At 52.0% G+C, this 244,391-nt stretch overlaps 5 protein-coding genes and 3 long non-coding RNA genes across 28 annotated transcripts; 5 read left to right on the forward strand and 3 right to left on the reverse strand.

Moving 5' to 3' along the window:
• Positions 1-12,724: 12,724 nt before the first annotated feature.
• LOC139040002 (uncharacterized) lies at positions 12,725-21,770 on the forward strand. The gene is made up of 3 exons (XR_011493533.1): positions 12,725-13,099; positions 13,387-13,536; positions 13,643-21,770. It is a non-coding gene; the product is annotated as an uncharacterized lncRNA (long non-coding RNA).
• A 14,777-nt stretch (positions 21,771-36,547) lies between these two features.
• MAP2K3 (mitogen-activated protein kinase kinase 3) lies at positions 36,548-63,544 on the reverse strand. The gene is made up of 12 exons (XM_014832321.3): positions 63,317-63,544; positions 49,361-49,427; positions 48,988-49,036; positions 47,865-47,978; positions 47,567-47,686; positions 45,965-46,081; positions 44,932-44,983; positions 43,704-43,831; positions 43,081-43,158; positions 39,211-39,350; positions 38,160-38,205; positions 36,548-37,585 (listed from the first exon to the last, which is right to left on the reverse strand). The coding sequence occupies exons 1-12, from the start codon at positions 63,363-63,365 to the stop codon at positions 37,502-37,504; spliced, it is 1,044 nt and encodes a 347-aa protein (XP_014687807.1). The 5' UTR covers positions 63,366-63,544; the 3' UTR covers positions 36,548-37,501.
• Positions 63,545-83,408: 19,864 nt separating this feature from the next.
• On the forward strand, positions 83,409-95,390 carry NATD1 (N-acetyltransferase domain containing 1). The gene is made up of 3 exons (XM_044744862.2): positions 83,409-83,582; positions 90,756-90,874; positions 92,412-95,390. Exons 1-3 carry the CDS (start codon positions 83,477-83,479, stop codon positions 92,526-92,528), a joined length of 342 nt encoding a protein of 113 aa, XP_044600797.1. The 5' UTR covers positions 83,409-83,476; the 3' UTR covers positions 92,529-95,390.
• A 7,999-nt stretch (positions 95,391-103,389) lies between these two features.
• LOC106825521 (uncharacterized) lies at positions 103,390-110,736 on the reverse strand. The gene is made up of 3 exons (XR_006512761.2): positions 110,595-110,736; positions 108,971-109,066; positions 103,390-107,740 (listed from the first exon to the last, which is right to left on the reverse strand). It is a non-coding gene; the product is annotated as an uncharacterized lncRNA (long non-coding RNA).
• A 991-nt stretch (positions 110,737-111,727) lies between these two features.
• TMEM11 (transmembrane protein 11) lies at positions 111,728-125,292 on the forward strand. Of its 2 annotated transcripts, none has more exons than XM_044745864.2 (2): positions 111,728-111,859; positions 124,430-125,292. In XM_044745864.2, exons 1-2 carry the CDS (start codon positions 111,798-111,800, stop codon positions 124,944-124,946), a joined length of 579 nt encoding a protein of 192 aa, XP_044601799.1. In that variant the 5' UTR covers positions 111,728-111,797; the 3' UTR covers positions 124,947-125,292. The 2 variants fall into 2 exon arrangements, with proteins under 2 accessions (XP_044601799.1, XP_070338307.1); XM_070482206.1 differs by lacking the exon at positions 111,728-111,859 and adding an exon at positions 112,045-112,535.
• Positions 125,293-128,740: 3,448 nt separating this feature from the next.
• On the reverse strand, positions 128,741-192,306 carry DHRS7B (dehydrogenase/reductase 7B). 17 transcript variants are annotated; one of them, XM_070482195.1, is made up of 10 exons: positions 160,730-160,747; positions 155,075-155,417; positions 153,717-153,886; positions 147,585-147,704; positions 147,072-147,250; positions 142,072-142,181; positions 135,611-135,827; positions 134,954-135,046; positions 131,682-131,834; positions 128,741-130,043 (listed from the first exon to the last, which is right to left on the reverse strand). In XM_070482195.1, the coding sequence occupies exons 3-10, from the start codon at positions 153,749-153,751 to the stop codon at positions 129,838-129,840; spliced, it is 1,113 nt and encodes a 370-aa protein (XP_070338296.1). In that variant the 5' UTR covers positions 153,752-153,886; positions 155,075-155,417; positions 160,730-160,747; the 3' UTR covers positions 128,741-129,837. The 17 variants fall into 17 exon arrangements, with proteins under 17 accessions (XP_070338296.1, XP_070338294.1, XP_070338297.1 ...); XM_070482193.1 differs by lacking the exon at positions 147,585-147,704 and adding an exon at positions 150,455-150,598; XM_070482196.1 differs by lacking the exons at positions 155,075-155,417; positions 160,730-160,747 and adding an exon at positions 191,633-191,668.
• Positions 155,549-186,534, forward strand: LOC123275668 (protein POLR1D-like). Of its 2 annotated transcripts, XM_070482208.1 has the most exons (3): positions 155,549-156,211; positions 180,560-180,724; positions 184,554-186,534. In XM_070482208.1, exon 1 carries the CDS (start codon positions 155,656-155,658, stop codon positions 156,052-156,054), a length of 399 nt encoding a protein of 132 aa, XP_070338309.1. In that variant the 5' UTR covers positions 155,549-155,655; the 3' UTR covers positions 156,055-156,211; positions 180,560-180,724; positions 184,554-186,534. The 2 variants fall into 2 exon arrangements, with proteins under 2 accessions (XP_070338309.1, XP_070338308.1); XM_070482207.1 differs by lacking the exons at positions 180,560-180,724; positions 184,554-186,534 and adding an exon at positions 165,788-165,921.
• A 20,593-nt stretch (positions 192,307-212,899) lies between the features above and the next one.
• LOC106825522 (uncharacterized) lies at positions 212,900-222,318 on the forward strand. 3 transcript variants are annotated; one of them, XR_011493536.1, is made up of 4 exons: positions 212,900-213,398; positions 217,626-217,746; positions 220,886-221,002; positions 221,939-222,318. It is a non-coding gene; the product is annotated as an uncharacterized lncRNA (long non-coding RNA). The 3 variants fall into 3 exon arrangements; XR_011493535.1 differs by lacking the exon at positions 217,626-217,746 and having other exon boundaries at positions 212,905-213,398; XR_011493534.1 differs by lacking the exon at positions 220,886-221,002 and having other exon boundaries at positions 212,911-213,398.
• The last annotated feature ends 22,073 nt before the right edge of the window (positions 222,319-244,391 follow it).

The following is a 244,391-nucleotide window of genomic DNA, read 5'->3' on the forward strand; positions in this document are numbered from 1 at the left end:
GAGACTGATTTAGTAAATGATGAAGAAAGAAAACAGGTGCACAAGTGGGCAGATGAGAGAGTGAAGAGATAGGTGAGTATATGTGTGGAAAGGATGGACAATTGGATGGGGTGGGCAGGTGGATAGAGAGGGAGGGCTGGCTGGATGGATGGATGGGTGGATGGGTGGGTGGACGGATGTGTGGATGAGCAGATGGATGAGTAGGTAGATGCATGGATAGATGGGTGGATGGGTGGGTGGATGGATGGATGGGTGGATGAGCAGGTAGATGAGTAGGTAGATGGATACGTGGATGGGTGGATGGATGGAGGGATAGGTGGATGGAGGGATGGGTGGGTGGATGGGTGGGTGGATGGGCGGGTGGATGAGCAGGTGTATGAGTAGGTAGATGGATGCATGGGTGGGTGGATGGGTGGGTGCATGGATGGATGGGTAGATGGATGGATAAACAGGTGGCTAGCTGAGCAGATGGACTCAGAGGGACAGGTGGATGGACAGGTGGATGAATAGGTGAGTGGATGATGAACAGATCAATGTTCATCTTTATACCAATGCAGCCAGAATATAATTTTTATTATTTTTTCATGGAGGAAGGGGCTCATGAAGGCAAAAGTGCCTCGGTGTTCAAAAGTTATAACATGGCCCCATGGAAGGCCTGATGACCTGCTTGGCCCTGTTTTCCCACTCCCCCCACTCCAGCCTGGCTCAGCCTCCAGGAGGCTCCAGGAGACCAGGAGGCCTTGCTTTCCCCACCTCCAGGCCTATCCTCGGGCTGTTTCTTCTGCCAAGGACACTCTTTCGAGAACCCACATAGCCCACCCTCTCCTCCTCCGTAAGTCCTTCAGGGCTGGCTCAGGGCCCAAGTGGGTTCCCGCAGGCACTTGGTCTGATGTTTGTAACAGCGTCCCCCCAGACATGAGCACTGGGCCCCATCATCTCTCCAGACGGACCAACGCCCCATGTACCAGCCCCAGTAACCCCAATGTTTCCCAGACTGTGACCGTGTCCAAGGTCCCCCATTCTGGCCTCTCATCAACCCTGGGAGGAAGATACTGACACCATCCCCACTTTCCAGGTGAGGAGATTGAGGCATAGCTCTCAGTAAGAGGCTGGACCCTTCCTGAGCTTCTAGCTCCCTGATCAGAGGGAATGGTGCTAAGGCCCTGGGGGCAGGAAGGGCAGAGGGAACAGGCTCCTGGAGAGACAGTCCAGTGGCAGCAATAGCAGATGAACGTCATAAACCAAACTGCAGCTCTACAGTCATGTCTGCTCTGCCTCTCCCCCACTCCATGACCTTGGAGAACTTCCTTCACCTCTCTGAGATCCCATCAATTCCCTGGAAAATAATCAGGTGAGTTAATCATCGTTGAACCCAGAGGGCCAGGGGGGATCATGATTAATAGAGGTCAGGGTGCTCATGGAAACATTCGTAATTGTCATCATCATGTCCCCAAGGCTGGCTTCTTGGCTCCCGTGAAATCTGGGCAACAGGATCTGTGGGAGAGGCCGGGATCGAACAGGTCTGATGTCAGTCTCAGCTGCTGCCCTCAGCAGCCCAGTGGAGGTGCGACCTGTTTGTGGTGAGTGTGGGGGTGGGGAAGGGGTTGAGGGTGGTGAGAGCAGAGAGACGGACCTGCTGGAGCCTGGGAAAGGCCTCGAGTGCCAAGCCAAATGGTACGGACTTCAGTCAGGGCACAGGGCGCCGTGAGGGGTGAGGGCAGAGCACGGGGCTCCTGGCGCCGGGGCGGGGCAGGGGTCACTGGGAGGAGAGGGCCAGGGGGACACAGCAGGCGGCTCACTTGGAGGTGGGAGGCGGTGCCTTCACAAAGGTGGAAGACAGTGTCCCTTTGTCCTCATTCATTCCCGAGTTAGCGCCCGCCATGCCAGGCCCTGTCCTCGGCACCGGGACATAACGGTGACCAAAGGGACAGACTCCTTGGCCTTGTGCAGCTGATGCTCCAGTGCAGGAAGCAGCCCGCACAAAGAAGCGAGTGGGACACAGGGAGGCGTCTGAGGCAGGGCTGCGGGGCGGGGCGGGGAGGCCAGAGAGGGCCTTGCCGGGCTCTCTGACACTCACCAGCTCCCGACGTCCCAAGGGGAGACGTGAAAGCTGGTGAGTGGAAGGAAGATGCTCCCGGAAGGTGAGGCAGAGGCCTGGGGGCAGGAGCGCAGCCACGGGCCGGCTGCCAGGCCCCAGCGAGGAGCAAGCCAGGGTTTCACTTCTTGTGCCTTGGGGAGCAGCTGAAGGGTTTTGAACAGGAGTAGGGTGGTCTTTGTTTCTCTTTTCTTTCGGGCTGGGGTAAAATCCACATAACACACCATTAGCCATTTTGAAGTGCGCAGTTCAGTGGCATTTAGCACATTCACAGTGTCGCACAACCACCACCTCTCTCTAGTTCTCACACGCTTTCATCACCCAGGAGGAGGCCCCACACCCAGTGAACGGCCCTCCTCACCCCTCCTCCCTGTCTGCCTCTGACCAGTGGAACCCATGATATGTAGTCTTTGGGGTCTTTCTCACTTAGCGTGACGTCTTCAGTTCCATCCACGTGGTCACGCGTGTCAGCACTTCACGCCTGTTTATGGCTGAATGAGACCCCGCCGTGCAGAGAGACCCTGCTTTGCTGGTCCGTGCAGCGTTGGTGGCCCCTGGCTGCTCTGCCGTCGGCGGTGTGAGCAGCCCTGTGGGCGCCGCGTCCCTGCGCCAGGCTGCGAGCGGACTTCGGTTCTCTTGGATGTGTTCCGAGAGGTGGAGCTGCTGGGTCACAGGGGGACTGTGCGCAAGCACCACGCTCCTGCACAGGGGCCGCAGGGTGGCCTCTGTCGTGCCTTAAACTAGCCCCTGCCTGCTGTGCGAAGAGGAGGCTGGCGCCAGCACAGCTCGGGGAGGCAGCGCCTGCACTGGTCCAGTGAGCGAGGCTGGTGGCAATGGGCGGGGAGGGGGCGGGCTGGGCTTCAGCAGAGGGAGCTGCGGGGCTTCCTGATGCTGCATGTGCCGGCGGGGCAAGGTGAGGAGCTGCCCCTTCCCGAGGCGAAGATGCTGGGACACCCCACCTCAGGGCCAGGACACCCTTCCCCAGGGGGTTCTCGCTCACTTCTTCACCTGCTTCAGTCTTTGCCCAGCTGTCACCTTCTCAGGGAGGCCTGTCCGGGCCACTCGATCTAAAATGGCAGCCCCGCCCACCCCAGCAGGGTGGGTCTCTCTCTCTGGCCTGATTTTTCCAGGACTCCATCGCCACCTGATGTTTTCCAGCCCACAACTCAAATGTCAACTCCCTGAGGGCAGGGCTGTGGTTCCGTCTCCACTGGGCCCCTGGCCCCTTGCACAGGACCTGTTGCACAGTAGGTGTCCAATATGTGTCACAGGACAGGGAAGACTAACAGGGGCTGGGTTTGGGGGCCGGAAGTCAGCGGGCGGGGAGCTGACAGTCAATCACTCATCACTTTGCTCGTTCGACAATGCTTACCAAGCACCTCCATGTGTCGGGTGCTGTTCTGGGCACTGGGAGGGGGAGCCAGTCAGACCACGTCCCTGTCCTCCGGGAGGCAACATTCCAGCAGGGAAGACCAGTGATGCACGTGCCAGTGCATCCATGGAAAAAGGGACGACCTGGGCAGTGGTCGGAGTCGGGCAGGAGAGGCAGGGCGCGGGGTGCCGGTGGCCGCCTGGCCTGGCACGCTCGCCACACCAGCTAGGGCAGCATGCTCCACTCACAGACGGAAAGACTGAGGCTCAGAGGGGACGCTGCTCGCCCGGAGCTTTGAAGCTTCTCAGGGCAGGGCCCCAGGCTGGGCGCAGACCTCCAGCCTCCCAGCCTGCCCTGGCAACCTCCAGGTCATCCCAGAACAGGACACAGGGCCAGCAGACAGGACTGCCCCTCCTCTGCCCCCAGCCTCTGAAGGCGGGTCAGAAGCAGGACAGCGCGGGAGTCACCTTGGGCTAGTGGTACATGGCGTGAGAGCGGGTGCCGGAGGCAGAGGAGGGCTTTGATGGGGGGCCTGGAGGCAGGGCAGCTCCCGGGGCCTCCCTCAGCCCTTTAGGGAGCACCTTCAGGACTGGAGCAAGGAGGAAGTGGCCCCCCATCCTCCCACGCCTACCCTGAGGCTCCTGCAAGGTGCTAGGACGTGAAGGCAGGAGCACCCAGCAGCAGAGATGGCCCTGTGGGACCCACAGGGAGAGTCAGTGCTGTCCACCCAGGAGCAAGCTCAGAGGGCACGGAGTCTGTGGCCTGACCCAGGGTCCAGTGCCAGCTGGACCCTGCTGGACGTGTGCCTGGGCTCACATAGGAGGTTCTGTGCAAGGGACGACCTGGTAACAAGACCCTCATGACCCGGCCCCGAGTCTTCTGGCCACCTCCCAGCCCTAACACCCGTTCCACTCTACTCCTCCTGGAGCACCAGACAGGGCACAGCTCCTGGGCCGAGGAGGCATCTCAGGAGCAGCCTGGGTATCAGTGACATCATGCCAGGGGCTCCCCACGGAGCCGCAAGACTCGAGCCTCTGGCTTTGCCTTGGGGACACAGGAACGTGCTGGGCCCATGCGGGCTAGGTGCAGAGTAAGTGCTCCTGCCACCCCCGAGCCCTGGGGAACCCAGCTTGGAGAAGCCTGCAGGCCCCAGTGACACGGTGGCTCCATGGGCTCCTGCTGCTCCTCCCACTCACGTCACCTCCAGGTGACAGGAGGAACATTTGGCATCGAGTGGCACTGCACTTGTCTCATTGTTTCTGGCTCCCCTAACGCAGCCTTGGGGGCCGGGTTGCCCTGGTCTTGGGGAAGGAACTCTGGGTGGGTCACGGCTCCAGGGGTGGCTCAGGCTCATCCCCAAGGCCTCGCGCAGTGGTCTGCACAAGGCCTGTGCAGCGAGTCACGCAGCCCCAGCGCCACGGGCAGAGTGATAATAATGGGCTCCTTCCCTCTGCCCTCCCCCTCCCCGGCAGGGTCATGCTGTGTGACTTTGGGTGGATTCCTCCCTCTCTGAGCCTGGGGCTTCTAGTTGGTCCTTGGGGGGAGCTCTGCCAGGGCCCCTGAGGCTCCGGGATTTCCCGGCTGCTCGCCCCTCCCTGCAGGGGCCGTGCTGCAGTGACTGTGGTGAGCAGAGAGGAAAGGGGTGGGATGTTCTCAGGCCCCGGCAGTGGCCCCAGTGGCCAGCACGGGGCTGGCATAGAGGAGACCTTGGTGGGGAGGGGGTGTGGAGCTAATGAGGGAGCAGCACTGGGCAGTGGGGGACAGGGGTGCCAAGAAGCCCATTTCCCAGAGGCAGCTTGGTGGGCGCAAAGAGCCTGGGAAAAGCCATGGCAGGTCGGACCGGCTCCAGCTTTGGGTTGGTCCTGACTTGCTGTGTGATCTGGCTGTCACATGGTCCCCCATTTCCCTTCTGTCAAATGAGAATAATCACCCCCGGCTGGCCTCAGGGGCTGCACGGGGAGATGAAGGCCCTGGTCCTCCTCAGCGGTGGGCACCTGATCACACACTGCACCTCTCTGAGCCTCAGTTTCCCCAAATGCTCACCGGGAATGGACCTACAGCTCTGGCCTGTCGCACCCCAACCAAGACGAGCAGCCCCCTCCCCAGGCAGGAGAGGAGCCTGGATGATGGGGGAGGCAATGCCAAGCTCAAGCCCAAAATAGCCTGGGATGGCAGGATGATGGAGGCGGTGCCAGGCTGGGTGGCGGAGCCGGTAATCGATGGCTCTGCCCGGCCAAGAATAAAACATCTGCCTGCGCCCCACTCGGGGCTCGTTCTTTGCCCAGGGGACAGGCCTCGTTTGCTAGGGTCACCCCTGCTCGCCTGCTCCCCGGGTCCCCTCTTCTGCTTCTCCTGACTTGATTCCCCAGTGCCCAGAGCACAAACTGAGGCTCTTGGTGAGATGGCCTGTCCTTGTCCCCTCCCAGGGACAGCACCCCTCGCTGCTCCCTAACCCCACCCTGACCTCCACCCTCCCAGCCTCTGCCCCGGCCTCACCCACAAGAGGAGCACACCCCCTCTCAAGGTCCCACTGATGCCAGTCCTTCAGGAAGCTTTGTGTGCCCTCCACAGGCACCTGGGACACGTGGGGCCCCTCACCCCCAGAGCATGACTAGTGCTATCCCACCCGTGTGACGGCTGACAGCCTGGCCCCGGGGTCCTGCCCTCCACCCCACCGCCCCACCCCACTCTGCCAGCTCTAAAACAGGCAAACCAAATTTAATCTACCCAGAGGTGCCATTTTCACCACCAGATTGTCAAAGACCCCAGCAAGGCATGGGGAGGAGGCACCACATTCATGGCTGGCTGGACGGCCACCCTGGAGGGCCACAGGGCAAGATCGCCAGAAATTACTGACCCCCAGGCCCACTGAAGACTTTAGCTGGTGGATATGCTCTCGCATGTGTGCAAGGGTGCTCACTGTGCCTGTTTGCAAGAGCAAAGGTCAGACGCCAGGATGCCCACACAGGCAATGAAGAGCAGTGGCATCAAACCACGGAACATCACAGAGCCGAGAAAAAGAGCGAGGTGGATCTTTGGCTCCTGATGTGAGGCACTGCCAAGATATATCAAGTTAAAAAAGAAGCAAGGAGCACACTAGCACTCACACACGCCACCCTTTCTGTTTAAAACAAGAACCACAAAAAAGATTTCATATTAATGCTGCGTACGCGTGGAAGCCTCTGGAAGGACACTCAGAAATCCAGTGCTGCCTCCAGAGAGGAGAGGTAAGAGGCTGTGGGACAAGGCAGAGACCCACACTCCACTCCAACGCTGAGTGCAGAGTCCATTACAAATTCAATTTAAAAACAAGACCTGCTGATCACGGACCCGTCCAGCACACTGGAGGTGACTAGGACCCACGGGACTCTCAGGGTGCGGCATTAGTGTCATTCCAACGCCCAAGCAGTGGAAAGGGCCTGATGTCCAGCGGGAAGCGACAGTGTCCAGCAGGTGCACAGTGGGGTCCGAGGCAGCCACAACAACCGTCCACTTGGAAGGACGTGAAGGTGCAGAAAGGCACCCGCGCAGCTGGCGGGTGGCAGCGTGGGCAGCAGTGCCGCGGAGGATGGCAGTGTGTCTGCTGCGCAGAGCCTGTCTGCAGGGCGGCTGCCCGGGCGTTAGCAGAGCTCCTCCTGGCCAGGGTGCTGGCCCCTCCTCCTGCGCTCCCCGTGTTGTTGAGGATGTGCGCTGCCAGGGCTGAGAAGGCCTGCCCTGGGCCGCTGCCCCCAGGCTGAGGCGGGCGCCCCCGCACCCGGAGCTCGCTCCGACGCAGCCCGGGCTACGTGGGCCGTGGTGAGCAGGGTCTGTGTGCTGTCCTGTGGGTACCCCCGCAGGCATGTCTTCCTTGCCACTCCTCCAGGACGAGGCCGCCCCTGATCATCGCTGTCCCAGCCACCCTGCAGGCTGCCATCCCTGGAGCTGGCCCCTCTCTGGGCTTGGAGGCAGGGGTCGCCCTCCCTTCCTCCCCCCTACATGACAAAACTGACTGTCTGACCCAGGGAGACGCGTGCCCGACACCACCCAAGTCTCACACCCACACCAAGAAACAAGCAGGAGGACAGAACCAGGGGATCTCGAGGAGCTTTGGAAGACTAGTCACCCCACAAACTGCACTGTGCCTCCTCATTCCACAGACGGGGCCCTAGCTGGTGCCTCTGAGGACCAGGCCAGCAGAGGCAGCGGATCACACTGGCCTGGGCTCCCTCCTGCTGCTTTCCACTGTGTGACCTCAGGCAAGGTCTTGTGTGACCATGAGCGCATTCAATTTGAGCCCTTAGGCCCCAGTTGGCTCCCCCTTTCCGAGCCTCTGAGAAAAGAGGCAGAGGAGGAAGAAGTGAGGGCGCAGGAGGGACTGGAAATGCAGCACAGCAAGGGTGGGTGCTGTGTGACCACAGGCAAGTGACTCTGCCTCTCTGGACCAGCCTTCTCAGAGTGTATCACAGGACCCCGTAAGCCCACAGGCCAGGCCCTGTCGAGATTCCAAGGGCAGCCGGCCTAAGAAGATCCTGCCCGGCGGGCTGGGCTGAACCACAGGCCCTGGGATGCAGAGTTGAGCCTACAGGATGACACGCTGAGCCCCCAACACACCTGGCCCGAGGAACAGGCTGGGCTCAGGGGTCAGTCAGGCCAGAGCGCTCTGAGGGCTCCGATCTGTGGGAACAGGGGTGCAGAGGACTCCAGCTTCTGAGGGAGCCCTAGAAAGGTCGAGCCAGGCCCTGCTGGCTGTCCAGTCCTCTCTGTCCTGGAGACTGGAAGGGCGGGGGCTCCCTCCCAGCCTCCCCTGCTGCTAGGTGGGCACGTGCCCCAGTCCCAACCCCAGGACCCAAGGGGACATCTGTGGGGACTGTGGAACAGGGAGCCCTGTCTCCTTGGGCAGGATGCACGCTGCACACACGACGTGCCACTGAGGGGCCTCCAGGGGCCCGGCTCAGGCCAGGGGGAGGGGAACTGGCTCTTTACGACGTCCTTGAGCCCCCTTGTCCAACCTGCGCTGGCTCCACCCACTCTGGAAGCGATAGCCTTGGATGCGACGTCCTCAGAGGTCTCCTGGAAGCCAAGCCCTGACAGCTGGCGTCTGTCATATGCAGCCCTGACCTCCTTGTTTGGTGGCCCTTGGGAGAGTTGCGTGTCTTCCCAGAACCTGGATTCTCCCCTCTCTAAGGGAGAGGGGCCACCCCGTGAAAGGCAGGACCATTAGGGTGAGCCTGGGGCCCTGGGTGCACCAGGGAAAGAAACCCAGCCTCTAAGACTTGGAAGTTGGGCCCAAAACCACCATGGAGTCCTCATTCTCACCCTGCCCTGTCGATGGCTACTGGCGTGTTGTCATGGCCACATGCGGCCCCCACCCTTGACCTCTGCCACTGCCCAGCTGTGTGTCCTTGGGCAGGCCGCTTAACCTCCCTGAACCTCAGCCGTCTCCTCCCTAAGATGGGGTTAATTACAGAACCTAGAGCTGCCTGTGCCAGCACCCGGTGCCCAGTGGGCTTCGCTCCCTCTGAGACACCTGCTGAGCACCTGCTGTGTGCTGGGCCCCGCGGCAGGGCCTGTGGTGAACGGGCTGAGTTGGCCCCTGCCTTGGGCGCAGGGGGTGCAGGGGTATAACCACGTTCAGTGACGAGAACGCCACTGGTGAGCCCCCAAATGTGAGAGCCCAAAGCACCCTGGGGGATTGGGGAGGGCTTCCCCGAGGGGGTCACATCTTTCCTGAAAACTGAAGCTTGAGCAGGGTTGGGAGAGGAGTGTCCCCAGCTGGGGGAGGAGCCAGGGCTGGGAGGAGGCTGGGGCGCCCCGAGGCGGGAAGGCAGCGAAGGAGCAAGGCCACAGGGATTCAGGTCGGGGAGGTGGCAGAGGCCGGCAGTCTGACGGAAGGATCCTTTATCCCTGGGACAGGGACAGGCCCTTTCCAGGGGGTGGGTGGAGAGCGGGTGGGTGGAGAGCAGGTGGCCAGACCAGGAAGAGGAGAGCCGGGCCCTCGGCCCAGCCCTGAGGCCTGTCCCCATCTCACTATGGGCCTGGCTCATGCCCGTCTCTGGGCCCCAGCTGCCTCGAGCCCATAAGACTCTGGCTGAACATAGCATGCAGGGGCTCTCCCTGAAGGTCGGGAGTCGGACAATGGTGGGCACGTCCCTAGCAAGCCTGGAGCTCAGGCCTGGCTCCCATCCTCCAGACATGCACGGAGCCCTGCTTTGCCCATTCATTCGTTCATCAGTCCTGCAAGAAAGCCTGTGCCAGCGCCGCCTCCACACCCAGCTGTGCAGCCAGCACAGCGAGCCCAGGCTGACAGGGCAGGTGTGGCAGCCGGGCTGCCAGGTCCCATGGGACCACTAGCAGCCGTGCAGCCACTGGTAAATGGTTTCTCCTCCCCGTGCCTCAGTTTACCTACTATTAAAATGCAGCAAGGCTTATAGAGTGCCTGACTCAAGGGGTAATTGTGAGATGGAAATGACCAACATTCATTAATTGTCACTCTATGTCGTCCCTGGACTCTGCCGACCCAGGAAGGAAGCAGATGGTCCTTGGACTCAGGACGCTCAGGATTTGGACGAAGGAGGACCCCGTCTGCGCAGCCAGGCCCTGGGCCAGGGGAAGCAGGCAGGATCCAGCCAGGAAACAGAAGCCCTCCAGGTCTCTCCCGGGGATGTGTGTCCCAGGGACAGGTTACATGGTGAGGGAGGTCTGAGAGGAAAAGCAGGGCATGGCGGGAACCCAGGCCTTAGCAGCCTGGGACACAGAGGAGAGAGGGGGTAGCCAGACCCCAGGGTGGGTTCACGGTGGGGAGCCGGGGCCTCGGTGGGGGCATCTGGTGGGAGCTGGAGCCAGGGAAGAACCTCCCAAGGCAGGGGGCGAGGTACCCTCATCCACCCCCCATGCCCCTGCGGGGCCGGGAGCCTTCCAGCAGGGCCCCAGCCCCAGGGCTGGCTCGCAGGTGCTCAGAGAAGCTGCCGGCAGTGAGTGGCAGAGGCAGGCCCAGAAGGAACAGGGAGGGAGGGGGCAGACAGGTGCATTTGACCCCAGAGCCAGCCCAGGCTCCAAATGCCAGGACGGGTTTGGCTCAAACCCCAAGGCTGGTGTGTCACCAGATCTTCTCTCTTTGACCCTAAATTGAGAAAAAATGAAATTTTTAGCCCCAAAGCGTCGAGACTCTGACGGCTCCCGTTTCTGTCCTGAGCTGGGCAGGGCAGTGTCTGTGTTGCCCCACTTTCAGAGAGGAAACGGAGGCAAAGAAATGGAGTAACTCCTGCATGCCGCGCCGAGGCGACCTGCCTGCGCTGTCCCGCCTGGCGCAGCGCCCCGCTCTGCAGAGGTGGCAGCCTTGTGGAGGGAGGCGGAGAGAATTGCAAAAACCCCCCCGGGGCCCCTCCCCATCCTGCCTCGTGCAGCGGCAGCAGTGCCGCGAAGCTTGCATGGACAAGTCCTCCCCCAGACGGAGCAGAGAGAAGCAGGAGCCCGCGATGGTGTCTAAGGCCCTGTGCCCCGTCCTCCAGGAGCCACAGACGCGGATCCTACTGGGCTCAGGCAAGAGAGCGCGTGAGGACGCCGCAAGGGTGAGGAAACAAGAGGCAAAGGGACGGACACAGCCTGAGCTCAGCAGATTCCTGAGAACAGGGGCTCAGCGGTGTCAGAGTTTAATTTCTTAAGAGAGGCTGGAAATCTGGATTTCTCATAGGAAAAAAATCTCAGATTTTAAAAATGTTAGCCACTCATTCAAAACTGTGAAACCATCATGACAGCTAACACTCTGAAGGGCAAACTGAAAGTGTCTGCAGGCTGGACAGGCCCGTGGCCTCTGCCCGTTCTTAGGCCACTTCCCCCAACGTGCCAAGCATGTGCCGACCTCAGGGCCTTTGCACTTGCTGCTCCCCTGCCTGGAAAGCTCCTCCTCCAGATAGCTCATGGCTTACTTCTCACTTTGTTCAGGTCTCTGCTCAAATGTTACCTCCTCCAAGAGGCCCCCCCTGAGCTTTGCCTTCCCACTTCCCTGCATTATTTTTCTTCATGGCACTGTCTCCACCGGGCATGTTGGTATATCCATCTCCCCGGTGAGAACATTGGCTCCATGAGGTCAGGAGCCTTGTCTCAGGCATCTCTGGATACACAAGGGCTACCTGGCCTCAGGTGGACACAGGCAGCATCTGTTGAATGGGTGGCTCGTACCCTCCCCAGGATCCTGAGATGTTTGTGGGGCATAGACGCAGGGGCCCATGTTCAGGGCCAAGGGGACATCAAAAGGATCCAGGACTAGAGAATGTGGTGGCACTGGGCCTGAAAGGAAGCCAACTTACACCTTGGGCAGGAGTCCGATGAGTGGGTTCCCACCGTCCCCAACCTCATGAGCTCAGTGGGAACTGTGGAAAAGCCCGACCCCACTAGAGGCCTCGGTTTCCACACCTGTACTGTGAGGGAGGTAGCAAATATCACTGTCTCAGGGGCAGCCTGGGGGCGTGAGATGGCCACCATGGCCAGTGGCCTCAGCCAGGCCTGTGGGACAGACCTATCAAGGGGCTCAGTATCTGTGGAGCAGCCACAGCTGCCCAGAAGGGCCGGGACGGGCTGCAGGCTGAGTGCAGCCGGGGCCCCTGGAGGAGGAAGAGGAAATGTCCCAGCCTCAGGGATGCCAGAGCCGGGTGGAGGGCCGGGGCACGGCCTGCAGCCTGGGGGCTTCAGAGAGGCACAGGCCAGCATGTGGCAGCCGGACAGCGGCAGGAGCTGTCTGCCTCTCTTTGAGGGACAAAGGGGACGGCAAAGACCCCTCCCAAACGCACCCCTGAGGAGGTTTTCTGGGAATCTCAGTCACGTCCCCACAGGGAGCAGTGGGGCTGCAGGGGTGGGTCCCGGGCAAGTCTGGGCCCATCTAGGCCAGGACATTTCTTAGACACCTCTGATTGAGGACGGAAAGTTCACATGAGGTTGGCATTCCACTGCAGAATCCATATGAGGTTTGCTTTCACATGAGTGTGTCAGGTCCTACCCCAGATCTTTGAGGAAAGCCAGTGCCCCAAGAAGATGGGTGGGAGTGCCCTCTGGCTTGTCCTTCTCCAGGGACAACAAGCCCATCTGAGACACGCAGTGACAACGCAAAGAACCAGGACTTGGAGGTCCCGTGGCCCTCGGGCCAAATCCCAGCTCAGCTCCTTCCAGCCAGACCCCTTCTCCGTGGGCCTTGCTTTCCTCAGACCTGGGCCCCTGGCTGGAGTCCCCAGAAATCAGGAAGGGAGGGAGCAAAGCACAGCCTTGAGGGGGCAGACGGGAGTGTGCGCAGTGCCGGATCAGCAAGGGGAGCCGGGCTGGAGGGCTTCCAGCTGAGCAAAGCGGGGGCATTCGTCACGAGGACTGCTGTCAAGGGCGGCAAGAAGATGCATCCTGACAACACCAGGGACTGTGACCCGGTCACTCCCTTCCGAGCTCTCTGCCCAGAAGAACTGAAACCGCTGTGCACAGAAACCGGCTCATGAACGCGGACGACTAGACAGCTCACAACAGCCGAAAGGCGGACGCGGGCCCAGGGTCCGTCAGCAGGCGGACGGGCGCACAGTGCGGGCTGTCCCACAGTGGAGGCTCATTCGCCATAAAAAGGAATGATGTTCTGACACTCGCTACAGTGTGGATGAAGCTTGAGGACATCATGCCAGGTGAGACAAGCCAGACACAAAAAGCCAAATACTGTGTGATTCCACTTAAATGAAAAACCCAGAATAGGCAAATTCCTGGAGACAGAAAGCAGACGAGAGGTTGCCAGGGGCCGGGGGAGGGCGTGGGCAGTGACTGCCGAGGGGCACAAGGCGTTCTCTGGGGTGATGGAAGTGTTCTGGAACTAAAGAGTGGCAATGTTAGCACAAGGCTGCAAATGTAGTCGATGCCACTGAATTTACACTTCCAAATGGGAAATTTTGTGTTATGTGGATTTTATCTCAATAAGGAGGAGGAGAAACCACCAGGAACAGAGCAGGACCAGAGCAGAAACAGCCACTGACATGGTGAGCCAGACCCAGACCGCCAGCGGCCCAAAGGACTCCTTGGGCCCCAAGGCTGTGTGGCCTTGGGCCCACGTCTCTCCATCCTGCAGCGGGTGAGGAGTGTGCCGCTGGGATGGCAGGCCAGGGTGGCAGCTGAGAGCGCTGGGCTCGGGGAAGGGAGGCTACTGGACCCTGTACGCGGTCGTTCTGCTTCCCCAGAGAACCCGGAGCAGCCACCCGCAGGGACCGAGCGCCGGCAGGGCTCCAAGAGGCAAGCCTGGCTGCGGCGTGGGGGTGTCCTGGGCTGTCCCAGACCACGTCTGGGCCATGCCCCCGACAGTGGCCGAGAGCTGAGCAGGAGTGGCGGCCTCTCTGTGTCCTTGGTCAGCTCCCATCTCCTCCCTGGGCCTCGCCCACCCACCTGGGAAGGGGATAGACCCCAGTAGTCCACGAAGCTCCTGGCCCAGAGCCTTTCTGCTCCGGGATCTCCAGAGAAGCTGGCCAATCAACATGATGGACAGGGAGGCAGGGCCGTGCACCGGGTCAGCAGCGCTGATGAAGCGACAGGCGAGTGTTCGAATCCCAGCTCCACCACTTCCCAGCCCCCCACCCTTGGGCCTCTCCCTGCCTCAACCTCTCCATCTGTAAAATGAGGAAAATAAGTGCAACCACTTTGTAGAGTATTAGGAGGATTGAGTGAGCCCCTCAGGGCAGCGCCGGGCTGTCCTCATGTGGCTTCTTGTATCTGACTCTTACAACAACCCACTCTTGAGGCGAAGAAACAGAAGGTCGTGAGTGGAGCTGGCTGGAAGGCGAAAGGGGCCGCGCCCCTCCATCCTAACTAGACCCCTAGCAGTGGAAGCTCAGGCTGGCAGGGCGGGAAGAGGGGAGGTCAGGAAGGAGGCCCTCTCCCTATCTCCCCATCTCTCTCTCTCTCTCTCACACACACACACACACACACAGACGCACACCCGCAGGAAGAGCCCCCCAGAGTGAGGAGTGGGGAGTGGGGAGCATGTGGCCTGCACCAGGGCCAATTCAGCTGTACCAGGCACACGTTATAAATTTTGCATCATCTGGCTATGAATAGCTTTCCTCTGCAGCAAGACAGGCAGTTCACAGGGGAGAGAAGGGCCTGGGGAGGGCGAGACGCACCCCGAACCCCAACTCGGTTCCTGAGATGCCGCAGACGGAGGGCAAGGGCTGCGAGGAGGCTGTGGGAGGATAGAAAGGGCCTCCCCTGTGTCCCACAAGGGCCAGGCGAGTTTGCCAGCCCAGCGGGGGAGGCTGCACAGGGGTCCCCATGGAGCCCCTGCAGCCCCATGAAGGCTTCCAAGACTGAGCCCAGGAGGACGCCGCAGCCCACCCCGAGACTCCATTCTCCCCCAGCCCTCGTGAGGCCCACAAGGTAGGGGCTGCGAGGCCATTTCTCAAATGGGCACACTGAGGCCTGGGGAGGTCACCCTCCACCAAAGGTCACGCATGCCAGCTCAGCCCAGTCAAGCTGATGGGGAAGCATGAGGGGGCCAATCAGAGAGGGGCTGGCTGGGCCTAGGGAGTGGGGTCCAGTGGGGTGTGGGCAGGCGGCTCGGGGTGGCCACAGTGAGGCTGATGGTGTCACAGCAGCTTCCACAGCCAGTGCGGCTGGAGAGCCCGGGTTCAAACGTCAGCCCCACCCCTTCCCAGCTGGGCGGCCTTGGGCAAGACACACACACATAGAAAATAAACCTTTCTGTGCCTCAGGTTCCCCAATAATAAACACATAAGAGAATAATGAAAGTACCCACCCCCCAGGGCTGGGGCTCAGGTGGAGGCTCTGGGCCCCACCCTGCCGCTCCAGCTCAGTTTTCCCATCCCCGAACAGGCCGGCCGCGGCCGGGAGAGGACTAGGCGAATGCATATGGCCTGGAGGGAGCCTGGCGCAACGGAAGGGCCCCGTGAGCCTTTGTCTCCACTGTCGCGGAGTCTGGGTCAGTGAAACATGGAGGGGGCCCCTCATCCATAATCAGAGGAAGTCACTGCCGGGCAGTGCCCACTCGCCACCAGGGGGGCACCCCAAAGTGTCTAAGGCATGCTTCCAGTCCCCACCAGGCCAGCCGGCCCTGGCTGAGGCCAGGGAGTGCGGTGAGGGGACACCCAGACATGAGCACTGGCCCTGGCCGGTGAGGCCGTCAGCTCTGCTGCCCCTCTGGCAGGGCTGAGGGTGACGGGGCCGTGTCCACACAGGGCTCTGCAGGGCACCACCGCCTGCACCCACAGCCCATGTTCCCAGCTTGGGGACCTCCGACCATCTCCTTAACCCCACACCTCTGTGAGCTGGTCTGTAATCTGAGAAAGCGGACCAGCCACCCCATGGGGTTGTGGTGAGAGTTACTACGCCCAGAACCACATCCAGGCCACTTGTTAACATAACCCTGGGGGCCGGCTTCACCCAGTGTTGCCCTGTGCCAGGCAGGCCTGTTCTCAGTGCTCTGTGTGTGCTGACTCCATCTTCAGAGCGCTCCTCTGAGGCAGCTGCCGTTAGCACCCCATTTTACAGATGGGGAAACTGAGGCCCAGGGAGGTGAAGGGACCTGCCCATGACGTGGCCCTCATCGTCATCCCTCCATCACCACTGGCACCAGCATTGGGATCCTGGCTCTTGCATTTAATTGCTGGAAGACCAGGATGAGACCTCATCTCTCCCCCAGGCCTGTTTCCCCGGCAGCGATGGGTCTGAAGTGACGAGGGCAAAATCCGAGTCTGGTCCTGGCGCCTTCCCTTGCTAGCGGGGGAGGCGAGTCCTCACCCCTCTGTGTGCTTCTGTCTTCTCCTCTGTGAAGTGGGAGCCGTGACGGCTGCTGCTCGCAGGACGCAATGAGGCCAAGCGCACGAGGCTCTCAGCACAGCCCTGGTGCTCAGGGAAATGGGTCGTGCTTTTGTGACCGTTGCTGCTGCTGCCGTAAAGCGAGGAGTCCCTAAGACCCCTCCCGCCCTGACACTGACTAGAGGAGGGGGGTGCCTCCAGCAGCCAGGGACCTCAGCGGCTAGAGCGCCGGTGGCCCTCCAAGCAGTTGGCTATGGGGCTGGGTGAGGCTTCCCAGCCCTCTTCCCCACAGCCTCCCATCCACCAGAATCCCCTTGGAGGCTCTCTTCTCGTCCCTCCAGCCAGGTCAGAGGAGACCCTGGAACGTGGAATGTTCCTAGCAGGCAGCTCAGCTCCAGGATGGGGAATCTGGGGCACAGAGAAGGGCAGCAACTCTCGCGTGGTCACATGGCTGCCAAGCGGCAGAGCCAGCAGTCAGCCCCGATCAGCTCCAGGGCCCGGGGCCTGCCGCTGCCTGGGCAGCTGGGCTCCAAGAGGCCAATGAGGCCATCTTTCCCTTTGGGGAAGGTCCGTGCTTCGAATCCTTGCTGAGCCCAACCCAAAGAACTGGGAGCTAAATAAAATTGAGTTTGTTTTGTACTGCTGAATTTAGGGGATGTTTGTTACGCTGCAGTAGCTAATTGATGCACACCGTATCCCCATTTTACAAGTGAGGAGAGTGAGGTTTCATGGGCCAAAGCTCAAGGCCTCATCTCCACCTGCCAAGGCGCGTTCTACCCACTGTCCCATGAAGAGGAAGTCACAGGCTGCAGCAGCAGTAAATGAAAAGCACACGCCCTGGGGATGGGTGGCCAGGAGAGTGTCTACCAGCAGTTTTGGCTGCATGATTAATCAAGATAAAGCTCATGCCAAAGGTGCCTTCTAATTGCTCCTGGCATTGTTGCACTGGCTGCTCACTGATCGAGTGGGCAGCCCAGCCCCCGTCAGAGAGTACAAGGCCAGCATCAGCCTCCTCCCTACCGGCTTTGGGGCGAAGAGTGGGGGCCTTCCCCTCCATCTGGAAAGTCGGCTGTGCTCTGGACGGTGGCAAAGAGGACAGCAGGGGCACTCAGTGCTAGCAGGGCCCCGCTGGCCGGCGGGGGCGCCCCCTGTGCACCTGCAACCCCAGACACACAGGGCCGCCTGGCGTTTTCAGTGCATGCTGTACCTCTGCCACTACTGCCCCCCCTCCCCAGCGCACCCTTCTCCATGTCCTCACTGGACCATGTCCAACTCTTGAGCAGCCCAGTTGCACTTCCTTCTTGGTTCTGCTCACTGTCGCCTGAGTCCAGGTGGGATCTGTCTCTCGGCGGGCCCCTGGCTCCCGGTCATGAGCTAAAATGATCAGTCCAGCAGCATCTGTCCTGTCAGTGTGGGAAGCTCTCGAGAGCAGGAGCTGTGCTCTCTACGCCTGTCCTCGAGCCCCGTGCAAGGCTGGGTCCCAGCAAGTCCTTTACGATGTCTGCATTCCCCTTGACCTGAAGTCAGTGAGGGGGAGTAAACTCAGGCCTCCCCGGACTGGACCGCTCTCCTCCAGGAGAATGCATTTCCGAGGCAATGCGGCCATCCGGCCTCTCAATCCCAGTAGTGGGTCTGAGTCACTGGGGGGTCTGTCCAGGGATGGGGAGGCTGTAGAAGCATATGGGTCGTGGGGCCCCAGCTCAGAGCACTGATCAACCCTTCGGGGACGGGGCTCTGGAATTTGTATTATAATGAGTCTTGCTCTCTCTGACCGTGCCCACGACTCCTACCCATGGCCAGGGTTGGCAATGGCTGAGCTGGAACAGGGCTTTTCAAACTAGGTTCCAGAGCAGCCTGGGACCGGCAGGGGCGCAGCTTCCCACCTGCCCTGACCTGGCAGCTGGCCTGCCTCCAACCTGTTTCACGGATCAGGGTTCGCGGGCAAGTTCTTGCTTCCTCAGGGGTTTGTTTAGCTGCCATGCAGCGTGGGAGGGACAAGCGCTTTGGAAAGCAGTCTGACAGTGTCTGCCAAGGCTGGAGATCCGCACAGCCCGCGATGCAGCAGGTCCACCCTCGGGTGTGAACCCAAAGGAAACGGAGACCCGCGTCCACCAGAAGACATGCGCCACAGCGTCCTCGCCACCTTGCTCGAGGTGGCCCTAGAGTGGAAGCAGCCCACCAAGAGAGGAAGAGGAAGCGCATCGTGCATGTTCGCACCATGGAGCACAGCACAGCCGAGGAGAACAAGCCGCGGTCACAGCAACGACGTGGACGAACCGCGCGGGTGTTACTCTCGGTGACGGAAGCCAGACGCAGCACAGCCCCAGGGGGACGACTGCACTGACATGAAGCCAAGGACAGGCCAGACGATTCTCAGGGACAACGGTCAGAGTGGCGCTGCCTGTGGGGGTGCTGGGCTGGCCGCCCTCTGCTGTGTTTCGGTGTGTGCTCTATGTGAGCTAAGTCTGGGGAAAAGGTTGACAAAATGAGTTCATTTAACAACCACTGGGGTTGAGGAGGCTCCGGCCTCAGGGACTTTCCGACCCCGGCTCAGGCCTGGCCTGGCCCCTTACCGGCCATCTGGCCTTGGGCACGCCCAGTCACTGCCCGGGCTCCACGGTGACTGAACCACGGGATGGGGCCCAGTCTCAGGGCCATGAGGGTGAGTGGCCTGTAATGCTCTAGCTGGGTGTCCACAGAAGCCCAGACCTCCCTCGAATCCCAGAGACTGCACAAGGCCAGGTCAGGCTGAGGCAGCACTTGGAAAGGGCACCAGGGTTTCTCCGGTGGCCCCTCCAGGCCCTGCTACTGCTCCCCCAGCCCACAGCCAGCCCAGAGGGCCTGCTAGCCTGGGCATCCCAGTGGCCTGCTCTCTCCAGACACACTGGTCCCTCTCCTTTCTTCCAATAGACCTTGCTTGTACCTTACCACAGGCCCTTTGCACATGCCCCTGCCAGGATCACTGTCCCTCAGCTCCTTGCATGGCTGGCTCCTTCTCATTATTCAAGTCTTGACTTTGTGTCACCTCCTCTGAGAGGCTTCCCAGACTGCTAGCCAAACGCTGGAAAAGCAGCCCTTGCCCTCACTCTTCTCCATGACTGCCTCTTATGACCACAATTATGATTGTTTCTTTGATGTCCGTCAGCCCCATCAGACTGGGCTCCACGGGGGCAGTCGTGGTAAGTGCATCATCCCCGGGCAGAGTTGCACATAGTGGTGCCAGTGGATACTTGCTGGATGAGTAGATGAAGAAGTGAATGAGTGGCCCAACTCAGAGCCCCCGAGACCACAGCAGGAAGGAGGTCTCCAAGGAGCAGAGGCAGCGACCCACACGATGAGGGTGGGCGCTGGGCCCCAAGAGATGGGCGCCATGGACGAGCCAGCACCCGGGTGAGGAAAACAGCACTGCTGGGACTCCCCCGAGGGGTGATGGTTAGGAGCACCAGCCGGACGCAAGGCCGCCAGGCTCAGCTCCCAGCTGCCCACTCCAGCCTGGGAGCACCCGTGCCCACTGCCCGCTCGGTGACAGCGAGCTCCATGGGGGCCCTGAGGGCGACTGTGGAAGCACTTGGAACAGAGCTGGCGACACAGATGGCAGGAATTGTCTCTGAACATTTGCTGTAGGCAGTCTCGGGCCCAGGCTCAGCCCTGAGGTCGCACTGCGACACCATTTTGCAGGTGAGGAAACTGAGGCACAGAGAGGTGCAGCAGCAGGCTGAAGGTCACACTGCCGGTCAGAGGCGGAGCTAGGCTCAGCTAGGTCCTCGCTACAGAGCCCGAGCATGTCCCCCACCAAGGCAAGGGACCCCTGGAGTCAGGTGATTCTTTAACTCCCAGCTCTGGGCCCCCTCCCCCTCCCACGCAGTGTGACCTTGGCCATGTCACCACCCTCTGAGCCTCAGTTTCCCACCCTCAAGTCACGGCTCATTGCCCTACCCCGACTCCCTCGGCAGGCCTGGTCAGCCAGAAGCCTCTGCCCACCGCCTGACCCATCACCCTGCCTGACGCACAGAGCAGGCCGTGGTCTCAGCTCCCAGCAGCCAGGTTAAACCTGAGCTGCAGCTTTGCTCCCATCGCCCTTCCCCGAGCTACGGGCTGCACGGCAGCTGCTCCAGCCCTCCCTCCAGAGGCCTCCCAGGGGGCTGAGCGCTTGGGGTGAGCCAGAGCAGGGGCACATCCCACCTTCCAGCCCAGAGGGACAACTCACCTTCTCACCTTTGACGCGGGCTCTCGTGCCCCCCCGCTGTGGGCTGGTGTTCGCGTTTCCCCAAGAGCATCCGTGATTGGCTCCTCCAGTCCTGACACTCCCGGCCTGGGGTGAGGGCCGCTTCAGCGTGTGATTCAGGAGAGGGGAGAGGACATTTGGAACTGTGCCGCTGTGTCAGTTCCTCCCAGCTCCGGGGCAGGGCCCTCAGCTGGAGAGACCTGAAGAGGGGTCGGGACACTTAGCAGAGGCAGGAAATCCAAGCCAGAAGGTCCTTGGAGATGCCGGAGAGGAAGCAGTGCTCAGGACGGGGCTGAAGGCCTTGGAAGGGGCGAACCCAGAGCACCAGCTGATTCATGGAGTGAGCTCTCGCCAACTCCCCTCCTGGAGAAAGAACTGGAAGGATGGAGGCCACACAGGCCTCCGTGAATGCCTCTTTCCCACGCCCATCCTCCCCTACACATGGCTGGCCCCTCGTCTGCATGCAGGTGCTGCACCGGGCAGACCCCTTGGTTACCCTCCCAACAGCCGTCTCCCTTCTCCCCGGATAACCACACTCAGACTTTACTCAGCCAAAGGCAGAGGACCCAGCTTCTAGAGCTGCACTGTCCATTCCTGTAGTCTCTGGCCACATGCAGTTGTTTAAACGTAAATTAATTACAATGAAATTTAATAAAAGTTCAGTTCCTCCATCTCACTGTCTACACACAGTTCAAGGGCTCAATAACTACATGTGGCTGGTGCCACCATATTGGACAGCACAGATCTGGAACGTTGCCATCACTACAGAAAGTTCTCTTAGCCAGCTCAGCTCCAGAGGATAAATCCTGATTGGTCAAAACCAGTCATGGCATCCCATTTTCCATTGCCAGTGGCAGGTCTGTGGTTGTCATGTGACGTCTTCTGAACAGTGAGACACAAGGGAAGACTGGGAAGATGATTGTCTGGTACAAAGAGACAGATGTGGGAGGAGCAGACTCTTTACACATTGGCTATCCCCCTTGCCTCCAGCCTTTGAACGCCATAATGAAAGGACATGATGGCTGGAGCTGAGGCAGCCATCTTGCAGCTATGAGGCAATAAGCCTAAGAACAAAAGCTGATACACTGAAGGGTATAAAACAGAATGATGAAAGGAGCCTGGGGCTCCACTGGGCTGTGAAACTACCTGCCTCTGAACTTTCCTTTACATGAGATAATTCAGTGTCTTTATTATTCAAGCCATTGTAGTTGGGGATTCCTGTCATCAGGAATGCTGAATGCTTTCTAACTGATAAACTATGAAATGATACCTACGTTCAACTTTCAGACCTCTGAGCAAGTTGTTCCCTCTAAGTAAAATGTCTCTCTTCTCATCTCTTTCCAGATTCCATTCATATTTTAGGGCCCAGATCAAGGCTACCTTCTCTTAGAGGCATTCTCTTAACACCCCTCAAGGCTGGAAGTGACCACTCCCCCCTGCAATCCCGACCTGGTCCCTGTCTTCCAGCCGGCCCCAGTCACCGGCACAGCGCAGGCAGGGTCGGCATTCATCGCCATGGAGCTGGCATCCCAGGGCCCACAACAGTGCCTGGCAAGTAGAAGGCATTCCGTTCATATTTGGTGAATAAAAGACAACTGGAGATACTTTATTTCAGCATCCCCTCCATGTACTGCACACGGTGTAAGTTTCCACTAAAGCTTGTGACACGAAGGACTGAATTTCTCACCGTTCTCAGAAGTGGAGAAATTTAAAGCAGGTTGCCGGCCCCTGCCCACTGCCACACACCTGACTCATTCCTAGCAAACTGCACAGTTGAATGCAGAAGCAGAGCTGACGTTTTATTCTTTTCTTTAAAATTCTCTGTGTAGTCCATCGACGGATGAATGGATGAACAAAATGTGGTGTATGCATACAATAGACTATTATTCAGCCTTAAAGAGGAAGCAAATTCTGACACACATTACAACGTAGGTGAACCCTGAGGACATTATGCTCAATGAGATAAGCCAGTCACAAAAGGACAAATATGATGTGATTGCATTCACGGGAGGCACCTGGAGCCGTCAAATTCACCGAGACAGAGAGTGGAGTGGTGGGGGCCGGGGGCTGGGGGCTGGGGTCTGGGGAGCTGCTGTCTAACGGGCCCAGAGTTTCAGTTTTGCAAGATGAAAAGAGTTCTGGAGACGGCTGCACAACAACGGGAATACAGGTGATGAGACTGAACTGCACACCTAAAAATGGTAAAGAAGGTAAATTTTATGTTGTGTATTTTACCACAATTAAAAATGTTTTAAATTCTGTGCGGAATATATACATATACACAAAGGAGTATAGAAAATGCCTGTGGCCAGTTTAAACTTGAGTGACAAGGTGGTTGCAGCCGCCCGGTCTGAGGGGCCTCAGCGCCCCTGCCCGGCCCTGCCGGTGCCTGGAACGGGCGTTTGCTTCCCTTTACAGTTTTGCCGGGTGTATTCTTAACCAGCATCTGGTCCAGTTTTGCCCAGCCTTAACCTCCACATAAACGAAATACGGAAACAAACGCTCTCTCTCTTCTGTGACTTCTTTTCTCCCTGATTATTTCGGGCTGAGTATTTTTATTATTTATTTGTTAAACTTGCACACGTGTCACAGACTGCACGTCTCATAAATTTCACAGCTAAAAAATAAATACATCAAGTGCGAAATGTAAAGACGGAAGTTCTTAAAAAAGTAAAGAAACCTAGGGGACTATTTTTATAATCTTCAGATGAGGAAGGCCTTTCCAAGTAAAACATCAAAGAAAGAAGTCACCAAAGAACAGGTTGACGTGTTGGATGACAAAACCGTTTAAAATGTCTGTGGACAAAAAGTGCCCTGAGGAGAGTTAAAAAGGCAAAACAAAAACTGTGATAAGTATTAACAACAGGTAAGACACAGAAGGGACTGCTGTCCCCACCACAGGGTCTCCACAGCCCAGAAGGAAAGGGCTCATCAGCCCCACACGGTGGGTCCCAGCACAAGCTGGCGCGGCGGTCTGAGACGGCTTTAATCACACACACACACGTCTCAAAAGTCTAAACAAAGGCACGTGCCCTTTAAAGGAGTAGTCCCACTTTTAGGGAGTTTGTCGTAGAAAATAACCAGAGATATGCATCTCAATTCCTGCGTGAGCCGCCCTTCACAGCCACATCCATAACCAGGAGAGATGCACGTGACCAGGAGACGGTTTGAATGATCAAAACCACTGAATCCATGTTTCAGAAAACTGTTTACTTAAGCAGAGAAATGCGGACGATGTACCAGCCAGACTAGAAAGCATGTTATACTCCAATAGGTGGTTGATTGGAATACAAAATGGTGCGGCCATGTTGGAACAGTTTGGCAGTTCCTTCTAAAATCAAATGCACATTTCCCACACAACCCAGGAATTCTGCTCTTACCTACTGACCCAAGAGAAATGAAATGAAAACATGACCACACAAAACTTGGATACAAATGTCCACAGCAGCTTTATTCACAATAGTCACAAACCAGAAATAATCCACGTGTCCATCAGCTGGTGGGCTGGTAACCAAAGGGGAGGTGTCCACACTGTGGGGTGCTCCTCAGCACCAAAGAGGAACCCTGAGAGCGCGGGAGCCCCGCGCCACGTGCACTGCTCCTCGTCCGGGGCAGCTCCTCTTAGTCCAGAGCCTTCTGACCTGAAACCACGAGTTATTGACCCCTTTCCACACACACCCAATGTGCCACAGTGGACGGGGTGAGACAGCCACCACAGACGTGCTCATTTGGAGCCCATGAAGGCATTTCAAAATTCATCTAGCATATCAGGATTCACAGCAATCTTGAGGACCCACTGGCACACTTTGTGCCGCCCCCACCTTGGGGGTGAGAAGGTTCTTGAATTAGGCTCTGAGTCCTCCCAGGAGAAGCTCCCAGTCCAGTGTCGTCCACGGCCCCTCACTCGGCCTTCAGGGGTGTTCTTCTTCCCCGTCTCACTGTCCTTCTCGGCCGTATCTGGAGTGAGCTTTCTCACTTTCTTGGCCCACTGCCTGTCCCCTAGAAGGGCGAAGGCCCGAACATCATTCGATCCCACCCGAAGTCTTTTGCAGATCAGGCACGGGATTTCTCGGCCATGATATTCCCTTTAAAGACCAGCAGGCATCAGATGCATCCGGCTCAGGTCTGCTCTATGTGCCAGTTACTGCACCCAAACTTCTTTACAAGCAATAATTCTCATCCTGTTTTCTAACCTCTTTTCGGAGAACTATAAACTATAGACAACGAGGGCATGCCAGAAATGCATGCCTGCAGAACACACACCCAAAACGTGGAAACTGCCTCCGAATACTTTAAAATGAGTCAAGAGAAATGAAGAAAGTAATAAAAGATGCAAAATAATAAAACAAAATGAGACTTCAGAAAAGATGTACTGGAACTGAGGAAAGAGTTAGAAATAAAAGAACAAACTCACTGAAAAATGAAGAACACAGAGCAAATGAAGACAGCAGACGCCCGGGACAGTGGGGAGATGACCTGGTGGGGGACGTTTAAACAAACAAGCGAAAAGGAGGAGATCAGTGAGACTCAAGAGAAAGCGACCACGCGAGCGGCGAGGTCTGACGCACGCAGAACAGAAGTCACCCCAGAAGGAGGCCGCGGCCGGGGACACTAACAGAGGCTGGGCACCGCGACTCAGAAGGCACTTTCCAGAAATAAACACCTTGAAACGACATCGGGTGCCTGGAAACACTGACCCAGAATATCCACAGAGACACATTCTCCCACATGTCCTGTGGACGCCTTTGCGAATCCAGGCGAAAAGGATGAAGTCCCTGATTGGGAAAGTCAGGTTGTCATCAGACTAACGGACACCAGCCCTTCCTTCCAGAAGCACAGAACACACGTTTACAATTTTAAGGGGCACAGTGTGAGCCAAGTGTAAAGGTTATAAACAAACTGTTATCAACATGCAAGAACCCTAAAACTCGCGTTCCTGTGCGGGCCTTCTGAGGACCCCATCTGAAGACAAGCCAGACGACCAAAATGATGAGAGACGCACAAACGTGAGGGCTGATGCGAGTGGCGACAGAGAGCACAGTTACTGTGCCGCTCAGATGGAACAGCAGCGCAACAGAAGTGGGAAGAGCGCGTACAAACAGAGCGCACTTGCTGATCGCCTTCAGTTCACGTCCGGGAGCAAAAGGCTCTTCGTCACGTGTGAGGCTGTGGGAGGAGGCGGCGGCGAGGCCGGGACAGCCCCAGGAGAGTCGACAGCCGGGAGGGCGGGTGGGAAGCTCTGCGCACAGACGTGAGTGGGCAGAAATATGAACCTTGCCTGAGCAGCGAAGAGACAGTCAAAGAGAGACAGCAGGAACCATCCCGGAAGAGATTCGGGTAAAAGACTTTCACAGGCATAAATGTGGCAGAAACACTATGACAGAGCTGAGGCTACGCACCTCGATGACGTGGCCTTGACCCGCCTATTAATAGAAAGCAGATTTCCAGGTCGGCTAAGCAGGGAAGCGCCACGCCTGCTCTCAGGCTCTCTGGCGCGGTGCCCGGCCGGCCGGGGAAGCAGGGGAGGGGGCTGCCCTGGGCAGGGGCGCTTCCTCCAGGAGACAAGGGGAAGCGTGCTCTGAGGAGCAGCCAGGCTCTTCAGGACAGGACTGACTCTGTGGGTGGGGAATTCAGGCGGCCGGCTGGGTGGGTTTTTCCTTTCCACACTCCACGGCCTCCAGGCGGAGCTGGGCTGGTCTGGAAGACCCAGGCTGGCTCCCCTCACATGACTGGGGCTGGGGGGGTGGGCTTCACAGGAGCTGTGGGGCCCCTCCTGCGGGTCCTCCGAGGAGTCAGGGCCCCAAGCACAGCGGCCGGGCCAGCAGCTGGAGGCTCTGGCGTTGGACAACCTGGCCCAGAAATCCCTGAGCAGTGCTTCTGCTGGTGGCTGAAGCAGTCACAAGTCCCCCAGTGTCGAGGGGAGGGACAGAGACCACAGTTCTCAATGGCAGGAACGTCCAAGAACTTGTACCACGTTTTACAACTGCCGCCATAGATAAACCGTACATATTTTTAATGGCTACATACAAGGGAGAGACCTTAATAAGGGTAATTACCACAATCGATGGAAACACGTAAGATATCTTTGATTCTGGGATCATTTGTTTCCATCCCTACTTGATCACCAGTGGAAGACCAGTTGAACTCAGAGAGCTGTTGGAGGCGCCAAGGTGAGCCTGTATGCTGCCTTTCCTCGACAAACCGGACCACAGCGGCCAGTCGTAGAGGAGGGGACGTTTCTCTCCATGGAAACATCTCAGCTAGTGAATGAAGCAGGATGATAGAGCTGGGGTACCGCCAGTTTGCAACCACAAATAAATCAGTGGATCCAGGTGCTGAGCAGCGGCAGCAGCCGACACCGCAGAGACGGCCGGACCCTGCACCTCCCACTCGGGGAACACAGAACTCTCTTCCAAATGTTCTTGCCAAAAAAAAAATCCAACCTGAATCTGATTAAGTCTCTAGACCCAGCTCCCAGTTTACAGAAATACAGAAACTGTGGGCAACTCTACAGGTCTGACAACCCAGTTTCCTCAACACATGACTTACGAGGCAGACCGTGTGGAGGGGCAACCTGGAGATGAAAGATACTTAGGAGATACGTCAGCTGGGTGGCCTGGGACCCTTACTCAGAGCATGACTCAAACCCTTTTTTGTTCATTTTAACATTTATGAGACAATTCTAAATTTGAACAGAGTCTGGATAATTGTCAATATTAAGAAATTATTGTTACATGTGATGTATTAAATAATGATATTGTCATTGCTTTTGAAGTCCTAATCTTTCTGAATATTTGTGGATGAAACTATATGATGTCTGGGATGAATGTTCCAATAATTTGGGAGGGAAAGTGGGCGAGGGGAAGACCAGACGAGCCTGGCGCCAGCTCAACACTTTTGCACCTGGGTGCTGGGTACCTGAAACCTCACCACTTGCTCTAAATTTGTATGTTTGGACCTTTCATAATAAAAGGCTTAGGTGTGTAAATTTTGCACAATAAAAAATTTATAAATAGAACAAAGGGCTGGAAGGATATAAATCAAAATGCTAGCTGGACACCTTAAACTTACACAATGTTCTACGTCAATCACATCTCAGTAAAAATATATTTTAAACTATGCCATAAGTAATTCTGGCAGGTGAGATTATAGGTAGGTTTTCCTTTTAAATTACTCAATATCTTCTAAAATTTCTAATGAACGCACAGCCCTTTAAAGATCTGGGAAAGAAAGATTATGCCAAATAGCCCTCCCTTGCTGCGGAATGAAGGGTTCTCTCCGGTTCTGCAGGTGGACGGGAAACTTGGCACAACCGGGCCCGGAAGCCATTTGGCGGTGCAAACCGTGGCCCTTCCAGGCAAAGGTGCTGCCCTGGGCCCTGCCTCTCCTCGGGGCGTCGTGCCCGGGGAGGTTATGCACAATCAGAAACGCCCGAGCTGCCTGCTCCAGGACGTCCACCCGGGTTGGTTCCCGGAGTGCAGGCTCGGCGTCAGAGGCCCCGTCCCGCACCGGGGCTCAGGGGGCAGGACGGCGCAGGCACCCGCCTCGCAGCCGCCCTCCTCGAGCTGGCGAGGACGCACCTGCACACGGCTGGCGCGGTTCCGGTCTTGAAGACGTAGATGAAAAACGAAGGGGACCCAGTTTTCAGCCTCCTGGGACGCTCCATCAGTATTTCAAGGTAAAATGCCCTGCCCACGTGGAGGAAACCGGGCTTCCCAGGGCGCCGGGGCTCCCACAGCACGCCCCAGGCCCTGCGCATCCCGCTGGAACAGAATGCGTGGAAGGCCGGGTTTCAGCGAGGGTGTCCTCACCACAGGCAGCTCCGCCCCGGCCCCCTGCCCGCCCTCCGGATGCCTCGCTCCAGGGTGCCCTGAAGCAACCAAACGCCCCAGAAATGCAGCGGTGTCCCCCAGCCCCTGTGCTGCCTGGCCTCGCCGCCAGGCACCCGGTTACACACCCACAGGGCCCTCAGTGTATTTTCTTAAACAAAGATCGTTCTCTGTGAAAGAATTCTGTTCCAGCTTTAAAGTAGTAGTTTGTCCTCCTTATTTGTGGTGAGAATTGACAGATTTCTCCTCCCCCTCGTCCTACAGCCATGGAGCCCCCGCATGTAGAAAGGTGCCTGGCTGCCTGTATAAAGACTACGTTTCCCAGCCTCCCTTGCAGCTATGGGTGACCATGTGACTGAAGCACGGTCAATGGGATGTGAACCAATAAGGTCCCACTTCTGGGTTTTGCCCTTCAAGGGATGGGATGTGCCACCTCTTCCCCTCCTCCCCCATCCTGTCACCCAGAATGTGGGCTTGGTACTGGGGAACCATCCCAGGTCATGTGGAGGAAGGTGTCAAACCCTCTAGGAATGGCAGAACCACAAGAGGGAAGGAACCCGGGTCCTGGCAGCGTGAGGCCGTATTGTTGCTGCAGACCACTGACCCTCAAACTGTTACAGGAGAGAGAAAAATAATCACCTGTCTCGTTTACACCAGCCTCAATGTGGCTTTGTTGTTCTTTTTAATAAGAAGCCAAACCTAGATCCTAGCCCATACACTTGCTCTAAGACGCACCCATGGCACCCAGTGCCAGCAAGCTGTCTCGTGCCAGCATCCCCCAGAAGCAGAGCCTGAGGGAAGGATTCAGCTGCCAGTGCTTCATGAAGGAAGTTCTCCCCGCAGAAACCAGCAAGGGAGCAAGGGAGACAGGAGAGAGCAGAAGCCAAACGAGGGGCACTTCCTCCTGGCGGCTGCTCCGGCAGCCCTGCAGTGTAGACTGTGACTGAGCCTGTGCAGGCTGAAAGCAAGAGGCGACGGTCGGCTGGGGGTGCCCAGGGCTGTGGCGGTGTCTCCCAGACCCTCCACCTCTGCAGTACGAGGGGAAGCAGGCCCTGGCACAATTCTCTGAATCAGGACGAAGATGTGAGAGGTCAGCTGGAGAGCACAGAGCAGGGGGCGTGAAGTATGAGGCCCCCATAAGGAAGTCAGCACGCTCTGGGCAAGGTGCCAACAGCACTCCCCACACGGGCTGGGGAGCCTTTAGGGCCCTTGTGCCTCCCATCCTGTCAACCTCTTGCAGCAGCCTCCGCCCACCCTCCTCACAGTGTCCCCAGATGAGGTGAATAACGACAGTCCCAAAGACACTCCCCTAGGAGCCGTAGCCAAGAGTGCTGGCAGATGCCATGGGGCCTGGGATTCGGTTGCCTGGTAAACCACGCGGGCATTTGCCCTGAGAAGGCAACGGGTCCCAGCACATGGGGCTGAGAGTGTGAAGAATCAGAGAAGTGTAGCAACTTGCCCAAGACCATCAGCTAAAGTGGAGGGACTGAGGTGGGTGGGCGGAGAGAAGAGCAATGTTACAGAAAAGCCTCAGGCTGTGCCAGAACCTGGGAGAGGTAGACCCGCGACTCTGCGGGGAGCCAGGAGAGCTGGTGGGAGCTGGCGGCCGTGGGACGGGGAGGGCGCCGCACTTCAGGCCGCGTGTGCTGAGCCGTCCGGGGCTGCACGTCCAGGCCGCGCCGGCTCCCGGGGGCGCCCTCTCCTGAGGCTCTCCCAGTTGCAGGCCCTGAGACAAGGATTTGGGTGCAAGGAAATCCTGGGAAACCCCCACGGGGAAGTGAGACGGGCGGCAAGGAGCCCCAAAGGGGTGTTCTCGACGCAGCCCCCGGGGCGCGGGGCAGCGGCACCTGCTGCGGGGCCGCTTCCTCCCCCAGGAGGCGAGAAGCCGCCCGCACGTCTGCGAAGTGGGGCCTCCCAGGCCGTGGACCAGGGGCGCGGGCTCTGCTCGCTCTCCCGCCCCTCCTTCCTTCAGTTCCCAAATAGCATTTGCCAGTGTTTTGAGACCTGTGTGCTTGCTTTATTTTTAACAACTTCAGGATTCGAATGACCCAGAGCTTTCCTTTCAGACACTGGCATTTTATTTACCCCGCTCCAGTCACCCACTCTTGGTGGAGGAAGGGCCTGTCTTCAGCCGCCTGAGAGAGAAGACCTTGTAAGGTCCCGACCCCGGCCCCGATGGAGATGGCCGGGGCTGCGCACCTCCTCCCGCACTAGCCCTCGGAGCCAGGTCTGCGCCTCACCAGCTGTGTGATCTTGGGCAAATTGCCCAGCATCTCTGTGCGTCGAGTTCATCATCTGTAAAGTGGGAAAGGCAACAGGACCTGCCTCCTCGGACTGTTGTGGAAGCTCAGCGCCAATAACCCAGCAAAGTGCGCGGAGCAGCGCCTCCCACACGGCAGCGCCTAATAGACGCTGCGTGCGCAGTCGGGTGGAGAAGCAGCCTGGGACACGCACAGGGCCACGGGTGTGATGTGGCTGCAGAGGGAAGCCAGGGCTGTGGGAACCCCCAAGAGGGAGTGACTAATACAGCGAGCCCCACAAGGCAGAGCCAGCTGAGGGCTGAGCAGGGGTTCACAGGCAGGAAAGGGAGGCACAGTGAGCTGTCCCGCATCCAGACCGCCTCCTGCGCGGGAGGGAGGCCGGCGCGGAGTCCCAGCGGGCAGTGTCCTCTTGCCCAGGGCAGAAGCTGAAAGCGCCAGACTTCGGTTGGGTCAACAGGCCGCTCCTGCCTGGGACTCTGAATCCAGCGTCTGGGGCAGGGGCCGCAGCCGAGTCCCGGGCAGTGTGGTCGCGCCCAAGCCCCTGCCGCCACTGGCCCTGGAAGTGCCCCGTCCACTCCATGAGTCCTAGGATTGAGCCAAGGACCCCCGTTACCCAGGGTAGACAGAGTCACCTCTCTGTCGCTTGCAACCCAAAATTCTGTTGGAAATTTCTGGCAGGGGCCAGAAGGAGCAGGAGGGGGAGGCAGCCAGCGCCCGCTCATCACCCCCAGGCCCCGCCCCGCCCCACGTGCGGACAGGGCACCGGGCGGCAGGGGCGGCTCTGCGCTCCGCTCCGCTCCGAAACTGCGCCGTAGCCGGCCACGCGGGCTCCCGCAGACGGTCGGACCGGGCCAGGCCCTGCCTTTGCTGCAGTCAGAGTCCCGGCGTCCAGGATGGGCAGGTCTGTCCTCACCTGCCACCGCAGCCTGTGGAATGTCTCAGTCCCAGGACGGACGCTGAGACTGTTTCATCTCGCCACCCCGCGCGTCCTGAGGAGACCAGAGGGAGGCACTTGGAGCAGAGGGACACAGTGCCTGGTGTGCATCACTCACCCTGAGGGCCTGGAGAAGCCCGAGAGGGGCCAGTGGAGGCAGGAAGCAGAGGCGCAGGTTTGTTAACTGAGCACCCACTGGGTGCCAGGCCTGTGCCGTGCTTTTGTGCCCCCCGGGGCTTCATTGGAACCACCGGCCATCCTCCAAGATCAGTGTTAGTCCTACCAGTCTGCAGATGAGGAAACTGAGTCTCAGAGAGGTGCTGGGACATCTTCAGATCACACAGCCCAGAGTGACAGAGTCAAGTCAGGGCTGTCTGTCCCATGAGCTGGGGGTACGGTGTGGATAAACCTTTATAGAGTGGGGCCTGGAGCAGGGCTGCAAAGGCAAAAAGCCATGGGGTGGGCAGAGACAAGGACGCGTCGGCAAGTCAGCCCCATCGTTCCTATTGTTCCTCTTGTGAGCCCGACCCCTCTCTCCCCTGCTTAGGTCCTCCGGGGGCTGCCCTCATAAAGTCTAGAGTCTCTGCCACAGCTGCAGGGCCCACGTGGCACACTTCCAGCCCTGAGTCTTTTCAGTGGCACTAAGTGCCCTCCCACCTCAGGGCCTTTGCACAGGCTGTTTCTGGCACGCTTTCTCCACTCCTCACCCACCCACCCCCCGCCCCCCTCTGCTCCCTTACGTGGAGTCTTCTAAGGGTGTGGGCTGTCTGCCATGACCCACTCAGTAAGGGGCCCCCTCTCAAGTGCCCCCTGAGCACAGGTTACAACCCTGTCAGTCACACATTTTCAAGCGAGGCTAAAGCTGGTTCTTGAGAGAGAGAAAAAACTTAGGAGTTACAATCATTTGTGGCCCTACATGACAAAATCTTATTCCTTAGTATTGTTTCTCTCAGTGGGGAGAAAATAAATTTAAGTAAGTCACTTAATCAAATTTAATTACTTAATTGCAATTAAGTTTAATTAATTTACATGACTTAGTCAACTGGGATCTGACTCGCGGTCTCTCCTGAGGGAGCAATCGTGGGGGACTTGGCTAGGCCGCGCTCAGCCCGGTCCCCGCCACCCTCGCCAAGCATGCTGAGGGCCAGCCAGCTCTGTCTCTGTCCTGCTGAAGCTCCCGTTCTAGAGTGCTGCCTGGCACACAGTAGGTGCTCAGGTAACACCTTCCATGGGCCCAGCCCTGCAGAGAGCAATCCAGACAACGCTCTGCTACGGAGAACCCACACTGGGCCTCCTTTCCCTGGATCCCTGGACAGTGGGAGCCATAGAAGGTTTGGGAGCCAGGAAGGGAAGAACTTCCCGAGCTGGTGCATTCCCACCCGGAGATCACAGCTCTGCCTCCAAGCCTCCTCCCGTGAGTCCCACCAAGAGGCCAGCCCAGGACAGCAGCAGAGCAGCCCAACCTGGCGAGGCAGGTAGCTCCCTCAGGGTGGGGCGGAGCTAGGGCCAGGGGTAGAGGGCAGGCAGGACTCCTGGGTCTCTGGGCTCAGTGTCTGGGGGCCTTGGGGAGGGTGGGACCCTCGCCGAATCTTTACAGCCTCCAGGAGAAGTGCCCGGCTGGGTGTGAGGACGAACGCCGAGAAGATAAACATAGCACAGCTGGTGTATATATAGACCCTCCCGCCTCGCTCCCAGAGGATGTGCACAGGCTCCCACAGAGGCAGAGAAGCGAGCGTTCAGAGAGGGCCAGCGTGTATACGCGAGGCCCTCACGGCACAGACCTCGAGAGCGGAACGGGGCCAGGGGAACCTCTGGCCCCTCCAGGAAGCACGTCTGAACAGGCACGAGCTCCCCATAGGGGCGGGTGCAAACAGAGGCCACGGCCCCAGGGGGTGAGGCTGGGCCGGATGCTGTTAAACCCCTGCTGGGAGAGGAGACGCCAGCCGGGCTGCTCAGTCACCACCCCTGCCCTCGGAGCAGCCAGGGACACAAGCTGAAATAAAGCGATGGTGGGAGCCACTTGCTGGTCCCTTCCCCCTTCCCAGGGCCAGGGTTACCCGGCCGGGCTTAACACACACTGGCCGCAGGGGACATCGACCTTCATGGCAGCTCCTGGGGCTGCTGTGCTCAGGTCCACAGCAACACCACGAGCCCTGTCCTCAGACGCGGAGTGAGGCGGCTGACGTCGGGGAGACCCCAAGGTGGGCATTCAGCCCCCAGCTTCAGTGCTGCTTGCTGTGTGGCCGGGAGCTCATTGCTTTCCTTCTCTGAGGCACAGAGTCCCCAGTCAGTACAATGAGGGGGTGCTTTGCCCCTAGGAAGCCTCCCAGGACGGATGCCCCAGAGTAAATAGAACTACAGCTCCTCCCCTCCCTCGGCCCAAACCTGGGCACAGTTGTGGCAGGGCCCGGCTCCCTAGGCCCCACTGCCTTGGTTCTGGGCCAGCCTTGGGGCTGGGGGGCAGCTTCCCTGCACCTGCCATTTCCTCTGTCATTGTCAGAGCCCCCAGGGCCAAGCTCTGAGCAAGACAGACCCATCCTGCCCTGGAAGAGCTCCCAGTCTGGTGGGAGATGCAGTCAGTGGATAAGAATATAAATAAAAATGAAGAAGACGCGGCAGGGTGAGGGCTGGAGCGACAGGGTGGTCAGGGTCGTCTCTGTGAGGAGGTGGCATCCAAGCAGAGACACCTGAGCCAGCCAGGAGGACGTCTTGGAGAGCATTCTGGGCAGAGAAGACAGCCACTGCAAAGGCCCCGAGGGGGTCCGGGCTTGGTGTCTTTGAGCACCGTGTGGCTGAAGCTCAGGGAGCAAGTGGGAGAGTAGTGGCAGACGAAGGCTAGGAGGGTACTGTGCGACACTGAGAGGCTTGGACTAGGGTAAGTGGGAGCCACAGCAGGCTTCTGAGGAGAGGAGACTGAGCTGCTATTTAACAAGGGAGGCAGCCTTCCCTGGCCTCCAGAAGGGAATTTGCCCCCAGCTCCTCCCTCCGTGGCTGCTTCCCGCTCTCACTAGGCCGGAAGGCAGCGTCTGTGATGCTGCCTGGCTGGCCCCAGGCCTGGGATAGGCGCCTGCCCAAACCCTGCTGCCTGCAGGGAACCGGAAACAACCAGCCCCAGCAAAGGGGCCGGGTCCAGTGCCTGTGCCTTACAGACTCACAGGGGACAGGGAAGAGGGGCCCTGCCACTCGGGGTGGGGAGCCTTCACTGAGGTCCTGGGTTATAGAAACTGTCAAGGGCCTGGGCACTGCGCATGTACTTTGTAAATGTCAAAGTGATCCATCCGTACACTGGCTCCCCCCGCTGGATGCCCGGACACGCTTTGTAAACGCTGACGGGTCTCATAAATAGCAGCCGAAGCTGGAAAGAATGATGTCGGCACTAATTGTAGACGAACCTGCAGACTGTAAAGTGCGTTCTAATCTGGCCAGTGCTTGGCAACTGTCAACTACTTGGTAAACTATAAAGTGCTTTGTAGTCCTATAGGCTTTGCTAGCTGTAAATTCCTTTGTAAACTGTTTTGTAAACAACACCAAGCTTTGCACACTACAAAGTCCTTTGTAAACTGTAGAGTGCTTTGCCAGCGCAGACAGGCTGCACACCGGAGAACCCGTGGATGAGTCAGGCCTCCCGCGGGGCCGCCCTCCCTCCGCCCCAGGGCTCCCGGCCGGCCACCGCGCGGAGGGCGGGGTGGGCGCACAGCGGCGGGCGGGCGGCGGCAGGCGCAGGGGCGGAGCCGGGGCGCAGGCGGCGGGCGCCCCGAGGCCCCGCCCCGCCCAGGACGGCGAGCGCGGCGAGCCCGGGCTCCGGAGACTCAGGGCCGCAGTCAGGGCTCCGCCGCCTCCTGGCGGCCGCAGCGGGAAGGACCGCGGCCGCGCCCCGGGACTCAGTCCGCCGGCCCTGCGCGCGGGGGGCCGTGCGCGCACGCGCACTCAGGGCTGCGGGACTCGCGCGTCCGTTCGACCCAGGTTAGCCGAGCGTCCGTGGTGTCGGCACCGGGGACGCGACAGCGGCTCGTCGCGTCCGCCCAGATGAAGGTGGCGCGCTGGCGGGCCCCGCGGGCGGCAAGGAGCGCAGGCGTGCGGCGGGGGCTCCGGCGGAGGGCACGGTCGAGCAAAGGCCGCAGGCGAGCGCGGCCCCCACGTGGGAGCGCGGCGGGCCGAGCGCTGCGCCAGGGACGTGGACGGCCGAGGCCTGTCCAGCCCGCGGGCTGCGGGGGGCGGCGGCCGCCCGGGAACACGCCCGGCTCCGCCCGAGGACTAGGGCCGCTCCCAGACCGTCGGGCCTGTGCCGCCCCTCGCCCGGGTTTACCCCTCCTGGCCTGTGATTGGCTTGCGGATGAGCACGTGACTCCTCCCCAGCCAATAAGAGCCCTAGGACTGGGGCGGCTGAGTTTGCAGGCTTTACTGGGTCCTGCCTCGTCCACAGGAAGGAAGTGGGAAACTGAGCTCAGGTGCTTTGGGATATTAACCGGGGCCCTGGATGCAGCTATGCCTGAAGCAGTAGAGTTCTGCTCACGGGAGCAAACACTATAAACTCCGTTCTGACGGAGGAAGGTTGCTGCCGCAGCCCAGGCCTCAAGGATCACAGAGCCACACTGGACGCTGGCACGCAGGCCTTCCTCTAGCTGCTCTCCCCCCCCCCAGAGCCCTCTCGCAGGAGGCTGCTCCCCGTCCCAAGCCTCAGTTTCTCCATCGTACAAGTTTTGTGCCTCTGGACAAGTGACTTCAGCTCTCTGGGCCTGTCTTCTCAACGAGGTGACAGTGCCAGCCCTGGGTGCAGCACCTGGCATGTGCTCGGCGCCCTGTGTATCTGGCAGTGAATCCTCAATGACAGTGGGACAGCAGCCCTGCCAGCAGCCTGGGCCTGCTGCTCTGTCCAGCACCTGGCACAGGGCCTGGGACCTGCTCACAGCCCCCTGGGAACTCTGGTGTCCTCATGGGTGAAGGCTTAGTGGGCAGGCCCCTGCTCTCCCTACCACACTGCCCTGGCCCTGGGACAGGGGTCCTTCTAGGGCCACAGACCTTCCCCGAGGAGTGGGGCTTGCCCTCATGATACACAGTCTCACAGAACCTTTTGTGCCACTTTGTTTTGTTTTGTTTTTAATTAAAACAGCAATCAGATAACTGCCCTAATCCATCAGGGATAGGACCCAGGATGGGCAGACCTTTCTTCAAAAAAATATATTTTCTTTTTTTTTTTTAAACAACACCGAAAGCAAATCCACAGCCCCTGTGGAGCCGGTCCCCAAGAAGAATGAGCTGGATGGTTCCCCTAGCACCTCTCTGAGCAGGGACTTGGGCCCGTCCCGAGACCACAGCCAGAGCAGAGGGTGGGTCTCGGCCTGCTGGTCCCCAGGGGGTGGCAGAACAGGGATCGGCTCCACACCATGCGAGGAACACAAGTCAAACCCACAAAGCAGGAGAAAAACTCAAGAGGATAAATTAAAAAAAAGTGAAACGACACCCTGGAGGTGGCAGGCCCGGGGAGGCGACCCAAGTGGCCTTAGGGCCCCGTCTGCCAGTGCTGGGGGGGGCCTCAGGAGGCTCTGGCATCTCCCTGTGGGGGCTCAGAGGGATTCACATGGCTCATCCACCTGTGCGTTCCCCCCACTGATGCTGGGACCGAGGTGTGGCCACCCTGGGCCAGAGTGTGCAAAGTCCATTCAGTCAAGAGATAAAAAAATATACAACTTGGGTGGCATCCAGGCCTGGGCTGGGGCAGCGGCCTGCACACAGGCACAGCTGCCTTCTCTCTGAGGGGCAGCAGCATCTGGCGGGGGGCATTCAGGCCCCTCCAAGTCCAGGGTCTTGGGGGCTGGAGACTTGGGGTCCTTGGAGCAGCACAGGCAGAGGCACTGGTGGGGCCCACCTGGGGACCCCGGTGGTCGCGTTCTTTGGCACTTGGGACCAATGGCCTGTTGCCAAGCCCAGTGGGAGCAGCCCCTCCGTGCCCCCTGGAGCGCCCCGGCCAGGACGGCAGCAGCTTATGGGTGCGGACCAGCGCTGCTCCCCCAGAGGCGCCGGCCCTACGAGTCCTCCCCCAGGATCTCCTTCACAAAGGCAGCAATGTCCGTCTTCTTGGTTTTGTGCAAGGTGAAGAAAGGGTGCTCCTAGTAGGGGACAGGAGAAGAGTGAGGCAGAAGTGCCCCCACACCCTCAAATTAGCCCCAGCCCCTGCGTGCTCCTCCTGCCTGGCGAACTCCTACTCATCCCTCTAGGAGCTCTGCCCCCAGGAAGTCCTCCCTGCTAGGGACAGCGCTGATGGCTTCCTCCTCAGCCCTCCTCCAACCATCTTCTGGACACGCTAAACTCACTTTTCCCCACACATGCCAGGCCTCTGACCCCGATGGGCCTTCTGCTTGGAATGCCCTCCCCACCCTCTCCATCAGCGGGTAAATCCTTATTCATCCTTCCAGCCTCCGCTCAAATGGCACCTCCTCTGTGAAGCCTTCCCTGATGTCTTTGGATAAAATGGTGCACCTGCTTGCCACCCCCACCCTCTGCACCACCCACCCCAGCACTGCCTGAGCCCCGCTCCACAGGGCCTGGCCTGGATGAACGCCCGCCCTAGCTCCAAGACTGACTAATGCAGGGGCCGGCCAGAGGTGCTGCCCACCTCTGTGCAAGGGGATGCAGCCCCCTCCCGGAGAGCCCCACCCAGCCTCTGTTCCCGCCCACACTCACCATTAGCTCCAGGTAGCTCATGCGCTCCGCGGGGTTCTTCCTCAGGCTAGGAGAGAACAGGGCAGGTGGGCCGGGCCGGCACCGAGGAGGTGAGTCCAGCCCTCACCCCTGACTGGGCAGTGAGGGGACTAAGTGCTCCTGGGGCTCAGGGAATAAGGGCGGGACTGTTCTGGGGAGCTCCCGAGGGTGGAGTGGGTCTGTAGGTGCACACGACAGAGGCCTGGGCCAAGCTGCTTTGCTCTCGGGTTGTAGGCTCTCTAATCTCTGTCATGATTGGGGGAACTCCCAAAGATCCCAATCCCAAATGACACCAAACACTGCAGTCACCAGTCACACCAAAGGGGCAACTGCTCGGGGGAGGGAGGCCCCAGCCGAAGGGGTCGAGGGGACCAATGACCCTGTTTGCCAGGCTCATCTGTTTTCAGTCTTTCTTATCTTCCAGTAAAAAAAACAAAGGCTACAAATTTTCCTCTGAGTACCTCTTTGCCCACAACAGAGATGTCGATGTGTTCTGTTCTCATTTTCACTGCTAAATAGATTGTAATGTTATATTTCAAATCTTTCCCATAACCCACAAGTTATTTAGAAGAATTTACTATGAATTTCCATGAAGCTTTTCCCTCTTTGGTCACAGACTTCTTGTTTTATTTAATTATGCACAGAGAACATGACTTTGCCTTTTTTCCTTTTTCCCTATTTCCTTTGTAATCTCAAACACAATCTTCATAAGGCTCCCGTGAGCATTCTTTAATTTGGCACAAAGTTCTAAACATCAATAAAAGCAAATTTGTTTATGCTATTCAAATCCTCTTTTTGTTTTCTTTTTCAGTCCACCTGCTCTGTCCATTTCGAGAAAGACTATATTAAAACCTCCCCAAGGACCACAGTTTGTCAGCTCTCCTTGTGCTCTATTTCTGCCGTGCATATTGTGATGCTATACTGTTTGGGTTTATTTGCTAAAGGAGAAGGGGACCAGCCCCAGGGCAGACAGGGGATCTGGCCGGGGCAGGAGGGAGTGCTGACTGGGGCTCGGGGAGGGCTGGAGACTCACCACTGTGCAGTGAAGTCCACAAACTCGGGGGAGAAACGGTCAGCTGGGAGCTGGGGGGACGGCTCCTCCACCACCTGCTTCAGCTGCTGGAACGGGGTCCCCCAGGACTCATAAGGAAAACGTAGAATGGCCATCTCGATCTGCAGTGGGGACAGTGGCACTGGTCAGATGCCAAGGGCTGAGCAGTGAGGCAGGTCAAAGGGCTGACAGGTGACATCAGACCAAAGATGAAAGCCAGCGGAACACAAGCAGTTAGTTCCTCTGACCCAGCTGGCAGAAAGACCTGCCATGGTCAGGTTTTCAAACAATCTGAATTTGGAAGATTTTACATAGAAACCCAGGTTCCAGCTAATCTGGAAAAATCAGAGCTGGCAACCCTGGGCCCCTTCCCGCAAGGCAGCAGAAAGGACCTGGACGGGCATCAGGCTGCTATTTAGCACGGCCCCGCTGTGCCCGGCATCTCCGGAGTGTCCTGGTGTCTGCTGCCATTTGTCGGAGCAGCTGACGCCGAGGTGAAAGGACACATGAGGTCTGCCTGGGCCCTGCCTGGAACAGCGCAGAGGCTCCTCGCTGCCAGCCATGGGCACCGTGGAGGCCTCAACTCAAACAAGCACTTCATGTGGGCAAGTGGTACCTGAACAGATCACTAAGCACCACGCTAGGAAGGGCCTTCCCACACGGCTGAAGGCGCCTCTCCAGCGAGGCACAAGCCCCAGACAGAGGACACCACGCAGGACGGGGCCTTGTCTGTGTCCCTTCACGGGACAGGCCCAGGCTTCCTCCGAGAATTTTCACTGATGCCAACAAGCAGAAGGGAGCGCCCCAGCGGCCTGCCTGAGTTTATGATCAGGAAAACAAAAAAGTCTCCAAACCCTGACAGAGGAATCCCTTTCCTGGTAATTTTTTCTAAAAAGCTCAAAAAATGAAAAACACAAAAACAGCATCTGAGCACAAAGCTGCACAATGTGGTGTCACCTGTGACAGCAGATGTGAGAAGCAGCCTAAGTGTCCGGCACCAGGGGGCAGCCTGCCACAGAGCAGCGGGCGTGGCCATAGCCTTGAGGCCACATGAGGGCAGAGCCTTCCAGGCACCACCCGTGTCTCCACTGAGGCCCTTTCCACTTTCCAGCCAGTGGCTGCACTCGGGTACCACCAGAGCACCTCAGGGTGGGCTCCATGAGGACCGGAGGGAGACCACCAAGGGCGTGCCTGGCACACAGCACCTCACTGGTCGTCCCCAGGATGACTGCAATCTCCAAAGGACAGAACACATGGACAGCTGGTGGCCTGCTGTATCCAGGGCTGGTGGCACTGGCTGTGGAGTCTTAGGAAGAAAGGCCTGCAGGGCTTTACAACAGCCCAGAGAAAGAGGAATGCCATGATGCTAGGAGGAAAAAGCAAAATAAAAACTATGTATGTTTTTTGAAAAGAGCCCAAACATCTAGAAGGAAACACCTAACGGTGGCAGCTGACGACGCGGGAAGGGCTATGTGCCTGTGTGTGCACAGCCGCGTGAGCTGTTGCTCCCTCTGATGTCTCCTCTGTGGGTTCCCGGAGTGTTCTGTTACTTGTCCAACTTGTGGGGAAAACCTAACCTGCCCCAGGCAGCTGGTCCCCCAGGGGGCCTGCCAGGCCCCGCCCACGGCGCAGTCTATCTCCCCTGGAACCTGGGTGGGCCTGTGACTTGCTTTGACCAACACAATGAGGCAGAAGAGGGGTGGGGCCACTCCCCGGCGAGCACTCAAGAGCACTCCCCTTGTGGAAGCCAGCCACCAGGAAGGAGCTCTCCCCCGCTTGCCCGCCATGAGGAAGCCCAGCTGCAGGGAGGCCCCATGTTTGCAAAGCCTTCTTGGACCTTCTAGCAGCCTAGCCCTGACCCTGGCCAGATCCAGGTGGAGTGGAAGAACCGCCCAGCTGAGCCCAGCCCAGAAGGCAGAAACATGAGAAATAATACAGTCTTTGGTTTCAGTCACTAGGTTCTGGAGCCATCTGTCACACAGCACATGGTAACTGAAAGGTGCGCTGAGCACACACTTGTCCACCTTCCACTGGAGACAGCAGAAGGTCTCCAGGAATGAGGACGGATGAACAGACAGAGGCGGGAGCAGGGGCAGCGTATGTGTGGGGTGGTCATGAGCATGGTCTCTGGCACCCCCACCAGCTCTGGAGAGGCTGTAAATACGGCAAGCACTTGTTCTTGTTATTTTTTAACTCAGGAGTTGGAAAACTCTTATCTGCAGGGATAGTATCCACCTTTAGACTTTGGATATTCCTCTCCACTTTAAAGAAAAAAACTTTAATTGAAAATAACGTGTCGGCAGTATTTTTTTTTTTTTGAGGAAGATTAGCCCTGAACTAACATCTGCTGCCAATCCTCCTCTTTTTGCTGAGGAAGACTGGCCCTGAGCTAACACCTGTGCCTATCTTCCTCTACTTTATATGTGGGACGCCTGCCACAGCATGGCTTGACAAGCGGTGCATAGGTCCACACCTGGGATACGAACTCGTGAACCTCGGGCCACCAAAGCGGAACGTGCGAACTTAACCACTGCGCACGGGCCAGCCCCGCTGTCGGCAGTATTAAGGAAAATGGACGGTATCACCCAATTCCACGTCTCCTACAAAATGCTTGTGATTCTGTCCCTTCCCCATCATCTCTGTGTACAGACACAGCTCACCAAGTTGGTCATATGACAGTGACAGGACCACGATAATAATAACCACAATATCAGTACGCCCAGAACTCTCACGTCGACCCTGAACTCCCACTGCCACCCGTTCCCTGACCTCCCCTGGACCCACCCCACCCCGCCTCAGGGCCTCGCCCCACACCCTTGTGCCCCCTCGCCTCCTCAGAGCTCGCAGTGCTGTCCCCACCACCCCAGAGTCCCAGCCCCCCTGCTCCTCTCCACAGCCCTCCACCTCACACGCTTCACTGACTGGTTTGGTGACTGACCCGCTCCCTGCCCCAACACGAGGAAGCCAGAGGGATGGGGCAGGGAGCGTGCTGACACCAGGAAACGTCAGGGACAAACTCACACCCGGACACTCCAGGGAACCCCGGAGGCTGGGATGGGGGCGGGGGGACGACGACACTCAGGCTGGCCCCGTTTCTCTGTGCATCCAGGTCTCAGGCCAAGCCCCCTAACACTGGCAGGGGCTTCACACCGTCATCGTTGCTGTCCCCCCAGCCCGTTCTCTTTGTGGATGCCAGAACAGGCTTTCTAAATAACTAACTTACCCTCGACCCACACCTGAGCTGAGCCCTGACTCGGGCAGGGCGGGGGTTCTCCCGGGCAGCTCTAGAAAGAACACGAGGTGCATGGGCCCAGGCCTGCCCCTGGACCTCAGATGCAGCCCCCAGCCCAGCTGAGGGCTGGGCATCCGCCCCACCCGACCCAAGCCCCACAGGCCAGAACTGAGAGCCCACCCACCCCACCCATCCTACCACACCCATGGAAACACACCAGGACCCCACAGGCAACATACTCCTCACAGAGAAACAATTCTTTAAAGATTTTTACCATTTTGCTTTTGAAACGACGTGCATACCAGGGGCTCGCTTAATTTGGGATTGCTGTGATTTCTCGACAAGCACCAGGAGCTCCGGGGAAAGTGCAATGGACGAGTTACCCCCGACATCAAGAACTCTGGTGAAGGGCACACCTCACTGCCAGGGAGGGCATGCTGCCTGCAGACACTCCCTAAGGACAGTGTCGCCTTTGATAGCACATTTCCGTCTCGGGCTTTGAAGCTGATGCTTTTGTCCGAGGCCTGAACTATGTCACACACCTCCCAAAAGCTCAGACTGGGCACAGCCCTGGCCCGCGCCCACGCCCTCCCCTGCCCGCCGGGCAAGCCACACGGTACCATGGTGATGCCGAGGCTCCAGACGTCCGACTTGACATTGTAGCCCTTCTGGTTTAGCTCCGGGTTGATTCTCTCGGGCTGCAAGAGGGCCAGTGAGGTGTGAGCTCCCAGCCCAGGGGCAGGGGCTAGCCTGGGGGCCGCCCAAGGCTCCCTCAGCTAAGTTTACCTCCCATCCCAAATTGAGGGGTCAGTGCTCATCCTGTCTCAGCTCCCCAAGCAAAAGATGAGAAAACCAAGGCCAGTGAGAGCCAGGGTCTTGCAGTGAAGACCCAAGTCTTGCCTCCCAGCTACCCCCGGGGGAGGGGGGTGTCCCACATTCAGGACACTGGGGGAGGGGCAGGACTGCACAGACCCCACGAGCTGCCTCCATGTGGGTGTCCGCGAAACTTATCATCCAAAATGGGCACTTGGGGGGCACAGTTAATAACAGGGGTAGAAAGGAGCTGCTTGGGCAGGCTGGGTGGCAGGTTGCCTCCTCTGTGGCAGGAAATACGGAGCCTAGGGGAGGCGATGGACAGAGGACGTGGCCAGAGAGGGTGAGACCTGGCAGTTTTCTCCCAGGTGTGTCCTCTCCTGAACCTCAGCCGCGGCCCAGGACTCAGGGTGGCGCAGGGACCACTCACAGCCATGTAGGGCTTGCAGCCGGCATCCATTGTCTTGGCCACAGAATCCACCAAGTAGCCACTGATCCCAAAGTCACACATCTTGACGTGGCCCTCCTTGTTGATGAGGACGTTGGATGGCTTCACGTCTGCCAGGAACAGAAGACACCTTTCTCAGCTCCGGGTTGTGGTGCTCGACTGGAGGCTCGTTCTATGCCCCAGCCGCCCTGGAGAAGATGCTGCTGGGGCCCAGGCAGCAGATGAAGGACTGAAGCTCCGAGAGGCACTGCCCCAGCCCAGGGTCACACAGCTGGTGGCGTAGCCAGGACGCGCCCCACCTCTGTGTCAGCACTCCGGACACGCAGTCAGGAGGCAGAGCCTCGCCCCAGCCACGCAGCCTCACAGCCAGGCCTTAGCCTCTGCTTCCCCGCACCACCTCTGGCTCTGGGGTCCTCCTGGGCCAGAGGGACACTGACGGGGTGAGAACCAAGAAACCAGGCAAACGTCCACGCCAAGGTCGGCAAGTCGGCCAGGTGGCTCAGGGCAGCAGCTCGGACACAGGAGGCCGGCCTGCGTGATGAGCCGCCTCACGACTCGAGGTCAACATGGAGCGGCTACAGGTGAACAGCTGGGTTCCTCCAGCAATGGCACACCCACAACACATCACCCCACCTATGCCCTACGGAGACGCGCATGAGGACAGACATATGCAGAAACAGCACTGGAATGTTCCATGCTCAAATCCCAACAGTGATGACCTGCGGGTGGGGCTGGGCCGGGGTGTGGGGGATGTGAGGGCAGGGACTGACCAGGAAGGGCTGAAAGAATATTCTGGGATGGGGTGGAGGGGGAAATGCTGCATCTCGACACAGCGGGAGCTGCCCAGTGTGAACTCCGGTCAGACCCAGTGAGTGCTAACTCCGGTGTGGATGCTTCACGACCCACAGACAACAGGTCAAAGCAAAACCAGCCAGCCTCCCCAGAGCAAGGTCCGTGTGGTCCTTGCTCTGAGTACCAGCAACCCTAAGGGAGGTGGCGGGCTGAGGAAAATGGCGAACTGGAGAGCGGCCTGGACTGGGAAGCAGGCTCGGCTCCCAACCCCAACAGGCACATCAGCATCCATCACCCCTCAAGCCTCAGTTGGCTCCTCCTGGAAACGGAGAGGCCCACGCGCCTCGCAGGCCTGGGCGAAACCGTGTCTGTGAGGAGCCTGCGGGCCGCTCTCCCTGGCTGGCAGCCGGGTACTGACCTCTGTGGATCACGGACAGCTTGCTGTGCAGGTGCTCCAGCGCCCTCACGATCTGGCATTCGGGAGAGGGACAAGGGAGAGACAGGACTGACGTGACTCCGGCTGAGTCAACGATGACAGCCATAAGCCTACCCCCGAGCCCGTCTGTCCCCTCTCCCACGTCCACGCCCCAGCCCCTCACTACCCCAGGCTCCTGCGCACACCCCAACACTGGCCCTGCTGTCCTGGCATTCTGGGTACAGACACACCGGCCTCCTGCTCCACTCTGAGCGGCCAGGGTCTCGGGCCGAGCCTTTACTAGAGAAATGAGCTACCCGACACCCTGCAGAATGGAGACCTGTGACCCCCTGGGCGGCCGTCCCCACCCCCTGCTGGGCTCTGTGTAGAACCCAGCCCTCTGCAGGCTCCCTGCCTCCTCTCCTCTGCCTCAGCAGGGCCAGTGGCCTACGTGCTTGGAGCCATACCCCTCAGGAACTACCCCACAGAGTCTGACTCACTACCCAGGTGGAGGATGTGTGAAGCGCCCCCAGGGCAGTAAGGACTGGGAACCCCAGGACGGCTGATTCCGTTTCCTTTTTTCCTTTGACTGCTGGGATGCTCAAGCCCAGGGTTGCTGCCCTCTTCTAGGAACATTCAACCTCAAAAGGCAAATATTTGGACGGACCTCTCTTTCTCCCGACTTAGCTTGCACCTCGGTGAGCTCCTCAGGGCGTTTCAGTAGGAGGAAGTTGGAAATGCTAAGTCCCTTTTCAAAATGGCCTCAGAAGCTCAGGACTTACACACACAGACCTGGAGCTCTGGGATTTGCCAAATCCGAGCGGCTCTGGGAGCCCCAGGCTGCGGGGTCTCTGCAGCAAGAAGGCTGCGGTCCCGGGTGGGAGCTGGGCCTCCAGGGGGCAGATGCAGGCTCAGGGCCACAGCTCTCCACCCAAGACACACCGCCCAGCCAGGCTCTGCGCCTGCCGCAACTGGGCCGGGGCCTCTGGCTGTGTATGTTGAACCCCCAACCCCGCGGGGGCCTGAGGCCACTCACAGACACGGCGATCTCCCCCAGAATGTCCTCTGGAATCGTCATGTTCTTTTCGAGCACCTTCCGGTAGAACTTGTCCAGGGACGTGTCCATGAGCTCCATGCAGATCCACACATCTCCCTGGGGTGAACACTGGAGGTCAGCCCGGGCCCACCAGGGCCACTCCTGTGACAGGACAGTCTGCCCTGTGCCAGCGCCAGCCCACCCCCCTCAGCCCGCAGGCACTTACTCAGCTGCCAACTCCTCCACTCTGCCTCCCAAAGTCTCTCCACCTGCCTGCTGCTCCACCCACCAGGTCTGCCTGTGCTGCCAGGTCCACACGCCAGCCTCCCCCAGCTCTGTCGCCTCTGGTCTCCCCCAGTCCCCTGCAGCTGGTCCCTAACTCCAGTGAAGTTTCTAGGGAGAAGTGACTAAAACACAAGCCTGATTGTGTCGCTCCAACAGGGGCTTCAGGGACCAGGCGCGCCAGCTCAGCTCCATGACCCAGCCTTGCAGACCCCTCCTTGCCTCAGTCCCCACGGCCCCCAGCACACATGGCTTGTCCCAAATCTGACCTTGGCAGATGGTTCCCTCCTCCACTTGCAGTGTCCTAACCCTCACCCCCGCCCCAGCGCCCCAGCATCTCCTGCGCATCCTTCAGGAGACCTTCCGAAAAGGCTGGGTGCAGCATCTCAAGATCTTGGGGTACCCGCAGGCCCCTGGGCATCTCTGGCAGCTCTGAGCTGGCATGTGGTGAGGCCTGGGCGTGCGTCTGTCCCCCAGTGGCACAGGGACAGACATCCTGCACCCAGCACAATGCGGGCGCTTAGCCAATCGGATGACTGGATGATGAAGTGCTGACCCACCACTGGGTCTAGTGCACCCAGCAAGCGCAGAGACCCGCAGGTGCTCGAGGAGCAAGGCCGGGCATGGGGAGCCCTGAGCTCACCCCCGAACTCTAGGTAGTGACTCACCAGCGCAAGCTCAGCGCACCCAATCCAGACTCCTGGTCCCTGTGGGCACCCCACCCCAGCCCTTCACGCTGTCCTCGGCAGAAGCCCACCCTTCACCCTCCCTGGCCTAGCTCTCAATCCCTCTCTCACCCCACATCCAGTATTTCCGGTAGACCAGAATCGGACCCCCACCCACCTTCACGGCTGCCCCTGGTCAGAGCCCCACCCCACTGGCCTGGACGCCGGCGAAGCACATGGTCACACAGGCAGAGCCGTGCAGCACACTCTAGAGTACCAGGCCCCGGGCCACGTCATTTCATCATCATGACAACTTTGTGAAATAGGTACAATCACTACCCTCATCTCACAAACAAGGAAACTATGGCACAGAGCGGGGTCCTGACAGCCAGGAAGCAAGGGAGCCCAGTGGTCCGGCACCTGGCCCGAGCTCTCCAGAACCTGGCTCTGCGGTGTGACAAGCAGGCAGGGCCTCCGTGTCACTCACACCTGTGAGCACTGGCACATGGGAGCACTCAGCAAGGGTCTGGGAGTGATGCCGGGCTGCAGGTTGGACCGACGGGGCAGGTGTGAGCATGGAAGGCAGGTGGAGGGCAGCCTGAGCTGCCAGTCCCCCGCCCAGCACCCACCTCCCACCCTCCCACCAGGACCACACCTCTCTGAAAAGGGCCCCATAGAAGGTGACGGTGTAGAAGCAGTCGACTGTGCGCATGTTGACATCCAAGTCCATGAGCAGACGCTTCTGCTCCTGCGAGTTCACGGTGTCCCGGATCCGCTGTAGGGGAGAGGACGGTGCTTCAGGGGCCACGCAACAGGGGTGAGCACCTCCCTGTCCCTTCTCTGAGGGCCAGGAGCTCTGAGGGGTACCCACAGGCAGGCTCAGCCCCTAGGCCTCCTCCGGGCAGCCTCCAGGTGCCTTGGCAGGGTTGGGCTGGGGCGGGGGCTCTGCTCACCTTCACAGCCATGATGGTGCCACTCTGGGCATGTCGCACCTTCTCCACCACCCCATAGGCCCCTCGGCCCAGCTCCGAGATGGTCACCAGGTCATCAGCCTCCACCTCAAAGTTCTTAGAGGACAGAAAAGAGAGAGGGTTGGTGGTGGCCAAGCTGGGAGCCAGCCCTCACACCTGGCCCAGTGGAAACAGCTGGGGCAGCAGAAAGAGAAGATGGCCAGTCAGTCAGATCTGTCCCCAAGTCTTATACCAACCACTTTCTGCTGTGTGGCCTGGGGCAAGTCACTTCACCTTTCTGAGCCTCCCATCAAAAATGCCCAAAGGCTGTGGCGAGGCATAAATCAGACGGCCTGTGCACGTTCCCAGTGGCGCAGGAGCCCCAGGGAGAACCTCCTCGCCCACCCCACTGCGGTGCTGAGAATCAGTCATTCATTCCACCAATCTTTATGGAGCACCAGCCACATGCGAGTCCCTGTTTCAGGCACTGGGGCCGCAGAGATGACAAAACAAAGGTCTTGCTCTCAGATGGGCAGTGTGGGCCACCTACTCTCTCTTGTGAAAGACAGATAATAAGGAACAAGCAAGTAGATGAACAGGACAGCAGACAGTGACGAACATGGGGGGAAATAAGCCTCGGAAGGGCTGTCAGCCAAGGAGAGGCCCCCAGAGCGGAGTCTCTGCCTGGAGACCCTCGGCATGTCCTGTGGGGGACGCACAGTCCCTGAGCCAGCATCTCCATCACCAGTGCCCAAGCCATCAGGAGGTGCATGTGAAATGCAGGGTCCCAGGCAGCGGCGTACCTGAGGGTACAGCCAGGAGTGCATGTTCAACACGCTGTTCCCACAGGTGACGTGGGCACACGTGGCCCATGACCCAAACTCTGAGGTCAAGAAACTTCAGACCAGCTCTGGTTCGCAGGACCCTGGGGCAGCCCCGTTCCCGACAGGAGGGCTGGAGAGTGGGTACCAGGGCCACACGGCCGGCAGCCAGGGAGCAGGCTCCTGGCCAAAGCCCAGCTCTGTCCACCCCCCACAGCCATCCCAGGGGCCCCAAGGGGGTCAGACGAAGACACTGAGGCTCGAAGACACGCAGGCCTCAGCCCAGACGAGCAGCCCACACCAACCCTGTCTCCAATGGTGATGAAGGTCCGGGAGTCCAGGTTCCGGGGCGGTCTGCAGGGAGAGAGCAGGCCCCGTGAGCCTCCGAGAGAGCCGCAGCCTCCCCGGACCAGGACCCCCGCCAGCAGGGGCAGAGGCCCACCCCAAGGCACCCCATCTCCGCCACTGCGGAGCACCCATGCGGTCACACGGACACGGCGGGGCCTCGCCTTCCGCCTCTGCGACGGCGAGAAGGGCACGGGGCCGACCGCAGGGCCTGCGAGCCCCATGGCCACCCAGCAGGCCCAGCTCGCAGGAGGCGCCGCTGCTGGCTCCCTCCACCTGCCCCTCAGGAGGCCTCTCCAGGCTGAGCTGGGGGAGAAACTGAGGCCAACTCACGTGGGGTTGGGCACAGGAGGCTTGGACACGCAGGTTATCCGTAAATCCCTCTTCCTCTTGGATTTTCCTAGAAGAGAGTGAAGGCATGGGTTCAGGTCAATGCTCAATCAATCCACGTCCTGGGGGACCCTGGGTTGGACAAAGCTGGGGACAGAGATGACCCAGGCCCCCTGCCCTCCAGAGGCCCCAGTGCAGAGACAGGCTGAGGGTCAGTGTGGTCAGCGCTGGGATGGGGTCCCGGAGCCTCTGGGTGCCCAGAGGACGTGACCAGCCCATGCTGGACAGGCCCAAGCACTGCCAGTGCCGCCGGGAGCCGGCTGCAGGCCGCCACCCAATACGCACCTCCGGGAAGACAACACCTCAGGTGCACACTCCCAAGGAGACGGCTCGTGGCAGACCTGCCCCCACAGGGTGCCGCCAAGCCGCTGCTGAGCCCCACCCCAGGGGACGGGGCCACGTCTGAGCAGCCTCTTGCCAGGCCCCTGCTCTCCCACCCCAGGCAGAAGGCCTACGTCCCAAGTTTCTGTTAAGAGCTGAAGTGTGCCCCCTGAAGATTCATCTGTTGAAGTCCTGAGCCCTAGCACCTCAAAGTGTGACCCTAATGGAGATGGAGTCGCTACAGAGATGACCAGGTCATAGTGAGGTCATTAGGGCGGGCCTAAGCAACATGACCAGTGTCCTTATAAAAAGGGGAAATCTGGACACAGAGAAGGACATGCACAGAGGGAAGACGACGTGAAGTCACAGGGAGAAGACGACGGCGTGCAACTTCCTCCCTCCCGGCCCCGCCCACACCTTGATCTTGGACTTCCGGCCCCCAGAGCTGGAGACGGGAAGCTTCTGTCTTTTCAGCCCCAGGTCTGGTCTGCGGTGCTTTGTCCTGGCGGCCCCAGGAAACTGTTACGGCCTCTGTCCCCTGCTGTGGTGCTCACCGTGGCGGAGGAGCATCTAAGGTACACAGAGCTCCACTCAGGTCCCAGCTCTGCTGCCCACCCCTCCTCTGAGCCTTGATTTCCCCATCTGTCACCCTGGACCGGATGCTCACCTCAGGGGCGGCTGGGAGGCTTGGAGTGGACGCAGGCTGAGGAGCCCCTGGCCAAAGCCTGGTGCCCATTTCTTTCCCATCCTGAAAAGTTCCTGCCTTGGCTGCCCTCTCTGAGGGCACCCCAGGAAGATGCTCCCTTCTCCAGGGCAGCGGGCAGCCTGAGCCCTGAGGTAGCACCTCCCTCACCCTGACCCCTGAGGACAGGCCAGGGGGATCACCTCCCCAAGCCACACTGTGCACACTCTTGGGCTGGCTGAGAGTGTGGCCAGGCGCCTGCATGCAGCCGGGCTGAAGGGGGTCAGCGCACGGGTGCTGGACGGTGCACGGTTCGGAGGCACCATGAAGCCTGGTGGCGAGGAGCAGGGCGGGCTGAGTCTGGAGCCCCCACTCCCAGGCACCTGGCAAGGGGCTCCATTTTCCAGAGGAAGAAAGGGACTTGCCCAGTCACCAAGCATGTGGGTGGCCAAGCTGGGACCAGACCACGGCTCCCTGGAACCACCCCATCAGAAAGGTGCCGCCCACACACCTGCTCCTGCTGGGTGTCCCTCCCACCTCAGGGCCAGCCCACCCCCTGCTCCGTTCGCAGTGGCGTGCACCAAGCACTGGGAGGCCGCAGGCCCTGCAGCCACCTCTGAACCGGCTCGGAACCGGTCAGTGGCTGCCTGGCCCTGCTGAGCGGCCTCAGTGCCGCACTGTGAGCCTGGCACGGCCCACACACGCAGGCCGGCACCGCTGTGGAGTGAGGGAAGAGGCTGTCATTGCTGCTGGGAAGATGAGGCCCAGGCCCAGCTACACTTGGAACTGCACGAACAGCCACGAAACGGAACGACCGTGGCAAGGATGGGTCCCTGCGCCTGCGCTGGGGTGGGGCAGAGCGCAGGGGTGCTACAGGCACACACCTGCAGCCTCGCACAGAAGGCACCCCAGGGACCGCCAGATGCCAGGCCCCAGGGTGCATTCATTTGTGCTCTAGCAGCCAGTAGCCCTGACCCAGGCGGCCCCCATGCCCGATACCAAGTCAGTGCCCAATGGCACATTCCACAACCCAGAGCCAGGGGGGTCCACTGTCTCCACACCAGCCTCTTGGTACAACTCTACAGGCAAAAGCATGGGCTCTCTCTCCCCATGTTCAAATCCCACCTTTGCCCCTTACAGGCTGGGTGACTTTGGGCAAGTCTGGACGCCTTTCTGAGCCTCAGTACCCTCCTCTCTACAATGGGGCTGGAAACAGCACCCGCAGTGGAGCCCTTGTGAAAGCAGGAGCACAGCGCCAGCCGACCTGGAGGCCTCAGGGAACGACTTTCGACAGACAGACGACAGCAGCAGCTGCAGTACAGGCCACCCAGCGATCCCGCCCAGGGAGAGTCCCAGCTGCCTGACGACGCCCCGCCGCTGCGCCTCCGCCCACTTCACAGGGACGCCTGCGGCCAGGCCTCAGGGCCGGGGCTCCCCAGAAGCTCCTTCACCCACCAAAGCGACACACTCCGACGCGGCGGCGGAGCTCTCAGCCTCTCCCTGCCTGGGGAGACCGAGGCTCCGAGGGGAAGTCGCAGCACAGGGAGCCAGGGGCCAGCTGGGTCCCTTCTGGGCCTGCAGACTCAGAGAGCCAGTGGCCAGCAGCGCCCACGGCACAGCCAGGCCTGTGCTCTCCCCGACGGGCCACGCTGGGCGCCTCGGGCCGCACGGAACCCCGCTCACCGGCTCTCGGGGCCAGCATGTCCCCCAGAAGGAGGGACACTGAGAAAAGCGAGGCCATTTCTGGGCTCTCCCTGGCTGAGAAGCCACCGCCAACCTCTGGGGGCCGAGACTGGTGCAGGCCACTGGCCACAGAACACCAGTTCTGCCCGCGCTGAGTCCCGGCAGATGCTCCTCTCCGCCCCTCAGGTCCCACATCTGCGACGCGGAGCACGGAGAAAGGCCCGCCCGCCGGGCACGGAGTCTCCTCTGCCGGCACGAGGCGCGGGCTATGGCACACGGTAGGCGGCCCTATCCTGGCCCATGAACGGCCGCCAGGGTCACTGTTGCCTCTCCACAGCGGTAAGAGGGTCCATTGTAGGTAGCGGGGGTGACAGGCAGCTTTTACTCTTGACTCGATGCTTTTGTAAGCAGAAAGGAAAACACCTTCTGTGAGAGGTCAGCACCTGCTCGGGCTCCCTACGCTCAGCCCAGGCGCACCGTCCTCTGGCTCAGGCCCCATACCCAGCTCCCACCTAGGAATTTGGGAACGTCGTAAGACGTGCTCCCCCTCACCAAGCCTTAGTTTCCCCATCTGCCAAGGGACTTTCCGTGCCAGGCGGGTGAGGACCACGTGAGGAGGAGCGAGGCTCACAGTAGAGGTGGGCTCCCAGCCACCCTTCTGCCAGGCCTGGGGAGGGCCAGAGGCTGTGGTGAGCACAGGGGCTGGGTGGGCTAGGGAGTGCGGTCCGGCCTTCTTGCCCACCTGCCCATCAGGGTCACCAGACTTGCGTCTGGAGTGACACGGACTCCACGGGGCAACCAGGCCAGCTGTCAGAGGCCGTGCTTGAGGTCACCATGGAGATGGCCCAGAAACAGGCCGCAGGCCACCAGCCGCTGCCACCGTCCACTGAAGACGTCAGCGCGGGGCCCAGATGGCCAGGCAGCCCAGGGCTGACGAGGTGCGGGCCCATGGAGGGACCCATCCCCACAACAAATGGAGGATCGCGGGCCACCACCGGCAAACCACAGCAAGCCCGCCAGCCTCAGCCTGCAGGGCCCCAGACGGGCACCGCACCAGCATCGGCGTGTCCTCAGTGGGCCCCTTCTCCCAGCAGCACCACAGGCAGGGAGCATGAGTCCAGCCACTGCCCCGACGGACACAGACAGTGCAGCCCACCCCCCGCCACCTCACCAGCCCTCGCCATTCCTGGAGTAAACCACCTGCTTTCCCACCTCACGGCTTCACACACTCTGTTCTCTCTGCCCAGAATGCTCTTCCCTGTGCCTCGTCCCGGCTGATGACCCTCACCTTTCGCCTCTTCAGAGAGGCTTTCCTGATCATCCAGCTAAGCCCCCGTCACTGGCTCTCCCTGTGCCCAGCTGGCTTCTCTCTGTCACTTCTCACAAGTCGCCATTCTGTAGTTACTGCTCAGAGGGAGCTAGCAAAATGCTCATGAGCACTGACTCTGGAGCCAGGCAGACTGAGTGCAAACTACAACTCTACCACTTCCTGGCTGTGTGCCCTCAGGGAAATGACTTAACCTCTCTGGGCATCATGGCCTCAACTGTGAAATGGGGATAACAGACCAACCTCCCAGGTCATCAGGCATGTCCAGCGAGGTTATCCGTGGCATGCCTTAGCAGTATCTGACCAACGAAGATTAGACTGAGCCATCTGGAAACATGCAGTACCCAAGATAGCGCCAGGCCCCCGGCCCCAGAAACCACTGCAAATAGTCCCAGCAGCCCCAGAGGGCAGTGTGATTGTGGGTCCATTGTGCCAAGGTGGTCAGAGAGGAGAGGGGCTTGCCTGCGCTCACAGAGGAGTCTGTGGGGGGCGTGACACAGGTCTGTCTGGCCTCATGACCAACAGGGCCTGAGAGAGGCCCTCCCCTGCCGCCACCCCCAGGCCCGGGGAGGTTCTACCCAGACTGGACTACGCCCTCCTTCTCGGGGCCCGTCCCCAGGGATGGGGAGGCAGGGGCGAGCAGCCCTCAGCAGGGACCCTGCCGGCTTTGCTCAGTGTGGGGCAGACCACTCCACACCACACACACTCAGCCACACCCCACAGCTTCCCAATGTATTATTCCCACCCCCTACTTTTGGGTATGTCAGGAGCTTCTCGCGATTTCCAATCCCACCAGAGAAGTCCTGGGCCCTGAGTGTCCGTGCCCCTGAGATGAGGGACTATGTGCCACTGCAGAGACACGGGAGACCAGATGTCCCAAGGCCACCCAGGCCCCTCCCAGACCTGCCCCACTCAGCTGATCACCTCTTTCCTGTGGGGGTCCCCTGGAGAGATATCGAGGCCAACCCACCCCCACTACACAGGTGGTAAACTGAGGCCCCGAGAAGGGGACGGGCAGCAGATTTGCCTGACAGCTGCTGTCTGTGGCCTTGACGAGCCCAGGCCTGTGCCCCGCAGCTGACACTCAGTATCCGTGCTTGCTGAGGTCGTCACACCAGCGCAGCGTTGCTGCTCCACGGCGGGGGCACTCAGAGCGCCCAGCTCACGGACGGGCACTGAGGCGCAGAGGCATGAAGCAGGAACAGCCAGGACAGGCCTCAGACCCACGTCTGCCCGAGGCTGTAGCCTCCTCCCCACGGTCTCTCTGAGGAGCTTTCAGGGGCCACCACAGCCAAGCACGGGCAGGGAGCAGGGACAGACATGGCTCTGCAAGCAGGGGCCAGCTGGGCCTCCAGTGTGGCAGGGCCCTCTCCCCAGGTCCCAGACGAGGGGAGGGCTCTCCCTTTTACTGAACACCTCTGCGTGCCAAGCCTGGCCCCTGCTGCGGTCCTGTCTGGACCCCAGTCCACAGGCAAGCAACAGACGGGGCCGTGCAGGCCACTCCACCCCACTGCCTGGCCTCTCTCCTCCCAGCCACGGGGTGGCCACCTGGCCCCTCTGCCTCTCAGGGCCTTTCTCATCTGCAGAGCACACGGGGAGGACTCCACATCATCCCTTCCCCAGCAAGCAGACAGGGCTCCGCCCTCCCGAAATGACGCTCTGGTCACAGACTTGTGGCAATGTCTGAAAACACTCTGTCACAACTTGGGGGGTGCTACTGGCCTCTAGTGGGTAGAGTCCAGAGACGGTGCCCCACAACCCAGAATGACCCAGCTAAAACCGGCCACAGTGCAGGGCTGGACTCAGGCTGCGGGGAAAGACAAGACCACAAAGGAGCAAGGGAGCACCCATGGGAGCCAGTGCAGGCGACTTGCGACGCGTCCCCGCATGCTCAGCACTCTGCAGGAGGAGGCTGGGGAGGGGCATTGCTGAGGCCGCCGGGAGCCGCGAGAGCCAGGCCGGTACAGGCACGGGGCAAGTGCACGGGGCGTGGGGCGTGGGCCGAGGGAGCGAGGCAGGGAGGCCGAGCGGCGGGGCACAGGGAGCAGCTCACGGGGCCAGTGCCCTGGAGGGTGACTCGGCCCTGTCCATGTGCCCGGCTGACCAGAAGTCCACTCATGGAGCTCAGCCCTGAGGCCCAGCTCCCAGAAGGAAAAGAAGAGCGGGAGGCAACATGGGCGAGCCGGGCCTGTGCTAGGCGCCCCCCTGCTCCTTCGAGCGGCTTGGCACCCCAGAGGCAGGGACGAGCAGGACCCGCTGCACAGAGGAGGATGCGGAGGCCACGGCGGGGAAAGCCGAGGCCGCACGGCGGGGTCGGAGGGAGGAACGCTGGCTCCGAGAGGAACGGAGGCTCCAAGCGGAAGCAAGAAACCACCTTTCCGTACCTCTGAGACCCTCCTGACAGGCAGTTCCAGCCACCAAATGTGAGGAATTTATCAGAACAGAGCAGGAAGGAAGAAACCTCCTCGAAGCCGCAGCCAGGCTGCTGTGGCCCTGGGCCTCGCGTCCTCCTCCGTCTAAAGGGGGCGGCGGGGCTCCCGGCAGCAGGCCCGCTTGGCACTGGACGGTGTCCAGGAGGCTGTCCAGCACAGGCAAGGCCAGAGGCCCACGGACTCACCCAGGGTCACACACCAGGGCAGCAGCAGAGCCAGGACGTGAGCTCCCGGGCCTGTGCTTCCCCCTGGGGCCACCAGATCCTGCCTCCCCACACCTCAGCCATGGCCACGACGGCGTGCCCCCAGCCACGCTGGCAGAGGCCAACAGAGACTGAGTGGGGAAGGAGGAGCTATGGCATCAAGAGACCTGAGCTGCTGTGTGACTGTAGGCAAGCCACACCTCCTCTCTGAACCTCAATTTCCTCCCTTGACATTCAGAGTGCGAACGCCTTGACCTCCAAGAGAGGACAAGCTAAGCTCCCAGGACAGACCTATGTGACCTCAGGCAAGGAACACCACTCTAGGCCACGTACCCTGCCGTGAGTGGTGACAACACACCACAGTGCTGGGGACCCGTGGGGCGAGATGAGAGCGGGCACAAAATGGGTTGGATTGGCGGCAGCCCTGGCCCTGGCCCAAAGGCCTCCAGTCATCAAGGTGGGTCCCCAGACCACAGTGTGGGCCCCGAGACTGTGAAGCCCAAGCCCTAGGCTTCGAGAGGCTGCAAGTGGAGGCGTGTTCCCTGAGCGACGTCGTCGGCCTGCCCAGAGCCTCGGGGGCGAGGCTCCCACAGGCTCCCCTCGGGCCACCGGGAGCATGGACAGCCCGGCTCCAGCTCGTGAAGACAGGAAAAGCACCTTTCCTTAACAAACGCTGTTCGTGCCTTTATCACCATTAGTATCAAACAACATCTTATAAACATGGGGTCGACAGGGAGAAATAGCTAAAAAGACATTCTTGGAGGTAGAAACGCCAACACGTAGCTCAGGTGCAAATTCAGCATGGCCTGGGCACCTAGAATGCCCGTGGACTCAACAGTCTCCTGGCGGGCCTGAGGGGTGGAGTCTCATTCTCTCTGTGGGGCTGGGAACAGGGAGGCACGGGGGTGGGGGCACAAAGGGAGTCCAGGAGGAGCCAGGCAAGACCCAGCCCCTCCCACCTGGCCGTCCCTACAGGCTGGCCCAGGAGGCTCTCACTGCCCCTTCCTGCATCTGCCCCAGGCAACCCGGGATGGGGCAAACGGTGCCAGTAGCAAGAGGGCACAGGGTAGCCCAGAAGGCCAAGGCGCAGACTCACAGAAGGACAAAGAAGGTAAGGGACATTCTCCAGCCCCCACCCAGGCCTCCTGCCCACACCGCAGCAGCCACTGACAAAATGCTTACTTACTGGGTGCAGAGCAATGCACCCTATTTACTCCCAATTGTGCCCAAACACCTCTGCTGACATCCAAGGCCCTTCATGTGTCACTTCACACCCACTGGCTCAGGCAATCCTTAAGACAAACCTTCCAAGTTGGTAGCACAGTGTTAGCACAGTGATGCATATGAGAAAAATCAGGGCTGTCAGTACAGCTGCACAGGCCGGGCACTGCACAATTTGCACCCAGGAATTTAAGATGCACTTAAAGCAACAAGAACAGCAGCTGCACACACTCATATACACTAACTCTGAGCCAGCCCCCACACTCACACTTCCACTTGTCAACACACTGAATCCTCCTAACAACCCTGCCACTTAGTTTCTAGTATCAACCCCACGATGCCAATGAAGAAATGGAGGCCACGCAGCTCGTGAGTGAGGCTGAGACAGGCCTGAGCCTGGCAGCAGCTCAAGCCTCTCCCCACCATCACACAGCAGTGCTGGCCCCACGGACGACAGTGGACTCTGCAGGACACTGAGCTTAAATACACCACATGTGTGTTAGAGCTCAATTAAAAAATAACAAACAAACGATTAATACAAAAGTCAGGACAGCTGTTAGGGAGATGCCATTCCGAGGGGACTGAGGGCACGGCAATCCTCAATTTTTTTATCTGGGTATTGGGTACACAGAAGTCATTTTATTTTTATTTTTTAAAATACAGGGGTACATTCTACATATGCTTTTGATGTCTATGATATATTCACAATTAAAAACTTAAAAAGGAACAGAAGGCCCCACCTGCCGGCTGGGGCCTGGCCAGGAGGTGTCAGCACTGCAGGGCGCAGCCCGGCCCAGGCATGGCAGGAGGGTCAGTGCAGAGCCACTGGGGAAAGGGCGCCAGCTGGGAGGGGCAGCTGCACATGGCCTCCCCAGAGAAGCCAGGTGGGCCCTGGAATGCCAGCTCAGCCATGACACCCCAGAGAGGACCCTCAGGGCAGGGGAGGGTGACAGGGACCTGTGATGGGGGGAGCCCTGGGCGGAGCCTGGTGGCCCTCTCGGGGTCGCACGCGGGCCCAGACTTGGTATCTGGGAGTTGCAGAGGGGCCCACCACACTGCCACCCCACTGCCCAGCCCATCTGCTCTGCATGCCCTTTCCACGAAGCTTTCCAGGGTCCCATGGTCACTGCTGGGAGAGGCACCCACAGAAGCAGCTGGGCAGGCCTGACCACGTGGCAACGCCAAGAGGCCCAGCTGAGGTGGAGGCATGGACCATTGCTGGGGCTGCGAACCCCAACGTCAGCGGGAGCTGAGCTCAGGGCAGCCCTGCTCACAGCCCCATCCAGCTGGCATGGGGCTCTTGGTGCAGTGTCCTCCGTGCTGCTCCCAGCATTCTTCCTCTGAGGCCCAACAGTGACACACTGCACCTCTCCTGAGACACTGAGAACGCTCCCTACGGCCGCCTGCTCCCAGCCAGGCCCTGCATCCCCGCTGCTCCCCCAGCTTGGCCCTACTGTCCACCGACACACCTGACCTTCAATCTGGACTCTCAGAACCACTGCTCCCAAGGACCCCTTCTGCTCCCCAGGCAGAGCTCCTCGACAGCCAGGGCACTCCTGGCTCCCCCGGCCCCACAGCCAGCACTGCAACCGGCACCAGGAAGTTCCACCCACTGAGGGCTGGCCGAGGAAGGCGCATCCTCCTGAGTCCCTGGCCACAAGTTGGGGGAGGAATACCTGCAGAAAGAGGCAGGCACTCAGGCCTCTCTGTGCCCCACGGGCCTCCCCAAAAAGGCCCAAATGGCAAGGGAGCCCCCAGCTCCCGCCTGGGGACCAGTGGGGAAAGAGCCTGGTCCATTCTGGCTGGCATTACAGGACCTGCAGCCAGAGCGTCCTCATGTCAGAGAGCTTGTAAGTCCATCACCGGCTTCCCCATCCACCAGTGCACAACTGCCATGACCAAAGCAAGAAAATAATCCCTGACGCCAATTGTTTGACAAACTCCATCTCCAGTCTTCACCACCACAAAGCAAGGAAGAGGTGTTTACTCCCACTTTACAGAAGAGGAGACCAAGGGTCAGAGAGGGCACATGAGGAAGTCAGGAAGCAGTGGAGCGAGTCAGAATTCCAACACAGGCCCAACCAGCCCGCAAGCCCAGGCTCTGCTCCCACTTCCTGTCTTGCCAAGGTCCTTTGTGGACAGAGGACAGTCTTGCTGTGCCCAGGGCCTGACACTTAGCAAGAGCAGAAGGAGGCAGTCTCCATCCATCCTTGTAGCTGCCAGCGGGACAGGCAGGCAGGGCCCCACTCCCACTCGCAGGGGAGCAGACCGGGCCTCTCCCCTGGAGTGGGCCGTGCTCAGGGCTCTGCCGTTGTTTACGGAGGGCGACGCCTGGACAGACCAGGCCTGTCAGACAGCACACACAGAAGGGGCTGGGCTGGGCTGGGCCCGTGGTCGTCACTCTCCAGGCCTGTCCTCCAGGAGCTCACACTGACCCCGCACCAGTCCTGCTCTCAGCCTCCCAGAGCGCCCGCAGTGCATCTGAGCCTGAGGAGCGCCGGGCCGGGGGTGAACGGCCGCTGCCACCTGCTCCTGCTCCAGTGCGACAGGAAGCAGGGCCCTTGCCTAACAGAGGAAGTTCCTGGGCGGGGCGGGCACAGGCCCAGGAGGCCCGCCGGGGGTCCCAGCCCAGTCCCAGGTCCAGGAAGTGGGTCGCCTCCCATGTCCAGCTCAGGGCCAGAGGCCAACCTGCAAGGCCAAGGCTCACAGCCCCGGCCTACCCAGCAGCTGTGGCTTTGCCCCTCGAGGTAGCAGCCAGTCGGCCAGCATGCCCAGGAGGTGAGTCAGCACCCAGTGCCCACTGACTCACCCGCCGGAAGCCCCCGCTGCCCGGCCCTCTCCCAACACGGGCCGCTGAGCACTCTGCTCCCTTCAGGCCCTGCGCCACAGGCTGGCTGATAGTTTCCTGTGCGTCACGCCAGGGGTGGGGGAAGTCCCCAAGGTGCCACCCTCCAGGCTTTCCGACAGCCGGCTTGGGACAGGACCTGGGGGCGGGGGCAGCAGCCACAGGAGGCAAGGTCAGGATGCAGACAGTGCTTGCCCCCTGCAGCCTCAGTGTCCCTGTTGGGCAGCCGGGAGCCACATGAAGACCAACCAGGAAGAGCCTGCGGGGGCAGTGACAGCATGTGGACGGCGCCCCTGAGGACAGACGGGGCTCAAGGCAGCAGACCCAAACACGCGCCTACCAAATGTGCCCCTGCCCACTGGCCCAGCGCCAGCTGCCCTTGGCCTCTGACCTCAGCCAAAGATGGCAGGTGGGCAAGGAGGCCAGGGAAAACCAGCAGGGTTCTAGGGCCTGGGGCCTTGCACACTCCCAGAAAACTGCACCGGCCTGAGGCCTGGAGGACGGATGGGCAGGCACCCGGCGCAGGCAGGAGGTGCAAAGGCACAGCTTCCTCAAGGCCAAGCACCGACCACGCCCTGCTTGTCCAAATTCCTCTGAGAAGGTGGAGAAGAGCACGAGGCTGGGGCCCGGGCCCGGATGGGGAGGGCACAGGGGCCCTCAGCACTGCAGACTCCGTCCCACCACTCCCTCTGTCTGACCTCAGTCTTGACATCTGTCAAATGGGTCAGACTAAAGCAGCATGAAGTGTGCCAAGTGTGAAGGGCTGTGCACGCAAGAGGCATCACCTCTGGCTCAGTCCGTCCTCCGGCCCAGGACGGCCTCCTAGACGGAGGTGCGATGGGGGGTGGAGATGTCCCGCCAGTTCAGCTCAAGTGGCCAGCCCAGGAGTGGGACGCAGAGGAGCACTGGGGGGACCTGTGGAGACACACAGCCCTGGATGGAACCCTAGCTCCATCTGTCACAGCCATGTGACCTCAGGCAAGGCACTGAATGCCTCTGAGCCTGTTTCCTCCTCTGTAAACGGGGCTGTGAGGAATAAATGGGAGAGCACGTTGCACACGGAAAAACCTTGATAAGTGGGAGCTCTTGGGATTTTTGGTGAGGGGGGCATTGTGGTTCCCCACACCTCTTTCCACAGACCCCAAAGAGGCTGACAGGGTTCCTAGGTCTTATGGAGGCCCCTAACCCTCCATCCAGCCCTCCCAACATTATCTGTTACCTCAAGCCACAAACTGGAAATTCATCCTGGCCTTCTCTCTGCAGAGAGGCTCAGAGAGGGCAATCCCAGGACTCAAGTCACACAGCATATGGGGATTGAGCAGTGTCTCCCCAAAGTGCTTTTTCCCTTCACATCCATAATCCCTCTCCCTTCACAACCCTGCAACTTGAACTCTTATTTTGATGAGACATTCCCTGTCTGGAAGAGCTGAAAGAGGCTTCAAAAACAAACACTGCTTCCAACCTCTTCCTTCTACCCATGAAAACACTGTGGCCCAGAGAGGCTGACGGCCCTGCCCTAAGTCCCACAGCACCGACCCAGCCAGGCCTAGACCCTGAGCTGGAGAAGAGGAGAAGTGTCTGATTTCGCGGTTCTGCACGGGGGGGGGAAGCCTCTGACTTCCCGGTTCCCAGGCTCCACGAGGTCTGCACAGTACAAGTCCCTCCCCAGACACCTCCCTCCCCACTCCCGAGTGCCTCCCGCGTTACTCACAGCCGTTGGGCAATGGTCAGGGATCCAGCCTCCCGGACCTCCCACTTACGTAAGACGTAATTATCCCGCCCACCCGCCGGCCGGCTGGGCTCTGGCCCACAGCCCGCAGCAGGGGCAGCGAAGAACCCACAGCCTCCCCAGGACCCCACATGCCCTCCCACTACCTGGGCCCCTCCAGGGAAAGAGAGGTAGAGACAAGCCCTGATTAGAGGCCCACTAAGTGCCAGCTGTTACCCTTCTCCCCCTCACTCTGCAGCTGCACCCCAAACAGAGGCAAGGCCTTGACCTTGCATGGCTGAGGCCCTTCCAGTAAGAAAAACGGTAACAGGAACAAGACGCACAGCAGCCGTCCCTGCCTCAGCACCCACCACGCGCCCGGCCCAGGCTGAGCTCTTCAGCTCGCTGCCCTCGCTCGCTTCAAACTTAGCACTCACTACCTTAGGTCATACTCCGGGGGTCCACTCCCACTTCACAGACACGGAAACCGAGGCCCTCAGGCACCTCTGTCGCTGGTGGGAGGCAGGAGCAGGTCTAGAGAGCCAGGAGGCAGCCCCCTCATTACAGCTACGTCCAGTTAGGAAGTCTCTCCCATGACCCAGCCTGCTGAGACTCCGACAAGCCAAAAACGTCCTTTCCGCCTCCTGCAAAAACCCCCTTCGGCCCTCAAGCCCCGTCCCCCCCCAGCACGAGAAATCCTGCTGCCACAGCCACCACCTCACAGAAACGTCAGGGAGCTAGCTGGCTGCTTGGAGGAGACAAGAGCAAGCCAAATTGCACGCCCAGCACCCTGGCCTAGCAGCTCGCCCAGGACCCACCCATAGCAGAGACAGGCCAGGTAGCCGTCAACCCTGGAGACATCGGGGTGCAGGAGAGGGTGAGGTCCCCAAGTGCACAGAGAAGCCTGCAAGTGGAGACAAAGAGCTGACAGACAGAGGCCGTGCATTAGGGCAGGGTGGGAAGCCAAAAGAGGTTGCTGGGGGCAGCAAGACGGGGTGCAGGCCGGCCAGGATTGGGGCGATGTGGGGCTTACAAGGATGGAGAGAGTTGGGGAAGAACAGGGATTTCTGAGCTGGAGTGTGGCCAGGGCACCACATGGGGGGGCCCGGGGAGGATCCAGTGAGATCCCCAGCAAGGGAGCATCGCTGGAGCCCAGATGGGGAGTCAGCGAAGTTCAGCCCGGACACAGCCCTGCGACCCAGAAGTGAAGGGGGCCGGGGGCAGGATCGGCGTGAAGCCCACCTGGATCCAGCTGAGGGGCCCAGATTGGGAGAGCTCCTGTCCAGGGTGCAGCTACTGCCTAAAGGAGCAGGTCGGAGGGAGGCTGCCGACCCGGAGCGGGGAGATCAGTCCTAGCCCTTCCCCTGGCTCCGGGCCGGGATGCAGTCCCGAGTCGGAAGCCGCCGCCGGGTCCGGGACGGCTGGGGTGGGACCGCGGGGGCCGGGGGCCGCGGCGCGGGCCGGAAGGCGCGCCTACCTTTGGCCGAGGGCAGACCGGCGGGCTGGCTCGAGGCGGGCGGCTCCATGGCGCAGGCGGGTCCGGGGCGGCGGGCACTAGTCGACAGGGCGGCGGGCTCGGCCCGGGCAGAGCGAGCTCATGGCCGCGGGCGGCGAAGGCGGCGGGGACGCGCTCCACGGGCGGCGCCGGGCGACTGGGCAGCGCCGCGGGCCGCCGGACGGCGCCGACGCAGGCCCCGCCCCTGCCGCCGATTGGCCCGCCGCCCGGAGCCTCTGCCTATCAGACGCCGCCCTGGCCTGCCTGTCAAGGGCGAGCCCCGCCCCGCGCGCCCAGACCCCGCCCCCCGCCGCCCGCGAAGCCCGGGCCGCCTGCCCGCCCGCCGGGCGCCGTCCGGGAAGCCGGGCCGCGGCCGCGGAGGGGCTTCAAGAGCGTCGCGAGTCAGGGACCCCTGAGCCTCCTTCCGCATCTGTGAGACTGACCGCGACGGCGCTGGCGCCGCCGGTGAGAAGGGGACCCTCTGTCGCGGACACTCAGTAAACGTTTGTTGACCGAATATCTTAAAGGGCTTAGCACAGCCCCCGGCTTCAGCGAACGTCCGCCGGGCGCCCAGCCTGTGTCGGCGCCGTGCCGGCGGGTGGGGTACAGTGGTGAACTTGGGGGACCCGCTGAGAAGTCAGTAAATGGAGCTCTAGTGGTTGTGTCGTCACTGCCCCCCGTTCTACACATGGGGAAACTGAGTCTCCGCGGGAGTAAGATGGCGTTTCAGTGCCTTTGACTCCGCTCGGCAAGCCTTGGCCGAGGTCTCCTCCTGGCCTCTCCCGGGCCTGGGTTCTCTCCTCCTGTCCGCCTGGGGCTGAAGTCCCCTCTTCCACACGGCAGCCGGACGGGCCAGGCCTCCCTTCCGCTCCCACGTGGAGCCTCGAGGGGTGTCAGGAGCCGCTGGGACGGGGGGCCCCGGGTGGAAAGCCAGGGGCTGGTGAGGACGGGAAGCTCCTGGCGAGGGTGAGGGTGCGGGTGCAGGCGGGGGTCTGCGTCCTCCACCACCGGCAGACCCCTCGGAGCAGGGGCCCGCCTCTGGGGGCCGGGCGTGAAACGGGTGACCGCGCCGGGCCCAGCGGTGAGGGAGGGCCGCAGGGGATGGGGAAACCCGTCGTTAGCGTTATTCTCTTCCCAAGGCCCCTGCTCCCCCTTTCCAGGCTGTGGGCCAAAAGTCGTGAGCTGTGGACTGGGCATGGATTCCAGTGCCACCTCTGCCGCTTCCTAGAGGTCACTGAGCACCTCCCTGCCTGGCTTCACTCCCCCGGCCCATGGGGACAATGAGGCCTCTCTGAAATTGCTTCATGAGCCCAGGGTTGGAAGTGGCTGGCTCAGGGCCTGGCGCTCACTAGATGCCCAGGAAATGTTTGTAAACACACTGTCGGCCACCTCCTACAGGAAGCCCTCCCAGCCTTACCATCCTGGGTGTCTGGAGTCGCCCAGAGCACTCTGTCCCCAGTGGGCCATGTGACCTTAGGCCAGTCATTTCACCTCGGGACCTGTTGCCTATCTGTGTATAAAATGAGCACCCCGCAGTAGCTGCCTCCCTACCAGGGCTGTAAACCTGGTCGGGAGGGTTTTCTGGGTTCAGGCCCCTGCCAACCTCTGGGACTTCTGCTCCTCCCACGCTCCCCCTTGCCCTCTGTGCTCCTCGCCATGTTCAAGTCAAGGGTCTTAGTGCTGCCCGTTGAACTCACCAAACCGGTCCTGCCTCAGGGCCTTTGCCCTTGCTGTTCCCTCTGACAGGAACACCTTCCCCTGCCACCACTGTGCTTTCTGGGACTGGTTCCCTTCCATCCTCAGGCCTCCTCTTCAGTGAACTCCCCTAAGAGGCCCTCCGGGTTATACCCCAAATCCGCCGATGCCTTTCCTGTGGACTCTGCTTTTACCCCAGCTCTCCCTCCACACCGGCGGCCCCTCGGGGCAGGAATCCGGCCCACTCCTTCTCTGCTGCGTCCCTAATGCCAGCCCAGACCTGGCACATAGGAGGTGCCTGGTAAATACTTGAGGAATGAACAAAGGGAGGATGGAAAGCATGCCACAGACATCGACAGAGTGACTCTAGTTCCATGCCAGCCTCCCAGGCGCCCCTCTGACTCAGACAGGGCCGTCCCATTGAGGAGGGAGCCTGACAGACAGCCATGTGCGCTGCTATAAATAGACGCATGAGCAAGAGTCCCGGGAAGGCGCCGGACTCCACCTGGGCCAGCTCAGGGACGGCTCCTCGGAGGAGGTGACTTTGAGTCTGGGCCTTTAGGGACCACGGGTGTGGTCAGGCAGGGAAGCAAGCGAAGTCTCCTGGAAAGTGTTGGAGGTGCGAAAGGGGCCGAGCGGCCAGACGGGTCCAGAGCTGCGGTGCTGCAGGCGGGCCTCCCGGGAGCTTGTTTCTCTTCCTAGCTGGTTGCAGCGACATCTGCTGCCTCTGAGTGGCACAGCGAAGCTGGGGGCCGCTGCCACCACCCAAGACCGGAGGGGTGTTCAACGCGGTCACAGCAGGCTGCCTCTTAGCCTGACTCCTAGGAGAAAAGTCCCAAACGTGCCTCTGTACACTCAGGGAAATTGAGGCACAGAGTAGAAAGGGGTGTGGCCAAAGGCAGGATGTGAGTCTGAGCTGAGGTGGGCGGGACCTGGGGTGACAGGACGAGAATGAGAACAGGTCTGAACCCAGGGCTGGGAAAGGTCGTCCACTCGTTCACTCATTCAACAGCTGCGTCTGGAGCGCTCTGTGCACCTGGCGCTGAGGGCACGGCGGTGGGGCCACACCACGCCTTGCCCTTGGAGGTGCTGCTGCTGCACGCCGGGCCAGCAACACGCCTAAGTGAAACTGTCGTCTGTCAGAGGAGCAGTGCTATGGGGAAAGGAGGGAGGGGGCAGGGAGTGTGTCGGGTGGCACAGCAATTTTAAAGAGGAAGGTCAGGAAAAGCCTCACCGGAAGGTGATGTGTAAGCACAGATGTGAGGAGAGGAAGGAGGAGTCATGAGGACGTCTGGGGAAATAGCGTGCTGGGCAGAGGGAAAGCATGTGCAAAGGCCCCGAGGTGGATGGCTTGTAGGGGAATAATAGGGCAGCTGGAGTAGTGGGAGATGACGGAGCCCCTGTTCGCACCTATGCGTACCCCTTGCACATGCCTGCTCACACGCCGTTGCACAGTCCCAATCCCACATGCCCCCTTTCACCCCTAAGTCCACACACCCCAAATAGGCATGCACACAGCGGGGTGCAGAAGCAAGGGCCTGCATGTGGAGTGGCTCCCAGGCCCAGGCGCGTTCGCAGCGTGCTCCACGCCCACTGGGGGCCCGCGCCGCGCCATGTGGAGTCTGCACGGCCTGTTGACCCACAGCGCCCTCTAGTGACCAGTCCTGCTGCACGCGAGCGGTCACTCCATGGAGCCCTGAGCGGAGCCAGCGACCCTCTCTGCTCCCCTTCTCCGCTGTGTTCCCTGCCTGCACTTCCTCCCCACTTCAGCCAGAGAGAGCCTTCCAACACACAGGCTGGCTGAGCCCCACACCCTGCCAGGGCTCCTAAGTGGCGGACCGCCCCCCAGGCCAGCCACTCCCAGCCCAAGCTCTCCTCCCTGAACCTTTCTTTGCAAAGGCTGTTCCTTCCGCTGGGAATGCTCTTCCCTGCCTTCTCCAAGGACTCATTCCTACTCCCCCTCAAGGCTCAGTTCTGAAGCCGGGAGTAGGTTCTCCATGACACCACCCCCCCCCCCAGGGCCAGACCTAGCCCCCCTGATCAGGGACCCCAGCTCTGCTAGTGGCTGCAGCCCCATCTGCCTCTGTGTCCGACTCATGCTGCTCCAAAGCAGGGGCTGGCGCTGGGTCCTTCTGGCCAGAGGCGGTGCTTTGGGGCAGTAGGAAGCTGGCCTGGAGGAGCTAGGAGGGGGCGGGAGCCTCTCACTCAGGGTCAGGCTCTGAGGTTGCAGCTACAAAGAGGAAACCACAAGGGAGGGCGGGGCCCACCTGCTCTATTTAAATTGCTGCTCCTCTGGAGCATCCGAGGGTAAGTTCACACGAGTTGGATGGCTCCACTAGCAGAACTGCCAGTGCCGTTTTCAGAGCACCTACTCTGCTGATCTGTGGAAGCACAGCTCTTGCGGCCTCACTGTAAGGCAAGCAGTGAGGGGTAAGGATTCTGCTTTGGTCACTGCCGTGTCCCCAGCACACAGCAGGTGCCAGTGAACAAGTGGGGAATGGAGGAAGGCTCACCAGACCCCAGCAAGGTGCCTGCTGTTATCACCTCCAGTTGTTAACAGCTGAGAAAATCGAGGCTGAGCGAGGTGCCACCGCCAGGAGCAGCCGCACCGTGGTTAGGTGGAGAGAGCTCTCCTGGCCTCTTCCTGCCCAAGTGTCCATTAACATGGTCTCCAACACCCTTCTTCTGAGCGAAACAAGTTGCTTTCCGGAGAGATCCAAGATCTGTGCTTCCAATGGAACCCTCAGGGCTGTCCTGCCTGATACCCTGCAGAGTTGCACAGAAACCTTGAGGCTGCCCCGGGACCCTGTCCAGGTGCCCAAGGCCTCTGGGCATCCCAGGAGTCCTGGCCTGGAGCCGGTCTGCTCTGGGTCCTCATAAAAGCTCCCACGTGGCCCTTGCTGCCCAGGAGGCGCAGGCAGGTGTTGACTGTCACCTGCTGCACCCCAAGCCCAAAACTTGACATGACCCAGTGAGGCCAGTGTGGTTAGACCTTCATCTAACAAATGAGGAAACTGAGGCCCGAGGCTTCAAGCAGCTTGCCCAGGTCCCACTACCAGGAAGGATGAAACCAGGCATTTAACGCAGATGGTCAGAACCGCCTACTATGTCTCGGCATTTTCCTGGAAGGCTCACGCTTGTTATCTAGACTCCAGAACCTCTGTGTTCTTCTTATCACCATGGTGCAGGGAGAGCACAGCGCAAACCCAGAGACAAGCAGCTCGCCCCAGATCACATGGGCGGGGAGAAGGGGCCGGGCCATGCAGCTCAGGCTGACTCCAGACTGCGCGCGGCCCAGTGTCTGCCTGCAAAGGGCTGTTTTCAGGTGTGAGGGGTGACCTGGCCCCCCAGGAAGTAGCTGAGTGACCGTGAGCCAATCACTGGGCTCAGCCAGGCCATGGCGATCCTCACATCCATTCTTATCAGCGTTTCTGTTTGCTTTAAGCCATCCCCAAGCCTGGGCTTACATCCCTCCCATGACAAGGGTCTCACTTCTCGCTGGCAGTGTCTTCCATTCCCAGGAGACTCTGACCATTACCATCTTCTTCCTTAAGTTATGCTGAAGTTTGCCTCTTGGAGAGCCCAAGCTCAAATCCATTCAACTTATATTTGCTGAGCATCTGCTTCTGCCTGACACCGTGGAGACAGTGAAGAGACGCTAGACGGTTCCCTGCCCTCCTGGAGTAGATCTTCTGGGGGAGGTTGAGAAGGAAGGCAAATGCATTGATGAAAGTAAATGTATTAAATAATATCAAATAGTGATAAGGGCTATAAACAAAAGTAAAGCAAGGTGATGTGGCTCTGTTGGATGGGGTGGCCAAGGAGGTCTTCCTGGAAGAGGTGTCTTCTGAACTCAGACTTGGATAACAAAAAAGAGTCGTGTGAAACTGGGAGTAGAAGCTGACTTCAAATAGCCCATGGCACACAGTAGGTGCTCAGAGAGAAGGGCAGGGGGACTTCTAGTTAACCATGAACTGAACAGGGATATTCTTCTCCCTTCCCTCCCAAAACCCCACTAAAATGACAGTAAAATAAAAAAACTGTAAGGCACCAACTTGTAGGGACAAAAAGAACAGGAAAGTCAATGACAGAGACAAGAGGAATCTCCAAAATTTTCAAAGCTGGAAAATGACTAGAAAAATGGTAACCAACTTAACAGAGTGGGGGAAGTGACATCAAAGTCTGCAGGGGAAGGAGCCAGACCACCGACACGACAGCCCTCGGGAACATTCACTGGGGCCCTCTGGACGTGGAGGGGTGGATGGGGGTGGAAATGACATTAGTTAAGAGTTTGTAAAAAAAAAAAAAAAAGCAGTTACGCCTTCCAGCCTCTCAGAGCCGAAGGTCGTGTCTCCAGGCTGAGAGGAGCCCCTGGGTGCCCAGCGTCGTGTCTCCTGGCTGAGAGGAGCCCCTGGGTGCCCAGCGTGGTACAAGAAGAAGCCAAGGCGATTACTAACTTGTGGGAAAACAAATGACACAAAATAAAAAATGTCGCCGTAAAGCCCTGCACAGCTCAGCTGGGAGCAATATTTACATAATCATAACATCGTACACACCAAACACTGATGCATCCAAAATCGGGATGAAATGCCAGCGGGCAGTTGGGGGAGCAGACGTGCAGGGATCCAGGTGTGAGAGAACTAAATCCTCATCTTGCGCGGAGCAAAGCCGTCAGACACTGTCAAGATGGAAAAGAGAGAAAGAAAAGAAATAGCAGTATAAGCACGTGACTGCTTATGAGGAAGCGTGAGAAACAGGGAAAGGAGAGGGCAGAGGGCTGGAGGCGGCCACACGGGACGCCAGCTGGCCGGGCCTGGGTCTGCCGGCACGCCACTGCACCCCGCGCCTGGAACAGAGCCGGGCTCACAGGAGACGCTCAGGTCCCGTCTGCCCAGGGGTGTGAGCAGGAGGCTGCCGTTTTCTGTTGCTGTTCTTATAAGCCTTATGGTGCTGTTAATAAAAATAACAAGTAAACTTTAAGGAAAAAAGAAAAGGCCAGTGTGTCCAGAGTGCAGCTCTAGCAGAAGGGGAGGGGAGGAGGGGTGGGAGGACGTGAGGTCAGAGGTCAGCAGGCCCAGGTCGTGGAAGGCCAAAAATGGAATATTTTTAGAGCATGTTGTGTCATTCAGGGTCTCTCCAGCCTGCCAGCCGCACACTCAGGGAAAAAGGTACAAGTCACTCCCCAGAGCCACGTGGACGAAGACAGAGTGGCGGCTGCACTGCTGGGTCTGGCACTGCAGCCACACCTGCGTCCCTCCCCGACAGCCAGCTTGCCCTGCGGAGTCCAGGCGGCCATCTGGCTGGGGGCGCCCAGTCACATGGCACAGAGTGGGCTGGGACTCCAGGGCCTGGCAGGGTCCCTCCTCTCCAGGGGTCACGGCCCCGCCCAGGCTCGAGGGGGTGGAGGGGCCCCCAGGCTAGAGTTGGCTGCGAGGCAGGCAGAGGGGCACGTGTGTCCACGCCTGGTCCTGGCAGGTCCTGGCAGGCCCGGGTGGGGAGGCTGCTGTGTGTCCACTGCTGGCCCAGGGCCTCTCTGAGGGGCCTGCAGGGAGATGTGGGGCTGTACAGCCACCTGGACGCAAAGTCTGGCCCCAGACCTGTCCTGGTCGGTCCCCCGTGGCGTGCTGTGACAAATGCCATGGAGCAGAAAAGTGCTATGAGGTGTCCGTCTTCTCAGAGCACCTCCCGCCTCCCCAGGCGAGCGTGCGTGTCTCCTCAGGAGAAACCTCCTGGGCCCAGCTGTGCCCCGAGGGCCAGGCCTGGCCGGGCACTGCCCAACCCTGGGCTTGGGAGCTGCGCCTCCTGCGGTGCGCTGGCTGCCACCCCAGGCTGCTCCTGTGCCAAAGGCTCAGCCATCCCGCCGCCTTCTTTCCCATTCCCGCATTCTTCAAATGTTCCTGTCTCCAGACCCTTTCCAGCAACCGACAGGTCTTCCTCGGATAAGGGGAGAAAGGGTGTTCACGCGGGTGATCTTGGGAAACTGCCATCTGGAGGGTTGCAAACATTCTTGGGTGGAAAGAAGAATTTGTCCCTGCAGGGGAGGCGGGCTGCGGGAATTCATTTCCTCCCCGGCGCCCAGGGCGCGCACTGACTCAGACCTCTGCTGGGCCGGCGGCCAGGATGCCCCCAGCACACTTAGCAGCTTCCTTTGCCTCCTAAGCATATATTTCCACTGCCCTGGCTCTGGAGGTATTGTCTGTGCTTGGGGGTTAGAGAGCCAAGACATAGCAGGAAGGATGTTCTGTCTTGCAAGCTCAGAGGTGTCCCCCGACAGGGTTGTTCTGTGAATGACTTAGAGCTGGGGCTACAGCAGGCCGAGCTGCTGTGGTGACCTTGTCCTTGGCAGCTGTGCAGGGGCAGGGAAGGAGGGCACCAAGCTGGCCCTCGCCTGGGGAACCACATGCCCAACACGTGGCCTCTTTCGCTGCTGGTGGGAACTCTCCCTTCTGCCAGCAGGTGTCTGCCTTCCTTGAGCCATGGGGAGTCTGCTAAAGCTGCAGCCTGGTCCGCGTCACACGGTGGGAATGTAGGAAACACTCCAGCTGGTCGGCCTGGTGATTTCTGGGCATTGGTATTACAAGAAATGTGTTTGTCTTCTGTATGCTTTTTCTGTCAAACATTTCTACAAGAATCATGTGTTATTTTTAATATATATTAATATATAATATTTTAATATGTTAATAAAGTCAACCAATATAATTAGTTACCTTAATATTTTAATATAAACAAACAAAATGTCATCATTATTTTTAACTCTGCCTATTCTTTACAACTCAAACCCTGCCTCTTACTGGCAGCCTTCCTGGATTACCCAAACTAAGATCTTTACAGGACTTGACCCCTCCAGTGACTCCAGACCCCAGAGTCCGGAGTGTCCGGGGCTGGGTGTGGGGAGTGGTCTGTGGGAGGCAGAGGGCCGCAGCCAGTGCTCCCCGATCCTGGCCCAGCCCCGCTGCTCCACAGGGCGGAGGGGCACAGTGGCTGTAGGGTTGACAGCGGGCCGAGTTCCAAGCCAGCGCTGCCTCTGCAGCCCCCGGCCCCTCACAGGTCCCAGCAGATATGTGGGGGGAGGAAAGATGACCAGAGATGGAGAAAGTCGCAGAACCCCCCGCGCTCATCTCCTGCTGTATTACAAACCCCCCGAAACTCAGTGGCGTGAGCGACTATGTTCCAATGCTCAGGGAACAGCAGGGGCGGCCCCTCTCTGTCCCGTGGCATCTGGGGCTGGATTCCTCTGGGGACCCCTTCCCTTCCGCAGTGGGCACCTGGGCCGGAGGACTCCAGGGCTGGCTCAGCTGGGCGTGAGGACCGGAGCGCCCACACGTGGCCTCTGTGTCTGGCCAGGGCTTCCTCACACCAAGCACGAGTGTCCTAAGAGAACCAGGCAGGAGCCTTGTGGCCCTTTCACACAGTGTCACTTCTGTCTCATTCTATGGGTCAAAGCAGCCATCTAGTTCTAAGGGGAGGAGACATAGACCCAACCTCAAATCGGGAGGAATGACAGAGAACTTGCAGCCATTTTTTTAAAACCTCCGCACTTGTTCTGCAATTTATCGTGAACAGTGACCATTCACAGAGCCACCTACAGCACTTTGCAGTGTGTCAGCATGTCTCCCAGGGCAGGGCCCTTGGCAGGGACTTCCTCCTCCAGTGAAGCCAGAGCAAGTCCAGTGTGGGAAGGAAGGTGGGGGCAGGATCTGAGAAAGGTTCGGAGGCCTGGTGGAAGAGGATAGAGGCCACGAGAGGAGGCCAAGGAGATGGAGAGCCTCCAGGCGTTCTCTGGGCTCAGGAGAAGGGTGCTAATCACAAAGATAAAACCAGGCAGGGCAGCAGGTGTGGGGAGAGAAGATAGCGAGCTTAGTGGGGAACATGTTGAGTGGAAGGGTTTGTCAGCCACCTCATCTTTCTAGGCTGAACGCCAGCACCACCTCCCCCAGGAAGCCTTCCCTGCTGCTCCAGGTGGAGTTACTGCTCCCTCCTCTGGGCTCCTGCAAATGCTGTGCTGCCCTTATCACACTGGATCAGAGACCACAGGCCCAGGCCTGATGTATCTTTGGGTCCCCTGTCCGATCCAGGGCAGGAGAAGGGCACTCCCAGGCAGAGGGGCCCGCAGGTGGGTGGAAGGCCAGCATCCCTCAAAGGTGCTGGCCCCTTAGCCTACTAGTGTCCCCCCCCGGGGGAGCAATGGGATTTCTTAACTGCTCTGAGCCTCAGCTTCCTCCTCTGTCAAGTGGGGGTTTTATTGGTCTTCCCTTTAGAGTTGGTGTGAGGATCAGCATGTGCCTGGCACAGAGGCAGAGCTCATTGAGGCCTGGCCATGCATTCAGCCCCTCCTGAGGCCCCAGGGCAGGAGGAGGCCTCGGGATCCAGGCCAGTGGCCGCCTAGGCTCCCGAGCTGGATGCGTGGGCCCCTCTGAAGGACAAGCCTCAGCCAGGCACCTTCCCTTGGGGCGTCCAGTCTGACAGAGACAGACAAGGGGAGGGCTGGTGGGAGGTACCCACCTCCCAAGAACTCGTGGCAGCCAGATTTAATTTAACTCAATTAATTTAATTCAAAATGTGACAAAGTAGAGAGTGAAAAGTGCCCCCACTCTGTCCCCAGCCGCGTGGCGCCTCCCGGGACTCGGCCATGTGTCCCTGCAGGGGAGACACTGTCAGCTCTTCTCACTGTGCTGCACAGCCCTCCGTGACTTCACACCTCCCTTAGATCCTGGGTGGCCTTCCCTTCAGCGGGTGGAGGGCTGCCTCACCCCTTCGCGGCTGTGCGGTGTCCGCGGACTGGCTGCCCCGGCGCCCTCAGCTGGCCCCTGTTCCCAGGCATCTGGGCGCCTTCCAGGTGTTTGCCTCTACAGGGAACATCCTCGGGCGAACACCGTTTCCCACACGTGCGAGTGTCTGAAGAAGACAGTCCCAAAAGGCGGCTGGCGGGGGCACAGGCATCGAACATGGCCGGCCGTCCCCTCGCGGGGCCCCACACGGGGCTGAGGCAGCTGTTGCCGCGCGGAAGACTCTAATGAGTGAGAACGGTGCTTCGGCGGGGAGGGCAGCGGGAGAAGCCGCCCTGCGTGGGTGAGGGTACAGAGATGGGAGCAGGATGGGCTTCAGGAGGCGGGGAGGGCATGGGTGAAACGAGGACAGCAGGACCAACTCTCGAGAGGTATTGCGATGGCCAGTGAGGACGCACATGAGCCGCTGACCGCACGCAGATGGGGCAGGCCCCACGGAGGGGAAGAGGCCGAGTTCAGTGTGGGCTAGCGGCCAGGCATTCAGGCTGAGGCGACAGGGTGCCTGCGTGCAAATCCTGCTCTGCCACCAATTCACTGAGTCAGTTGCTCGGTCTTTCTAAGCCTTAATTTCGTCTTCTGTGAAATGGGGCGATATCGGCACCTGCCAGGTGATCAGTAAATAGTCCCTGTCTGCCTCCGGCTGGTCTCTGCTCAGCCCAGCAATATGTGCGAGCAGGTGAATGTTCGATGAATGAGAGTGTGAGCAAGTGACGATGTCTGTGCAAGAGGACCTGTGGTCACATCTCAGTCCCCCCTCTCCCGGGCAGTCGGACTTCGAGCAGCCACACGGCCTCTTTGAGCCTCAGCTGTCTCATCCGGGGCTGCCGTGAGGCTGGAGTGAGGCGACATGTCTGTGCACAGCCGGCATGCAGGGAGCGTGGGTGTGGGCTGGGGTGGGGAGGTATGTGGCTGTGTCCCGCAGAGGGCAGGAAGGGTGAGGCCTCCGGGCCCAGCCAAGCAGCTGAAGCCAGCTGGTCACTTTTGATAAACGAATATTATAAACAACAAACAACACAGAGCTGTCCCGGGCTCCAGGGGAGGCTGCGTCTCCCTCAGGGAGTTCCAGAGGAGGGGACCCGAGGGTGCGACTGTGGCCCCGAGGACCCTCTCTGCAGGTGCTCCTGAGAGTTCTGGGCTGAGAGGCAGGAGGTCCTGGCTGTCCACAATGACAAAAGAGAGGAACCAAATAACAGTAGCACCGAGAAAAGCCATGACATGAGCACTCACTCATGAGCATTTATGACGCTACCGAACCCTCAGAACTGGCCCAAGAGGAGGTATTTGCAAAACACACCCCAGATAAAGGGCTTGTACCCGAAACAGACAAAGACTTCATACAATTCAAAAGTTAGAAAACGAACAACCCGATAAAAAATGTGCCAAAGGTCTGAGCAGACTCCTCAGCAAAGGAGACATCCAGATGGCAGGTCAGCCCGTGAGAAGACGCCTGGCACCCTCCGTCGGCGGAGGAGCGCAACCAAGACTGGAGCGAGACTGCACTGCACGCCTTCCAGAACGCCGACGGCTCCCGGTGTCAGCAGGCTACGCAGAACCCAGAACTCTCACACCTTGCCGTGGGGACACAAAATGGTACGACCACTCTGGCAAACAGCTTGGCAGCCTCTTGTAAAATTAAATGCGCTTGTACACCTGCCTACAACCCAGCCGTTCCACTCCCAGGAGAAATGAAAACCTATGTTTAAACGCAAAAAACCTGTATGCAAACACTCAAAGCAGCTTTTTCCCATTGTAACTAAAACCTGGAAAGAACCCAAATGTCCATGAACTTGCGAACAGAAGACAAATTAGGGTGTTTCCACCCACGAAATGCTCCTCAGAGACAGGGAGAGGAACAAACTGCGGACACAGCAGGGCCCGGGGCGAGGCCCCCGTGCGCTCTGCTGAGTCCAAGGGGCCGGGCTGCAGGGCGACGTCCGGGTGGTTCCATCCGTGTGCTGCTCTGGAAAAGGCACACTCCGTGACACGACACAGACCAGTGCCGCCCGTGCTGGGTGGCGAGTAACCGCGAAGGCACATGAGGGGGATTCGCGAGAGAGGCAATGTCCTCTCTGATGCTTGTGCTGGGTGGTACATAACCGTATACATTTTCCAAAATTGTGCAACTTACGCTTAAACGGGTGAATTTTGCTGTATGTAAATTATACCTCATTAAAGCTGAGGGAGGAGGAGGGAAGCCTGTTTGATGGAGAAGAAAAGCCCTGAGAAGTTGGGGCCTTTCCTGCTGTGTTACAGACGAGGAAACTGAGGCTCGGAAGGGTGACGCAATGGCTCCAAGGCTTGTGGCAAACCCTGACAGGAGGGGAACACAGAGCCGTGTGGCGAGGCTGGGGGAACAGCAGCTAGATGGTCTGGGGCTGCAGAGCGAGAAGGCTTGAGGGGGGCAATGGCCCTGGGGGGTGGCCTGGGTGGGCACGGTGGCTGGGATGCATAGACATCAGCAACTGCAGGGGCACAGGCACACATGATAGCACCCACTGTGTCCAGGGCCGTGGGTCGGGCGCCTTCTCACGTGCCACCTGCCGTTAACTTCTCACCCAAAGCTGTACTCAGAGACGTTAGGTGAGTCCTTCAGGTCACACAGCAAAGCTGGTGACAGAGTGGGGCCTGCTGAGTCCAAAGCCGGTGTTCTGGCTCTGGGGACAGAAGGGAAGATGAGAGGCCCTGAGGACCAGCTTCTGTCTCCAAAGTGATGTGTAATTAGTCAATTCATTTCTTCCTTCTGGGCCCCACTCTCCGCCTCTGTGGAACGGAGCTAAAACAGCATGGCTCACAGCGCTCCCCTGGGAGAGAACACAAAGCACAAGAGGGTGCCTCAGCCTCGCCCCGCAGCCCAGCACCCGCCTCTCATGGGCGAGGGGACCAGTGAGGACAGGAAACAGCAGCCAAGAAAAGGACACTCCCTGCTTCTCTTTAGGCCTCAGTTTCCCCAACTTGCAGTGGGAATGAATTGGGCTACATGACAGATGGCAACTGGGGGCCATTTCCAGCACCCACATACATTCTGTTTCACCCCCACGGTTGCTTTCTTCCCCAAATTTTTATTATGAAAACTGTCAAGCTCACAGGACGCTGGAGCCTGGGGCAGGCGGTTCACGCCTGGCCCCGTGTGCTCCCCGCCGCGTAGAGACACAGGCCGCCTTCTGAAGCATTTGACGTAAGTTCCTGACATCATAACCTTTTGCTCTTAACCCCTCAGCATGTTCCCCTGATAACAAGGACTTTCTCCTCGTAAGCACAGTGCGATGACCCCACCTAAGAAGAAAGCTGTCACCCCATAGCCATCATACGCAGGGTCCAGTGCCCCGTTATCCCCAAAATGTCTTTTATGGCTCAATTTTTTCTTTGAACTAAGATCTAACCAATATTCACATATTCTATTGGTTTTATCTCTTTTTTCCCTGCAATTTTTTTTTTGAAAAAATTTCCATCTCCAGAAAAATGGGCAGAACCCTGCGATGAATACGCATGTGGACTTCATCTGGTCCATCACCTGTTAACCGTTTGCCAAATCCTCTCTTTCCCCCAACCATTTGAGAGTTAGCAGCATATAATTGTGTTTTTTAATCAATTGCCCGCATTTAAACACTAGGAGATCTCACTTTATTCTCTGATTTCCAGCTCCTCTGACAGACAAGAAGACCCAGAGCTGATCTCCCACGTGACACCGTCAGCTGGACGAGCAGCTGCCCCTTTGGACAGGCAGGTAGTCCCTACTTTGCCACATTCCACACCACTCCCTTTTGTCCGATACCCAGCCCATCTCCCTCAGCCCTGGAACCTGCCTGGGCTCTGCCCCCACCACATTTTTGACCTTTGATCTACTCCAGATGACCTCTGGGGCCTCCAGGGCTACTGGGGAGGACACCGTGCCCCCCTCGGGACACTCCTGTGGGTCAGGCCAGGCCCTGTGGCTCTTCCTCTGCCCGGCGGTCAGACTCTGGACTGAGCCTCAGCGTTGGATCTCAGCCCCAGTACCCAGCGCCAGTCTCTGCAGAGCCTAGTGCCCTCGCTTGCGTGGTCCCTGCTCTCAGAGGGGTGTGGGGCTGGAGGAGGCCGAGCTCCTGGAGCACCCAGCACAGCGCCTGGCGTGTCAGGACTCTCAAATGGTTGGGTGAGAGAGAGGATTTGGCAAACGGTTAACAGGTGATGGACCAGATGAAGTCCACATGCGTATTCATCGCAGGGTTCTGCCCATTTTTCTGGAGATGGAAATTTTTTCAAAAAAAAAATTGCGGGGAAAAAAGAGATAAAACCAATAGAATATGTGAATATTGGTTAGATCCTGGTTCCGCAGGTGCTGCTGTTGGCATGTCGACGCAAACAACTGATGCTCAGCCTGTCATGGACGAGAGTTTTTATTCGAGGCAAGCTGAGGACTAGCCTGGAAGCGCAGTCTTCACCAAGGAAGAAACTCCGAGAAGTACGGTTTCCACACAGTCTCTACCATTTCAGAACGAAGAGCACACAGCACACATGACAGGGCTACCGACTTTTTCCTCAAGGTTTCAAGGAGGCTGTGTTTCCAGATAGCACACACTCAGCGAGTCCACACGGTCTCGCGCTGTGGGAGGAGGCTCAGCTGCATCGCAGGAAGGGCGGCATCCACGCGTCTCCCTGAGACACTGTCTCCGGCCCACGGTGACAGGAGGCCCCTGTGGGCGCGTGGTCACAGCGCAGGGCGATGGATGCTCCGCAGGCGTGAGTCAGGCCTCTTGAGCCCCCGTGACACTCAGGCCGATGCGGGTATAAAGCAGAATGGCTTCCCCGTCATAGGCGACACGTGAACAGACCGTAACACGTGAACACGCCCTACTCAGTGTAAGTTTTCTGAGATGCTAACAGTGCAGTTGAGCACAAACACCTGCACAAACATTTTCGTCTCAGGGCAGCGAGCAGCTGGGAACTGACCTCAGTGCCCAACGACCGGGGCTGCTGAGATAATCCCCGTGTCCTTAAGAGGGAAGGAGGAGCCGCTGAGGCACAGATGCTGCATTGAGAGATGACCCGAACAGCCACAAGAAAGGACTCCGTCAAGAGACCAGTAGGGTCTGTCGTCTGTTGAGGACACTGCAGTGTTCACTCAGCAGGAGACCATGTGGCCACGGAAGAGCGTGGCGGCACCACGGCACCATGGGCAGAGCTCCGGGACACACACTTAGGTGACACGCTTAACTTTTGGGTTATATGCCAACTTTTGGGTTAAAAATGGGAAGAAAGAAAATATATTTGTGTTTACTTGGGTTTATGTGCGGAAAACGGGCAAACTTCTTAAGAAACAAGTAAAGCTGCTTCCATGTGTGGTGGGGAGGGCAGGCAGGAAGGAGCGGGTGAGCCAGACGGGCCTCGGTGCCCACACGCCTTCTGTTCTACTTTCCCAAACGTGCATATATTACTTAATCAAAACTTAAACAGAAAATATTCTTAAAGAATGATTCTGTGGCTTTCTATACATTAACAAAGGAAATTGTTTATAGTATATTGTTAAATGGAAAAGAAAGACTACAAAACAGTGAATACGATTACATTTTTGTTGGAAAAAATAGTATCTGTGTGTAAAGAGCTCCAGGCGAGTAGCTTGGCCCGCCTTATTCATGAACATGTTCCCAGAATCCAGAGCACATAGCGGTTCCTCAGTCAACACTGAACAAGCGAGTGAATGAATGAATGAACAAACAAGATGTCCAGAAGGAGACACAGCCAAACTGTGAACGCTGGTAGACTCTGGGGGTGGGTTTATGAGGGATTTTTATCTTCTCGATATTCTTCTGTTTACTCTGAAAATCGTCAGCGAACACCTCTCGCACGTCCAACTAGGAAAGGACAGAGGGGCAGTGGAGGCCCTGCGTGGGCACCAGGGTGGCTGGGTCCCAATGGGGCAGGGGCGGGGCTCCCTGGGAAGAACACTGGGCTAGTGACCAAGGCAGGCAGCCACCGACCTGCCCACCTCATTCCACACAGGCCTGGCAGAGCAGCGGTCCCAGGGGGAGGGAAAGTGAGGCCCAGAGAGGGACTGCCACTGGCCCTCGGTTGCACAGGAGGGCCTGCTCAGGTCTCAGCCTCCAACATCAGGACGCCGGGACACCAGAAGTTATTCGTACTCCTTAACTCTATTTCACAGATGAGGAAAAAGGCCCAGGGGTGGAGAGTTAGACGGACCAAGAGCAAGGTCCTGGTGACATGGTTCAAATTCTCAGTCTGTCACTTAACCTCTTGGGCTCCTCCTCCTCGCGGGCTTCAGTTCCCACTCCTACAATGGGGAGATGGCATCGCTGCCCAGCCCACGAGCTCCCCGCACGGCTGGTGCCCAGGGGCTGGCGGTGCCTGAGGTTGGCCTTTAGGACTCTGAGGTCAAGCTCCACCACCTCCCTGGAGCCCTATAGTGGTGGGTCAGAGCATCTGAAGATGTCCACGGAGCCTGTCAGGGTGCCCTGCAGGGACCGTCCCACTCTTGGGGAGAGAGCAGAGAGAGGCTGGGCTGGAATCTGACTCTGCCCTTGCCAACTGTGCAACCCAAGGAAGTTACTGAACCAGCTCTGTGAAACAAGGCTGCCAGCAGCCACTTCCAGGCAGCGTGCCGGGAGGCCTGAGGAGCTCAGGACAGTGGGCACAGGCCACCATTGTCACCGCTCGTCTGGACGAGAGCAGGGTCCCCACGGCTGGTCTTTCCCCTCAGCAGTCCATCTCCATGCGGTGGGCGGAGCCACACACATAGGCCGTTCCAGCCACCACACAGGCTGTTCCAGGTTCCACGGAACAGAAGGCTGACACGCACAGCGCGCACAGACCGCAGAGGCATGATGCAGGTGGAGGGCAGATACGGACACCCTGGAAAAGCCAGAAGACGGGGCAGAGCCAGGCGGGGTGGGCTAGGGGAGGGTGGAGGGGGCGAAGGGGATCAGGGCTGGTGGGCGGTTCTATAACTTGGTTGTGGGGGTAGCTACATGTGTCAAAACGATGTGCCAAAAGGGGTCATTTTTACTGTGTGTAAATACTACCTTTAATTTTTTAATTAAAAAAACACAAACAAAAACCTCAGCCATGATGGGTGCACTGGACTTCATTTTATTATTCTCTCTGTTTACATGTGTTTGAAATTTTCCAATATTAAAAAATAAAAACAAAACCTAAGATTACGTCCCTGGTCTGCTCGAAACCCTCCCATGGCTCCTCCGGGCTCAGAGTGAAAGCTGGAGGCCCCACTGTGGCAAGCGAGGCCCCTCATCTGCCCTCGGGCCCCTCAGCCCCTCCCCACTCCCTTGGCTCACGGGTCCCCAGCCACACTGGCCTCAGTGTGTTAAATACACCTCAGGGCCTTTGCACTGGCTGTTCTCTTGCCTAGAAAGCTGTCTCCCAACATCTCCTGACTCCCGACCTCACCTCCTTCAAGCTTCCCATAAAAAGAGCTGACATGTCAGTCGAGGTCTGCCCAGCCACCTTGTCTGAAACCCCCAGAAGCACACCCCCCATCGGCTGAGTCTCTCTCCAGGGCACTTCTCTCCACGAGATGGACCATGTGTTTACTGCCCTCTCTCCTTATTGGCTCTCCCTCCCCTAGAATGTAAGCTCCTGCCGGGTGGGAATGGTGTCCGTCTTCTTCACGGGTGTGCCCCCTAGAACAGTGGCTGGCACAGAGGGAGTGCTTGATACATGTTTGCTGTGTGAGGTATTGATTGACTGAGTAAATGATATCCATGTACATTCGACAGGTCTCCACACGGCCCCACCAGGCCCGGCCACAGGAGCTTCCAGCACCCACGGCCCATCTATCAAGACAGTTGGGACCCAGCTTTGCTTTCTCACCTCAAGGACTACACATTCATTCAGCAACTCTCCCCAAGGTCTCCTCCGGGACCAGCATGCTTTCGGCCCATCAGCAGTCCTCAGGCAGAGGAGAACCATGCCAGTGGGAGGCCACTTCACACTCACTGGAAGACCGACAGCGCCAGAGGTGCCCCCCCACAGTGTCGGCAGAGTACGAAATCCTACAACCACTTCGGGAAGAGATCTGGCAATTTCTCATAAAACTCAAGGAACGTCTGCTCTAAGACCCAGCAACCGGCTCCTGGAGCCACCCAGGAGGAGCGCGCCAATACAGGCACCAAAAGACCCGGTAGGGACCAAGCCGGCTGACTCATCCCAGGCCAAACCCAGAAACAGCCAACACCCATCCCCAGGCGGGCAGGAAAGAAATTGTGGCCCACGCACACGATGGAATACTACTGGGTAACGAAAAAGAGACTTGCAACAACACAGATGAATCTCACAGGTGAAATGGTGAACAAAGGAAACTGGACAATAAAGTGCATACTACACGATTCTGTTTATATGAAGCTCTAGGAAAAGCAAATTAGGCAACGATGCTAGAAGTCCGGGAGACTGGTTGCCTCAAGGGGTGGGGCACTGACTGGAAGGGGCTGAGGGGAACACAAGCCTTCTGTCTCTCGATCTGGGTGATCATCAGGTGTCAGTAAATGTTAAGCTTACACCTTAATCAACAAACCAGTAAAACGTAAGGTATAGTCATGCGATTCAGTGCGCAGCTAAGATGTGAGCAAGTGGCTGGGGGCGGGGAAGAGCTGGTCAAATCTCCTTTCAAAAAAGATTGGGCCCCCAAGAGTCCTGTGTGTCCTCAGGCAAGTCCCCAACCCTCTTGGGACTCGATTTCCCCATCTGCAGAGTGGATCCAGGGACTGCAAGCCCTCTTTGTGCACTTCTGCCTCTTTTGGGGAGAGACGGCATTTCACCCCATCCCAAATGAGGCTTCTCCGCATAATGCCTGCGCAGCAGCCACGGCGGCACAGCGTGGGATCCGCGGCCCCCATCCTCCCAGGGCCCCTGCTGTGCGCGCCCTCACGAGGCCTTTCACCGCCCTGGGCCTCTATCTCCTTCTCTGTCAAACGGACTCAAGCACTCCCACTTCTCAGGCTTGTGATGAGAATTTTCAGCGAGCGAAGGGCGTCCTCACTGAGCACTCCCTGTAGCTTCCCAGAGCTTTGCTGTGCACACATGCGGTGCACGCGGCCTGCGCTTAATACATGGCGGCTGCGAGGGGATGCCTAGAATTTCTCTACAGGTCGTTACGTCTTCTGCAGAAAGGGTCCGTGTGGGGTCCCCAAACGTGCCTGTGGGTCAAACTCAAGAGGCCGAAGGGGCCGAGGGGAGCGGCGCAAGTTATTTTGTTTGGAGTTGGAGGGAACGCGGCCTCGACACGCGCGGCCCCTTTAAGAGTCGAATGGAATGTATCAAAACAAGGCTGCCCTGAGCACGTGACCGCACAGCTGACCCGCGGCCGGGGCGCCGGGGACCCCGCCCCGCCCCGCGCCCCGCCCCGCCCCGCGCCCCGCCTCGCGTCCGCCCCGCGCCCCGCCCCGCGCCGCGCTCCCGGCGGCCCCCTGCCCCCGCCCCGCGCTCCTGGCCGCGTCCGCCCCGCCCCGCCCCGCCCCGCGCCCCGCCCCGCCCCGCGTCCGCCCCGCCCCGCCCCGCGTCCGCCCCGCCCCGCCCCGCGCCCCGCCCCGCGCCGCGCTCCCGGCGGCCCCCTGCCCCCGCCCCGCGCTCCTGGCCGCGTCCGCCCCGCCCCGCCCCGCCCCGCGCCCCGTCCGCGCGGCCCGGAGCCGGCGGGTCGGAGCGCGCTGCCGCGCAGATGGCGCACGCGGCGGGCGCCGGGCCGCCGGGCGCGCCGGAGCAGGGCAGCCCTATCCGCGTGGAGCACGACCGCCGGCGCCGCCAGTTCACCGTCCGGCTCAACGGTAACGCGGCGCCCGCCGCCCGCCTTTGTTTGCGCGCCGGGCGGCCGCCCTGGCGGGGCGCGCAGCCGGGAGGGGCGCCGCGGGCGGGCCTGGGAGCCGGGCTGCCCCGCGGGCCCCGGGGAGCGCGCCGACTCGCGGGCGGGCCGGGCCGGAGCGGCCGCCGGGCGGGCGGGCGGGCGGGCGGAGGCAGGGGCGGGGCGGCGCCGGTCCGCTGCCTTCAGCCCCTGCCTCGGCCGGGGAGCCCGCACCTGCGCAGGCCCGGCCGTCTCCCGCTGGCGGACACCGGCGGAGGGCTGCTGGTTGAGAGCCCGGCGAGCGGGGCCGCCCGACCTCCCCTTCCCTCCCTGGTGCTGCGCGGCTTCTTGCTGCCCCGGGACCCTTTCCGGCACCGAGGCGGAGGAGAAGCCTGTGGGCAGACCCGGGGCGGATGGAGGGGGCCTCTGCCCGCGGGGCGGTGTCGCCGGCGGACCTCAGCGGCTGAGACCTCGGCCAAGTTGTCTCGTCTCCGTGTGCCCCAGAGCTGCCATCTCTAAAGCGGGGCTGACACCTGTGCATCCGTCTTGGCTAGTGGTGAGGACCCGCGGTGGTCAGTGAGGACTTAGGACGGCGCCGGCAGCGCTTAGTAAGTGCGGATAAACGCGAACTGGTCATTAGTTTTCAAAACACAGAGAAAGCAAAGTCTTCATTTCGTATAAAGAAAAGTTCTCCCACTTTCTAGCCCACACACCCGCACCTTAAGAGGTGTGGGGGATAGAAAATACGACTATAAAATCGAGGACTGTGAAGTCCCTGAATCCCGCACCTGTTAATAACTTTTTCTTCCCACCCAGCTGGACCCCCTGTGGCAGTGTCCGGGCTGGAAGGGCCCACAGACGCCTCTGTGCCCATTTCTGAGAAGGGAAGGCAGAGGCCCAAAAAAGGAGATGCTTGCCTGAGGTCAGGAGTACGCTGGGACAGGCTGCTGCCACCTTTCTCAGACCCCCGTCTGGGCTGTGCTGGCTGTTGAGCGGGGCCTCAGCACACACCCGTTACAGCATGCGTGTGATGTCGGCATCAGCACCCCACATTACAGATGAGTAAACTGAGGCTTGGACCACAGGGAAGAAGTGACTTGCCTTCTTGCATCATGAAGTGCCAGAGCCACAACTCAAACACTGTCTTCTGTCCACGTGGAAGCAAGTCCTTCTGCCACCATGGTGCTGGCCATGGCCCAGCTGGCCGTGACACGAAGAGCCCTGGCCACTGTTGTGGGGAGGGGCCTTGTGGATTTTCAAATCCTCTTTTCTGAGGTTCCAGAGAGGCCTCTGGTTCCCTTGGCTCAGGAGGCCCTATACACTCACAGAGACAGGAGAAAAAGGGACTGTTTGGGGTTTTCTTGCCCTCTTCCAAACAGGGAGAGCAGAGGACACCCCCTAGGCTTGTGTGGTTGGGGCTGGGCTCCCAGCTGTATTTCCAAACTTGCACCCTTCCGGAACCTGCTGCCCAGATGGCTGGCTGTAAGGTGGACCGGGATCCACAGGGACGCCCGGGGCAGTCCGCAGGGCCGGGGCGGTGCAGCCGGGCCCAGCCCCGTCTGCGTGGGGCCGAGAGAGGGTAGTCTGCGTCTGGGCCCCACCCTGCCTCAGCTGGGGAGGGGACCCGCCTGTTGGTGTCTCCTGACTAGTTGAGCCTGGAGGCCGGCTCTCGTGTCCCTTGAGAAGTGAGCACTGCGGCTGAGAGGTGCAGTGGCCCTGGGGCTCCCGGCGCAGGCCTGTCCCGGCCGTCCCCATGGCAGAGCGAGGCTCATGAGCCGCCGCACCCGCAAGGGTCGATGTCTGAGCAGCCGCGTTTGCGCGGTCCTTGTCGAGGTCCAGGCAGGCCCCAGGCACAGAGGCGCTTGCTGTGTCCCCATGGCACTGCTGGCTGCGGTGAGGGGAGCTGCCCTCCCTGAGTACAGTTGAGGAGACTGAGGCACGGCGAAGTGACTCATGCACCCAGGGTCCTGCACCTCGTAGGTAGAAGAGCTGGGATTCGTTCCCTAAGTCCTTACTGAGCACCTGCTGTGTGCCAAGCATTATTCTCGGTGCTGCCGACGCATGGGACTGACAGTCTGGACGGTGCTGGACAATGAATAAAGTGTAAAGTGTCCTAGGAAGCAAGGGCCTGGTGAGTCAGAGAGCAGGGCGGGGGAGAGCATGTCGGGAAAGGGCTGCTGTTTAGCATCAGGTGTCCAGGAGGGCCACCCTGGGAACGTGGTATTTAGGTAAAGACCTGAAGGAGACAAGGAAAGGCGCTCCAGGGAGAGGAGTGTTCCAAGTGGAAGGAGCAGCCAGTGCAAAGGCACTGTGGTACTGGTGTGCCTCAGGGAATGGAGGAATGGAGAGAGGAGGATCATAGCAGATGTTGTCAAGAAGTCATGGGGGCAGATGGTGAGGGACATTGTGAGGACTTGGCTTTAGCTCTGGTACCTGGGAGGGTCCTGAGCAGAGGATGGACAGGATGTCCCAGGCTCCCTCTGGCTGCTCCGAGGGAAACAGACTGTGCGGGGCAGGACGGAGCAGGCGGGTGGCTACTGCACTAGTCCAGGCCGTGTGAGTCGGGGTGGGGAGAAATGGCCCACTCCTAAACTGAGGTTGAAGGAAGTGTGGGTAGGTCTTGCTGACACGGGGTGTGAGAGACACTGCAGCTCAGGCTCATCTGACCCCCAAATCCAGGTTCTGAAATGCTGGCTTTCATGTCACCATTTCATAGGTGGGGAAACCAGGGCCCGCAGCCAGCAGGCGGCTAAGCCAGGATTGAGCTGTGGGCCCTTCTCTCCCCTCCCCACCAGGGCTGAGTGTCCGCCTGCTGCAAGGAGGCTCACTGCGGTGCCAGAGCCCCATGCTCTGTACCCTCCACAGCCCGTCTAGCAGGTGGGAAGACAAGGCCCCAGAGGCAGCAGGGCTGAAAGTGCAGTGGCCGGGCTCCTGGCGCTCAGATCCCGCTCCTGGGTGTGCAGCCCTGCTTGAGCCATGTGGCTACCCCTAGGGACCTCGTGCCCCGTAGCAACGCCTGGAGCAGTGTCCCTGCGCAGAGGGCAGGAGAGCGTGCCTGGTGTGACAAGGAGACCAGCTTGGTCTGTGGGTGGCCTTTCCCGGATGGGCCCCAGGGTCTGCCTGACGCGCCTCCTGGCTGGGCCCCTTGAGCTTCTCCAGGCCCTGGCCCCTCTGCCTAAGCCACCTCTGAGCCACCGACACAGTGCCCTCCCGGTGCAGGTGCTTCTGAGGCCTGCCACCTGCTGCCGCGCTCATTCTCCGTCTGCTGCCCAGCCCCCACGGGGAGCAGAAGGGCTGGGTTCTGCTCTCCTCTGCCTCAGGCTTGTCCTCTGTCAGTGGGTGTCTGAACCCACTGGCCCTCCTCTCAGGGCCGGTGCAGGCAGCGTGGGGATGGTGGCAGTCAACGCCCTCTGCGAAGACGCCACACCTCCCACCTAGAGCCCTGCTCTTCCTCCCTGGCTGCCAGGGAAGATGGGTTCTCAGTGACCACTCCCCCTGCTAACTTCCTGGGGCCTTTGGTCCTGGGGTTGGGGCCGGCGGAGGGCCCTGGGGTGGAGAGACCCAGGGAAGGGTCCTTCTAACGAGGCCTCCGGCTCAGAGGTGTTGGGACTGGTCTGTGGTCACCTGGCAGAGCTGGCACTGGAACCCAGGGCCCCACCCTGCCTTCGGCTTGTTCCTGCAGCCCCCGAGTGGCAAGTACTGACCCCCTTTGCTAGTCTGAAGCTTGGGGTTCTTGGCAGCTCATGGAATACAGCCCAGAGGGGCCTGGCATCCAGCCAGGCCATGCCCAGGGGCTCTACCCACAATGCCCGTATGAGTGGAGATAGCAGTATCCATGGGCCGAGCCACTGGTGGCGGGATGACGCTGGTGCAGGGTGAGAGAGTGACCCGTAGCACTGTCCTTGCCTTCTGCTGACAGTCAGGGAGGCCTCGGAGGAGGTGACATTTGGGCTCACCTGGATTAATGAGGAGGAGGCAACCCTGGGGGAGAGGCGCCAGGTGGAGAGAGCCACCCAGCGAAGGCCAGGGAGCCAAGAGCTGTGCTGCCTGAGGGGCAGTGGGGCGGCCCGAGCAGAGAACAGAGGGGTCTGACTTGGCGTCCACGGGCGGATGCGGGGGCCCGTGGAGAGGTGAGCAGTGGCTGGATTCCGGGCATGTTTTGGAAGTTATGTCCGTAGACCTGCCAAAGGATCAGGTCAGAGTCTGAGAGAAAGACAAGGCAAGGAGGACCCCAGGAACTTGGCCTAAGCCGCGGGTGTTGGCCGTGTCCTGGGCTCTCCAGGCAGGTTTCGGGGAGGGGAGTCAGACCATGTCAGGTGTGGGCAGTTGGGACTCGGTGGCCTTTGTGGACCCTCCAAGGCTGAGATGCCAGGCCATAGGCCCAGCTCTTGGGGGTTATCTCCTGGGGGTCCGGTTCCTCCCCAGCCCAGCATGGTGTGGTCTGGCCAGTGGGGGGTCATTAACTTGCTTTTCTTTCCCGCGTCGCCCGTGTCCACCCTGGTGGCCCCCCTCCACTCCGAGGGCCCCTGATGCCTCTGCTCCTCTTTCAGCCAGGAGACCCTTGTCAGTGAGCTCGGCCTGTCTGCAGCCAGCCCCACACACCGCCGAGCTGTGTGACGCCTCTTGGAGCCTCAGTCTCCCAGTCTGGAAACTGGGCTCTAAGAGCCGTCCCCGTTTGGGAGGTTCTCCTGGGGATCAGTGTGTGCAGAGAGCTGAGCCAGGCTGGCCGTGGCGGCCCTGGGCCAGCTGCAGCGCTCCTGGCCTGCCTCCTTGCAGGCGGGGTGACCCGGGGCGGCCAGCGTGCTGGCAGCGGGAGCCTGTAAGTCGCCTCGCCCGCGTATGCGTCTGGCAGCGGGAGAGCAGCAGCTGGTTGGGGACAGATGCTTCTTGGGTGTCTGCCCTGGGCTGCGAGCTGGGGGTGCAGGAGTGTTCGAGCCCACGTGACCACAGGGAGCTAACAGGGGCGAGGCGGGGCAGAGAAAGCCCAGGCTGTCCCGGAATCTGATCCGTTGACAGCCCGAGTGGCCATCCGGGAGCATTGCTTGAAGGAGGGAGTAACGAATGGACAGAGGAACACCAGCAAGCTCCAGGCCCTACTCCACGATGGCGGTGGGGCAAAAGTGGAGGTGTTCTCAGTGGCCTGCAAGGCCCCGCGTGGTCTGGCCCCAGCATCCCCACCATGGCTTTCTACTGCTCTCCTCCACTCATTCGGGTCCAGCCCTGCCGGCCTCCTCACTGCTTCTTCTACCCCAGGGCCTTTGCATGTGCTGTTCTCCCCACCTGGACTGCTCATCCCCCGCATCTCCTCTTGGATCCCTCACCTCCTGCAGGTCTTTGCTCAGGAGAGGCCTCCCTGTGCACCCTCTCTAAAACAGCAGCCTACCCCCACCTTCTCTGCTGTCTTGCTCTCTACCTCCTCACCTGCAGACCCTGTATTGTATACGATCACATTACTTATTGTCTGTCTCCCTCTAAGAGGGAGCATTCTGTCGGTTTTCTTCACTGCTATGTGCCCAGTACAAAGACCCTGCCTGACACATGGGCCCTCAGTGAGTTTGGGTAATTAAATGGCCAGGGCAGGCAGGCAGCTCCTTCAGTGACTGGTGACCGGGCCAGGCCCAAAACAGCCTCCCCCCCGGTATCCTGGGTGAGCTGGATTAACCCAGCAGGTGCGGGAGCTGAGAGCCGAGTCCCATGGCGCACAGCTGGGCCCTGGCCAGACGGTGGGCGCCGCCGGCAGAGGAGCAGTCAGGCCGCGAGGAGGGGTGCTGGGGCCCCGCAGCTGCGCCTGCGAACGGGGGAGGGTGTTCCTGGCAGACGGAACCGCCGGGCAAAGGCCTGCAGGCAGAGAGGGGGCGTGTCGGGTACAGCGGTGGGCTCCGGGTCTGGACACCTGGGCGCCGGCTCACCTCAGACCTGCTATGGGACTTGGTCTCTGGATCTCAGTCTGCCCATCTGGAAGAGGGGAGGTGAATTGAGTCTCAGTCCTGGAGCTTTGGGGCGAGCCAGAACTCCTCCTAACTGGGGTTGCACCCTGTCCGCTTTACCGTGAGACCCTGGACTGGCCACTGTATCTCTAGCCTGTCATTCTTCCCCTTGGCAACACTCTCCTCAGGCTGGGAGCTGGGTGACATTCAGAAGCAAATTCTCTGTGTTGCTTTAAAGTGAAAAAGACACGACAATTTGCTTTTAAAAATCAGGGAAAGACAGGTGACCTTGACGTGCTTTCTTTTAGGGACAGTGACTTGTCTGCTCTAACCGCAGAGCCTTTGCGCTGGCTGTGACCGCCCAGGACACTGTCCCCTAGGTGTCACCCAGCCCCCTCCCCCGCTCCAGCCCTGCCACGCCGCCCTGAACCTTTTCCTTGTCCGTTCTCTGCCTGCTCTCCGGTTGGCTCCACAAAGACAGGGCTGTTTGTCTGGCTGTTCATTGGTGTGTCCCCAGTGGCTGAGGGAGTGGATGGATAGATGGACAAATGGACGGGGTGACGGCTGCGTAGGTAGATGGGCAGGCGGATGGGGGACGGACAGACGGATGGATGGATGGTTGGATGGATGGACAAACAGGGAACTAAAGACTTTGGTTGGAGGAACGCCAGTTAAATGTTTTTCCCACAGGCGTTCAGGGTGCGCTGGTGAGCTCTGGGCCAGGCAGGCCTGTTTGTTCCCTGCTCCCTGTGCCCGGTGGCACTTTCCCGGGGGTCTGCTGCTGCACTGTCTCATCCACGGTGTCCACGGTGCGACAGTGGTCCTGACGCAGCTCACGGCCTGCCCCCTTCTCTCTTCGGGCTCCAGTTAAGTGGGGGACTTGCTGAGCCCTGCTCTGCAGCCAGCGCTGGACCTCGACCCCACATCCTTGGGAGGGCACTCAGATGGGGACGCAGAGCTGGGCCGTGGAGAGGGTGCTAGGGTCCCTGGGACGGTGAGACTGATTATACAGCGAAGGCTCGCCTGGGGCCTGTGTTCTGGGCGCTGCTCTGAGCAGCTGAGGGAGGTGACCCCACCGAGTGCTCTGAATGCCGCCAGGAGCGTTTGACTTTACGCTTCGGGGATGAGAGCACTGATGCTCAGAGAGGTTATTCAGGGTCCGCCTCCAGGGTCCGCTGTCCGCCCCTGCCACCGTGCCTCTCAGGCCTCACCTGTCCACTACCCTCCCGCAGGATGTCACGACCGGGCTGTCCTGCTCTACGAGTACGTGGGCAAGCGCATCGTGGACCTGCAGCACACCGAGGTCCCTGACGCCTACCGTGGGCGTGGCATCGCCAAGCACCTCGCCAAGGTAGGGCTGGAGGTGGGGCGGCGCTGCCTTCCCACTCAGGAAACCGTGGCCCTGGCGGCCGACCGGCCTGTTTGTCCGAAGCGCAGACGGGTGCCCGCCTTGCCAACAGGTTGCAACTGGGAGCGGGCGACTGTCAGGCAGCCCCTCTGGGGCTGGTGGCGGGGTTCTGGGCCCAGGCCCGGGTTCTCAGAGTTCAGCCTCTGGGCCGCTGACACCTGCTGTGAGTCAGGAGCTCACGGCTGGGCCCCAGCGCCTGGCAAGTACGTGATAGGTGCTCAGGAAATCCTTGTCGAACGAGTGCGTAAATGAGGATTCAGGTAAATTGGCTCCTGCCCCACTCGCTGTCCTCCTCCTCTTCATCCCCAAAGGACCTCAAACCCCAGGCCGCTGGGGGAGCAGGTTTGGGCTGAGGGAGGGCATGGCGGCCAGGAGCAGAGTGGCCTGCATTCCCCGGGGGCCGGCTCTCCCTTTGTCCCGCTCGCCACTTGGGTGTTGCTTCCCTGAGCTCTGCCCGCCTGGGGCCTGAGGCCGCTTCTCCCGTGGCCTCTGACAGCACCTTGCTGGGCCTTCAGTTTCTTTTTCTGCACCACGGGAGGGTAGCCTGGAGTCTTGTCACCAGAGGGTCTCGGGTTGTAAACCCTGGGGTTAGGTGTGGACCGTGGAGAGCAAAGGCGGCTTGGGGCTGTTGGAAGGCCAAGTGGGCCAGCCGTGGACGGGCCAGCTTCGAGGGTGCTCAGTCCAGCTGCTTCCTGCTCATCAGACCAGCAACCCACCAGGCTGTCCTCTGCTTCATGTTGGCAAACATTTATTAAACACCAGCTGTGGGCAAGGCCCCAGGGCAGGGAAGGGCAGCGGACCATCCTTGTGCCCCATTTCTGGAGCTCACTGGAGACGAGGATGACAGCCGTGGACTAAGCCCACACTGGCGCCCCTCCCCCGTGTCTGTGGGAGGCCTACGGTCACTCAGTGGGTCCTCTGCTGGTGTGGGACGCCCTGGGGGTTGTGGGGCCCTGGGCAGCCCTAACCCAGCCTGCAGGGGTGGGCCAGGAGGCCTCGGAGGAGCTGCCTGGGAAGCAGGAGTGGGGAAGGGACGTGTAGGCAGGCACCCGAGGCGCTGAGACCGGAAAGGGCGCCTTGTCGTGGAGACAGGCGGCCAGGGTGGGCGAGGGACGGACAGCACACGCAGCAGGGGCGGTGCCCGCGTTCAGTCCTTGCCCGCGTGCTGCTGGGTTCTCTCAGCCCCCCGGCAGAGGCCACCTCCCGGGGCCTTTCGTGCAGGGGCTCTGGGTCTGGTCCTGGCTCGTTCTCTTCCATGCAGACTGCTTCAGGCAGTTTACCAAAGCCGTCTGCCTCAGTTTCCTCAGCTGGAATATGGGGTGGGGACAGCACCTCCACTGCAGACCGGGTGGAACAGGTGGCTCTGGGCAGCCAGCTCCCGCCCTCGGAGGGAGCAGCCTGGGAGGCGTGGGGGCCGGGCTGCCGGGAGCCCAGGGCCAGGCTGCAGGCGCTGACCACTCTTCTTTCTGCCCGCTGCCAGGCTGCCCTGGACTTCGTGGTGGAGGAGGACCTGAAGGCCCACCTCACGTGCTGGTACATCCAGAAGTACGTCAAGGAGAACCCCCTGCCGCAGTACCTGGAGCGCCTGCAGCCGTAAGGCGGCCAGCCTTCTCCTCGCGGCCTTCGCCCCGGCCCTGCGCACTCTCAGGAAACCTGGTCCCCACGGGGATGCTTAGAGTTATTTTTGTAAGGACTCGTTTCTGTAGCCCCTGGAGGCGGCTGGCCAAGGATGGGCAGAGGTCCAGCCCCCATGGTGAAGGGCCGGCCAGGTGGCCACGGCCCCAGCAGCTCCCACTCTGCAGACACTGACCAGCTTCTCCGAAGGCTGCCCTGGCCTGTTGTGGGTGGGCCTGGGAGGGCCCGAGGCCGGGGCTGGCACATGGATGGGGGCCTCCCTGTCCTGGGTCCCACCTGCTGTTTCCTGCTCTGTGATTGGCATGGGGGCTGATTTGGGGCCCCCTGCCGCCACTGCCTCTGTCTGTGTCCCTTCTACAGATGAAGAGGGTGCTCCCCCAGCCGAGAGGAGCAATAACAAGCCTTGTGTGCCAACTCCCAAGGGCATGGTGCCAAGCTGTGGCTGCCCCCTCGCTGCCACTTCTCTTCTGCCGACTCATGTGCCCTGGGGTGGCCATGGCAGGGGCAGCCCTTCCTGACGTGCGAGGCCAGGAATGGGCACCAGCCTGGGGTTGACTGCACACGCACACACATGCACACACACACTGGACACGAAGTGAGGAGCCGTGCGTCAGTGGAGAGGTTGGCAGGGGAAGCACTGAGTGTTTTCTCCTTGGTACCCGTTCCCCTAACTCCCTGCCCCCTTGTCCATCAGCTCTACAGGAACCAGGGTCCCCATCGCCCTTGTTTGCCCATCTGCCAGGAGCCAGCTCCAGGTGCAGCCGCAGTATCTTGGGGGGGTCCCTGCCCCTCGGTGCCTATTGGGCACCCTGTGGGTGGGCTTCCTCAGAGAGGACCCTTTGGAGCTGGGGTGGGAGGGAGGCAAACTGTCCTCAAAAGACCAGCCTCAGTGTCCAAGCAGAAGAATTGGTTCTGTGCTCGGAGGGACTCCCCCTGCAGCCGGTGGGTGTCAGCAGCGTCGCCTTTCATGGCGAGCTTGTGGCTGGGCATGTTCTGTTGCCTGTCGGGGTCCCAGGGCCCCTCCCAGACCAGCCTTCCTGGTAATGGCCTGGGAGGTACACCCCAGCCTTTCTGAGGGCCCTGCGGGCTACCTTTGGGGGGCTGATTAGGGCTCAGGGCCCTGACCTCCTGTGCTCCGTTCACCCAAAGGTCAAGTCCGGGCCTGCCCCTCTGTGGGCTGAATGGGAACCCAGGAGTTGGGGTCCCTTTGGAGCTAAGATGTCAGTTAACAGTGAGTCCCTGGCCCTGGCTGGGGGTGGGTCCGGGAGGTGTGGGTGCTGGGGCACCGGCTGCCACGATGACCTTTCCCTTGGTCTGACCTCTGCCCCAGGCATTCGCCTGTGGCCTCCTCTCATCTCACCTCTTTGCTCCCAGTCTCAGCACTGAGCCGCCACCACGCCCTTTGTGCACAGACACCGCCCCCCCCAGTGGCAGGAACATCTCAGTGTACCAGCATGTGCAGAGGCCTGGCAGCCTGCCCCATGGGGTCCCCAAGCCCCAGAGAGTCACCCAGCATCCCCCACCCCCCACCACGTCCCAGTCCCCAGCCCCGGTCTAGCCTCCAGGAATTCCTGAGGGGGCCGAAGACACCCCCACCCCACCCCTTCCCACGGGGCTCCCCAACTCGGTGTGCAAAGGACTGTTTGAGGGGCCAGGGAAGTTGTGGGGCCTTCGCCATGCCAGGAGTCCTAGGCCAGGAGGACGTCACCATCAGGAGGTGGGTTCAGCTGCTGGGTCCCTTCCAAGGCTGAGGCTGTCGCAGTCCTGGCACAGTTTAAGGAGAGTGAGTTGTAGGCCCGAGAGGACGGATGGGCCAGCCTGGGGTCCGCACCTTTTCCCTCCCACTTAGGACCCCCTCCCCATCCACACATCCCTCCGCAAGGTCAGGCACACACTCCACATGAAAACTTCTCCCAGTGACTCTGCAGGCTGGTGCTGTACCCGCTGCAGCCTCTGGGGCAGGATGACCAGGTTCCAGGAGGGGCTACCGTGGGGGGTGCCCTGGAGTGGCAGCACAGGACCCCAGGGGAGCCAGAGCAAGCAGGCTGTTGAGCAGAGGGCCAGGTGGCACCAGGGAGGACCGTCCACATCCCCACTATGCCCCATCCTGAACCTGTGTTCTAACCGCAGCTGACTGGCTGGCATACACATGAAACACTTAGTGCTTGAACGTGGAGGCACAGGGCGTCTCGGGGGCCCTGTGCAGCCCTGGGCCCAGGAACAGCTTGTCCCCAATTCTTGCAGGTGCAACCTGGGCCTCCTTGCCTCGGGCCGCCTTGAAGTGCTGCTGCCCCCGCTACAGGGGCCGGCTGCTGTGGCCAGCCTAGCCCACAGGTTCCCGCAGAGCCCGTCAGCAGCAGCAGTAATGGCGTCTCCCAGGCTGGGGCCCTGGGTCCACTGCAGATGCCCGCCCTGCAGCCCCAGCCAACCTTTTGCAGCTGGCCTGCCCCCCTGGTGCTACCCTGTCTGGTGTCTCAGGGTCACCTCCACCTGTCCCCAGAATGCTCCAGGAGCCCTTGCTCAGGAGGCAGGTCATCTGGGGCTGTTTGCGCCACCAGTGGGGGCCAGAGGCCACTTGGGGACCCACTGGGGGCCCCTCCCAGCACATCGCCCTGAAGGCCCCACGCTCTCCTGCCACATCTCGCTTTGTGGGTTTCTCTTTCTTGCCTGGTCAAATCGGTGGTCACTCACGTGCCTTCCCTACTCAGGACTTGTTCCAGGTGGTTCTGGGCCGAGGCTGGCCTTCAGACCTCCCTTCGTTATTTTTCAAACTCCTGAACAGACTGCATGACATACATTTCAATAAAAGGTGTGGCCCAGTGTGGCTCTGGGACTGCTTCTAGAAAAGGGGCGGCGGGCACTCGCGGCCAGGTCCTCATGCCACCCGGCTCTTCCCCACGCCTATCTGATGGCCCCCATTTACTGACGAGGAAACAGGCACAGGAAGGTTCTGGGCCCACAGGGTGTGAGGATGGAGGGAGAAGGCAGGCCCTGCGGCTGGAGCTTTCCCTTTTTTGATTGGCAGCACAACCCCCCTCCTCAGGAGAGGAAGCGAGGCTCTGAGGGTCACGGGGCCTGGCCGAGGTCTCACGGCAGGACGGCGGTGGTGTCAGGATCTGGGGACTTTGCCATCTGCGCCCGTTCGCGTCCTTCACTTCTGCCAACTGGGGCCCCACACCACAGCCCCCGCCTCCTCCCCAGGGAAAGGCCCCTCCAAGGCCACAGTCACACTCTCGCCGCCCGGCTCGGGTGCCTGCCTGCGGAGCAGTGATACCGGGCTGACGGGAAGAGGCTGTCACATCGCGTCAGCTGCTGCTCTTGGACTTGTCCCTCTCCCCCGAGAAAGCCTTCCCTTGGGGCCTCTGGTCCAGTGGAGGGAGGTGGCTGCCCCTGCAGGCCAGTGGGGTGAGTGGACACGGGCGCCCTCCAAACGCCCAGGCTGCCAGGGAGGGAGGGGCTCCTGGGTGGGCTTCCCCCCCAGTTCCCACCCTGGGGATTACAGCGCTGCCTGGACGGAGGGGCGCGTGGCCGCCTGGTTCTCACGGCGCTCTGCGAGACGCCACTTGTTCAGCCTATTTTACAGATGGAGAAACGGAGGCTCAGAGTTGGGGAGTCGCTGGGTGGAGCCCACGCAGCTCAACAGCGAGGGGAGCACGCTGCGCGAGGCCTGCCCTCTGTAAAGTGATGCGCAGCGCGTCACGAGGTCTTGTGGCCACTTTAGGTGACCGTTGGTCTCGCAGGGCGATACGTGGTAACACTTCTGGCAGCTTCCCTGCCCGCTTGGAGGGCGGCCGTGGTTCTGCCTCAAGCTACAAGGTGCGTGGTGAACCACGGGGGCCTGGTGGGTGTGGCAGAGGGAACACTGTGTGAAGCTGGGGTCGTGGTGGGAATGTTGGCGGACGCCCAAGCCCGTGCCTGTGCTGTTCCCGCCTCAGTTCAGGATTCTCGGATTGGCTCACGTGCACCCACATGCCCTGTACTATTCTTGGGGCTCCACTCCTTCCAGGTCAGGGCCCTCAAGTCCACGTCGCAGGTCCGGCTCTGGGTTGGGCTTCCAGCTGCCCCTTTGTTAGGACTCCAGGACGTCAGGGGTTCTATCTGCGTCAGAGCCACTGTCAGCTTTGTCCCTGCACCTGGAGCTGAGTCCACGGGTTTCTTTCTGCTGACTCTGGGGCGGTCCGAGCAGCCACCCCACCCAGAGCCTTTGCAGGCCTGTTGTCACCATTACAGTCCTGGTGACGGGGCAGCCACCCATCAGTCTCCCAGGCTTTGCCTTCAGGGGGTCCTCACCCCGGGCTCTCAGAATAGGTGGGATGTTAAGTAGAGGTTTTGCCTCTGCGCACTGTGAGCTCCCAGGGCCCCACTTTCTCCGGGCAGTGAGGTCATTACTGTGACCCAGTCAGGTCAGATCCCAGACCCCAGGTTTCTGTGTTTGAGAGACCGTTCTTCAGAGGCCATTCCTACCGCCAAGAACAGTCGAGAAAACAAACTGCCCCGGGTGCTTTGAACAGAGGGCGTTCAGTCCAGGGCACTAGGCATGAAAGCAAGGATGGAGGAGCGAGAGCAGAAGAGGGGTGACCCGAGTATTGGCAGATGCAGGAGCAGCTGTACACGTCGGCATGCAGAAACTCTGCTTTACTGATGCGGGGTCGGTGAGCCGAGGAGTCAAAAGAAAGATTTCTTAGACTCTCAAGATCTGGCAGTAGTGCTCTTTTATTTAGAGAATAGTGTGGGATAGCATGGGGACAGGACCCATGGGCAGTCAGAGTTGCTGCTGCTGCAAACATGGGTGGAGAGTAGGGCTGAATTTAAGGCACAGGTATGTGAGTTCTCTCTTTACAAGACAAAGGAAAGAATATGTAAAAAGAGTTAAAAATGATATCAGTGCCAGCAGGGTCTGGTTATTGGGTGGTCCTATAACTTTTAGATAAGAATCAAACGGATTAAGTAAATGGCAGAAGCCACCGCTTAAATATTATCCTCAGCTAAAGACAAAGGAGGATGTTGGGGGAGGGGGGGGTCAGTTACATGAGGTTGCCAGACAGTAAACAACTGAAGTCCTTGCCTTCCCCATTAAGAGTTTCCAGAGATAAGGCCATCCCGCCTTCCTCCTGCTGCAGAGGGAGACACCCCCACAGATAGAGACTTCCTTCACAAATGCAAACGTCTCTCAAAGGGCAAGCAAATTCCAGTCCACGGAGCCTCCCTCTCATCTGCAATTTTTAAAGTAACCAGCCTAAATCCTCATCATTTACTCCTCGGCTCCTGCCACGGCCTCCTGGGGTCGGGGGAGGGAGGCATCTGGACACCAGCAGACAGATGGTTGGGATAAAATATACCGAATATTCCTGCCTGCAGGGGCGGGGCATCCAGCCTTGCGCCGGTGCGTCCACACCGGAGGCTGGGATCTGCTGACAGAGCGGACAGCCCTGCTGCCAGAGGCGTGGTGGCTGCGGCCGCAGGTGGCAGCGGGGCACCCTGAGCTGGCCGGAGGGTCGCGGGGACTGGCCGACCGTGAATCGGGGAGTCTTCCCCGTGAGGTCAGGGAGGACCTCGAGAGGCGTCCTTCCGCAGGCCGTCCTGGCGCGGGGGGAGGCTCGATGAGGACGTCACGCGTGTCGGGCGGGAGCCGGCCTCTCCGCGGTCAGTCCGCTGTCGAGGAGGAGACTGGGGAGTGAGAATTCATTGGTGTTTCTTCTGCCTTCTGAGGCAAAAAGTCCAACCCAGTGCGTGGACGTGGACTCGGAGAGAGGGTGAGGGCGTCTGCTGAAGTCGGCGCGGCTGGAAGCGGAGAGCCAGGGGCTGACCCGGGGCGCTGGCGACTCAGGCCGCCCGGCTGGGCCTGCGCCCCCCTCGCGGCCGGTGCGGCAGGTGTGCGCGGGGTCTGGCTCCAGCCGGGCGAGTGCGCGGGAGCGTGGCCGGCGCCCCCCAGGCTCTGTTCTTCCCATCCCACTGCCGGACGCAGTCGGTGACAAGGCTTTGGGGACGGTGAGCCAAGTGGCTGTAGAGAACTCGGGTCCCTGAAGGGCCGCAGGGCAAAGAGCCACCTGCCAACAACAAACTCTCATTGTGGCTTGCGTGAGTGAGGGGCACGTTTCTCTCGTGTTTTAAGCATTCTACATCTGGCGGTCTGTTGGTTGCACCAGTAGTGTCCTGAGTAACCCCTGGAAGCACAGCGCCTCCACGGCTTCCCCGAGATGCGCAGCGCTGGCCTGGTGCTCCTGCGGCGGGGGCCTGGACGTGCAGCCCGCAGAGGACAGTGGAGACTCACGTGATGCAGGGCAGAATGTTGGCTAAAACTGTAACCTGGGACCGGCCCGGTGGCGCAGCGGCTAAGTTCGCACGTTCCGCTTCGGCGGCCTGGGCTTCGCCCGTTCGGGTCCCAGGTGTGGACACCGTACCACTTGGCAAGCCATGCTGTGGCAGGTGTCCCACGTATAAAGTAGAGGAAGATGGGCACAGATGTGAGCTCAGGGCCAGTCTTCCTCAGCAAAAAGAGGAGGACTGGCAGCAGATGTTAGCTCAGGGCTAATCTTCCTTAAAAAAAAAAACAAAACCCTGTAACCTGTTAAGTTCATGCATTCCGCTGCGGCATCCCGGAGTTTCGCCGGTTCAGATCCTGGGCTGGACATGGCACCGCTCATCAGGCCACGTTGAGGCGGCGTCCCACATGCCACAACTAGAAGGACCTGCAACTAGAATGTACAACTGTGTACTGGGGGGCTCCGGGGAGAAGAAAAAAGAAAAAAGATTGGCAACAGATGTCAGCTAGGTGCCAATCTTAAAAAAATAAATAAACAAAAGAAAGAAAAATAAGAGGCTAGAGGAAAAGTTAAAAAAACAAAACAAAACTGTAACCTGCAATAACTTGAAGGGCAGACCAGGACGGACTGAGCCTGTGGCTCCAGGGGATGTGGTCGGCACCAGCTGGGTATTAATGCGCGTTGGCTGTTCCTTCGGTGTATAACAGGACAGGAGAGATGTCTGCAAGCAGTTTGCAAACAGAAGAAAGGGTTTGAGGCCTTGCAGTCCTGGAAAAGGCAGTGGCTCCTGGACCCCAAATAGCAGGAAATAAAACTGAAAAGGTTTTAAGCAACAAAGGCCCATGAAAACATTCTCGGTTCTGCAGACAAAAGCCTCAGCCCCAGGGCAGAGATTAGACCCGGCTTGTCAGCTGGGCCCCTGAGCAGCCTGAGATGCTGCGCAGCGGAGTGGAGCGCCAGGACTCGCCAGGACTCGACTGGCCCAGGCCCAGCGAGTGGAGCAGGCCCAGAGGGAGCCCCCCGGGTCCGGAGGGAGCCGTGTTGGAGGAAGCCACCTGTGGTGGGCACTGCGCCTCTGTTTCCTTCGAGTTCAGAGCGCTGGGAACTCGGATTGTGGTAGACTCCAGGCTGCTGTGGAGACGGTGGGATCCGGGGCCGCACGTGGACCACTGCCCAGGCCACGGGGGGCGCAGAGGGGTAACAGGCAGCGTCCGGCCGGACCCCTGGAGCCTTTGGCGTGGCCAGAGTGGAGAGGGCGCTGGAAGGCGGAGGCTGGGCCCGGGTGGGGTGGGTGCAGGCTGTGTAACCGGCCCTGGGTCGGCTGGCAGGGGCGGGGCGGATGCAGACTGGGGTCTGTCTCGGGGAAGAGTCCTGCATGCGTGTTAAGGCACGCGCGTGTACCCATGGCCCCAGGCTCCCTCCCCACACCGCCAGCCTGGGCCATGGCCGGCACCCCTCCCCTGACCTCTGGTCTCTACGGCTGCTGTGCCCTGTGGGCTGCTTGCCACACAGGAGCCAGCCAGACAGGCCTTCCTAAAGCCTCTGTCAGACCACGTCACTCTCCTGCTCCAGCTCCCCACGGCCCTCCCATGCACTAAGGGGAGAACCCAAGTGGCCTGGTGCAGCCCTGCTCCCCTGTGTCCCTCAGCTCTGTCACACTTCAGCTGCACTGACTTCATTTTTGTTCTTCAAATCCTTCAAGCTTGTTCCTGCCTCAGGGCCTTTGCACTTGCTGTTCTCTCTGCCTGAAATGTTCTTCCTCCAGATATTACCACAGTTTAATCTTCTTTGTCATTTAGGTCTGTTTTAGCTAGACATGTATTCAACTGCTAGAAAAACCCAGCTCACAGTGGCATTTATGTGTCACAAAGTCTGGAGGATGAAGTCTGTCCTGGTGCACAGATGTCACTGAAGGCCCAGGCTCTTTTCATTTCCCTTTATGTCACCTTCAGTATGTTAGCTTTCGTCCTCATGCTTGTAGCCTCATGGTCACAAAATGGCTGCTGCACCTCCAGGTATCACATCCGTATTCCAGGCAGGAGGAAAGGTGGACACTGCCCTCCCTGACCTCCCCATCTAATGTTGCCTCCTTGGGCACTCTTTATCCTATTACCCCATGTTATTCTGATTTTATATCACTACCTGGAACTTTCTCACTTGTTTCCTAGCTTGTTGACCATCTCCTGCCACTGCAATCAAAGCTCCACTAGGGCAAGACCACACCCATCTTGTTCAGCCTTGTTCATTACTAAAACCCCAGCCCTGGCACAGTATCTGGCACATAGGAAATGCTCAATACATATTTGTTGAATGAATGAATAATAAAGTCCCCTAGCTGGCTTGGTGCCAGAGTCAGGACTCAAACCCAGACCTTCCACCTCATGGACCCGGACATCTCCCAGTGTATCCTCGGGCCTCCTGGACTCTGCGAGGACTCCAGGCAGTCACAGGCAGCAGCCCAATCCACCTGCAGGTTCCAGGCGTGTGAACAAGGAGCCTGTTCTGAGGCCTGGATTGGGGGGGAGAAAAAGTCGCACCCAGCGGGCTTTGTGGGGTGCTCCTTGCTCATAGTGGGCGGCCGTGTCTCCTCAAAGGCCAGCTGGCCAGCAAGGCGATCCGGGCAGTGCGAAGCCCGGAGCTAAAGGGCAGCCCGTCTCCCGTGGGCGGTGCCTCCGCGTCAGGGGGGCCGGAGGAGCCGTGATCTCTAACTGGAATTGAGGAACATTTTCTTGTTTCTGCCGGCCCACGAGCCAGACATTCTGTGTACGTCGTCGTGTAAGAGTTTCCTTTATAAATAACCACGTTTCACCTCACAGAGTGAACCTACTTACAGAACAAGATGAAGAGTGTTCTGAGGGTCTGGCGCAAACGGCAGATCCAGGTCCCCGCTCCTTTCCTACTGGGGAGGCAGGCGCAGGGAGGGGGCAGCCACCCCAGGGCCACTGCAGCACTTGCGTTACTGAGGCTGGGCCCGGGCCGCTCACTCCCCATCTAGGGGAGTCCTTGTCCTTTAGCGAAGGGGCGGTGTTTTCTGGCTGCAGCCTCCAGAACCTAGATGCTCGGCCGGGAGATCCCACGGCTGGTCGCGCCAGCCAGCCCTTCCCAGGGCAACGTGTTTTAGGTGGAGGGTCTGCCTGCCAGAAACGGCCCTGCTGGACGAGATCATGGTCCTCTCCTTGGGCCTGACGGGCGGGCAGGGCTAGGGGTGCTGCTACAGACTCCCAAGTCTGCCCCTGCTGGTGCCCTCTTGGCTCCCCAGTGACAAATGGCAGCACGGCAAGCCCAAGCCCAGGGCACAGGCCCCTCTGCGCCCCTGCGGCGCCCACGGGCCACAAGGGGCAAGCACTGCTCCCGGGGCACTGGCCCTCTGAACCCCCGAGGTCCCAGAGAGCTGGCCCTGTGGCTCCTCACACAAGGGGGACTCGCACGCAGCTGGCTCTCGGTGTCGGCTGAAAGAGGCTGTTGAGTGGACAAATCTCGGAGAAAACTACACTTTTTTTCCTGAATAAACAAAGGTTAAATGTAGCAGATCAGACCCCTTCCAACACAACTTGACCTCTGCGGGCTGAGGGTGTGAGACAAGCCTCGGCCTCAGGTTTCCCAGGCGCGCAGCCCGCACATACAGCACCCCTCTCACCTGGCCCCAGAATGGGTGGAAAGCTAATCTGGAGTTACACCGAGGAGAGCAGTTCTGCCTGACGCCGCCCAGAACACTCGGGAACAGACGAGGCAGAGCGTCCACCAGGAGCAGTGCACTTAATGGCCGAGCAGTGGCCTCATCTGCGGGCGGCAGGGCCGACTGGGCCTCCCTCAGCCTTTCGTGGGCCCATGTCTCCCCTCACTTGTCTCCTCACCGGACCCCATCAGCCCTAAGCTCCTCAGAAGACCCCTCCCCTCCATCTCCTCCCTTAGATCCCGCTTGTCAGCCACAGATGTCCAGGTCGGAGGCGGCCTCCACCCACCCGCTCCCATCCCCCCACTCGGGCTGCTGTGCATCGGTGTGACGTGGACGCTATCAGCACAGTTCTGGTCCTGGCTATCCCAAACTGTAAGGCAAACTTCTGGAGTGAGAACCAGGGAGCCTCGGGCTGGGATGAGGGGGTATGACCCCTAGACAGGAGCTGGAGAGATGGCAAGTTGACCCCTTCTACCGAAAGCTGACCTTAACTTTCAGGCAACAGAAAGAGACACAGACACGAGAGCCACAGGGCCAGGGTCAGAGGCAGCAGCTGCTCCTCCCTGGGCTGCAGCATGGGAGCCTCCCCTGGGTCCTCTGCACCTCGAGTCCCCAACCCCGCCCACCCGGGCCGGCCTGCAGGGACTCCCGCCTCAGGCACCTGCCCGGTGGCCGCAGCAGAGTCTTTTCTTCATGCTGAGCTAATGATTTACCCCCATCACTTTGTAGCGGTTGAACGGTGATCCTCCAAACGACATGTCCACGTCTGAACCCCTAGGATCTGGGGGTGTCGCCTCCTTTGGAAAAGGGGTCTCGTAGATGCAATGAAGTGAAGGATCTTGAGACGAGGAGGTTGTCCTGGATTACCCAGGTAGCCCTCAATCCAGCAAGTGTCCTTGTAAGAGAGAGGCAGAGGGAGAGTCGAGGCAGAAGACGAGGCCACGTGGCCACAGAGGCAGGGCCTGGAGTGACGCGGCCACGGAAGGCCACAGTCTCCAGAAGCTGGAGGAGGCGGGCGGGACTGCCCCGGAGCCCTGGGTGGCAGCCCTGCCTGCACCTGTGTTCAGACTTCTGCTCAGTGTCTGTCGTTTTCAGCTGCCTGTTTGTCGTCCTCTGTTACGGCCGCAGGGAACTAACGCTGAGAGCACAGGTCCTGGGGCCCCCCTTGCAGCCCCGCAGAGTGAGTCTGACGCCCCCACGGCAGCCGTCCAGTGGGGACGGGCCTCTCCCGCTTGCTCTCCTTCTCCAGGCGGGGGGCCCAGGCCGCCTTCGCCTGCCTCCTCCCCACCAGCTCCTCTTTTGTTCCAGGCGCTCTTCCATCTCCATCCTGAGACCAAATCAGACAGAGAGACTCAGTCTCAACTGCCCCTTCTCTCCTCCTTCAGGCGAGCAGCTGCCCTCAGGGGAGGGAGAGGCAGGAGAGGGAACCTCAGCCAGGAGGCCAGGATGACCTGGTTCTGCCCAGCTCTGAGATTTGAGAGAAATTTACGGAAGTCCACGGTTTCAGGGTCTGTGTCAGGCAAATGGGTGCGAACCCACCTTTCTGCTTCCGAGCCCCACGACTTTGGGTGCACGAGCCCGGGGCGCCCCGTGTGCATCCCGGGGTGCACGGGCCTCGGCTGGCAGGCGTCCAACACGCACTGACCCTGAGCAACGCGACCTGTGCTCCCGTCCCGCCGGCTCCTTTGCCCTCCCCGGCGGGCGGTGACAGCCTGCCCTGCCCTCCACCGAGGAATGTTCCGGAGGAGCCGCTGAGCAGGACGGCTGCGTGAGCGGGAGTCCTCCCGGGGGGCTCCCAGGTCCTGGCTCGGAGTCTGCTCTCTTTGCAGACAGCCACTCCTGCTGCGTGCCTGCCCCGCCTTGGGCACCCCTGCCCGCTGCTGTTGTCAAGCACCCCGTCACCTGGCTTTCATGTCCCTCCTGCTCCAGAGGCAGAGCTGGGGCCGCCGCCCGACGCCTGAGGGGTGACGCACCACGGAGCCCAGGAACGCGGGGAGTGTGACCCAATGGTGAGTCCTCAATTTTACTCCATTTTAACTTATTTAAATGCAATTGTTAAAACCGATACTCAATTCAGTTACTGGAAATCTTTTTTTGAGTACGTTTGGAACAATGGGGGTACGTGAATCTACTTGTCAACCGTAAACTTAATGAGATCGAAATACAGATCAAGTGTTCCTGATGAAAGCTCAGTGTCCTGATGGAGACACGTCTAAGTGTGAAAGAACACAATGGGTTTTGAAGACAATATGGAAAAAAAAGAATGTAAAATATCTCCTTCATAAACTCTAACGTAATCAAAACGTAATCTAAATGTAATCAATCTAAACATGTAATCAAAAATTGATTACATGTTGATAGGATAATTTTTTAGATACACTGGGTTAAATAAAATACATTATTAAAACTCACCTGTCTCTTTTTACTTTTTAAAATGTGGTTACTGGAAAACTACACTGTGGGACTCTCAGAGTCCGTCTCCCCTTCATCTCGGCCCCGCAGAGGGCACCTGGCACATGGTTTACAGAAGCGAGCGAGTGCGTGGGGCGGCCAGCTTGTGATTCTCCACAGCCTGCCATCTTGGGGGACGGGGTGGGGGAGGGAGGCGAGCGAGGGGCCCAGAACTCTTTCTTGGGCTAAGGCAGATGTTTAAAGCTGGATTTCACTCTCATGGTCACTGTTTTTTAATTGAGGTGAAATCCACATCACATAAAATTAGCCATTTTAAAGAGTACAATGCAGTGGCGTTTAGTACCTTCACACTGTTTCACAACCATCACCGATACCTGGTTCCAGAACATTGTCTTCATCCCCGAAAGAAACCTGGACCCATCAGTGGTCCCTCCCCACCCTCCCTGCTGCTGGCACCACTATCGACTGCCTGTCTCTGTGCGTTTCCTATTGTGGACATTTCACACACAGGGCATCATGTGCTATTTTCCCTCTTATGTCTGGCTTGTTTCACTTGGCATCCTATTTTCCAGGTTCATCCACGTGGTTGCGTGTGTCAGGGCTTCACTCCTTCTTATGGTTCGATAATATTCCATGTGCAGTGGGCCCCATTTTGCCTCTCCTTTCATCCATGGATGGGCATTCGGGGTGTCCCGCCTTCTGGTGATAATGAACAGTGCTGCTGAAGCATGGCTGTGCACAGACCGGTGTGAACACAACGGTTGACCGTCACCTTTGTGCTCTCTGAAGAGGCCCCACCACGAGGCACTTCTGATTCTGCTTCCTGTGACGGCCGGCCTTCCCTTTCTTTTGACCCCTAGGCATCTGGTGGCCCATCCTCCTTGAGGGGGCCCATCGCTCTCTGTGTCCCGCCACCTCAGGTGCCAGGGCAGCCTTTCCCCTTCAGACCCCTTTGCATGTGGCCATCCACCATCCCACTGTGCCCCAACCCAGGGGACCCAGAGCAAGCATCCTCGCCCCAAACCAATCTTTCCCCACGACCTCCACCTCCTTGTAGGCTGGAGGTCCATGACAGTCACCAGGGTGCGGGTGATGTGGAGGCTTGATTCATTTTGTGGCCTCTGTCCAAACTGGGAAAGTGTGTTCTGGGCTGAACTGTGTCCCCTGAAAATCCATCTGTTGAGGTGCTAAGCCCCAGTATCTCAGAATGTGACTGCATCTGGAGACGGGGTCTTTACAGAGGTGAGGAAGCTGAAATGAGGTCATGGGGTGGGTGCTAATCCACTCTCACTGGTGTCCCACAAGAAGGGATCCGGACACCCCAGGGGTGTGCGCGCAGGTGGACGACCATGCAAGGACACAGGGAGGAGGCGGCTGTCTGCACGCCAGGAGGGAGGCCTCGGAAGGAACCCGCCCTGCCAGCACCTGATGTCAGACTTCCAGCCTCCAGACTGTGAGGAAACAAACTTCTGAGGGTGAAGCCCCCAGTCTGTGGTCGTCAGGGCAGCCTTAGCAAGCCCATGCAGTGACTGCTTCAATGCCCCGTGAACAGCCTAAACCTCCCCCTTTCCCTGGGCAGCCCCAGCCCCCGCTTGTGAAAGCAAGACACTGACGGCAGTCTCACCCACCTCACCGGCCTGTCATGAGGGCGGCACGTGCTGGAAACTGGGCTATAAAAAGGCACAACTATTATCAAACCATCTTTGCCTTCCTCATCACACTCTGGCGTGACTAACTTGGCCCAGGACCCTCCTTGTACTAAACCTGAAATTCCCAGGTCCCCTTGTGCACCCCTGCTGTGTGTTTGCCCCGACCCCTGACTTAGGGGTGGCCACGCGGCTGCTGGCAGGCAGGGTCTGGGCCCTTTCTTTCTTATCTCCAGGGCTTTTCCGGGCCTGGCGCAGAGCAGGTGTTCAGCAAGGGTGTGATGACGAGCGAGTGACACCCCTCCCACAGTCCCCACGACTGTGGACGGGGCTCCCTACTCTTGCTGACTGCTACCGGGCCCTGACGAGGAGAACACTAGGATGAACTGGGGGCAATCTGTGCCTTTCCCAGGCTCGTGCTGGATGACTGCAGCCATTGCTTTATCTGGCAGGTGGTGGGCATGTGCTCAGGGCTCCCCAGGAGCATCGCTCTCGCATGCTCCCAGGGCCTTTCCCGCGTCCAAGGGGGGACATTGAGGGGCAGGATGACTGAGGCTCCCCAGGGGCACCTTGGAGGGACACTGGCTGACTGCACTTGAGCCAATGATGGGGCTTTTGGGCCACTGAGCACTGTGAGGCCAGCTTCTGTCTCAGCAAGTGGACAATGTCTGCTGCCGGATTCTAGGAAGGGTTGTTTCCACATTTTATTGCTGTGTAATGAGCCACCTCGAAACACAGTGGCATAACTCATTCTATCCTGCCATGGTGTCTGCAGGCCAGGAAGCCAGACGGGCTGCAGCAGGAGGCCTGTCTCTGCCCCTCAATGTTGGGGGCTTTGGCTGGGAGGTCATGAACGTCTTGCTGGCAAAGCTGCACGGCAAGAGGCACTGTCCTGTGTGGTGGTGCGAGTGGGGGCAGCTCGACAGGATTCATGAGAAGCACACATGCCCTGCCCTATGACGCAGCGGCTCTCCTCAGGACAGGCCCGCAGCAAGTGCCGGCGCATTCCTGCAGGTCTCTGAGACAGGAGAAGCCACTGCGGGACTGGCTGACACAGCCAGGGCCTCTGAACACGGAGTGTCCCGGACCGTGTGGACGGACCAGACGTGTGCTGGCAGCGACCCTGGAAGGCACAGGTAAGAGGAAAAGAGCCGGAGCAGTGTGCACAGGACGCGCCCTGTGGGTACAAGGAATCAGTTTGTCAGTCCGTGTGTGCACGCACCTGTGTGTGATCAGCTGCAGAGGATGCAGAGCGCAGCACCATGTGGCCCAGGGCTGAGGACCAGGGAACACGAAGACAGGACAAGGGAACCTTATCTTCACTGCATATTGTTTTGTAATTTGAGTTTTATACCATGTGAATATATTACCCATTCAGAATTAAAATTCCATTTTTAAAATGCTCATTTTTGATGCTTTTAATCATAAGTTCAAACCTTTCTATAGAAATATTATACCAAAGATGTTTTCGGAGGATGTGCCTTTCCCAAACGCCTACTGTTGCTATGAAGCAGAAGAACAGGCATGACTTGTCGAGTACACATGCATTTCTGCTCCTCAGAACGGCCCTGCAGGGTAGCTGGTGTGGGAATGGTGTCTGCTGCCTTCATCCCACTTATCTTTCTAGACTCTTCTCTGCAGCCAGGGCTGGCAGCTCGTGAACTACAGTTCCCAGATCTCCAGGGCTGACTACGGTGGGAGGCACTGGCAGTGGTTCGGAAGATGGGAGGGCGGGAAAGCCAGCCCAGGCCGGGCTTCTGTGGGCACCTCAGGCCACAGTAGTGGCAGCAGCTGTATGTCAGCAGCACCCCCAGCAAGTGCAGCTCTGGCTCCTGCTCAGGCAGCAGGAAGCACTGTTTCTGGGAAACACTACTTCTTCTTTTGCTCCTCCGGCCTGAGGGGCCAGTCCCCACCAGGGACTGGTCTGTGGGTGTCCTTATTGCCCCCTGGCTTCTCCTGCCCTCCCAACACCTCTGCAAACAACACCCTGTATTAGATTCCCTCTGTTTGAAATAACTAGGGTGGCTTTTTCTTTCCAAATTAGATACTGATTAATATAGGTAAAATTATCCCCATTTTACAATTAAGAAAATTGGAATTCAGAGAGAAGTGACTTAACCAAAGGGCACTCCGTCCCTGTCTTCCTCACTGTGCTCCAGCCACCCTGGTCCCGTCGCTGGAACACACATCAAGCTCACTGTACTCCAGAGTCTTCACACCTACTCCTTCCGTGCAGAACATTCTGTCCCCTGCTCTCCACACGCACACTCTTTCTCTTCACTCAGGTCCTACACCACGTCGCCTCTTGAAAGAGTCCTTCTCTGGCCACCCGTAATCTCCACGCGCTCTGCTGCATCACCCTGCTTATGTTCTTCGTACTTAGTATTCTCTGAAGATATTTACTCACTCAGTTGTCTTCTTGCTGGACTGGAAAGCTCATGAGACCAGGGCAACATGTGTCCCTTCAGCGCCTGGCACTGAGTGTGCGCTCAGTGATCGTTTGCTGTAAGAAGGAATGAACGAGAAGAGTAGTCGGGAAAGTGGCAGATTATTCTGAGCGCCATTCAGGACCTGCCTCGCCTGCTGGCTGCCTCTAGGCCACCGGGAGCCTCCACTGCGTGGGAGCCCACAGGAAGCCTAATTTCTACCATGCAGGTTGTGCCCTCGGTGGCTGCTCAGTTGCTACATGCTGAGTAAATCACCCTGCCTATGAACCTTCCAGAAGGTGTCTGTGCACGAATAGTGATCAAGAGGCAACTTCTGGGGATCTCAGCTCCAGTGAGCAGACTGGAAGCAGATGGCCTGTTAGAAGTCAAGTGCAAGAGCTGGGGGGGATGGGAAGAGCATCCCAGGTCCACAGCAGTTTGAGCACTTACGCTGTGTGTGCACCAGACACGGGCCTGGGACCTGTCCTCCTAAACAACGACAACAGTTCCGGGGCTCTTCCTTAGATGCACCACAGCACAGTGTAACCCTGTAACCAGACAGCTCAGGTTCAAATCCTGCCGCTATTCCTGACCGGCATCATGACCTTGGCAAGTCACTCAGCTCCTCTGTAACTTGGTTTCCTCATTTGCAAAATGAGAATGTTGATGATAACAGTATCACTTTCATAGGGTAGTTGTGAAGATCAAAAGAGTTAAATCAGGGGCCGGCCCCGTGGCCGAGTAGTCAAGTTCGCACGCTCCACTTCTGTGGCCCAGGGTTTCGCCGGTTCTGATCCTGGGCGCAGACATGGCACCCCTCGTCAGGCCATGCTGAGCTGGCATCCCACATGCCACAACCAGAAGGACCCACAACTAAAAATACACAACTATGTACTGGGAGGCTTTTGGGAGAAGAAGAAGAAAAAAAGAAGATTGGCAACGGATGTTAGCTCAGGGCCAATCTTTAAAAAAAAAACGTTAAATCACTTAAAATATTTAGAACAGAGCTTGGCATGACATATCTGTCAGTGGCCATTGGTACCTTGTATGCTAAGTTCCACACCTGTATCATGTTATGTAACCCTCCTAGCAGTCCTGGGAAGGGAGGCAGTAACATTACCCCCACATTACAAACAAGGACGCTGTGACACCGAGGTTAGAGAAGCAGTCTTGGATCCAGAGCCTGGAGCCATGCTTCAAACCTAGCTGTGCCAGAATCCCTAGGAACCCTCTTAATCACACCAGTCCAGAGAAAACAGACCTATCCATAGGCAGTGCCAGGGCAACATGGTAACATTGTAACTCTAGCATGCCTACACACTGGCGCTTGGAGGTGGGGCTGTGCGACCCCACAGAAAGAGGAGGCCCTGCCAGGGGATCAGACAGGCCCAAGGTCCAGGAGCATAGCTGCTCAGAAGGGCACTCTAGGCAAAGCATGGAACATCCGAGGACCTACAAACCCTCTGACTCTGCTAGCCTGGCAAGTTCCAGGCAGGAAAGGGGCTGTTGAAGCTGGAGAGGTAGACAACCTCCGAACCACGGAAGGCCTTCTAGATTGTGCTAAGGAGTGTGAATTGCATCTTGTAGGTAATGAGGGACACTTACAGCTCTAGTAGGATGTGAGCTGGAGGGAAATCCTAAGGACTCCTCAGCGATGAGAGCCCCTTCTGCCCTGGCTTGCCCAGTTCCACTAGACTTGGGTGCTGACAGCGGGCGCCCCGCTTCTTTCCGTCTCTGAATCTGGAGGTTTCGGCGTATGAGAGCTGCTCCAGCACTCAACGTCAACTGTGACGTCTAGTAACAATGTCTGCGGAAAGCAGGAGAGGGACCAGAAGTTTCAAAACTGCAAAGGATCGCCCCCGAATAGGCCCCAGATCTGAGGGAGCAGCATCTGGGACCACTGGGCCCCGTGTGGTCCACCCTCCCTGACTCGGCAGCAGCGTCCGGGCAGGGCTTTGCCCCGCACACGCCTCCAGAGACATCGAAGGATGAGAGTGTTCCCTTCACCGCGGCCAGGACAGAGGCGGGACGAGTGCGGGGACTGGAGGGGCCTAGTGGCCCCACCTAAAACGGTCTTTTCTCTAGGGCAGAGCCTATTTCTCTCGGAGGAAGGGTCGCATGTTGTTCCTCCTCTTCCTTGCTGTCAGCCTCCTTCCTCCAACAGTTCGCCCGCCGGGGCCCCCGCGGCAGCGGCACCACGGCTGAGTCCCTGGGGAGCTGGGGGAGTGGAGGCGAGTAGCGACCGCCTCCGAGCGGGGCCGGGCGGCGCCTCCAGCCCCCGGCGACCTCAGCGAGCACAGCGGCCGTGAAGGGCAGGTCGGGCCGCCCCGCAGAGGGCGAGGCCGAGGGGCAGCCGGGCGGGCGGGGCCGGAACGCGCTGAGCGCGGCGCCCTCGGCGGCGGGGCGGGCGGCGGGACGCTCCCGCGCGGCACTCTGGGAGTTGTAGGCGCTTTCCTTTCCACGCTGCTTCGGCTCCGTGCTCTCGAATTCCGAGGACGTACAAGCGGGTGGGCGCCTGTGATCCCAGGCTGTGAGCTTTGGGGATCGTAATTTCTAGAAACGTGCAGTGAACAAGACTGTTGCCGTGGCATCCTCCACTCTGCCTGGTTTGAGGACTGCATTTCCCAGGCGACCTAAGGAGGAGGGGCTTCCGGCGCGCGGTGCATCGTGGATATCGTAGTCCCGCGGGGCTCGGTCTCGGCCTCCCGGGCTGTCCGGGGCCGTGGTCCGAACTACATTTCCCTTCCGCCCGCCCTCTCTCCCGAGGCCGCCTTGGCGCGAGACATTGGCGAGCAGAGTGTCTCCAAGATGGCCGCTTGGGGAAGGAGGCGTCTTGGCCCGGGCAGCAGCGGCGGCAGCGCCCGAGAGAGGTAAGATCCAGGGCCGTGTTGCTCCTCTGAGGGCGGGCGGCTCAGGAGCCGGGAGCCGGTGGGGCCTCCGGAGGCTGCAGCGCCCTCCCTGCCGTAGCCCCCGGCTCCCCCTTCTCGCCCGCCCCCTCCGTCCGCCCGCCGGGCACGCGGGGTTCCAGCCCGGCCGATCCGGGATTGATTGGGAGCCGGCGCCGCTCGGCCTGGCCAGAGCGGCCTCCCAGAGTGCTCAGGAGAGGGGGCGACGGCGGGCCGGGCGAGGCGGGCCGCCGCCGTGCAGGGTGGAGACCGAGGCCGGGCCGCGCGTAGAGGACCTGGAGCCCCGCGCAGGCCCCAGGGACCCGTCTGGCTGCCCGCGGGCCGAGCGGCGTGCGAAGCTTTCTGCCCGCCTGGCCCCGCGCGTGGCCGTCTCGGCCGCGGCCCCTGACGCGGCGAGGAATGGCTCCCGGGAAGAAGGAAGGGAAAGCCTTCCTGGAGCAGGCTGGCCGCGGGGAGGGCAGTGCAGGCTGCACGTTTACCGGGGGGGGAGCCTCAACCTTCGCCACTTGGGTCTCCCGGGCCGGGAGCCGGCCGCTTCCTCGAGGGGCGATTCTTGCGCCCCTGCCTTGGAAGTCCTTTGGAGTGACCTTCCCTAATGAATGATGTGTGGGAAGGGAGCGAGGAGCTGGTTTCTTCCAAGGTGGGTGTCGATTTGGAGAAGTGATTTCTAGAAGATGAGATTTCGTGTTTCGTATTGAATTTACAGTTTTTGCTTCTGGAAGGCGATTTCAGCTACTAGAAGCGACTAGAAGCTGTTCAGCCACCAGAAGTTTGGGAAAGGATGTGTGTTGGTGGAATCACCCGGATTAAACTGTCCTATTCTATCATGGTATAGCAGAGGGCAGGCAAGGTTTGTGTTGGCTTTTTTTTGTCTTTGTGGTGAGGATTGCTAAACAGAACAGTTCTCTTTCTCTCCCTTTGTCCCCTCCTCTCTGTCTTTCTCAACTATTCTGCATTGTTCCTTTTCCTTGACTGATTCCATCACATCTTCATTGCTGTTGCCGGCCGCTGGTTTTCGCAGCCCAGAAGATTCCTGTTTGGTGGCAGCGATAGACCCCGTTAGCTTGCATTTTATTCTTGAGCCCCGAGTCATCCAACATCGTCTGTTCTGCATTTCCTCTTCCTTGGAAAAGCAGTGAATGGCAAGCAGATATTTTTGTTTTTCCATCTCCCACCTGATATTTCTTAGATTGGGCAATAGAAGGAAGTTAAAGAAGTGACCTCGATGATTTCCAGATGGCCTTAAAAACTAGCAAACATTTTCAAGATCTTTAATGCAAACAATCCTTTAGTAATAGGAAATGACCTGATTGGAAAACTGAGTATGAGAGAGAAAGGCATTCCTCCTTACTGGATAGAAGCAACAGAAAGGCCCCGTGGAGAGGTCCAGGCATCATACAGGGCGATGCCAGCAAAAGTGAAGCTGTTACTGATCTAAGAAATTAGATATTGGGGATTTTTTCTCTCCTTGGTTCAAGACGAGCATTAATTCAAAACAGAGTTTGCCAGTCAGCTCATAGGCAGAATGCAGTCCTTGACCGTTGACCCTCACTTTTATAGAAAATTTAAATTAGTTGCCGATGCTTATAAATGGAAAGATTTCACATAAAACTCTCCTTCGAAAGCTGAGCAGGGCTGCCTTTTTGGTCAGGGCATGTGCTCTTCTTCATCGTTCCTCACCGGGCAGCTTGACTTGCTGCCACCCTGTCTCCTTTGGGGCGCAGGTGGCAGCCTTTGGCCTGGAACTGAAGGTGCTGCTCACACATGCAGATGTTGTGTGTCAGCCAGGAATGGTGCATCTGGTTTTGTGGTTTGGGTGGCGCCGTCTCTTCTCCTTCCAGATAATGTGGTGTGGCCGGGGGTACCCCTCTTTTTGCCTTTGCCGTGGGGCCCTGGCTGGGCTCTGCTGGAGCAGTCGCGTGTCTGAGCCCAATTTCCCTAAGGTCCTCCCACACTGAGCAGAGGATCGGAACATAACCCACTGCTGGCCAGCTAGCTAACTTCTGGGCACACCTCCACTCTTGCTCAGCGGGTGGGGACTGTTCGACTGGGGCAGGCCGGATTAATTGATTGCCCAGCACTGTAGACCCTGAGGCCTGAGTATATTATTGGCTCTTATGACTGAAGTAGGCTGTTTGTGTGTCTCTTAAATGACTTTGTTCCCTCTCACATTTGTGCTGACTCCAGTCTCAGCTCCACGTTGTGACACCACTTTCCTGAGGTGCTTTATGCTGAAGCTGAAGGAAACATTGTCTGGTTCGGGGTGGGCCTGAGCAGAGCGATGCTTTGGGCAGACTTTCCAGATTTGCCAGCGGCTGCAAACTGCGAACCGTGCCTTGTATTTAAAGGCCCTGCCTGGTGCCAGTTGTCCACAAGAATTAGTGTCGTCAGCTGTGTGTTAATGATGGTCTAGTTTAGAATACACAGCGTGTGGATTCTTGCTTTACCCGGTTCTCGAGTCTAGAGCTGTGTTAATTCAGTAGCCACTAGTGACATGTAACAATTAAATGTAAATTAATTAAAACTAAGTAAAATGAAAAATTCAGCTCCTCAGTCACATTAGCCACATTTGAAGTGCTCAGCAGCCACACGTGGCTTGTGGCTTGTGGCTACCATAGTGGATAGCCCCGATGTAGAGCATATCCACCAGTGCGGAAAGCTCTGTTGATAGGGCAGTGCCGGTCTAGGCCAGAATAGGAGAGGGGTGGGAAAGTACAGTGGTGGCTGCTTGAGTGTTGATTTTTCGCTACTGCATTAAATCTAGAGAATCAACGGTGTGTGTAACGGAGAACATCAGACTCTGAGCTGTAACCTGAATTCTTGTCCAAAATTCAGCACACGGGCAGTGAGCACACAAAACAGATTGCCCCTTGTCCCACTGGCGTCTTTGAGACACACTTGCCCACCTAAGAAGGCGCAGTGCAGGTACCTGTGTGTTTTGCCACTTGGGTGCCAGCATGGACCAGCTCACAGACGGTCCTGCCTGTCCCATTGGGCCGCTTGTCTTCACTCCCTCAGGACCCCTGAGCATCCCTGAGTTCTCCTTGATTGGTGCAATGTGAGTATAGCCACGTGCTCTGAGCTCCTGCCTGTGTCACCATGTGAAGATTACTTGATCTGATGCTGACCGTGCTGTGGGACAGCAGCACTGTTGAAGGCCTGGAGCGTTTCGAGGGCCGGGTGGACTGGACCGAATACTCAGGGTTTAGGGTGAAGTCAGTTTTTGTGGCTTGCCCCTCCTCTGACTTGTGCAGCCAGTTTTCAGGCAGCCAGTTCTGTGAGATGCTTCCACATCTTTCTGTGCCATGCTTTATTCCCCAGACCTTGGTCCTCCTCTTTTTTTCCCCCTTTTTCTCCCCAAAGCCCCCGGGCACATAGTTGTATATTCTTAGTTGTGGGTTCTTCTCGTTGTGGCATGTGGGATGCCGCCTCCCCATGGCCTGATGAGTGGTGCCATGTCCGTGCCCAGGATTCGAACTGATGAAACACTCGGCCACAGCAGTGGAGCGCGCGAACTTAACCACTCGGCCACGGGGCGGGCCCCTTGGTCCTCCTCTTTGACAGCTTTGCTTTAATCTGTGGATTGGACTGGCAGGGTCTTGGATGGCCCGTGGAGGGTTTAGTTTGCAGTCCAGCTGAACAGATGGATCACAAGCCATCTGGGCAGGTGGCTCACATTTCTGGGGTGACATTCCCCTTGTTCTGATCTGATCCTTTCCGTTTAGAGCTGGGGACCCTTAGGAGCTGGGTATTTTATTTCTCTCGAAAGATTCCCATTCTGGCTCTTGTGGGTATTGGAAATCCTTCTTTTCTCCGGGTCGGGATGAGCCACGCAGGGACAGCATCTTCACCCGTCTCTAGGTGTGCAGCCCTCAGGATTGTGGGTCCCGCTCAGCTGTCTGCCAGAAGGTCGAGTCGCACTTGGCTGGGCCACACACTCCAGGCCTGGAAGTTGGGTACTGTGGGTTAGATCTGCTGGGCTTCATCCTTTTGGGTGTGAGTTTCTGTTTTCCTGGCCTCACTGAGCAGTCTGGATTCCAGCTGCAGTGACTTGGGCCTCAGTGCTTCAGTCCTTTAGGCCACATTCCATTTCAGGCCTAACTTTTTGAAGAAGGAGGGGATGATATTGTGTCCAGGGAGGTGAGGAGGAGGCTGAGGCCAAGCCTGAGTTGGACTTCTCAGGCCTGGTGGACACCAGGTTGGACACCAGGCCTGGGTGTGTGTGTGAGTGTGTATGTGCACACGCATGCCCTCTGAGTGAGGGCAGTGGGAGGAGGTGGGAAGGACTCCACAGAGCGAGCACACACAGGGACCTCCCAGCTGCCACTTTGTTCTGTCCCTGGTGCCAGCGGCAACTGCATGGGCCACCGAATTCTTAGGAAAGCCAATAATCCCCTAGTAGTCATAACAGTTCTTCAGCTCAAGGCTGTCCAGTAGGACTTTCTGCCGTGACACAAATGTTCCGTATCTGCACTGCCCGTTAGGGTAGCCATTAGCCACACGTGGTTGTCGTGCATGAGGAATGCAGTTTGTGTGTCTGAGGAGCTGAATTTGTTATTTCACTTAATTTTAATTAATTTAGATTTAAACAGCCACATGGCCTTGGAGTGGGGTGGCACTTTGCTGCTGTCATTTTGGCTTGCACAGTGGCCCCACCCAGTGAGCAACTGAGAGGGAACTTGAGTCCAGGCCTCTTGGCTCCCACACTTGGGGCGCTGTGTTCTTGCTCCCAAAGCAGAGCTGCCCCGTCACCAGAGTGCAGAGGAGGGGTGTGCCGTCCTGCGCAGGCTGTCTCTGAAGCAGGTGAGCATGGCAGGGCCCTGTGGAAGTTCCTTGGCCTGTGTGGAACCCTCCCCATTATTCGGGGCGACATACCTGTCCCTTTCCATCCTGACTGGCCTAGAATGTTACTGCTTTCTTTGGCTCCTGAGGAAGCAATTTTTCATTAGCCAAAAGTGGGTTTCCTCTGCCTGGGGCTGGAACTGGAGTCCACCCCTCACCTGTCCCAGGCGGTCAGGGACCACACGCTCTTCAGGCGGGAAGCAGCCTGACATAGGGGCCTAGTTTAATTTTTCAGCCACCAGTTTTCTTAATTATTGTAACTGTTTTTCTTCTCCTGTCACTCTTCAAACATACTTGCAGTAATCCCTGTTGGGAACCTGTCACATTCAGGGCCCGTGCTGGGGATCCTGTGATGAAAACGCAGTCTGTCTTCAAGGAGCTCGGGATCCATGTCCTTCTGTATTTCGGATGGGAGCTCTCGGCTCAGTCCCGCCCGTGAGCCCAGCGCCCGCTCCCAGGAGTGGGCCCAAAGCACCTGCTTCCTCCACAGTCGGATTTGATCTTCTGGTTGTAGCATGACCAGAAGACAATGGCGGCTGGGGCAGCTGGGGCAGTGCTTGCTTCAGTGAAACAGGGCAGTGGAACTCTCCTCCTGGCCCTCACGGGCAGGCCTGCAGGGGTGTCAGAGCAGAGGACCCCTCAGCGCCGAGAAGCCGCCTGTGCCCGGACTCGGCTGCAGTGGCGGCTCGTTCCCCGCGAGCGTGGGCTTCTCTGCCAGCCCCAAGAAGCTGCTGGAGCTGGAAGTGGGCTGCCTCCTGCTCCCCTTGGCTGCGGAGGGCGCATGGCTGGCTGGTCTCTTCACCCCAAAGAATACAGGGCTGTTGAACAAGATTTTTGTTTTTAAGAAAAAGCTTATAATTAATTTTCCCACTACAAAAGAAGCACGTGTTTATTTTAATTTTTTTTGGAAAATACAGAAAAACGTGAAGAAAACTAAAATTTAAAAGTCACCTGTTAGGCCGCCATCCAAAGAAAACTATTGTTGACCCTTTTTCCTGTATAGCACCCTTTGATACTTCCCCCCAGATATTTTGTCTTGGACTTTTAAAAATTATATGTTCAACACATCAAAAGTGTGTTTCTAACATGTGAAAAGTCACAAACTTGCTACTAGACGGAAACCATGCTGAATGAAAGAAGCCCGTTACAAAGACCGCACGCTCTCTGATGGCGCCTGGATGAAGTGCTCAGACGAGGCGCGTCCGTGGAGGCGCGTCCGTGGATCGGCGGCTGCCAGGGGCTGGGGAGGGTTGGGGAGAATGGGGAGTGACGGGGTTTCTTTTCCGGGTGATGAAAATGTTCTAAAGTTGATTGTGGTGTTGGCTGTACAACTCCGTGAAGATGCTGAGCCACTGAATTGTACACTCTAGTGGGTGAATTGTATGGTATGTGAATTTGATCTTAATAAAGCTGTTATTTAAAGAAGTACAAATCCGGGCCGGCCCTGTGGCCGAGTGGTTGAGTTTGCGTGCCCCCCTTCGGTGGCCTGGGGTTCGCAGGCACAGATCCTGGGCGCGGACCTACACACCACTCAGCAAATCACGCTGAGGCGGCGTCCCACATGGAAGAACCAGAATGACCTACAACGAGGGTACACAGCTAGTCTGGGGAGAAAAAAAAAGAGGAAGATTGGCAACAGCTGTTAGCTCAGGGACACACTTCCTCATCAAAAAGCATAAACAAAAAAAGTTAAAAAGTATAAATCAAAACCACAATGAGAGACCACCTCACACCCATCAGGATGGCTACTTTTTTTTTTGAGGAATATATCATTGTTGTAGGTCATTCTGGTTCTTTGTGGGACATCGCCACAGCAAGGCTTGCTGAGTGGTGTGTAGGTCCGCGCCCAGGATCTGTGCCTGCGAACCCCAGGCCACCGAAGGGGGGCACGCAAACTTAGCCACTCGGCCACAGGGCCGGCCCCAGGATGGCTACTATTAAAAACAAACAAAGCAGGAAATAACAAGTGTTGGCAAGGCCGTGGAGAAATTGGCAGCCTCACGCCCTGCTGGCGGGGACGTAAAATGGTGCAGCTGCTGTGGAAGACAGTGTGGCGATCCCTCACAAAAGTAAGAATAGCATTACCATATGATCCAACAATTCCACTTCTAGGTACACAGCCAAAGGAAATAAAAGCAGAGACTCAAACCGGTATCTGCACACCCATGGCAGGATTATTCACAACAGCTAGAAGGTAGACAACTGGAGTGTCCATTCACGGATGAACAGACAAAGAAAATGCATGTGGTCTGTCCACTCAGTGGAATGGTCAGCCTTAAAAAGGAAGGGAAAGCTGACACACGCTCCAACGTGGATGAACCTTGAGGACGACACGCTGAGTGAAACAGCCAGACACAAAAGACAGACACCGTATGATTCACTATATGATTTACCTAAAGTTGTCAAATCCACAGACAGAGAGTAGAAATGTGGGGGTGGAGTGGGGAGGGAATTGTTGTTTAATGGGTACAGAGTTTTAGTTTTGCAAAATGAAAAAGTCCTGGAGATTGGTTACACGGTGTTGTGAATGTGCTTGACACTGCTGTACTGTCACTTAAAAATGGTTGATAGTAAATTTTATGTGTATTTTACCATAATTTAAAAAAAAATAATAATAAACCTGTGTGCTCACCGCTCAGCTTAAGAAGTCGAAAACTAGCACTCCCCTGGCCCACGCGGCCCTCCTGCAGGCAGAGGGCACCTGTCATTCCGTGCTTCTCTTCGCAGTTGCCAGTGCCCCATCCCTAAACAGTGCCTCCTTTAGCCCCGGGCACCAGGCGTCGGCTGTACCTGAACGTGAGCGACTCCATCCTCACTCTCGTGGAGAACATCACGATTTCTCTCTTCTCTTGTCAATAATCTTTTGCTCTCACCAAACAGTGCTGCTCTGAACATTCTTGTGCAGCTCTGAATTTTGGGGAGGTGTCCCCAGACTTTGGGGATCCCACGTTTGAGGCTACTTCTGTAATCCCAGGTTCCTTTGAGACTGGCTTCGAGATGGTGTGGAGAACCATGGGGCCAGAGTGTAGGCAGGCTGCCGGCTGCACACACAGGGGGCCCAGATCTGGGGGAAACGGACTTTGTCCTGTCTATTCCTCATGGCCACCTTTCCACTGAATGCCTGCGTTCCCAGGGGATTCCTCTGATGACTGCTCCTCAGGAAAGAGAGGGGAGACAAGGGTCTCAGGCCGACTGGTGGGAGGCAGGTTCAAGAGCCCCAGTCGCAAGTGGCCATGACCCTGAGGCAGCGTCTGAGCGGCCACTAAAGCTCAGACATGCTGCCGCCCTGCCCCCCAGGCTGGTTCAGGGCCCACAGGCACAGCGGTCTCTGTGTGGGCACAGGGTGTGGAGAATGACCCTGGTCCGTAAGGACCACAGAACGTGCCCAATTCTGAAGGTTCCAAAGGGGCCCCCTTTCTTTCCAGAGCCATTCCATTCCTCTCCCCAGTGACAGGCACAGCTCTCAGGGATTTGTGTACCCACCCGGAAATGCCCTGTGCACGTGAAGTAAACATGCGCTAATACAGTGCCCCGTGAACACTGCTCCATACTCGCCTCGTCGCTTTACTTCTTGGAGACTTCTCCGTCATCAGTGTGCTCGCCCGCTCTCCCCCTCTCCCGCGCATGCTCTCCCTCTCTCTCTTTTTAACACAAACTCTTTTTATTATGCTCTCTTGTGGGTCATTTCATACCTGCAACGCAAAGCAAAAATACAGCCCCTTAGGAAGCCCAGGGCTCACAAGATTCCAACTGGCTATTCCTTACTCTTGTTCTTAAATCTGCTTTTGTGTACCAGGGTTCAAGTTCGGGGCTGGCTGGTGATACTCTGAAATGGTTCAAGGCAACCTTCTACCTGGGTTCTTTCCTTAGTTGGATTCCATTTGACCTAGAAAGAAAAAGCATGCCACACACAGTGGGTGCTGGCGTAGCCGAGCAGTGGCGGACGCGGCTGTCCTGTGAGGACTCAGCCAGCAGGCTTGTGAAGTAAGTTTGTCAGCCGTGAAGAGCTGAATCCGGTGGGCTGGGCAGCCTGTAAAGCCTAGTTTGCAGAGGCAGGTGGCGCCCCAGCTGCTGCAGCCAGGGGTGGAAGGTGGGTGCTGACTGCTGGCTGGGGTGGTCTCTGACAAAGGGGGCCCCTCCTCCTCGTGTGTCTGTGTTGAACCTTGGCTTCTGCTTCCTGTCCATCAGGAGGAATCCTGGAGATCACTTCTCCAGACTTCAGAGCTTGCCCTTTCCCCGTGGGAACTGCGAATCCCTCTCCTGAGTTGGGTGTAGTGGGTTTGGCTTTGAGAGCAGAACTGGTGAGTCTTAGGGCAGTGACTATGACTTCGCCTGTGAAGCGCCTGCAGTGTGGCGTGTGCTCTTTTGTTTTCACCCTGTGGCTAGCTGGCTGCTGGTGATGGATCGGCGTCGGGTAACCTGCGCAGTAAGGCCTGGAGGCGCATGGAAGCTGCGGCAGGCGTTGGCAGGCCCGGGGTGCCTGCGCTGGGCGAGCCCCGTGTCTGCACACACTCAGAGCTGTGGTGTGGTGAATGGCTCCCGGCGTCCATTTGCCATCACTTCTGTGCTGTCAGGGCTGACTGTGCACCTGAGAACAGCAGTGAGATGGGAGCCCGGAGGATACTGGCCTTTCTCTCACTTCCAGGCTCCATGGGCCCCATGGACACTCCCACTAATCTGTGTTAACAAATGATGGCAGCTCACCGAGCCCACTCTGCCTGAGGAGCCAGAGCCAGCCCGCCCCCGGATGGGCTGGGAAAAGGCGGGCCTGGGGGCTTTGGCTTCCGGCTGGGCTTGCAGAGGCATGGGCAGCAGGGAGCTGGGAGGGCTTGGTTGACAGAGGGTGGGGCTTCAACTAGCATTTTCTCACCACATTTGGGATGGCTAGTCTGCTGCGCAGAGAAGGGCACTGCGCGAAGGTAGATTTGGGCTTTGGCAAGAACATTCTGTAATCCAGCTGTGACACCCACGTTTACTTTGAACGTAAACGTGGGCCAGAAAGTGTGCCTCGGACGCTGACAGCGAGGCGGCGTCCGACCTCGCCTTGACAGTCAGCAGGACACAAAGCTGCCCTGGGAGCGCCTCCTCTTCAGGCCTCCCCGTTCCCCTCTCTTCTCTCCCCTCTTGTCTCTTGCCTGACAAACTGGAGAACACAGCAGTTCTCTGGGCCAGGAATGCCCCTCCCCGCTGTCCCACACACTGGGCGACAAGCAGCCTTAGCAGTGACTGTCATCCTCCTGCGACTCGCCCGGCGAGGGAGCCCCTGTCTCTAGGTCCGCCTGTTCGCCAGCGGGGCCTTGGCAGTGCCGAGCCTGCGAGGAGCCACTGACGCCACCTCCCTCTGAGTGAAAACCCCATGGGGGAGCCCCAGAGAGGCCCTTGGGTGGCAAGCCCGACTTTCCTCATTTCATCAACTTGCGGTGGATTCCTACAGAAAGAGTCACTAACCCATGCTGGAAAGACGGCCCTGGCCACACTGCACTGTCGCAAGCTGCTTTGGCAGCATCCTCCGGTCAGGGGGCTTCTTGTCCAACCCCCAGGGAATGACTTCTCGCCAGTGCACCTGGTTAATTAGGGCCTGTGGTTGCACCGGGAGGCCTCCCTGAGCGCGGCTTCATCCTGGTTCCTTTTTCAGGGGCAGAGCTCCCTCTGCCGAGTCCCAGCCAGTGCCTCTGTTAAGTGCCCCCGTGCTCCTCCCCTGCGCTGGGGCACAGTCAGCCCTCTACCTAGGACTTTTCACTTCCGATTTGACCACAGGAGAGCATTAACCAGGCATTTATCCCATTAGAGGGAAAGCCTGCCTCCTAGATTGGCTTGTTTGCTAAAAGTAGCTTTTATGGCCCCGAGTCCCGCCTGAGAGGAGGACCTGGAAGGAGTGCTCGCTGGTCTGGCTCTCCGATCACCTGTCCGTTTCCCTTGACGTTTGCCTGACAGTCCAGTCCCCACCACCCTCAACAGGGCACTGTTTTCATCTGTGCAGGAGGGCTGGGACCACCCTCATGCTGGGCGTAGGCGTTTTGGGGGGGACCTTGTTGAAAAACCTTTGCTGGCCCCTAGTGTGCACAGTCCCTGCCCAGGAGGCTCGGAGCCAGCGCCCAGTGGCTTTACACTCAGCAGCCGCTTGGTGGCCATGCCGGCTCCGCCAGGCCCCTGGGCCTTGTGTCTGTGAGCATGCAGGGCTCAGGCGGGTGCGCCATGCTCACCTGTGTGTGCCCAGTGCGCCGCTCCAGAGCCCTGGCTGGAGGGCTGTGGACTCGGGCGGGGGAGAGGTGATCACGAGGAGCCAGATGTGAGTCCCGGGGCCTCGCCTCCTGTGTGACAGTCTGACCACTGGAGCCTAGGGGTTGCTGAAGGGGCGAGGCTGCTTTTCACTGAGGCGTGTGAGCAAAGATGGCTCTGCGCAGCCTGGTAATAATAATACAAGTTAAAACACCTGGCCCAAGCCTCCAGAGCTGTGTCCAGCAGTGTCCTCTCAGGCTGGATAAAGAAGGCTTCTTATCAGATGAACAGAAGACACAAAGCAAGGGGAGGCGGCACATGCTGGGCGGCAGTGTAGACACTCCACCAGCCCTGGGCAGGCTGGGACCCCCCGGCCAAGACGACAGGGCCTCTGCAGGGCTGTATGTAGGTCTGCCCATTGCGGGGGTGGGAAGTTCCCCCTGGAGAGGCCTCCAACTGAGAATCCTACAATGGCCTAAACTGCCCCCTTGGCCTGTGGTCACTGCCAGGTGGAGCCGGGTTGCTGTCCGGGCGCGATGCAGTGCCAGGCCTTCCAGAAGGCCGTGACTTGTCCTCCGCTAGCACAGGTCCCAGCAGCCCTCCCTGGGCCAACTCAGCCTCTTGAACTGGGTCTTCGTGAACAGTGCTTCCTACGTGTGTGAGCAGCGTTTCCTGGGCCAGCAGGGGCAGCATGGGTGAGAACATTGGGCCTCATGTGACCCCCCCGCCCACTGATTTCAGTCACTGCTGTTCCTGGGGCCCTGTCGTTGCTCACCCAATCAGAGGGCTGCGTTTTCTGAGCAGTGAGCCAGGTTCCTGGGGCTGCCGGCCTGGGAAGGGCCTTGGGGGCTGTGGGCAGCGTGTCCTCCCTTGAGGACCAGAGGAGTTTGTCCTCAGTCCCCCAAGGCGAAGGTGACCCCACTTGCCTTCTGTTCTGCAGGCCAAGGAGGACTACTTGTGAACTGTGCCAAGGGCACGGTGTTTGGCGTTATCTGTCTCGGGTCTGTTTCCCTCGAAGGATCCTCCTGCAGTTGCCCTGATGACCCTAGGGCAGAGCTCATCCTGCCCACCTCAGGCTTTGTTCCGTCCGTGCTCATGTGACTCGGGGCGGAAATCATTTTCTCAGGGCTCCTCTGCTGATGCACAGATCTGTCAGTCCATGCTCTAGGCTAACGGCCAGGCCCGGGGCCTGTTGTAAGTTGTCATCTTCTTAGAGGTTGGGTCCTCCTTTTCTGTGTCTTTTTATATTTCACTATTTTATTCTTTCAGAAAAAATAAATTCCTTACTGATTATCAAGTACACAGAGTCTAAGGGAGATAAAAACATGAGTGAGGCATGCCCACAGGAGCTCAGGCCCTCTGCAGCCTGAGGCCCAGCCTTGCCCTCAGGGCCCTTCCCGTGCGCGCCCGGAAAGACGCAGCAGGTGCTTCTCAGCCTAACCATCTCCTCTCTCTCCCGCCCTCCGCCGCCAGGGTGAGTGTGTCAGCCACAGACTGCTACATCGTGCACGAGATCTACAATGGGGAGAGCGCCCAGGACCAGTTTGAGTACGAGCTGGAGCAGGCCCTGGAGGCGCAGTACAAGTACATCGTCATCGAGCCCACCCGCATTGGCGACGAGACCGCCCGCTGGATCACCGTGGGCAACTGCCTGCACAAGACCACCGTGCTGGCGGGCACTGCCTGCCTCTTCACGCCATTGGCCCTGCCCCTGGATTACTCCCACTACATCTCCCTGCCTGCCGGCGTGCTGAGCCTGGCCTGCTGCACCCTCTACGGGATCTCCTGGCAGTTCGATCCCTGTTGCAAGTACCAAGTGGAGTACGACGCCTACAAACTGTCCCGCCTGCCCCTGCACACACTCACCTCCTCCACCCCGGTGGTGCTGGTCCGGAAGGACGACTTGCACAGAAAGAGACTGCACAACACGATAGCCCTCGCCGCCCTGGTGTACTGTGTAAAGAAGATTTACGAGCTCTACGCCGTATGACTGCCGCCAGCGGGGAGCCGCAGACCAGCCACGAGAGACCGGAAGGCTCCGACGCCGCGGCCCCAGCCTTGCTCGGAGGCAGCAGACCTGGGAAGGTGTTTGGTTTCATATTTGTTATTTTAAATACTACCACAGATCAGTGTACCGAGGGTTTCAGCTCATTACACTAGGACACGGGTGTCTGTCACCCCCGGGGCCTGAGGCTGTGGGAGTCTGCCTGGGCAGCGGGGTGTTGATGGGAGCCACGCAGAGGGGTGTGAACGCGCTCGGGGGTTAAGTGTATTGTTTAACTGTACCATTCAGAGCCAAGCAGAAGCTGTCGACTATTAAAATGATGAGAATTTCAGTGGCAGGTGTGTCCTCTTTCCCTCACTGTGCCTACAGCGCTGCTGCACGCTCTGCTCTGGGGGCCGCGTGCAGTGGAAGGAAAGGCACGCTCCCTGCCCCTTGCTGCAGCCTGATGTCACCACTTGCAGCAAGAACAGGCCTTTGAACAGTGGTCCTGGGGCCAGACCCCTCCCAGAGCAGTCTCACGTCTCCCCTGGGCCCTGTTTGCAAGGCCAGCACTGCTCAGAACTGTTCAGGGTCACATAAGGATTGGGAAGGAGACCCAGGGGCCAGTGCATCTCCATTTGGGTTCATGTGAGGACATGGGGTCTAGGACCTCTTGTCTAGAAATTGTGATGTAGGAAGACACAGAGACTAATGTCTGTATTTTTCTGAAAGCGCTGAAGCTGTTCCTGATGTGGACTGAGCTTAGCCCACTGCCCGAGCCAAGGGGAGGGCCGAGAGCAGCCTCCGCGGCCGCGCTCCAGCCTGGCGCGCCTGCACCTCTCCCACACCAAAGGGCACACTGTGCACTGTCTCTCACATTCCTTTTAAGGCTCTGGATAAATGGGAAATTATCCCCTCCACAAAGAGGCCAGGCCCCCCTAACTGCAGCCTTCCTGAGACCTCTGCCCTCGGTCGTCCCTGAAGAGCTACACAGCACGGCCGTCTGAAAGGCCCGTCTTTAAGAGACAGCCAGATTGATTTCTCTCCTAGTTTTAAAGGATGCACCAGGAAGAAGTGACACTAGGGAGTGCCGAAGGGGTGTGAGAAGGCATCAGAGGACTCAAGGGGGTGGCTGGACCAGTTTTTATAGGGGGAGATCCAGAGCTTTTAAGATCTCAGAAGGGACCCATGGCCCACAAAGAGTCTGACAGAGTTTAATTCCAAGGGCGCTAGAGATCACTCGGTGAGTGCGGGCTGCTGCATGGGGTCAGGCACACACTGCTGTTTACAGAGCAGTCTGGCCTTCTGGAACAACAGTAAACTGGTAGTGATCCCAGACAAACAGACCTTGTCTCAACCATGCAGTGCCCACAGCCCCTTGGGTGTCTGCTGGCTCCCAAGCCTGCTGGGCAGGAATGGTATGTGTTTTTGCAATAAACAGCCCAGATTTGGAAGGGGAGCCCCATGCTCTGCCTGCAAATCAGATTTCATGGGGGAGGTGGTTGGAAGCAGACACGCAGTGGCCATCTCGGGTCATCTAAGCAGAAGCCCTCACCAGAAATAGAAGTCAGGTGCAAACCGGCTGGCTCCAGTGCCGTGAACAGAGTGGTTCTTGTTGGGTGGACTAGCCGAGATTCTGCGGTGCCATCTTAGTTACACGTCCCTGCCAAGGAGGTGAGGACATGGTGCTGCTGTAGGCCACAAGGCGGGGGTTTGTGCTCCAGGCCCCTCTACTTAAGCAGCGCTGAGTCGGCTGGGAAGGAGAGTGGCAGAACACCTGTGTCTGGATGGCCTTCCCTTCTGTTGGCGCTGGCTCATCTCTGCCCCCTTCCCACTTAGACGTTGCTGACAAGTGGGTTATGCTCATCTGTGACATGCCACAGAGCTCTTGAAGAAACAGCACAAAATAACTGCCAGTTGAGAGCAAAGGCCACGTTAGCTGGGTCCTGTGAGTCCTGTGTGTCCACGTCAGTGAGTGGATCGTGCTCTTCATCATCTAGTACATGAGCCTCGGTTTAGCGGCCCGTCTCACCCTAATTTCAGAGACGAGCAGAGAGCCTTCGTACAGGCCAGCCCGTCAGGCGACAGAGAGGAGTGGACCTGGCTTTGTCTCCTTGTCAGCCCATCAGCTCCCTCCAAAGTGATCACGCTGGCTTTGCAGCCATGGCCCCTGACAGGCAGGGACAGGAGCCACCTTCCTTGGGGCCTGCTGGAAGTCAGGGGCTGTGCCAGGCAGCATACACTCTGTCATCTGGCCACTGTGAGCTGCGGCCACTCTACAGCGAGCACACCAACGTGTGGTGCTGCTGTCTGGAGAAATGCATCTGGTGGTGGTGGTTGAGACTTTAACTTTGGCACGAAGCCCAAGAGAGTCTGCTCTGCCCTCGGCCCAGGGAAACAGCAGGCGGCTTGCAGAGCAGAGTGGAAAATGCCTCTGAACTTTATCTGAAGGCAGAACCAATTGAGAAGCGTGCCTTTACACCAACCCAGCAGAATTCAAGGACGAAAGATAGGGGAAAACAAACCTTTGAGGACAGAAAAGAGAAACTGGATCAGCAGCAACACCACTACCCCTGGTGGCAGGTAGTCATCCTCAAACACTGGCTTGAAACTCCACAGCGAAACGCTGAGGTCAGGTCCTGGCCCAGCTCCCTCTTCGGGATGCTTGCGCACAGCGCGGGTGGGCACCTGCCCTCAGGACGGCGCTGCGGCTGCATCTAAGTCACCAGTGCCAGCGGGCTCCCCAGGCCCGCCCTTGCCCAGCTCTCCAGGGAGGGTGCCTAACGCCAGAGGCCCCCAGGAGGGCTCTAGGTACAACGTGGACATGGAAGAACACTGAATCGCTGGCCCTTTTAGTCCTCTTCCTAGCCTCTGAGGCCAAAAAGAGCGGCTGTGTGATGTGAGCACATCTTCAGTGCCTCTCTGAGCTTGCCACCCTCCTCAGGAGCAGCTGGGCCTCAGACTCAGCCTTTGGCAGACAGCCGGATCTAGCTAGATTTTAACGGTTCTGTTTGTGTTAGAGTATTTTCTATTTATATGGTAGAATATAAAGTTCTAAAGTAAGTTTTAGAAAGTGAGTTCTTGAAAACGTTAGGTAAATAAACAGTGGTAGTGGGATGCGGCTCATGTGTGGTATCTAGGTGAGAGACCCTTCATGTCTGCTCCAAGCTCCACGTACCCACCCACACCTGAGGCAGGGTACAGTGGGCTCCCAGCCTCTGTCACATGGCCCCCAAACCACCAACCTCAACAGCATGGGGATGCCATCTTTTGAGGATGAGGTGCGCGTTGCTAAACCTGCACTTCTCAGAGGGCAGTGGGTCACGTCATCTCCAGCTGTGGACCATTTTATTTAATGCAGAGGAAAGGACAGCACCTGGCCATGGCCCTTCTGAAAGCACCAGGCAGCAAGTGTCCAAGGATAGAGTTCTGTTGTTCCCATGTAGAGGGCCAGGCTCCGCTAGCACTGCCTCTTACCGAGGCCTGTTAGGCGCTCGGCAGTTTGACTCGGCCTCAGACGCAGGCCAGGCTTTGGCGTGGCTGCTGCTGTCTCGAGTCCAGCTCTCCCCTGGCTCTCAGCTCTGATGTGTACACTCAGGAGATCTTTCTCTTCCACGTCACGGGGAGGTAGACAGTCTGTGTGGAAAAGGAAAAGCCACCCAGCATGCCTGTGTCCACATTTCGACCACAGGCTCCTGGAATGTCCTGGCCATGTTGGGAAGTGGGGAAAGCCACCAGATCTAACCATCCACTCCTGTCCCCGTACTCCCAGGTAACTCAAGAGCCTTTGACGCCCCAACTGCAGGCTGGCTTGGGCCATTTTTATTTCATAGGCAGCTGTTTCAAATACAAGCTCCATGGACCAGAGTTAGGACACAGTGTAAGATGCCAAGGTGCTGGGAGCTTTATTCCAATTTGGGGAAGCCTATACACTGGACTCACAATTTCCACTTTCCACTGTCAGCTTCAATCAGAGGAAGAGTTCCATCCTACACTTGAGATCGGAAGTTGACTTACTCAGTGAACCGCAGCCATGTATTTTTAATAAGTCAGAAAGGTGGGTGCAGGCATCCTTTCTGGCTATGCCCCAACAGTCACAGCTAACAAATGGACTGCTTCTACCTGGGACCAGACGCTGTTTTCGACTCCCGCCCGACTGGGCTTCTGAGTCTTATTTTCTAGAGGACACAGAGGACCACGCGGGATTCTCCTCTCCCTTTTGGCTGCTGTCTCCTGAGTAAGTTCATCTTCTGCCTGGAGTGGCACCTGGTCCTACAGGGCTGCGAGTGAGAGCCGACAGGGAGACTGGGGAATTCCTTTCAGGCACTAAAGCCGGCATCACTTGGGATGTGTCAAATGACTGATCCCATATCAGCCCACTGTGTAGTGCTGAATGAGACACTGCAGGACTCTGGACATGGGTAAGTAATGAGCCTTTACGACAGCCTTCTGCCTTGAGTGCTGAAGGTGGGCCCTGCCAAGACAATCAGGTCAGAGGTCTTGGATAAGTCAAATGTGAGAACAACTGATGGGCTGACGTCAGGATGTCTTCTATTTCAAGACTGAAACGTGTTCTAGGAGCTGGCAGAGGCGGGAATTCGAAGGAGGTGTGGTTCTCCTAGTCCTTGAAGAGCACAACTGACTGTTCCATTCACTGGTTTCATATCCTTAGAGTTAAAACCCAGCTCCGTATTTATTCCTTAAGGGTTACCTCTCTCCCCTGGGAAGAAGCTTGTTGCCTTTTTTGGTTCCCATTCTCTGCCAGCAAGGGCCTAGCCAGGGACCTGCAGGAGAAGTGTGTCTCCATCCTTCCCACCCCGGAGACCCATATCCAGAAGTCTCAGCACACACTGTCCTTGCAGAGCAGGTGCTGCCCCTCCCCGGCTCTGCTGCGGCTCTAGCAGGTCTTGGATTTCCGCTCCTTTCTGGCCCGGGAGGCCATGAGGCTGAAGAAGAGCCCAGGAGCCAGAGTTCGCAGATAAACGGCCAAGGAAGGCAACAGGTCAGCCAGGATCACATCTTTCTTCCTCTTCCCCACGGCAGCCAGAACATCTCGGGCCACCTCCACAGGGCTTCGGCCCTGGGCTGTTTTCTCATCCATAACTAAAAGAAACAAAACAAAAAAACCCCACGTGAACTTGGAAGCAGAAGTCACTCTCTTGAGGAGAGGAGCTGACATGGACCCACTGGGTCGGCTTGCCAGATTTGCCGCTAGGAAGCTCTTCACCTAATCAGTCGGGAAGCAGGCAGTACGCCCCATCCCTGACTCTTCTGTGCTCCAAGGAAATGAGGAGCCATTCTGCAGTGCAGCGCATGAGTGGACGTAAGGGAGATGTGGGTGGGACGTGGGAACAAGGTCGACGGGGCCCCAGGCAGTGCTTAGAACTGGTGGGCTACAACAAAGGACGAAGGCCAGCCCAGACAGGGTCTCAAAGAGTGAGCCCCTCACACCACAGCTGAGGAGTCTCCTGACCGTAGGAGTTTTCACCTTCTGGACCAATCGCTGACTCAGGATGCTGTACCATCAAATTTGTCTTGGGTAGCTTGGCTTGAGGTCAGAAGACTACAGCCCCATGTGCACCATGAGCTCACTGAAGTGAAGGCAAAGAAGTGGGTGGGGAGCAGCTGTCCTCTGTTACCGGGAGAGGAGACAGGAAGAACTCCATGTCTGAGGGGTCAGAGGCAGCAGCGGGGCGTCTGGGAGGCGATAGGCTGGTTAACAGCAACTGCCGCTCCTTCCTCCCTAGTAACCTGACACATGTGCTGACAAGGTAGGACCAGTTGGCAGCACAGAGAGGCCACAGACCATCTGAAACAAGTCCTAAGTTGTCCAGACTGCCGAGCTTCCTCACCAGTATTTCTCACTGTGTTTTTGTTAACAGAGACGAACAGGAGGTTTCTGATTGTTGCTTGTTTTTAACTGCCACAGAGGGAATTTTTAAAAAGATTCTTCTATAAATAGGTATCAACCTCTCTGGCTCTATGTCTTTGTATGGTATCTGGTGACTTGCTGAGTAAGGGAGCAGCTGCCACCCAGGGCACGGGCAGACCTGCTCAGGCCTGGCTGGGGTGGGGCATGGCAGGAGGCCCTGGTGAGTGCCACAGCGCAGGCCAGGAGACCACACCCAGGGAGGCGGGACATGGCAGGATGGCACTGAAGTGGTGGGCAGGCCCCGTCCAGGTGCGGAAGAGCAGCGCTGACTGGTCCTTGCGTGGCCTGAGCCTGCGTGCTGGGGCCTGGCTGTGTGGCCCACTAGGGCTGACCAGCTCAGCTCAGCACCGTCTTTGGTTGAAGCAAAATGAAGGTTCTGAGACTGGCACACCCAGCCTCACCCCAGAAGACGGGGCTCTTTGAGTACCCTGAAATCAGTCATTGCTCAGGCATACTGAGTGACTCATACTTTCCGTGAGGGCTTCACTGTGCCTTCATTTTAATTCCCTGAGAAGAGGTTAGTTGGCAGTCTGGCAGCATGCCAGCTCGGGGACCTCCTTGGCGGCCCTCACGGTCCTGGGCTACAGGAGCCCTGCTCCCATAGCTGCAATGGTGATGCTCAGCTAAGCACGGTTCGCGGCAAATGAAGATTATTCAACAGGATATAAAACCAATACCCATACGTCAAGTTTTTTAGTTTTAAAAATTATATTCCAAATGAAAATGACCAAAGAACCGTCAGGTAAGAGCTGTGTGTCTCACTGTGGTCAAAAGCTTTCCCCAGAAGAGAAGAGAAAGTGGGGCCTCACCTCCATATCTGGAGCCGTCGGCAGTGACGGCGTTGAGGGAGAGGCTGGTGTGGATGTAGCTGGGGCTGATCACGGTCACCTCGATGCCGCACTGCTCCACCTCAGCGCGCAGGCAGTCGAAGAAGGCCTGCGTTGCGTGTTTGGAGGCCGCATCTGCAGCGTTGGTGGCACAGAAACAGGTGAGTGAGCTGGTGTGGGCCAGCGGGGGACAAGCCAACAGTCCTCCTCACTCACTGCCCCTTGTTTAACAAACTGATTTTATAAGCAAAGACTCCAGTGTTGCACCCATCTTCCCTCTGGTTTGGAGGAGCGCGGTGTGCCCCTGTTCTTAGAGACGCCCTCAAGGAGGTAGGAGGGGAGGAGCGTGAGGGCTCCAGCCTTTCAAATGGTTCAGAAAAATATTACAAATTTCATATACATATATGTGTGCATTCACACACAGAGAATATGAGAAAGCAAATGCAGTAAAACGTGAACAGCTGGGGAATTTGCATGAAAGGGACATGGGAGTTCTTTGTACTGTTCCTACAACTTTTCTTTAAGTCTGAAAGTATTCCATATTAAAAGTTAAAAAAAAAAAATGCCTAGTGGGTAAAAATTGAGATAGTACAGAAGGATATAAAGTGAAACAGTGAAAGGCCCCCTTGCCTTCCAGTTCCGTTCTCCAGTGGTAACCACAGCTAATGGCTTCTCAGGACTTGTTTACACATCCTGTGTACATACATGTGATTTTACACATAAGGAATATTTTTTTACAGAAATGAGCTGTAAGTAGTGTTCTTTACCTGGTAACACAGACTGGGAGCCTCTGTGCCAGCCACGCAGCCCTGCCTGCTCCTCTGTGGTTGCCAGACACAGAGCCAGCCCCATCAAGGGACCTTTGTGGGTGGGCTCCAGACATCGTCCCTGAGACTGTGCTGCCAGCGAGCATCCCTGTGTGCCCGGGAGTGTGTGAGATCTGCCTGCCTATTTTGGACTTCGTTTGACAGGCTTCCATCAAGTGGCTTTTCATCAGGAAGAGCTGTTGAGCTTGCTCCACCTGTGCAAAACAGAGCCACCTCTGCTCTTTAGCGATGGCCCCACACCTTGGCGAAAGGTGCTCTGAAGGGGCCGTGACCCTAGAGTGGCATTCCGGGAGGCACAGCATCTCCACGCAAAACCAGTTTCCTCCAATTCAGAGTTCTAAATGTTTTAGCCTTAGGAAAAGGGCATCTATCGGCCAAAAAAGCAGGAAGGAAAAAAGCAAGGAAGTGTCCAGCCAGTCGCAGGAGAAATCTAGCAGCGTCTGGGCCCGCTGCAGGGCTTTTCTGGGGCCAGCTCCTTTGGTTTGGATCAACTTGCCAGGGGCTGGATGCTAGTCCGTGAGCAGGTGGGTAGAGAGAACTGTTCCTATCAGCCGTGACTCCAGGGTTAAGCCCAGGCCCAGGACTCAGAAGAGCGAGTCGTCCTGGGGTCCCCAGAACAGAGGGCTGCATCCTGACCACCGGTCTCCCAGAGGCCTCAGGCTGTAGGGCCTCGCCAGGCGGTGCTGATCCACACCCTCCTCACCACTGTGAGCAGGACTCAGCTCCTCCTCTCTGCAAGGCACACGCGAACCACACCCTGGGAGCATCTCGTGTGGAGCTGCTCTCCCATTTTACAGAGAAGACTGTTGCTCATCAGGGGGAATCCGTGCGCCCAGCAGGTACTGCCACATTTTGTCTGGTTGTTACAAAGCGCCAGACCAACCGTGTGTGACCACTGCAGTCACAGCCCAAACAGAGAACAAAATCCAGTGAGATGAGGTCAAGGTAAAGTTTGGAGATAATTTACTCCAAAAATACTATATATCCTTTCCCCCAACTTACCTACTGTTAACATTTTACCTCATTTGCTTTGTCATTTGTGGTTCTATAGGTATTTGTCCCTGAACCATTCGAGCAGCCTGAGATGGCTGTTCTGTGCTGGGGCTGAAACAGAACGCTGGCACACGGACGGCCCCAGCACGGATGCGGCACGCCACCATCTACGGAGGACTCTTCATCTCCACTGTGTTGTTCCATCTTTAAAACAGCTTCGTGAAGCGTGTATAATGGCTCATTTTCCAAGTAAGGAAAGGGAGGGCCAGACCAGTTAAATAGCTTGCCCAAGGACATACAACTAGAGCCAAAAGCTAGAGCTGGGTCCCATCTTGAGAGAAACAGCGTTTGTTACATCTCCAACCCCGAGAGTTGGCTACACCACATCATCCAGCAGGATGGAGTTACTGCGCTTTCAGAGCGTCCTGCTCCCCTTCCTGCTCTGACAAGTCTGCACTACTGGCAGGGGGTAGGAGCAGACGAGGCTGCTCCAGTCAGCATTTCTTTTCAGAGGGTGGAGCAAAGAAAGGAGTCGTGGGACAGTTTGTGAAGTTACCTTTAAAATATCTTAACAAAACAAAACTAGATTCTGTTTGCTTGCTGGTGCAACATGATGGCAGACAGATGAATGAAATGATAGCTCAAAATGTTGGCATGGCCACCCACACACATGGAGGTGAGGGGGTGAACTGGAAGTCAATCTGACAGTCTTAATTTTTTGGTCCTAATAGTTCCACTTTCTGGAATTTATCTTCCCCACATCCTGCCATGAGTGCCCAGAGATGTAAACATTTAAGGATGTTCTATGAAGCCCGTCATTCATTGTTAATGATCAAAGCCTGATGGGGAAAAAATCAACTGCCCAGGAAAATGGTTAAATAAATTATGTTACATACATTCAAAGAACACCTAAAAGGCTTAGGTAAACCCATATATGCTGAGGTGGAAAGACAGACTGTCAAGTGGAATAAGCAAGCCAAAAAGCAGTACACACAGTGTGACCTCGCTTTTGTGTGTTTGATCACATGTAGAGAAAGTGTGGAGGCGTCTGCCGCGGAGGGATGAGGGCCGTGGTCTGGGGGAGGACACGTGCGAGCACCTTGCTCGTAGCACTCACAGATGCCTGTCTCCCCAGCGGCGCTCCGAGGCTAGGAGGCCCCGTCTCCATTGTGCAGATGAGGACTGGGGTACAGAGGTGGGTCGCCTCTCTGCAGGTGGGACACTTGCAGAAGGTCATATAGAGGAGGGGTAAGAAGTGGAGCCGGGACCGTGAACCCAGGCATTCTGCTCAGGAGAACACATTCTGATGAAGTTCCTTCACATCCTGCATTGAGTGTTTCTCTAGTGTCTGAATTCTGGATCATAAACATGTTATTTTTATAATCAGAAAAAAACAGAAAAAAGAACATCTGGGGGCGAGAAGGAAGTACTCACACGCTGACCGAAAAGGAAGGCTGATCTTGCCCTGGATGCTGCTGATGGCGACGACATGGCCCTGTCGCCTCTGGATCATGGAGGGCAGGAGCGCTAAGGAAAGGAGGCAGAGGCTGTGAAGAGGCCTCCCCGTCTGGGCGCCGCACTCAACACTGAGTGGGGGGCCCCGCTGAGGAGATGGGGTCAGAGCAAGGGGGGCGAGTGGTGAAGGGGAGGACCCATTTCGCTGGAACTCTTAGGCCTCCTGCCCCAGTAGACTGCCAGTGGGCTGGGCGGAGGGAGGCAGACAGAAGCCTAATCTCCACCCACAGTCAGCTCAGTTCCCCTTTCCTAGGGAGACCCACACCCCTGGAGTGAGATCTGTGGCTTGACGTAAAATAGCCCCACTTTGTAGGGGTTTGCAAACACCATTAGAAGGAAATGGTGGCAGTGCTATACAAATGACGCTGTCACTGAGGAGAGCACCTTGACTTCAGGTGGTATGCAGATAAAGTGCAGACACAGCCTAGAAATGCGAGCACCCAGGTGTAATGACAACACCTGTCCCAGAGTAAAACAGAGGATGGGGACAGGCGACATTCGCTAGAAAGGAACCAAGTGAAGTAAAATAATACCAGCATATCTGTGCTCTTTTTCCTTTTAATCCGAGATTGTTACCTTTCGTTAGAGCAATGGGGCCAAAGTAGTTTGTCTCCATGACTCTCTTGTCCACGTCCATGGTGGTGTCCACGATGGCACCACGGTAGCTAACCCCAGCATTGTTGATGAGCACATCCACATGGCCAAAGCACTGCAGGATCTCGGCTGTTGCTGCAACTATGGTCCCAGGGTCTGTGAGGTCGAAGGTCACCGTGTAAGGACTGTGTGTCTGCACCTGGTCAGATACAACAGAAACCAAATGCACCACCAGAGCGACAGGCCACGTGAGCCACATGTCTCTGCTGTTCAGAATCCTGGGAGTGGTCCCCTGGGCATGAAATGACATAGGCTGCAGCACCTCTCTTCCGAAGAAATGTGGCCTGGAGGACCCCCTGACACCACCCCAGGCTCACACCCGACCTGGGCAGCTTTTCTACTGAAATGAAAATGACTGCTAGAGCCAGACCATAGTTCACAGGGCAGGGATGGTGTATGGTATAATCACTGTAGCCGATTACCACAGGAGCTATCAATCATAGAGCCCCCTGGGGCCTTGTGCCAGCACCGTGCTGTATGTTGTTATTACATTAAATAGTGCCCCCGTTGAGAAGTGCAGTCCTTCTCAGGTTAAGTCACTTTAATTTATCATGACACATTTCTTATATATCCTCTATGTGCCGGACACTGGGGACACAGCAGAGAGCAAGACAGACATGGCTCCTGTCCTCCTGAGGCATGCAGTCTCATTGGGCAGAGGGATGAGTTCTACACCTGTAAACAATGCGATGAAGAAGTCTAGGCCTAGAGAAATGAGTACCTGAGCGGTCTAGCTTAGAGGGCTTCCCAGTGAAAGTGAGTTTAACAAGCGATCTAAAAGATGAGGGTTGCGAAATCAGAGACGATGGCAGAGTAGGAAGTGCCAGGAACCCATCTCTCCACCTGGACAGCTGCAGTAGCAGAAACTCTCTGAAGTGACTATTTTGGAACCCTGGAGACTGTGTGAATGCTTGCAGCTTTCAGGGGTGCTTAGCTGGCAAATTATAGATAATTTTGGTCAGTTTCAGTGTCAGCTTGGTGGTGGCTATCTGTTCCCATCCACCTGGCCCTGTGGCAGGCAGCTCTGGGAAAGGAGACCCATGTTTCTGGTGCAGCTTGAGGGAGCCAAGGTGGGCAACAAGACCTTGTCTCCCAATATCAGGGTGGCATTCTGATGACGGTTGCAGTCCTAATCACTGGGCACAGCATGCAGGCAGGCTGTCACTGTTTTAACCACCACTGGCTGAAGTGACTTCCAGTAGGTGTGAATGAATTGCCTCTGTCCCTTTGGTTTCAATAAATACATCCCTAGAGAATACTCTTGAGGAAGCCCAGATGATGGACTTACTACACAAACACTGTAAAACAACCGTCTTAAAGATGCTCAAAGTGCTAAAGGAAGACATGGACAAAGGCAGGAAGTGGATGTGTAAACAAAACAAGAATATCAATAAAAACAAATTATAAAAAAATTCGGGAGCTCAAAAGTACAATAGCTAAAATGAAAAATACACTAGAGGGGTTCAAACCCAGATTTGAGCAAGCAGAAGAATAAGTGAACTTGAAGAGAAGACAACTGAAATTACCAAGTCAGAGAATAAAAAGAAGACAAGAATTTAGGAAACTGAATGGAGCCTAAAGGACCTGTGGGACAGCATCAAGGGAACCAACAGACACACTGGGAATCTGAGGAGGGGAGAGAGGGGTAGAAAGAATATGTGAAGAAATAATTGCTGACAAAATCCTCAATTTAATGACAAACATGAATCTACACACCCAGTAAGCTCAATACCAAATAGGATAAACTCAGACCCACACTAACACACCTTATAATCCCACTGTCAAGAGAGAAAGAGAGAATCCTCAAAGCAGCAAGAGAGAAGCTACTCTTCACTTCAAGGGTCCTCAATAAGATTATCAGCTGACTTCTCATCAGAAACCCTGAGGCCAGAAGACAGTGGGTTGATATATCAAAGTGCTGAAAGAAAAATTATCAACCAAGAATTCTTTGCCTGGCACAACTATCCTTGAAAAATCAGGGAGAAATTAGGATTCCCAGATAAACAAAAATTGAGGGAGTTTGTTACCACTAGACCTGCCCTGCAAGAAATGCTAAAGGGAGTTATTCGGTTTGAAATTGAAGCTAGACAGTATAATTTAAAGCCAGATGAAGAACTAAAGATCTCCAGTAAATAGAAAAGCAATTATAAAAGCTAGTATTATTGTAATTTTGGTTTGTAACTCTACTTTTTAATTTTCTACACAATTTAAAAGACAAATGCATTTAAAAACTATTACTGGGCAAGTAGTGTATAAAGATGTAATCTATGACATGAATGGCAGAAAGGGGACAGGACAGAGGTGTATAGCAGCAGAGTTTTTGTCTGCTATTGAAGTTAAGTTGGTATAAATTCAAATTAGATTGTTATAACTTTACGATATTTAAGGTAATCTCCATAGCAACCACAAAGAAAACAGCTGTAGATTACACACATAAGGAAATGAGAAGGCAATCAAAGCATTTCAGTACAAACAAATCAACACAAAAGAAGACAGTAATGTGGGAAATGAGGGGCAAAAAAACTATAAAACATATAGAAAACAAACAGCAAAATGGCAAAAGTAAGTCCCTCCTTAATAATAATTGCTTTAAATGTAAATACTTTAAACTCTCTAATCAAAAGACAGGCTGGCAGAATGGAGTTTTTCTTTTTAAAAAAAGACCCCACTATCTGCTGCCTTTAGGGGCTCACTTTAGATCTAGAGACACAGACACAGGAAAGTGACAGAGTGAAAGACAGCCCACGTCACAGCAACCAAGAGAGTGAGGGTAGCTAGACTGTATCAGACAAATGGTCTTTAAATAAAAAAAGGCTACAAGAGACAAAGAAGGATATTATATAATAATAAAAGGTACATTACAGGCTTGAAGATAGAACAATTGTAAACACTTATGTACATAAAAACAGACCCTCAAAATACACGAAGTAAAAATCACCTGAACTGGGGGCAGAAACAGACAGCTCTACAGTGCTATTTGGATATTTCACTACTCCACTTTCAATAATGGATAGAACAACCAGACAGAAGGGCAAGAAAGAAACACATGATTTCAACAACACTATACACCACTGGACCTAACATGTATATAGGACATTCCACCCAACAACAGCACAATACATATTCTTCTCCAGCACAAGGAACATTCTCTGTGTAGGCCACAAAACAAGTCTCAGCAGATTTAAAAAGACAGGTATTGGGGCCGGCCCTGTGACCAAGAGGTTAAAGTTTGGTGTGCTCTGCTTCGGTGGCCAGCTTCACAGGGTTGGATCCAGGTGGGGACCTGCTCCACTCATCATCCATGCTGTGGCTGCGACCCACATATAAAATAGAGGAAGACTGGCACAGATGTTAGCTCAGGGCCAATCTTCCTCAAGCAAACAAAAGATTCAATCAGTAACCTAAAATCTCCTGACAAAGAAATGCCCTAGACCAGATGGCTTCATTGGTGAATTTTACAAAACTTTAAAAGAGAATTAACACCAATACTTCTTACAGTCGTCCAAAAAATTGAAGAGAGAACACTTCCTGATTAATTCATTCTGCAAGGCCAGCATTACTCTGATATCAAGGCCAGATAAAGACACCACAAGAAAATTACAGACCAATATCCTTTATGAGTACAGATGCTAAAATCTTCAACAAAATACCAGCAGATCAAATTCAACAGCATATTAAAAAGTTTATTCAACGTGACCAAGTGGGATTTATCCCAGGAATGCAAGGGTGGTTCAATGTAAGAAAATCAATCAATATAATATATCATATTGATAGAACAAAGGAAAAGAACCATATGATCATCTCAATTGATGCAGAGAAGAGATTTGACAAAATTCAACACCCTTTCATGATAAAAACTCTCAGAAAAGTAGGAGTGGAGGAGAAATTCCTCAACATGGTAAAGGGTGTTTATGAAAAACCTACAGGTCCCATCATGTTCAATGGTGTAAGACTCAAAGTGCTCCCTCTACGATCAGGAACAAGACAAGGATGCTTTTGCTACAGCTACTCAACATCATACTAGAAACTCCAATCAGAGCAATTTGAGGAGAAAAAGAAATAAAAGACACCCAAATTGGAAAGGAAGAAACAAAACTATCTCTATTCACAGATAACATGATTCCATACATAGAAAATCCCAGAAATCCACAGAAAGCTTTTAGAGCTAACAAATCAGTTCAGCAGAATTGCAGGGTACAAGATCAACCCACAAAATTCAACTGCATTTCTATACACCAGCAATGAATAATCTGAAAATACAACTAGGAAAACAAACACATTTACAATAACCGCTAAAAGAATTAAACATTTAGGAATAAATCTAACTAAGGAGGTGAAAGATTTGTACACTGAAGACTACAAAACATTGCTCGAAATTAAAGTAAGCCTAAATGGGAAGGACATCCCATGTTCGTGGACTGGAAGACTTAACATTGTTAAGATGGCAGCACTAGTCAAAGCGATCTGCAGATTCAGTGCAATCCCTATCAAAACCCCAATGGCATTGTTGGCATAAACAGAAAAAAATCATCCTAAAATTCATAGGGAATTTCAATGGCTATTCAGGAATAGCCAAAACAATCTTGAAGACTAAGAAGAACAAAGTTGGAGGACTCACACTTCCTGACTTTGAAACTTACTACATTAACTAAAACAGTACGGTAGGACATAAGGACATATAGACCAATGGAATAGAATAGAGAACTCAGAAATAAACTCTCAAATACATGATAAATTGACTTATGACAAGGGTGCCAAGACCATTCAAGGGGAAAGAACAATCTTTTCAACAATTAGTGCTGGGAAGACTGGATCTCCACATGCAAAAGAATGAAGTTGGACCATTACCTCACACCATATACAGAAATTAACTCAAGTGCGTCAAAGACCTAAATGTAAAAGTTAAAACTATAAAACTCTTAGAATAAAACATTGGGGAAAATCTTCATAACACTGGATTTCTCAACAACCTCGCAGATATGACACCAAAAGCAAAGGCAATGAAAGAAAAAATAGATAAGCTGGGCTTCATCACAATTGAAACCTTTTGTACATCAAAGGACACCATCAAGAAAGTGAAAAGACAATCTACTGAATGGGAGAAAGTATTGACAGGTAACATCTCTCATAAGGGATTAATATCCAGAATATATTGAGAACTCCTAAACTCAGCAACAACAACAAAAACAACAACCTGACTGAAAAATGGGCAACGGACCTGACAGACATTTCTCCAAAGAAGATATACAAATTGTCAACAAGCACACGAAAAGATGCTCAACATCACTTGTAATTAAGGAAATGCAAATCAAAACCACAACAAGATACCACATCATACTTCCTAGGATGGGTATAATTGAAAAAAAAAGAAACAGAAAATAGTAACTGTTGGTGAGGACGTGAAGAAATTGGAACCCTTGTGCACGGCTGGTGGGAATATAAGATGGCACAGCTGCTGTGGAAAACTGTTTGGCAGTTCCTCAAAAGATTAAACATCAAACTACCATAAGACCCAGCAGTTGCACTCCTCGGATGCATCTAACAGAATGGGAAGCAGGGACTCGAGAGATATTTGCACGCTCACGTTTGCAGCCGTGATTCACAATGGCCAAGAGATGGAAACCCTGGTGTCCGCCAGCAAACGAGCGAATACACAAAATGTGGTATAGCTATACAATGGAATGTTGTTCTGCTATAAAAAGGAATGGGATTTTGATACATGCTACAATATGGACGGACCTCAATGACGTTATTAAGTAGCCAGACACAGAAGAACAAATACTGCGTGTTTTCACTTACACGCGGCATCTAGAATAGGCAAATTCAGAGACAGAAAGTAGAATAAGGTTTCCAAGGGCTGGGGAGGTGGGGGGAAGAATGAATTATTATTTAATGGGTACAGAATTTTTGTTGGGAACGATGAAAAGGTTTTGGGTATAGATAGTGGTGATAATTACACACATTGCGAGTGTATTTAATGCCACTGAGTTGTACACTTATAAATGGTTAAAATGATAAATATTATGTTATATATATATTTTTCCACAATTAAAATTTTGAAAATCATCTCCAACCTGCCCCCTTATCCCCCGCCCACCAAAGAGATGAGTCAGCATTAGCCAGGTGAGGGGGGCGCATTCACAGGAGGAACTTCTTAAGCTCGCAGTGCTAGTAGGCGGTGCAGTCAGGATGTGAACCGTACAACAGCTCCTCCTCAGGCCCTGGAGCCCGGCTGCCGTGGAGCCCGGCTGCCCTCCCCATACAGTGCGACCGTGTGGACACCCTGCACGTCCCGCAGCCCAGGAGTGGGCTGCTATCTCCTCAGATGCCTGCAGAGGATGGACTGCACGACTTTCCCACAGAAAACACACCCCTGGGCTCACCTTGGCGGCCTGAGAAGCAGCGAGTTCTCTGGTGAGCTCGTCCAGGGCCTCCCTGTTCCGGCCACAGAGCACCAGCCTCGCACCCGCAGCATAGAAGACTTTGGCGCATTCTAAGGGAAGAAGAAAGAGCCTTGACAGCAGGGGAAATTCAATGCCTTTCTTCCCCAGTGCAGGTCAGTGCAGACTTACCCAGTGTTTCCCAGTATGCACTTGTCTCTTCATGCACGCCACACAGGCGCACCAGACTGCTGTGGACTAGGCACGAAGTGAGTGGTAAATGAGCTCTGCTGCTGCTTTAGAGAGCTCATGCTCAGTGGTGTGACAGACACCCACAGGCAAGAGGAAGCTAGGGACTGGCAGACGGGTTTGTTAGGCACTATGCTCAGCACTTTCCATAATGATCTTTAGCTCTGAACAACCCTGTGAGCATTATCCCCATTTTCACAACCGAGGGAGCTCAGGGAGGTCAAGCAACGTGCTCGTGATCAGGCAGGGCCAGCTACTGTGCTGCTGTGGTCTGCCGAAGCGTTTGTTCTAGTACAAGCCAGGCTGCTTCCCAAGTCACTTGAACGCAATAGGGACCTGTCTCCTAGGGGTACTGACATCATTCTGTAGAAGCAGAGTGGGCACAGGGCTCTGCCGAGAAGGGGTGAAGAGGCCTGAGGGGCTGTTTCCCCAGAAAGAACTTGAGGTAAAGGGAGCAGAGTATGCTAAGCAGTGTAGGGACAATGGGCAGGTGCAGGTGGAGAGTGACAGCCTTGCTAGGCTGGGATATGACACAACTATAGTTTCAAGACTTGAAGCGTACTGAGTGCCTCCAACAGCAAAGGTCTGGTGGCTGCATTTCAAAAGGCCCCCTCCTGCTGGGTCGGAAGGAAGGGGACCAGGTTCAGCTGAGCCCACTACCACATCTCAGGTGACCACTGATGAAGACATCAACTAAGACCATGGCAGGGGAGAGTCCAAAACTCTTTGGACACCTCTGTCCTTTTCGTGGTGAGAAAAGAGACTCAACTCACACCGGGGCAAAGCAAAAAGAGGAGTTAATCAGGAGGATTCTGGGATAGCTCCGGAATTAAGAGAAAGAGCGGAACATCCAAGACTTGGGAGGGACAGTGGTGGCTGCCCAGAGCCCTGGCAACAGGAACCAGCCTCTCTCAATGCCTGCCAGTCCTTTCTCCACTTCATCCCCCAGCCTGGCTTCTCCACGAGATGGAAACGGGGCTGGGGCAACCTTGGGCTCACATAACACCAGTCCTCTGCCAGACAGGAGAGGGGCCGCTGACTTGTCTCCTCCAAGCTCCAGGGTCAAAACCCCAAGGAGGGGCTCTGAGCAGCCGTGGCAGGGGCAGCCTCACTAGGACCACCCCAGCAAGAGTCCCACATAAGCTCCCTGAGGCTACGGCAGAGGGGCAGGGAGGGAGACCACCAGACCCCGGGGCTAAGCGGTACAGAGGGTGAGGTCCTCTTGCTTCTTGCCTGCCCCGCCCCTAAACATGTCCTAACTAAATGTTCAGTGCCCTGAAAGCTTACAGTTTGTGAAGGGCAGGTCAGCCCAGTGGTCAAGGGACTTGAGCTAGACTTCCTGTGTGTAACTCTGACTTCCAACACTTACTGGTTCTGTGATCTGGGGCAAGTTAGAACCTCTGTTTCTCACTTTCCTCTTCTGTAAAATGCAGATAAAAATGGCCCAGGGACCGAATGAGTTAAAGCAGATACAGCACAGTGGATACAAAGCACTACAGAAGAGAGCACTACTTTTGTATTTGTATTTGTATTTCTAAGCTGCCTTTTAAAATGTCCTAAAAACTGACTGTTGGGGAGAATTGAAATGCAAGGGCTGAGAGCACTGCCCATTCTCACCCGAGGTCTCGCCTCCCTCGGGGGCCCACAAGCTGGTCTGCGCAGACCCCTCGGACCCTTGCTGACCTCTGCATCCCAGATCAAATCTTAAGAGGCCGAGGCAGTCAAGTGGCATCTTAGTGCCCACTAAGGGACAGGCCTGCCCTGGGAGCCATGCGGCGAGGAGTCGAGGAGGTTGTAGCTTCCAGGCAGGATGTGCTGGTGTGATAGCTCTTCCCCCACAAAAGTGTCAAAATTCCTTAAAGCCGGAAGAGTTCAAGACAGGATGGAAGAAGAAGCCCCAGTGCCCTCCAGGAAAGGAGGGAGCATTCTTTGACCTTTGGCGTCTGGGTGGGCTCAGGGTGCGAGGCCCTCTCCTCTCACTCTGTGGCTCTGCCTTTAGCTTCTCTCACAACTCTCACTGCATCCCCAGGGCAGCACTGCCTTGCATGGCCCCAGATGGAGTTTTCCAGAAGGAGGTGCTAAGGAGACTCCATCAGCACATTTTCAGGCGTGCTGTACCAGCCCCGTGAGGATCTAGTTGGTTTGCTCATTGTCTCGTTCTGACAAAGGACACAGACCCAGACAGAGCTTCGGCCCCTGCTCCGCTTGTCCCTGGTGCTCTGGCCGGGGTCACAGCCTCCACCCTGCCTGCGCAGCTGTCCTGCTCAGCAGAGCGGCAAAGCCCTCGCTGGCAGGGCGGGGCTGGGGGTGGCACCCAGACACAAGCATTTCTCAAGCCTTCCTGCAGCTAGAACCGCCCATCCACCTACCAGATCCTTCCCAAAGATTCGGAATCTCCGGCCCTGCTGGCCTCCCCACTCCATTTCATCTTGTCCTGACCCACACAACAGACACTTTGTGAGGTACCACCAAAGGGTGCAGACTCGCAGAACCAAAGGTAGGAGGGGCACGCTGGTCTAAACAGCTTCTGGAGAAGGGTCGCCTGCATTCTGCTTAAACTTTGCTTCCTAGCAGAGGCAAAAAGGGAGGAAACTGAAGTTTGTGCAGGGAGTGACAGAAATGCAGACAGACTGCAAGGGTTCCATTTTCCTTTCTTGAAAAAGCTGATACACGGAGGCAGGAGGGTCAAGGGAAAAAGGAAGATGGTCCCAAGGTACCATTTATCTAGGGCTGCCAGACGGCTCTCCAGTGCTGCCAGACTACTGGCTTATAAATCAAGATCGCTGTTCACGACCTCAGGGCTTAGGCTGGCTAAAGTGGGCATCCAGAACATTCCGGTCCTTTAGTCAATGGTTGTACTGTTTTACAAGGATAAGCTCACGTAGCTTAAATATACACAATAGGAGACAAAACAGGAGAAGTGCAGAAAGCTGTCTGAAGACTCGTCATATAACCTCAAGCTGCGGAGGGCCGGCGTGGCGGGCACAGCCGCCAGGGGCAGCGGGGGCTCCTCCCCATAGAAACTGAGGGGCAGCTCACCGTGGGAGTCATCAGCAGAGGGTGTCTGTACCTGAGACTCTGGTTAAGAATCTGTTCCTGTTTTATCTGCCTGGATATACGGAGTCCTGTTTCCCTAGGATGTTAAATGGGGCAGAACATAAGTAGAGTGATTTGGAATTCAGGAAATGGCTATATTATATACATATACAGGTTTTATTTTTTTTCAATTACACTTTCTATTCCCTTCACAACAGAAGAGGAAATGTGGAATAATGAAGAAGACAGTGTCCTCAAATGTCCCCAATTCAGAGCGCCTGCAACTCACCTTTCAATCTCAGCCAACTCTCAAATACTCTTCAAGGACTTTAAAAAAATGCTTCTCTCTGAGATTAAGAGAAGCAGCTGCTGAGTACCCTATATTTAGTAGCTGAGTAAGGCCAAAGGGCCAACTGTGGCAAAGGGCCTGGAGGCAGCTAGCCCCATGCAGGTCTGGGTATCCAATGCCAGACCCAGGGCTCACCCCAGACACCTCACCTAAGCATCAGTGGTGTATAAACAAGTCCACGCCACCCAAGCCTTCCCAGGCTCCCCCGGCCGAGGGCAAGCCACTTACCCTGCAGACAAGGCCTTGTCTGCTCCTCTGCGCCCCCGTCACACCAAGTGCGCCCCTGCACAGCCCTGCCACTCCCGGCCCTGGGCTGCCTTGCAGCGCCCTCCCTGCTGGCCCACGCCTGCCTTTTCCCTGCCATTCCTGCAGGTGAGGCAAGACTGGAGGTTCTGGAATCAGGGATTGGCTTCACACTGTCCAGCCAGAGGTCCTAAGGCAAGTCATGCTTTCTCTGAATCCCGGCTGTGGGGACCCAGGGAGACCACTCATGCACCAGCACAGAGAGGTGTGGCTCCCCACCAGGCCTGCTGGGGACATCCGAGGCTGAAACGCAGCATAGTGTGTAAGCCCCCCCACCCCCACCCCTGCACACGCCTTGCAGGAGGGGACCGCTCTGCACGTCTGTCCCAGCACTTGGCCCTGAGCCTTGCACGTCAGACACTCAATCAGGGCAGGCGTGTACGTGTGTGCAAGGGAAGCGACGGCAGCTCGGCACACTCATCTGTGGGGCGGATGCAGGTGGCTGACCCAGGCCTCTGTCCCAGCACACAAGTCCTGGGACCTAGAAGCTCAAAGTATTCACCAAATTAGAATGGAACTAACCTGGAGAACCTGGGGAAGGGACAGCTGAGGCATTACTTATTCTGTTTCCAACCCCGCCAAGGCTGTGCCCTGGGTGAGGCTGGAGGCACAGGCCAGTGAGGGGACGGTGTGGAGCAGGTGACAGCAAGGCCATAAACGGGAGGCTGGCTGAATCCAGGAAAAGGCATGCTTTGTTCAGCCCTCACAGAGGTAAAAACACTTTTTAAATTGGTTGTCCATATTTGAAAATTGGGAGCCTTCACATAAAAATCCCTATTTCTACAACCAGCTGGAGCTGAGTAAGGTGCCCCCCGGTGGGACGTGCAGTATCCCGTTTTCCACAGTCTTCCTCACTGCCTCTGCCTCCCAACGCTGATGCTGAAAGTCAGGGACCATCTCTCATTGCACTGAAGCTCTTGTTTTTTCCAACTGGACCAAGGACAGTGACACACTCCTGTTCCCAAGTCACCCAGCCTGCTTCACTGATCTGCACCTGCTCTGGTGATCCCCGTGCAGCTGAGCTGCTCCTCACGCCGGGGCCAACCCCCCTGCCCCTTGGACCTACCTCGCCCCAGTCCCGAGGTGGCGCCTGTGATGACCACCACAGCGTTCCGCAGGTAGGCCTTCATGCGCAGCCGCTGCAGCAGCTTGAAGAGGCTGAAGATTCCCACACAGCCACACAACAGGGGCAGGATGGCCGTGGAGGTGATGAAGTCCATGACCCCCACCTTCAGCAGACTCTTCCTAGAAGAACCGAAACCAAATGAATTAGTGACAAAATGAGAGAACCCAGGAGACTTGCCAACCCTCTTGGCCCTAGTGTGACACAGAGCCCAGGGCCCTCTTGTGAGGACTTCAGTTCTGAGCCCAGCAGTCTTCCTTCCACGCCCCAGAAAAAGCTACGACAGGCATTCAGCATAGGACCAGGTACCTGGTGAGTGTTACCAGAGGTACTGGCCTATCAGTGCTCACCAGATTCTCTTTGAGAAACTGGTTTTGAAGAACTTAGGCAATACCCATTATCATTTTCACTCTCATTTGTGAAACTAGAAAATTTCTTTTTAAAAGAAAACCTTACCAATCTTTATACTCCGCCCTGGGTAGATGGATATTTCTGGGTGGGGTGACCCCTAGATGGATCGGCGATGGCCCACAAGCGTCCTCTTGTCCACAGGTCTCACGGACACCCAAAGGGAAGCTGGCAGACAGGGCTGCCATTAGCCATGCACGGGCGCCGACTCCGGCTGAAAGCGGGTTGCCCTCCTGGGCCACCGGAGCACGTGCTCACCTCACGTGTGCGGTGAGTCGCACCAGCCAGAGGGACCGGGACCCACACGGGTGCTTGTGCAAGAGAGCCCAGTCAGCTCTGAAGAAACATACCGCTTCTTCCCCACGGCCCCCACTTTCCTCATCCCTCCAAGCCTGCCCCTTCCTCATCACTCCCCCATGCCTCTGTGCCCAGAGAAACAGCTAAGAGGGGACACAGGGTTAAAGGAGGGTCAAGGGCACTAATGAGGAGCAACACCATGTCGGTCCCTTTGAACGAAATGCTCTATAAGGCCACTTGAGAAGTGCGCAAAGTCTATTACACAAATGTCCACCCACAGTCCACCTCCAGGACCGGGACATGAGGAGCACAGTAACCCTCTTTGGGAAAGAAGAGGCTGGCAGCCAAGGGCAGAGCTCCTGCAAAGCAGCCTGAGCTCTCCACTACTCACCAGATTGACAGTGACCACCTACTGAGTGCCACAGCTCCTCAACAGCACACCCTGCAGACAGCGTCTCGCTCCCTCACCCAGGACAAGGGCGACTCTGTGGGCACCACGAAGCTGGGACCCGCTGAACTCCAAGCCAAATCCACCCACATCCTGAGCTGCTTTGATCCTGAAGTTTAGGTTCAGGGCAGGCCAAACGGTTCTACTGCAAAAGGGTTCTGCTCTGATTTGAATTATCAACTCAACTAATTTAGTTTAATTTTTCACCTACCTTTCCAAATATACCTAAATTCTTGTTCATCATAAAAAATTAACAACTTTCTTGGACAAACTTCTGTAAAACTGACAGTTTCCCATCAACCTCCACTTAATCTCCTTCCGAAAAATGCCCGGACACTGTCTGCTAAGTGGGTCCACTCCCTCTCGCCCCGCATTGTGCCAAGCCTACACCTGGAGGACTTGGCAATTCAAGGGGTTTCTAAAGTGCCAAGCCCTTTCCCTGGGTACTACTGGCACCATCCCTTCCCCCAACAGGAAGCTCAGGCAGGTGTTCTGGCCTACAGGCCAGGCCAAATCCCAGGGGAGATGCCAGGACCCAAGGATCCTTTCCGTGGCAGGCAACAGCGCCCCTGCGTTCCGTGGGTCTGCGGGTGCTGTGCAGGGCCCTCACAGGGCCCAGGTCCTGAAGAGTGGCAGGGTGTGTGAGTATTTCCCAGCCCGGGGCAGGAATGATTGCCGGTTTGATGGCTTTACCAGAAAATTACAGCAACTGACAGAACACACAGGTAGGCCCCAGGGTCACTAGAGCTCAGAAGTTTCATGTGATAAACTTGGGGGGTGTCAACCAGCAGCACGGCTACTTGGGAAGCTTCTTCCCTACTGCGATCCCAGATCCTTATACTAGGCAGGATCCAAGGTGGATCTGCCTGCCTGACCCAGAATCACCTGGGGCCCAGCTGCCGTCCAGGGTGACCAGGGGGCGGGGACGCTGCTCATGAAAGGACAGCGGGGCTTGGCCTCTGGGCTGCGGCCCGGAGCTCCACTCGTCAGCTGGTGGAAAGGGCTCTGCCCACTCCTCCGCAGCCCGTGGAGACGGAGCGCGGGGGGCCCACGCCTTCAGACCCACACGCTGGGGCAGGGCCAGGACTCCAAGCACCAGCGTGCAGCTGCTGCCTCCCAAAACCCTGAGGTTTCAGAGACCACCTGGAAAACACAAACAGACTGCAGCAAGACGACCGCAGTGCAGCGCCTATAAGGGTGACCCTTGGCCAGCTGGGTTCACAGCCCGGCCCGCCCTCTGCCAGCAGGGGTAAGGGGCCGCAACCACTTTGGGCCCCAGGACCCTCATCTGTAAAATGAGGGCATGCGAGTACCCACCTCCAGTTTGTTATGAGGTCAGACAAGTTAATACATGGAAATGCGTGCACGGCCCTGGTGAGGTAAGTGCTCAGTAAATGTAGCTGCCACCAGCACCATCATGACCCACGGCTAGCTCAGAGCTACTGGCCCGGGAATTAGTTTCACGACAAACAGATTTCTAAGGTTGTCTGACGAAGTCCCTGATTTATGAAAACTGGTTTCTTCCAAATAAAGGAAACTCATTAAACATACAGTTCACTATAGTTTGCTTCTTTTTTTAAGATTTTTTTTCCTTTTTCTCCCCAAAGCCCCGCAGTACATAGTTGTGTATTTTTAGTTGTGGGTCCTTCTAGTTGTGGCATGTGGGATGCCACCTCAGCATGGCCTGATGCGCCATGCCACGTCCACGCCCAGGATCCAAACTGGTGAAACCCTGGGCCGCGGAAGCAGAGCGCGCAAACTTAACCACTCGGCCGTGGGGCCGGCCCCTGTAGTTTACTATTTATATCTTCATAAACCTTTTAATTAAATTAAGAAATGGCGGGGGGGGGGGAAGAAAACCAAACCCAACTTTGTCAGAAGAAGTCAGGATCCCATATCCCAAGGTTTGTACTGGAAAATGTGGCTACCATAACAGTCATCAAGGCCAGCACAGCAAGGAGAACAGACACGTGCCCAAATGTCCCTTCGACCCTTTTTTCACACTCAGGGAGGAGCAGGATGAAAATAAACCCACCCAGCAAGGCTCCCCACTGCAGACACAGGCTGCACACCGTCAGACAATTTCAGCTCTCAACAAACTACATGTTCATGCCCCTATTTAAAACCCAAGCCAGCAATCTACAACATGAAGAAAAGAGAGAAAACTACACACCGTCTCGTATGCTTCTGGGATTCCTTGAGCACCTGACACGACATCGCATGCCAGCCTTGGTCTCCTGGCCCTGGGGACCACTTTGCCCGAGGCAAATATGGCACCAAGTTAGTGGGATCCATCCTCGGCCCACGGGCCGGCCTTCTGTGGGGAGAGCGCACATCTGCATTCAGTCTGGCAAGTTTTACAGAATCAGAATGTGAAGTAAATTAGAACCCAGTGCCGACCTTGCCCAGCGAACTCGGGGTCATGGTGGTGGGAAAAGACACTCCAGAGCAAGCTATTTATTTGAGAGGATCCGGTTCAATTTCAGGGTAACTTTCCTGGAGTTACATTTCCAGATGAGGCTGGTCAAACTGGCAATCCCCACTCTGTCGGGGAGTTTTTCAAATTCTTCAAGACCTCCAACTGTTACTCAGCTCTGCAGTGCACGTGGCCACACCAACGGGCCCCTGGGCCGCTGGGCCTCCCAGGGCTCTCAGAGACAGCTGCGTCACTCCTTCCTGTCTCACCCTTGGCACTGAGAATGGCCAAGAGACACAGAGATAACCCCACCGTCTTGCTGTGGTGATTAGGGGCCTTCTCTGAGCAAAAGGGACAGCTCCAAAGTGGAAGAAAGGAATCGTGTCCTGGACGGCCACATTTCCAGATTAGGAAATAATCTCCTATGTAAAGCAGGGTCAAAGGGGACCTGTTTTCTTTGTTAATCACATTTAAGAAGGACTTTAATATGTTTATAAATTTTGCACTTTATACCAAAATGCTTCCTAATTGCTAGTTTCAGATGTAACTGGGAAAGCAAGATTGAAGGTATAAAAAGGAAGTGGGAAAAAATCTTGCTCAGGATTTCCAGCATTTGAGATCAGCTTGTAGAAAGAAGGGAGAGGAGCTGGCCCCGAGGCTGAGTGGTTAAGTTCGTGTGCTCTGCTGCAGGCAGCCCAGTGTTTCGTCAGTTCGAATCCTGGGTGCGGACATGGCACCGCTCATCGAGCCACGCTGAGGTGGCATCCCAGATGCCACAACTAGAAGGACCCACAACTAAGAATATACAACTATGTACCGGGGGGCTTTGGAGAGGAAAAGGAAAAAAATAAAATCTTTAAAAAAAAAAAGAAAAGAAAGAAGGGAGAGCGGGCCCAGCACCACTGCGAGCCAGAGCAGAGAACTGCGAGCCAGAGCAGAGAGCAGGACAGATCCATGGAGAGAGAGGTCAGAAAGGGAAGAAGGTGAGAGCCCTCCTCGAAGAGAAACCACAGACCACATGTGGCCTGGAAGTACAGAGTGCACTGCCTAACAAATGTGCGCGCGCCCCTTCCCGTCTGCTCTCTAATCGACAGGGAATGACTGAAGCATGACCTTACGCTAATGAGCCCCGTCAACTGGCGGGAGGAGCCATAGAGCTCGCATGCTCACCACTCAGCCTGCCTGCTGGTATTTTCATGTACTACCCACTACAGGGCTCCAGACCTAAGAGAACAGCATGCTGTCCCTCCACGGGTGAGTGCTACGCGGGGCTGGGCAGCCAGAAAGTTCACGGGCTCTCATCATGGCTTCAGAATTCAGCTGCACCCTTATTTTCCACTGAGAGGCTCTTTAAAGAACTTTCGGGACCTCAAACGAAGAACAAGACTGTCACCAAGAAATCAGCTCTGAGCAGAAATGTCACCCTTTAGGCCATCTATTCCATTCCTCATCCACTGGCCAAAATTCTACACTACATTCCTAGGATTCCTTTATTCTCTCAAGCAGTTATAAAAAATAAAATAAACTGAACCATCAGTGGAAAAAGGTTGATGGGATCTACTCAGAGACCACACATAAAAATTAAATCATTGACATCACCTCTGAAAATCAAAGGAGGGGATCTGAAAACCCTCCAGAGTTCAAAACTAAAAATGACTTCAGGTCTGTAAGAAGAATTAGTCACAAAATAAGTTGCCATGTTACACACAAGAAAATCAGGCTAAAGGGCAGAGGGGTTCCAGCAGGATGCTGAAATCATGTGGCAAGGAGTGGCTCAGTGTCACCAAAAGCACTGAGGATCCCGTTCCCACAAACCCCAGCCATACTTCTATTTCGTAACTGACGACCAGCTCCAAACAGCTGGTCTATTAAAGGCGACATAAGCTATGACATAAGCTTATGACTCTGAAAACATATCTGAAAGCACCTATCTATTTTCAGAAAGGAAAAGCAGAGCAAAGCCGCTCTCTTTTGCTTGGAAGCATAGGAGAAGCCGCCTTCGACTGGAAAGAAAGAACAATGTCCTACCTCAGAGGGCAGCTACTGTGCCAGTCGAGGGTCCTGGCGCCAGTGTCTTCTCTGGTCTTTTGACCTGGGGCAGAGTGACTAGACCAGAGGCCAGAGGAGACCCTCAGGTCAGCAGGCCCTCCTGGAATGCTGGCCCCACCCACAGACCAGCGGCCTGTGGGGTCTATTTTTGGAAGCTAGCCTTGGGGCCCGCAGTTTAAAGGGGTGCAGGCTGGCATTAGTAAAAATAAAATCAAAGGGAAGGCCAGAGACTACTTCAGACCGGACGGCTGAATGCCCAGTCCTGGGAACACAGCCGCACTCAGGCGAGCACTGCTCTCCAGTGGGACGCCGAGCACACGCTGGCTGCACAGCAGCCCCGCCGGGGAGCGGGGAAAGGCGCCAAGCACAGCTCCAGACGTGCGGTGCGGGCTGCCGACACAAGAACAGGGTGCTGGAGGCGAACTGCTTGTTACGGGCCAAAGTCTGAGCTCAGTTTTTAAAAACAGCACTTATGATGGCTACCTGGACACCTTGACCCAAAAAAACAATTTTGGTTTCTAATATGCTTTGTAAAATGGATTTAGTATTAGTGGAAGATGCTGGAGTGATCTCACCCTCTTTCCTAGAAAACACACACGAGGCCCAGGCCCCTGACAGAAACCAGACAAGGCACTCACTGTCGGGGAGAAGCAGGAAAAGCACCCCGTCAGCAGTGGGGAGCTGGGTTCGAGTCCACCCTGTCGTGTCCTTGCTGTATGACATGGCAAATTTACCTCCATCTGCAACTAAGTGTCCTAATTTCAAAATGAGGATGACTATTCCAATGAGAAAACATATGAGAAGCACTTTGTAAATGCCACAGTCCTGAACAAATGTGCTGCTAACTCATAGACTGAAAAAAGGCAATTCCCAGAGAGCACTTCAGAAGGGACCTGAGCAATGACAGCCAGGTGGGCAGCTTTAAGGGCTATTCATGTTTAAATATGTTCGGGAAAAAGACCAAACTTACTGCTTTAGATCCACACCTCCCACACTGTGGTTCATCTCAGGTCCTCATGTCGCTCGCTCATCCATTCAACCACTATATATCAAGTGTGGCTGGCACCAGGCCCCGGGCCAACATGGGGGGGCAAGCGATGAACCAAGTAAACATGGTTTCTGACCCTCAGAGCTCACAGCCTAGACCAAGAGACCGACAATGAACAAAGAAACAAAAAAAGCAAATGATCAGAATTGCGAAAATTAAAGAAAAGATCCCCGTGAAACCACAGAGTAGCAGCCTGTCCAAAGGGCAAGCCTTGCCTGAAGCTGGACTTCAAAGTCAAAACCATGCAAGTCACCATTCTGCCCACACAACACACACACGGCCCAGGGGAACTGCCAGCTTGTGGCTCCTGAATTCAGATTATTGCCTTAAAAACTACATAGAACAATATCAATCAGACAGACAAGGGAGCAACGTACATATGAAGTCAGGGGTCCAACGTGTTTAAGAGGAGCTGCTGGAGCCCAAAGCCAATGTCTAATGGGAACCACACACAGGCACCCACTGCAGAGACTCAGGCATGGAGCACAGCCTCTCTCTCCACACACGGGCACCCAGCGCAGAGACTCAGGCATGGAGCACAGCGCCTCTCTCTCCACACACGGGCACCCACCGCAGAGACTCAGGCATGGAGCACAGCCTCTCTCTCCACACACGGGCACCCACCGCAGAGACTCAGGCATGGAGCACAGCGCCTCTCTCTCCACACACGGGCACCCACCGCAGAGACTCAGGCATGGAGCACAGCGCCTCTCTCTCCACACACGGGCACCCACCGCAGAGACTCAGGCATGGAGCACAGCGCCTCTCTCCACACACGGGCACCCACTGCAGAGACTCAGGCATGGAGCACAGCCTCTCTCTCCACACATGGGCACCCACTGCAGAGACTCAGGCATGGAGCACAGCGCCTCTCTCTCCACACACGGGCACCCACCGCAGAGACTCAGGCATGGAGCACAGCCTCTCTCTCCACACATGGGCACCCACCGCAGAGACTCAGGCATGGAGCACAGCGCCTCTCTCCACACACGGGCACCCACTGCAGAGACTCAGGCATGGAGCACAGCCTCTCTCTCCACACACGGGCACCCACTGCAGAGACTCAGGCATGACGCACAGCCTCTCTCTCCACACATGGGCACCCACTGCAGAGACTCAGGCATGGAGCACAGCCTCTCTCTCCACACACGGGCACCCACTGCAGAGACTCAGGCATGGAGCACAGTGCCTCTCTCTCCTCACATTCACGATGGAGCACAGTCACCCACTACCGCTGCTACAGTGCAGAGTCATTCAACAGATAATGACTGAGCACCTACTGTGTGTCAATTCTTCCAGGCTCTGGGGTACAGTGAGCAAAACAGGAAATAATAAATCACTGGGCTCATGGAGATGACATATCAATGGGAGAGACAAACAATAAAAAAGATAAGCAAATAAGGGGCCGGCCTGGTGGTGCAGCAGTTAAGTTCACACGTTCTGCTTTGGCGGCCTGGGATTCAGCGGTTGGGATCCCGGATGCGGACATGGCACCACTTGGCAAGCCATGCTGTGGTAGGTGTCCCACATATAAAGTAAAGATGGGCACGGATGTGACGTCAGGGCCAGTCTTCATCAGCAAAAAGAGGAGGCTTGGCAGCAGTTAGCTCAGGGCTAATCTTCCTTAAAAAAAAAAAAAAGGCATACAAATAAATAGGAAACTATGGCCCATCCAAAGGAGAAAATAAACCAATAGAAACTGTGACTGAAAAAGACCTGAAGGTGGATCCACCTGACAAAAATATTAACACAACTGGTCGGTTGTTCCTTCCTTCCTGCTTTGCCCGCACGTGTCGTGATATGGGGCAGAGCCTCCAGTCCGCCAGCACCACCTGAGGGTCCCGGAAGCCGCCCCCCCGCGATGGAAGAGGACCAGGAGCTGGAGAGGAAAGCAATAGAAGAACTACTTAAAGAGGCAAAACGTGGGAAAACAAGAGCAGAAACAATGGGACCTATGGGTTGGATGAAGTGTCCTCTTGCTGGTACAAATAAAAGATTTCTAATTAACACAATTAAGAACACACTGCCCTCCCATAAAGAGCAAGACCAAGAACAAAAAGAGGGCAGTGAGGAACCTGCGAAAAGCCAGACCCAGAAGGAAGAAAACCGGAAGCAGCGCAGGAGCCACCCTTACAAGCACGGCTTCCCGGCTCGCGGCGCGGCCAGCCGTTCTCCACCAAGGAAGCGGAGCAGCCAGGAGAAGTACGAAAAGCGGCCGAGCAAGCGGAGAGGCGGGCTGCAGACCCAGCACGACTGTTAGGAGCAGTGAGCTGTTCCACCTGGGATTGGGGGGGTGTGCAGAGAAAGGTACTGAGGACAGACCTTGAGCTGGCAGAGCAAACGCCTAAGAGGGATTTTGACAGTAGGCCCTTGTGGTTGCGACCAGCAGAAACAACCCAGAGGAAACCTTCAAGGAAGTGAGTACAAAAAGACTCGCTCTGAAGACGTCTTGGCAAGTTTAAGCTACTTCAGCAGTGTAGTATACATATGTATTGTTTTTAGTTTATTTTGTTTGGAAGTTGGTTTCAAAATGAATCTAGAACTTAAAAGTTTTCAGAGTTTGTTAAAACTAGTTCCATTGTTTTTGATGTGCTGCAATTGTGGTCATTTCTCAAAATCTCTCAAAAAATGGAATACTTGTAAATCCTATACTTTACATTTTTGAGTGACAAATTTAAAATTTAGAAATCATCTGGTCAGTAGCCATATTTATGAAAAGTTATAGCCCTCCAAGGGCTAGAAATTTACCGAGAAACTCCTTGATAGCTCTGCGTTTGTCTTCCTTTAAGTGAACAATGTAGGAAATTCTCAGAATGAATTTAGCACTCCGTATCAATAACCAGAGGTTAAAGAATTGGCTCTGTTGTTTCCTTGTGCATTCTCAAACTCATTCCTAAGATAGAACAATTTTTCTATATTTACTGTTTTTGAATAAGTTTTAAGTGGTACTTTAAAAAGAACTCTCAAAGCTTAAAATTAATTATTTTAATGCTATGTCTTATTTAGCTGAAGACCACTCTTAGTATAGTTGTTTCAGAAATCTTAATTGTAAATGTAAAAATGTGTTTACAAGCCTTTTTTTTTGTTTTTTCAGTATCAGTGTGAATCTGTTTTAACATACAATCACAAACCTTTCAAAGCTGTGTTCTTCCTTTCATGTTCAGGAGAATGTCACCAAGCACCCTCTTCCCAGGTCCACAAAAGGAAGAAGGATCTGCCTCTGTCCCCCCTCCCCAGTTTTCTGAAGTGTCTGAGCTTATGCCTGGCTGCTCCCAGATAATCGTTCTGCCGCAGCCTGCTCCCTGCTTCCTGGCAGCCAAGAAAAGCCCTTTCTAAAAGCTAGAAAGGAGGATAGCCAAAAAGTTAGCTTTGGGGTGTTTATAGAGAAACCAGAATAGACCTTGTATCATTCCCCAACCCCAAGCTACTCTGCCACACCGTCAGTCTGCTCTGAGCTGAAGGCTCGGGAGTCCCAAACCCAAAGCGTTCTCTCTTGACCCTCCCCTTCCCCCACCCAGGACCCCAGGACCTCAGCCTCTCACTTTGTAACAACATGCATTCCTTTCAAACACAGAAGGAATTTGGTTCACATGACTTTATCCAAATCTAGTTATGCATTAGCCTGTTTTATTTGTGCTATATTTGAAATGTTTTGTATTCAAATATTTATTAGAAATAGCATAAAGTTGTGGAGGTTTTTAAAAATTCTTGTTATAATTAAGTAAAATAAAGTTGAATTAAACCATTAAAAAAAAATATTAACACAACTGTCTAAAGATGCTCAAAAAACTAATGAAAGATAAAAAGAAAGTCAAGAAAATAATGTACAAAAAAAGGGAAATATCAATAATGAGACAGAAAACCTAAAAAGAAACCAAAAGGAAATACTGGAGCTGAAAAGAACAGTAACTGAAATGAAAAATTCACTAGAGGGATTCAAAGGCAGATTTGAGCAGGCAGAAGAATCAACCAACTTGAAGACCGGACAATGGAAATCATTGGAAAAAGGTGGAGAAAAGTGAACAGAGCATAAGGACCTATGGGACATATCAGACCAACATCTGCACTTAAGTCTCGAGAAGAGAGAGAAAGAGGCAAAGAGTATATCTGAAGAAATAGCAGCTGAAAACTTCACTTTGATGAAAGCTATGAACTCCAGGTGACGTGTACTCAAACGGTGCCACACTGAGACACAGCATAATCAGACTTTCTAAAGGCAAAGATGGAGAGAGGAGCTGGAAAGCTGCCGGACACACGTGACTCATCACACACAAGGGATCTGCAGTGAGATTATAAACAGATTTCTCACACAGACTTTGGAGGCCGGAAAGCAAAGGGCTGACATATTAAAGTGCTAAAGGAAACACTGTCCACCAAGAATCCTACGTCTGGCAAAGCTGTCCTTTGAAAGTGAGGGAGAAATTGACACGTTCCCAGATCAACAAAAGCTGAGAGTTTATCACTAGACCTGCCTCACAGGAAGTGCTCACGGAGTCCCGTGGGTGAGGTGAAAGGACACAGGGCAGTATCTCAAAGCCAGAGGGAGAAATAAAGGCCTCAATAAAGGCGAATAATGCACAATTACAAAAACTGAATTATTATAAAATGGCTGTAACTCAACTTTCTGTTTTCTACATGATTTAAGAGACTAATACATGTTTAAAAAAGCAAGTTTTAGTCTAAAAGCTAGTATTATTGTAACTTTGGTTGGTAACTCCAAATCTTGTTTCCTACATAATTTAGGAGATTAATTTATTGAAAATAATTATTAGTTTAGGCTCTTGGGCCCACAATGTATACAGATGTTATTTTGTGACATCAACAACCAAAAGAGGTGGTGACAGACCTATAAAGGAGTAGAGTTTTTGTCTGTTATTAAAGTTAAGTTGATATAAATTCGAATTAGATTGTTATAACTTTAGGATGTTAAATGTAATCCTGATGGTAACTACAAAGAAAATAGCTGTAGTGTAATACAGAAAAGAAAATGAAGAGGGAATCAAAACATTTCATTACAAAAAAATCAACTAAAACAACAGAAGACAGTAACGCAGGAAATGACGGACAAAAAAGCTATCAGGCATAGAGAAAACAAATAGCACAATTACAGAAGTAAGTCCTTCCACAGTAATTACCTTTATAAGTAACTGGATTAAACTCGCCAATCAAAGGACAGAATTTGGGAGAAGAGATCAAAACACATGATTCAACATGTTCGGCATTCATACGCCATCGACAAGAGACTCACTTGAGATCCAAAGACACAAACAAGTTGAAAGTGAAAGGATGGAGAAGGATACTCTTGGCAAATAGTAAGAGACAGCAAGGGCGAAAAAAAGAGCAGGCGTGGCTACACTACTATCAGACAAAATGGATTTTAAATATATGAAGCAAAAACTGACAGAATTCAAGGAGAAATAGACAGCTCTACAGTAAGAATTGAAGACTTCAATTCCCTACTCACAATAAAGGATAGATTAACCAGACGCAAGACAAGCAAGGAAACAGAGGACTTGACGGAATAAACCAACCAGGTGTAACAGACATGCAGAAACCTCCACCCAGCAACCCGGGCATACACATTGTTCTCAAGTGCACAGGGGACAATCTGCAGGATACACCACACACAAGGCCACAAGGTAAGTCTCAAATCAGTTTCAGTATTAAAGGATAGATATGACACAAGGTACCTTCTGCAACCACGATGGGATGAAGTTAGAGACGAAAAGTAAAACTGAAAAATTCACACTTTATGTAAATTAAAAGACACACTATTAAACCACCAATGGAATAAAGAAGAAATCACAAGGAATATTAGAACTTACAGGTAAATTAAAACAAAAACACAATATACCACAACATGAGATACAAAAAAGCAGTGCTATGGGAGAAATATATAGCTATAAATGCTTACATTATAAAAACAGAAGATCTCAAATCAACAACCTAACTTTATAACTTAAGAAACTAGAAAAAGAACAAACTAAAGCCAAAGCTAGCATAAGGAAGAAAATAATAAAGATTAGGGCAGAGATAAATGGAATGGAGAACAGAAAAACGATGGAGAAAAATCAATGAAACCAAAAGTTGGTGTTTTGAAAAGATCACGAAAATGGACAAAACTTTAACTAGATGGACTAAGAAAAAAAAGGGAGGAGACTCAAATTACTAAGATCAGAAAAGAAAATGAGGCTATTACTACCGATTCTACAGAAACAAAAAGGATTATAAGAGAGCACTATAACTGTACGCCAATAAATTGTATAACCTGCGTGAAATGAATAAATTCCTAGAAACACAAAACCTACCAAGACTAAGTCACTAAGAAACAGAAAATCTGGATAGACCTATAACTAGTAAGGAGACTGAATGAGGAATCAAAAACCTCCCAACAAAGAACAGCCCTGGACCTGATGGTCACTGGTGAAATTCTAACAAACATTTAAAGAATTCATGCCAATCCTTCTTAAACTTTCCCCCAAAACTGAAGAGAACACTTCCTAACTCATTCCATGAGACCAGTGTTACCCTGACACCAAGAAAAAGACACTGTAAGAAAACTACAGACCAAAAAGTTATCCCTTTTGAACGCTGACACAAAATCCTCAACGAAATACTAAGAAATCGAATTCAGCAGCAAATTAAAAGAATCATACATTATGACCAAGTGTGATTTGTTCCTAGAATACAAGGATGGTTCAACATACGAAAATTAATCAATGTAATATACTGGCATCAACTGAAGGAAAAAACACACAGTCATCTAAACTGATGCAGAAAAAGCATGTGACAAAATTTAACACCTTTCACTGATAAAAACACTCAACAAAACAGAAATACAGTCATGCATCACTTAACAACAAAGACGTTGTGAGAAAAACATCGTTAGGTGATTTCATCATTGTGTGAACATCATAGAGTGTAGTTACACAAACCTGGTTGGTGTAGCCTACTCCACGTCTAGGCTCTATGGCGCTAATCTTATGGGGCCACTGTTGAATATGCAGTCCATCCTTGACCAACACATCGTTATGCAGCACGTGACTGTAGAAGGAAATTACCTCAACATAATAAGAGACATACATGAAAAACCCACAGCGGTCACACTCAATGGTGAAAGACTGAAAGCTTTTCCTCTAAAATCAGGTACAAGGCACGGATGCCCACTTTCACTACTTCTATTCAACACAGTACTGGAAGTTCTAGACAGAGCGATTAGGCAAGAAGAAAACCAGCAACTAATTTGCAAAGGAAGAAGTAAAATTACCTCTGTTCACAGATTCTATGATCTTATATGTAAGAAACCAGAAAGACACCACAAAAAAGCTATTAGAACTAATAAATGAATTCAGCAAAGTAGCAGGATACACAGAAATAAGTTGCATTTCTATACACAATGAACAATCTGAAAAGGAAATTACAAAACAATTCCATTTACAGTAACAGCTAAAAGAAATATTTAAGAATTCACTTAACCAAGGAGGCAAAGACTTGTATGATGAAAACTAAAAAATATTGCTGAAAGAAATTAAACAAGACAAATAAATGGAAATGCATTCCATATTCATGGAGTGGGACACTTAAAATTATTAATTTATTAATAGTAATAATTAGTAATATTATTAAAATGTCAATACTATCCAAAGTGATGTATAGATTCAATGCAATCCCTATCAAAATCCCAATGATGTCTTTTGTGGAAATAGAAAAACCCATCCTAAAATTCAAACGCAATCTCAAAGTTCCTCAAACAGCCAGAACAATCTTGAAAACTCACACTTCCTGATTTCAAAACTTACTGCAAAGTTAGTCATCCAAACACTGTGACATTGGCATAAAGACAGACATACAGATCAGTGGAATAGAACAGAGAGCCCAGAAATAAACCCTCGCATATACAGTCAAACGATTTTTGACAAGGGCGCCAACAGCGTTTATTAGGGATAGTCTCTTCAACAAGTGGTGCTGGGAAAACTGGGGATCCACACGCAAAAAGAGTGACGCTGGACTCTTACTGTATACAAAAATTAACTCTGAATGGATCAAGGACCTAAATGTAGGACCTCAAACAATGAAACTCTTAGAAGAAAATATAGGGCAAAAAGTTTTACAACATCGGACTTGGCAATGTTTTCTTGGATATGATCCAAAGGCACAGGCAACAAAACAAAAACCAGACAAACTGGACTTCATGAGAATTTCCAAATTTTGTGCATTAAAAGACACTATCCACAGAGTAAAAAGGCAACCAACAGAATGGGAGAAGATATTTGCAAATCATATATCTGATAAGGGATCAATATCCAGACTATACAGAAAACTCCTAAAACTCAGAAACAAAACAAAAAAAAAAACCTGATTCAAAAATGAACAAAGGACTTGAACAGACATTTCTCAAAAGATATACAAATAGCCAATAAGAACAGGAAAAGATGCTCAACATCACTAGTCATTAGTGAAATGCAAATGAAAACTACAGTGAGGTACCACCTCACACCAATTAGGATGCCTACCATAAAAAAAAAAAAAGGGTCAGCCCGAGTGGCCTAGTGGTTAAGTTCATCACACTCTGCTTGACAGCCCAGGTTCAGTTCCCAGGTGTGGACCTACACCACTCATCTGTCAGTGGCCATGCTGTGGCAGCGGCTCACATACAAAAAGAGGAAGATTAGCAGTGATGTTAGCTCAGGGTGAATCTTCCTCAACAAAAAATTTTTTTAAAATACACACACACAGAAAATAACAAATGTTGGTGAAAATGTGGAGAAATTGGAACGCTTGCGCACTGTGGATGGGAATGTAAAATGGTATAGCCACTGAAAAAACAGTATGAAGGCCCCTAAAAAGTTAAAAATAGAATTACCACATGATACAGCAATTCCACTGCTGGGTATATATTTGAAAGAATCGAAGGCAGGGTCTCAAAGAGATATCTGTACACCTATGTTCATAACAGCATTATTCACAGAAGATAAAACATGGAAGCAACCTATGGGTCCATCAGCCAATGAATGGATAAGTAAAATGTGTTATAAACATACAATGGAATATTATTCGGCCTTAAAAAGGAAGAAAATGCTGACACCTGCTCTAACATGGATGAACCTTGAGGACATCATGCTGAGTGAAGGAAGCCTGTCACAATGGGACAAACACTGTATGATCCACTTATATGAGGCACCTAGATCGTCAAAGTCACAGAGACAGACAGTAGAGTGGGGGTGGCGAGGGGGAGGGAGTTATTTCTTAATGGATACAGAGTTTCAGTTTTGCTAGATGAAAAGAGTTCTGAGCCGGTAGTGATGGTGGCACAAAATTATGAATGTATTTAATACCACTGAACTGGTTTTATATTATGTGTATTTTATCACAAAGAAAGAAAAAAAACAAGTATGTTATTCACAAAGGATTAAACATTAAATGCTGTCTAATTTCAAGTAGGCTCATGGTTAAAATCAGATGATTTTACAGTCTAACAAGGTGCCGCCTCAGTTTCCTTGCGGGTTTGTATATGCCATCTGCCTCTGCCCTGTCCCTCTCTCTCGGACAATCCACCCTACTGTAATTTATTTAGGATGATGGTTCACCCTGAATTTCAACTTATTTTTAGAACTGAAAAACACTCTTGTGAAATTTCAGTAGAAAATGCCCTTGACTCTCAAGCAACTTTTATATTGCTTCTACTTGAAACTTGTAGTTCACTGACATGATGCCAGGAAACAAACAGGAGGGAATTTCACACACTGCAGGGACGGAAAGAAAAGGAAAGCATGACAACCTGAGAGGGTTTTCCACAGCCAGCGTCTCAGTTTGCATTTAATAATAGCCTACCGAGTGCCTTCGAGCGCTCTTCCCAGCGACCCAGCAAACAGCTCCCCGAGGACATGGCTCCTCTCAGGACGGCCCAGAAGCAGTCAGTCTATTTGTCACCCGCTTATCCCCATACATAACTTTTTTCCCCTTATTTCTCTCTCAGAGACTTTTCAGGCTTAAAAAAACTATTGGCAAATTTCAGAGTCTATATTAAAAGAAAAACAACCTTAAACTGAAGATGTCTTTCATATATTCACCATTGTTACTGGCAGAGCACAGGGCTCTCTTTTCAAACTGCATTTGAAGAAGTCACTAAGGACTGTTCCGTAACGGAGCGCCGTGGGGTCCTCACTATTACTCTCCCCTCCTGCTCCCTAAAGCCACTCCGCTGGGACGCTCCTGTCAGCCTACATCAGCCTGCCCCTCCTCGTGATGATCTGCTTTCCTCTTGGTCACCCCCGCCATCAGTGAGATTTTCAGCTACCGACTCACTGTCACTCTCTCCAGCACATTTCCTGTCACCATAATCCTTGGCCATTCCATATCCGCAGGGGTGCTCCTACCTATGCCTCTCAGTTCTGTGACCGCCTGTCCTCCACTGTCTTGTTTCCACCCTACTCCAGCCACTCACTCCCACAGTCACACACACGACCTCATCATCACCAATAACAGCCACCCTTTATAACCTTCATGTCAAACATCCCATTCTGGCCAACTGCTTCTCCTTTAGTGAATTCACCGTCATACATATTATATCTACACATTGATCATATATAGCACTATCAAATGGTGTTATAATTACTGATTTAACACAATCTTAGGACTTTTACAAAAGACAAGAAAAGAGCAAAACGTATTTATACAGTCTTTTACAGCTACCCACAAATTAACCATTTCCAGTGCTCTTTATTTCTACCTGTGGATACAAGACACAGTCTGGGGTCATTTCCTTTTGGCAGAAAGGACTTCCTTTGGTATTTCTTGAAAGTAAGTTTGTAACCAATAGGTTACCTCAGTCTTTATTTATATGGGGATATCTTTATTTTACTTTCACTTTTGAAGGATAGTTTTAAATATAGAATTTAATACAGAATTTTGGGTTGACAGTTTTTCTTTGAGTATATAATTCCACTGCTTTGTGGCCACCATTGTTTTTTCAATTATTTAATTAATAAACTTTAATTTTTAGAGCAATTTCAGGTTCAAAGTAAAACTGAGAGGAAAGCAGAGTTCCCATATGTCCCCTCCCCGACACATGCACAACTTCCCTACTATCCACATCGCCCATCACAGGGCGACATTGGTTCCAGTCAACGAACCTACATGGACACATCACTATCATCCAAAGTCCATGGCTGACACTCAGGTTCCCTGTTGGTGCACATTCTGTGGGTTTTGAAAAATGCATAATGACATGTGTCCACCATTGTCGTATCATATGGAATAGTTTCACTGCCCTAAATATCCTCTATGCTCTGCTGTTCATCGCTTCCTCCTCCCTAGCTCCCGGCAACCACTGATCTTTCTACCATCCCCACAGTTCTGCCTTTCCCAGAATGGTGTACACAGATATCCCCACTTTCTGAAAGTTCACGTGACACCACTTGAAAGATGTACATTAGTACCTGTTTTTGGTAACTGAAAGAAATCCGAAGAGGATTTTTGCTTTTACAAAGAAAGAGGAAAAGCAAAAATTTCTTCTTTCCTTTATGCCATTTCAGCTTACAAAAGGGTTCATAGGAACACTCTATTTTCGGATAGTGGGGGAAACCTGTAGTTAGAAACATACAGCATGTAACCTTTTCAGACTGGCTTCTTTCACGTAGTCACATGCATTTAAGGCTCCTCCATGTCTTTTCACGGGTTGATAGTTCATTTCCCTTTAGCACTGAATAACATTGCTTTGTACCACAAAAAACATCTATCACACTCCTGGATGTACCACACTAATTACCTAGCCACCTACTGAAGGGCATCTGGGTTGCTTCCAGGTTTTGGCAGTTATGAATCAAGCTGCTAAAAATATCCATTTGTAGGTTTTTGTGTGGACATAGTTTTCAGTTTACCCAGGTAAACACCAAGGAGTGCAAGTGCTAGATCATACAGTAAGAGTATGTTCAATTTTGTAAGAACTGCCAAACTGTCTTCTAAGGGGCTGTGACATTTTGCATTCCTACCAGCAATAAATCTGACTTCCTGCTGCTCCACATCCTCGCCAACGTTTGGCGTTGTCAGTGTTTGGTTGTTGGCCATTGTAACAGGTGAGTACTTGTATCTCACTGTTTTTCTTTTCTTTTTTTTTTTTTAGGATTGGCACCTCGGCTAACAACTGATGCCAATCTTTTTTTTTTTCCTGCTTTATCTCCCCAACCCCACCGCCCCCCCACCCCTCGCCCCATACACAGCTGTATATCTTAGTTGCAGGTCCTTCTAGTTGTGGGATGTGAGACGACGCCTCAACGTGGCCTGACGAGCGGTGCCCTGTCCACGCCCAGGATCCGAACCCTGGGCCTCCGCAGTGGAGCACGCGAACTTAACCACTCGGCCACGGAGCCGGCCCTCACTGTTGTTTTAATCTGCAATTCTCTAGTGACATATTACGTGAACAACTTCTCATGTTTTCTTGCCATCTGTATATCTTCTGTGCTGAGGTGTCTGTTCAGGTCATTTGCCCATATTTTAATCGAGTTGTTCATTTTCTTATTATGAGTTTTAAAAGTTCTTTGCATATTTTGGCTAGCAGTCCTTGATCAGATGTGTCATTTGCAAATATTTTCTCCCAGTCTGTGGCTTGTTTTCTCATTTTCTTGACACTGTTTTTTGCAGAGCAGAAGTTTTTAATTTTAATGAAGTTCAGGTTATCAATTATTTCTTTCATGGTTTTTGGTGTCATATCCAAAAGGGTATAACCATACCCAAGGTCATCTAGGTCTTTTCCTACATTATCTTCTAGAAGTTTCATAGCTTTGTGTTTTACATTTAGGTCTGTGATCCAGTTTGAGTTAATTTTTGTGAAGGGTATGAAGTCTGTGTCTAGATTCATTTTTTTTTTGGATGTGGATGTGTGGCCCAGCACCATTTGTTGAAAAGACTATCTTTGCTCCATTCTATTGCCTTTGCTCCTTTGTCAACAATCAGTTGACTGTATTTATGTGGGTCTGTGTGGGGTCTCTATTCTGCTCCATTGATCCATTCTTTCACCAGCACAACACTATCATGATTCCTGTAGCTTTACAGTAAGTCTTGAAGTCAGGTAGTGTCATCTTCCAACTTTGTTTTTCTCCTTCAATATTGAGTTGGCTATTCTGGGCCTCTTGCCTCTCCTTACAAACTTCAGAGTCCGTTTGTCAGTGCTTGCCTGGAATTTTTACTGACATTATATTGAATCTATGGATCAAGTTGGGAAGAACTGGTAACTCGACAATATTGAGCCGTTCCATCCATGTACATAGAGTATCTCTCCAATTATCTTGTTCCTCTTCTATTTCATTTATCAGAGTTTTGTCGTTTTCCTCATACACATCTTGTACGTATTTTGTTAGATTTCTACTTAAGTACTTCATGGAGGGGAATGCTAACATAAATGATATTGTGTTTTTAATTTCAAATTCCTCTTGCTCATTGCTGGTATATAGGAAAGCAATTGACTTTTATATATTAACTTTGTATCCTGCAACCTTGCTATAATCACTTATTAATTCCGCAAGTTTTTCTGCTGATTCTTTTGGGTTTTCTACATAGATAATCACATCATTTGTGAACAAAGACAGTTTTACTTCTTCCTTCCCAAATAGTCTACCTTTTATTTCCCTTTCTCATCTTAGTGCATTAGTTAGGACTCCCAGTATTATGCTGAAAGTGGTGAGAGGGAACATTGTTGCCTTGTTCCTAATCTCAGCAGGAAAGCTTAGAGTTTCTCACCATTAAGTAGGCTGATGTAGCTGCAGGTTGTTTGTAGACATTCTTTATCACATTAAGGAAGTTCCATTCTATTCCCAATTTATTGAGAGTTCTTATCATGAATGGGTATTGAATTTTATCAAATGCTTTTACTACATCCATTGATAGGATCATATAATTTCTCTTCTTTAGTCTATTAATGTGACAGATTACATTAACTGACTTTTAAATGTTCAACCAGCCTTGCATGCTGGGATAAATTTTACTTGGTCACAGTGTATAATTCTTTTTATACATTGTTTGATTCAATGTGCTAATATTTTGTTGAGGATTTTTCCATCTATGTTCATCACAGATATTGGTCTGTAGTTTTCTTTTCTTGTAATGTCATTGTCTGGTTTCGGTACCAGGGTCATACTGGCCTCACGAATGAGTTAGAAAGTATTCCCACTGCTTCTATCTTCTGGAAGAGATTTTAAGAATTGGTATAACTTCTCCCTTAAATATTTAGTAGAATTCACCAGTGAACCTATGTAGGCATGGTGCTTTCTGTTTTAGAACATTATTAATTATTCTGTTTCTTTCATAGATGTAGACATATTCAGATTGCTATTTCTTCTTCTATAAGTTTTAACAGATTGTGTCTTTCAAAGAATTGGTCTATTTCATCTACATTTTCAAATTTGTAGGCATAGAATTGTTCATAATAATCTTTTATTGTCCTTTCATGTCTTTGGGCTCTGCAGTAATGTTTCCTCTTTCACTTCTAATATAAGTAATTTATGTCTTTTTTTTTTCTTCCCTTAGTTACCCTGGCTAGAGGTTTATCAATTTTATTCATCTCTTCAAAGAACCAGCTTTTGGTTTTGTTGATTTTCTTTATTGATTTCTTATTTCCAATTTCATTGATTTCTACTCTAATTTTTCTTTTTCTTCTGCTCGCTTTGGATTTAACTTGGTCTTCTTTTTCTAGTTTCCTAAAGTGGAAGCTTAAATTACTGATCTTATATCTTTCTTCTTTTCTAATATATGCATTCAATGCTATATAATTCCTTCTAAGTACAGCTTTTGCTACATCCCACACATTTTGATATGTTGCATTTTCATTTTCATTTAGTTCAAAAGATTTTAAAATTTCTCTTGAGATTTCGTCTTTGACCCATATGTTATTTAGAAGTGTGTTGTGTAATCTCCAAGTATTTGGGGATTTTCCAGCTATCTTTCTGTTATTGATTTCTACTTTAATTTTATTGTGGTCTGAGAGCAGACATTGTATGATGTCTATTCTTTTAAATTTATTAAGCTGTGTTTTATGGCCTGGACTGTGGTCTATCTTGGGAATGTTCCCTGTGAGCTTAAGAAGTACATGTAATCTGCAGTTGTTGGACAAAGCGGTCTATATACGTCAATTATATCCAGTTGATTGATGGTGCTGTCGAATTCAAATACGTCCTTATTTTTTTTTAATTGAGTTATTGATAGGTTACAATCTTGTGAAATTTCAGTTGTACATTAATGTTTGTCAGTCATGTTGTAGGTGCACCATTTCACCCTTTGTGCCCACCCCCCACCCCACCTTTCCCCTGGTATCCACTAAACTGTTCTTAATCCATAATTTTAAATTCCTCATATGAGTGGAGTCATACACAGATTGTCCTTCTCTCGCTGGCTTATTTCACTTAACAATTCTCTCAAGGTCCATCCATGTTATTGCAAATGGAATGATTTTGTTCTGTTTTGCAGCTGAGTAGTATTCCATTGTATATATGTACCACATCTTCTTTATCCATTCGTCTCTTGCTGGGCACTTAGGTTGCTTCCACCTCTTGGCTATTGTAAACAGTGCTGCAATAAACATTGGGGTGCATAGGACTTTTGGGATTGCTGACTTCAAGCTCTTTGGATAAATACCCAGTAGTGGGATGGCTGGATCGTATGGTAGTTCTATTTTTAATTTTTTGAGGAATCTCCATACTGTTTTCCATAGTGGCTGCACAAGTTTGCATTCCCACCAGCAGTGTATGAGGGTTCCTTTTTCTCCGCAACCTCTCCAACATTTGTTGCTATTAGTTTTAGATATTTTTGTCATTCTAACGGATGTAAGGTGATATCTTAGTGTAGTTTTTTTTTTTTCTTAGTGTAGTTTTGATTTGCATTTCCCTGATGATCAGCGATGATGAGCATCTTTTCCATGTGCCTATTGACCATCAGTATATCTTCTTTGGAGAAATGTCTGTTCATGTCTCCAGCCCATTTTTTGATTGGGTTTTTTGATGTTTTGTTGTTGAGTTGCGAGAGTTCTTTATATATTATGGATATTAAGCCTTTGTCAGATATATGACTTGCAAATATTTTTTCCCAGTTAGTGGGTTGTTTTTTTGTTTCAATCCTGTTTTCATTTGCCTTGAAGAAGCTCTTTAATCTGATGAAGTCCCATTTGTTTATTCTTTCTATTGTTTCCCTTCTCTGAGAAGGCATGGTGTCCGAAAAGATCCTTTTAATACTGATGTCAAAGAGTGTACTGCCTACGTTTTCTTCCAGAAGCCTTATGGTTTCAGGTCTCACCTTTAGGTCTTTGATCCATTTTGAGTTTATTTTGGTGAATGGTGAAAAAGAATGGTCAATTTTCATTCTTTTACATGTGGCTTTCCAGTTTTCCCAGCACCATTTGTTGAAAAGACTTTCTTTTCTCCATTGTATGCCCTCAGCTCCTTTGTCAAAGATAAGCTGTCCATAGATGTGGGGTTTTATTTCTGGGCTTTCAATTCTGTTCCATTGATCTGTGCACCTGCTTTTGTACCAGTACCATGCTGTTTTGATTACTGTAGCTTTGTAGTATGTTTTGAAGTCAGGGATTGTGATGCCTCCCGTTTTGTTCTTTGTTCTCAGGATTGCTTTAGAAATTTGGGGTCTTTTGTTGCCCCATATGAATTTTAGGATTCTTTGTTCTAATTCTGTAAAGAATGTCATTGGGATTCTGATTGGGATGGCGTTGAATCTGTAGATTGCTTTAGGTAGAATGGACATTTTAACTATGTTTATTCTTCCAATCCATGTACATGGAATGTCTTTCCATCTCCTTATGTCGTCATCCAATTCTCTCAGAAAGGCCTTGTAATTTTCATTATATAGGTCCTTCACTTCCTTAGTTAAATTTACCCCAAGGTATTTTATTCTTTTTGTTGTGATTGTGAATGGTATTGTATTCTTGAGTTCTTTTTCTGTTGGTTCATTACTGGAGTATAGAAATGCTACTGATTTATGCAAATTGATTTTATACCCTGCAACTTTGCTGTAGTTGTTGATTACTTCTAACAGTTTTGCAATGGATTCTTTGGGGTTTTCTATATAGAAGATCACGTTGTCTGCAAACAGCGAGAGTTTCACTTCTTACCTCCCTATTTGGATTCCTTTTATTCCTTTTTCTTGCCTGATTGCTCTGGCCAGGACCTCCAGTACTATGTTAAATAAGAGTGGTGATAGAGGGCATCCTTGTCCCGTTCCTGTTTTCAGGGGGATGGCATTCAGTTTTTGCCCATTGAGTATGATGTTGGCTATGGGTTTGTTGCATATGGCCTTTATTATGTTGAGGTAGTTTCCTTCTATGCCCATTTTGTTCAGAGTTTTTATCATAAATGGCTGTTGGATCTTGTCAAATGCCTTCTCTGCATCTATTGAGATGATCATGTGGTTTTTATTCCTCAGTTTGTTGATGTGGTGTATCACGTTGATTGATTTGTGGATGTTGAACCATCCCTGTGTCCCTGGTACGAATCCCACCTGATCATGATGTTGATTCTTTTGATGAATTGCTGAATTCTGGTTGCCAAAATTTTGTTTAGAATTTTTGCATCTATGTTCATCAGTGATATTGGCCTGTAGTTCTCTTTTTTTCGTGGTGTCCTTGTCAGGTTTTGGTATCAGCGTGATGTTGGCCTCATAGAATGTGTTAGGAAGTGTTCCATCTTCCCTAATTTTTTGGAATAGCTTGAAAAGGATAGGCATTAAATCCTCTCTGAAAGTTTGGTAGAATTCCCCAGGAAAGCCATCTGGTCCTGAGGTTTTATTCTTTGGGATGTTTTTGATTGCTGTTTCAATCTCTTTCCTTGTGATTGGTCTGTTCAAATTGTCTGCCTCTTCTTGAGTGAGCTTTGGGAGATTGTAGGAGTCCAAGAATTTATCCATTTCCTCTAGGTTATCCATTCTGTTGGCATATAGTTTTTTGTAGTATTCTCTTATAATCTGTTGTATTTCTGCAGAGTCTGTTGTTATTTCTCCTCGCTCATTTCTGATTTTGTTTATTTGAGCTTTCTCCCTTTTTTTCTTTGTAAGTCTGGCTAGTGGTTTGTCAATTTTACTTATCTTCTCAAAAAACCAGCTCTTTGTCTCATTGATCCTTTCTACTCCCTTTTTCGTTTCAATAGTATTTATTTCTGCTCTGATTTTTATTATTTCTCTCCTTCTGCTGACTTTGGGCTTCATTTGTTCTTTTTTCTCTAGTTCAGTTAGGTGTGCTTTAAGGTTGCTTATTTGAGATTTTTCTTGTTTGTTAAGATGTGCCTGTATTGCGATGAATTTTCCTCTTAACACAGCTTTTGCTGTATCCCATATGAGTTGGTATGGCATGCTATCATTTTCATTTGTTTCCAGGTATTTTTTTATTTCTTCTTTAATTTCTTCAATGATCCATTGCTTGTTCAGTAGTGTGTTGTTTAGTCTCCACATCTTTGTGCCTTTCTCAGCTTTTTTCTTGTAATTAATTTCTAGCCTTATAGCACTATGATCTGAGAAGATGCTTATTATTTCAATTTTTTTAAATTTGTAGAGGCTTGCCTTGTTTCCCAACATATGGTCTATCCTAGAGAATGTTCCATGTGCACTTGAGAAGAATGTGTATTCAGCTCTTTCAGGGTAAAGTGATCTATATATGTCTATTAAGTCCAATTGTTTTAGTTTTTCATTTGGCTCCACTATTTCCTTGTTGATTTTCTGTCTGGATGATCTGTCCATTGATGTGAGTGGGGTGTTGAGGTCCCCTACTATTATTGTGTCAAATATGTCCTTATTGATTATCTGCCTGCTGGATCTGTCCATTTCTCATAGTGGGGTGTTGAAGTCTCCAATTATAATACTGGATTCATCTACTTCTCTTTGTAGTTCTATCGGTTTTTGCCTCATGTATGTTGACACTCTGCTGTTAGGTGCACACACATTAAGGAATGTTATGTCTTCTTAGAGTACTGATACCTTTATCATTATGTAACGTCCTTCCTTAGTCCTGATGACTTTCCTTACTCTAAAGTCTGCTCTGTCTGAAATTAATATAGCTACTCCTGCCATCTTTTGATTAGTGTTAGCATGGTATATCTTTTCCTATCCCTTTATTTTAATCTATATGTGTCTTTATATTTAAAGTGGGTTTCTTGTAGACAACATATTGTTGGGTCTTAATTTTTGATCCACTCTGACAATCTCTGTCTTTTAATTGGCATATTTAGACCATTTATGTTTACAGTGATTACTGATATAGTTAGATTAGTATCTACCATATTTGTTACTGTTTTCTGTTTGTTGTCCTTGTTCTTCATTCCTGTTTTTATCACCCACACTTTTCTACCTCTTGTTGTTTTAATTAAGCGTTTATATGATTCCATTTTCCTCTCCTTTCTTAGTATATCAATTATGCTTCTTTTTTTAACTTTTTTACTGGTTGCCCTAGAGAATGCAGTCTACATTTACAACTAACCCAAGCCGACTTTCAAATAACACTGCACCACTTCACAGGGAATGCAAGTAACAAAGTACTCCTAACTCACTTCTCTCGTTTCTCCTATCATTGCTGTCATTCATTCTGCTTACACATAAGCATACATATGTGTGCAGGTATGTATACACATAGACTACAAATGTTTTTCTATTCTACACACACACACATAGACATATATTGAATACATTGTTCCAATTATTATTTTGAGCAAATTGTGAACTGTTAGGTGAATTAAGAATAAGAAAAATAAAAGTTTTTATTTTATTTTCACTTATTCTTTCACCAACACGCTTCCTTTCTTTATGAAGATCTGAGTTTCTGACCTACATCATTTTGCTTATCTCTGAAGAACTTCTTTTAACATTTCTCACAAGGCAGGTCTACCAGCAACAAATTTACTCAATTTTTTTTTTTTTTGGTCTCACAGTATTTATTTCTCTTTTACTTTTGAAGGATAATTTCCCAGGGCACAGAATTCTACACTGATAGGCTTTTTTCTCTTAACACTTTAAATATTTCATGCCACTCTGTTTTTGCTTGCATAGTTTCTGTGGAGAAGTCAGACGTATTTCTTATCTTTGCTCCTCTCAGGTGTTTTTTTTTCTTTTGGCTTCTTTTAGGATTCTTTTTTAAAGATTGGCACCTGAGCTAACAACTGTTGCCAATCTTTTTTTTTTTCCCTGCTTTTTTCTCCCCCAATGCCCCAGTACATAGTTGTATATTTGAGTTGTGGGTCCTTCTGGTTGTGGCAAGGATTTTTTCCTTATCTCTGACTTTCCGAAGTTTGACTATGTTATGCCTAGGTGTGGTTTTTTGCAGCATTATCTCACTTGGTGTTTTTGAGCTTCCTGGATCTGTGGTTTGGACTCTCAGATTAATCTGAGGACATTCTCAATCACTATTGCTTCAAATATTGCTTCCGTTTTGTTCTTTCTTTTCCTCCTTGTATTCCCACTGTGCATATGTTACATCTATTGTAGTTGTTTCACAGCTCTTGGATATTCTGTCTTTTTGTTTTTTAGTTTTGGAAGTTTCTATTGTCATATGCTCACGCTCAGAGATTCTTTCCTCAGTCATGCCCAATCTACTACTGAGCCCGTCAAAGACAGTCTTCATTTCTCTGAGAGTGTTTTTCATCTCTAGCTTTTCTTCTTTATCCTTTCCTAAATTTTCCTTCTCTCTGCTTACATTATCCATCTGTTCTTGTACGTTGTCTATTTTCCAATTAGAGTCTTTATCATATTAATCCTAGTTTTGTTGTTTTTTTAAATTCCTAGTCTGGCAATTCCCACTTCCCTGCCATATCTGACTCTGGTTCTCACGCTTGTTCAGTCTCTTCAAACTGTGCTTCTTGCCTGTCAGCATGCCTTGTAATGTTTTGTTAAAAGGCAGGCATGAGTGACGTCAGCATCATGGCAGAGTGGACTTGCCCAGGACTCTCTCCCCTCCAACATACAACGAAAAGGGACATTCATACTCCAACAGAGGAGATCCTAACTCAACACAGAAACGTCAAAGAGACACACAGCCACACACTGGAGGGCAGAGAGGCTGGAGGCCCCCTTGGAGGAGCTGGAACAGGGTAGGAGAGATCTGTGCTCTCTCCCCTAAACACTGTGATTGCGACTGCAGGAGGCCTCCGAGAAGGAAGGAATGGGGAGGGGACATTCGTTTGCGGGAACATCAAGGACCCCGTGGGTGCATGCAGCCTAGAGGGAAGCCCTCTACTGGGGCAAGAGCCCTGGGGATCACCTCATCAAGCCAATACCACAGGAGAGAAGACAGTGAGAGCAGAATGGGAAAGCCCAGAGTGCATGCAGGATAAAGCACCTCTCCCCCCACCGCACTGTGCCCACTCCACTGCCTGGGATCTTGGCTGAAGGAAGAGGGCTAAGAATATGTGGCTCTCAACTCCCACCCAGTGGAAATAGGTGGTAACTGCAACCAAATAACATCAGGATGTGTAAGAACAAAACAACCACCTCTAGCAATATCAAAAATTATATCAAATCTCCAGACCAGAGAGAAAATGACAAGTACCCAGAATTCAGTCCAGAGGACACAGAAATATGTAATCTAAATGACAGAGAACTCAAAATAGCTATCATCAAAAAACTCAACAAGATAAAAGACAATCTAGAGAAACAATGTGATGAGTTCAGGAGCAACTTCACAAAAGGGATTGAAAGTATAAAGAAGAATCAATCAGAAATATTAGAGATGAAAGACACAATGGAAGAGATCAAACAAAATATGGATTCTCTCCTTGCTCGAGTGGACATCATAGAGAAGCATATCAGCATAATCGAAGATAAACATGTTGAAATGCTCCAGACCGAGGAAGAGAGAGAACTAAGACTATAAAGAAATGAAGAAAGTCTCGAAGAAATACCCGACTCAATTAGGAAATGCAACATAAGAATTATAGGTATTCAAGAAGAAGAAGAAAAGGAGAATGGAGCAGAAAGCGTGTTCAAAGAAATAATAGCAGAGAACTTCCCAAACCTTGGGAAAGAGATGGAAATCCATGGAGAAGAGGCTTCCAGATCTCCTAGATATGTCAACGTAGAAAGACCTACTGCAAGGCACATAGTAGTAAAACTGGCAAAAATGAATGACAAAGAAAATACTAAGGGCAGCAAGACAGAAGAAAATAACCTACAAAGCAACCCCTATCAGGCTTTCAGCTAATTTCTCTGCAGAAACCTTACAAGCTAGGAGAGAATGGAATCACACATTCAAATCTTTGAAAGATTAAGTTTTTCAGCGAAGAATACTGTATCCAGAAAAATATCCTTCAGATACAATGGAGAAATAAAAAATTTCCCAGACAAACAAAAGCTAAGAGAGTTCTTAGCCATGAGACCTCGCCCACCCCACAAGAAGTCCTCAAGAAGGCTCTCATACTTGAAAAAAAAAAGGGAGAAAAGGGTCACAAAACACAGAGTAAGGAGATAAATTGGTAGACAGAATCGGAATAGGATAGCAAATACTCAAGTACAGCATTAAGCTAAAGGGAAGGAAAACACCAAAAACAAAGACAATCCTGTCATTTTAACCACAAACTCACAATACAAGGTGGAATAAGATGTGAGAAAAACCACTTAGGAGGGGAGGAGGAAAGGGACTGAATTGATTTAGATTAAGGAAACAAGAATCCATCAGAATATGGACTATCGTATACACGAGATTCTGAATAGAAACCTCAGGGTAACCACTAAACAAAAAAGCAGAACAGAGACACAAAGAATAAATAAGGAGAAAACAAAGAAACACCAGATAAGAAACTACATAATTCAATGGGTAGACAAAAACACACAGGACGAGAAACAAAGGAAATGCAGTTGAACCAGAAAGCGAGTCATAAAATGGCAGCATTAAGCCCTTATATATCAATAATCACCCTAAACGTAAATGGACTGAATTCTCCAATAAAAAGACACAGAGTGGCGAGATGGATTAAAGAACAAGACCCAGCAATATGCTGCCTCCAGGAAACACATCTCAGTTCCAATGACAAACACAGGCTCAGAGTGAGGGGATGGAAGACGATACTCAAAGCTAATGGCAAACAAAAGAAAGCAGGCATCACAATACTTATATCAGACAAACTAGACTTCAAGATAAGACAGGTAAAGAGAGACAAAGGGGGCAATATATAATGATCAAAGGGACACTCCATCAAGAATAAATAAGGCTTATAAATATCTACCTGCCCAACACAGGAGCACCAAAGTTCATAAAGCAACTATTAACAAACTTAAAAGAAGATATTAATAATAACACAATAATAGCAGGGGACATCAACACTCCACACACATCAATGGACAGATCATCCAGACAGAAAATCAACAAGGAAACAGTGGAATTAAATGAAAAGCTAAACCAGTTGGACTTAATAGACATATACAGAACACTCCATCCAAAAACAGCAGAATACACATTCTTCTCAAGTGCGCACGGAACATTATCAAGGAAAGACTACATGTTGAGAAACAACACAAGCCTCAATAAATTTAAGAAAATTGAAATAATAACAAGCATCTTTTCTGACCACAATGTTAGAGAGCTAGAAATTAATTACAAGAAAAAAACTGATAAGGCTGGCCCAGTGGTGCAGCGGTTAAGTTCGCATGTTCCGCTTCTCAGCGGCCTGGGGTTTGTCGGTTCGGATCCTGAGTGCAGACATGGCACCGCTTGGCAAAAGCCATGCTGTGGTAGGCATCCCATGTATAAAGTAGAGGAAGATGGGCATGGATGTTAGGTCAGGGTCAGTCTTCCTCAGCAAAAAGAGAAAGATTGGCAGTAGTTAGCTCAGGGCTAATCTTCCTCAAAAAAAAAAAAAAAAGAAAAAAGAAAAAAGCTCAGGAAGGGACAAAGATATGGAGACTAAACAACAGGCTATTGAACAAGCAATGGATCACTGAAGAAAGTAAAGGAGAAATAAAAAAATTCTGGACACAAATGAAAATGATAACATACCAAACAAACACATACGGGATGCACCAAAAGCCTTATTAAGAGGGAAATTAATCGCAATACAGGCACACCTTAACAAACAAGAAAAATTCCAAATAAGCAATCTCAAACTACACCGAACTGAATTAGAGAAAGAAGAACAAACAAAGCCCAAAGTCAGAGAAGGAGAGAAATAATAAAAATCACAGCAGAAATAAATGCTATTGGAAAAAAAAGGCAGCAGAAGGGATCAATGAAACAAAGAGCTGGTTCTTTGAGAAGATAAATAAAATTGACAAACCCCTAGTCAGACTTACAAAGACAAAGGGAAAGCTCAGATAGACAAAATTAGAAATGAAAGAGGAGAAATAACAACAGACACCACAGAAATACAACGGATTATAAGAGAATACTATGAAAAACTATATGCCTACAAAATGGATAACCTAGAGAAAATGGATAAATTCTTAGACTCTTACTACCTCCCAAAGCTGAATCAAGAAGAAACAGATAATCTGAATAGATCACTCACAAGTAAAGAGATTGAAACAGTAATCAAAAGCATCCCAAAGGATAAAAGCCCAGGACCAAGACAGCTTCCCTGGAGAATTCTACCAAACTTTCAGAGAGGATTTAATACCTATCCTTCTCAAGCTATTCCAAAAAATGAGGGAAGACAGAACACTTCCTAACACATTCTATGATGCCAACATCACTCTGATATCAAAGTCTGACAAGGACAACACAAAAAACGTAAACTACAGGCCAATACTGCTGGTGAACATAGATGCAAAAGTCCTCAAAAAAATATTGGCAACCTGAATACAGCAACACATCAAAAAGATCATACACCATGATGAAGTGGGATTCACACCAGGGACACAGGGATGGTTCAACATCCACAAATCAATCAACGTGATACACCACATCAACAAATTGAGGAATAAAAACCACATGATCATCTTAATTGATGCAGAGAAAGCATCTGACAAGATCCAACAGCCATTTATGATAAAAACTCTTAACAAAATGGGGATAGAAGGAAATTACCTCAACATAATAAAGGCCATATATCTTAATATCCTTAATATATAAAGAACTCTCGCAACTCAACCACAAAACATCAAACAACCCAATCAAAAAATGGGCTGGAGACATGAACAGACATTTCTCCAAAGAAGATATACTGATGGCCAATAGGCACATGAAAAGATGCTCATCATCGCTGATCATCAGGGAAATGCAAATCAAAACTACACTAAGATATCACCTTACACCCGTTAGAATGACAAAAATATCTAAAACTAATAGCAACAAATGTTGGAGAGGTTGCGGAGAAAAAGGAACCCTCATACTCTGCTGGTGGGAATGCAAACTGGTGCAGCCACTGTGGAAAACAGTACAGAGATCCCTCAAAAAACTAAAAATAGAACTACCATATGACCCAGCTATTCCAGTACTGGGTATCTACCCAAACAACTTGAAATCAACAATCCAAAGCAACATATACACCCCCATGTTCACTGCAGCACTATTCACAATAGCCAAGACGTGGAAGAAATCCAAGTGCCCATCGACTGATGATTGGATAAAGAAGATATGGTGTGTGTGTGTGTGTGTGTATATATATATATATATATATATATACACAATGGAATACTACTCAGCCAGAAAAAAAGACAAACTCATCCCATTTGCAACAACATGGATGGACCTGGAGGGAATTATGCTAAGTGAAATAAGCCAGACTGAGAAACACAAACATCATGTGGAATATAAACAAATACATGGACAAAGAGAACAATTCAGTGGTTACCAGGGGAACGGGGGTGGGGGTGGGCACAGGGTGGGTGAAGGGAAGCACCTATGTGGTGACAGACAAGAAATAATGTACAACTGAAATTTCACATTGATGTAAACTATTATGACCTCAGTAAAAAAAAAAAAGGCAGGCATGATGTACTGGTTCAAAAGAACGGCAGTAAACAGGCCTTCAGCAATGCAGGGGTAGGGAAAGCATTCTGCATTTCCACGATTAGGTCTTGGTCTTCTGGTGCCCCTATGCCCCTGGACTGTGAGCCCATGCCCCAGTGCTTTTCAGGTTTTTTCCCCTCCTTGGGTGAGACCGGATGGCGAGAGGGAGCTGGAGTTGAGTATTTCTACGTCCCCAGGTGGGTGAGGCCCTGGTAAAACCGTTTCTCCTGAGGGAGGGCCTTGTTAACAACAGAATGCTCTGATGTATTTCAAAATGGTTACTTCCCCCCCCACCAGCAGCACAAGGGGATTTTTCTCCAACGTTCACTGTGAACGCCTGGCAGAGCTCCCACAGGTAAAACACACACAAGCGTGGGGCCCTCTTTGGACTGGGTCCCTCTGGAGTTTCTCCCTCTCAGACTTGTCCATACTGAGCCTCCAGCAATCTGCTACTTACAGTTCAAGTCCTGGTTCCCACAGAGGTTTCTGCTCCAGGAAGTTGTGCTTCTCTTTATCTGCCTGTCTCTGCGATTTTGGGGGCAGCAGTTTGCCCTGTAGCCTCACGATGCTGACAGATCTAATAAGAATCAGTTGACTTTTCAGTTTGTTCAGCTTTTCACTTGTTAGGACGGAGGGCGACATCTAAGCTCCCTACATGCTGAACAGGAAACTGGGAGTTCTGACACCACTCTTCACGACGTCAGCCATTAATCACACAGCTGTTGCCCCATTAAGTGACGAGTTTTCCTCTTACTGCTTCTAAGTTTCATCTTTGGCTTTCAATGGTTTTACTCTGATGTATCCAGCTGTGAATCTTTGTGTCTATCCCACTTGGAATTTGTTGCTTTCTTAGACACAGATGTAAATGTTGATGGCAGCCCGAGTAACAGCCCCCAAAGACACCCACGTCCTAGTCCCTGGACCTCTGAGTGTGTCACCTCACCTCTACAGTAAAAGGGACTCTGCAGATCTGACCACATTAAAGATCTGGAGAGGGGAGACGATCCTGCATTATCTGGTGAGTCCAATATAATCACAAGAGTCCTCACTAGAGGGAGGCAGGAAGGTCGAGTCACACAGTAAATGTGACAAAAGGGGTAGAAGTTGGAACAAGGTGAGGAAGGGGCCCGAGCTAAAGAATGCCAGTGGCCTGCAGAACCTGCAAAAAGCAAGTGAACAGATTCTCCTCTGGAGCCTCGGGAAGGAACACAGCCCTGCTGACACGTTTATTTCAGGACTTCTGACCTCCAGCACTATAAGATGATAAATTTGTGGGGGTTTAAGCTACTGTTTGTGGTAACTTATTACAGCAGCAACGGGAAACTAACACAGGGTTTTTCATCAGATTGGAAGGTTTTTTGGACATTATTTCTTCAAATATTTTTTCTGCCCCATTCTCTCTCCTTCTGGATCTCCCAACTGCAGGTAGACTTGATGTTGTTCCACGGATGTCTGAGGCTGTTAATTTGTCTCCAACTTTTGTTTTCTCTGTTCTTCAGGAACGATCGGATCATGTCTATTAACCTTTTTCAAGTTTACGCATCCTTTCCTTCACCATCTCAAATCTGTTGTTGAGTCTGTCTAAAGAATTTTCATTTATTATACTTTTCAACTCCAGAGTTTCCACTTGTTTGTCTTTTATATGCTCTGTCTCTTTATTCAGATTATCTGTTTGTAGAATCAATGTCATACTTTCCTTTAGTCCTTTAAACGTGGTTTCCCTCAGTTCTTTGAACACATCTATAAGAGCTGTTCTGGAGGCTTCGTCTGCTAAGCCCGACGTCTGGGCCACTCAGCTTCTCTCGACTGCTTTCTCCCCCCGAGTACAAGTCACAGTTCCTGTTTCTTCAGGTCTTATGAATTCTTTTGTTGAATATTGGTCATTTTAGATATTACATTGTAAATACTCCAGATTCTGATTTTCCCTTATGGAGACTGGTATCCTTGCTAGGCTTTTTATTTGTTTAGTAACCTGCTTGTACTAAACCTATGGATTTTGTCTCATCCACAGTAAATGGCCATTGATGCCTCTGCTCAGTTTTTTTCTTATTTTTATTCATGATTTATTTTTTTGAGGAAGATTAGCCCAAACATCTGCCGCCAATCCTCCTCTTTTTGCTGAGGAAGACTAGCCCTGAGCTAACATCCATGCCCATCTTCCTCTACTTTATATGTGGGACGCCTATCACAGCATGGCTTTTGCCAAGTGGTGCCATGTCTGCACCCAGGATCTGAACAGGCAAACCCCCAGCACTGAGAAGCAGAACATGTGAACTTAACCGCTGTGCCACCGGGCCGGCCCCCGGTCCCCTTATTTTTATGCTCGGATTCCTACTGGGTAAACTCTATATCTGAACATCTTAGTGGCCAACCAATTGCATGTCAGAGTTTGCGTCCAAACTCCTCAAAAAAGTACAGCTTCCACCCTTTGCAGATGGACCTGTGCATGGAACAGGAAGCATATCCAAAGTTCAGGCAATTTTCAAATCCTGCTCAGTTTTTACTTCCCATCAGACCCTCAAGATCTCCTCTGTATGTACACAAGGCCATCCCGGGACATGTGCATGGTCTGGGCCCTCTCGGGTCAACTACGCTCATACGTGTAGCTTCCCCGTCATTGGGGATGTGTGGGAGTTTATCACGCCTGTCTATTGCTGTCTTACTCACAGATTTCTATCAAATTTCTAGCTAGTCGACTGGTCCATCGCTTGCCCAATTAGGGCCACAACCTCAGACTGGCAAAGCTGCTGGCTTTCCCCACTCACTTGCCACCAAGATCACTACCCTTATTGACAAAGCTCCTGGGTGTCGTTTCTGCTGTCTCCTTTGTTCCACACAATTCGCCCCTTCAGCACTGAGACTGCTGGTCTTCACCACCTGCCCTGTGCTGGCTGAACTACTGCACTGACGGAGCTAAGGGGATGAGGGGGAGCAGCCCCAAGCAAGAAGGCCGCAGACGCCCCTTGGTCATACCTAATATTCAGTGGTTTTTCATGAACAAATGCTTCTCAACTTGTATGTGTTTGGTTAATTTCCAGACTTCTGAAATGGTTGTTTTCGACAATTTTGTGCTGTGTTATAGCTGGTTTTGAAGAGCTTTGCCAACCTTCCCACTCTGCCATACCAGGACTTTTTTTTTTTTTTTATTTTTTTTTTTTATTTATTTATTTTTTTTAAGATTTTATTTTTTCCTTTTTCTCCCCAAAGCCCCCCGGTACATAGTTGTGTATTCTTCGTTGTGGGTTCTTCTAGTTGTGGCATGTGGGACGCTGCCTCAGCGTGGTCTGATGAGCAGTGCCATGTCCACGCCCAGGATTCGAACCAACGAAACACTGGGCCGCCTGCAGCGGAGCGCGCGAACTTAACCACTCGGCCACGGGGCCAGCCCCCATACCAGGACTTTTTAATAGCATTTTTTCTACTGCTGGAAATAAAAACTCTGATAAAAACAAACAAACAGAAATTATGTCTCTCAAATCCTATCTGAATGCCTTATCATCAAATAGTGCATATCAATCAGGGACTTTCAAAAGACATCCCTTGTGAGATGTTATCTGTGGGGCCGGCCCCAGGCCGAGTGGTTAAACTCACACGCCCTGCTTCAGTGGCCCAGGGTTTCACAGGTTCGGATCTTAGGCACAAATACTTGTCAAGGCATGCTGATGCAGTGTCCCACATAGCATAACCAGAAGGACCTATAACTAGAATAAAACACCATGTACTGGGGGGCTTTGGGGAGAAGAAGAGAAAGAAAAAAAAGGAAGATTGGCAACAGTTGTTAGCTCAGGTGCCAATCTTAAAAAAAAAAAAAAAGATGTTGTCTGTGCCAAGTTAAATTTAAAATGTTGAAAGAAAAAAGCAATTATCCTTAATTTCAAGTTTATGGGAAGAAGAAAAAGATACGAGATCATTGTGAAACTTTCTTCTCCTAAGAATTCACATTTCCTCACTTGATCCAGCACCCTTGGCCTGGTGTCAGTTGCCACAGTTGGTCAACCACACCTTCCTTCTGACACAATACAAAACCAAATTTTGTTTCTTACAATTCAGTGTTTTTTCTCCCCACTAAACAATTTCTCTTTAAATTTAAGTCTGTCTTGCATTTTGCCTATGATCAAATTGCCACCTACCATTTTTCTATTGAGATAAAAATGAGAGGTGTGAATGATAATTTCACGTTTATTAATATAGCAAACCGGAACCAGGCAGACCCTGGTTCAAATACCAATAACCAGACTAAGTTTGTGAGTATCTCTGGTCAAGTTACTTAATATTTCAGCCAGTTTCCTCATCTGCAAAATATGTCTAATATCTGCCTTACACGGTTGCAGGAAGGATTACAAATGATAGCAATTATCACTATAATTGCTGGGTTATCTATCTAGAAAGATGGTAGGTAATGTCAGAAAGGGTGAAGAGAAGGAACAAAGAAAACAGACAAATTAATCTTCTTCCTTGCTGTGCCCAGGTCATCCTACGATGGCCAGACTAACTAGATCAATTTCCTTCTCTCTCCTCATCCGCCAGTGAACAGCAAAGCGACCTTCTCTTTTTCCTCCCCTTTTCATTGAGATGCTTCTACACAGTGCCATATTCTACCACATGCAACGTACTAAGAAACGTAACAGACGTCATCCTATAAAGTGGCAGTTGAATGTTATTTTTTTAAACAAACTTTTTGGAGAGTTACTGTCGAAGAAGCATTATCTGAGAAAAATTAAGTACCAAAAATTTTATACTCATATATTGAGATTTTGAAAAACCTACTAGAGTGGTGGGGTTCTCTACCTTTTCTCAGTACAGATTTCCTTGAAAACCTGAGTACTGTTGTCTTTGCTCACACACAGTTTATACAAGTAAATTATGAAGGATCCCAGGAGACCCAGACAGTCCTTGACGCCCATCTGTGCACCCGAGTGAGAACGCCTGCCTTTGTGGGACGTCCTTCTGCAGTGCGCACACTCGCCTCTCAACCTGAATGAACCAATAAACCTGAATTTTCATCAATCTAGATTGCTGAAACGAGGCCTCAAGCACTACAAATGACACGCAAATCACTCCAGCTCCCACGTGGTGGGGCAACAGATTTGGAGTCAAAGTCAAATGTCCAAATGCTACCACCATTTACTTCTTGTTCCACGCTAGAACTTATCCACTTTGGACCCCAATTTCCCTACCCATAAAATACAGTTTCCAATTTAACAACTGCTAAGCACTACTCACATAAGCCTGGAAAAATTTACATCTTCCTTCAAAACTCAGTGTTCCCAGTACACACACGACCTCACTCAATAAGGGCTAACCACAGCAGACAAGCTCTGACGACGGGCAAGCAACGTTCAACCAGCTCAGCTGCCATCAGCAGACGTTTCCCTCCAGGAAGCAGTTTAGTGGCAGAGTCTCAGCTTACCGTGAACTTAGGGAAATGGGAGAGCTCAGATAGAATCAAAAAGAATTTGTTGAATTTCCTACCTTGGTGGGTGGCAAGACGCTTCCAAGCTAAATTTACATGCCATTCAATTTCGATTTTCATCCCCACGTTTATAGCCTTCCAGAATATGTCAACAGAGAGTTCATTTTTGCAATAAAGTCATAACATTACCTACCAAAGAAAGGTCTCACATATGTATAACTGGTGTTAAAAACAAGACAACAGGCCGCAAACGAAGTCACTTATGCTAAGCCAAACTGAGAATCACAATTTCAGCTCTCCCAGAAATGGACTCTTAAACCAGGCCATAGGGAAGCACCTGGTCAGCACTAGTGAGGTCATCTGCCTCACAGACCCCTACCGCCCCCTCAAGGAAGTGACCTCACCACAACCAATCCACTTTCTGCTACTTTTTCTACCGTAACTTCCTTGTTCCCACTCCCTCCTGCTTAGAGAAGTCTCTCATTTCGTCCAGCTCCTTGGAGCTCCTTTCTACTTGCTACATACAGACAGGATGCTGCCTGATTCACGAACCACTGGATAAAGCCAATCAATCTTTAACATTTACTCAGTGGAGGGGCTGGCCCCATGGCCTAGTAGTTAAGTTTGGCACACTGCGCTCTGGTGGCCTGGGTTTGGCTCCCGGGCGTGGACCTACACCACTCATCTACAGGCACGCTGTGGTGAGGACCCACATACAAAATAGAGGAAGACTGTGACAGATGTTAGCCCAGGGCGAATCTTACTCAGCAAAAAAAAAAAAAAAAAAAAAAATTACTCAGTGAAATTTTGTTTTTGAACACTGGGTAGGAGTGAGAAACGACATTATTGCCATTAAGGAAGACAAAACAAGTCCTGGGAGGGTTAACTACCAGAGAGACAAGAGTTTTAGCGGGAAACCAGAAGGATCTGGATCTACATTTTTCTTTAAATCAATGTACAAGAAATTATGGGCTAGATCTGACCACTTGAGGGCGTCCTAACCATGCACAACTACATGGAACCTACTTAAAAATCATCTCCAGGGGCTGGCCCGGTGGCGTAGCGGTTAAGTGCACATGTTCCGCTTCTCGGTGGCTCGGGGTTTGCCAGTTCAGATCCCGGATTCGGACATGGCACCGCTTGGCAGGCCATGCTGTGGCAGGCATCCCACGTATAAAGTAGAGGAAGATGGGCACGGATGTTAGCTCAGGGCCAGTCTTCCTCAGTGAAAAGGAGGATTGGCAGCAGTTAGCTCAAGGCTAATCTTCCTCAAAAAAAATAAATAAATAAAAATCATCTCCAAAATAATCTCCATACTGTGTGTGCTTCAGTAGAACATTTTACTGTGTTGTAAGTATAAGGAAATTTAAAAAATTGACTTTTCCCTTTTGCCAAAAGAGAGATCTTTTTTCCTCCCTTTTTCTTAAGGGCATTTCTTTGAAAAACCCGTACTTGTAAATCCTTCCTCCTACCCTTTCATATGTACGCCAATCTCTTTAAAGCCTAAATAAGCTAGCTCTAGCCACTGGTAAAACCCAGGGCTTTGCTTCTGAACGGCTTGTGACCCATCCCCTAAATGCCAGCATCAAGGAGGACAGTGCCTCGGCTCCATCCACGGGAGTCTAGCGAGGCGCCTCGGCCACCTGCTCACAGAGATTAGAGAGCTTTTACTTTTCCTTCAGATAAAGGCAATTAACTAGCACAGACGGCCACCCCAATGACCAGGTGAGTTTAGGATCGGCTGTGAAAGCTCGGACAGCAAATGGTGCTGTCAAGTCTTCTTACAGAAGCACACATTACCATTAACCTTGAGACCGTGTATGGAATGGACTGTAAATGGTGGGACCTTTTTGGTTTTGCAATCTCGTTAGCAGATTACCTGTGCTGCATCCCAGTCTAGCTTAATAATTATTCAATAATAGAACTATTTTCTTTCCACATTTGTGGGACCATTTTCTAGGCTGGCAGATTTTAACTTTTCCCTAGCATAAATGTAAGAAATTCTACTCTCTCTACTGGACCACCTCACTGCCACTTTCCTGTCTTGATGGCTCCAATACGGGAAAAATCCTCCTCCCTGAGCAGAGCTGTTAGAGCCTGACCACTCCTGCCCTCCAAGTGCCAGGTGCTCTGCATCACTGCCTTTGCGACATCTCCCATGAATCCTCTCAGAGACGTCCTATTCACACTGAACCAAACTCTCCCGCCAGGATTTCCTGTCTCACAGGCCAGAAAATGAAGAACGAGCCCTGACACCTCCCTCTCCCTTTTCACCCCACAGTGAACCTATTACCAAGCCCCGTTGGTCTTGCCTCCAACATTGCCCTCAAATCCATCAACTCCTGCCTCCACTGAGGGGCCGAGCGGTCTTTTACAAACACAGACCTGCTGGCGCTCCTCCTCTGACCGAGACTCTTCAATGGCCTCCACCACTCTCAGGACCAGCCCCAGATCCTTGGCGTGACCTATGAGGGCTGCGTGGTCTGACCGCTGCCTACCCCTCCAACCTCATCTCTCTGACTCTCTCCCTCACTCCCCATCCTCCAGTCCCAAGTGGAAGCTTAAGCTCCACAGGGACAGAGGACAGAGACCACGCCTATTTGCTCATGCTATATTCCTAGCCATGTCTAGGATTTTCGTTGTCTTTTCCATAGACAGCTTTGCTGCAAGCATTTTCGAGGCAAACATTTTCACCACATAATTAATTGGCCGTAAGGCAATTTTGCTGTAAAAGATAAAACAAAAAATAAAGAGGGACATTAAAAAGGACATAACAAAACATGAAAAATGAATAGCAAAAGACTTTATTGCAAAATGCAAAATATTTGAATACATTTAAAATGTGTGCAGATTTATGGCAATACTGTGCAGACAATCGATTTTATGTTGTGGGTTGTACCTAAGTGCTTGTCTTCGAAATCTTTTGTTTATAGCATTACACTGTTTTTGCTTGATGTAGCTCCTCATTCGGCATCACACTTTTTCTTTTTCGCTAAAACGTCTTCCATCATTGAGAGAGGCAGCAGGTTTCCAAGCCCAGCCTGCATGTTTGTGACTGAGCGTGGCGCTGCACTGTGAAAGCCTTCAGCACTGCTGTCTGTTCTTGGCACACTGTCACATGTCTGCAGACAGACATTCCAAAGTTCCATGGGAAACGTGGGTTCCACTCTGTGCCACTGTATACACCATTAAGCGCTAAGATTTATACAGCCTGCATCAGTGGAGAAATGAAACCAAACTGTCAACCAGTTATTTTCTCTTTTATGGCAAAATTGCCTTACGGCCAATTAGTTATGTGGTAAAAAAGTTTGTAGCCAAAATGCTTGCGGCAAAGACGTCTACAGCAAAGATGCTTATGGCGAAAATACTTGGAACCTCTCCTAGCACAGGGCAGATGCAAGATAAACAGATGCTGAAGAATACTGCTGATAAAACTGGAGCGTCTTAAACGGAAGGCAAATAAAACATCAACTAAATCATGCATCGTGGAGAAAGAGTGCTCTCAAACATGTTTGTATCGTAGGTCGCTAACACAGGGCTCGGACCAGAGCAGAGCTAAAAGAGGTCTGTTAAACCAGTTGGCAAACCAAACACAGATACGATGAAAAACAATACTGGCACTCCTGTCTATTTAGCTTTGCAGTGCAAATGACCAATGCAGATTAAGTCTCACATTTAGGCATTTAACCCTCCTCTCATCGCCAGTCCCCATCCTGTAGTCTAACCAGAGGTCTAACCACGTTTGAAGGAGACTGGACTCTAACCAGAGCTGAAAAATATACATGGTCTGTGGCATTGATTATATCTTCTGAGAAGCAAATAAACCAAAACTGGGGAGCAGTACTGCTCTCGGGATAAGAGCCCTACCCACGTTTTCTGTCTGACCCTTTAGCCATGCAGATCTTTCAGTAACAAGACACCAGTGCCTCCTATTCTCGAGGCTTCACACATGTCCTTCCCTCTCCCTGCAGCTCTTCCTGCTTCTCCTTGCCCAATTTAACTCCAACTCAGTCCTCAAGGTCTCAGCTAAATTATTATTTCCTCAGGAAAGCCTTCCCTGTCTCTCCTCACTCCCTCCCGCTGACAATCACCCCATTATATATTTTCACAGCACCCTCCACCGTCCTCCACAGCACGTACCACAAGCACCACAATCGTAATTAATATTTACTTTGTAACTCTTTATTTTCTATCTCCCTTGCTGGACTTAAAAGCATCTTGAGGACGGGCTGTGTCTGTTTTGGCCATCACTGTATCCCCCACACTTAGCACACTGCTGGTACAGAGAAGGTGTTTGACAAATACCCGTTAACTGAAGGAAGGAAGGAATGAAATACATATATAAGCGCTAGCTTTGGGAGTGACATGGAATTGGCTCTGCTCTGACTAGCTCTGTGCCTTCAGATAAATTTCTTACCATCTCTGAGCCCATTTCCTTACCCATAAATGAAGATAATTGTTCGCACTTCACAGAGTTATTGTGAGGATTGAGAGAATCCACTAAAATGCTTAGCATAGTGCCTGGCACATAATAAACACTCAATAAATATTAACTATTAGAGTTCTTAAAGAGTGGAGAAAAAGAGGAGTGTATCTGGTGGGGACGGCACACTGCATGCCCCTGCCTAGGGCACAGAGCTCCGTTTGTGCAAACAAATAGTTGCAAATCTGAATGAAACGAGTATTTTCAGTTTACTATAGGAATGTACGTCTAAAAGAACGCTGAAATAGATCCATTTATGAAGCCAAGAATCCCTCTGGACGTGAAGTGATCTTGCATTTATGTGGATTGCACACTTGTGTGCAGCGTCAGGTTCTTTCGAAGCAAAGTACATCAGGAATCCAGTACTTCAGGGCAGCAGAGTTCCAAACCTAGGCTTCAGGACCTAGAGGACCCCAGCCCAGCTGTGCTGACCTTAGCCCAGGACACGTGGATAAAACGACAGGCTTTTGCCTTGAAGACAATTGCTCTTCCCTCCCAGCAAGAACCTCCACACCATAAGGAGAAAATGTCCCTTCCCTCTGGTGTTCTCCAGCACCCCCTGGTCGCCTCCTCCCTATTCTTGGTGCATTCTACATTCCCAATATCCCCCTTTGACTTTGTTTTTGTCCTCTCTTAGATTTTCCAATTTTGGACACATCATCTAACTTCTCTGAGCCTCAATTTCTTCATCTGTAACAATGGAACTAAAACAGTACTTCCCTCTTGGCTACATGGCACAGTATATGCCATACAGTAGCACATGGTAACTCCTGTTTTACTGTTCCTACCACATCCCTAATCAATCTACAACCCAGAAGAAAATTACAACAAAGATCCTTTCCAACAGTACAAACGGTTCTTTCAGAGTCTGTCTTTTCTACAATAAAAGAAACCCCCACCCACCCTGCATACTGGAAGAAAATACATAATCCCAAAGAAGCTCCAAATGACCCAAGGGAAAGTAATTTAACAAACTAGATAGCCCTGTTTCCTAAAAAGGATTAAATCTGCAAAACACAATTTACATATATCCATTTTTATAAAGCCCTCCCTTAAATCAAGCCCTATTAGGACTACATACACTGCACTCAGAGGTTCTCGGGAAGCCCCGCTACCTTACAGTATGCCATGCTGGGGAATCCCAGCAAGAAGGAGCACTGTCTTGCTGGTCACCCTTGACCAAGGCACGGTCACGATCCTAGCCCTTCCTTCCATCTCCATCCCTCTCATCACAAGCCTCAGGAGAAATAAAAGCCCCACTACCTTAGGGAACAGTGGGGGCCTCTGTACGTTGATAAGCTGTCAAAGCCAGGCTCCAGATTACCTTTTCAACGTAAGTTACTTAACAAGGACCTCTTCAAAGGCGACCCCTGCACTAGAATAAGTGGGTTTTACACAGAGGCCCGGTTCTCAAAGCCCGCCTCTCCCATCGTTTGCTGTGGGTCATCTCAGCCTCCAGAGCTCTGCTGAGAAGCGACGGCGCCAGCTCGCACCTTACCCTTCTGTGGCGAGGAGTAAGCGAGATCCACAGCAGTTATTCCGCCGGGTGCTCAAAAGAGGTAATTCCTCTCCCTCTCCTTCTGAAGAACTACATCAGTTGTGCTAATTCTCTGTGTCAGCAAGCTAAAGACTCCTTTCGCCATCTGCCACTTTGCTAGAAACTGACTTCCTCTTTGCTTCCCCTGCACACAGGCTGGGAGACGAGAAAAGCACTTTCTGGCAATTCCACTCCGAGAAGCAAGCACCACGCTCACGGACACAGGCGCATACGGAGCCAGAACTTGCTTCAAAAGCAGCTTCCCAAGTCACCAGACCGAAGGGAACAGAAGGGCAAGCCCCCGGGTACCGTTTGCTGAGCGCCGCCTCACCACGCTTCGCAACCGCAGGGTGGGCGCGTCCGCCCAAGGACAGCCAGGGCGGGGCGGGGCCGGGAGGCTGGGGCGCCGGTCCCCGCGGCCTCCGCACCCGCCCGTCCCACCCGCAGGGCCCCGCGCGCGCCTCGCCGCTGCGCCCCTCCCGCTCGGACGCACCTGCCCGCCTGGGGGCCCATGCCGCCTCCGCTTCGCCTCCCGCCGCGGAAGTGACGTCACCGCCCCGCCCCGCGGCCGCGCCCAATCCCAGCCGCCGCGCCGCGCAGGCCCGCTCAGCGGTCTGAAGCGCGCGCCTTCCGTCTTCCGGGTGAAGCAGGAGGCCGGGCGCGGCTTCCGTGCGGTCTGGTGGGGCGCGGGCGGCGGAGTGCGGAGGGAGGAGGGCCCGAGCTCTGCGCAGCCCCGCGCTGCGGGGTCGAGACCGGAGGCCCGCAGGGCGCCGCGTCGGGGCGGAAGGCGCCGTGGGGGCGGGGCTCCCGTCCCGCCTGTGGAAGCAGCTCCTGCAAATACGTTTTTAAGAGACGTGCCGCGGAAGAGGGTGCCGGCCACAGCCGCCCTGCTCCCCGGCTCCGGGCCGCGCGGCGCGCTCGTGCGGAAATGCCGGCCGCCGTGCAAAGCGCCGCGCGCCCCCGTCCCACGGGCAGATGCCGGGCCGCTGCCCATGCGCTGCCGCGACTCCCCTGGTCGTTAGTGTAGCGTGGAAGTGCTCACGAGTACCCGCGCAATCTGGACATGTGGCGGAAACACTAAGTGTTCAGCTACCTTTCCCAATAGTCCGTGCAGCATGTTTGCCTTTGACGGTGTCACAGGCGTTCGTCCGCTCTCCTGGCCCCTCGCCACTGTTCTGAACACTCCAGACTCCTATTCGCCAGTTCACAAAATGGGAGTATTCCACTCACAAACCCAACGTGATGCTGAGTCCTTACGGCAGGACGGAGCCAGTTTCTTAGGGTTAATTTTCTAGGCCTGCCAGCCATTGCACTAGCCAACCCACACTTCAGTCCTGCTTGCAGTCACTCTAGAAGCAAGATGATAAATCCCAATGTTTTTGTAGCCAGGTTGAGTTGGATCTTTTGTCAAATGCAAGTATAAGACCTCTAACTTCCCAGCTAGGATTTTATACAAATGGACCCCACTGGTTAGCACAGGACTATAGCCTGCGATGTTTGTTTGGTTTTTTTGGAGGTGTTTTTGTTTTTGTTTTTGTTTTTTTGAGGAAGATTAGCCCTAAGCTAACTACTGCCAGGCCTGCTCTTTTTGCTGAGGAAGACTGGCCCTGAGCTAACATCTGTGCTCTTCCTCTGCTTTATGTGTGGGACGCCTACCACAGCATGGCTTGCCAAGTGGTGCCTTGTCCACACCCGGGATCCAAACGGGTGAACCCCAGGCCGCCGAGAATCAGAAGGTGCGAACTTAACCACTACCACCAGGACGGCCCCTAGCCTGCGATGACAACAGGACAGGGGACTTCTGTTCCCCCAAAGATGGAATAGACACACTTTTCCCTATTCCTCTGGCTAGGTACAACTGAAAACCCTGGGCATTATATATAAGACAAGCATAAGCAGACTGAAAGTTCTGCTAGGGACCTCGGGACCTGAGTAACAACATGGTGATGAGTTCCCCGGGTTTCCTTTTTGCCTCATTATCCTAAACTGGGTGCTGGCGGAGCAGGCAACCTGGAAATGCCATTGGGCACAGACAAAACCCCAAGAAGAGCCTGCTGTCTCTAGCCAGAGGACAAGGAAAAGGGCAGCCTTGGAAGACCGAAAACTTAGACAACAATGGCTCTACTCCAGCCAAAACTACAGAAAAAACTTCAGCCCTACAACCACCCCTGCTAGCAAAAGCTGAGTGGAAAGCCTCGACTTCCTCCCATGCTAGGCTGTGAAGAGGTGCCACTGTCCCCCTCCCCGCTCCACGGGTGTGGCCTCAGAGAAAGCCAAGTGGAGAGCTGAGCAGTAAGGAGGCTCTCGGCCAACATGGTGTTAGTGGAAACCAGAGGGGAACCTGGATTTCCAACCCCACTAGGTGGTAAGAAGGCACTCCTCCCCTCCTCTCCGAGGTGTCAGGAGGACCTAAGTTGAGAGTCAGGACCTGCACTACCTTTCAGTGGCAACAAGACCACATCCCACCCCCCGTGTCAAGGGAAACCACGTAGGGAGCAATAACTAGACATCCCAGACAGGGTGGTGTCGGCAGAAGCTACTGGGGAGCCTGAATGCCCACTTGCACCCAGAGGCAGCAAGGAGTCCCTCCAAGTGTCAGTGAAGGCCAAATTGGAAACCTGCACTTCCAGCCCCACCTGGCAATAGCGGAGAGGAACCTCCCTCCCCATGCCAAGGTGGCATGCCAAAGAGCAAGCCTGCTGAGACACAGGTTTAAATCAGACCCAGAGTCTTGCGAGACCCCAAATCCAGGCTTCCATCAAAAAGCAGTTGTCATAAAGAAATAAGAAAACGTAAGTTTGAATGAGAAAACACAACCAACAGATGCCATCGCAGAGACAATGCAGATGTTAGAATTAACTGACAAGGACCTTAAAACAGCCATCATAAAAATGTTTCAATAAGAAATCACAAACTTATTTGAAACAAATGAAAAAATAGAACGTCTCAGCAAAGAAAATGAAGGACAAGGAAGAATAAAATGGAAATTTTAGAACTAAAATATACAGTAACTGAAATTAAAAACTTAATGAGAGGCCCAACAACAGAATGAAGAGGACAAGGGAAGAGTCAGTGAACTTGAGGAGAGAACAATAGAAATTACACAATGTGAACAACAGAGAGAAAATAGATTGAATAAAGTGAGTAGACCCTCAGGGACATGTGGGGCTATAACAAAGATCTAACATTTGTGTCTTTAGAGTCCCAGAAGGAGAGGGGCGAGAGCATGGGACTGAAAAAGTATTGAAATAATGCCTGAAAGTTCTCCAAATTTAGCAATAGACGTAATCCTACAGATTTAAGAAGCTCAGCAAACCCCAAACAGGCAAACCCAAAGAAACCCACGCCAACACACATAGTAAAACTATGGGTGGACAAAATAGACCTTTCTTCTCTTAAATTTTATAAATTATGTTGAATTGTTGAAGCAAAGATTATAATACATTCTAATATGGTTCTGAATATATGTAAAGGAAATATTTAAAACAATTATAAATAGGAGAGGATAAAGAGACATAAAGGGAGGTGAGCTTTCTACACTTCACTCAAACTAATAAAATGTAGATACCAGTAGACTGTGATAAATTACTTATATATAATAAAGTCCCTAGAACAATCAATCAAAAACCCATACAAAGAGATATACTGAAAAATACTATAGATAAATCAAACTGGTTGTCCAAAAGCGGTCAAATAACCCACAGGAAGACAGGAATAAGATACAAAAGAACAGACAAAGCAAAACATAAAATGACAGACAAACCTTGACATTAAGAACTACATTAAATGAAAGAGGGCAAAATACAAAAAATAAAAGAGATGGGCAGAGTGGATATGAATAACATAATCCAGCTCTATGCTGTTTACAAGAAACTCACCTGATTAGGTAGGTTGGAAGCACAAGAATGGAAAAAGATAAACCATGCAAACAATCAAAAGGAAGCAGGAGTGGCTATATTAATATCAAATGAGATAGACTTCAGAGCAAAGAAAATTAGCAGGGACAGAGGTACATTACATAACGTTAGAACAGTCAATCCGCCAAGAAGACACAGCAATTCTAGATCTGTGTGCTCCAAACAACAGAGGTGCAAAATACGCAAAGCAAAATCTGATGGAACTGAAAGGACAAATGGACAAATCTGCAATTGCAAGTTGGAGACCTGAATACTCCTCTCTCAGTACTTGATAGAACAGATGAAAAGTCAGCAATGATATGGAAGGGCTCCACAATAGGAGCAACCAACAGGGTGTAATTGACATTTGTAGGACACGTCCCAACAACAGAAAACACCTTCTTTTAAGCTCTCACAGAACATAGTCCAAGATAGACCATATCTTGGACCATAAAAAATAACCTCAACAAATTTAAAAGAATTGAAATTATGTAGAGTGTGTACTAACTACAGTGGAATCAGACTGGATATCAATAAGAGAATGATAACAGGAAAGTCTCCAAACATTTGGAAGCTGGAAGCTAAACAACACACTTTTAAATAATCCATGGGCCAAAAAGATAGTCTCAAGGGAAATTTTTAAGAAATACATTGAACTGAATGAAAATGAAAATACGATATATCAAAACTTGGGGGACACAGCTAAGGGGGTGCTCAGAGGGAAATTTCCAGCGCTACATTTACGTTAGGAAAACGAATAGTCTCAAATCAAACAGACTAAAAATAAGCCAAAGAACAGCAAAGTAAAGCCAAAGCAAGCAGAAGGAGGGAAATAATAAGGATAACAGAAATCAATGAAAACATTTTTTTAAAACAGTAGAGAGAATTAATGAATCGAAAGCTGGTTCTTTTAAAAGACAAATAAAATTGATAACCTGTATTATGTTAAGCAAAACAAGCCAGATAGAGAAAGACAAACTCTGTCTGATTCTACTGATATGTGGAAGATAAACAAACACATGGACAAAGAGACGAGATTAGCGGGTACCAGGGGGAAGGGGGCTGGGGGGTGGGCACAAAGGCTGAAGTTGACCGACGAGTAATGATGTACAACTGAAATTTCATAATGTTGTAAACTATCATAACCTCAATTTAGAAAAAGTTAAAACAATTGATAAGCCTTTAACAAGACTGACAAAGGAAAAAGAGGGAAGAAACAAACTACTAATATCAGTAATGAAACTGGGTATCGCTACAGATCCACAGACATCAGAAGGCTGATGAGGGAAGACCGAAACTACTTACAGATTGGACAACTTAGATGAAATGGACCGATGCCTCGAAAAGTACAAACTACCGCAACTCACCCAACATGAAACAGAGAAGCTGAATAGCCTTTTAACTATTAAGGAAATAATTAAAGGCCCCCCAAAAGAGAAATGTCCTGGCCCTGATAGTTTAATTGGAGAGTTATACCAAACATTTAAAGAAGTAACACTAAATCTACAAATGTCTTCCAGAAAAGAACAGGAGGGAACGCTTCATAAATTCTTCTACAAAGTCAGTATTACCCAGGTACCAAAACCAGACAGAGACAGTACTAAAAAGGAAGAAAGAAAGAAAGGTAGGAAGGAGAGGAAGGAGGGAGGGAGGAAAAGATGGAAGAAAGAAACCTATAGACCAGCATACCTCATAAGTATAGAGGCAAAAATTCTTAACAAAATATTAACAATTTGAAGTCCGCAATATATAAAAATAATCATACACCATGACCAAGTGAAGTTGATCCCAGGGATGCAAGGCTAATTCAATATTTGAAAATCAGCCAATGTAATCCGTGGTACTAACAGGCGAGTAAAGGAAAAAAAAATGATCATATCAATTGTGCAGACAAAGATTTTGACAAAATCAAACACCCATTCATGATTAAGAAAAAACACTCAACAAACTAGGCATAAAAGGGAACTTCCTCAACCTAATAAATAACATTTATGAAAAACCCTCAGCTATCCTCATTCCTAACGGAGAAAGAACAACAGCTTTGCCTCTGAGATTGGGCAGGCCAAGGATGTCGGCTTTCGCTGGTGCTATTCAAGACAGCGCTAGAAGTTCCAGCCAGTGCAATAAGGCAAAGCATGGAAATAAAGGGCACACAGATTGAGAAGGAAGAAAATAAACTCTCCCTATTTGCAGATGACATGATTGTGTGCACGTAGAAAATTCCAAAGAGTCGACAACTACTAAAAAACCTCCTAGAACTACATAAATTCATTAGAGTCCCAGGATACAAATCAACATACCAAAAATCAATTATATTTCCATATACTAGCAACAAACATATGAAAATCAGATTTAAAAATACTATACCATTTGCAGTCACTCAAAAATGGGAACACTTAGGTGTAAATATAACAAAACATGTACAGGACTAAACGTGCTGAAAACTACAAAACGCTGATGAAATAAATCAAAGATTAACTAAATGCAGAGACATATCACATTCATAGATTAGAAGACTCAACATAGGAAAGATGTCAATTCTTTCCTAATTATATGTGTAATACAATTCCTATAAAAATACTACCAAGATTTTTTTGTGGATATAGAAAAGATTATCTTAAAATGCATATGAAAGGCAAAGGAACTACAATAGCTAAAACAATTTTGAAAAAGAATAACAAAATGGAAGGAGCCACTCTACCTGATTACGCATCTTGTCATACATCTCCAGACTCTGTGATATTGTGGAGGGATGGATGCATAGCTGAAGGGGCCAGAAGAGAGGCTCAGAAATAGCTCCACGCAATTCGGTCTGTCTGATTTCTGAGAAAGGTGAAACAACAACTCAGGGGAGAAACAATAGTCTATTTCAATTAATGATGCTGGAGCAGTTGGATATCTATAGACAAAAAATATAAAAAATAAAGAACCTCAACTTAAACCTCACATCATTTATAAAAATTAATTCAAAATGAATCAAATTTAAATGTAAAACATAAAATTATAAGACCTTTAAAAGATAACAGGAGAAAAATTGGGGGAATTAGGGGTTCATGAGGGGTTCTTAGACATGACACTAAAAGTACGCTCCATAAAAGAAAAACTTGATATAGTGGACTTACACTTCATTAAAGTTAAAAAGTTCTGCTCTGCAAGATACCCTGTTAATGGGCTGAAAAAAGCTAACTATAGATGGGAGAAAATATTTGCAAACCACATATCTGAAAAAAGATTCATGCCTAGAATACATAAAGAACTCTCAAAACTCAACAGTAGACAAATGGACAATTCACTTTAAAAATGGACAAAGACATGAAACATTTCATTGAAGACAATGTACAAATGGCAAATAAGCACATGAAAAGATGCTCAACATTATTAGATATTAGGGATATGCAAATTAAGACCACAATGAGATATCACCACATACCTATTAGAATAGCTAAAATAAAAATAGTGATAATGCCAAATGCTGGAGTGGATGCAAAGAAAGTAAGTTTCTCCTACATTGCTGATGGGAACATAAAATGGTACAGCCACTCTGAAAAACAGTTTGATAGTTTCTAAAAACAAAACAAAACAAAAACTAAACATACAACCCAGTAATTGCATTTATCCCAAGAAAATGGAAACTCATAAAGAGACCAAAACCTGAACAGAATTGTATAGAAGATTTATTTGTAATAGACAAAAACTGGAACCAACCAAAATGCCCCTCATGGTTAAACAAACTGTGGTACACCCACACCATGGAATACCACTCAGCAAAAAAATGGAATGAACTATTGATACATACAATACTTTGAATGAATCGCAAGAGCGTTGTGCTGAGTGAAAAAAGACAACTTCAAAAGGCCACACACTTATGATTCCATTTATATAACATTCTTGAAATGACATATTAGTGGTTGCCAGGGAGTAAGAACGGGTGGAAGGAGTGATTGTGACTATAAAGGGGTAATAGGAGGGAGATCGTAGTGATGGAATAGTTCTGTATCTTGATTGCATTGGTGGTTACACAAATCGACACGTGTGACATGGAACTGCACACATACACAAACACACACACATTGTGAGAGTCCTGGTTTTGCTACTGTACTAGAATCATGCTCTACCCTGCTCTATACTACCCTTGAAACCTCCTGTGGATCTATAATTCATTCAAAATAAAATTTAAAATTAAAAAAAAAAAACCCACAAGGCAGATGTTGAATTTCTTAACACCTCCAAACCTCAGGCTTCTCATCCTTAAACTAGAGATAAAGTGTGAGACCAAAGGTAATTACACTTGTAAAGTGCCATGTAAGTTATTACTCGATAAATTGTAGCTGTTGTTTTCGTCGCTGTTGGTGGTGGACTTGTTGGAATACAAGGATGCATACCCACAATTTCCTCTGATGAGGGCAGAAAAAGAAAAATGCTTCAGGGGTAACTACACAGGTTTTCTAAAGCTCTAAGGAGAAATTTTCTGTTAGTGACAGGAACTCTAAGATGACCCCTACCGCCACCCCATGGACCTTTGAATAAAATCTATTTCCTTCTGATATGTGCTTTGCATGATACTGCTCTGAGGCTGAGGGATGAGACAAAGGACCCCTCCATGCGTCCCGCACCGAACTGAGCTGCAAGGAAAGACCACCACCTTCCCAAAGCACGTGGGGTGGAGGCCACGGTGGGCAGCGCCTGCATGCACACACGCCGCACTGCCTCTTCTGCGCAGGACGCACTGCTAAGTACACACGTGATGCTGAAGCTCCTAAACGGTCAGAGGAACACCTGGAAAGTGCTCACAGAAGAAAAGCGGTGCAGTAGAGGACGTTGCTGGTGTAGGACCAGAGAGCAGGAAGCTGAGACACAGATGTGTCCTCTTATTTGTGGTTCCTGGGAAATGTTCAGCTTCGGGGCAGGAAGGGGAGTTTTATTGCTGCTCACTGGAACTCAGGAGAAAAGGAAGTGCTGGTGGCTGCAGCACAGAAATTGTGACTCTCAGAAATAAGAAAGCCTATATTTCCTCCCCAGGAGGTAGGACTGATAAAATTTTTTAATGAAAAAGTCCTGTAGGCTTATTCTAACAAATAACGTCTACACTGTATTTCTCCAAATCCTCAAGCGGATATAATATTCAAGAGGATTATCTGTAAAGGCTGAGTGTCAAATAGAATAAACATTTTAATAAAACTTATTTTTCCAAAGGAAGCTGGTGGCATTTGGGGCTAGAACTGTGCTGTCCAATACAACAGCCACTAGCCATATGCGGCTATTTACGTAAAAATGAGTTAAAATTAAATAAAGTTAAAAATTCAGTTCCTCAGTCACACTAGCAACATTTCCAGTGCTCAGTACAAATGTGGGACATTTCTGGCATCTCAGAAAGTTCTATAGGACGGCCCTAGAGGAGTCACAGTGAAGGCACATTAAGTTTGAAAAACAACCCCTCTGTCATGTCCACCACTATTTCTACTCCTGTTGAAGACATCTGTGTGTCAGACAGCGAGCTGATGTCAAATGGAAAACAGTTAACCCTCAGACACTGGGTTGAGCCTGGAGCCAGAGCACACCCCTGGAAGCAGCTACACGTGGGCTTTCCCAGTGATGGAGACAGCTCTGCAGCCCACGTGGCTGTCTCCACCCCACAGGGAGTAAGTTGTCCGACTCGGAGTACTGTGAACACAAAAACACCCACCCAACACACACACACACACCCAGCCTCAGACATGCGCAAACAGTGCAGGAGACTTCCTAAGAAACCAATTCCACTTTATGCTCACCAGGAACTGTTGGGGTTTTGTTTGACAATATGTCAATTTAATGGCTGCTACATCTTAATCCTGGCTTGAGGAGAGAGGGTCTTACATGCTTTTCTCTTCTACAATCCCAGGGCTTTCACTTTCTAAGCTGCCTGGTGTACTTAATAAATGAAAGAAAAATCCCAATACAGAATTACAATAGTGATGGAATACTTTTAAAGTTTCCCTTTAACAAATCAATGATTTTAACACACAAATACACTGTGGTGTCTCGTGTTGTTTATAAGACAACTGCAGAATTCGTGGGAAAATCTACTGACAGCTGCCCCAGAGATGGTGCCAGGATAACAGTGTAGGTGGCGTGAGGAGTGACATTTTTCTCTCTCCCGTCAGCGTCTCTGTGACTCTGGCCTCACATGGCAAGGAAGTCAGAAGTCTAAACCTGGGCGCTCTTTGGAACAGGAGCCCGGGCCTCGGGAAGGGCAGCCATGCTGCAGAAGGGCGCGTCCCCAACTCTCCCGGCAGCTGGTGCCGGTGCTGCAGCGCTGCCCCACCCCCCAGACATCTGGGGCGGGCCCTTCAGCTTCCATTTTCTCCTGGTTCCCAGGAGGCGTCAGCATTGATATTCCTGAGAAGAGTGACTTAACTTGTCTCTCCCTTTCTTCCCTTCTTGCTAGTGTCAACACAAATAGTCCATAGTCCATCTATAAATGAAAATTGGGGTGAGCTTATTATGAGCCAGATCTGGGGACTAGGTCCTTCTCCGAGGCAGGAAGGGCGCCAAAGAAGTGGGGTGTACAGTGTGGTTATATATCATCTTGGAACAAAGAGCATACATCACATGTGACAGGAATGTCCCTTTTAGAATAGTCACGAGATTGCTTCACTGGCACCGCAATTTGGTGAACACAGGTGGTCACAAGGTGAGCACAGCAGGTCAGCAATCAGTCCGTAGTGGAGGGAGAGATGCTTATCCTTAAAGAAATGCCCGTGTGGGGGAAGTTACATCCTGATCTTTAAGGACATTGTTCTCGTCTTTGAGACATAGGAAATCTTTAAAGCAGATGTACAACGCATGCTCAGCCACCAGGTCAGGCCCTTTTGGAAAAATAAGGTCAGGTCAAATTAGTTTTAACCCAAATGGCTTCCTTGTATACTCCAATATATCCTATTCCTTGTCATTTATTTATCACCAGCTACCGTGCATTTTAAGCTCCTCTTTTTAAAATTGTGTATAAATAACTCTGGTTAAGCAGAGTAGATTTCTTCCATTCTTCCTGTTCCCTTAAGGAAACAGCTTCATAAAGCAATTCCGCTTCCCCTTCACTGTTAACAGAGGGCATTGAAGGAGGCTACAGAGAGAGCTGGTCAGTTCAATTTTTCTCTATTCCTTTAGCACAGATTTATCCAAAGAAGAGGCTGCGGGTTTCTGAACGTGCTTGTATTGCCGAGGTGGTCACATCCCTCTTTAAGACAAATAAGCTTTGATCTCAAGGTTTCTCCAGGAAGGAATTGAATGGTCAAGGCTTAAAAAGCTGCAGCATCTGCCATTTAGCACCTTAGGGACTTTGTGCCATCAAGAAGGTATTTTGGGTTTTTGAAAACATGTATGATCCTCAAACTTTCTGTTTAAGGATCTATAAAAGCCTATTTGTACCCCTACTGCCCACATACAGCCCCATCAACCATGGTATGGGGCGTGTGACATTTCTGTGTTAACTTAAACTCGTCTGATCTCAAAGATGAAATGGGAAGTGAGGGCTCCCACCATTGCCTGCCGAGGAGGATGTGGTAGATCATGCAGTGAGAGCCCAGGAGCCTGCAGATTCAGCTCCCTAGAGGCCAGGACTTCAGGCCTGGGCTTCGTATATTGCAGGTGCTCAGGAGAGCACTGACAAGGCATCCTCCCCAGTCAAGTTATCTCTTGTGAAGAAATGTGCCTCATTTCCTTACTTTCCATTTCCTTTGTGTTCATTCAACAAATTCATAGGGAACTGCAAGGGACCCTGACTAGCCAAAACAATTTTGAAAAAGAACAACGTTGGAGGGGCCAGCCCAGTGTTGTGGCAGTTGAGTTTGTGCGCTCCACTTCGCCGGCCTGGGGTTCGCTGGTTTGGATCCTGGGCACGGACCTACCCACTGCTTGACAAGCCATGCTGTGGTGGTGTCCCACGTATAAAGTAGAGGAAGATGGGCATGGATGTTAGCTCAGGGCCAGTCTTCCTCAGCAAAAACAGGAGGATTGGTGGCAGATGTTAGCTCAGGGCTGGTCTTCCTCAAAAAAAAAAAAAAGTTGGAGAACTCAACACCTCCTGGTTTCAAAACTTAGTATAAAGCTACAGTAATCAGGGGCCGGCCCTGTGGCAGAGTGGTTAAGTTCGCGCGCTCCACTGTGGTGGCCAGGGGTTTCACTGGTTTGGAACCTGGGCACAGACATGGCAACACTTGTCAGGCCACGCTGAGGTGGCGTGCCACATGCCACAACAAGAAGGACCCACAACTAAAATATACAACTATGTACTAGGGGGATTTGGGGAGAAAAAGCAGAAAGAAAAAAAAATAGATTGGCAACAGTTGTTAGCTCAGGTGCCAATCTTTAAAAAAAAAAGCTACAGTAATCAAAACTGTGTGGTACTGGCATACAGATAGACATTTAAGTCAATGGACTAGATTGAGAGTCCCTAAGTAAATCCATACATATGTGAGGAATTGTACCAAGAACAATGATATTGATCAACACATTGAAACTGGATGAGATTAAGAAGACACTTTAGTTTCTGTATCACGTGTGTTCCTGTTCTCATCCTCCTCTGAGGGTCCCCTCCTACATCTTCTCTTCCTCTGTCTATTCTGTACGTTCACCAAGGATCTGTCCTTGACCTTGTATCTGTCAGGGTAGGCTAGGTTATGCTATGGAAACAATGACCCCTGTGTTTCAGTGGCTTACAACAGAAGTTTGCTTCTTGCTCAGGTACACGTCCACTGTGGGCTTGCTACAGTCCTACCCCTCACTTTCTTCATTCTAGGACCCAGGCTGTTGGAGAAGCCTCCATTTGGAACATTACTGATCTTAAGGCAGAAAGAAAAGAGACATGGGAAACCACACAGTGATTCCTATAGTGTCAACACTTAATTCTGGTTGGAAAGTCCTAACACAATTTGGTGGAATTTTAATTTTCATAAATTCAAACAGGCCTTTGTCCTGTTTGGAAGGGGTCAGTGGATCAGAGAGAGGCAGGAGAGGAAGGAAAATGACAGGTTTCCATAAGAAACGTGAGCCCTGAGTTCATCAAGAAAATCACATAGCAGTTGTCAGTGGGCACCTTTATTTAATTTTCCCCATAATGATAACGACATCATGCTTCTGCCTTAAATATGTAAGTCTCCTTCTTACAAGTCTCGTCTTTTTCCCTAAAAGGGGAGACACAAAGTCCCTTCAGTCACTGTATATAAATCTCTGTGATGTGAATTCCTCTCCTATTTCAGTCAAGTCAGGGGTAGTCTAGTCTGTACCTGAACGCTAGGAGGTTAATCACCACCGTTATCCTTATCAAAAATCACTGGGGAAAAGAGGAATCAAGAAAATTGGGATTGATTAATTTACACGAATACAAGCAAAGACAAAGCATGCCTATTCAGTACAGGTTTGTTTTTTTTTCCTTTTTCTCCCCAAAGCCCCAGTACATAGCTGTGTATCCTAGTCGTAGGTCCTTCTAGTTCTGTGTGGGGCTCCGCTACAGCACGGCTTGATGGGCGGCACTAGGTCCACACCCAGGATCCAAACTGGCCACTGAAGCAGAGCGCACAAACTCAACCACTCGGCCGCAGGGCGGGCCCTACAGTTTTCATTACTGTAACTCATCAGAGGCCATGAATAGTATTTATAACTCCTTTCACTTCCTGTTCCATGTTACCTCTACCCTCAGCCAGCATCTCAGCTGAGTAGGGGTCTGTACCTGGTGGGTGACTCAAAATTTTATTCCAGAAGGATCTAAGCCCTTAGGGTCTCATTTTTATTAGTTGGCTAAAATCTTCCATTGACTTTCTTTCTTTTTTTTTTTTGAGGAAGGTTAGCCCTGAGCTAACTGCTGCCAATCCTTCTCTTTTTGCTGAGGAAGAGTGGCCCTGAGCTCACATCCATGCCCATCTTCCTCTACTTTATACGTGGGACGCCTACCACAGCGTGGCTTTTGCCAAGCAGTGTCATGTCTGCACCCGGGATCCGAACCGGTGAACCCTGGGCCGCCGAGAAGTGGAACGTGTGCACGTCACCACTGTGCGACCTGGCCGGCCCCCTTCCATTGACTTTTACTACTGGACATTGAAACACCAAGAGTCACACACACCCACTGTGAGAGCCCCTAGGATCCGAATGTGGTCTTCCCTGCCCACATTTCGCAGCAGCAACACATTTCCCTTTGGTAATCAGGATCAGTCGCCCAGGCCAGAACAGTAACTCCCTTAATTGTCTGTTGGTTCAATGGAATGGCTAAAAATAGCTGGGAGGTGGTTTTAACTTCAGTTAAATCAAATAATTGCTGCGTCCCCTGTGGAAGCATTCTTCCATTAGGAGCTAGGAAGCTCTCTATCCTCACTGAGCCCAACATTATGTGGATCAGAAGCAAAATTTTTGCAAGTGAATTATTATGTGTAAGAACGAAAGCTTACTTCACATCCATTTGGATGACTACGATAAAAAAAAAAAAGACAAGTGCTGGTGAGGATGTGGTGATGAGGGAACTCTTGTGCACCGCTGATGGGAATACAAAATGGTACAGCTTCTGTGGAAAACAGTGGGTTTTTAGGTTCCTCAAAAAATTAAAAATAGAACTACCATATGATCCAGCAATTCCACTTCTGGACATATACTCAAAAGAATTGAAAGCAAAGTCTGGAAGAAGTATTTGTACACCCATGTTCACAGCAGCAGTATTCAGTATAACTAAAACATGGAAGCAACCCAAGTGTCCATCAACAGATGAATGGATAAACAAAAAGTGGTAAATCCATCCATTGGAATATTATTCAGCCCTTAAAAGGAAGGAAATTCTGACACGTGCTACAACATGGATGTGCCTGGAGGACATTATGATAAGTGAAATAGGCCAGTCACAAAAGGACAAATACTGTATGATTCCACCTATACGAGGTACCCAGAGCCAGAAAGTGGAATGGCGGCTGCCAGTGGCTGGAGGGAGAAAGGAATGGGAAGCGAGTGTTTAATAGTATGGGGTTTCAGTTTTACAAGGTGAGGAGAGTTTGGAAGATGGCTGGTGGTGATGGGTGTACAACAGTGTAAATAAATTTAATGCCACTGAATTATACACTTAAAAATGGCTAAGATGGTACATTTTATCTTCCCAGTATTTTACTGCACACACACACAAAAGGAATGATAGGAGCCACTTCCACTGTCACCTGTGGTTTCCGGCCTCAGGGTTCTGGCTGGAGGAGAGAAACAGCCCCATATGCTGATCATTGGCTCTACATATGTGCTGCATCCCATAAGACAGCCTCCAACTTTGCAGACATTCTCTCTCAGCTGGCACGCAAACTAAGTCTTTTATAGGCCATACCAACATTCTAAAAGCTTTTCAAAGATGCTGAGGCTCCCACACCAAGGTCTTTCTCAATGCCCTGGTGAAAGGCATTCTCTGTGCGCCCTAGAGGACATGTTGGGGGAGGCAGTTCAGGCAAGTCGCTTACCTGAAACTCCCTCTGCCATGTTAGCTCTCTCAGCCTGGGCTCTGTCCTCGATACCCGTGGTTCTCAAAGTGCAGTCCGGACCGTGGCGACATTTGTTAGATTTAGAGCCGTTGGGCCCCACCACAAACCTGCTGCGTTAGAGCCTCTCGGGTGGGGGCCAGGAGCCTGGGTTTCAACACGACAAAGAGCAACCACTTAACATGACACTGGGCTTGTTCCGCCTCTCAGCCTCACCGAGGGAAGGCTGAGATGAACTCAGGTTGTAGCCAGCCAGCCAGACAATCCGTTAGAGCCGCTTCCAGCTGCTCATGCTGATACATCAAACCCAGAATTCCTAGTAAATGAACCCATACCCCTAAATGCTGTCCAATCCGACAAACTGCTCTGTTCTCCTTGATCTATCTATTGCCCTTAAAATCCGTTTCCACAGATTTCCCCAGATTTTAGCAGATGTAAGTTGGTAAAGTCTTATGATTCTTTCAGTGTTGGTGACTAAGCCATTTCCTGTGGCATCAGACACTGTCCTTGGCTCCTTGGGGCGTGCTGGGGTCTGACTCTAGTTGGGGACTGAAGGCAATGAGGAGAGATGGAGGTGGGTCTGGAGGAAACTCAGTGAGCCAGCAACTGCCTCAGACGAGGTCGCTACATGTGCTCTGAGTAAGGAAAGCCTTGGCTTGAACATGGGTTCAAGGGCCTCAGATTTACCCAAATTCACCCAGTATCTTCCTCCTCAGTTCTTTTCAAGTCATTGCAAGGGATCAGTTAAAGCTGTTGAGGGGCCGACCTGGTGGTGCAGCGGTTAAGTGCGCGCGTTCCGCTTGGGCAGTCCAGGGTTTCCCGGTTGGGATCCCAGGTGCGGACATGGCACGGCTCATCAAGCCATGCTGTGGTAGGTGTCCCACATACAAACTGGAGGAAGATGGGCATGGATGTGAGCTCAGGGCGAGCCTTCCTCAGCAAAAAGAGGAGGATGAGCAGCAGTTAGCTCAGGGCTAATCTTTCTCAAAAAAAAAAAAAAAAAGCTGTTGAAAAGGCTAGAGGAACAAAAATGGGAAGATAGCCTTTCTGAGAGATAAGGAGAGACGCTGGCCTAGCCTTTTGATGGAGGCGTGAACCCACACTGACCCTGCTGCCTCTTTGCTCCCATCAGCAAATATCACTCACTGGCCTCCAATTGGGACCCTGGGAAATGTAGACTTTGGGTTTCTATTTCTGGAAATACAGGGAAGTTATGACACAGCAGGTGTGAAGCAGAGGACCCCCAAACAAGAGCTGGCTATATTTTTATATTTTAAAATTATTCTTAAAGAAAGTATACAGGCCCATGGTAAAAATTCAAACACTGCAAAACAGGGATTTAATAAGCCTCTATCTCTCTCTCTTCCTCCTCAGAGGAAATGGTGGCTACCTGCTACTTACATTTTGCTCTAGAGATGTCCTACGTGTCCACAAGTTACGTGCATGCTGTGAAGGCGTTGTGTCGATGTGGTTGAACCTAGATGACCTAGAATAATCTGGGCGGGCCCAAGGCAATCCATTGAAAGGCCTCAACATCAAGCCTGAGGCTTCCATGAGAGAAGCAGCTTCAGCCCACGTCCCTAAGCTCTAGCCTGCCCTTCCTGACAGGGCGCCCTACTGTTACGTAATTCCTTACGTAATTCCAATTCCTTACAGCAAATCTCTTAATGTACCCCTTTTACTAGTTCTGCTTCTCTAGTTGAACCCGAATGATATACTTGCTTTATCACGTATTTACCCATCTATCTGTCTGCTAAGCCAGTGTATTTTTAAATGTATTTCAACATAGATTTCAGCCATCATATACTTTCTTCTAAATACTTTACCATGCGTATCGTTAACTAGAGTCCAATTTTTGTTTACAGTTTTCTTTTCTTGTAAAATTTACATGCATAGTAAAGTCTTAGAAAATGGTGGATAGGAAGATCCAGAGCTTGTTCCCCTCATTGAAATGACCATGAAACAGGAAAAAAGGATCAGAATCAACTACTTTGTAACTCTAGAATGTGATCAGACATTCATAGCAGCCAGGGGACTATCTGACAAATGGAGAGGCTGCCGATATCAGCTGCAGTGGCTTCCCTGACCGCGTTTATTAGAAGGTTTAAAGAGACATACGCACCTTTTATTTTATTTTATTTGATCCATACATTTAAAGAAATCTGTATCTGGTCACAAGTTAACCACGGAGATAATGGAACAGAAACTGTAGTGACCACAAATAACAAGGAAAAACAAACTTTGAAAAATATTTTGGAAAAGTCACTTTACAAACAGACAACTGCAGCCATCAACAAGAAACAAAAGCAATTTCTGAGGAAGGGGAAATCTAATTTCACAGTTACCATATTATAATACTCAAATGTCCAATTACAAGTAAAAAATTACAAAGCATACAAAGAAACAAAATATGGCTCATTCACAGGAAAAAACTATTTGATAGAAATTATCTCTGTGAAAGCCCAGATACTGAGATTACTATGCAAAGACATTAAATCAGCTGTCTTAAATATTCTCAATGAGTTAAAAAAAAAAAAAAGAAAAGGGGGCTGGCCCCGTGGCCAAGTGGTTAAGTTCGTGCGCTCCGCTGCAGGAGGCCCAGTGTTTCTTTGGTTTGAATCCTGGGTGCAGACATGGCACTGCTCATCAAACCACACTGAGGCAGCATCCCACATGCCACAATTAGAAGAACCCACAACGAAGAATATACAGCTATGTACCGGGGGGTTTGGGGAGAAAAAGGAAAAAATAAAATCTTTAAAAAAAAAGAGAGAAAATCTATGGAGAAAGATTAAAGGAAATCAAGAGAATAGTGTATGAACAAATAGGTAATGTAAAAAAGAGAGAGAAATTATCAAAAGGAACTAAACGGAAATTCTGGAGTTCACAAGTACAATAGCAGAAACGAAAATTCTCTAGAAAGGTTCAGCAGCAGATTTGAACAGGCAGAAGAAAGAACTGACCAACTTGAAAATAAGCCAGTTGAAATTATCCAGTGTGAGGAGCAGAAAGAAAAAATAATGAGGAAAAATGAACTGAACCTGAGGGACCTGTGGGATACCAGCAAAAGAACCAAAATACGCATCAAGGGAGTCCTGGGGGAGAAGAGAGGTAGAAAGAGGCACAAAAAAATACTTGAAGAAATAATGACCAAAAACTTTCCAAATTTGATGAAACACATAAATCTCCACATCCAAGAGGCACAACAAACTCTAAAGAAGATAAACTCAAAGAGATCCACACTGAGATATATTATAATCAATCAGTCAAAGCCAAAGACGAGTGGCCGGCCTGGTGGTGTAGTGGTTAAGCTCTCACGCTCCACTTCAGGGGCCCAGGGTTTGCAGGTTCGGATCCTAGGTGTGAACCTAGCACTGGGCAGCATCCCACATAAAATAGAGGAAGCTGGGCACAGATGTTAGCTCAGCAACAATCTTCCTCAAGCAAAAAGGGGAAGATTGGCAACAGATGTTAGCTCAGAGCCAATCTTCCTCACACACACACACACACACACACACACAAGCCAAAGACAAAGAAAGAAATTTGAAAAGCGGCAAGAGAGAAGCCACCTGTCACATACAAGGGCTCTCTAATAAGATTAACTGTTGATTTCTCATCAGAAACCATGGAGCCCAGAAGGCAGTGGGATAACATAGTTAAAGCGCTAAAGAATAAATACTGTCAACTAGGGGGCCAACCCCATGGCTGAGTGGTTAAGTTCGCGTGCTCCGCCTTTGGCAGCCTGGGGTTTCACTGGTTCGGATCCTGGGCGCAGACATGGCACTGCTCATCAGGCCACATTGAGGTGGTGTCCCACATGCCACAACTAGAAGGACCCACAACTAAAAGTATATACAACTATGTACTGGGAGGATTGGGGGAGAAAAAGCAGGGGAAAAAAAAAAGAAAAAAAATCTGTCAACTATGCAGTGGTGAAGTTTGCACATTCGGCTTCTCCGTGGCCCAGGGTTCACCAGTTCGGATCCCGGGTACAGACATGGCAGTGCTTGGCAAAAGCCATGCTGTGGTAGGTGTCCCACATATAAAGTAGAGGAAGATGGGCGTGGATGTTAGCTCAGGGCCAGTCTTCCTCAGCAAAAAGAGGAGGACTGGCAGTAGTTAGCTCAGGGCTAATCTTCCTCAAAAAGCCCCCAAAAACCTGTCAACTAAAAATTCTATATCTGGCAAAACTATCCTTCAAAACTGAAGTAGAAAACTAAACATTCCCAAATAAACAAAAGCTAAAAGAGTTAGTCATTAGCAGACCTGCTCTATAAGAAATGCTAAAGAGAGTCCATCAGGCTGAGATAAAGGGACACCAGGCAGTAACTGAAAGCCATATGAAGAAGGAAAGAACACTGGTAAAGGTAACTACATAGGTAAATATAAAAGCCAGTATTACTGTAATTTTGGTTTGTAACTCTTTTTTTTCTATATGATTAAAAGGCAAATACATGAAACAATAATTATAAATCTATGTTAATGGGTACACAATGTATGGAGACGTAATTTGTGACAATAATATAAAGAGGGAGCCATGGAGAAGACTAGAAGCAAAGTGTTTGTGTACTATTTAAACTAAGTTGGTTTATTCAAACTATGTCGGTCTAAGTTTAAGATGTTAACTGTGATCCACAAGGCAACCACTAAGAAAATAACTTAAAAATATACAGAAAAGGAAATAAGAAGGAAATAAAAATGATACACTACCCCCCCCAAAAAAGCAGTAATGGAGGAATTGAGAAACAAGAAACATATAAGGCGTACAGAAAACAGATAAATGTGGAAGAAAATCCTTCTTCTGAAAACTACAAAACATTGCTGAAGGAAATTAAAGAATACCTAAGTGAATGTAAAGACATCCGTGATCCTGTGTTCATGGATCAGAAGAATATCGTTAGTACTGTCAATACTACCCAAAGCATTGTACGGAATCAGTGCAATCCATATTAAAGTACCAATGGCATTTCTTGCAGAAATAGAAAAACCCAACCTAAAATTCATATGGAATCTCAAGGGAACCGGAATAGCCAAAACAATTTTGAAAAAGAACATAGTTGGAAGACCTACACTTCCCGATTTCAAAGCCTATGACAAAGCTACAATAATCAAACAGTGTGGCGCTGGCATAAGGAGAGACATGTAGGCCAAGGAAATGGAGTGGAGAGCCTGGAAATATACCCTCCCAACTATGTTCAATTGATTTTAGACAAGGGTGCCAACACCAGTTAATCGGGAAGTAATACTTTCTCTAACAAATAGTGTAAGAAAACTGGATATCGGTTTGCAGAATGAAGTTGGAATTTTACCTTACTCCATACACAAAAATTTACTCAAAAAAGGGGCTAGCTTTAAATTCGGCCGCTCTGCTTTGGCGGGCTGGGTTTGGTTCCTGAACGCGGACCTACACCACTCGTTGGTGGCCTTGCTGTGACAGCGACCCATAAACAAAATAGTGGGAGACTGCCACAGATGTTAGCTCAGGGCAAATCTTCCTCAAGCAAAAAGAGGAAGATTGGCAAAAGATGTTAGCTCAGCGTGAATCTTCCTCAGGAAAAAAAAATCTACTCGAAATGGATCAAAGACCTAAATTTAAGAGCTAAAACTTTTAGGAGAAAATATAAGAGAAAATCTTTGTGAACTTGGATTTGGCAATGGTTTCTTAAATATGACACCAAAAGCAAAAGCAACGAAAGAAAAAAATAGATAAATTGGACTTCATCAAAATTAAAAACTTTTGTGCATCAAAAGACACTATAAAGAAAGTGAAAAGACAACCCATAGAATGGGGGAATATATTTGCAAATCATATATACGATAAGGGATTAATACCCAGAATATATAAAGAACTCCTACAACTCAACAATAAAAAGACAAACAACCCAATTGAAAAATGGGCAAAGGACTTAAATAGACATTTCTCCAAAAAAGACATACACATGGCCAAGAAACATGAAACAAGAAACATGAAAAGATGCTCAGCGTCATTAGGCATCAGGGAAACGCAAATCAAGACCACAATGAGACACCACTTCACACCCATTAGAAGGGCTGTAACTTAAAAAAACAAAAAAGAAAAATAACACATTGGCAAGGATACGGAAAAATTGGAACCCTCACGCCCTGCTTGTGGGAATGTAAAGTGGTTCGGCTGCTGTGGAAAGCAGTTTGGCAGCTCGCCTAAATGTTAAACATAGAGTTAGCATATGACCCAGTAATTCCACTGGGTGGTATTTACCCAAAAGAACTGAAAACAACCATTCAAACATACCTGTTTTGACAGGTATGACACACGCTCCAACATGGATGAACCGTGAAAACACTATACTGAGTAAAATAAGCCAGACACAAAGGACAGACGCTGTAAGATTCCACTTACTTGAAATATGTAGTGAGGAGTTGGGCTCCGGGTTAAAGGTCTTTGTGTGACTTTTTGGCCGCCACAGGCCATTACAAACGCTTTCCCTGGTAGCCATGCGGGGAGGGGTGGGGAAGCTCCCTCCCCCCAGCAGCCCAGCCAGCGGGCACTGCGGGCTCTGAGGGAGCTGCAGGCAAGGACTCTGCCAGGGGCCTTCTCCTCGCCCATTTACATTCCTAGCCGGGTGCCTCCATTCCTAGGTCACTATCTGCGACCTCAGGCAGGGCTCTTCTCCAGGCGCCTCTGTGAGGCCTCTTTAGGTGGAGATGAGGGGGGACCACCAAGACACTGCCCCCCTGACTCAGGGCCCAGTGCTCCTCCACTCCCAGCTGTCCTCCTCCACACCCACCCCCTCCTCCTCCCTCCGGGGGGCCCCTCAACACGTGCCCTGCTCCACCTGACCCTCCACAGGTGCACCACTCATGGGGGAAGACGGAACCCGGGCGTCGGTGCCTTCTCGCTTCTGTCATCACAGTAAGTGATTAAAGATTCCCTCTTTCGTCTTTGGCTTGTTGCTTTCACCCGCTGCCCCAGCACTGACAGCCCAGCTCCATCTCCCAGCGCAGCGCAGCTCCGGGCATCTAGAATAGGCAAATTCTAGAGACAGAAAGTAGATGAGAGGTTACAGGGGCTGGGGGAGGGGGAAGTGGGGAGTTACTGCTTAATGGGGACACAGTTCTGTTTGGGGCGATGAGGTTTCAAGTATACTGGTGACGGTTGCTCAACATTGTGAATGTAATTAATGGCACTGAATTGCACACTTAAAAATGGTTAAAATGAAAACTTTATGTAACATATTTTACCACAATAAAAAAATGGAGGGTCCACTGAGTGGCATAGTGGTTAAGTTTGCGCGTTCCCCTTCTGAGGCCTGGAGTTTGTGGGTTCGAATCCCGGGCGTGGACATACACTGCTCATCAGGCCACGCTGTGGCGGCTCTTACATACAAAATAGAGGAAGACTGGCACGGCTGTTAGCTCGGGGACAGTCTTCCTCAGCAAAAAAAAGGGGGGGGGAATATTATATACAATGAAATGCGCACATATTAGCTGTCATATTCTGTGTTTTGACAAAAACGTACATGTGAATAATTTGAAATATGTCAAGATACAGAAGATCATCATAACCCAGAAAGTACCCTCATGCCCTTTTCTATTCAATCCCCACCTGCAATCTCCCAGAGGCGTCCCCTGTTCTGATTTTCTTCCAAGGCAGATTTATTTTGCCTCTTCTAGGACTTCCTATAAATGTGGTCATACTCTACGCTTCCTTTGTGTAAGCCTCCTTTCACTCAGGGCAATGTTTCTGAGGTTCATCTTTACTGTGGGCATTGGCAGCTCGTTCCTTCCTGTTGGCGAGTAGATTCCAGTGAGGGAACGAACCGCGGTTTGTTCCAACATGCTCCTACTGGTGCTACGAGGGCTCTTTCCAACTGGGGGCTGTTATGAATAAAGTGGCTGTGAACATGACCGTGCAAGACTTTTTGTGAAAATGTCCTTTCATTTCTCTCAGCACGCATCAGAGAGTGGAACTCTGTGTCATCGGGTAGGCATCGTTTAGTTCTCCAAGAAACTCCCAGACCTTTTCCCAAAACGGTTGTCCCATTTCACGTTCCCACCAACAACGTCTGAGATGTCCAGCTCCACATCCTCAGAAATCTTTAATGCTGTCAGGTATTTCAATTTTAGCCGTTCTGATGCGTGTGTAATGGATGTGTGCTATAGTTTTAATTTACACGTCCCTGATGTTGAATATAGTCATGTTGAATATTTTTCATTATTGGCTATTCATACATCTTCTTCAGTAAAGTGCCTGTTCCAATCTTTTGCCTGTTTTAAAATTTAGTTGCTAGTCTCAGCCTTATTGATTGGAGGCTTTTTAAAAATAGGCGTTCTGGAAAAGGACTATATGCCTATTTTGAAAATAGGCATATTCTGGGCACTAGTCCTTTTTCAGATATATGTTTTGTGAATATTTTCTCCCAGTGTGGCTTGCCTATTTATTTTTCTTAACGAAACCTGATGATGAGCAGGAGTTTTTTATTTAATAAAATTTCATTTATCAAATTTTATCTTATTCTCTGTGACCTAAGAAATTTTTGTCGACCCCTCAAATCCTGAAGACGTTCTCTTGTTTTCCTTCAGAAGCTTATGGCTTTGTCTAGTATGCTTATCACTATGATTCGTCTTGAATTCATTTTGAGTTTTGTATGGTATGAAATAGGCACTGAGGCTCATTTTTTTCCGTAAGAACATATGGCGATTCCACATCCATTTGTGGAAAAGATTTTCTTTTCTTCATTGGATTGCTTTGATGCCTTTTTCAAAATCAACTGACTGTGTAAATACGGCTGCATTTCAGGGCTTTCCGTTCTATTCTGTTGGTCTGTCAATCCTTTCGCCAGGACCACACTTTCTTGATTATGGTGGTTCTACGGTCGGTATTAAAGTAAGATAATGTAAGTTCTTTTTCTTCTTCATTTTTTAGACTGCTTTGGATATTCTAAGTCTTTTGAATTTTCAAATAAATTTTAGGATCAGACTGTGAATTTCCACAAAAATCCTGCTTGGATTACAATTGAGATTGTGTTCAATTTATAAATTTGGGCAAACCCAGCCTGTGGCAGCCAGCCACCTATTTTGTAAATAAAGTTTTATTGGAACACATCCCTGCCTGTTCCTTTCTTTATTGTCTGTGGCTGCTTTCACGCTACAATGGCAGAGTTAAGAGGTTGCAACAGAGACCATATGGCACACAAGCCTAAAATAATTGCTATCCAGCCCTTTAAGAAGAAGTGTGCCAATCTTATGGATCCGTGCGGGAGGAAGTTGGTGTCTTCGGGGTAGTGTGCCTTCCACATCATGAGCATGGCATTTTGCTCTGTTGATTTAAATATCCCGTAATTTCTCTCAACAATGTTTTATAGTTTTCAGTGTAGGTCTTGCAAGTCTCTTGTTAAATTTGTTACTTCTAATTTCACGGTTTGGGGGAGACTAGTATAAATGGAAATGTTTTAAGATTTTATTTCCAGTTGTTTGCTCTCAGTATATAAAATACAGTTAAATTTTGGACAGTAATTTTATATCCTGTGGTTCTAGCAGCTGTAGAATCCGTAGGATTTTCTATCTAAATAATCTTGTCATCAAGAAAGAGAGTCAGTTTTAATTCTTCTCTCAGATTTTTGTGCCTTTTTTCCCTTGCCTTATTGCGGTGGCTAGGACCCCCAGTACAATGTTAAATAGATTTGGTATTACTTTGTTCCCAGTCTTACGGAACACTATTAAACAGGATATTAACGGTAGGTTTTTTTTTTTTAATAGATGGGCTTTATCAGATTGAGGAATTTCCTTATTATTCCTGGTTTACTAACAGTTTTTATTATGAATGTGTTGAGTTTTGTCAAATGCTTTTCCTGAATTTACTGAAGTATGGTTATCCTTCATGATGCTAATATGGTGAATTACATTGATTTTCAAATGCCAAACCCATTTTGCATCACTGGGATAAATCCCACTTGCTCATAATGTATTATCCTTTTCATCTGCTGCTAGATTGAATTTGCTCATATTTTCTTATGGAGTTTTCCATCCATGTTAGTGAAGACTATTTGCTTGCAATTTTTTTTTTTAAAGATTTTATTTTTTTCCTTTTTCTCCCCAAAACTCCCCAGTACATAGTTGTATATTCTTCGTTGTGGGTCCTTCTAGTTGTGGCATGTGGGACGCTGCCTCAGCGTGGTTTGATGAGCAGTGCCATGTCTGCGCCCAGGATTCGAACCAACGAAACACTGGGCCGCCTGCAGCGAAGCGCGCGAACTTGACCACTCGGCCATGGGGCCAGCCCCTGCTTGCAATTTTTAAAATGTGTTTTTTAAGTTTTGGAACCAGAGTTCTACGGACTCAACGAAATGACTTGGAAAGTGTTCCATCCTCCTCTGTTTTTAAAAATAATTTGTTTAAGATATATGTTATTTCTTCCTTAAATATTTGGTAGAATCTGCCAGCAAAATCATCTGGGCCTAGAGTTTCTTTGTGGAAGATTTTTTTTTAATGAATTCAATTTCTTTAGTAGACACAATTCTATTTATATTTTCTATTTTATCATCTTGTGTCAGCATTTTACAAGGAATCTGTCCCTTTCTTCTAACCTGTTGAATTTGTAGGGCTGACATTGTTCAGAATATTCTCTAATTCTTCTTTTAATGCTGTCAATTTCTGTTGCAATAGCCCTCTTTCACCCCTAATCTTACTAACTTGTGTATTTCTGTTTTTTCTTAATTGCTCTAGCTAAGGTATATCAATTTTGTTGATCTTTTCAAAGAACTACTTTTTGGCCTTGCTGTTTTAACAATTATTTTGTTTTGTTTTGTTTTGTTTTTTGTTTCTGGAACTGCAATTTCCTTTCTTCTACTTACTTTGAGGTTACTTTACTCTTCGCTTTCCAGCTTCCTAAGGTTGATCCTCAGGTAATTGACTTTAGGCACTTATTTCTTCTTTTCTCATACAGGCATTTAGGACTCTAAGTTTTCCTCTAAGCATTGCCTTAGCTCCACAAATTTTGATATTTTTGTTATTCAGTTCAAAATCTTTTCTAATTTTTCTTGTGATTATTTCTTTGACTCATGAGTTACTTGGCTTATGTGCCTTCTGTATATCTTCCTTGGTGAGGTGTCTGTCCAGGCTTTTTGCCCATTTTTTTCAGGGGAGAACGTGAACACAGAGCAGTCCCCTCCTAGGACACGTGGGGAAATCACAGGGGTGAGCATTGGATGAGCCTTGTCCCGGGGAAACCACCTTTGTGATCACGGCATCTCATCTGCCAGGTAAACTTTTTCACCCATTTTAAAATCAGAGTTATGGGGCCGGCCCCGTGGCCGAGTGGTTGGGTTCTCGCGCTCCGCTTCGGAGGCCCAGGGTTTCACCGCTTTGGATCCTGGGTGCAGACATGGCACTGCTCGTCAGGCCATGCTGAGGCAGAGTCCCACATGCCACAACTAGAAGGACTCACAACTAAAATATACAACTATATACTGGGGGGCTTTGGGGAGAAAAAGGAAAAACAAAAAAATCTTAAAAAAAAATAAAATCAGAGTTTGTTTTCTTATTGTTGAGTTTTAAGCTATCAATTTCTCTTCTTCTTCTTTTTTATTTACCCTCTCTCCCCGCCTTCTGTCCTTCTGGGAGTCCAATTGCATTTATGTTACCCTTTTTGATGTTGTCCCATTGATCCCTGGGGTTCTATTTGGTTTTTATTTTTCCTATTCTTCAGATTGAATAATTTCTATTGCTCTACCCTCAAGCTCACTTACTACTTTGCTGTCATCTATGTTTGGTTGTTAAACCCAATCTAGTGAATTCTTTTTTTTTTTTTTTTTGAGGAAGATTAGCCCTGAGCTAACATCTGCTGCCAATCCTCCTCTTTTTGCTGAGGAAGACTGGCCCTGAGCTAACACCCATGCCCGTCTTCCTCTACTTTATATGTGGGACACTCACCACGGCATGGCTTGACAAGCAGTGCCATGTCCGCACCCGGGATCCCAACCGGCAAACCCCGGGCCACCAAAGCAGAACATGGGAACTTTGCTGCACCACCAGGCTGGCCCCTCCAGTGAATTCTTTATGTTAGGCATCCTGTTTTTCAGTTGTGGAATTTCCTCTTGGTTCTTTTTTTAGTTTTTATTTCTCTGCTGAGGTTTCCTATCTTTTCATTCATTGTGAGATATTTTTCTTTATGTCAGGGGTCAGCAAATGACAGTCTGTGGATTTAATTTGGCTCACTGTCTGTTTTTGTAAATAAAGTTTTACTGAAAAGCAGCTATATCTTTTGTTTACACACACTATCTTATGACTGCTTTCACAGTACAATTTCAGGGTTGAGCAGTTGCAACAGAGATCCTGTGTGACTCACAAAGCCAAAAACATTTGCTATCTGACCTTCTACAGAAAAAATTTGCTGACTTCTTCTTTACATCATTGAGCATAACTGTGATCACTGCCTTAAAATTCTTGTCTGCTATATAATATCTGGGTCATCTTGGGAGTAGTCTCTAAGGATGCTTTCCTCTCTTGAGAATGGGTCATTTCTTCCCGGCTCTTCAGAGTGGAGTAATTTTTTATTGTGACGTAGATAATGTGACTGGTATGTCGTGGAGACTCTAAACTCTGTTACAGTCTTCTGAAGAGTGTCTTAGAAAAAACTGTCTTTTTTAGTAGACAATTAACCTGCTCACTTGAACTCAGACTTTAGATTCTGTCTTTTTGGATGGCTGCTCAAATCTCAGTTCAGTTCTCTATCCTTTGCTGGGCTGCTTTGAGCCTGCCGGCGCAGGCGCCGTTCAGGGATAAGCCAGAGACTGGGGAACCATCTATACGGGCTCCTTACAGGAGAATTTAGGGCTCCTTTTCTCTGTCTCCTCTTTTTTCCAGAATCCCTTGCTCACTTTCTAGCAGCTGTGGTTTGCCTGAACTGTGTCCTCCAGGTGTTGAGGTCAGAAAGACTGCAGGGTTTTTATTGGAGTTTTAGCCACCCCATGCCACATGGACTATTGCTCACCTTTAAGCTAAAAGCTATAGAAACAGGAAATTCATTCCAAGTTGGCCCTTCTCTCCAGTGTCAACTACCCTCCAGAGACTCTTCGCTCTCTAGTATCTTATGGTCATTGCTTTGTTTTATTTCATTTTGTTCAGAGTTTCTAGTTCTCTGCAGACAGGTCAGTTCCAGTAGGTGCTTACTCTGGCACAGCAGGAACAGAATCCTTTTCAATCTCTTTTAAGCTATAGGTGTCTCATCCCTCTGTTTTTTCCTTCCTTGTAATTTACTTGTTTAAGAAATTGGATAGTTTGTCCTATGGAGGTCTCCCCCACATTGTGCGTGTGTGCGTGTGTGTGTGTGTAGATAGATAGATAGATAGATAGATAGATAAATAGATAGATAGATAGAGCTATATATATATTTTTAAAGATTGGCACCTGAGCTAACATCTGTTGCCAATCTTTCTTCTTCTTCTTCTTCTCCCCAAAGTTCTCCAGCACATAGTTGTATATTTTTAGTTGCGGGTCCTTCTAGTTGTGACACGTGGGACGCCACCTCAGTATGGCCTGATGAGCGGCGCCATGTCTGTGCCCAGGATCTGAACCAGCGAAATCCCGGGCTGCCGAAGCAGAGAGCACGAACTTAACCCCTTGGCCAGGGTGCTGGCCCCCCATTATATATCTTGCTATTGCATCCCCATGATGTGATTTTATTCTAAAAAACATTTCACCATATGTGCCTCAAATCTCTTTTTTGAAGAAATGAAATGTTACACTGTTGTGTTCTTTTTGTGAGGTATTGCATTGAAAGGATGTTCCATAATATATCTATCCAGACTCCTGCTTATTTGTTTCAAACAACGTTACAATGTATGTGACCAACTGTGAAGTAGGGTTACTTTGTCAGTGGCGCATGCCTTTCCATTTTTATGGATATTGCCTAAATTGTCCTCCAGGAGCTTACTGCTGTCCACCCTTTCACGTGCCTGCCTCCCCAAAGGTCATTGCCATGTCATTACTTGTAAAAGTCTGTGTGTTAGTGTCCTAGGGCTGCCATGACAAACTGCCACAGCCTGGGGGTTTAAAACAACAGACATCTATTCTCTCAGAGCTCTAGAGGCTGGAAGTCTAAAATCGAGGTGCTGACAGGGTTGGTTCCTACTGGAGCCTCTGACAGAGATTTCTGTTACAGGCTCTTAACATGAGCCCTGATATCGGTTCCCCCACATTGAACGCAGCGTATATGGGGTTAAAACTAACCCCCCCCACCCCCTTTCCTGCTTCTCTAGCTCCGCTCATATGTAAACACCTCTTTCTTTAACCTTTGCCTCCTTGAGCTTTATAACTAAATGGGAGTTACAAATTGTGAAAAGCCCAGGTGGCCTGGAATGGGAGGCACACTAAAGTTTAGCTGATCATGTGTCCTTGAAGTCTGCCAGGAAAGCCGCTGTCTCAAGAATATCAAGGAGGGCAGGCTTCCCAGACCTCAACTCCTCACTCCCGGCGCTCGAACCCGCCTCAAACAGGAAGACGAGACAAGAGACAATGGTGAAGGACGCCCACCTGCCATCCTCCTATCCCCCCCCCCCCACCCCGCCTCGCTGCAAGCAGCCTCTCAAGGCCAAACGCAGGCTGGTGGGAAAGCACAGAGCTGCACAAGCTGCATGTTCCCCCTTCCCTACCCAAAACCCCAAATAAAAACCCCTACCCATTCCTTGTCGGGGAGCCAGCAATTTCTGAGGCATGAGCCCTTGCTTTGCTCCCTGTGCCTGGCATAGTAAAGACTTTCCTCTTCCACTCAAGACCGTTCTCGTTATTTGAATTGGCATCGGGTTCAGGGACTGAACTTTCGGTTACACTTCCACGCTTCTTTCCTAGCTTCCACCAGCTGCTGGCCACCCTGGGCAATCCTTGGCTTGCAGTCGCATCAGTCCCGTCTCTGTCTCCATCTTCACACGGCCTTCTCCCGTGTTGCTGTGTGTCTCTGTATCTCTGTTTTCTCTCCTACTTCAGTCCCGCTGGCAGGATTTCTGTGGAAACAGTTGGTTAGATCTGCAAGTCACACTCCTAATCTCTCCGCCAATTCATTCCTCCATTTATCTCTTTCCTCTTGCATTTTCCTATAAGCAGGAAAGAGAAACCAGGCTGCACCTTCCACATTTTGCTAGGCAATCTCCTCACCAAAATATCCAAGTTCACCCCTTGTAAGTTCTACTTTCTACCTGACAACAGAACACAATTCTGCCAAGTTTCTACCACTTTATAACAGGCACTGCTTTTCTGCCAGTGTCCAATAACGTGTTCATCATTTCCTCGAAAGCCTCCCCAGCAGCACCTTCAGCGTTCGTAAACCAGGCCCCACACCAACATTCTGTGCAGATAATATACATGTTCCTTAAGGGAAGAGATGCTTTCTTACAGCCCTCCTGACTCTTTCAGAAGCTCTCACAGAATCGCCTTGAATGTCTCTGTTTCTATCAACAGTCTCTTCAAGGTGTGAAAATTAATAAAGGGAAACCTTACACAAAATGAAGTGGGGAGGCCAGAAGGGGGAGCCCTCAGCACTACTGCTCTGCGTCAATTCCAGGAAAGATCGTCCGTCACAGGCCCCGGAAGAGACGTCCACTGCCTTCTAGACAAGAAAGACCACCCCAGCAACCCAGCCAACGAGAAACAGTCACCACCCTGAACAAGACCTTGTTTTCCACCAATGGGCTTCTGTTCAAAACAACCCTCCCAACTTCCTCCTTTTTCTCTATAAAATAAACTCCTCCTTTGTGTGCTAGACTTGCCTGTGGCTTTTGCTATAGCGTGCTTGTCCCAAATTGCAATTCCTTTCCTATTCCCAAATAAACTGATTTTGCTGGTAAAATAACTGGCTGTTTTATTTTTAGGCGAACAAACGCAATTTAGCCTTTTTCTATCAAACATCTCAAAATTCTTCCCATAACCCAATTCCAAAGGCTCTTCCACATTTTTGAAGGCATTTATGACAGAAGTGCCCCACTTCCAGTACCAAAAACTGCATTAGTGTCCTGTGGCTACCATAACAGATTGCCACAAACCAGGTGGTTTAAAACAACACAAATGTGGTCTCTCCCAGTTCTGGAGGCTGGAAGTCTGAAATCAAGATGGCAGCAGGGCCACGCTCTCTCTAAAGGCTCTAGGGGAGAATCCTTCCTTGCCTTTTCTGGCTTCGGTGGTTGTCAGCAACTCTTGGCATTCCTTGGTTTGTAACTGCAGCACCCCAACCTCTCCCTCCGTCTTCACGTGCTATTTTTCCCAATGTGTCTGTGTGTCACCAAGCCCTCTCTCCCTCTCTCCTTATAAGGACATCAGTCATTAGATTTAGGGCTCGTCTTAATTTAGTATGACCTCATCTTAACTTGATTGCCTCCGTGAATACCCTATTTCTAAATAAAGTTACATACGTAGGTACTGGGAGTTAAGACCTTAAAATATCTTTGGCAGGGGAGGGCACAATTCGACACACAATGAAAGTCTCTAGATTTTTTACTTTCTTTGTCTCCATCCTGCAGCTGAGACCTTCCATCGTCTGGTGTGATTTCCTGATGCCAACAGCCAGGTAGACACTTACCTGGATACCACATAGCTTGTTGGAAACTGTCTCCTCAGGACTCTTTCCTTCTGTTAGCTTGGACTCCCATGTTCCACCTGGTGCCAAATTAGCTGTTTGTCAGCATCCCTTCTCCCTTTTTCTAGTACCAGCAATTTTGAGTATCTTCCTTGCCACTCAGCGCGGCCTTCCTGGGGCTGCATATCCAGGTGCCCTGCATTCTGCTGGCTACAGGGGGCAAGGTAACTCAAGGTCAGCCAATCAGACTTGTCCTGCTGGGCCTTTGACCCCTAGGTAGAGTAGCCGGATGAGGGAAGAGAGATGGAATAAAGGCAACTTTGTGTCGGAGTCCCCAAGACCAGTCTCAGGTTCAGTGATTTACTAGAAGGACTCATAAAGCTCAGAAAAGCTGTTATATTGATGGTTACAGTTTGTTACAGTGAAGGGATAGGGATTAAAACCAAAAGAAAAACGTGCAATAGGGCAGAGTCCGGGGGAAGCCAGGGTGAGCTCCCAGTCGTCCTCTCCCAGTGGAATCGCATGGACAGTGCTTCATTCTCCCTGCGACAGTGAGTGACAACATGCACAAAGTATTGTCACCCAAAAGAGCTCACCCAAATCTTGGTTTCCAGGGTTTTAATTGGGTGTCAGTCACTTAGGCATGGAGTGTCCACACGACTAACCTCAGCTTCTCCTTCTCCAGCCCCTACCCATCCAGAGGTCAGTGATACAGCATGGCCCAGGGCTCCCAGCACATAGAGACAGGTGTTCACTCTCAATCACATTGTCAGCAGAAATGATGGGCATGGCCAAAGTTCCAAGTCAACAATGACACTCTTATTAGGCAGGATATTCCAAGGGCTCAGACGTCATCTCCCAGGAGCTGATCAAGGCTGGTTCTTTCTTTGGAACGTGCAGAATTTCAGCAACTCGAGCCTGCTAAGTTGACCCTTTATTATACACACTTGACAGTCAACGTTTCCTGAGAAGAGCGGGAATTCGAACTCCACTTCTGAGATGGGAGGTCTGCGGGGAAAACACATATCTTAAAGAAGGCAAATCACTTCTCTGACTGGTGAGTTTGGGAGACACAACTGAGTCTGTCTTGTTCACCCCCTCGGGGTCACCCTTGCAGCTCTGCCTGCCTGTGCTCTACCCTGTGATTTCTCCAACACACCAGACCCGCTTCGGCCCCAGGGCCTCTGTCCCTGCTGCTCCTCCGCCAGGAGCGTTCTCGGCCCGCGCACCTCCCAGCTTCATTTCTGCTTTCCTGAGCCTCGCAGGGGCTAGTGGACATTTCCCTCGTTCTTCAGAGCAGCAATCATTTGAGCCGGGACAAAGCTGAGAGGTCAATTTGATGACCAAGCCTGGGGTGTGGTCACCAGTGGTTCCTGTCTAAGAGAAAAACTGAGCTCAGCAACCTCATTGAAGGGCTCACAGCAGCTTGAGTCAGAAGAAAAGCGCCTGCTGTCAACAACCTGCCTCTCCCTGGCTGTTTAGAGAGCCTCTATGTCGTGACCCAGTTGCAGCTAGAAGATATGTTCAAGTCCTAACTCCCAGTACTTGTGAACGTGGCCTTATTTGGAAATAGGATCTTTGCAGATGTAATCAAGTTAGAGTGAGGCCACACTCGATTGGACTGGACCCTGATCCGATGACCAGTGTCCTCAAAAAAAAAAGAAAACACAAAAAAGGAAAAGGAAACAAAGACAGGCATACAGAGGAGAGAAGACCACGAGAAGATGGAGGCAGAGACTGGAGTGATGTATCTACGAGCCAAGGGACACCGAGGATCATGGCAACCCCCAGAAGCTGGGAGGGAGCGTGGAATAGGGTCTCTCTCAGAGCCTCCAGTAGGAACCAGCCCCACAGACACCTTGATGTCAGACTTATAGCTCCAGGACTGTGAGAGAATGTATTTCTGTTGCTGTAATTTTGAGGTGCATGATGGAAACAGGCTAGAGTGCCTTGAAGAGATTGTTGATAGAACTACGCATGTGAAAGGTGATTCTGGTGAAAGCTCAGAAGGAAATAAGGAGAGCTGTAGAGAAAGCTCCTGTCATCCCAGAGAATCCATATGTCATTGTGAACAGACTGCCTGGCATGTGAACGTTAAGGGTGGATATTTGAGGCCTCAGAAGGAAATGATGAGCATGCTGTTAGACACTAGAAGAAAGACAATCCTTTCTAAAAGTGGCAAAAAGTTGGCTGAATTGTGTTCCTCTGTTGGGCGGAAAGTAGAACTTATGAGGGATGAACTCGGGTCTTTAGGTGAGGGGATTTCCAAGCAAAGCGTGAAAGGTAAAGTCTGCTTTCCCCTCATTGCTTATAGTAAAAGTGAGAGGAAAGAAATGAACGGAGGAATAAATCGTTAGCAAAAAGGAATCAGAACTTGATGCTTGGGGAGATTCTCCATGTATCCACATGCAAAAGACACTAAAGCATGCTCTGGAGAGAACACCAAGGGTGTGGCTGGACAACCTGCTGGTCACATTAAGTATATGACTCATGGATCTAACCAAGTGTCTCTGCAGAAGCCGGGAATAGAGATGCAATTACCCAGGAGGTATCTGTGGAGAGCCTTGTGTTTGATGGTATGGATCCCCTTGACATACATAGGAGACCCACAATGGTTTTGAGAATGGTATAGCACCAAAAACACTGCCCGCTTGGATTGAACAGGAGAGAGACAGGATGAAATGAAGGAAGGCTGTCAGACTTCTGGGATTCTAAAGGCAGAAAAAGGAAGAATGATCTGGTGGCTCAGCGGTTGGGGAGGCTGACAGGGTGTTTGCCTCTGTAGGCCTAGAAGTGGGGGTCAATGGGACTGCCACAGGCCCGGAAGTGAAGCTTCAAGCCCTGGAAGATTGTTTTCAGGCCGTGAACCCTAATTGATTTTGCCCTGCTGGATTTTGGCTTGCTTGGGACCTGTGGCCTTGTCCAAAAGCATTGCCCACTTACAGCCTCCAAAATTCATTCTGTTTGTTCCACTTGGTCACTTGCAGTCAGCCATTTGTAAGGGAACAGACAGGTGACGTGTTTATTAGCAGCTGTGCAGGGTCCTTTTCCTCTTGTATTTGGTGACTATTTCTCCAGGATTTCTGGCAGCTTATCTCTGGGGAATCTCATTTGGCATCCCCCCCAGTTGGCTGGTCTGGAAGGAGAGTGTGTTAGCTTCCTGTAGGTGCTGTAACAAATCACCACAAATTTAGTGGCTTAAAACACAAATTTATTCCCTGGAGGACATTTCTGGAGGTCAGAAGTCTGAAATCAGTTTCACCTCCCGTAAGTGAGGGTGTTGGCGGGGCTGGCTCCTTCTGGAAGCTCAAGGAGAGAATGATGTCCTTGCCCCTTTCAGCTTCTAGGAACCACCTGCATCCCTCGGCTGCGGCCCCTTCTTCTCACTCCTGCAACCTCTTCCACTGTCGCATCTCCTGCTCCTGCTAACTGACCCTCCTGCCTCGCCCGTGGTCGCCTCAGGCCACCGGGATAATCCAGGATCCCCTCCCATCTCAAGTTCCTGCGGGTTAGGATGTGGATGTCTTGAGCTGTCATTACTCAGCCCACCCCTTTGGAGTTCCAGGACCTTGGTTAGAATCCTTGTTCTGCCCTACTCCTTCTGCTTTCTGAGCTCCGTCCTTGAAAGGGAAACAAACAACATCTATGATTTCATTAAATGAAACTAAATGAGACGATGTTGGTTAATGTCCAGACCAGTTTCTGGCACACATCAATCGGTCCCTCGACAAATGTCAGGGCTCCTCTCTCGCTACATCCTTTCGTTGGCCTCTGACCCAACCACCTCCCTACTCATGCGACCCGTTTCCCAGCGTGGAAAGTGACCTGATGATACTATCAGTACTGGCCTCAGCTGGTGGACCCCCAGAGCCTCAGTAGGGCTCCATACATAGGAAGATGCTATAATAGTTTGCTGAGTCAAAGTTCATATACTCATTCAACAAACATTACTCAACGTTTATGAAGAGGCAGGAACAGGTGTTCTTTTCAATCCGGTGGCACATTAGAATAATTTCAGGAGCTTAAACAAGCAAACGAATGGTGCCTCTGTCTCACCCCAGAATGATTAAAAGGGATTTGAAAGGCACAGGGTGTGAACCTTTAGAGACAGTCCCCCAGTGATCCTAAAGAGCAGTGGGGGCTGCAGAGTGCTGCTCTGCACCAGGATGCGCACTCCTGGGCCCCGTAGGGGGGGCATCTTTGCAGGAAGGGAGACAAGCTGTGAGAGAAGTTTGGTGCTGTACAGGAAATAAAGCCTGACGCCATGCTGGCTGCCAGCCGGGCACAGCGAGGCTTCCTAGGGAGGTCAAGGGAAGCTGCTTGAGCGCTGACCACCGAGTGCAGACCTGAGTGACAGTAAGAATCAGGGGCAGAGAGAAGAGCTAGTGCCACTCCCCTGAGGTGGGAGTGAGGGGGCAGGGGTCACTCCAGACCCCAAAGGTTGTGGCAAGGAGTTTGTATTTTGTTCCAAGGGCAATGGAAGCCAAGTGGAGAGCCGCAATCTGAATTGTGCTTCTGAAAGATCACTCTAGAGAAAGGGACCAGGGACTGAGGCAGGGTCACTGGCTGTGGAGGACTCCGGACCAGGGCATGGATGTGGAGAGGAAGAAGGAGATTTTCTCTGGGCGAGGAATGAGCAGGACTTGGGGGTGGACAAGAAGGAATAAGTCCGTGAAGCTCTGGGGGAAGCTTCTCGGCAGAGACAACAACAGGCAGGGCCTTGGGGAGGAGGGGGCTGCAGGGTTGGGGGCAGGAGAGCACATGGGAAAGGGGGGCGATACTGAACCTCCGGGAAGGTGGGTGGGCTAACCTGCTGATCCATTTACAGGATTCCAGAGTGTCGGGCATGGGTTAGGGCCTGAGGACACCTCAACTCATGAAAACTTTTACCCATAGGGGGCTTACATTCTGGTGCAGGCAGAGAGAAAATAAACATGATAAAAAAGTAATATGTTATGGAAAAATACAAAGTAGGCTAAAGGGGATTTGAAACCCGAGTGAGGACATATTTGCCATGTTAAATAGAATGGTCAGGAAGAGCTCAGTGAGAAGGTGACCTCTGACAAAGGCTTGCTGAGGGAGCACACCAGATCTGGGGAAGGGCCTTCCCAGCCTCGAGCACCAGGTGCAAAGGTCCTGAGGCAGAAGCATTCCTGGTGTGTTGGGGGAGCTGGACGGAGGGAGAGTGGCTACAGTGTAAGAGCAAGGGGTCAGCAGGGGGACAGCTGTGGATGGACAGCCCGTGGCAAGGACTTAACTTGTGTGTGTGTGTGTGTGTGTGTGTGTGGTAAAATACACAAAACATAATATTTATCACCTTAATGATTTTTATTATTTCAATGCAATACTTTATTTGTTTATTTTTTTTTGGTGAGGAGGACTGGCCCTGAGCTAACATCTGTTGCCCATCTTCCTCTTCTTTTTTTCCTTCCCAAAGCCCCAGCACATAGTTGTGTATCCTAGTTGTGGGTCATTCTAGTTCTTCTATGTGGGACGCCACCACAGCATGGCTTGATGAGCCGTGCCATGTCTGCACCCAGGATCCGAATCAGTGAAACCCTGGGTCACTGAAGGGAGCACATGAACCCAACCACTCGACCATGGGGCTGGCCCCCTTTTCTTTTTGAAAGATTTTAAATATGTGGTCTTTTGTGTCTGGCTTTTTTCACTTACTATAAAGTTTCAAGCTTCGTCCACATTGTAGGGAGTGTCAGAACTTCACACCTTTTTATAGATGAGAAACATGCCATTGAATGGACGTCCCACAACTTGTTGACCGGACCATTCATCCGTTGATGGACTTTTGGTTGTTTCAAGAACTTTGCTTTGACTCTGAGTGGGGTGGCAGAAGTTGCAGGGCTCTGAGCAGAGGACAGGGTTGGGCGCGTGTTCTGACAGGACCCCTCTGGCGGCTGCAAGAGAACAGACAGGAAGGGAGACCTGTTGGTTGAGCGCAAGCATCCGGGTAAGAGAGAGTGGCTGCTTGGCCGAGAGTGGTGGTAGTGGAGGTGCTGGCCTTCCTACAGCCAGTCTGGACAGCGTGGTCTGGAAGCCCCAAGAGCTGGGAAGGGAAGGGGGCCAGAGGGTGGGGCAGGCACCCTGCAGACGAGCTCTCCTGCGCTCTGCGAGCCCCTCGCTCCGTGGCTGGCTTTGCTCACTGTCCTGCTAGGGTCGCTGATGTGCTGGAGTGCTGCCTGGGTACCGAGGAGAGGGCTTCCTCGTAGACCGGGAGCAATGGAGGGCAGAGGGAAAACAGAGCCTTTGTCACCCAAACCAGAAGAGCCATGAAGTGAGGAGCACATCTGCAGGATAGAAATGAGAGCCACGTGCTCCTGCCCCCATCCCAGGGGCCAGCTGAGTTCCCTGGCCTGAGTGGCGAGGGGTGGCCAGCAGGCCCCTCCCTCCTCTTTCCGCGTACTGCAAAGACTTGGCCCCTCCCCGGTTGCCGCCTGGGCTGAGCTGGCCCTGGGAGCTCTGGGGAAGCCATCCCAGGTGTGCGTGCGTTTGCAGTCTGTTCAGCTCCAGTCGCCCCTGGGCCTCAGCATCCTGATGCCAGAGGGGCGGCGGCCCGCATAGGGCTCTACCTTTATGGCTCCTGGCAGAAGCAAGTAAAGAGCTGTCTTCTCGTCCCTTTGGCACACCCCAGGTCTCTGGTCCCTTGAAAAACTTATGAGCCCAGTACACAAAGCAGTCACATGAAGGCTGGTTCCTACTCCATTCTGAGCTAGACTTTCCGGTGTCCAATGACCCAAGCATCAAGAACACGCTGAGAATGACTGCAGGGTGGGGCTGGGCTGGAAATTTCTGGCAAACTGACCTCCTGCCCAGTTCGAAGCCCCTAGTGTGGACAATCTCAGTGCTAGAGCCGAGGAAAGCGTGAAGTTTGCCGAGCTTGGCCTTATAGAGGCCATCTTCCTCTGTTCTTAGCCCTCCTGCTCCTGGGTTGGAGAGGCAGCCACCCATCCTCCTCCCTGTCTTGCCAGAGACTTACGGAGTTGGCTTGCATAAGGCCATGTGTATTTGTTTTGTTATGGGGCAGTAATGATGTTAACAGCAAGTATGAAAATCAGAAGGAGACTCCATCTCTGGCCCACTCCATGGCCGGAGCAGCAGGGCACGGGAGAAGAACTTGAGTTTGGGGACTGGACACCTGTGGCCTTGGGCAGGTTGTCTGGTCCCAATCCCCTCATCTGTAAAGGGGGGGTTCATAGCATCTCCTGCAGGATGCTGGATCTCACATGCCCAGCCCGACGCTCCGCACACAAGTAGGAATGCAATCAACGCTCTGGTAGGGATGATGGTGGTCATTTCTGTAAGATCCCATCCAGTCTGTGTCCCCACACTTCTAAATCACGTGCACATATGATGATTGGGCCAGATGCACCACTCAAGTTTGCCACGTGCCGGGCATGGTCCTGAATTCTCTCCTGGTGGTAACTCAGTCCTCACAACAGCCCCATGTGGTGGATACTGTCTTCAACCCATGTTACAAATGAGGAAACTGAGTCACCAGACGATTAACTGACTTGCCAGAAGTCACACGCCTGTAAGTATGGGAGATGGGAACGAACCCAGGCAGTCTGCTCCCAGACCTAGTCTCCAATCCACCATGCTCTGCTGCCCGGCTCTGCAGAGAGGGGAAGCGGGGACAAGAGGTGGTCAGGATGGAAGCCCAGGAGGTGGGCAGCAACGTGAAAGGGGCAGTAGAAGGGGGAGGAGACAAGGGTCATCTGGTTCAAGCATTCAGTGAGCTGTAGATGTACCTTGACATGCACGTGAGCACACACACACACACACACACCCCTTCTTTTCTTGTAAGCCAGCGGGGAGTCTCTTTGTTAGCATGGCGATGCCTGCACAGAGGAAAGAACATGTGGCCAGCCCAGCGCTGAGTCGTCTGTTCCCTCCCCAGCTGCAGCTTCATCAGTGTTCAAAACGCAGCCTTCTCCCTGCATGCAGGGACATGCAGAAATGACTTATCAGGGACCACAGAGATGACATGGAGATGGGAGTACGAGATAAAAAGAAAAAGAGAATGGGGGGCGGCTTTGTAAAGGAAGCGCACTGTCCCTCTCCTGTGTGCCTTGGCAGTCGACCTCGTTGCTAGGCTGCGGAGCCGCTCCGCCAGCTGGGCTGCGTGCTCAGACTGCTGAAGGGCGGCCTCCAGGGCACGGGCGGCGCCGCCAGCTCACAGTGCAGCGGCCAGGAGACCAGCCAGGCTGTGATTTGCTTTCTGGCGTCTCTGGCAGGCTGATGAGTGGCAGAACACCGTTGCCAAAAAGTATTTCTCACTGAGGAAACAAGACATTTGTCAAGTTCTGAATAGGTCGTTGGAATTTCTGACTTGAATTCTGATGCAGAATGCCATATTTTGCCCATTTTAGAGATAAGTATTTCTAGCGATTTTGGAAAAACCTTTCTTCTGCACTTTCTTTTACACAGAGCAGAATTTTAATAGCTAAGCTATTCGAAGAGGCCCTTGTATGCTAGGGCAAATGAGCAAGGCTTTCATTTTGTAAAATGGAATTAGTGACAAAATAACAAAACGGCAAGGGTGAATGAGGCTGCAAGGCTGTGGCCAGAGCCGCAGTCTCATTGACTTCGGAACATCATTCATATCGCATTTCATGCAAATGACACGCTCCGCATTCCCTGAGCTTGGGTAGCACTGTAAGTTCCCTGAGGCTCAGTTTATCTGTCCCTAAAAGCGGGCTGAGCCGTGTTCCTCACAGGGTTTGGACCAGGGTCAAATGAGACAGTACAAGTAAAAACCCTGTGAAACATACAAAGGGTGATACACAAAATTGGTAATATTACTTTTCTTCTCCACTTTTTTTCTCTTCTTAGTGGAAAATATTATCCAAAGTGATTTACAGCAGTCTCTACTTTAGCAGTTTGGGTGACTCAGTACAAAATAAATCATCTAATAAGACATTTGAAAAAACATCACTATTAAGAAAAATTAGCAAAAGCTTGGAAACCAGGTAAAAGATGACTGCATGACTTTTAATTTCATGGGGACGTTATGGACCATCTGCTTTCCAGGGAACACAGCTCTGCTTAACCTGCTATCCCTCTTGATTAGGACGCAGATAATTTACAACTGTCTGAACTTAAAGATTAATGATAGACGACTCATAAGTTGCAATGACTTTCTTTTATGACTAGCAGAAAAGACCAACCCAAAGCTTACGGTTACATTTTCTTGGAGGGGAGTGGTTCTCAAAGGGTGCTCCCGGGAAAGCAACATCAGCTTCACCTGGGAACGTGTAAGAAAACGCACTCTGGACCTGTGAAATCACAGGCTCCGGGGGTGGAGCGCAGCACCACAAGCTTACTCTAAGTGCTCAAGTTTGAGAACCACTGCTGAACGACAGACATTAACTGTCTTAATCCAATTAGCAAATATTATCTCATCCTTCCCTTTTTTTCCACTGACTACAAAAAGATCCCGTTTTTCCATATGATTTTGTTACTGAACACAAACACAGGTTTGTTTACCCACCGCACAGGAGAGCCAAAAATTGGAAATGCCAGGCTTGAGGCAAGGAAAGCGGTTTGTTATTGGAAGGCAGACAGATGAGGAGATGGGAGTTAGAATCCACCTCCTCAAAGGGAGTGGTTTTTATTGGGGGTTGCAGGTGGGGGAGGGGAGGCAGAGCATGTGCTGGGGTTGTAGGTGGGGCCGGGGAGCATGTGTTGGTGCCGGTTGGCACCTTCCCACCAGCCTCCGTTTTGCCTTGAAGACTGAATTTCTTTTCCCTGGCTGTCTGGACTTCTCTGGTTAGTTTTCATCTTCGGCCTGCTTTTGGCCTTGTGAGGCTGAGTCTTGATGTCTGGACCTTGACTTCGCGGGAAAAGCAGCTCACCCATATAGTAAGACACAAAGACCTGGTTGGTTTTCAGCAACAGCTGATTATGCTGAGTACGCGCAGCTGCAGTTAGCAAAGCTTATCTCAGTTTTTCGCTCCAGGGGAGATTTTTTAAGTTCTTCGTTTCAATCTTTTGGCCCATCTTTATCTTCCTGCTGGTTCCCTAGTTAATGAGTTAAACAAAACTGTGATGTGTGCCCACAACCCGTTTTTTTTTAATTGAGGTACAACTGACATATAACATTATATTAATTTTAGGTGTACAATGTAATGACTTGGTATGTGTATATATTGTGAAGTGATTACTGCGATGAGTTTAGTTAACATCCATCACTTCACATAGTTACAAAAGGTTTTTTCTTGTGATGAGAACTTTTAAGATTTATTCTCTTAGCAACCTTCAAATATACAATACAGTGTTGTTTACTGTAGTCCCCAAGCTGTGCATTACATCCACATGGCTGACCGAGTCCCACTTGTTTATTTTTGTGTTTGTTGCCTTTGCTTCTGGTGTCAGATCCAGTAAATCATAGCCCAGGCCAACGTCAAGGAGCTCACCTCCTATGTTTTCTTCAAGGAGTTTCATGGTTGCAGGTCTTACATTCAAATCACTAATTCACTTTGAATTGATTTTTGTGTATGATGTAAGATAGGCAGCCAGTTTCACTCTTCTGCATGTGGTTTTCCAGTTTTCTCAGCATCAGTTGTTGGAGAGACTTTCCTTTCTGCGTTGTATATTCTCACCTCCTTTGTCATGAATTAATTGACCTTATACACATGGGTTTATTTCTGGACCCTCTCTTCTGTTCTGTTGATCTACATGTCTCTCACCACCTGTTTATAGGAGAATTCTATTTTTAACATTTTGAAAATTATACTTCGATGCCAACATTAAAGGAAATACGTTAAGTTTCTGTTTCCATTTGTGATTCGAGCTGGGTGCTGGCGTGGACGTCTGTCACTCTGCATGGTCTCCCAGCGCTTCATGCACACCATCCTGTGTTTGAGTACGGTCCCACATTAAGGCTGTCTCTTCTTCAGGATAGAAAAGCTAGAAACTCACTGTCGCGGACTCTCTTTCCATAAAGGTGCAGACTGTGTCTGGCCTCTACCACCCATCAGGCGTGCCCGTGTGGCCTACTTCAGGAGAAGGCAGTAGGGCATGCGACAAATGTTTCCTGGAACCCGTGTTCTGGCGAAAGTAACTGTGGAGAGGTTCAGACTCTGGCCTCCTAGAGTTTTGGTGGTTTCCTTCTCTGCTTAAACAAGCTGTAGGGTTTTGCATTATTTGTAACTGCAAACTCTGATGCAGATGGAAAAAAAGAAAGAAAAAAAATTCTGTTTGATATGGCTTTCTTCTACATGTTATTATAAAGTCCAAGAAAATTTAGATGGCAAGAGATATTCAAGCAATAAGTGCTATGTCTAAGCAACATCTAATTTAGTAGAAATTTGGTTTGGGGTCCACATCTCGAATCTGCTTGGATGGTGTGTGGCAGCCCCCCTGCCTGCCTGTGGATCATTTCCTCAGATCTGGAGCCCCCAGTCAGTGTGCATGCAGGTGTGCTGCACACATCCATCATGATAACTGAGGGCCTCAGGCCATTTGCAGCCTCTATGATTGTAGTGATCTCAACTATGAACGGAGATGTGCCCAGGTTCTAGTTTGTGACCCAAATGGACTGAGCTGGCTGCCAGTTATGGTTGTTATGTCAGTGATTCTGTAACTTCAACATGGCCCAAATCTCTGAATTAAGTTGCACACATGACCTACCCCTTCTGTTTACTAATAGAACACTGCAGTTCCCACCCAAGTTGACCAGGGCTTAAGATAGGTAAATGTCATTCTTCTCCTAATGTTACTGAACCAGGTTCGTTTTTGCCTGCTGCTCAGAAAGCCAAACACCGAGATGACGACGTTGCAGCAGAGAGAGGGTTTACTTACAAGGCAGCCACGTGAGGAAGTGAGAGCATGAGCCTCAAACTTGCTTCCCCAAAAACAGGGACTCAGGGATATTTATGGGATGGGGGCAGGGTGGTCTGAAATGTGGAGAAAGGTGATTGGAGGTGAGGAGAGGTGAGGTCATTGGTGATCTGCACAAATGCAGTCAGACTCCATGCCTCTTCATAGGACCCATGTTCACAAAATGGTGGTGTGAGTATGATCTGAGGGTGGAGTTTTTAGCCTCTTGACGTCAAACGGTCGCCTATCGGACACTGCACGGACCGGTTGATGAGTTGGTGGTCTCAACCAGCCCGAAGTGGACAAGGAATTCTAATTCCTGAAAAACAGCTCACACCCGTTTCCATGGTGACCCAGGCTCCAGGTAGACGTTACCTGTAGGAGCATAGTGGGAGTCAGACAGCATATTGCCTCAGCAGCACAGGTAACAGTGGGCAGGTTAAACACCTAAAAGCCATAGTCAGTAATTGCAAAAAGGAAAAAACTTTAGTACCTAGATACTTAGTCATCAATGGCTGTTTGCCAGTTTCACTAACTCTATACCTGTGGTGTCCAATATGGTGGCCATTAGCCACATGTGGCTATCGAGTCCTTGAAATGTGACTAGTGTGACTGAAGAACTGAATGGTTACTTTTATTTAATTTTAATTAATTGAAATTAAAAAACAGATACTTGATTCAGTTATTGGAAAACTCTTAAGTATGTTTGGAGTGACTTGGGTGTGTCACTCCAAATTTATTCCCCCTCCTGCTGTAGGGACTCCAATTACGTGTATATTAGGTTTCTTGAAGTTGTCCTGCAGCTTACTGATGCTCCTTTCATTTTGTTTCCTTCTCTTTTTATATCTTCCATATTTCTTTATTTTTTAACATTGGTACCTGGGCTAACATCTGTTGCCAACTTTTTTTTTTTACTTCTTCTCCCCAAAGCCCCCCAGTACACACTTGTATATTCTTTTGTAGGTCCTTCTGGGTCTGCTATGTGGGACGCTGCCTCAGCGTGGCCTGACAAGCGGTGCCATGTCCACGCCCAGGATCCGAACTGGTGAAACCCTGGGCCGCTGAAGTGGAGTGCGCGAACTTAACTCCTTGGCCACAGGGCCGGCCCCCCAACAGCCTTATGCTAAGGTTGCTTTGCCCCCACAACTGAGCCACACCCCTCCCTGTACTCTCCCCGATGCCCCACCTATTAAAGGTTTCTCCACTCTGCCTGTTGGGAATCTGAACTCTCTCCAGCCCTATGTGAGCTCCAGGAAGTATTTCACCCGCTCCTGACTGGCATTTATTCCTCCACCCAGGTTCACCTACATGTCTACGCTGGCCTGTAAGCTGAAGACTCGAGGGAGCCAGGGGCACATTTCTGGAACACTTTCTCTGGACAGCTCTCTTTGCTGGCTGGCTGTCCTGTCGCTTCTAACCACCTGGACCTCCCTACCTCCTCAAGTCATGGCGGTTATTGCCCCCTGATTGGTGGGGTGGCCAAGCTTCCCCCATTAGCCTCGGACTGACGGGGCTCCCAGGACACAGAACTTTGAGTGCTAAAACTGGGAATGTCCCAGTTGCCCCACTCTGGGTTCCCTTTCCCTGCGCTTGTCATGCAGGCAGCTGTGCCAGCCAGGGGGCTCACTGCATTTGTTTCTTTTCCATCAGGGATCACTGTTCTGTGCTTCCTGGTTTCCAGTGTTTGAAAACCATCGTTTCTTATATTTCCTCTGGTTTTGTTGTTGTTGTTTACAGCAGGAGACATATCTGCCCCCGGTTTTCCATCATGGGTGGAATTGGAAGTCCTCTTACTTAGCAGCATTTAATGGAATTATTGATACGTTTGTGTTTAGGTCTGCTATTTTATTATTTGATTCTTGTTTGCTATCTCTGATTTTTGTTCCTCTCTTCCCCCCTTCCTGCCTTATTTTGAATTATGTGAATGTTTTTATAATTCTATTTTTTAATTTATCCACTGACTTTTTAACTATACTGCTTTGCATTCTTTTTTAGTGTCTGTTCCAGGGATTATAAAATAAATCCTTATCTTTCTATAATCTACTTAAATTTAACATTGTATCACTTCACATAAAATATGGAAATCTTCTGACTTCATAAGTCCATTGACCCCTCCTTCCTGTCCTTTGTGTAATAGTTGTCATATGTATTATATCTCTCTATATTATAATATAAAGCCCCTGTCTTAGACTGTTTGGGCTCCTATAATAGAATACTGCAGACTGAGTGGCTTGTAAACAACTGTGAAAAACTTATTTTTCACAGTTCTGGAGGCTGAGAAGTCTAAGACCAAGGCATCAGCAGGTTCAGTGTCAGATGAAGATCTGCTCCCTGGTTTGTAGACAGCTGTCTCCTCCCTGAATTCAGAGTTGGGGAGGGAGCTCTCGGGGGTCTCTTATACAAGGGCACTAATCCCATTTATGAGGGCTCTGCCCCCATGACCTAATCTTCTCCCAAAGGCCCCATCTCCAAATTCCATCACGTTGGGGGATAAGTTTCAACATGCGAATTTGGGGAGACACAAACATTCAGTCTGTAGCACCCCTTAAGACAATGTTATAGTTTTTGTTTCAAATAGTCATATGTATTTTTAAATAAATTAAGAAAAAACATAGACTTTTATATTTACCCAGATAATCGTCACTTCTGATGCTCTTCATTTCTTTCTGAATATCCAAGTTTCCATCTGGTATCTTTTCCTTTTGGCCAGAGAACTTCCTTATCATTTCTTGTAGTACAGATTTGCTGGACAAGAATTCTCTATTTATTTTTATGAAATTTATTTATGTTACTTTTATTACTGATGGGTATTTTCACTGCATATAGAAATCTGGGTTGACAATTTTTGTCTTTCAGCACTTTCAAGATATTCTTCCACTGTCTTCTCGCCTCTATGGTTTCTGATTAAAATAAAAAAATATGTCTTTGTTCCCCTGTATATAGTGGCTTGTTTTTCTGTAGCTGTTGTCAAGATTTGCTCAGTAGTTAAACCATGCTGTGCCTAGGCAGGTTTTCTTCACATTTATCCTACTTAGGACTCAACGGTATTTTTAAATCTGTACATTTATATTTTTCACCAAAGTTGGGAAAACATCTGCCATTATTTCTTCAAATATATTTTCTCTCTCATATTCTCTCATTTTTCCTTCTGGGACTTGAATTATACAAATGTTAGAGCTTTTGACATTATCCCACAGATCTCTGTGACTGTTCAGTTTATTTTCAATATTTCTTCTCTGTTCTTCTGGTGGGATAATTTCAATTGATCTATCTTCAAGTTTAATGACTCTTTCCTGTGTCATTTCTATTCTTCTTTCAAGCCCGCTTGGTGATCTTTTTATTGGAGATGCTGTATATTTCAGTTCCAGGAATTCTATTTGGTTCGTCTGTATAGTTTGTATTTTACCACTGATATTCCTATCTTTTCATTCATTTCAAGGATATCTTCCTTTACTTCACCGAGCACAGCTATAGCTGCTTTGAAGTCCTCATGTGCTGATTTCAACATCTGATACATCTTTGGATTTTTCACCTTTCACTGTTCTAGCTCTTGAAAATGGATCATATTTTTCTGCCTTTTTCTTCTTATATCAAATAATTTTGGATTCTATCTTGAATGTTATATTGTTGAAAATATGGATTTTGTCATATACCTCCATAGAGAGTTGACATTTTTCTTTTAGCAGGCAACTAACTTAGAATTTAACTATTTCTTGGGCAGCAGCTTCAGTCTCTGCTCACTTCATTTTGTTCTAGTTGGGCTGTTTGGAATTTGTTCCACACATGGGCAGTTCAGTGGTCAACTAGATAGTTGGATATATTTTATCCACAGACACTAGGACCCCTCTTCTCTGACTCTCTCCTCACTTTTCAGTAGCTTTAGTTGTTCTGTACTCTGTTCTCTGCTTCTTCAGTCCAGAAAGACTGTGGGTTTTCTATCAGAGTTTCAGCCTCCCAGTCTGGGCTCCTCCAAGTGTAGCCTGTCCCGTAAGCCATAAAAAACAGGTTACTTCCTTTGGGCAGGTCTCTTCTTCCAAGTGTCTACTCCCTCTCGAGTCTGCCTGCATTGATTCACTCTCCAGTGCCTTCAGGCATTTTTTTTGTATTCTGTGCAGAGTTCACAGTTGTTTTCTGAGGGAGGACTGGTCTAGGAGATTACTTGACCATCTTGGAAGCATAATTCCATGGATGTTTTAAATTTTTTAAAACGTGAAAACAAAAATAAAATAAAATAAATAACAGATAAATACAAAGAATAACATTTTAGGCCATTGGTCCTATGAATGGTGGGAAATGACTTTTGAGGGAAATTCCTTACCATATCACTTATTTTTTAAAAATTGGCCAACTCCTACTCATACTAGTACACTTAAGGAGGGCACAGAAAACATTTCCCGCTCCCCTCCACTGTGACTGCCTGGGCAGGGATAGGGTGAGAGGTGTCTTGGAGTGTTTTCATCTTACCTGGACTTTCTTTTATCACTGAAATTTCATATTACTATAATTGCCTACAAATGTGGCTGTTTATCCCACTACAATGCAGGATTCTTCAAGTGAGATATTGTCTTAGTCATCTCAATTCCCAGTAACTATCAGATCAATAATTGCTAATGTTTCTTTGGCTCTTAATAAATGACAGGCATGTGCTAAGAGCTTTCCATGGATTATCTCATTTATTCCTTGGCACAACTCTTTAATGTAGGCAGTGAACTGATATTACCCCAATTTTAACAGATAAGTGAACAGGCTTAGAAAATCAGGCATCTGCCCAAGGTTACAAGACAGTGAGTGCCAGAGCCAGGACTCTAATGTAGCGGTCTGACTTGTTTTCTGGATAGATGAACAAATGGAAGTTTTGGACACTTGACTATTTTCTGGATGTTGTGGGACAGCATGAATGTGTGAACTTCAGCAAGTTCTCTTTCTCAGGGCTTTAGTTTCTTTACACTCCCTTGTATCATGACATTTTCTCATTTAAGTTTTACTGATTTTTAAGTACAAAATAATATATGATTAATATTCATTGTAAAAAAAATAAAATATTATAAAGTTCTCCCTCACAGTTTACTATGATGGATGCATTTGTTTGTTTCTTCCAGCTCTTTAATATATACCTATGTGGGTGCCAGTCATGTAAACAGTAATCTTTACTATACATATTAAAGACTTTGTTCTTATTATTTTTAAACTAAATCAGGGTATAGGACATTGTACTGGTCTATGATGCATATCCAGGAAAACAAAAGATTATCAGGAACTAAGACCAGATGTCGGCCCCACCCAAAGACCAGCCCCTATGTAGCTGGCCTGTAGTCTTTGTTCTATAAGATGGTTATTGTGGACATTAGTCACCCCGTCTTCCACCTTGCTACCAAGCTGTAATAAAAACCCTTTCTCTCCTACCACCCTGCCTCTTGACTGTTTGCTTGTCTTGTGGCAAGTGGAAGAATCCCCTTTTTCGGTGGTAGCACCTAAGTATGGTATTATTTTTCCATAAATGTCAGCATAATATCTGTATATTTCTGCAGATTGTTTTATTCACTTACATCTTATAGAGTTTCCATATTAGTACCTATAGATCTATTTCATTCTTTTTAACAGCTGCATAGTATTCCCTAGAATGGCTATTCCACAGTTTATTCAACCATTCTCCCATTAAGGGTCATTTAGGATGTTTTCAGCTTTTTTATCATCAGAAAAAAATGCTGGAGTGATGTCAGCATCATGGTACGGTGAACTGTTCCCTTAGTTTCTTTCCCCAAAGCTACAACCAAATAGAAATTCATTAACCAAAAGAGGATTCCCTACAAAGCACAATAGAATGTCTGAGAGATCCATGCAGCCATACATCTGAAGATGGGGGTACTGGAACCCAGCAAGCAGTGGAAGGAGGTGAGTGGATCCCCTCCCCCTTCCCAGCAGCAGTGATCTAGGCTGTGGGGCCTCACACAGCAGCTGGTGTGTAACTGTAAGAGGAGGCAGGGGAGCAGGCTGGCCTGCACGTGAATGCTTTCACTTTCAGATTTGCAGCCTGGCCAGTGGGACACTCCACACCGAGTGGCGTGGCTTAGACACCATGTGGGCACACCCACCAAGAATAGCATCCCAGTCAAACTACACAAGTGGGCTCACAAGTGTGTGAAAGAAAGTGTCCCCCCCCCCCCATAGCACACCAGCAAAGCCAGTCCCTGGCCAAGGCTGTGGTCCACATCAGAGCACCTGTGCATGCCTGTGTGACCTGCAATGTGGCTGCGGCCAGCAGGCAAATACAGATGAGCCCTATTGGCACAACTTCCAACAGATGCAGCAGGTTCAGAAAACACAGCCCCTGCCCCTCCCCACCAACAGTGGCGCGTGGAATCTGCAACCTGATACTACCACTATGCACTGGCAAAGATCACTGCATCAAACACCATGAAGAAATTCATTAATGCTCCAGAGCAGAAGGAAAATGACAAGTCTCCAGAAACCAATCCTGAGCTCACAGAAATTTACAATCTAAATGACAGAGAATTCAAAATAGTTGTCATAAAGAAACTCAATGAGTTACAAGAAAACTCTGAAAGACAGTTCAAGGAATTCAGGAATAAAATTAATGAGAAGAAGGAATTCTTCAACAAAGAGATTGAAACTCTAAAAAAAAAAACAAACAAATTCTGGAGATGAAGAACAAAATGAATGAGATAAGAAAACAATCTAGAAACCTTGAAAAACAGAGCTGATATTATGGACAACAGAATTAGTAATTTAGAGGACAGAATTATGGACCTGCTTCATTTGGAGGAGGAGAGAGAACTAAGACTTTAAAAAAATGAAGAAACTCTTTGAGAAATATCCAGCTCAATCAGGAAATGCAACATAAGTATTATAGGTATCCCAGAGAGAAGAGAGGGAGAAAGGAGCAAAGAGCTTGTTGAAAGAAATAATAGCTGTGAACTTCCCAAACCTGAGGATGGAGCTGGAATTACAAGTATATGAAGCTGATAGAACTCCTAATTACATCAATGCAAAAAGACCTGCTCCAAGGCATATATTGGTAAAACTGGCAAAAGTCAATGACAAAGGAAAAATATCAAGGGCAGCAAGGCAGAAGAAAATAACCTACAAAGGAACCCAAATCAGACTTTCAGTGGATTTCTCAGCAGAAACCTTACAGGCTAGGAGAGAGTGGAATGATATATTCAACATACTGAAAGACAAAAACTTTCAGCCGAGAATACTCCATATAGTGAAACTATCCTTCAGATATGATGGCGAAATAAAAAATTTCCAAGATAAACACAAGCTGAGGGAGTTCATTGCTACTAGACCTCCCTTACAAGAAATGACCAAGAAGGCCCTCACACCTGAAAAAAAAAAACACAGAGGTTTACAAAGTCTTGAGCAAGGGGATAAATAGACAGACAAAATCAGAAAACGGCAGATATCAGAACAGGTTAGCAAACAATTACAGCATGAAAGATAAAGGGAAGAAAAGCATAAAAAATAACTGTAATATAACACTTCATTTTAATCACAAACTCATAACAGAAAACATAATAATTTGTGGCAACAATAACTCAGAAGGGGAAGAGGAAAGGGATGGAACTTGCTTAGGCTAATGGAAATAAGAGGCTATCAGAAAACGGGCTATCTCATCTATGAGATCTTTTTTTTTTTACTTTATTTTTTAATTGAGGTAACAGTGGTTTATAATCTTATATAAATTTCAGGAGTACATCATTATATTTCAATTTCTGTGTAGATTACATGTTCACCACCCAAAGACTAATACTATCCATCACCATACACATGAGCCTAGTCACTCCTTTCACCCTCCTCCCTCCCCCCTTCCCCTCTGGTGACCACCAAACCAATCTCTGTCTCTATGTGTTTGTTTGCTGTTGTTTTTATCTTCTATTTATGAGTGAGATCATATGATATTTGACTTTCTCCCTCTGACTTATTTTTCTTACATAATACCCTCAAGGTCCATCCGTGTTGTCACGAATGGCAAGATTTCATCTTTTTTTTTAATGGCTGAGTAGTATCCCATTGTGTCTATATACCACATCTTTATCCATTCATCCCTTCATGGGCACCTAGGTTGCTTCCAAGTCTTGGCTGTTGTGAGTAATGCTGCAATGAACATAGGAATGCATATATTTTTACGCATTTGTGTTTTTGTGTTCTTTGGGTAAATACCCAGCAGAGGAATAACTGGATTGTATGGTAGTTCTATTTTGAATTTTTTGAGGAATCCTCACACTGTTTTCCATAGTGATGGAACCAGTTTGCATTCCCACCAACAGTGTACGAGGGTTCCCTTTTCTCCCATCCTCTCCAAGATTTGTTATTTCTTGTCTTGTTAATTATAGCCATTCTGACAGATGTGAGATGATATCTCATTGTAGTTTTGATTTGCATTTCCCTAATACTTATTTATATTGAACATCCTTTCATGTGCCTGTTGGCCATCTGTATATCTTCTTTGAAAAAATGTTCAGATCTTTTGCCCATTTTTTAATTGGTTGTCAGTATTTGTGTTGTTGAGATGTATGAGTTCTTTATATATTTTGGATATTAGCCCATTATCAGATATATGGTTTGCAAATATCTTCTCCCAATTGTTAGGTTGTCTTTTCGTTTTGTTGATGGTTTCCTTTGCTGTACAGAAGCTGTTTAGTTTGATGTAGTCCCATTTGTTCATTTTTTCTATTGTTTCCCTTGCCCGGTCAGACATTAAACTTGAAAATATGCTGCTCAGACCAATGTTGAAGAGCATACTGCCTATGTTTTCTTCTAGAACTTTCATGGTTTCAGGTCTTACATTCAAGTCTTTAATCTATTTTGAGTTAATTTTTGTGCATGGTGTAAGATAATGGTCTACTTTCATTTTTTTGCTTGTGGCTGTCCAGTTTTCCCAGCACCATTTATTGGAGAGATTTTCCTTCCTCCATTGTATGTTCTTGGTTCCCTTGTTGAAATTAGCTGTCCATAGATGTGTGGGTGTATTTCTGGGCTCTTGATTCTGTTCCAGTGATCTATGTGTCTGTTTTTGTGCCAGCACCATACTGTTTTGATTGCTATAGCTTTGTAGTATATTTTGAAATCAGGGATTGTGCTACCTCCAGCTTTGTTCTCGTTTCTCAGAATTCCTGTGTCTATTCAGGGTCTTTTTTTGTTCCATATAAATTTTAGGATTCTTTGTTTTATTTCTGTGAAAAATGTCTTTGCAACTTTGATGGAGATTGCATTGAATGTGTAGGTTGCTTTAGGAAGTATGGACATTTTAAATATGTTAATTCTTCCAACCCAAGAACACAGAATATCTTTCCATTTATTTGTGTCTTTTTCAACTTCTTTCAACAATGTTTTATAGTTTTTAGTGTACAGGTGTTTTCTCTCATGGGTTAAATTTATTCTAGGTATTTTATTCTTTTTGTTGCAATTGTAAATGGGGTTGTATTTTTTTTTTTTTTGAGGAAGATTACCCCTGAGCTAACATCTGCTGCCAATCCTCCTCTT

This window comes from Equus asinus, chromosome 13 (assembly GCF_041296235.1).
Source record: "Equus asinus isolate D_3611 breed Donkey chromosome 13, EquAss-T2T_v2, whole genome shotgun sequence".
Lineage (NCBI taxonomy): Eukaryota > Metazoa > Chordata > Mammalia > Perissodactyla > Equidae > Equus > Equus asinus.

Bases quoted from the DNA above. Each gene is read 5' to 3' on its own strand.
- NATD1 (XM_044744862.2), top strand. From the start codon at position 83,477: ATGGCGCACGCGGCGGGCGCCGGGCCGCCGGGCGCGCCGGAGCAGGGC. The intron at 83,583-90,755 runs GTAACGCGGCGC...ACCCTCCCGCAG, and splicing joins GTTCACCGTCCGGCTCAACG to GATGTCACGACCGGGCTGTC. The intron at 90,875-92,411 runs GTAGGGCTGGAG...GCCCGCTGCCAG, and splicing joins TCGCCAAGCACCTCGCCAAG to GCTGCCCTGGACTTCGTGGT.
- DHRS7B (XM_070482194.1), bottom strand. From the start codon at position 153,751: ATGAACCACAGTGTGGGAGGTGTGGATCTAAAGCA. The intron at 150,599-153,716 runs GTAAGTTTGGTC...CTCTCCCCACAG, and splicing joins GGAGGTGTGGATCTAAAGCA to AAGGCCGGCCCGTGGGCCGA. The intron at 142,182-147,071 runs GTAGGTCCAAGG...TTCTTCCCTTAG, and splicing joins CACCTCGGGACTGGGGCGAG to AATGCGCCAAAGTCTTCTAT.
- LOC123275668 (XM_070482208.1), top strand. From the start codon at position 155,656: ATGGAAGAGGACCAGGAGCTGGAGAGGAAAGCAATAGAAGAACTACTT.
- MAP2K3 (XM_014832321.3), bottom strand. From the start codon at position 63,365: ATGGAGCCGCCCGCCTCGAGCCAGCCCGCCGGTCTGCCCTCGGCCAAA. The intron at 47,979-48,987 runs GTTGGTGTGGGC...CTGTCCTCTAAG, and splicing joins TCATCACCATTGGAGACAGG to AACTTTGAGGTGGAGGCTGA. The intron at 46,082-47,566 runs GTGTGGTCCTGG...TGTTCACCCCAG, and splicing joins ATGGGGCCCTTTTCAGAGAG to GGAGATGTGTGGATCTGCAT.
- TMEM11 (XM_044745864.2), top strand. From the start codon at position 111,798: ATGGCCGCTTGGGGAAGGAGGCGTCTTGGCCCGGGCAGCAGCGGCGGC. The intron at 111,860-124,429 runs GTAAGATCCAGG...CTCCGCCGCCAG, and splicing joins GGCGGCAGCGCCCGAGAGAG to GGTGAGTGTGTCAGCCACAG.